We start from the raw sequence: 282,169 nt of genomic DNA on the forward strand, positions 1-282,169 counted from the left end.
TCAGCACTGTGACACCTGCTAGTATGAGTTGTGTCTTCTCTCAGAAGCATTGAGGATCTTACCCTGTGTTCTGACTCTCCTCCAGACTGTGCATTGTCTAAAGTACAACCTCTGAGCTTCCATAATCTCTGTGATCAAGAGAACAGATGATTTGCCAGAGTTATATAACATGTTGGTGATGCAGGATTTTGGGGTTCCAGAGGGATCTCCCAAACTTATGAACCCCAGTTTTATATCTATATGCTATTTTTAACAAAGAATTGATAAAACACAGAGTCTAGAAGAATCAACTATGAAATACTGAGTTTAGGGGAAACTGATATCTAGGAAAAGGCTAGCATAATTACACACACACACACACACACACACACACGATTGGACATAGAAGCCCCTTCAAATAATAGATCAGAGAGGATTAAGAAATAGTAAAAGGCCAGGTGTGGCAGTGTACGCCTTTAATGCTAGCACTCCGGAGGCTGAGGTAGGAGAATCACCATGAGTTCAAGGCCACCCTGAGACCACATAGTGAATTCCAGGTCAGCCTGGGCTAAAGTGAGGCCCTACCTCAAACAAATCAAACAAACAAATAAAGGAAATACCGATGGACTGAAAGATAAATGATAAACCTTACATATAATCAAAGTGAGAAGGTAGCTTGAAGCATGACACAGATGGAAGACAAGAAGACTATCCAGTGAAGGTGAGAAGAGTGGGCTGGGCCATGTGGGGTAATAGTCTTTGAAAATATGGATCAGAGCTGGGTACGGTGGTGCATGCCTTTAATCCCAGCACTCGGGAGGCAGAAGTAGGAGGATCACCATTAGTTCTAGGCCATGCTGAGACTACATAGTGAGTTCCAGGTCAGCCTGGGCAAGAGTGAGACTCCACCTTGAAATACAAAAAGATAGATAGATAGATAGATAGATAGATAGATAGATAGATAGATAGATAGATAGATAGATAGATTAGGCATCCAATCAGAGTGAGCTCCATCAGGCTCAAGTGTATTAAGCAGAGACCTGATTGATTTGGACCCAAGGGGATGACCTAGGAAGGCCAAGATCTGACTGGTTCCTGAACTGGGCTGACCCAGAGAAGCCAAGCTGAAGAAGGAGGGAGTTCCTGGTGGGCGTGGCCCTGGCAGCCATCTTGGACAGATAGGATCAGATGGAAGTTTCAGTTTTCCCAAGATGGGCAGAATGGCGTCTCCTTATTGCCTCTCTGTGCTCTGTCCCTGACCACCTGCAAGTGAAACGGTCTTACAAGTGTTTTTCTTTCCATTAGGAGTGTCCTATTGTCTCTAGGGTCCAAAATATTGGTTGTCCTTTATAGCTGTGATGTCTTCAATTGGCTTTGGCTTCTACATACGGTTATTAAACACTCAGGACAGTTACACCAGTCTTGAACAAAAGCATGGATTTGTAAATACAGGCAAAACATAACAACCTTGGAAATAATTCCTTTTTTTTTTTTTTTGACAGAAATCCTTTAATTTTATTTTCACACATTAAGAAAAGAAACACACACACACACAAATAAATAAAAAACTGAACCACACTATACAAATGGTTTTCCATAGCGGATTACAGGTGGGTTCATTCACACTTGCTCTCAAAGTGCTGCCAGCATTACAGGTGCTGCCTCAGATGACAGCTGTTCATCAGGTAGCCAGTGTATTGATTTAAATGCAGTAGTATGCAGCCCTCAGCATGGAAGGTTCAGTCCCCTCTGTTCTTAGGCTAAATGGCATTGCTGTTCATACTTATAGACTTGACATGTATCAGTCCTGAGCAGTTCTGCTGTGGTCTGAGACCAGCTGATGGGAGTCGTGCTCTCAGTGTTAAAAAGGGAGGTCTAGATGGTGGCAGACTGGCTGCTGTGAACTTGAGTTGTTGGGCCATTTTGGTAACTGCATTGTTGTTTATGAAGCAACCACAAGCCTTATCAAGTGCAGCCATCATTGTTGAATGCTGATACCATCAGGGCGTTGTATTTTTTATGAACATCCAGAACTCTCTATACATACATTTTGGGGGTCATTTAAAGCCACTTCTCAATGCTGCAAGACCCTGATTATGAATGTGTGTCTCTAGCAGTTTCTTCAAATCCTGTGTGGAAAATTTCCAAGTGTTTTTTGATGAGGACCTGCTCTCACTTCCTTGCTGGCTCATCCTGTGTGCTTTCATGGAGGTAAACCTAGACTATCGGCTGTTCCTCAAGCAGATGCGCCTCTGCCTTCCTCATACATTCAGTAACTGGTTTCTGCTGCAAGAGTTCAGTACTCTCTGGCATAAAATCTCTCTGTGCCAGGCAAACATGGAGATTCAAAGGATTCTTTACACACTGCGAATGTAGGGCCCTTTGCAGATGCATTGTCTTCATTCCACCCGAATTCCACTTAAGATTGCACAACTCCGCTAATCAGCCTCGTATTGATGGTTTCCCCATTTCTTTCCTTTTCAATCATTTTAAGACAGCATTTGTTACCTGTTTATTCAGTGGCCTAAACAGACAGTCTCGCCATGTCACCAATGCAAGTGAATAGATTTCATGTGTTCCTTTCGTCCTTCATCGCGTTCACGACAAACCCAGTGTCTGCTGAGGTAGGCACAGATTCCAGCTAGCACTTTGCTGGAGAATCGGTAGTCTTCCCACGGCTGAGTGTAACTTCAGGACTCTCTCACCCATCAACTCTTCTCCATCCTGAAGAAGATTTGTCAAGTCATTCTTCAAAAATTCCTTAAGTTGCTTGTTTAATTCCTAGCTAACAAACTGAGCTCCTCCAGGCATCTGCCCCTCTCTTGGCTTGGTAGGAAGCGCTCTGGATCCCCGGTCTGGGCTGGACCGGTGTACATTACTACAGTCATTATAAACATGAGTGTACAGTCCCGTGTATCTGGACTTTGCCATACTTTGTCTGGTGCACACCTGCTGGATCCCAGATCTGGTCAAGACAAATCTGACTCCTGTTGGATGACATTTTGAGTAGTGTTCTGAAGTCATTGGAAATAATTCTTACCAATGATTTTAAAACACCCAGAAATGGTTTTGGTAAAAAGGGAACTAAGAATAAAATCTTGTCACTTCTGTTTCAAGACATTATGAGTAGTATCCCCTAAGTTAATTTGGTAGCATCAGTGAGGCAGGCTGGCTTATAACTCCTGATCTTGCTGCCTCTTCCTCTCAAGTGCTGGGATTAAGAAGGTGAGTCTCCACACCCAGCAGAATCATGTGGTTCCTAATAATCACGCAGATGCCTGGTGCTTGGCTTAAGGATGTGAGCCGCTATACCTAGCAGAATCTCACCACTCCCAATGATCCTCTAAGTGGCTTGGAGGTCTTTGTTTTACAAAACCTGAATTATAAACCTAGCTATTACATATTTGAATAACATTCATGATACCATGTAACAAATTCGGATTATCTGTTCACATGTTAAATTATAAGATTTCTAGCTCACTGTAAACCTTAGTTATATCTGGTTGTTACTTGCTATTTATGTTCCTTTTTCTGTTTCACAAAAATCTTGAGAACTGCATTCTAACAAAGCTTTAGTAGTACCCTCAGATAAGAGAAAACCAAAACTACTTGCTATTCTCATTCTCCTTTTTCTTGTCCCAAAGACAAGTGGCCATTTTTGCCTCAAGAGAAGGTCTGGAGGTCATGTAAAACTCTGCTTGGGGTCGGAGACAAGGGGGTGGGTACCCAACCCTTTCTTGCCATTAACTTTAAACAGTAAATGGCAATTTATTGGTCTAATTTACATTATCGTAAGGTAGAAAAAAAACAATAAAAATCTCAGGTGTCTTGATACTGATTTAAAGTCTCAGCATCCTTCTGTGGCACTTTTATTTAGTTAGAAAAGCAGGTCCATGGAGGCCTCAAGATCATGTTCCAAGCCAGGGTTCACGTGGTCTCACAGCAGCCAAGAGTACTGAGGTGAAAGAGCATTTTTGAGCCAAGAGAGCCTATACATAGGGCACTTGAAGGATTGTACTTGGAAGCTGGGGTCTACAGATTTAAACTTACCAAAGGAGCTCTAAATACAAGCCTTAACTACTCCATCGAGACATTTCTAGCAGGGCCTGGGCTCCTCTATGAGAAGAGGTCTTGTGCTCTGTATCTGTTCCCACAGCCAGCAACCAAGGCCTCAAAAGGTGCCTAGGTTGGAACCACCATACCAGTGTAATCTTGCAATGTAAGTTCCTGTTTCCCAGGGTCAACTGACTTTCGACTCTTGCCAATATGACTCTACAAAGCCAAAGGATTTAGATCCATACCAGTGTGACTGAATAGAATCTATGGATTTAAATCCTTACTGATGGAACCCTATGGATTTAGGATTTTTTGGTCCCCCTCCCCCCCCCCCCCAGGTAGGGTCTTACTCTAGCCCAGGCTGACCTGGAATATGTAGTCTCTATGTAGTCAGGGTGGCCTGTAATTCACAGCAGTCCTCCTTCCCAAGTGCTGGGATTAAAGGTATACGGTGCACCACTACACCTGGTGAATTTAGATTCTCTACAATGTGACAAAATATTTGCTCTTCTGTGTAGGATCTATGACTGATTGCTTATGGAGCCCTGCTTATGACATGTCCTGGCCACACATTTAGCCTCTAAGTACCCTTTAGCCTGAAGCAGTACTGACAAAAGAAAAACAAATACCTCTGTACTAAAAAGAATGCAATAATTCTCCATTCAAATCTGTTGGGCTGTCGGGATTAAAAATGCCAAAAAAAAAAAAAATGCCGACTTGGGCTGAGAGATGGCTTAGTGGTTAAATGCTTGCCTGTGAAGCCTAAGGACCCCAGTTTGAGGCTTGATTCCCCAGAACCTATGTAAGCCAGATGCACAAGGGGGTGCATGCATCTGGAGTTCGTTTGCAGTAGCTGGAGGTCCTGACATGCCCATTCTGTATCTATCTGCCTCTTTGTCTGTCGCCCCCACCCCCCGCCAAAAAAAAAGAAAGCCAATTTAGGGGCTAGAGAGATGGCTTAGTGAATAAGGCGCTTGTCTGCAAAGCCTAAGGACCCAGGTTTGATTCCCTAGCCATATAAGCCAGATGCACATGGTGGCACATGCATCTGGAGTTCGTTTGCAATGGCTAGAGACCCTGGTGTACCCATTTTCTATCTTCTCTCTTTCTCAATAAGAATAAAATATTTGGGCTGGAGAGATGGCTTAGCGGTTAAGCGCTTGCCTGTGAAGCCTAAGGACCCCGGTTCAAGGCTCCATTCCCCAGGACCCACGTTAGCCAGATGCACAAGGGGGCGCACGCATCTGGAATTCGTCTGCAGTGGCTGGAAGCCCTGGCGCGCCCATTCTCTCCCTCTCACTCTACCTCTTTCTCTGTCTGTTGCTTTCAAATAAATAAATAAAAATAAACCAAAAAAAATTTTAAAAAAAGAATAAAATATTTTTTAAAAAGAATACCAACTCAGCCTAGACCAGAGCAAGACCCTACCTTGACAATAAAAAAATTAAAAAGGCCAACTGTAGCTGGATGTGGTGGCACACACCTTTAATCCTAGCACTTGGGAGGCAGAGGTAGGATGGGTCACTGTGAGTTTGAGGCCAGCCTGGGACTACAGATTGTGCTCCAGGATAGCCTGCACTAAAGTGAGACCCTACCTCAAAAAAGCAAACCACGGGCTGGAGAGATGGCTTAGTGGTTAAGTGCTTGCCTGTGAAGCCTAAGGACCCCGGTTCGAGGATCGGTTCCCCAGGTCCCACGTTAGCTAGATGCACAAGGGGGCGCACGCGTCTGGAGTTCGTTTGCAGAGGCTGGAAGCCCTGGCGTGCCCATTCTCTCTCTCCCTCTGTCTTTCTCTCTGTGTCTGTCGCTCTCAAAAAAAAAAAAAAAAAAAAGCAAACCACTGGAGAGATAGGCTGGAGAGATGGCTTAGCAGTTAAGGCACTTGCCTGCAAAGCCAAAGGATCCAGGTCCAATTCCCCAGGACCCATGTAAGCTGGATGCACAGGGGAGTGCACAGACCTGGAGTTCATTTGCAGTGGGTGGAGGCCCTGGCGCACCTACTCTCTCTATTTCTCTCTCAAATGAATAAAAATAAAATATTTTTTTTTAAAAGAAAAGGCTGGGCTGGAGGGATTGCTTAGTGGCTAAGGCGCTTGCCTGCAAAGCTAAACGACCAAGGTTCAATTGCCCAGGACCCACGTCAGCCGGATGCACAAGGGGACACACATGTCTGGAGTTCCTTTGCAGTGGCTGGAGGCCCTGGGACGCCCATTCTCGCTCTCTCCCCACCCCACCCCCACTCTAACAAATAAACATTTAAAAAAAAAAAAAAGCAAAAAAAAAAAAAAAATGCCTGCAGTAATGTACCAAATGCAACACAGAAACCGAAAAGGTATCTACAGGTAAAACATCTTATTGTCTCTAAAACCAGAAACAAACTAGAATATACTGACAAACACAGTAACTAGCAAGTATCTCTTAAGTATCTGTAACCAGTAAGCTATCTTCAGCCTTTGGACCAACTAAGGACGACAAGCAAGGCACAGGTTCATGGTGTCTGGCTGTGGCGTCTCTCTGCCGCCACCCTGTCCTTTGCTAGCTAGTGCAGGTCACGGGGTTGTGGGGCCTGGCCTCCTGTGGAATCCCCCACTGCGCAGGGTTTCACCTCCTCAAGCCACAGTCTGTAAACATGAACCAGTCCTGGACCAATGGCCCAGTACACTCTATCTAGATCTCTGAGGAACTTAAGATGAGTTCTTCTGAGGTCAGTGAGGTCTGCTGTTCATGGGGACAGTGAGGGCTGCCCCCAGGGAAGGAGGGGGGCCTTATCAAAGAGGAGGAGAAGAAAACCAGTTGGGGAATTGAGTGGAGCTAACCATGGCTGGGAGCTTCCCCTGGTCAGGAGAACAAGGGAGATGCCTGGAGCTTACCAGCTTCCTTCCCAGTTTAGCCTTGTTCCTCCTGACCTTGATTGAGATGCATCTGAGCTGACGGTCGCAAATCCTGGACTGAGCTCCCAAAGATGATATGCACAAACCCAGCACAGCAATCCCACACAGAGTCTGCATTTTCTTTTGACTAACGTTGGTCGTTAGCATTTAAAACTCAAGTCAATGTTACACAGATCAAACACATACAATACATCCTGACAAATTCAGCCAGTGTTCTAAACAGCATTGACATTTTTCCACTGGCTTTGTGAGCAGGCAGAAAGAGAAACAAAATTTTAACACATGTTTACCACAGAAATTTCTCAAATTACAGTTTACCTTCTACCAAGTTTTTTTTTTGTTGTTTGTTTTTTGTTTGTTTGTTTTAGAGGTAGGGTGTCACTCTAGCCAAGGCTGACCTGGAATTCACTGTGTATTCTCAGGGTGGCCTCAAACTCACAGCGATCCTCCCATCTCTGCCTCTCGAGTGCTGGAATTAAAAGTGTGTGCCACCATGCCCAGCTAGTCTTATAAAATTAATGCCCAAACATTAAACTTGATGTTCAAGGGCCTCAGATACTTGAAGAGTAAGGGCCCAGGATTTATCTATTTTCCCCTAATTTTTCAAGCAGTGAGACCTTGAGCAAATGTCTTACATCCCTGGCCTGAGATGATTCATATATACAAAACTCTGAGGATAGCAAGAATATGTTTTTTTCCTCAAGGCCCATTTCAGAATAATTTCCCCCTGGGGATCTGGGTCCATGCTGCCTTTGCTGTCTCTTAGTCTGTCTTTTCACTCTTTCTTACGATTCATCCTTCAAGAGCTAGTTCATGGCTGTGGATGGGGCCCTCTTTTCCAAACTGCTGCTCTAATCCTGCTTCACAGTGGACAAGGCCCGCTGAGCATTCTGGAGTCATTTCCACTGGGCTTGAGGCCTGTCCTACAGTTTGCCTGCTAGAAAGCCTTCCCCATCCTTTGGAGGGCGTGTCGCACACTGAGCATCCATTCTTGTGAAGAGGGTACCAGTGCTGGATGCGTCTCTGTGTAGGCCACATTCTTGTGCACTCCCTGAAGGATTCTAAAGTCCATGGCATCAAGGAGTTTTGTCTGTTCCTATCATCATTTTTCTTCTCTAGAGAGCATGCAAGTAAGTACCAGGAGCACAGCAGAGGTTTAGCACTCTTCACCCAGTGAGTGAGTAAATACGCTTTCCTGGGATCCCCTTTGGGGCGCCTACTGTTTTTCTCTTTGTATCTGCAGCCTGAGAGTTCCCCGGAAGACTGCTGCCCCATTCATCTTAATGTCTTTGTAGCCAACCTGAACTTTCAGCCCCAGCCTAAAAACACCTGTGTCCTCCCTGGAACGCCATTTAAGCTTAAGCTAGCTGTCTTGTCTTTTCCACTCATATGGTGTGTGCCTTTACTGCCTTGTGGTATCTGGGCACGTTTTCATCCTTGTAGCTGCACTGAGGCTCTGGAAAGGAGAGAAAGAGCAGTGTTTCTCCCAGCTCACCAGCATAGTTACCCGCAGTGAAGACTAGTTGAGGCTGTGCTTATAAAGCATTAGAAACATTCAGTCACAGTGGACCTCCAAATCCCCAGCACATAGCTACTGTGACTCACTCCTGCTCCATCCACCTGCCTGACACAATATTTCTTTGTTTTTCTTTAAAAACATTTTTTTGTTTATTTTTATTTATTTGACAGCAACAGACAGAGAGAGAAAGAGGCAGATAGAGAGAACGGGTGCACCAGGTCTTTCAGCCACTGCAAATGAACTCCAGACACGTACATCTGGCTAACATGGGTCTTGGGGAATTGAGTCTTGAACCAGGTTCCTTAGGTTTCACAGGCAAGCACTTAACTGCTAAGCCATCTCTCCAGCCTCTTTTTTTTTTTTTTAATGTAATTAATTTATTTGAGAGAGCGACAGAGAAAGGCAGAAAGAGAGAAAGAATGGGCATGCCAGGGCCTCCTGACTGCAAACAAACTCCAGACATATGAGCCACCTTGTGCATCTGGCTTACGTGGATCCTGAGGAATTGAGCCGAGGTCATTTGGCTTTGCAGGCAAAGGCCTTAACCGCTAAGCCATCTCTCCAGCCCCTGCCACATTATTTCATCAGTGTGTTGCTCAACAGCTGCTTGTGTGGCTATCATGGGCTTCTCCCAGCTGCTTTGGGAGGTTAGTTCTGTGCTGCTCCCTCCCCCCCCCCCGCCCCCCATAGGGTCTCACTGTAGCCTGGACTGACCTGGAATTACTCTGTAGTCCCAGGCTGGCCATTAACTCACAGCAGTCCTCCTACCTCTGCCTCCCTTCTACCAAGTTTTAAATGTGCCATGTTCCCAAGTGGAAGAGAGCTGCGGAGAAGAAAGAACTGGGGAACAGAACAGATCACGCCACCTGCCATGGGGAAGACTGGAAGCAAGAGAACACTTTCCTTCTGACATTCCTGGCCAACGTGCCAATATGAAACTGGGATTTTGGGGCTCCTCACCAATGTGAAATAGGAATTGGGGTTCCCATTTCCAATGTATGAATAATTTTGGGGTGCCCCTAGATTTTTGTCTTATGAATTAAAAAACTGAAATACACAGTCTAGAGGGTCAAGTTTACAAGGACTATATTAGCTTAAAAGAAGAAAAGAGGAGAGATTATGAAGAGCTCCTGCCCATGAAAGGCAGGAGGGGTAAAGCCCCTAGAGGTTTTTGTTTTGTTTTGTTTTGTTTTTTGAAAAACAGCTGCTGGGCTGGAGAGATGGCTTAGCTCTTAAGGCACTTACCTGGAAAGCCAAAGGACCTAGGTTCAATTCCTCAGGACCCACATAAGCCAGATGCACAAGGTAGTACATGCATCTGGTGCACCCATTCTCTCTACATATATCTATATCTTTTTCTCTCCAATAAATATGTAAATAAAAATAAAAGAAAAAGAAAAAGAGCTGCTGGGGGCTACAGGGATGGCTTAGCGGTTAAAGCACTTACTTGCAAAGCCAAAGGACCTAGGTCAATTCCTCAGGACCTACTTAAGCCAGATGCACAACATGGCACATGTGTCTGGAGTTTGTTTGCAGTGGCTGGAGGCCCTGGCATACTCATTCTCTCTGTCTTTCTCCCTGTCAAATAAATAAATAAAAATGATTTAAGAAAGAAAAACAGCTGCTGGGTTGGGACTATAGCTATACTGTATGCTAGAAGGCTTGCCTTTAATGTGTGAGGCCCAGAGTTGGTGAGCAGATGTGCTCCCAAGTCTGTTTACTTACTGCTCCTTATATCTTAGGCTTTACCTGGTCCTAAGCAAATAACTACACCTAGGACAACTCTATCTGCTCACAGGAGTTAGTGAATATTCATGACAGTGTGGTCACTAGCTTCAATATCTATAGGAAGACTCAGCATTCCCACTTCGGTAGGATATAGGATTTCTTTTTTTTTTTTTTTTAATTTTTAAAATTTATTTATTTGAGCGCGACAGACACGCACAGAGAGAAGGACAGATAGAGGGAGAGAGAGAATGGGCGCGCCAGGGCCTCCAGCCTCTGCAAACGAACTCCAGATGCGTGCGCCCCCTTGTGCATCTGGCTAACGTGGGACCTGGGGAGCCGAGCCTTGAACCGGGGTCCTTAGGCTTCACAGGCAAGCGCTTAACCGCTAAGCCATCTCTCCAGCCCGGATATAGGATTTCTTAAAGTGTTTTCAATATTCTATTTTTGGATTCAGAATCGAAATGTCTCATTTTATATTATTAACTACATTTTATAGTTAGAAATTGGCTCACTGGTTTTCTGCAAAATTACCTATGATCTTGAAGTTTAAGTTCATGAAAAAAGCTTTGTTACAGTCAGGTTTCTAAATAAAAGCCACACATTTTCCAGCCTGCTTTTCTGTCAAGTGATTTATTATAATCTATGTCAAGAACAATGTGGCTAATGAAAGATGATGGTCCCCATAGAATCTGGAGGAAAATTAGATATTAATCATTTTTATTGTTTATGCCAGAAGATTGCAAAACCAGAAAATGAGTGTGGTGACTAATATGTAGATAGATGTGCTGTTTCAAGGAGGCACTGGGCTTTCTTGAAGCCTGCCAGAAAGGGCCTGTGAGAATCATTCAATTCCTTTTGTTGGGATTCTCCATCTTTAAAAAATTAGTATATTATCCTGGGTGATCCAGGTGGGTCTCATGTAGTCACAGGATCCTTAAAAAGAAAAAAGCAAATGCTTAGCCAACTCAATTTTATATCTCAGAATTTTTTTTAATTTTATTTATTTATTTATTTGAGAGCGACAGACACAGAGAGAAAGACAGATAGAGGGGGAGAGAGAGAATGGGCGCGCCAGGGCTTCCAGCCTCTGCAAACGAACTCCAGACGCATGCGCCCCCTTGTGCATCTGGCTAACGTGGGACCTGGGGAACCGAGCCTCGAACCGGGGTCCTTAGGCTTCACAGGCAAGCGCTTAACCGCTAAGCCATCTCTCCAGCCCTCAGAATATTTTTGTAACAGCAAGAAATAAAAACACAAGAATCTTATTATCCATGCATATCAGCATTCCAGGGACAGTGTCTAGGTCTTAGAACCTACCATGTTGACCATCCTGTGAGTTTAGAATTTGCCTCAGTTCAGTAGTTGAGATGACATCTTGACCTTGTGAACCTAACTATGAGCTACAGTGACAGTTCAAGACTCCACTTGGGGGCTGGAGAGATGGCTTAGCAGTTAAGCGCTTGCCTGTGAAGCCTAAGGACCCTGGTTCGAGGCTCGGTTCCCCAGGTCCCACGTTAGCCAGATGCACAAGGGGGCGCACGCGTCTGGAGTTCGTTTGCAGAGGCTGGAGGCCCTGGCGCGCCCATTCTCTCTCTCTCCCTCTATCTGTCTTTCTCTCTGTGTCTGTCGCTCTCAAATAAATAAATAAAAAAAATTTAAAAAAAAAGACTCCACTTGGGCTGTCGAGATTGCTCGGTGGTTAAAAGAAGCTTGCTTGCAAAGCATGATGCAGAGACCTAGTATTTCCCACAAGTGTTGGCTTCTTTTCAGACAGATTCTGAGAAAAGCCCCTGGCAGCCCCAAATTCTGCCCTCCTTGTGATATCTGAAAGGAACTGACACCCATCATACCCATCTATTGCTCACAAAGGCATCCCTGAGTAGCTCTGTTTGAGACTCATGCCCATCACTTAGTCACCAGGGCGACAGGGTACCAGGAGTAGATGGCCCACATCTGGCTAGGGAAGGAGATTTTTTTTTTAATTTTTTGTTCATTTTTATTTATTTATTTGAGAGTGACAGAGAGAGAAAGAGGCAGATAGAGAGAGAGAGTGAGTGAGAATGGGTGCGCCAGGGCTTCCAGCCACTGCAAATGAACTCCAGACGCGTGCGCCCTCTTGTGCATCTGGCTAACATGGGTCCTGGAGAATCAAGCCTCGAACCCGGGTCCTTAGGCTTCATAGGCAAGCACTTAACCACTAAGCCATCTCTCCAGCCCCCGGGAAGGGGATTTTTAAGTCCCTCCAAACCACATGGCTGGAGAAGAAATGGGGAGAAAAATAATGGCAGAAACAACCAAACACCTCCTGTGGCTCACAAATGGAAGGAGACACGGAAACAGGGTTTGGACTAGAGGGAAGGTCTGGGGGAAATCTATGGACCACCTTACCACGGCTGGTGTAAAGTGTGTCCTCGGGAGAGAAAGCGTAAAAGCTCTACTCTGGCAGTCAAGGAACTGGGTTGCAGTGCTTTTGGCCATGGTTACCATGTGCTGCCTCCATTTTCCCATCTGTAAAATGGAGGGACAGGACGTGATCTCATGTTTCCCTTCTGGCTCTGGAAGTCTGTAATCCATCTACTTCTCCCCTCGTAGTTTTGCCTATCAGCTCACAAAGTCTCCAGAAGGAGTTGAAAGTAAATTTGGATAAGCACCGACGCTTTGAAGAATGAAGCTGTCAGACACTTTTTACCTTTGTAGAGTTCATGTCCAATCTGGAGAAAAATGAATGCAGCCCTCACCTTGATCCAGAATGAAAGGGCAGGCATTGAACAGTTTGTAATCTGAGGATTTAGGACAAATACATTTTCTTGGCTTTAAAGTCCTGATATTGTGAGTCCCTGTCTCTCATTAACCATCTGTAGTTCCCTGAAGGGAACGGCACACTTGTTCTCAAGTCAGGAAAGGGCCACCTTTGAGTGATGGCATAGGACACTGGGCTTGGTTTTTCCTCTGGCACTGCAAATGTGGGTCACCCTTTTGACATTCCTGAACTCTGTTTACAAATCCCAGCTCCCTGCTGGAGAACAACAGGGGCATTTGCCTTTCAAGAGCGGCCTGTGGTAATAGACGCAGCAGGAGGAGAAAGAGGTCATGGAAACAGAAACAGTAACAATAGCTAATGCCAAGAGAGAAACAAGAACTTGTCTGTGTCCTTGGAAACTAAAATACCTATCCTAGTAGAAAAAGGAAGGGAGAACTGGACGGCTGGAAAAGCTTATGGGTGCAAACTTGTGTCAAAAGTCTTGGGGCTGGAGAGATGGCTTAGTGGTTAAGATGTTTGCCTGCAACGCCTAAGGACCCAGCTTTGATTCCTAGTACCCACATACGCGGTGGCACATGCATCTGGGGTTTGTTTGCAGGGGCTAGAGGCCCTGGCATGCCCATTCTTTCTCTTTCTGTCTCTAGCAAATAAATAATAAAATAATAGTCTCAGACCTCTCTACCCATCCCCCCATCTCTCCCCTATCGCCTGGCCCAGGGGCTCTGGGATGGCCTCCTGGTATGGTAATGGAGGACACCTACTAAGAGGAGGGAAGGCCGCCTTCCCCCAACTCCTACCTCTGCACACCACACAAGGGGTCTTCCTCGCAGGGCAGTTTCTCCCCCCCCCCAAGCCCTCTCTCTAATGAACCCATCCTGATTGGAGATGGAATATCAAGGTTGTTTTGATTTGCATTTCTCTGATAACTAAGCATGTTGAGTATCTCTTTAGGTGTGTACTGGCAAATGACAAATGCTGGTGAGGTTTTAGGGAAAGAGGAACCTTCATCCATTGCTGGAGGGAGTAAAACTTGTACAACAGCTATGGAAAGCAGTTAGGAGACTCCTGAAAAAGATGAAAATAGATCTACCATTTGACCCAGCTATACCACTCCTAGGCAGGTATCCTAAACACTCCCCTCTTTACTACAGAGGTACTTGCTCAACCATGTTTGTGGCTGCTCTGTTCACAATAGCTAAGATTTGGAATCAGCCCAGATGCTCATCAACTGATAATTGGATAATGAAGATGTGAGACATATACACAGTGGAATTCTACACAATGGTAAGGAAAAATAAAATAATGAAATCTGTAGGAAAATGAATGGAGTTAGAAGAAAAATCATTGTAAGGCACAGAAAGACAAATGCTATATGGTCTCTCTCATTTGGGGTTCCCAATTGGGATCATCATCTGGAGATGAATGTAAATGGTAGTAAGCATCAGGAATATGGGCATAAAACTAGAATGAGACCAGGAGAAGGAAGAAACAGGGAAGGAGGGGAAAAGGAAATACTCCATAGGCTAGGTGAGGTGCAGAATATAGGGGTGCAAAGGTTATTGCAAGGGAAGAGGGATAGAAGGGGGAGAAGAGAGGGGACTTACATATAACTTAAGACAACATGAATCAGTTCCATAGAAACCCTCCTTCTGGATACCATTCTACAAGATACAGCCACCAATAAAGGGGGAGGTGGCAGTCCAGATAGAAGCTCCCTGCAGAAGGTAGAAAAAGCTTAACCTTAAAACCACGGGCTCTGGCTGTTTCAGCCCAGGCCTAGAATTGAGTAAGCCCCCACAATAAGCTGTTGGCCAAGGAGACCCACGAGGCCCCCAAACAATGCAGACATTTGCCATAACACTTGATTGCCTGCCAGAGCTGAAAGGTAAGACCCTATTGCTGAAGATGCCACAGGCTGCAGTCATAGGACATTGAAATACCACACTGGAACAGAGAGGGAAACCAGTTTCCTCCTGGCTAGCCCTTATAGTGTTGGAAAATGCTATGGGAGTTGCGGGGGGACAATGGTCATGGACAGCGTGAATAAGCAGGGGACCCTGCAAGCTATGAAATCAAGCAACTAAGCAAGAAGCACACACTTGTGCAATAGTGGCCCACAGCCTCTGCAGGTAACCAGCTGTTCTCTGATTGGACATTAGTCCCACTCAGCAGGAGAAAATTCACATCTGGTACAGGAAACCCCATGGCCAGGAAACTCATAGACTCCAGAGAGAGAAGCCCCCACTGCTCTCCAAATAAGAAGAGTGGGCTTACACTCCAAAGTTCTCTCACCTTGTCTAGGCTAGAGTGAGACCCTATCTCAAAAAAAAAAAAAAAAAAACAACCCTCTCATATAATAACTATGCATATTCCTTTTAATCCAAGTTGGGGAATGTTTTATTTCACAGTTGGTAAACTTAGGAGATCCAAGGTCAATCAATATGACAAGAAAAGATTGCTGACTACCATTGGACATTCCCACCTCCACCACATCTGCTGGGGCCTGTGAGAAATAGGAAGCAGCACCGTGAGTTATTGCTCACACTGCTAGCCTGACAACCAGCTCAAGGGGAATTGAAACAGACACTGTGGTCAATCAAAACATATCAAATCAGAAACCCAGAGGCTGCAGAGAACTCAACACAAAACCAGACTGACAATAGACCTGCCCAAACTCAGGGACCATTGCAAGAAGAATGGGCAGGAAGATTGTAAGAGCCACAGGGTGGGTAGAATATCCCGAGGCTCAGCACCGCCCACCCCCCAACACAGACTGACTGAGACCTTAATAACCCAAGAGTGAACACCAAGCCACCAAGGAGAGCCCTCAGGGAAAGCGGGACCAGGAGAGAAGGGATAGAAGACTACAAGCTTTTTGTTTGGTTTTGTTTTTCTTATCAGATTGTTTGGTTGAATTACTGTTCAAGTGTGAAAGTGTCTGAGATATTTATGTCTCCCTGTAGGGAATGTGAGAGAAAATCACAACAGAACTAGGGTTTGGAGTTTTGTTTCATTCTGTTCTTTTGTTTTTGCTTTTGTTTGGTTTCATATCAGGTGGATTTTTTTTTGCTTATAAGCAATCTATACATATAGTCAGTCACCGTAACTGAAAGGTCCATAAAATATTAGTGGAAACTTGCTGGTACATAGGACTCTAGTAAATTCAGGATCCAAGGAAAATGTTCTCACATAACACTGCTTTGACAACCTCTCTTGACTCTGTTTTTACAATATATATGAGTTCAAGGCCACCCTGTGACTACATAGTGAATTCCAGGTCAGCCTGGGCCAGAATGAGACCCTACCTCAAAATAAATAAATAAAATAAAAAAGATTCAGAGCAGAAATGACTAATGAAGAGAGTTGCACTCATGGTTACCCTAAAGTTGGTGAATGCATCCATGTGAAGGATCTGGGAGTGTAGGAAGAATACAAACGTGGTAGATTCAGAAGCCAGAGGAAAAATCATGCATGGAATCCGAGAGAGAAGTTACCCCAAACTGTAAAGCAGGGGCAAGCAGAAAAGTTCTCCTAGACCAAGAAACAGCTTCACACTCTTTCTCCCAGCCAGCCAGGCAGGAGGAGGGGGAAGCTACACTGTGTGTGCCCCTTGGCCCAGAGGCAGGGCCCAGCAGCAGCAGCAAAACAGCTGAGATATACTGAGCTGAGCTAAGTTGGGCGGAGCTGAGCTGGGTGGGGTCAGGACAGGAAGACAAGAGCCTTTATAGGCAGGGGAAGACCAGATTGGTTTGGTAGGTTGAGGAGAGTTCAGGGCAAGATGGCATAAGGAGTGGCATCTCCTGGTTCTCTCTTTGAGCCTCAATCTTTAATGGAAACTGCCTTAAAAAAATCTTGTTTTCTCATGTCTTCCTACACTATTTCCCTACACATGTTCTCCCCTCCCCTGTTAAAATATAAAGTGTTAAATACAAGAAATTGTCCATCTTGGTGATATAGGACTTTTGGGGTGTCCTTAAGAGTGACAAAGCCTTATCTCAGCTCTTAGGTGGACTACTGACTCAGGAGCTAAAGAGCCATGATCATTCAGAACTTCCTCTGAGTCAGTGGCCTTGTGGGGTTCATTTTGTTATAGAATTTTAAAAAATATTTTATTTTTTAATATCTTTTATTTTTATTTATTTATTTGAAAGTGACAGGCAGAGAAAGAGGGAGAGAGAGAAAGAGAGAATGAGTGTGCCAGGGCCTCCAGCCACTGCAGATGAACTCCAGACATGTACGCCCCCTTGTGCATCTGGCTAACATGGGTCCTGGGGAATCGAGCCTTGAACCTGGGTCCTTAGGCTTCATAGGCAAGCGCTTAACCACTAAGTCATTTCTCCAGCCCCAAGATTTTAGAATATTTGTTTATTTATTGGAAAGAGAGAGAGAGGCAGATAGAGCATGGGCACTGAGTCATTTCTCCAACTCTACCTTATTAAAAAAATATGTTTTTTATTTGAGAGAGAGAGAGACAGAGAGAAAGACAGAGAGAATGGACACACCAGGGCCTCCAGCCATTGCAAAAGAACTCCAGATGCACGCGCCCCCTTGTGCATATGGCTTATGTGTGTCTTGGTGGGTCCTGGAGAATTGAACCTGGATCCTTTGGCTTTGCAGGCAAATGCCTTAATCGCTAAATCATCTCTCCAGCCCTCTACCCCATTTTTTGAGATAGGTCTCTCATTGAACGTGGACCTTGCTAATGCTGCTAGTCTAATTAAGTCTATTTATAGTCATTGATGCTATTTCCAAAATTTTTGAAAAATCTGTTTTAAAATGTGAATTTAAGTTATTTTTCAAGGCCAAATTTTTTTTTTAATTTTTTTTTGTTATTTTTGTTTATTTATTTGAGAGAGACAGAGAGGGACAGAAAGAGGCAGATAGAGAGAGGGAGAGAGAATGGGGCACCAGGGCCACCAGCCACTGCAAACGAACTCCAGACGCGTGCGCCCCCTTGTGCATCTGGCTAACGTGGGACCTGGGGAACCGAGCCTCGAACCGGGGTCCTTAGGCTTCACAGGCAAGCGCTTAACCGCTAAGCCATCTCTCCAGCCCAAGGCCAAATTTTAATCCACTTTATGCCCATATCTCTTACTCTGCACAAAAATCAATCCAAAGTGGACCAAATACTTTCTTTTTTCCTTTTTGAGGTACAGTCTCATTCTAGCTCAGGCTGACCTACCTGGAACTCTGTAGTCCCAGGCTGGCCTCAAATTTACAGCAATCCTCCTACCTCTGTGTCTGCAGTGCTGGGATTAAGGGTGTGCACCACCATGCCTGTTTTAAGAAACCTAATTCTTGTTCTAAAGGAAGGTCTTTAAAAAAATTCTGAAAAATAACTAAATAATATAGTTCTGCTTTTAGTAACATTTACAAAAGGAATTGGTTTAGAAGGCAAGACTTATGTTTCGTTAGGATAATTACTCTATAACTCAGGCTGTCCTCAAACTCATGGCAATCCGTCTACTTCAGTCTCAGTGCTGGGATTTTAGGTGTGAGCCACCATGCCTAGCACCATTTCTGCTATTTTTATTTTCTTTTTTGAAAAACATTTATTTGTTCATTTAGTTATTTATTTATTATGAGAAATGCACAGACAGACAGACAGAGAATGAGAATGGGTGCTTCAGGGCCTCTTGCCACTGTAAACAAACTCCAGACACGTGCACCACTTTGTGCATCTGGCTTTATATGTGTGCTGGGAATTGACTCCAGGCAGCAAGCTTTGCAAATAAGCACAATCACTGGGCCATCTCCCTGGTCCCAAATCTGCTATTTTTAATTAGTACAACCTGCCGTTTGAGTAGCCCTTCTATTTGAAAGCCTGCTCTACATCTGTTTGCCTTATTATATTTGATGAGATAGGCTTGTGCATCAGAAATAAGTCTGTTGATCATCACTGGCACTGTTCCCTAAAGGTACGAGTGGTTTAAAGTTTTTATTTTTATCAGTATTATCAACCTATTTTCCTACCAAGCCAGAGATTCTAAATTTTGCTTCAAAAGTGGAAGCTGATTTTATAATCATGGAAAATTCTAATAAAAATTTTTTTTAAAAAGTGGAAGCTGAGTTAACATATAAAGGGTGTCTCGGTAATTCTTCTATAATTAGTAAGTTATAATTAGTAATGTTAATTGTTGCTGGCCCTTTTATATATGAAGTGTCTTTATGCCCCTCTTCTATTTCCTAAGCCTTCTAAGATGAAGAACTTAGGAGAACACTTTACCAAGCTGATGTCCTCCAAACTAGAATTGGCGGTAGTGTTAACCCTTTCCAGGCCTGTGTTGATGTGTTCTAATTGTACCATCTGATTGTATTCCCATGAAGCAAAGATAATTAGACGTTTCCTACACTGTCACTCCTAATATAGTAGTAAACGTCTATAGACAAGTACTTAATTTCCAACATAGTTTCCATAACTCTTAACTCTTGGTTGTGTTTTGTACTCTCCTCAGGACTGTTGTCTGTTAACATTTTGCAGAAGCATGTCTTCTAATGAACAACCCTGTACATTTTCTTCTTAAAATATTTTTGTTGTGGTTTAAAAGAAAAAAAATGGGGGATGAAATCATGACCATGCGTCAGGCCCTGTGCCAGGCTCACTCCATCTCTTAAGTCTTTTCTCACCTGTCCAGCCCTGCTAGGTCAGCCTGTCTTTCAGGTCTTGTTGGCTGGCACCTCCTCTGTCACTCTATAAAGGAGGTCTGCCCTCCCTTTATTTCTTCTATCTCCAAAGAAAGGCTGTCCCTGAATCCTTGTCCCGCCCTGTCCATGTAACTCTCTCACTTGGGAAGCATCACTTTCCTTACTTTTTTTTTTTTGGCCAGGTAGGGTCTCACTGTAGTCCAGGCTGACCTGGAATTAGTCTCAGGGTGGCCTTGAACATACTATGATCCTCCTACCTCTGCCTCCCGAGTGGTGGGATTTTTCTCACACTTTTGATCTGTTGCCTCCTTTCATTCCTTTTCAGCCAGCCAGTTAGAATAAGCCTGGGTGCTGGAGAGTTGACTCAGCAGTTAAGGTGCTTGCCTGCAAAGCCTAAAACCTGGGGTGCGATTCCCCATTACCCATGTAAAGCCAAATGCGCAAAGTGGTGCAAGCATCTGGAGCTCATTTGCAATGGCTGGAGACCCTGTTGTGCCCATTTTCTCTCTCACTCTCTCTGTCTCTGTCTCTCTTCTCTCTGTGTCTGTCTGTATGCAAAGAAATAAGTAGTATGTTTAGAATGAGCCTGGTCTTGTCTTCTAACCATACACATAGACAAGTGCTCAACTTTGCTTCCCCATGCTTCTCCTCTTTACTGCTACGTTTCTAGAAAATCAGTTCACATACCCATGCTATGCTTGTTGCTCCTTGTAGTTTACCATGTCAGTTCTGTTCCTATCACTCACCAACAAGCCCTCAGCAAAGGCCAGCGATGACCTCCGTACGCAGGGGGCTCTGCATTCCCCCTCTTCCCTGCCTTTCTGCCATGTTCTGTATTGTGACGCCTGCTCTCCCACACTCTGCTGGGTTTTCCTGCCTTGGGTCACACCACTGGCTCGTTTCTTTGCCATGCTCATGAGTAAGCTGTTCACCATGATGTTGTGCTGACCCCTTTTCTCTTTCTGCCATCCTGGGCCATCCATTCCCATGGCTGTGAACTTCACTACATTGACTGATGACTAAGCCATTACCTTCAGCTGACCTCCAGGCCTAGCTATTCAAGTGCTTGCCCAAGGTGTCCTCTGGATGTTTAAAACAGGGCTTTGTTTTCTTCTTTAACTGGCTCCTATTTTTTTTTTTCGGAATCTATCTTCAAATGTAATTATTACAAAGATTAGGGGGATTATAATCAATATTTATGAATTATTACTGGGCGTGGTGGCACACGCCTTTAATCCCAGCACTTACGGAGGCAGGGGTAGGAGGATTGCCAAAAGTTGGAGGCCACCTTGAGACTACATAGTGAATGCCAGGTCAGCCTGGGCTAGGGTGAGACTTTACCTCGGAAAACTAACAACAAAAAATTATGAATTGCTACATGCCACACACTTTTTCAGTCACCTTACATGTTAACTTTAGTTGCTACAGGAATACTATAAAGGAAGTGTTATTATCTTTATTTTCCAAAAGAGGAAGTAGATGTGTTGGTACAAACCTATAATCCCAGTCCTTAGGAGGCAGAAGCAGGAGGCCACCTGGGCTACATGGTAAGACCCTATAACTAACTGACTGAATGAATAAATGAAATTCTCAAGTAGAATAATTTTTTTTTTCTAAGATAGGGTCTTGCTCTAGCCCAAGTTGACCTGGAACTCATTTTGCGGTCCCAGGCTGTCCTTGAACTCACAATGATTCTCCTACCTCTGCCTCCCAAGTGCTGGAATTAAAGGGATGCACCACCACATCGGGCTAGGATAAAAAAAAATTTAAAGAGGAAGAAATTAAGACAAAAAGATTTAGCATTTCTGGGAGTAACATTGCTTTCACCAGAACACTCAGTTGAGACATCAAACAAATGAAAAAAAAAGTCGAGATTTGGGGGCTTAGGAGATGGCTTGATGGGTAAAATGCTTGCCATAAATTCATGAGGACCTGAGTTTGGATCCCCAACACCCACATAAAAGCTGGGTATTGGCTGCTATCATCTCAGTGCTGGGGAGGTGGAGACAGGAAGATCCCTAGGACTTGCTATCTAACAAGTCTAGTCAAATCAGTGAACTCCAGCTTCAATGAGAGACACTGTTTCAAAAAATAAGACAAGCCAGCCGCCCGCCTTTAATCCCAGCACTCAGAGGTAGGAGATCGCTGAGAGTTTGAGGCCACCCTGAAACTACAGAGTGAATTCCAGGTCATCCTAAGCTACAGTGAGACCCTACCTCAAAAAACCAGAAAAAAAAAAGAGAGAGAGAGGGATAGAGAGATGGCTCAGCAGTTAAGGTGCTTGCCTACAAAGCTATGGACCTGAGTTCAATTTCCCCGTACCCATGTAAAGCTAGCTGCACAAGGCGAGCTCTAGGTCAAAGAGACTGTCTCCAAAATTGATCAATAAACAAAAGGTGAATGGTGCCTTAGGAACAACACTTTAGGTTGTCCTTTGGCCTCCACATGTCCACACATGCATAACCACACACGTATATACACTTATGCACACTTTTATGCCCATGTGCACACACAAAAAAATGGCAAATATATTTCTTCAAAAATGATGTACAAATGGCCAACAAGCACATAACAGATGCTCAGCATCACCAAAGACTGAGGAAATGCAATCAAACACCACAATGAAATATGGCTGCACATTCATGAATTAGGATGGCTATTATCTGAAGAAGAAGATCATCGGTGCTGGTGGAGCTGTGGAGAAATGGGAACCCTGTGCACTGTGGTGAGCATGCGAAATGATGCAAGTACTGTGGGAAAACAAGGCAGTGACTCCTCAGAAATCAGACAGAATTACCACGCGCTCTAACAGTACCTTGGGTGTATATCCAAGAAAATCCAAAGCATGAGCACAAAAAGATGTGCTCAGTACACATCTTGGTCACAGCGGCCCAGAGGTGTTAGTGATGCCCTCGTCTGTGAACAAATGACCAAGTTAACAAAACATGGCTTACGCAAGCGGTGGGATGTTGTTCAGGCTTTAAAAGGTTTGAAATTCTGATCTGAGCTGCAACCCAGATAAGCTAGTCACAAGAAGATAGCTGCTGGATGGCTTATTTCACTTTATGTGACACAGCTCAAGTTCCACTCGTAGAAGCAGAAAGGGGTGACATGGTCACTAGGGGCAAGGGAGAGGGGAGTCAGTGGGGAATTACTGTTCAGCAGGTATAGATTTTCACTTTTGTAGCAGGATATATATATATATATATATATATATATATATATACACACATATATATATGTGTATATATATATACATACATATACATATATATATATGTGTGTGTGTGTGTGTGTAATTTTATAATTACACACACACACACACATATGGTTTTTGAAGGTAGGGTTTCACTCTAGCCCAGGCTGACCTGGAAAATTCACTACGTAGTCTCAGGGTGGCCTTGAACTCATAGGGAACCTCCTACCTCTGCCTCCCGAGCGCTGGGATTAAAGGCATGCGCCACCACACCTGGCTTGTCTTTGTTTGTTTGTTTTAATGTTGTATTTATTTCTTTGCAAAGAGAGAGAGAGTGAAAAACAGAATGGGTGCACCAAGGCTTCTAGTCACTGCAAATGAACTCCAGATGCATGTGCCACTTTGTGCATCTGGTTTTACCTGGGTACTGGGGGAATCAAATCCAGGTAGTTAAGCATTGCAGGCAAGTACCTTAACTGCTGAGCCAGTTCTCCAGCCCAGAAATCGTTTTATAGATTGGCTACACAATAATGTGAATATACTTAGCATTACCGAGTTGTGCATTTAAAATGGCAAGTATGGGCTGGAGAGATGGCTTAGCAGTTAAGCGCTTGCCTGTGAAGCCTAAGGGCCCTGGTTCGAGGTTCAATTCCCCAGGACCCATGTTAGCCAGGTGCACAAGGGGGCGCATGCGTCTGGAATTCGTCTGCAGTGGCTCTAGGCCCTGGCATGCCCATTTTCTCTCTCTCTCTCTCTGCCTCTTTTTCTCTGTCTGTCACTCTCAAATAAATAAATTAAAAAAATAAACAACAACAAAAGATTTATAATGGCAAGTAAGAGCCCAGTATGGTGGCACACACCTTTAACCCCAGCACTCGGGAGGCAGAGGTAGGAGGATCACCGTGAGTTCAAGAGCACCCTGAGACTACAGAGTGAATTCCAGGTCAGCCTGGGCTAGACTGAGACCCTACCTCAAATAAACAAACAATAAAATGGCAAGTATGGGACTGGAGAGATGGCTCAGTGGTTCTATTCCCCAGACTTGCTAGTACCCATATAAAGCCAGATGCATAAGGTGGTGCATTCATCTGGAGTTTGTTTGCAGTTGGGAGAGGCTCTGGCACACCCATTCTCTATCTGCCCCCTCTCTCAAATAAGTAAATAATAGGGGCTGGAGAGATTGCTTAGTGGTTAAGGCACTTGCCTGCAAAGCCAAAAGACCCCAGTTCGATTCCCCAGGACCCACATAAGCCAGATGTTCAAGGAGGAGTATGTGTCTGGAGTTCATTTGCAGGGTCTAGAAGCCCTGACATGACTATTCTCTCTCTCCAATAAATAAATAAAATATAATTTAGAAAATAGGATCCAGGGCTGGAGAGATACCTTAGTGGTTAATGTGCTTGCCTACAAAGCCAAAGGACTCAGGATCGATTCCCCAGGACCCATGTAAGCCAGATGCACAAAGGGGCACATGCATCTGGAGTTCATTTGCAGCAGCTGAAGGCCCTGATGCACTCTTTCTCTTTCTCTCTGTTTCCCTCTCCTCCCTGTCTGTTTCTCTCTGTCTCTTTCTCTCAAATAAATAAAAACAAACCTAAAAAAGTAAATAATAAAATGACAAGTATGGCAAATTTTAGCTTATGTGTATTTTATTACAACTATATATACAGACCCTCCCCCAAGCATAACTCCCCGTCCCCCCTGACTCTCCAGTGAATGAACTAGTCCCTTGATTTATCTGCACTTACCACTATTTTGACAATTGTTTATTCGATAGGGTAGAGGTTAGTGTCTCACCTGCATCCTGGAATGAGATCAATCCTCATCCACTTCTAGGGTCTTGACCAGTAGCCAAGAGAATGTAGTGAGATCCATGCCAACATAGAAGAAGGGCAGTGGGCCCGAATGGCACGTGATGCTCCAGGGGACGGTCATCAGCAGCGAGAGCACACTCACTCTGAGGTGAGTTCTAGAGGCCCATCTGTCTTCACCTTCTAGAGGCAGCAGGCGTTTCATAAATGCCAAACTAGTGACTGAACACTGAGAGGGAGAGTGAAGGGAGTCTCTAATACAGAGAGGCTTTGGGCCACATGACTAGTCCACCCCGGAGAGAAAGGAGAGGTAAACCAGAGAGCAACACAGCTCACGTGGTTCCAGTAGGAATGAGGCAGAACAGTTGAGGAAGAAAAAGTGGTTCATATAAGCTCATGTTGGGCAGCAAATGACATTCACACCTCCAGTTTCATGTTCCATTGTCTCACTGCCATTATGTAGCACGGACATGTACCTGGTCCCCAGGCAAATTTCCTTTAGATCTATGGTGTCAGCTCCATGGGATGCTTGGCCACACAGCAGCTCAGGGCCAGGTTCCTCAAGCCTCAGCCTGACCTCAGCTTAAAATTAAACATTGTTTATCAGGCTGGTTGGATTGGCCCAGGTCTGATATCCATAAGATGCTGGTTTGTGGCCCTTCACCCACTCATTCCTTGGTGATTATTTCTCTCTCTCTCTGTCTCTCGTCCTGGAAAGGAGTTTTTTTTTTTTTTAACTTTTTTATTTATTTATTTGAGAGCGACAGACACAGAGAGAAAGACAGGTAGAGGGAGAGAGAGAATGGGCGCGCCAGGGCTTCCAGCCACTGCAAACGAACTCCAGACGCGTGCGCCCCCTTGTGCATCTGGCTAACGTGGGACCTGGGGAACCGAGCCTCCAACCGGGGTCCTTAGGCTTCACAGGCAAGCGCATAACCGCTAAGCCATCTCTCCAGCCCTGGAAAGGAGTTTTATCGAGTAATGAAAACAACAGCTTTCTAAATCAGCATTGTGTCAACCTTTCAAACCCAGATTCATAGAGAATTTGCAAGCTGGAAGGAGAGAACTAGTTCTGTTTCCCTCCTAAGGATATTTGTGTTGAGCAAAGAACAAACAGGGCTGGGAGATGGCCCAGTGGTTAAAGACACTTGCTTGCAAAGCCTGATGACCTAGGTCCAATTCCCCAGTACCCACGTAAAGCCAGATGCACAAGGTGGTGCATACATCTGGAGTTCCTTTGCAGTACTGGGAGGCCCTGGAGTGCCCATACTCACTGTCTCTGTGTCCCCAATAAGTTAATTTTTTTAAATTAGTTTTGTACTCAGTGAATACAGTCAAGTTGGTACCATTGTTAGCCTCCTCCCTGACCGCCCTCCTCCGCAGGGATCCTCCTTGTTGTGGAATATGGGTCATTCTAAATAAGTTAAATATTTAAACCAAACAAGCCGGGCGTGGTGGCGCATGCCTTTAATCCCAGTACTCGGGAGGCAGAGGTTGGAGGATTGCCATGAGTTCGAGGCCACCCTGAGACTTCATAGTGAATTCCAGGTCAGACTGAGCTAGAGTGAGAGACCTTATCCCCCTCCCTCACCTCCCAGCTCCCCAGCTCCCTCAGAGCTCCTACTCCCTGGACAGCTGTAAACCATCCGGAGAGGCGCAGGTAGTTTTTGCAGGTTAAATTTCCTTGGAACATTCCGTATGATCTTTTCTAAAGCCCGGTTCCCACCGCACTACTTAAAGTATTGATTGTTCTGTCCTGCTTGGCTAAGAGGACAGCGAGAATTGACCATAAACAGAACTGTACGGTGGATAGGCCCAGCGGGGGGCTGGCACTGCAGGCTGCTAAGCAACCCCAAATCTCTGCATCCCTCAACAGGCACGGGGTGAGCTCTTACTGTGTGCCCGTCTCATCCGAGGCTGCCTACTGTGAGCTGAGCAAGGGTCCTCCAAACGTGCCCTGCCCCAGGGAGCCTTACACACACAGACACAAGGTCTTAAGATTCTCATGGTGGAGCTGGCCTTAACCTGTGCTGCGACTCCAAGCAAATAGTTTAAATTCTCCAACACAGATGGCCCGTGGTTTGAGAAAGGTTGAGGGACTTCTCAAAAAAAAAAAAAAGGGGGGGGGGGCTTAGGTGATGGAGAGATGGCTTAGTGGTTAAGGCGCTTGCCTGCAAAGCCAAAGGACCTCGGTTCCATTCCCCAGGACTTAAGCCAGATGCACAAGGGGGCGCACACGTCTGGAGTTCGTTTGCAGTGGCTGGAGGCCCTGGCGCGCCCATTCTCTCTGTCTCTTGTCTGTCTGCCTCTTTGTCTCTCGCTCTAATAAATGGATAAATAAATAAATAAATAAATAAATAAATAATTTTTTTAAAGTGTTTATCTGGACACACACCCCACAAGGTCTGTGAACCTCTTGGAAGGTGTTCTCTCCTAGGAGTCTCATGACATTCCTCCCACAATCCCAACGCTGCCAAATACCATTTGAGGGCTCCCGGGTTGCCCCCCATCCCAAGCCCGGGGAGACCAGGCCGGGGAGGCCCGGGGGCGCCTTTCTCTTTAAGAGCCCCACAGGCGACTCTGATTGGCTGTAGCTACGCAGGGCTTCCAGCCACCGCGGCTCCCTCGAGTGTCCCCTGGCGCGACCCTCCCCGCCCCTCCTCCGCGCGCTCGCCGCCGCCTCCTCGCCGCTGAGTAGCGCCGGGGCCCCGGCACGGGTGACGCGCCAGCAACAGATGCCCGCCGCCCGGATCGGCCTCGCTCGGCCGCGCTGAACCAGCCGGGAGCCGGGCGGCGAGGGCGGGGACGCGAGGCGCCGAGACCCCCGTTCGAAGGCTGCGCGGCGCACGGGTCCCCAGCCATGCAGGGCCCGGCCGCCCACGCGGGGACGGCGTCTCGCAGCGAGGCCACGGAGGACGCCCGCGCGGGGCTCCGAGCGCCGGCCGACGGGGTCCCGGAGAAGCCGGGCGCGCGCGGGCAGCGGCTGAGCATCGTGTGGAGGAACGTGGTCCTCATGAGCCTGCTGCACCTGGCGGCCGCCTACTCCCTGCTGCTCATCCCCAAAGCCCAGCCGCTCACTCTGCTCTGGGGTAAGTCCCGGCGAGCGTCCCGGAGGCGCCCCGGCTAGCCTGTCCCCGTCCTTCGGGACTGCCGAGGCTTTCCGTCCAGGTATTTTCAACTTCTGCCCGCTCCCCACCCTTTCCGCGGCGCGCCACCCCAGCAAGCGCAGCCGCTGGTGGAGAGGGACCCTGGCCCGCGCCCCCTGCGGCGCCACCTCTGCGCGCCCAAGGCTGGCCCCAGGCTGACTCTCGGGGTCCGGCGAACGTGGACAGGACGGGTCCCTGGGGTAATGGCTGTCGCCTTTCGGCTTCTCGGGGTCACTGACCCAGGGACAGAGTTAAGGCGAGAAAGGGATCTAGAGGGCGGGGGCCGGCGGACGGTCAGAGGATGGAGTGTTGGTGTGTGCGCATCAGATGGAAGTAACTAGCGCCCTTCCCGCGGCCCCGAGCCCCTGCCCGAGCCGGCTGCTTGGTCTTCTATGGCCAGCTGCACTTCGACTTCAGAAGTTTCTCGGAGAACCAGCCAGAGCGCGGGGGCCCCAGCATTAAGCTCCCAACGTGGCTGTGCAGAGTTCTCGACACTCTCCCCACCTGGTCGGTGCGGGTCTGTCTCCTTCCTCTAGAGCACCTATCTCTCTCTCTCTCTCTCCCTCTCTCTCTTTTTCCGAGGCAGGGTCTCACTCTAGCTCAGGCAGACCTGAAATTCACTATGGAGTCTCAGGGTGGCCTTGAACTCACGTCGATCCACCTACCTCTGCCTCCCGAGTGCTGGGATTAAAAGCGTGCGCCACCACGCCCCGGCTAGGACACTTTCTTTTTTGCATCCTCCCCCACTCACCACAGGACCGGTGACCCCATCCCCCACAAGGCAGGGGACCGGTTGCAGGCTCCCAGGAACCTGCGCAACCATAGTTGCTGATCTGAGAATCACCTAGTAGGCTTTCCTGGTCCCAGTGACTAGTTTTAGCTTCTGTCGCCACAGCCAAAGTCAGACAGCAACCGAGCCAGACACGCTGCCATAGGCTGAGCTGGGACTCCGAACAGGTAATCGGAGGAGCCCTGTCAACTCCAGTTTCTGAGGTCTCTGAGGCAAGGCGCAAGAGAAACACCCTACGTTTATTTCCAGAAGGGAAGACAGCAGACGCCAATGAGAAGACCTTTTCCTACAAAGCTTATTTGGTATAGACCCAGCTGCTGGTGCCTAGTACTAAGGCCACTGGGGTTGTGCCAAGCCTTCCCATGAAGTCCTTCAGACCCTTGTCTTGGCAACAAACCTCTCCAGAACAGGGGTACCTCATCGGGGGTGTGGTTCAGAGAGGAAACCCAGTGTTGAGAGATGGTGATAGGCGTAGGAGTCTTTAGGAATCACTAAAGCCTTTAAAAACTCCTCGGAAGCTCCAGATACTCTCTTCCCTCATCGCTTCATTTATTGTTTTTTAATTTAACTTAATTTATTTATTTGCAAGCAGAGAGAGGTATAAGAGAGAGAAGGGGAGGGAGAGAGAATGAGCGTGTGAGGACCTCTAAACTAAATGTGCATGTGGCTTACGTGGGTCCTGGGGAGTGGAACCTGGGTCCTTTGGCTTTGCAGGCAAGTGCCTTAACTATTAAGCCATCTCTCCAGCCCACATCCCTTTCGTTTTCATCGTTGTCTTTATGGTTTTTTTCTGTATTTTTTCTCTAATCGACAATGGTATATGATGGTTGGTAAGCCAGTATTCCACGGACACAGGCTCTCATGCCCACCAGGGTCGCTCCATCTTGCTCCTGGCTCTCACCTGGCGTCCGGAGGTGAGGCAGTGCATAGAACACCAGAGTCCACCCGCCTCTGGGGCTTGGGGCTGATCTTTAATAGCTGTGGTGTTCTGAGAGCTCTCAGGGAGAAGTGAGCTCTTAAAATATTATCTTACATGCCTGGATCTCTGTGAGGTCTACAGGCTCCAGCCACTGAGCCCCGAGACCCTGGCATTTGTCCAGGAACCACAGGATAAGGCCCTTTGCCTCAGGTTTGCCGAGTCACCTCTGCCCTCGCCAGACTGTTCTCAGTGACAAAGATGACATCTTTGTCCTGAAAGACTTCGGCTAGAGGCCATGTCACTCAGCCCAAGACTTCTGAAGCCATCTCAGGGAAGCTTGGTATCAGGCAGGAACCTGGTTTCCTTCTGGGGGTGATACCACCCACTCTTGTACCTTTCTGAGTTATTTGCCTAGAGCAGAACTCATGTCATTCTGGTCTCTAAAGTCTCCCTACCTTCGTTGCTCTCTAAAACAAAACAAAAACAAAAAAATAACAAAAAAGAGCAGCCAGTTGTAGATGTTTTAGTTTCAAGGTCCAAACTTAGTGACTCAGAAACATGCCAAACAATGGATCTTATTTGGTGACTATCTTTTGGGGGAAGAAGTGGGGGATGATCAGATCTAAACTAAATTGGTTGTGGCCAGGTGTGGTGGTACACACCTTCAATCCCAGCACTTGGGAGGCTGATGTAAGAGAATCACATGGAATTGGAGGCCAGCCTGCAGCTATAAGAGTGAGTTCCAGGTCAGCCTGGGATAGGGTGTGACCGTGGTAATCAAAGGGACTAGAGGCACAGTTGACTCAAAGTCACTTTCAGTGAAAACCCTGGTGCCTTAGCCCACATATCCCCCACCACCACCCAGGTGGAGTCATTCTCTGCCATTTCCTTCGTGGATGGATTCAGCACTAGGGCTGGGTTCTTGTTCCAACAGTCTGCTCCATCACTCAATGACCCGAGTTGCCAAGGCTTAGCCCATCCATCGCCTGCCATTCTCTATCCCTGAGGATGCCATGGGAACTGGAGCCACCCATGCAATACACCCAAGGGATATTCTAGGTGGGTGGTATGTGGGGAGTGATTCTTCTGGTAGATGTCATCTATTAAGTAAAATCCATCAAGCATCAAGCAAAACTGGATCTGGTGGCACACGACTTTAATCCCAGCACTTGGAAGGCAGAGGTAGAGGATCACCTTGAGTTTGAGGCCAGCTTGGGACTACGGAGTGGGTGCCAGGTCAGCCTGTGCTAGAGTGAGACTGTACCTCAAAAAAATAGAAATAAAAAAAAGAAAGAAAAGAAAAGAAAAGAAAGAGCCAGGCATGGTGGCACATGCCTTTAATCCCCAGCACTCAGGAGGCAGAGGTAAGTGGATCACTGTGAGTTCAATGCCATCCTGAGACTACCTAGGGAATTCCAGGTCAGGTTGGACTAGAGTGAGACCCTACCTTGAAAAACCAAAAACCAGCCAAACAAACAAAATCTATCAAGTAGGGGTTGGGAAGGTGGCTCAGCACGTTAAAGGTGCTTGCTTACAAAACCTACCAGCCCATGTTCAATTCCCAAGCCATCCACATACGCGTGAGAAAAACAGTAGGACCAGAATCTGGTGTTCATTTGCAGCAGCAGGAGACTCTGGCACAGGGCAACCACACGCCTAAATCAATAAATAAAATTCTCTTAAAAACTCCATCAAGTCGTTTCATGTCAACCTCCTCTGCGGCCCAGCCCCCACTTTTCATGATTCTCCTTGGGGACACAGCACATTGTTTTCTCTTCTGATCCTCCTGTTTTCTGAGTGGGCAGAATGCCAAGACAGATTGCGCCGAGTGCCTGCAGGTCCTTGGAGATGAGTTCAGGAGTTTCAAAAACAAAGCAAACTCCAGCTGGAGGAGAAATTTCCACCTACATGGCAGTTTGAAAGAGTGGCAGGTTTGAGTTCCTGACCAAAGGGACAGACCAAATCTGGGGCTCCAGTAGTGATATGGAGGCAGAACTCTCGGGGCTCCTTCCCAGTGGAGCCGATGGCAGACAGTTCATCTTTGGGCAAGTCCCAGGACTTCCTGATCATCTCCTGACAGCTGGTTGTTGATGGCCCAAAATGCCAGGAACTTCTGGTTAATTCCTAAATGCTATCAATGTATGTCTCCTAAATGTACCCCATAGAGCTATATTTTTATCAGAGGCTCCAGGGCTGTACCCAGCACACAACAAAGAGACTTCCCACATCTCTCAGATGGATTGGCTGTCTTCATTCTCTCCTGCCCCAGAGCAAACACAGTCATTGTGTGGGAAGACACGGGATATTCTGACGAACATCTGTTCTGGGAGCTTTGGATATCTTGAGTGGGCTTCTTGAGTGTCAAGGAATCTGAGAGGTGGGGAGAGTGAGGGAGGGGACTTAGGAGAAGCTGGGGTTCCCAGTCAGATCCTGAGAATCGCCTTGCCAAGATGAGCTCTTTTCTCAGTCATCGTGGAGGTTGCATCCACAGCTTGGAGTCCTATTGTCTTTGTTCAGTTATTTCTGTGGAATCTCTGAGTTTGTTAAAGAGCCCCCAGAATGCATGGTCATGGACTCTATCTCCCCCCCCCCCACCCAGATTTTCTAGGCCAAACAAGGCTTTGTCAAGAGGCAGATCTGAATGGGAATCCAGTTTACCAGTTGCATTTCTGAACCTCCATCTTCTCACAAATGGTGTATTGGGCCGAAGAAATGGCTTAGTGGTTAAGGCGCTTGCCTACAAAGCAAAAGGATACAGGTTCAATTCTCTGGGACACAAGTAAGCCAGATGTGCAAAGTGGAACATGCATCTGGAGTTCATTTGCAGTGGCTTGAGTGCCTGGCATGCCTAATTCATTCTCTCTCTCTCTCTCTCTCTCTCTCTGCCTAACCCTCCCCCTTGCCCCCAAATAAAGGCTGGAGCTAGACCCTACCTTGAAAAACAAACAAACAAGAAAATGTGTATTATTACTACTTGCTTATAAAGTTCCGAAAAATTAGATAATATAGAGAAGTCAGCATAGTGCCTTTGGGAGGCACTAAGTAATTATTACTTGTCACAAATACTACTGGACGTGATACTGGCCCCTCTTCTTTAGTAGCAGAATAAAAGGTTTTTCAGCACACTAGACTGACATGATTCACTGTTTCTCTTGTTTGGCTTTGGAAATAAGGACTCTTGCTCAAAATTTCCAAAGAAGGATGAACTCCAGTCCCATTTGGACTTCCACCCTCCCCTAAAACCTCCTCCATCCTATTTTCCTTCATTTTTGTTTGTTTTTGTTTTTCTTTTCTTTTTTTAATTTTTTATTAACATTTTCCATGATTATAAAATATATCCCATGGTAATTCCCTCCCTCCCCACCCCCACACTTTCCCATTTGAAATTCCATTCTCCATCATATTACCTCCCCATTACAATCATTGTAATTACATATATACAATATCAACCTATTAAGTATCCTCCTCCCTTCCTTTCTGTTTTTGTTTTTCAAGGTAGGGTCTCACTCTAGCTCAGGCTGACCTGGAGTTCTCTATGTAGTCTCAGGGTGGCCTTGAACTCACGGCGATCCTCCTACCTCTGCCTCCCAAGTGTTGGGATTAAAGACACGCGCCACCACGCCCGGCCAGCCACTGTTTTATATGGAAGAATCTTTTTTATTTTTTATTTTTTTTTGTTTTTTTGAGGTAGGGTCTCACTGTAGCCCAGGCTGACCTGGAATTCACTGTGTAGTCTCAGGGTGGCCTTGAACTCGATGATACTCCTATCTCTGCCTCCTGAGTGCTGGGATTAAAGGCCTGCACAACCACGCCCGGCTGGAAGAATCTTTAGGTTCAAGTGACAATTCGTTTTGGTCTTGGCTGCTAGCATTTTCTTTGGAGGTTTTGACCACAGTTGAAAAACATGATGGTTATAGAAACAGGGCCAAATAATTTCGCTGAATCTCTTAGGGACTTTTATTTTTCTTTTAGTTTAGTTTTTTGGTTTTTCCAGGTAGGGTCTTGCTGTAGCCGAGGCTGACCTGGAATTCACTAATTAGTGTCAGGGTAGCCTCAAACTCATGTCAGCTTCTTACCTCTACCTCCTGAGTGCTGAGATTAAAGGTGTGTACCAACATGCCCAGCTATTTTGTTTGTTTATTTATTTATTTATTTTTGGTTTTTCGAGGTAGGGTCTCACTGTAGCCCAGGCTGACCTGGAATTCACTATGGAGTTTCAGGGTGACCTCGAACTCACGGCGATCCTCCTACCTGTGCCTCCCAAGTGCTGGGATTAAAGGCGTGTGCGACCATGCCGGGCTAATTTTTTTGAGACAGGGTTTTATGTAGCTTAGGCTGGCCTAAATTCCATATGTAGCTGAGGATGACCTTGAGCTCCTGGTTCTGTTGCCTCTACCTCCCAAGTGCTGGGATTCCAGGCATGTACCACGACACCTAGTTTTATTGAGTGCTGAGGCTCAAATGAAGATCTTCATGCACGTTAGGCAAGCACTCTTCTAACTGATGCCAGTCCTTTGAGTCTTGGTTCTGACTTGTTTTCTTGCCCTCTTTCTTGCTTCTCTTTGACATCATTTGTAAATCTTTAATGCTCAATTAAACTACTTAAAACTTGAAAGAAGTGGGGTGCCTCTTCCTTAAAACCCTGTGAGTCCCAGCCTATTGTTATAACTTGTGCATTTTTAATAGAGTCCAGGCTAAAAGCCTCAGCCAGGCAGGACTGCAGCCAAACCAGAGAGAATGAAAGTATGCTTTCTGCTGGGTGGATGGTCCCAGCAAGCGTAAATATAGATTGAGGCTGGCATTACTACCTCAGTTTTTTTCTAAAACTGGTCGAGGTTAGTGCAGTCTGCACTGTGATCATAAAATCAGAAGTTGAGCTGCAGCAGAGAAACGAGGCTGGGATCCTGGCTTTGTAACAGTTCAGCTTTAGGCCTTTTTACAATTCGAGGGCCTCTGTTTCTCTGTCAACAAAATGGGGACAGTAATTCTGAGTTGGCAAGGGCTTGCCAGAAAGTAGATGCTTATTATCTCCCAAGGAATGTGGACCAGTGTGGAGGGGGTCACTGAATACTTGTGGATCAAATGTAAGGCACAGCTTTTCAGTTCAAATATTTGATTATGACTGGGCCATGTTTTAGTGTTCTCTTATCTAGCTTTGTGTATTGGATAATGTTATAACAATCGCTTGGAAAAGCCAGTGACATGTTTGCCAGTAGGTGACAGAGCCATGGTGGCTTTGTAAGGATCTTCAGCAGAAAGTGTGGTTGGGTGGCCTTGTCCTCATTAAGCCTTTATTTTGATATTCTGTACTCTCTGCCTTGCAGTCTATCCCCGTTTGTTATCTTTGCATTGCTGGGACAAAACCCCCAACTAAAACAGCTGATGGCTTACAGTCTCAAGGGGAAATTTCTTTTTCTTTTAATTTATTTTTTTATGTGAGAGAGAAAGAGAGAGAGAGAGGAGACAATTGGCACCCCAGGGCCTTTAGCCACTGCAGTTGAATTCCAGACACATGTGCCACCTAGTGTGCATGTATCACCTTGTGCTTCTGGCTTACCTGGGATCTGGGGAGTTGAACCTGGGTCCTTGGGTTTTGCAGGCAAGTGCCTTAACCACTAAGCTATCTCTCTAGCCCTCAAGGGGAGGTTTTATCATGGAAAGAAAGTGTGACAGATCAGAGGTTCAATATCACTTCTAGTCACAGCTGGAAGAAGTAGCAAGAGAGCGAGTTGAGCTATGACAAGGGGAACTGGCTAGAACCCCTAAGCCCACCACCAGGAACACTCCTCTTCCAGCAAGGCTCCGTCTCCCAAATTGCCGCCAGCTGGCGACTAAACATTCAAAACACATGAGTTTCTGGGGGACATGTGGTTTAAACCACCACACCTTCCTTTCCATGCTTCTCTAGAAGTGACACAGTCTTGGAGTTAAGAATACAGGCTTTGAGCTGGGCCGTAACTCCAGCATTTGGGAAGTGGAGGCAAGAAGGTTGCATTAGAGGCCAGCCTGGGATACAGAGTGAGTTCTAGGCCAACCATCCCCACATGGTAAGACCCTGTTTGAAAAAAAGCAAAAATGTCAAGACTATAGGCTTTGAAGGGAGAAGGACTGGGTTGGAAACCTGCTTCCAAGTGTAGCCCAGACAAACCTTCTCATTGTCCCTCTGTCTAGCAGCAGAAGGACCAGAACCAGGCTGCAGCTGGAATGGAGTGGGGCAGTGCAGCATAGAGCAGCGTGAACCCTCCAGGCAACACATGGTGCTCCCCTCCATCAGGGCCTCTTCCACCAGAGGGGGAGGCTTGCTGCAGCCAGCACCCTGGCTTAAGAAAGCCTGCTAACAAGCGCGGTGTGGTAGTGCACGCCTTTGATCCCAGCACTCTGGAGGCAGAGGTAGGAGGATCGCTGTGAGTTCAAGGCCAGCCTGAGCCTACATAATGAATTCCAGGCCAGCTTGGGCTAATGGGAGACCTTACCTTGAAAAATCAAAGGGAAAAGAGAGAGAGAGAGATAGGGAGAGAGAGAGATCGCTGAAGCACTGGGTATGGGTAATTGCAGTTCATCTCTGATTTTATTCCCCTTGGCACTGGATTGGGGACCTCAATAAGTGCCATCTGTCCTCCCTCGGAAATGCTATTGTTTGTACATTGTATGTGTGAATGGCTAGGAGAGGGCTGCACAGTCCTCCATGCAGTTATACACTCATCACTCATTCAACTGCCAATTCATTCACTTTTTTTTTCATCCTAGTGATGGCCAAAAATGTCTGCCTGTCAGAATCACCTCTGTAGCTTTAATTTTTCTTTTCAGAAGCCAGGGTTTTTATCCTTCTCTACTGAATTGGTATCTATGAGAGTGATGCCTGGCTTTTTATAAGTTTTTATTTTTCTCCCCTAGGTGTTTCTGATACACAGGTGGGCTCAGAACCATTATTTAGTTTTCTTATCATGTATTACTTAAGGGTTGAAGAGATGGCTTAGTGGCTAAGGTGCTTACCTGCAAAGCCTAAGGACCCAGGTTCAAGGTGGCACATGAGTCTGGAGTTAGTTTGCAGTGGCTGGAGGCCCTGGCATGTCCATTCTCACTCTCTCTATCTCTCCCTGTCTGTGTCTCAAATAAATAAATAAAATAGATAAATTAAAAAAAAAAAAAAAACAGAGCCGGGCGTGGTGGCGGCACGCCTTTAATCCCAGCACTCGGGAGGCAGAGGTAGGAGGATTGCCATGAGTTCAAGGCCATCCTGAGATGACAGAGTTAATTCCAGGTCAGCTTGGACCAGAGTGAGACCCTACCTTGAAAAAAAAAAAAAACAAAACCCAAAAACAATACTTAATAGCAGGGCTTGGTGGTACATGCCTGTAATCCTAGTGCTTTGGAGGCTGAGGCATGAGGCATGAAGAATGCTGTGAGTTTAAAGCCAGCCTGGTGATTTGTGTTAGGTCACGACAAAGTGGAGTCACCGAGGACAGCAGGAGGGCAATCGAGTAGTGAGTCATCCACATTCCTCAAGAAATTGCCCAGCCACTATCCCACCCCTGCCTAACAAGACTCTACGTCTAGATTGACTGCCTCCTTATCTCTCACCGGTCACTCTGGTCTCCCTATGGCTAATGTACAGAACCGAGATTTACTGCCCCAACAACAACAAAAAAGAATTCCTTCCCTTCCTCACCTTGCCCCAACTAAAGAGCCTATAAAGCCCACTATCAGTAACCCCAAGCTGACTGCTCCACTCTTGAGAGTCAGTCCTGGCAGCTCGTGTCCCAACCCCTCCCAAAATAAAAGCTTCCATCTTTGCCTCAGAGTGGTCTCCGTGCTCTTGGTCACTTCTGAACCTTATAATTTGGTGGTGCTTACAGGCAAGTAGGAGAGACAGGTGCGCACAGGATAGCCGCCAAAGCCTGCAAGCCGCTGGAGTTTGGGGAGGTGTTATGAAGCTCCCCGTGTAACTTGGCTGGAAGCATGGGCAGGCTTGGAGAGGGGCTTCCAAGAGGTATAGTCAGGGGTGGTGGCTGTCCCATTCCTAGCTCACTTCTTCCACTGAAGTATCCTTAAGGCTTTAAAACAGCTGCTCCTCACTGGCCCACATTTGGAGGAGAACGAGACACCCCCTCCCCCGCTGCCCCTGAGCCTTAGGAGTCTAGTGGCTCCCAGTGGGGGTCCTTGACTCACAGCTCCAGAGACACCTGGGAGCTTTTAGAAACAGGATTCCAGATCTCAGCCTCGACTTACTGAATCAGGACCTGCATTTTCTCCATGGCTCCAGGCAATTCCCCCGCACACAGAAGGCAGCGCTCCAGGCTTCGAGGTCAGCCACGCGGCTGGGACTTAGGAGGAGCTGAACCAGAGTGGGAGTTTGCAATTTTCCCTTTTAATGTCTTCCTCTCCCTTGCTTTCCCTCCTACCCTCTGACTCCTTATATCTTATTTTAGAACATGTCAGGATCCTACTTGTCTTGCCAACAAAAGACGGTTGCTAAAGTCTTTCATCCGGCAGCAGCAGCAATGTTTAATTCATGGGCTAGAAAATTAATTTTATTTTTGTGAACAGAGCGGGTGGTTGGGGGTGGACCAAGGAGACCCTGTGAATGAATGGCCTTTGGGAGTTCAGCTTGCCTATGAACAGACGAGCTGATAACATTGAGGAGCCACAAGGGAGGGTTGCCTTCTATAAAATCAGGAGCCATGGCTTAGCTGTTAAGGCGCATGCCTGCAAAGCCTAAGGACCCAGGTTCGATTCTCCAGGTCCCATGTAAGCCAGATGCACATGGTAGCGCATGCTTCTGGAGTTCGTTTGTAGTGGCTAGAGGCCCTGGTGTGCCCATTCTCTCGCTGTTTCTCTCTCTCTCCCTCTCCCTGTCTCTATAAATAAATAAAAATAACAAACTTAAAAAAAAAGTAAAAAAAAAAAAAAGGGCTGGAGAGATGGCTTAGCGGTTAAGCGCTTGCCTGTGAAGCCTAAGGACCCCGGTTCGAGGCTCGGTTCCCCAGGTCCCACGTTAGCCAGATGCACAAGGGGCGCACGCGTCTGGAGTTCGTTTGCAGAGGCTGGTAGCCCTGGCACGCCCATACTCTCTCTCTCCCTCTCTCTGTCCTTCTCTCTGTGTCTGTCGCTCTCAAATAAATAAATAAAAAGTAAAAAAAAAAAAAGTAAAAAAAAAATCAGGAGCCATGGAAGTGGGGGTTTTGAGCACAGCCCTCAGAATCAAATTTTATCAGTTATGGTGCTTCTGGTTGCTGGAATCACAAACCAGATTCAAATGGCATATGATAAGGCAGACTGCCAATTTCAGTAATAAGAAATCCCAAGGGGTAGGGGTGATGGCTCAGCACCAAAAGAAACAAAAAAAATCCCAAGGTAGGGCACTTCTGGGACGATGCAGCCAGTGCCTTTGTCCCATGGAAAAAGAGAGAGCCTGCCCTCCTTTGAGTTCCTGTGGAAGGAGAGCCAAGCTGGGCATTGTGGCACATGGATTTAATCCCAGCACTCAGGTGGCAGAGGTAGGAGGATCACTGAGAGTTCAAGGCCACCCTGAGACTACATAGTGAATTCCAGGTCAGCCTGGGTTAGAGGGAAACCCTACCTTGCAATACACACAAACATTTTTATTTATTTATTTCCAAGGGAGGAGAAAGGGAGAGGGAAAGAGAGAGAGAAAATGGGCATGCCAAGGCTTCTAGTTGCTGCACATGAACTCCACATACCTGTGTCACTTTGTGCATCTGGCTTTACTACTTGGGTACTAGGGAATCAAAACTGGGTCATTAGGTTTTGCAGGCAAGTGCCTTAACTGCCGAGTCATCTCTCCAGCCATGGAAAGCCATTTTTGAAGGTGCAAGATATTAGGAAGAAGTGCAAAGAAGAATTGTAATCCACTATGTAAAACCATGGAGTCAGACTTGATGCAAATTACCTACTTAAGGGAAGTGGGTAATGGATGTTTCTCTAGGTGGTTGTTGGGTTCCCAAGTAGATCCAAATACTGCCTCTAAAGCAGGAGAAGAAAAATCCACTATCAATAAACTTGGAAATAGAGTAAGACAAGAATAGAGATTAAAACTCAAGTTTGAATTTGTTTTCTTCCTGTATCACTGCCTTGTATATGACCCAGGCTAGCTTAGAACTTATGGTGATCCTCCTGCCTTGGCCTCACTAGTGTTGGCATTGTAGGTGTGGGCTGCTACACACCTCCTCTTGCCTGCTATAACTCAAAAGAAAAGCTGTCATTTCTCCTCCGTACCCTGTAGCAGACAACATCAGGTTCGCTGAGATGAAGCTCCAGACCAGGCACAGTTATAGAGGAAGGGATATTTATTGAAGCTTACAGATCCAGGGGAAGTTCCATAATGGCAGAAGAAGTTGGTCCGCTCTTAAAGGACCAGGCAGAGAGAGAAAAAGCCAAAAGCCACACAGCACACTAGGAACTCCAGGCAGAACTAGGCACTTTGCATATCTTTAGATTGGAATGTCAAACCTACCACCACACCTTAGGGCCGGACCCTAAGGTCCACCCAGTGACACTGCCTCCAATCAGGTGGCTACAGATGCAAACTACAAACTAATAAAACACTGAATATATTGGGGGCCATCTATTCAAACTACCATATACCCCAACCAATTGCTCTTCTCTAGGTAGTAGAAAATGGAAACTAGTCTTACTGTTTCAAAGTGTCACACATGAGATTCAAAATGAATTTCTGAAGCACAGTTGTTTTGTAAGGTAGGCCATCAAACCATTGCTCTAATAAATGTGTTCATATGAAGCTTTTCCAGATGGCTAGAGGGAAAGTCATCTCTATTCTCAGCCTGTGACTCACTTGAGTGTCCCCAACACATGTTTCTGCACTGCAGACTCCACAGTAAAAGGAGATAGTTGTTATCAAGTGTGAACACTGCCCACATCTCTCCTGGCTGGCTACCTTTCTGTCCCAGACCATATGTTTGGTTCTGTAGCTCTTGAAAAGTGAGCAAGTCATCAATAAGTCTTTATATTTAAGTTACTTCAGGGTCTTTCTACCTTTGTAGGAAGGAAAAAAAAAAATCTTCTCTCTCTTTTATTCTTAGTTCTTAGCTGGGATAGAGCCCTAGTAACAAAAGATAGACAACCAAGAAAAAGGGAAGTTTGTTAACATAGGTCTCATGTGAACTTTTATTTTTTAATTTTTTAAAAAATTTTTTTGGTGTTTTTGAGGTAGAGTCTCGCTCCAGCTCAGACTGACCTGGAATTCACTCAAACTATCAGCAATCCTGTTACCTCTGCCTCCCCAGTGCTGGGATCAAAGGCGTGCACCACCATGCCTGGCTCACGTGAACTTTTGAGGTACACAGGGACTAAGTAATTTTCAAACTGCTTTGAATTCAAGTATGTAGTATTATCAACAAAGAGCAGTGCATTTTTAAAATTTTTATTTATTTATTTATTTTTAAGTAGGGTCTCACTGTAGCCCAGGCTGACCTGGAATGCACTATGTAGTCCCAGGGTGTCCTTGAACTCATAATGATCCTCCTACCTCTGCCTCCCGAATTCTGGAATTAAAGGTATGCATCACAAAATATGGTTGCATTTAAAAACTTTTAAATTTTATTTACTTATTTGTGTGTGTATGCACGCCTGTGTGATCATAAAGACAACCTCAAGGTGTGATGTGTGTACTGGGAAATCGAACCTAGGCTGACAGGCATTGCAAACAAGCAACTTACCACTCAACCATCTCTACAGCCCAGCAGTACATTTTTAAAGAAGTGACAAGATGAAGGAAAAGGACTTTGATGCAAAGGAAGGTGACTTGGGGAAAGGTAATAAATACGGACTGTGAGTAGCATTGGATATGCAGCTTCCCACTGGGGCTCTAGGTTAACAGAAGGTTAACTTTGTTTTGTGAGCAATCTTTGTTCTTCCTGGTAAAAAGTGTGTGTGTGTGTGTGTGTGTGTGTGTGTGTGTGTGTGTGTGTGTGCGTGGGAGGGGGTCTATGACAATGAGATCTAGTCCTTATCAGACTATGTCCTCTTTTTAGGCAAACAAGGGGAGAATAGAGTTTCTTTTGTAGTGTGTGGACGTACCACCCTGAAAATGCCCATTGGGTCCAATCTCAGGAGCTTAGCAGGTTAGTACTTGAATGCAAGCTTCTTTTATATCTGCTTCTCAATAGTCTTGAGCTCAAAATAACCCCTTTCCAGAGGATGCAATTTGGGGCGGTCCACATTTTTGTCTCATGCAACTCCATCTTGAGCACACGGGTGGGTGAGTCAAGTCACTGACCTCCGCAGAGAGAAGATAGAATCTAGCTTGGCAGGCTAAGGTGTAATTAGCACAGCGAGCAGAGCTAACAGCCCCCCTCCGCCCCCTGCCAGGCACAGAGTTGGTGTTCAGTGTGCCCCAACTGCGGTTCTACCAGTGGGCCAGAGAGTGAAGGAGCATATAGTACTGCCTTCCCAGGCCCTCCGGGGACCCTCAGGAACCTAGGAACTAAAGCTCTTAAATATAGATCTGTTCTGATGGTTTCTATAGCTTGGTGCCCTGTTGGTTGTCAAAGTATTTCATATCACTTCTACATATGAGTTTCATATTGTGTAATTTGTGCAATCTCCATCATCTCAAGCTTCTATTCTTTTCACAGTCCTATTCAAATTTAATAAGGACTTTAAAAAAGTAAGTCCATTGTCACAGCTTAAACTGATAACCTTGCACATGAAAGGAAATGTAGTAGATCAGAATTCCAGGGCTTTGGGGTGATTCAGTTAATCATAGAGTAATTCTTTTGATGATAGAAGTAATATCTGAGTGGAAGGAGGATCGCATGGAGTTGAGGCCAGCCTGGAACTGCAGAGTGAATTCCAGGTTGGCCTGGGCTAGAGGGAGACTCTGCCTTCAACAAAAAGAAAGAGGGGGCTGGAGAGATGGCTTAGCGGTTAAGGCACCTGGCTGCAAAGCCAAAAGACCCAGGTTCGATTCCCCAAGACCCATGTAAGCCAGATGTACAAGGGGCACATGCGTCTGGAGTTTGTTTGCTGTGGCTGGAGGCCTTGGCGTATCCATTCTCTCTCTGTCTGTCTCTCTTCTATTTTCTCTTTCTCTGCTTGCAAATAAATAATTAAAATTTAAAAAACCCTGCAGTTCTTTTTTTTTTTTTTATGGGAGGAAAGGGTTTATTTCGGGTTTACAGAGTCCAGGGGAAAGTTCCATCAATAGTGAAAGAAGCTGGCTCACTTCCATAGATCATAGCACAGAGACACAACTCCAGCCAGCAGCCAATACCGACAGTCAGCAAAATACATATAGCCAGAGCTCCAACGTTCTGTTTACACACCTTAGGGTTAGATTATAAGATCCACCCCACTGGCTCTACCCACTGGCGTCTCAGTTGCAATTTATTTATTAGAAACAGAGAGAGAGGGAGAGGGAGAGGGAGAGGGAGAGGGGGAATGGGTGCTCCAGGGCCTCTAGCCACTGCAAACAATCTCCAGACACATGTGCCACCATGTGCATCTGGCTTACATGGGACCTGGAGAATCGAACTACGGTCCCTAGGCTTTGCAGGCAGGTGCCTTAACCGCTAAGCCATCTCTCCGGCCCCAGAGTATGCTCTTTGTGAGAGGAAAAAGTCTAAGGAGAAAGTAAGGAATTGCAAGAAACAAGCAAGAATAAGAGCTGTCCTGCTAAATTGACATTAGGCGTTAAATAAAGACAGAAGAAGAGATGCAGAGGGAGAGCAGGCAGGTGGAGATACAAGGTGTGAAGACTGACTGGCCTGAGTGCTACCTTTTGTCTGGACACTTGTGCTCTTTCTCTGGCTCCTGGAGTCCTGCCTTGCTGCTGAGACTTCCTCTGTAGTGGGTGATCCACAGCCTCACAGAGTCTTCATGTGGTCAGATGCTATCTTGGTCCCTGGGCAATGTTTTACAGGTGGAATCTCAGATCAGACTGCACTGCCTAGGGTACGTTTTATATATTTGCTTTAAAATTTATTAATTTTGAAGTCTTTGTGCTAGTGTGTAATAATGTGTGTGTGTGTTTGAGGATGAAAGACAAGGTACTAAATCTGTAATAAAATTTATAGCAATTTGTATTGCTAAATTCTCTTCCTTTCTTTTTTATTTTTCATTTATTTGAGGCAGAGTTTCATTCTACCCTAGACCTGGAGTTCACTATCTAGTCTCAGGGTGGCCTTGAACTAATGGTGATCCCCCTACCTCTGCCTCCTGAGTGCTGGGATTAAAGGTGTGTGCCACCACGCTCAGCTACTGTCAATTTTTGTACATGTACGTCATGTATTTTTATCGTAATCCCCTCCAATTACCTGTTCTTTTCTCCATCCCTATCCCCCTTCCACAGAACCTCTTCTTTTTGCTAACTAGTCTCTCTTCTACTTTGACATCCTTTTCTCATGTATGTGTGCATGCATGTGTCCCACTGAGTTTAATTAGGGCTGCCTATATGAGCCTGGGCAGGAGGATTATTTACCAGAACATGCACAACTTACCAGTGCTATAGCACTGCAGAAATTGTCCTCCTCCTCCAACAAACCATTAACTGCCAATGACTGAGTCCTCGGGGAAGAACGAGGGTGTCATACTCTCTTTCCCAATCAATAATGGAGTGTTGGTGAGAACCCGCGTTGTGAAGGACTTGTGCAGGTGACAGCCGTCTCTGTGAGGGGTTAACATGTCTGGTTTCCGGTAAGGAAGTTGGTCATGTTCTCCTCTGGTGGGGTGACTGGGCCAGTGGTAGGGGCTCAGCACACATCTGCACACTTTGCAAAAGAGAAGCCAAAACCTGCAGTTCTTTAAACACAATGTTTTTTTTTTTTTTTTTTAAAGGAAAGAAAAGAAAGGGCTGGAGAGATGGCTTAGTGTGCCAAAGGACCCAGGTTTGATTCTTCAGGACCCACATAAGCCCCATGCACAAGGTGGTGTGTGTGTCTGGAGTTTGTTTGCAGTGCCTGAAGACCCTGGCGTGCCCATTCTCTCATTTTCTCTTTCTGCCTCTTTCTCTTTCTCAAATTAGTAAATAAAAATAAAATATTTGCCAGGAGTGGTGGTGCACGCTTTTAATCCCAGCACTTGGGAGGCAGAGGTAGGAGGATTGTGGTGAGTTCAAAGCCATTTTGAGAATACAAAGTGAATTCCAGGTCAGCCTGAGCTAGAATGAGACCCTACCTTGAAAAACAAAACAAAACAAAAATCTGAGAAGTAATTTATTTATTTGTCAGAGAGAGAAAGGGAGAGGCAGGTCTCTAGCCATTGCAAATGCACTCCAAACACATGCACCACTATGGGCATCTGGGAAATCAAGCTGGTCCTTAAACTTTGCAGGCAAGTGCCTTAACCACTAAGGCATCTCTACAGCCCCTGAAAAGTGTGATTTTTAAAAATCTATCTATCTCATCGGGCATGGTGGCACACACCTTTAATCCTAGTACTTGGGAGGCAGAGGTAGGAGGATCACCATGTGTTTGAGGCCACCCTGAGCCTACATAGTGAATTTCAGGTCAGCCTGAGCTAGAATGAAACCCTACCTCAAAAAAAAAAAAAAAAAAAAATCTATCAATCTAGCTGGGCATGGTGGTGCATACCTTTAATCCCATCCTCCCTCTCTCTCTCTCTGCCTTTTTTTCTCTCTCAATTAAATAAATAAAATATATTTTTAAAAATGTCTAAGAAGCTCCATTTCTCAGTGATGAGAATACCCAAGAGAGTAGCTGTCATTTCTGCCCATAGAAATTCCACATCTCTCTCTCTCTCTCTCTGTGTGTGTATGCACATATGTCAGGGCAGGGTGGTGTAGGCTAACTATAACTCATCATGATAAAGCTAGGACAGAAGTGGGCCTGGGGAACACCTGGGGTGCAGGGATGACTAGAGGAGAGGCATGGTCAAGGAGCTGACGCTGTCAGGGAAAAGGCATTCCAAGCAGATGCAACAGTGCAGGCAAGGCTAGGCATGGCACGGGGTGTGGGACTGTGGAGGAAAGCTGATGCCTAAAGATGTTTATCAGCAGTTATGTGCTTCCTGTAGACCAGATACGTTATGAAGATCTTTTCAATCATAACTCTGTAAGTCACTCAATAGTAACCCTACAAAGTGGCTCTGCAGATCTTGGCTGCAGCCTGCACAAGAATTTTGAAAACAAAGTTATTTTTATTACCCACTCACCAGAAAAATAGCACTTAATTAATTCAACATTGAATGGCAAAAATCTGACCTAACCTACTTATCCTGGACTCTGATTGTTCCTATTGCACCTGATGACAGACACGTGGTGGACATGACATAGTATGTTTGCACAGGATTACCTTTCAGCAGTCTGGAACATTCTGGACTCGGAGGCACATCAGACCTCTGGCCATTCATTTACAACTTTGCATTGGAGGAGGTTGTGGCAGGGAGGATTCAGGCACCAAAGGTCGTAGAGCTGGCAAGAGACAGCCAGGGTCTATGCAAAGATCCTCTGATGACTGAGCCCTGGCAGGTGCTCTTCCGTGACACTGTCCCATAGGCTCTGACTTGCCACCAGGAATAACAGGGCACTAGATGTGTGGGTGGCTCAAGGGGAGGATGCACTGGAATAGTTCTGCTCACTCATGCTCTACTGTCTCTATGACAGCAATAAGGATACTGTTGTAGTCAGGTTCGCATTGCTGGTAGAAATCACCCAGCCAAGAGCAGCTTGTGGGAAAAGAAAGGTTTATTTTGGTTTACACACTTGAGGGGGAAGCTCCATGATGGCAGGGAAAAATGACGACATGAGCAGAGGGTGGACATCACCTCCTGACCAACATAAGGTGGACAATAGCAACAGGAGAGTGTGCCAAACACTGGCAAGGGGAAACTGGTTATAATACCCATAAGCCCACCCCCAACAATACACTCCCTCCAGAAGACGTTAATTCTCAAATCTCCATCTTCTGGGAACCTAGCATTCAGAACACCTAAGTTTATGGGGGACACCTGAATCAAACCACCACATTCCTCCCCAGGCTCCCATAAACTGATAACCATACATGATGTAACATGCAATGCATTCATCCATTTTTTTTTTATCAATTCCAATGATGTTGATACATCTCCATAGTGCAAGAGTTTTTAACTGAGCCACAATACCAAAACATAATCTCAAAAACCCCACAATGGCACAGAATAAACATTCACACTCCAAAAGATGGCATTGGGCAATGTAAAGAAATACTCAAGCAATACATGATTTAAACAGGGCAAACACCAAACTCTGTAGCTCCAAATCCAACAACTCTAGCCAGTGATAAGTCTCCAAGTCTGATAATTCTAACCAGCAACAAGTCTCTGGAGTTCCAATTCTGCACCTCTAGCTAGGCTATTCATAGTCCTGGAAAACTTCATCGGGGCCCGGCAGCTTTCCTTAGCAGCCATCTCATGGTTCTGGCATCTCCACTGCAATCCACGGTTCATCCTCATGGCCCCATGGGGTCTCCATGCAGGCATCCAGCAAACCTGCTTCACACTGCCCATGGCCATTTCCAAAACACAAGACCATGTTGCAAACTCAGTGACCCTCTCTTTCCTGCATTTCTTATACTCCATAATACCAGGTAGGGTGCCAATTTGTTAATCCAGGGGGAATAAAGCAGATTTTGAAAAACAGGACACTTTTTGAGCACTCAGTCCCCTTCAAAAGAGTCTACATTCTTCCTGTTGCCCCAGTGCAGGTCAGCTGGCCCAGTCTCAAAGGTTGTAATCTCTCAATTACAGCTGAATGGGATGCAGTTCACCCAAAGATTTTTCTTCCTGCGCCATATCCCTCTACTCACACCAGTTCATTTCTATGCAAAGCAACCCTGCACAACTTCTCAGGGCACAGGCATAACAACAAGCTTCTCACACAAACTGCTAGCTCAGTCCAGGCAAAGCTCTTTCTCACCCTCATAAGCCAAACCTCACAGTCCATAGTTCTTACTGCATTCAGGTCTTTCAACTCTGACTAGAATAGTCCATCAAGCTGTACTGAGATGCAAGACATCTCTTAGGCCAAGGTTTCAAATCCTCCCATATTCCTCTTGAACATGATCTCCAAAAGGCCAAAGCCACACAGTCAGGTATGTAGCAGCAATCCCACTCCTTGGTATCACTTTACTGTTGCAGTCAGGTTTGCATTGCTGGTAAAAATCACCTAATCAAGAGCAGCTTGTGGCAAAAAAGTTTATTTTGGCTTACAGTGTCAAGGAGAAAACAATGACATGAGCAGAGGGTGGACATCACTCCCTGACCACATAAGGTGGACAATAGCAACAGGACAGTGTGCCAAACTGGCAAGGGGAAACTGGCTGTAACACCCATAAGCCCGCCCCCAACAATACACTGCCTCCAGGAGGCTTTAATTTCCAATTGCCACCAGCTGAGGAACCTAGCATTCAGAACATCTTAAGTTTATGGGGGACACCTGAATCAAACCACCACAGATATGGATGCCACTTTCACCCTTTGGCCTGTATAGGGATGGAGGCCTGGCTACCCACCACCCACCTCTCTGTTGGCATCCAGTTACTATATTTCTGGGACTGAAATTTTTGTTCCTCTGCTTCCAAGATCTGTTCTTTTCTTGCCCAAATGCCAGGCTTCCTGGGTCATTTATCAACAGCCTTTACCTTGATTCTTTATTCTTCTCACATCTTATGCCCAGCACTGGCTCCTGCTCTATACTCCCTGAGGTCTAAGAGGCTGGAAAGAAGATATTCTTATAAATAATTCTGGAGTTTTGTAGGTCAAAGCTGGGATCAGCCTTATGTGCAGGTGGAGAGTGAGTAGCCGGCGAGGAAAAATGATTTTACGGACATAGGCTTTATAAACTCCTGAAATTACCCTTGGCAGCTGTCCCAGCATTTGGAGCAGGGGTCCTCGGCCAGGGTTCTCCTTCAGCCATTTCATAAGCTCCCTGAAATAGCATACATCTTTCTGTGTCCTGAGCAGAACCTCTGATTTAAAAAAAAAAAAGATTTATTATTTATTTATTTCAGAGAGAGAGAGAGAGAGACAGAGAGAGAGAGAGAGAATGGGCATGCCAGGGCCTCTAGCTACTGCAAATGAACTCCAGACGCATGTGCCACCTTGTGCATCTGGCTTACGTGGAACCTGGAGAATTGTAGGCTTCACAGGCATGTGCCTTAACCCCTAACCCATCTATCCAGTCCAGAACCTTTGATTTTAAGATAAATTGTACTGGCCTATGGGAAGCCACATTAACTATGGTAGCTTTTCCTGAAATGACAAATAGGAAGTAGATATTTGTCATGCGTTACTAACCATTATTCCTTGGAAATGTATAGTTAATAAAATCATTATGATGCTTTATTTAATAGGATAATCAAGCCTGGAAAGAATGGGGAAACTTGAGATCTTCTGAGGTCAGCAAATCTTTAGGGGAGGGTCTTCATAGGAGGGATCCCCTTGGATGGTGGCATCACCTAAAGATAGAAAGAGAAGCTGTGCATTGGCAGTGCTGGGAACTGAACCTAAGACCTTACACACGTTGGGTGTGTACTTTACCTCTAAGCTGCATCCCCAGTGTTTTTTGTTATTTTGAGACAACGGTCTCTCTGTGTAGCTCAGAATGGCTGGCCTTGAACTGTGTAACCCAAGGTGGTCTTTAACTTGGTCGTCCCCTGTCTCTAGTTCCTGAGTGCTGGGATTACAGGTGTGTACCACCGTGTCTGTGTTTCTTATCTTTTTTTTTTTTTTACCATAGTCATGTGATAGTGTCATCATTATGAATGGAGCAGTTTGGCCCCTGAGAGCCTTCTGCCTGCCCACCTATCATAGATACTCCTGGTGTATTAGTTGTTTTGGTTTTGTTTTGTTTTTCAAGGTAGGGTTTCACTGTAGCCCAGGCTGACCTGGAATTCGCTAGACTCAGGGTGGCCTTGAACTCACAGTGATTCTTCTATCTCTGCCTACCGAGTGCTGGGTTAAAGGTGAGCACCACCATACCCTGCCCCCAGTGTATTCCTTTTAATGGCATTTAATGTTGTAACAAATGATCACTAAGTTAATGACTTATAGTGAATTACCTTACATTTATTTTTACGATTTTATTTTTATATATTTATTAGAGACAGAGAGAAGTAGAGAGAGAGAGTGAGAATGGGCATGCTAGGGCCTCTAGCCACTGCAAAGGAACTCCAGACCCATGTGCCACCATGTACATCTGGCTGACGTGGGACCTAGAGAATTGAACCGGGGTCCTTAGGCTTCACAGGCATGCGCCTTAACTACTAAGCCATCTCTCCAGCCCACAATTTTTTGAAATACATGTATATTTTTTAATGTTTAATTTATTTATTTGAGAAAGAGAGAACAAGGCAGGGAGAAGAAAAGAGAGAGAGAGAGAGAATGGGTGCATCAGGGCCTCCAGCCACTACAAATGAACTCCAGATGCATGTGCCACCTTGTGCATCTGCCTTACATGGATCCTGGGGATGGAACAGAGGTCTTTTGGCTTTGCAGGCAAGCACCTCAACCACTAAGCCATCTCTCCAGCCCTAGCTTACAATTTTAAAGTTCTGTAGATTAGAAGACTTAAACAGTCTCACTGAGCTAGACAGTGTCTTCAGGGCTTTCTTGCAGGAGGTGCTCGTGGGAAGTGTGTTTTCTTGCCTCATCCAGCTTATGGGAAGTCTGCTGCCCTTGGTTATGGCTCCCTCTTCAAAGCCAGCAATGGCAGGTCTGTCTAGTCCTTCTCGCAAGACATCATGCCAACCTTCTCTTCTGCTTCCCTTCCACGTGGAAGCACCCCCACGGTCACAGCAAGAACATCCAGCAGCTGAGGCTTCTCCTTTGCCCTGCAATGTGACCTAGTCACAGACACTGTGGCAATCATCTTCTCTGTGCCAAAACACAGAGCCCAGTCAGAAGCAGCCACGGGGGAAAGGTTTGCATGGCTCATGGTTTCAAGGGAAAGTCTCATTATGGCAGCAGAAAAAGCATGCAAGAGCAGATAGCCAGGAGTGTCTCATCTCCACAGCAGCTCAAAGGAAGTAGCTCTGGGCTTGGAGCTGGGCTCTATTACTCCAGAATTCACCCCCCACCCCACCGAACACACCTTTTCCAGCAAGGCTCCTCCTTCAAAAGACCCCACAATCTTCCCAAATTGCCACCTGCTTGGAACCAAGTATTCTAAACACATGAGTCTATGTGGGCCATTTCACATTCAAATCACGACAGACACCCAAGAACTCACATGGAACTTTAAAAAACTATTATTTTTATTTATTTGACAGAGAAAGAGGGAGGGAGAGAGAGAGAGGGAGAGCGTGCACAAGCGCCAGGGCTTCCAGCCACTGCAAAAGAACTCCAGATGTGTGCGCCCCTTTGTGCATCTGGCTAATGTGGATCCTAGGGAATAGAACCTGGGTCCTTTGGCTTTGCAGGCAAACACCTTAACCACTAAGCCATCCATCCATCCCAGAACTTTTTTTTTTTTTTTTGGTTTTATTCTGCCTACTACACTCAGGCACCAAAGAAAACGAATCTGCCCTCACTTCTCTACTGTGACTGGATATGCTCAATTATATTTAACTTATTTTGAGGAGAACTTGTCCTTATGATGGGGACTTCAAAGGGTCATCAGAGTTGAAGTTCTCTGAGTTCATCCTTTCCTCCTGGAGGGATGGTTTGACCAGCTCATGAGCTGGATCCCCCAGGCCAGGAATAGCACCCAGAATCTGCAGCTCTCCCAGGATCCTTTCAAAGGACATCTCATGATGTCATTGTTTAAAGAGCCACCATTGGCCAGGTCCTTAGGGAGATATATGTCAGCAAAAATAGGTTGAAAGTAGGATGGAATCTGGAAGCTATCAGGTGAACATTTTCTTTAGGATGGAGGTGAAGAGAGAGTCTTGGCCTGCCCAGAATGCAGAGTCCCATCTTCACCTCCACACCTTCCTTTCAACTGTGTACGCATAGTATCTGAGCAGTGAATAAGAGCACAGTGACAGAAAACAGGCATCTAATGATGACAACTGCAATAAGAAATGGGTACAGAATTAGGAAAGAAAGTGCAGAAGGAGAAAGAGCCCTGGTCATTTGGCTTGTGATCACCTATAAATGACAGCAAGGGTTAAAGTCTTGTAGGAGAATATGTCTCAAGGGTGGGGTTTGTCTGAATGGTGAGACTTCATTGGCTAATCATGTTGGTTTGGAGCTTTTTTACTTGTTTGTTTGTTTCTGATATTGGCAAACTCTTTTTTAAAATTCATTATTTATTTATTTTACTTTAGAGAGAGAAAGAGACAGATAGAGAGAATGGGAACACCAGGGTCTCCAGCTGCTGCAAACTCCAAAGGCATGTGCCACCTTGTGCATCTGGCTTACGTGGGTCCTGGGGAGTTGAATCTGGGTCCTTTGGCTTTGTAGGCAAGTGCCTTAACCACCAAGCCATCTCTCCAGCCCTGGCAAGCTATCTCTTGCTATGACTGTGTGGAGTCATGATGACATATGTGGAATGTAGGGAGAACGGGACTGAGACACTTTCCAGAAACAGGACCAGGTACAGAACTCATGGGGCCTAGTATAAAATGAAAATATGGTATCCTTATTCCAGATGGCTCAGTGTTTAAAGACTCTTGCTTGCAACACCTGCTGTCCAGGGCTTGATTCCCTAGTACCCATGTAAGCCCAGCTGCACAAAATGGTGCATGTGTCTGGAGTTGTTTGCAATAGTAAGAAGCCCAGGTGCACCCATTCTCTCTCTCTCTTTGCAAATAAATAAATCAAAAAAAAATTAAGCTGGGCATGGTGGCGCACACCTTTAATCTCAGCACTCAGGAGGCAGAAGTAGGAGGATTGCTGTGGATTTGAGACCAGCCTGAGAGACTACATAGTGAATTCCAAGTCAGCCTGGAATAGAGTGAGATCTGACTTTGGAAAAAAAAGAAAAGCCAAAGGAAGAGTAGGACTGCTTGCAATGCAGTCTAACGGACACAAAATGACCTGGATATCCATGACCTCACAGTCCTTGGTACTACCTACACAGGACCCTCATAAGAAAAGCTGATGATGGCACAATAAAAGAGAGGCTAATTGAGAGGGGGAGGGGATATGATGGAGGGTGGATTTGTGAAGGGCAAAGTGGGGGAGGGGATGGAATTATCATGGCTTACTGTCTATAATTATGGGAGCTGTCAATAAAAAAGTGAAAAAAATTTAAAAAGAACTTCAAGGGCTTAATGGCAGAGCATGTACTTAGCAAAAATCAGCCAAATCAAGCCAACCAAGGAACAAGAACAAAAGAATTTCAAGGTGATGATATCAGGCAGCACATCTAACCAAGCATGGGATTCTTTCAAGCAGGACATGCACATGTCTGTCCTGTGAATCATGATCTCTAACGTGACAGAGGATATTGAAGACCTCTCTCCCAGGGAATTGAGGGGACCATGGATCTTGGCCTAGAGGATTCATTTTCTTGACGCCCTTGTGGATTACACACTGGACATTTATATATTTTTTTCTTTTTTCCAAGGTGGGGCCTCCCTCTAGCCCAGGCTGACCGGGAATTCACTTTGTATTCTCAGGGTGACCTCAAACTCACGGTGATCCTCCTACCTCTGCCTCCTGGGTGCTGGGATTAAAGGTGTGCACCATCATGCCGGGCTCAGGGAGAACCAACAGGCTGGGGTTGGGAAGGCAGAGGCCCGAGGAAAGGAAATAAGATTCTCTGAGTTTCCTCGTGACCTTGGACAAGCTCAGCTCATGGGTACAGTGGAGAGCCTGTTACTGGCCCCTCACTGACAGGAGGAGGCTTATTGGTTAAAGTGCTCTGTCAGAGGTCCAAGACTGTCTACTGTGTAGGTGTCTTCTAGCCAACCAGGTTTATGGGTGACAAAGTCCACCTAAACTCATGGAGTAGCTGCAGTGGCCAAGCCCAGTTCTGTATGGCTACCCATATGTCCCTGCCCCCAGCCCACTTTCCCCTTCAGCTTGCAACACGCGTGGCCATGCCTGCTGCTGTCTCCGTGCGGGAGAGTTTCTCAGAGCCATGGATCCGAGGCGCCAGTCTCGCTCCCCAGCATCCACCTCCACAGGCATTTGCCCTTCGAGGCTTGAGTGAAATGTGGAGTGAAGAGGGCAGGAGGGCCGTGGGGAGGACAGTGATGGTTCCATGAATGTGAGGATAGCGTCAGATGCGCTTCATCCGCAGAGGACATGCCCACGCCACTCTTGCTCAGTCAAGGCGCTAATTAGCAGAGAAGTGACAGGCTTGGGAGGCAGGGAAGGAGCCAAGGGCGCGCTCTTCTTGGCCTCTACCATAGACAGGGAATATTGGCTGCTGCATGAAGCGTCCCTAGGAGAGTCCAGGGCCACCAGGCAGGGGTTTAGGGGCTTAGTTTTTTTTTTTTTTTTCTCAAGGTAGGGTTTCACTGTAGTCCAGGCTGATTAAGAATTCACTGTGTAGTCTCAGGGTGGCCTTGAACTCACAGTGATCCTCCTACCTCTGCTGGGATTAAAGGCGTGCACTTGCCTGTAAACTTTGCTGAGGATTGAATTGCAAATTCCTTCTGTCTCAAAGCTAATAGACAGCCGTAAATGGAATTAAAGCCAGTCCCTTTAGTTGGAATCCTGGGAGGTTAGAGTAGGTGGAAGAGAAGCTGGCCCAGTGGGGGAGAAACAGAAGTTTGTATCTGTTTGTTTTCCTCAGGTAATAAATTCCTCTTACATGCTGGCAGAGTAAAGGGTGAAGAGAAAGGGGCCACTTTTCTTCCAGGGACAAGTGGTTTATGGGTGTGTATGTACCTAGAACTGCTCTTTTTAAAAAATTTAATTAACTTATTTATTTGAGAGCGACAGAGAGAGAAAGGCAGAGAGAGGGAGAGAGAGAGAGAGAGAATGAGAATGGGCGCGCCAGGGCCTCCAGCCACTGCAAATGAACTCCAGACACGTGCGCCCCCTTGTGCATCTGACTAACGTGGGTCCTGGGGAATCGAGCCTCAAACTGGGGTCCTTAGGCTTCACAGGCAAGCGCTTAACCACTAAGCCATCTCTCCAGCCCTGCTCTGTCTTTTTGAAGAATTTTATTTTACATTTTATAAATTAAGTAATACTATTCATTATAAATGGTCTAGAAATTCAAACAAGCAAAAGAAAAAAACCTTACTTCTAGCCCTCTGTTATAGAGACACTTTTATATATGACCGTTTTTTTTTCTGTGTGCTTTATGATAGCCTCACTCTGCAGTAAGCTGTTTTTTTAAAAAAAATATTTTATTTATTTATTTATTAGAGAAAGAGAACAGACACACCAGGGCCTCTAGCCCCCACAAGTAAACTCCAGATGTGTGTGCCATCTTGTACATCTAGCTTATGTGAGTATGGGTAATTGAGCCTGGGTCCTTAGGCTTCGCAGACAAATGCCATTAACTCCTAAGCCATCTCTCCAGCCCAAACGTGTTTTGTTATTTTTTTTTCATGTTAATACATCATAGACATTCTATGCCCATTAATGTGGATAAATAGAATATCTTTTTTTTTTTTTGAGGTAGGGTCTCTTTCTCTCTCTCTCTCTGTAGCCCAGTAACTCATTCTGCACTATCGCTTTTATCAACTGCACTCCATCCCAGTAGCTCTACCTTCCTGCACATTTTTAAAATTTATTTATTTAAGAGTGACAGACAAAGTGAGAAAGCGAGAGAGAGAGAGAGAGAGAGAGAGAGAGAGAGAGAGAGAGAGAGGGAGGGAGAATGGGCACACCAGGGCCTCCAGCCACTGCAAATGAACTCCAGACGCGTGCGCCCTCTTGTGCATCTGGCTAAAATGGGTCCTGGGGAATCGAGCCTTGAACTGGGGTCCCTAGGCTTCACAGGGAAGCGCTTAACCACTAAGCCATCTCTCTAGCCCCTTCCTGCACATTTTTGTTGTTGTTTTTTGTTTTCCAAGTTAGGGTCTCACTCTAGCCCAGGCTGACCTAGAATTCACTATGTAGTCTCAGGCTGGTCTCAAACTCACTGCAATCCTCCTACACCTGCCTCCCAAATGCTGGGATTAAAAGCGTTAGCTACCACACCTGGCTCACATTTGTTTTTATTTATTTTTATTTTATTTTTTGTTTTTTCAAGATAGGGTCTCACTCTAGCTTAGGCTGACCTGGAACTCACTATGCAGTCTCAGAGTGGCCTTGAACTCATGGTGATCCTCCTGTCTCTGCCTCTCTAGGGCTGGGATTAAAGGCATGCACTACCACACCTGGCTTTTTTTTCTTAATTGCTAGTAAAAATCTTTATGGGGCTGGAGAGATGGCTTAGCAGTTAGAGGCGCTTGCCTGAGAAGCCTAAAGACCCAGGTTTAATTCCCTAGGACCCACATAAGCCAGATGCACAAGGCGGTGCATGTGGCTGGAGTTTGCAGTGGTGGGGTCTCTGATGTACCCATTCTCTCTATCTCTATCTGCCTCTTTCTCTCTCTCAAAAAAAAAAAAATTAAAAAACCTTTACTAGGGGACTGGAAAGATGGCTCAGTGGTTAAGGCACTGGCCCAGAAAGCCTAATGACCTGAATTTGATTGTAAGAATGTAAGAGAATGTACCCACTTAAAGCCAGATGCATTCTTTTACATTCTTTCTGACACCTCTTCTGCAATAGACCCTGAGCCTTGGAAGGTATGATAGAGATATTGAGTACTCCTTACAATGTGTTACCCCCAGATACAAAATGGCCTGGGTATCTGTGACTTCACAGTGCCTGACACTACCTACACAAGACCATCATAATAGGAGGAAAAGATAATGACATCAAAATAAAAGAGAGATTGATTGAGATGGGGAGGGGATATGATGGAGAATGGAGTTTCAAAGGGGAAAGGGTAGGGGAGGGAGGTCATTACCATGGGATATTTTTTATAATCATGGAAGTTGTTAATAAAAAAATTGAAAATAAAAAAAAATAAATAAAAATATTTTTTAAAAGCCAGATGCATGAAGTGGAGCATGTGTCTAGAGTTCCCTTGCAGAGGCTCGAGGCCTTGTCACACCCATTCTCTCCCTTAGCTAGGTGTGGTGGCGCACACCTTTAATCCCAGGTCTCAGGAGGTAGAGGTAGGAGGACCTTTGTGAGTTTGAGGGCAGCCTGAGACTACATAGTGAATTCCAGGTCAACCTGGGCTAGAATGTGACCCTGCCTCAAAAAAAAATCTTTACTGGATTTTCAAAAACTCTTCATACTTACCGTCTTTTTTAAAAAGTTTATTTGAAAAACCAAAACAAAAAGTTTATTTGATAAATCCATATGTGCATATAATATGTTTTGATCATATTTGCTCCCGTTACCCTCTCTTGTTCCCCTCCCACCTCTTCCTCTTCCCAACTAATATTTCTTCTGCTCCTTGATACCTGCTTTGATATCTCCCCCCCCTCTCTCTGTGACTCAGTGAGTTTGATTAGACTTACTTGCATTAGTATGGATGGGGGTAGTTATTTACTGGACTTCCTGATGGCCACAATACTGTAGAAAACTATTAATTGCCAATAGCTTTTCAGCAAGGGCTCCTGAGCCCATGGTGGAATGTTGACAGACCCAGTCTTGTACAGGTAACACAGCTGCTATTAATTCGTGAGTGCAATGGTGTGGAAGACAGTGGTCCACAGCACGGCTCTGCAGCCTTCAGCTCTTACAGTCTTTCACCTTCCTGTACATTTGGAGAGGAAGTGCCCTCCCCTCCCTGCCACCAAAGGCTCATGTGTTCAATGCAATGTTCAGAGGTGAGGCTTTGGGAGAAGTGATTGTATCGTGAATGCTTTGATCCAATCTGTGAATTAGTCCACTGATGAGTTAGTCACTGAATGGACTATTGGAAAGTGGTCAAAAGTAGGGAAGGTGGGGCCAGGCTAGAGGAAGTTAGTTGAGGGCATGCCTCCAAAGCATCTCTCTCATCCCTGGCTTCTTCCACTTTCTGACACTCTGCTTCCCAACTACCATAAAGTGAGCACCTTTCTTCCCCTAAACATTTCCACCATGATGATCATCCCCGCCACAGGCCTAAAGGCAATGGAACCAGCCTGGACGAACACCTCAGAAATTCTAAGCCAAAATTAGTCTTTCCCCCTTGTCATCTATTATTTTTTTCCGACTTGTTAACACATAATTTTAAGTGGATTTCAGTAGATTTGTTCAGATATTTTGTCACACTGGCAAAAAGTGGCCAATATGACATTCTTGTTTTCCTTTTTTAAAATTTATTTTAGAACCAGGCATGGTGGTGCACGCCTTTAATCCCAGTACTTGGGAGGCAGAGGTAGGAGGATCGCCATGAGTTCAAGGCTACCCTGAGACTACATAGTGAATTCTAGGTCAGTCTGGAATACAATGAAACCCTACCTTGAAAAACCAACAAAAAAATTATTTATTTTATTTAAGAGAGAGAAAGAGGCAGATACGTGCATGCATACACACACACACACACACACACACACACACACACAGAGAGAGAGAGAGAGAGAGAGAGAGGGGGGGGGGGAAAGAATGGGCATGCCAGGGCCCACATAGTGGCTGAACCATTGTGAATGAACTCCAGACACATGGGCCACCTTGTGCATCTGGCTTACGTGGGTCCTAGGGAATCAAATATGGGTTCTTTGGCTTCCCAGGCAAATTCTTTAACCACTAAGCCATCTCTCCAGCCCATAACATTTTTTTAAAAGTATGTTTTATTTATTGCAAAGAGAGAGAGAGAGAGAGAGAGAGAGAGAGAGAGAGAGAGAGAGAGAGAGAGGGAATGAGAATGGGCATTCCAGGGCCTCTTGCCACTGCAAACTCCAGATGCATGCACCACTTTGTGCATCTGGCTTTACATGGATACTGGGGACTTATATCCCAGGCTGGGCCATCAGGCTTTGTAAGTAAGAGTTATCTCTCCAGCCCATAATACAGCATTCTTAACAATACCCTCTGGATCGATCCCTAGATGCATTTCCATTAAAGCTTTAGAGCAGTGATTTTACTTTCTTCTTTTTTTTTTATTTTTATATTTTATTTTTTGGATTTTTGAGGTAGAGTCTCACTCTAGCTCAGGCTGACCTGGACACTCTGTAGTCTTGGGGTGACCTTGAATTTATAGCGATCCTTCTACCCCTCCTGAGTGCTGAGATTAAAGGTGTGCACCACCACGGCTGGCTAGAGCAGTGGTTTTTCATCAGAAGAGGCTCCACCATGAAGAGGAATTTGACATGTTTGAACATCGCAACTGGGAGGTAGCTATGAACATGTGGTGGTTTGAATCAAATGTCCCCAATAAACTCATGTGTTTTAAGTGCATGGTCCCTAGCAGGTGGCAGTTTGGGAGGTGGGCCTTGTTGAGGAGGTGTGTTGATGGAAGTGGGCTTTGGGGGGGTAATATAGCCAGCTTTCCCCTTGCCAGAGTTCAGCTCACTTTTGCCCCAGTGAAAACATGAATTGCTGTGGGAAGAAGTGCTGTTCAGCCTCTGCTCATGCCTCCCCTTTCCCTGCCATCGCGAAGCTTCCCCGAGTCTATATGTCAAAATAAGCCCTTTCCTCCCATTAGGGGCTTTTGTCCTAGCAGTGAGGAGGTAACTACAGTCGAGTGCCTAATGGATAGAAGCCAGTATGCTGCTAAACGTCCAGAAAATAGTGGGATAGCTCTGGCAGCTGAGAATTATTTAACCCAAAATATTGATAGCGTCATGGTTGAAAAGCTATTCCAGACACATGGTCATTGATATTTTTTACTTTTTTGGTGTTTTGAGGTAGAGTCTCACTCTAGCCCAGGCTGACCTAGAATTCACTCTGTAGTCTCAGGGTGGCCTCAAACTCAGTGATCCTCTAACCTTGGCCTCCCAAGTGTTAGGAATAAAAGTGTGCATCACCATGCCCGGCCTCACATGGGCATTTTTAATTCTTTGTAATATTTGTGGGGCTGGAGTTTCTAATCTTCCCATAAAGTAAGTGGAGCTATTCAGTTTAGCTCAATGATACTGAACCCAAACTCAGGCTGTTCCTACCTTTCACTAACTTGAAGAGGCCTTCATATGTGAGCTGGTCTAGAGTAGGAAAGTAGTTAGGGTATGATTTTTATAGACACACTGACAGTCAGGAGAGGAAGTAAGGACTTGGGAGGAGGTGCAGAAGTGAGAGACAGAGAGGGAAGAGAGAGGCGGAGTTCAGTGCCAGATTGTGCAATTCTTGTTCCAATGCAAAGAGGTTTGATTGTGTGTATTTGTGGGAACTTAAGGCCACTTCTAGCCACTGATGACCCAGGCAGGGAGGAGGCATGCAGCTGCAGAATGTAGAGGGAAGGAACAGAATAGACAGCCCAGCTGTCTCCCTGAAGTGGGCATAGGGAGTGTGAAGGACTGGGCCCACCAATCAGGAATGAAAATTACCAGCACTCCCCAAACAAGCAGGACTGTGAGATCCCAGATGTTGCTCTGGCTGGCAAGTCTCCTTCTCAAGCACACCACCCAGGACACATTAAAACCACACACTCCAGGGCTGGAGAGATGGCTTAGTTGTTAAGTGTTTGCCTGTGAAGCCTAAGGACCCTGGTTCAAGGCTCTATTCCTCAGGACCCATGTTAGCCAGATGCACAAGGTGGCGCATGCATCTGGAGTTCGTTTCCAGTGGCGAGAGGCCCTGGCACGCCCATTCTCTCTCTCTCTGTTACTCTCAAATAAATAAATAAAAATAAAACAAATAAAATAAAATAAATAAACCACACACACTCCATTTGTTCATGTACGGAACACGCTACAACTGTTATTCATAATCTAAGTAATATCTGACCTCTACCAGACCCAAGGCACTGGGAGAAGCCATAAATAAAATAGACCCAGTCCTGCTCTCATGGAGCAAACTGGCTTCAACAACCCAGCAAGCAGGCACACATGTTTTGAAGGACACACTGCTCAGTGTGGTGCCATAGCCTTATCATCCTAGTACTTGGGCAGCTGAGGGGGCGATTTCCAGTTTGAGGCCAGCCTGGGCAATATGGCAAGATTCTGTCTCAAAAGACAGAGAACAGGGCTGGAAAGATGGCTTAGCGGTTAAGGAGCTTGCCTGCAAAGCCAAAGGACCTCTGTTCAATCCCCTAGGACCCACGTAAGTCAGATGCACAAGATGGTGCATGCATCTGGAATTTGTTTGCAGTGGCTGGAGGCCCTGGTGCGCCCATTCTCCCTCTCTCTATCTGCCACTTTATCTCTTTTTCTCTTTGAAATAAGTAAACCAAAATAATAAAAAATATTTAAAACACAAAGAACAAACAAAAGAACATATCGGGTGCTGTGGAGCCCACTTTGGGAGGACCTCACCTGATGTGTTCCTGATTGGGATGAGGAGAGAAGTCCCTGGTATTGCTGTCTAGTGTAAGGAAGGCCATCAGTAGAGAAGGAGGGGCCCAGCCATCTCAGCTGAGGCACCAGGCATGAGTGAGGCCATCCCACATCACTGACCCAGAGGTGAGAAGACCCAGCCAGTTCCCAGCTCACAAACACACGGCATGTACCTGCTCAAGAGGTGTTGCCAAAGGCTCGGGGTGTCCTAACTGACCAGAGTTGACCAAGTGCCCGCCTACAGGCCCGAGATGCTGGCTGTAACTGGAGAATGAATGCTGGCAAAGCGTACTTGACACACACAATACCTTCCATGGCCCCAGTGATAACATGATCAAAAGTGGCTTTTTCACTGTCCTGCCCAGCCAGTCTCCTGTGTTCTCAATTTAGGTCAGTGGTTCTGTCTTTATCCAGCCATTCAAGGCAGAACTCTGGGTATCATTTTAGACTTTTTTCTCTCTCTGTCCACCTCCACATTCATTAGTCACTACCTTCTGCTGATTTAACCACCAAAATATCTTCTAATTGTGTCCTTAGACATTCATGCATGCTTTAAGACTTTCCCTTCCCAGAAAACCCCAGCTGAGCTAGATATGCCTCAGGAATGCACATCTGTGCTTCACATCCTAACACCTTTGCTTTGCTTTTAAGTTATTGGATTTTCCTCTGTGGTTTTATTGAATTATAAATACACATAGATTGGCATTTTAAAAATTGTACTTTATTTATTTCCTTTCATAAAATGAATCTCATTTTAAAATATTTTTATTTATTTAGGGGAGGGGGGGAACAAAGTGAATATGGTTGCACCAGGGCTTCTTGCTGTGGCAAACAACCTCTAGAGACGTGTGCCATTTTGTGCATCTGTCTTTATGCAGGCTCTGGAGAATTGAACTGGAGCTGTCAGGATTTGCAAGCAAGCACCTGTAACTGCTGAGTCATTTCTCTAACCCTAATTTATCTGTTTAAAAAATTATTGACAACCTCCATACATATATGCACAATGGACCCTGGTCATAACTCCTTCTTACCATCCTCTTTTGCCCCTCTCCCCTTTCACTGAACCCCTTCTTTCCAACTAGTCCCCCTTCTATTTTGATGACATCACTTTTTTGCCTTCATATTAATGCAGAACTTATGTAGGTAGCAGTAGCTATTGCGAAGTCATGAACACAACACTTTTGTGCCTGGAAGACCACATTCCCTTCATTTTGCTCTTACCTTCTTTCTTCCATTTCTTCTGCAGTGATCCCTGAGCCTTGATGGGATCCACATAGTGCTGAACACTTCACTGTTACTTCTCAGCATCATGGTAGTCTCACTTAGTACTGAACACAGATAGAGGTGTCTCACTTGGTGCTGAACAACTCACTGTCATGTCTTCTCAAAATGTTGATGAGTTTTAAATCTCCGTAGTAGTCTCTGATTTAGGCTGTTTCCAGTGAGGGTCTCTTTCCCTCTCTGGACTGGAGGCTCCCTGAAGGCAGGGACTGCTCAAAGGACCACACACGCACAAAGAACAAACTTTTCCGACGACACAGTTGTTTTCCTTATTTATTACCTTGGACTCCAGGAAAAAGAGGAGTCTTAAAGCCTTTTATCCCTGAAGGATTTGGGGGGAAGCCTGCCAGTATTCATGAACAGCTTTGGCCAGTGCAGTGTAGATAGAGGCAGCCATAGAACTTAGCAGCCGAAAGGGGTAGGTTTAAATCCTAGTCCTTCCCAGCCTTCCCTTCCTGTGTAATTCTGAGAAAAATACTTAAAACTATTTTTTTTTTAATTTTGTTTTTGAGAGAGAGAGGGAGAGAGGAAAGGAGAGAGAATTGGTGTGCCAGGGCCTCAGTCACTGTAATTGAATGTCAGACACTTCTGCCACCTAGTGGGAAAGTACTACCTTGCGCTTGCCTCACCTTTGTTCGTCTGGCTTGTGGGGGCATCTGGAGAGTCCAGCATGGGTCCTTAGGCTTTGCAGGCAAGTGCCTTAACCTCAGCCATCTCTCCAGCCGGAAAAATACTTTTTGGAGCCACTTGTTCTCTATATGCAAAAATCAGGTGTTGCAGATGTTGAATGAGGTAAGAAAGGTACAGCATGCAACAGTTAGTTGGTAGGTCCCTGGAAACATGAGTGTGGTGGTTTGATTCAGATGTCCCCCATAAACTTAGGTATTCTGAATGCTAGGTTCCCAGCTGATGGTGATTTGGGAATTAATGCCTCCTGGAGGGAGTGTATTGTTGGGGGGCGGGCTTATGGGTGTTATAGCCAGTTTCTCCTTGCCAGTGTGTGGCACACCCTCCTGTTGCTATTGTCCACCTTATGTTGGCCAGGGGGTGATGTCCACCCTCTGCTCATGCCATTGTTTTCCCCTACCATCATGGAGCTTCCCCTCAAGCCTATAAACCAAAATAAACCTTTTTTTTTTTTTTTCCCACAAGCTGCTCTTGGTTGGGTGATTTCTACCAGCAATGCGAATCAGACTGCAACAATGACTTTCTTCCTTTTCATCTTGAAACACTGGGGATGGTAGCTGTCCCAGAAGCAGAGCTGGAGGGAACTTGAGGGCAGCTTGTCTCTTTGGGAGGTGAGCTCAGGAGGGGAGAGGAGTGAGACGGACTGAGAAACAAGTTACCCGTGGCATCTGTGTGCAACAGCTATCACTGTGGGCTGCTGGGGCTTCGTCCATCTCTCGGTGTAAATTGGAACACGGCTTGGAGGATGAGGAGCTGAGGTCCATCACTGGTGGTAACACTGGGTGCTCTCAGGGCATTAACATCCAGCACTCTGGAAAAGCTCCCAGAGCATTGGAGAATGTCACCATACTGAGCTACTGGCACATAGTGGAATAGTGAGAGCCAAGAGGACACAGCCACACTGCCTTTCCACTGATTGGAACACTCTTCATGCCACTATTTATTCTCAGAATTGCTTCTAGTTAGCGAGAACTTCAATGGATGAGGAAGACCAGGGAGGAGAGGCCAGTGACTGGCTCTCTGTTATTTCTATCCATGGATGAGATCTTCAGACATCTGAGAGTTTTCTTGCTGTATTCTGGAAGAATAGTAAACACAGCTGAAGAGCAGTAAGTAGTGGTTAAGCAGACTTTCATTGCATCTTGTCACCCCTTAGGACTTCCAGGCACTTTTCTCTGACTGTCATAGTGTTAAGGGGAGCTACCACCTCCTCTGGTCTCAACTTCAGCAGCAGTTTTGGTTTATGAAAGAGAATCCAGATGGAACACAGAGGAGAGTGTCGGGTGCATCCTTGATCACTTTCCAGGAGATTCCCTTGAGAAACCCGAAGCTAATGTTTTTCAGTTGAACTGGCTGACCAGTGAGCCAGGTGAGGTAGCACACACCTGCAGTCTTGAGTACTCAGGAGGCCGAGGCAGAGGACTGAGAACTTGAGGCCAGCCTGGGATGCATGCTGAGATGTTGTCTTTAAAAACAAAAGGACAGAGCCGGGTGTGGTGGCGCACGTCTTTAATCCCAGCACTCGGGAGGCAGAGGTAGGAGAATCGCCGTGAGTTCAAGGCCACCCTGAGACTACAGAGTGAATTCCAGGTCAGCCTGGACCAGAGTGAGACCCTACCTCGAAAAACCAAAAAAAACCAACCAACCAACCAAACAAACAACAACAACAACAACAAAAAAAAAAAAAACAAAAAGACAGCAACAAGAAAAAAGTTGGCCGAGGTGGCTCACACCTTTAATCCCAGTACCCCCAGAGGTAGGAGGATTGCTGTGAGTTCAAGGCCAGCCTGAGAATCCATAGTGAATTCCAGGTCAACCTGGGCTACAGTGAGTCCCTAACTCATAACCCACCTCCCAGAAAAAAAGGAAACCAAGGTGTGGGCCCTTAAACTCTTTTATCTGTATTTCTTACAAGAAATTCTTTTGGGCTGGAGAGATGGCTCAACAGTTAAAGATGCTTGCTTGCCAGGCCTGACAGCCTGTATTTGATTCCCCAGGACCCATGTAAGCCAGATGCACAAAGTAGTGCATGTATCTGGAGTTTGTTGCAGTGGCAGGCAGCCCTGGCACACCCATACTCTCTCTCTCTCTGCTTCTTTGTGTCTCTTTCAAATGAATAAATAAGATATATTTTTTTTTGGTTTATTTATTTTTTTTATTTATTTATTTGAGAGCAACAGACAGAGAAGGAGGCAGAGAGAGAGAGAGAGAGAGAGAGATAGAGAGAGACAGACAATGGGCACGCCAGGGCTACCAGCCACTGCAAACGAACTCCAGATGTGTGCGCCCCCTTGTGCATCTGGCTAACATGGGACCTGGGGAACCGAGCCTCGAACCGGGGTCCTTAGGCTTCACAGGCAAGCGCTTAACCGCTAAGCCATCTCTCCAGCCCAAGATATTTTTTTTTTAAAGAAAGAATTTTCTGTTAGTGAGGCATGGCACACACCTGTAATCCCAGGTCTCAGAAGGCAGAGGTAAGATCATTACAAGGTTAAGGCCAGACTGGTCAATGTGGTGAGTTCTAGACCAGCCAGGGCTACATAGTAATATAACACTCTGTTTCAAAAACGAACAAAACACAAACTCAAACCAGAAAGAGAGAGAGGTTTATTTTCTGTTATATAACCATATTAAATTATATCTGCACATTTCTAATCAGCTTTGCAGAATTTTCCAATAACTTCCTCATGCAGGAAGTCATTTATTAAAAGCATGGTCTGAAATGGGCTGAATCCATGCATATGTCAAGCTGTATATCCATTGGGATCTTGAAATATAAGTTAAGTCTCACTGCCCTCCAAAGTTCCGCTGATTTTATTTCAATTTATAAAAAAATTTAATCTTCTGTAAAGTACTGAAATATTTATGGGCCTTGGAAAACAGTGCCTACTTGGCTAAGAGCCTTTCCCTGAATGGTCTACTCTGGCGAAGTGACATATGACTAACTTTTTAAACATCCGAGTATTAGAGCTGGAAGGAATCTTAGTGCCTTTTCTAGTCCCAGTTTACAGAAGGCTGCAAAAATTGAGGCTGGGAGTGAACTCCAGAGATCTTTATTCAGGACTTAGAAGGCCTCAATTAGAGTTGGGCTCATCTGACATACTTCTGGAGGCAAGGTACTAAACTCACTATTTCAGACTTTCACAGGGCAACCTTAATTTTGATCACAAAACAATGCATTTCATTACACATAACTCACTTAACTACTGCTATGCTTTATACTGCCAAGACCACCGGCCTCTGGAAGCCTCCTTGCTGCTTTTATAAAGAATGAAGTCTGGGGGCTGGAGAGATGGCTTAGCCTGCAAAGCCAAAGGACCCAGGTTCGATTCCCCAGGACCCAAGTAATCCAAATGCAAAAGGTGGCACATGCATCTGGAGTTCATTTGCAGTGGCTGGAGGCCCTGGTGTACCCAGTGTCTCTTTCTCTCTATTTGCTCTTTCTTTCTCTCATAAATAAATATGTTTTTAAAAACATACTAAAAAAAGGACAGAGTCTTTTCATTCCCTTACTCTTCCTAATCATTGGTTAGACTTAAAAAGTATATTTATTTAATTGAGAGAGAGAGAGAGGCAGATAGAGAGAATGAGCACATTAGGGCCTCTAGACACTGCAAATGAATTCCAGATGCATGTACCAACTTGTGCATTTGGCTTTATGAGTGTATTAGGGAATTGAACCTGGGTCCTTTGGCTTTGCTGGCCGGTGTCTTAACTGCTAAGCCATCTCCCTAGCCCAGACTTTTCTTTTTTACCTAATAGAATATTGCTCCTGTAAAAATTATTATCATCAATGTTCTTTTTCCTTAGTCAGTAATGCAGTTTCCAGTATATTAGGCCACCTCATTATATATGGGCTGTAATGTCTCAGCTTTGTCAGAAACTAGCATATGTCTCTGGGCAAATCTCAAGACTCAGTTTCTCATCTGTCAGTGGTAATGATAAGTGTGGATTTATCCTATAGGGCTATTGTGATTATTAGAATATGGTGTATGTAAAGCAATTAGAAGAACATTTCACATGTAATTAATATTCAATAATTAAAAATATTTTATTTATTTATTTGATAGCAAGAGAAAGAGGCAGAGAGAGAGAGAGAGAGAGAGAGAGAATGGATATGCCATCTCTCTAGCCCTCATTAAGTATTTTCATTAAAAATTTTTTAATTAATTTTTTTTGACAACTTCCATAATTGTAGGCAATAACCCATAGTAATTCCCTCCCTCCCCCCACTTTCCCCTTTGAAACTCTACTCTCCATTATATCCTCTCCCCCTCTCAATCAGTCTCACATTTTTTTAATTTTTTAATTTTTTAATTTTTTTTATTTTTTTGGTTTTTTGAGGCAGGGTCTCACTCTGGCTCAGGCTGACCTGGAATTCACTATGTAGTCTCAGGGTGGCCTCGAACTCACGGCGATCCTCCTACCTCTGCCTCCCGAGTGCTGGGATTAAAGGCGTGCGCCACCATGCCCGGCTTTCACTTTTATTTTGATGTCACAATCTTTTCCTCCTATTATTTATTATTTTTTTTATTTTTTGTTTTTTCAAGGTAGGTTCACACTCTAGTACAGGCTGACCTGGAATTCACTATGTAGTCTCAGGATGGCCTTGAATTCATGGTGATCCTCCTACCTCTGCCTCCCAAATGCTGGGATTAAAGGAGAGCGCCACCATGCTGGGCTTTTCCTATTATGATGGTCTTGTGTAGGTAGTGTCAGGCATGGTGAAGATATCCAGGCTATTCACTAATTATTTTTATTCAAGAGCAATTTTTGGTAAGCTTAGGCAAACAAATGAGACAGAAGTAATCTTTAAAAGTCAAGACTGTTTGGGCTGGGGATATTGTTCAGTGTTAGAGAGCCTGTTGGCACATGTGAGGCTCTGAGTTTGCTCCCCAACACTGAAACAAAAAAGTATTAAAAAATTTCGGGCTGGAGGAATGGCTTAGCGGTTACGGTGTTTGCCTGCAAAGCCAAAGGACCTAGGTTCGATTCCTTAGGACCCATGTTAGTCAAATGCACAAGGTGGCACATGCATCTGGAGTTCATTTGCAGTGGCAGGAGGCCCTGGTGCGTCACCCGCTCTCTCTTTCTCTCTGTCGAATAAATAAATAAATATTTTAAAAGTTTTTCCTTGCTTGTCAATTTGGTACTTGAGTGACATAATAGTTATTTTCCCTGCAAGAAATAGGCAAATGAGAGCATGCTTATGGGGCATGCTGCAGGTAAAATGATGGAACCAGAGGCTGGTCCACGCATGTGGATGTGACAGCCCGACTGAATGCTATCGTCTTTCTGTGCTGTGGGTCTGGGTGGCATCGCCTCCCAGTCTTTGGTTTTCATATCTGTCAAGGAATGAGAGAAAAAAAAAAAAAAAAGCATCAAAAACATTTTGAAGAGCCGAGATAAGTTGGAAAAAGAGAGACAAACATGACCAAAAGATGTAGAAACACTTCCTAGCAAAATGCCCTGAAGGGAATTTAGCAGGACTCCTGCTTCTGCCCCAGATATCAAAACAGGCGTGGGTTTACCCAGACAAAACAAAAGAAAGCAGTGTTTTCTAACATGGAACGTAACAAAATGGCACTGATGGCTTAAGCAACAGGAATTTGCCTTGCCGCTCTGGGCCTGGTCATCCAGAATGCAAGTGCCCACAGGCTGGCGTTCTCGAGGCCTCTGCCCTGGCTGTGCAGGTGGCCCCACATTTACTGCCCTCTCTGTGGTCTTTCCTCTGGGCATGCGCAGCTCTGGTGTCTCCTACCCGGCCCAACTTTTCTGCTCTTGGGAGGATGACAGCCATATTGGATTAGGCTCCATCCTAACACCCCATTTAATGGATTCATCTCCTTAAAGGTCTTGTCTCTAAATATGATTTCATTGGGAGGCTCTGAGGGCTAGGGATTAACCTATATGATTTTTGAGGGGACACAGTTCATCTAACAAACAGGGCCACAATTTTTTTTCTTTTTAATTTATTTTATTTATTTGACACAGAGACAGACAGAGAGAAAGAATGGGCGCGCCAGGGCCTCTAGCCACTGTAAACGATCTCCAGATGCATGTACCACCTTGCCCATCTGGCTTACGTGGGAGGAGAATCGAACCTGGATCCTTAGGCTGTGCTGGCGAACGCCTTAACTGCTAAGCCATCTCTTCAGCAGGGGCATAATTTATCACCACTGTCACCAGAGTGCCTGCAGGCCTCCCTGGAGCGCGGTTCTCTGCCTGGCTTTGTGCTGACTGAGCTAGGGATCAACCCAGAAGCAGGGCGGAGAAGGTGGTATGCCCACAGCTCACCCCTCAAGAGGCCTGTGGGAGAAAGAAGGCTTCTATCGTCCATTTTATTGCTTCTACAAGTTGTGCCTCTCAGATATGCCCTTTTAAGTTGACGTCTCACTACGTTTGTCTTTTCTATTTGAAATCATGAAGGGAGACTTCACCGGAACAACGCTGCTGCTTTTGACATCTGGACGCAGGCGCTGAAGACACTGACCTTGTCCAAGCTCTCCGCCTCCCCCTTCATTAAGCAGCCCTCCTGTTGCTATGGCAACATCCTTGGCTAAATTAAGCCCCTAGAGTGCTAAGGTTTCTTCTGGGCGAGGTTTGAAAGTTGGGAAAGGAAAGGTGGTGGGAAGGTGCTAAGGAGAGAAGGCTTCGGGGCCCCTGAGCAAGATCTGCGAAAAGAAGTGAGGCTGAGTCCACAGAGTCATTTCAACCAGATGGATTTCCTGAAACCACCCCGTCTCCATGGCAACCTCGCAATCAATCCGTCAGTGGCTGTGAAGTGTTCTCCCCTCGGTGTGGACAGTGTCTCAGTGTCAAATGGAGGGAGAGGACTCCCAGAATAGAACACACGAGATTAACCCGAAGAGGGAGAAGATGAGATGAAGTTAATGAGAGCTTTGAGAAGATTGTATCCCCAGTGGCGGCAGGGGGAGGGGTCACATGAGCGGTGGCAGCAGTTTTTGAAGTTGGAGTAGCCATGGTACCTCCTGTCCTGCCTCTGGGCTGTAAGAACCTGTGGACACTTGCCAGCATTTCATTCAGTCATCTGATAACTGACTTATCAAGTCTCCAGCATTGGGTTCCACCAAAAGAGCATCTTTCAAGCAGATGTAGTGCACAAAATCACAGTGAATGCCACTTGCCTGCATTTTTCTTTTTTAAAGATTATTTATTTATTTATTTGAGAGTGACAGAGAGAGAAAGAGGCACATAGAGAGCGAGAGAGAGAATGGGCGCGCCAGGGCTTTCAGCCACTGCAAACGAACTCCAGATGCATGTGCCCCCTTGTGCATCTGGCTAACGTGGGTCCTGGGGAATCGAGCCTCGAACCGGGGTCCTTAGACTTCACAGGCAAGTGCTTAACCGCTATGCTATCTCTCCAGCCCCTTGCCTGCATTTTTCAAGGTAGAGCTGCAGCTTCCAGGGCCTGGTTGCCTCTCTCTACCCACATGTCTGTTGTTTGCATGCTGTGCACAGGCCAGTGTTTCAGGTGCTGAGATTATAAGAAGGAGTGAAAGCAGGCATGGGTTCTGCCCTCAGGAGGCTTAAAGTCTGGGTGGGACCATGCACGGTGGTGTCATAAGAATGAATGTCAAGATGGCAGGTACTCAAAGGTCCCGAGGAGGAGCTGTACAAGATTTGTGAAGAGCACCTTTGCTTCTGGGGCGGGGGTGGGGGTGTGATCAGGGCTCCTGTACAGGGTGGGACTTCAGCTGGCCTTGACTGAGCGGTGAGGCTTTGCTAACAAGGGAGGATCTTGCTAACAAATCAGCAGGAAGGAGAGTGGCAGAACTGATTGTGGATGTTGGCTGGAAGGATCTAGAGGGTAGATATGGAGTGTAGAAGGCTCAAAGGTAGGACTGATCAGTTCTGGGCCCGGGGAGGAGGAGTCATCAGGAAAGGCTTCTGTGAGATGCTCTTGAGCTCAGTAAGGGGATACGTGTTTGAGGGTGAAATATGATAGTTAAGGGCCCTATTTGACTTTCCAGGTGGGTCTGAGATGGAGCAGAACCACTACTAGCCCCAAGTGTCCCTTCCTCCCATTCACTGTTGTGGAGGGAGCCCAAAAAGCAGGACTGTGGGAAGGAAGGCTCGAATCGCCACCAGTCCTGGGGGAGACAAGCCCTCTCCACAGAGAGAAGATCGTTTCCATCCTTGCACTCACATACCTGAACTGAAGCTGAGACCTAGTGGTGCAGGTCTGTGAGGAAAGCTGAGGCTGGAAGGTCACAAGCTCAAAACCTGTCTGGTATTACAGATGAGTTCAAGGCTAGCCTGGGCAATTTAGTGAGACCTTGTCTCAAATTAAATAAAACATACAATAAAAATTGAGGATAGGGCTGGAGAGATGGCTTAGCGGTTAAGCACTTGCCTGTGAAGCCTGAGGACCCCGGTTTGAGGCTCGATTCTCCAGGACCTACATTAGCCAGATGCACAAGGGGGCGCACGCATCTGGAGTTAGGTTTGCAGTGGCTGGGGGCCCTGGAATGCCCATTCTCTCTCTCTATTGGCCTCTTTCTCTCTCTCTCTCTGTTGCTCTCAAATAAGTAAAAATAAACAACAAAAAAATTAAAAAAATTTTTTTTAAAAAATTGAGGATAGGGCTGAAGAGATGGCTTAGTGGTTAAGGTGCATGCCTGCAAAGCCTAAGGACCCAGATTCGATTCTCTGGGTCCCACGCAAGCCAGATGCACATGGTGGTGCATGTGTCTGGAGTTCGTTTGCAGTGGCAAGAGGCCCTGGCATGCCCATTCTCACTCTCTCTATCTCTCTCTCTGTCTCTAATAAATAAATAAAATAAAATAAATCTTTCAGGGGGTCCCTGATGCCCCAAAACATTACAGGCCATTGCCAAGGCCCTTGGTTTTCTACTAGGAATGGATGATAAGACCCTATTGCTGAAGACTTCACATACTTGGGCTGCAAGGCCACTGAGAAATCCTGCTGGAACTGAGCTGATAATCTCCTCCATGTAGACCAGCTGACAGAAAGCTAGAAGAAGCCATTCTGCATGCAGTTCAATGGGAGAGAAATCACCAGTGAAGATACTCAACACTGGACACTGCAAGTCTTATATTTTGCCAGCCAGGCCAAATGCAATAGTGGCACATCTGTTATGGTGGAAACCAACTGGCCTCTAATTGGACTGGAGGCCCACTCCATGGAAGGGAATACATCCTTGATACTGAAAACTTAAAACAGGGATAGTCATGAGTCCTAGGGGTGTAATGTCTGTTGCTGTCTGACTAAATGTATATACTATGCTCATCAAACTGCCCAGTAAGCACTTCTCTTAATGTTCATATCCATATATTAATGCTACTCTCACTTTGGGTAGAGAACCTTCTCTTTTCAGAGGGCAGTGACCTTGGGATGACTCAGAAGGCATCATGGTGCTGGGAAGAAGTGACGGGAGTGCTTAGCACTGAAATATCTCTATCACACCTTCCAAGGCTCAGGGTCTATTGTGGAAGAGGTGGCAGAAAGAATGTAAGAGCCAAAGGAAGGTTAGGACTCCTTACAATGTGCTCACCCCAGACACAAAATGTCCTGAGTATCCATGACCTCACAGTGCCTGACACTACCTACACAAGACCATCATAAAAGGAGGAAAAGATCATAACATCAAAATAAAAGAGAGACTGATTGAGAGGAGGAGGGGATATGATGGAGAGTGGAGTTTCAAAGGGGAAAGGGTGGCGGAGGAAGGGCATTACCATGGGATTTGTTTACAATTATGGAAGTTGTTAATAAAAATAATAATAAAAAAATGAAAAATGAATAAATCTTTAAAACGTTTGAGGATATAGGTCAGTTGCTACAGAGCTTCCTTAACAACACCAAACCTAAGTAACATACCCACACTCACATGTATGTGCACACATGAACAAAAATTCATATTAAGACCTTCTGCTTGACTGTGGACACTGAGGACACTGGGAGGAACTTGGGGACTAGTGACTCTCTCATGGAGGTCACATTCTACTCTCTCGTTCTAAGAAAAGAGCAGTGAATGGAATGCTTTGTTATCGAGAGGCCTGTGAGTGGGAACTGACTGACAGGAGAGTTCCAGAGCAGTCGTGATGTCAGGCCAGAGTTGTATGAAGGTCGGGACAGATGCTAAATGAATGGGAATGCCCTGTGCACCCCATTATTGTATTGCTGCTTTCACCTGGGAAGTATCTTCTGAGCTGTCACCACTGAAGCCGGGCACAAATGACCCTGAGTGTTTCATATCTGCTGGGACTCCCTCTCCGCGGGTAAAGCTGCCACCCATTTTCTGAGCTCTGAAAGAGCCAATTCTACTTGCTGAATTTACCCAGACACCAATGGGGCCCAGCAAAGATGTCTCGCCAACTTTCACACTTACACTGCTAGAACTGTATGAATCCCTGGCTCTCACACCCCAATCCTGTCACACTGATCTGAAGCTCAATTACTGGTGTGATATTGAGTGGTCTCTGGAGAAAGAGTATGGATTGAATTGGGTCACCCAATTCTCATGGTGAAGTTTTTGCCTCAGTACTTCAGAATGTGACCTTATTTGGAGAAAGGGTCCTTATGAGGTCATCAAATTAAAGTGAGGTTACTAGAATGAGCCTTAATCCAGCAGGACGCGTCCTCACTGAAAGTAGTAGTTTGGACCCAGGTACACAGGGAGAACAGTGGATGAAAATAAAGGCAGATATGGGAAGGACACTTCTAACCAAGGAATGCCACAGAATGTCAGAAGCCAGGAAGAAGCCTGGAGCACACTCTCTCAGTCCTCAGAAGGGGCCAGTTCTGTCGCCTGTCACCTTGACTCTTGCCTGCTAGCCTCTGGAACCACAGAAAACGAGAAATGCTGTTTAACCGCCTCCCTCCCCCAGGTTGTGCTGATGTCTTTCAGAGCAGGAGCCTGTGGCACTGGCTGCACTGCTGACCTCCACTGCGCGGCCATCACCCCCAAGGGCAGTGCTCTGCTGAGTGCCAGGAGCACCTCAGAAGAGATGATCTGTGAGCATGGTTCGTTCCTCCCAGACCCCTGACGTTCCTGAGGCTTCTCACTGATAAAAGTGCAGAGCCTCTGGACATGCTTTGCTGGACAGGTGTCGCATTTGAAAAAACAAACCCATTAAAAATGAAAACAATCAGTCTGGAGAGATGGCATACTGGTTAAGGCAGTTGCCTGCAAAGCCGAAGGAGCCAGGTTTGATTTCCCTGGACCTATGTAAGCCAGCTGCACAGGGTGGCACGTGAGTCGAGTTTGCAGCGGCTGAAGGCTCTGGCACACCCATTCTTTCCCTATCTGCCTCTTTCTCTCTCAAATAAATATATAAAAAACTTTGTTGCACATTTTGAAAAAATGAAAAAAAAATCGAGCTGGGTAGATGATTCAGTGGTTCAAAGCATTTGCTTGCAAAGCCTGCTGGCCTCGGTTTGGCCCTGGGGTCAAGTTCCCAGTACCCATGTAAAAAGCCAGATGCAGGCTGGAAAGATAGCTCAGTGGTGAAAGCACTTGCTTGTAAAACCTGATGGCCTGTATTCAGTTCCCCAATACCCATGTACAACCAGATGCACAAAGTGGCACATGCATCTGGAGTTTGTTTGCAGTGGCTAGAGGCGCTGGAATGCCTATACTTACTTTCTCTCTCTGTCTCCTTGCAAATAATAAATATATATATTTTAAAAGCCGGAGGCACAAAGTGGTATATGCATCTGGAGTGCTTTTGCAGTGTCAAGAGGCCCTGGCATGCCCATTCTCCGTCTCTCTCTCTCTTTCTTTTCTGGCAAATAAATAAATGAAATGTATTGTAATGAAAAACCCTGTTGGTTTGTGGTGATATTTTACAATGTATAAGGTTATATAGCATTTGAACGCACTCGAACTCCTGGCATAGAGGGTAAAGCATGATTTGTGATTACCATTGCTAGCAGCGGCTCTGTGGGGTGGGGAGGGGGCTGAGGATCAGGGCAGTTGTAGACACAGACCTTCATGAAGCTGGTTTTCTGGGCAAGGAGCAGATCAATGGCCTCTTATTAGCGTGAACTTCATCAGAGCTTGAGGAGTTGATCTCTTCCTGTGGAGACTGGCAGGAAAGCTTCAGTTTTGTGTGCTGCCCCTTTGATGTTCCCTGTGGGTGAGCAGCTTGCACTGAATTCTTTATCATCATCTCTAGAACACTCCAGAATGTCTCCCCTTGCTCTTTTAGGTCCTACTCTCATAGCCCAGTCTCTTCAGAATGGTTGCAATAAGCATTATTTTCTGTTGGTTACTTTTTTGAAGTCTCTGATACAGTAAATGAACCTCATCTCCAATGTGATCTTGGCGCAGCCATTAATAGAACTGCAGAATGGTTCAAAGCTGGTGACTTTATTTTTTGGTTTTGCAAGGTAGGGTCTCACTCTAGTTTGGGCTGACCTGAGATATACTATGTAGACTCAGGGTGGCCTTGAACTCATGGTAATCCTCCTCCCTCTGCCTCCTGAGTGCTGGGATTAAAGGCATGTGCCACCACACCTGGATTTTGGTGACATTTTTAAAAAAATTATTTGTGTGTGTGGATTGATGTGCATGCCAGGGCTTCTTGGCACTGCAAATGGACATCAGATGCATGTGCCACTTTTTGCATCTGGCTTATGTGGGTGGCTTGAAAATTGAACTTTGCAAGCAGGCACCTTTAACTGCTGAGCCATCTTCCCAGCCCCATTTAGCATATTGGCAGTTTTCATGTGTTGGGTTTTTCTTCCTGTGAAGTTTATCTATGTGCTTATGCCAATCTGAACAACAGCAAAATCAGAGATTGTTCAAAGAATATGGATGCTTATTTGGAACTAACTCTGCAATGGGGATATGCATGCAATAGTATATCCAGGGCTGGAGAGATGGCTTAGCGCTTAAGCGCTTGCCTGTGAAGCCTAAGGACCCCGGTTCGAGGCTCGACTGCCCAGGACCTACGTTAGCCAGATGCACAAGGGGGCGCACGCGTTTGGAGTTTGTTTGCAGTGGCTGGAGGCCCTGGCGTGCCCATTCTTTCTCTCTATCTGCCTCTTTCTCTTTCTGTCTGTTGCTCTCAAATAAAAATAACAAAAAATAAAAATAAAGAAGTGGGAGCTTTTTTTTTTTTTTAAATAGTATATCCAAGTCCTGTCCAAGGAACTTTGGGGAAAGGGGAAGCTTTCAAAGTCAACAAACAAAGGGGACTGCAGCAGGTGCTTTGCACAATAATCCTTGGCCTCAGTAATAACAGGAGTAGTATCAGTTCAAGGTTAAATGGACACTTAGTGTCCTTGTGGAAGTTCTCTTTGTGTAAGGTCATGGTAACCTTTGTGCAGTCTTGTGCATTGGCAGTCTTTTTAAAAAATATATTTTATTTTTAAGCCGGGCGTGGTGGTGCACGACTTTAATCCCAGTACTCGGGAGGCAGATGTAGGTGGATCGCCGTGAGTTCGAGGCAACCCTGAGACTACAAAGTGAGTTACAGGTCAGCCTGGACTAGAGTGAGATCCTACCTCAAAAAAACAAAATAAAGAAAAAATTATTTTTATTTATTAGAGAGAGAGAGAGAGAGAGGGAGAGAGAGAGGGAGAGAGAGAATGGGCACACCAGGGCCTCCAGCCACTGCAAACGAACTCCAGATGGCAGTGCCCCTTTGTGCATCTGGCTAATGTGGGTACTGGACAATCGAACCTGGGTCCTTTGGCTTTGCAGGCAAATACCTTAACCGCTAAGGCATCTCTCCAGCCCCTTGTTTTTTGGTTTTCTTTTTGAGGTAAGGGCTCTCACTATAGTTCAGGCTGACCTGAATTTCACTATGTAGTTTCAGGGTGGCCTTAAACTCAGGGCGATCCTCCTACCACTGTCTTCCTTGTGGTGGGACTAAAGGCGTGTGCCACCGTGCCTGGCTTTGTGCATTGGCAGTCTTTTGTGATAGTTATTTCAGGCCGTCATGCAGAAGAGCCCTTCCGTCAGAACCCTGCCTTTTTACTTACTTTTTTGTTGTTAGGGTTGACACAAGTGATTCCATTTTTAATTCTGATAACTTTCACAGCCCTTTTTTGCTTATGATATGCCATAAATGGAGCTAAGAATTATGGTGGTTTTTGTTTTTGTTTTTGGTACTGGGAATTCCTAGGAATTGAACTTAGGGCCTCACACATGCTAGGTAGGCAAGTGCTCTACCATTGAGCTATTTTCCTCAGGCCAATATATATGTATTTTAAATATTTTATTTTTATTTATTTTATTTATTTGAGAGAGAGAGAGAATAGGTACTACAGGGCCTTTAGCCATTTCAAACGAACTCCAGATGCATGCACCACCTTGTACATCTGGCATATGTAGGTCCTGGGGAATCGATCCTGGGTCCTTTGGTTTTGCAGGCAAGAGCCTTAAGTGCTAAGCCATCCCTCCAGCCCTAATATATATATTTTTAAATTTAAGCTTTCATTTCTTAGAAAACTAATCAAGTTAGAGTATATGTGTGTGCACAGTGAGTGATATGTTGTGCATGTGGGGGCCAGAGAACAACTTTCGGGCCCTACCTCATCTTCCGCCTCAGTTTGAGGCAGTGTCTCTCACTGTTACCCCTGTTCCATTTGTGAGGCTAGCCGGGTCATGAGCTTCTAGGAAAGTCTCTCGCCTCTGCCTTCCTTCCTTCTCACCAAAGGCACAATGGGATGACGGAAGCCTGCCTCAGCTGTCTGCTTTGACTTGGGGTCCGGGATCTGAATTCAAGGACTAGGAGTTATACATCAAGCACTTTAACCACTAAGCCATCTCCAAGCCTTGATTTTCTTTTCTTTTTTTTTTTTTTTTTTGATGGGCTAGAGAGATGGCTTAGTGGGTAAAGTTGCTTGCCTGCAAAGCCTGCCTACCTGAGGTTCAATTCCCCAGCAGTTATGTAAAGCCAGACCCAAAGAGTGGCCAAAGTCCCTGGTGTTGGTTTTCAGTAGCAAGAGACCTTGACATGCTTTCCCACATGTGAAAATAAATAAAAATTTAAAAAAACAGTTATTTGAGACAAGGTCTTACTAATTTACCCAGGCTGGTCTTGAACTCACAATGTGGCCTAAGAAGGCCTTGTGACCTTCCTGCAGCCCACATACATTACAGGCTCCCCCACCAGGCCTATGTTTGCTTCTAAGCATTTGCTTCTGGTGGAGGTACTAAAATTCTCCCCATGTTGCCTCTCCAATGTAAGCCCTAATTCAGGCAGTACTGGAGCAGGGTCATGTGCCCAGCATGCTGCCCACGATGGCATGAGCATGTGAAGGCCCATCCAGTTGATGAGGACACAGACATGCGAAGGCTGGCTCAGTCCCTCAGCTGTGGGAGGGTGGACAGTTTGACTCCTCTCTCAGTGTGGCTTCCTCATCTGTATAAAGAGCAGTGGATTATTCAGCTCAACTCCACAGCTCACTGCTGCCATTAAAGGTGTTAGGATGTCTAGGTGCTTGGGATGGGTCTGTCCCTAGGTCTTGGGAGTTGCAGTGCGACTGGGATGGAGAAGAGGTCTCTGAGAATCCAGCAGAGGAGTTGGTGAGGAACGGGTTCAGAGGAAGCACGAAGGAAGTGCTGAGTAAACTGAGGCCTACCAGACTCTGGCACAGAGGAGCCACATAGACAGAGGCTGGCGGGTGCATGTGGGGGAGGCAGGGAGGGCAGGCTGGGGAAGGTCCTTCATGTGACAGACATACTGTGAAGATATTGGACTGTTCTCCTGTGGAGGGTGAGGTGGCATGGAGGGGTTGTGAGAATAAGAGTGAAGTGTTTGGGTTGGTGTTTTGATCCATCAGGATGGTGGTTCTGTGGAGGGTGGACTTGAGGCAGGGTGAGACCATATACAGAGAGACCCAGGAGGGGACATAGAGATGGTCTTCTAGGGATGGTGAGAGCATGTGGGAAAGAGCAGATGATGGGAGAGGACCTTGAACTTGGCAGGTGCTGATCACGGACACGGGTTGGGGAACAGGAAACCTTAGCCGATAATGTAGATGGCATGGCCCTAAATGAATTGCGTGCTTTAACTCGTAACTCATCACACAGAGGGTTGGATAGAAAAGGAAGTGGAGGCCCAAAGAGGCAAGTGATAGGGCCCAGAGAGCAGGGCCTACAAGAGACCCATTAGAATGCAAAGCCAATGGTCTGGCTCCATTACTGTTCTGTATGGGTCCCGACTGGTCTAGAAGGGCAAGGAGACATCTAGGGGTCCTACTCCCAACCCTACCACTGCCTGAAATCTTACTTTAGCAACAACCTGAAAGGTGGTGCCATTGACAGGACTCTGAGCGAGCAGAGAAAGACCACAGTCGCACGTGTTTACTATGAGATGCCTGTGAGCAGCTCGGGGAGAGGGCCAATCTAGACCCTTCTTCCTGAAGCCCCCTGTCACTGGAGCCGCAAGGCTCCCACATCTGCATCTTCACACATGTAGATGACAGATGGATTTTAAAAAAAAAGAAGTTGGTGATGCATGCTCAAAAATTTCTCCCAGTCTGAAGTGATTCCTCTCTGTTTCCAGTCCACTGATTAGATGACAGATTAAAATGTAAAGATTTGACAAAAAATCGCTGTGGCTATGCTAGCCTTCAGTGTTCCAGGCATGAAATTAAATTTAACATGTATTACGCAGGTGAAGACTTGTCATCATAAGCTTGGGCAGGTGGATATGATTTAGAGGGTTCTGTTGTGAGAAATGAAGAGGAGAAATAAAATATGAAAAAGGGTAATAAGAGATTAGACCCATTTTTTTTTTTTTTGAGGCAAGATCTTGTTATGTATGTCAGACTGACCTTGATCTTGTGGTTCACCTGCCTCTTCCTCCTGAGAGCAGGGATTAATCACAGGCACACATCATCGTGTCCAATTAGATTAAACACAGATTAAAAAACATTATTGGATGCCATTCACCCATCTTTTAAAAATATTTATTTATTTATTTATTTATTTGACAGAGAAACAGAGAGAGAGGGAGGGAGAGAGACACAGAGAGAGAATGGGCATTCCAGGACCTCTAGCCACTGCAAACGAACTCCAGTATGTCACCTTGTGCATCTGGCTTATGCGGGCACTGGGGAATCAAACCTGGTTTGTCAGGCTTTGCAGGCAAGCACTTTAACCACTAAGCCATCTTTTTGAATTGCTGGGTTTAATGTTGCCTCCTCTTCTGTCTGGCTGACTAACGGGTTCTGATGGGTTGGACAAGTTCTACGGCTGAAGTTTGGCAGCTCCCTGGCAACTTTCTCCTTTCTTGGGCATTTAGTAGGAGCCCTTCTCCCACGGCCTGCATTTTTCTTGCTGCCTCTATGATTTGGTCTGGCTGTTGCACTTTTCCAGGTTCTGCAGACAGGACAAAGATCAGGCTCACCCCTTCATCTACTTGAGTGTACCCCCGCCCCCGAACCCAGGTCCCCTGGCACTGTCTGGCTTCCGCACAGTCTGTGCCTCTGGTGGGTCCTGGAGTGTCACCGTTGTGCTCCCTTGTGCGCTCCAGGGGCATTGACTCCGCTCTGTCCTGGCCCTCGGGCCTTGTCTGTCAACATGAGAAGTGCAATATAGGTCAAACTCACAGAGCTGGGTGTTAAAAATAACAGCATCGTCCTCAGGCATGGCAGGCTTGAAGAACAGTCAGCCAGGGTTCTCTCTTCTCCAGCCCCTCTGCTTCTCACCTGCTTCTTGGAGCTTTGTACCGATCCCAGCCCCACAGAAGAGGGACCCTGAGACTAGAAAAGGACTGAAAGGAATGTCAGCACTACCTACATTCCTTACATTCAAGATGGGAAGATAGAGCAAAAATTCCAAATGGCATCCCTCCGCTGGTTTCCTCCAGGCTGTAGGTCAGGAAGTGGACTCTTGGGAAGGGGAGGTTGACCCTGGAGATAGGGGGAGCCTGGGAGAGCAACTCAGCGACCAGCCACCCTGTCCCTCTGGTGGCAGCTGTGTGACCGGGTCGTCGTTCCTCAATTTTTTTTTGAGGCTACCCTGAGATTACATAGGGAATTCCAGGTTGACCTGGGCTAGAGTGAGACACTATCTCAAAAAAAACGAAAACAAAACCAGAAACAAAACAACAACAACAACAAAATTAGTTTTTCTACCCCACTGACAGTGTTGTGTGGTCAAAGCTGCCAGCCTGGCTCTGCCTCAGTTGTCTCAGCTGTAAGCTTTTCCCAGGCTTTAAACACATGGAATAAACCCTTGAATCTCTCCGAGTTGGATTTCCACAGGCATTTTGGTCATGGTGATATAGCTTGGTTGCTTTTCTTATCAACGCCTGTTTGGCACTTGGTAGTGGTGGAGGCAGAGTTCAATGTACAGACATGCTACTGGCTATGTGGCTTCCAAGGCTATCTTCTAGGCTGGAATAAATTATTTATCTGAGAGAAGGGTGTAAAAAGTGAGTTTACAGGGCTGGAGAAATGGCTCAGCAGTTAAGGCATTCGCCTGCAAAGCCTAATGACCTGGGTTCAATTCCCCAGTGTCTATGAAACGCCAGATGCACTAAGTGGCACATGCATCTGGAATTTGTTTGCTTTGGCTGGAGGCTCTACACGCCTTTTCTCTCTGTCCCTCTCTGATTGCAAACAATAAATAAATAAAAAATTATTATTTTTTGTTTGTTTTTCAAGGTAGCTCTAGCCCAGGCTGACCTGGAATTCACTATGGAGCCTCAGGGTGGCCTCAAACTCACAGCAATCCTCCTACCTCAGCCTCCTGAGTGCTGGGATTAAAGGTGTGTGCTACCATCCCTGGATAACAATATTTTTTAAAAAACGAGTTGAGTGATCCCCTACCAAACTTTGACCTGAAAGTGTTCCCCACACATAACTTGGCCCAAGATGAGCCAGACTTCCTGGGAAACCAGACACTTATAGTTGGAGGTCATTCTTGTGAGGGACCCTGATGCTTATTGATTGATTTAAATTCAGTCCCACCCCTGGCTTACTTTGTGACCTCAGGCAAGTCACCTTTTGCTATTGCCCTTCATTTACAAGACGGGCCCCCTTGGATATGAGAGCTAGGGGCATGCAATGGAAAACCGTGGGCAGTTGCTAACACACTGGCGCCCAACGAGGGTGATTAATTTGGTCCCTGGCGAGGCCTGGAGTGGGTGGCTGGAGAGGTAGCGAGGGAGAGAGTAGTGAATGTGAGCACCCAGTGCTCCCAGGGAGACGATTCCATGTTAAGACTCAAAGGGGAACAGGTGTGCAGGTTTCTGTGGTCCAGTTTGGGGGAGGAGATGGTGACAGTGCAGGTGTGACTCATCTGAAGTTTAAGGGAAACATCATTCTTTTTTGTTTGTTTGTTTTTTAAAAAAGATTTTATTTTTATTTATTAGAGACAGAGGGAGAGAGAGAAACAGAGAGAGTGAGTGAGAATGGGCACATCATGGCCTCTAGACACTGCATATGAACTCCAGATTCATGTGCCACCATGTACATCTGGCTTACGTGTTTTTGTTTTTTTGAGGTAGGGTCTCATTCTAGCTCAGACTGACCTGGAAGTCACTATGGAGTCTCAGGGTGGCTTTGAACTCACAGTGATCCTCCTACCTCTGCCTCCCGAGTGCTGGGATTAGAAACATCACTCTTCCTAGAGCAACTCAAAAGGCTGGAAGAGGCTGGAGAGATGGCTTAGCTGTTAAGGCGCTTGCCTGTGAAACCTAAGGACCCAGGTTCAACTTTCCAGAGCCCACATAAGCCAGATGTACAAGGTGACATGTGTGCAAGGTGGCACACTCACCTGGCATTCGATTGCAGTGGGTAGAGGCCCTGGCATGCCAGTTCTCTGCGCCCGCCCCCTCTTATTCTTTTGCTCTCTCATAAAAAGAAGAAGTAAAAAAAAAAAAAAAAAAAAAAGGCTGGAAGATTCCATCTCCTCAGCCACACTTCTTTTCTGCGCCAAGCAGCCACTTTCTCTAATTACTCCTGAATTATGTGACAGCTTCTGGCGTACACAGGCTTTAAATCATCCAAACCTAGTAGAAGTCATAAAATTCTGCCTGTCTTGGCTAAAACATTTCAGCTGGCTGGCTTTTAAAGGCTCTCTCCTTCCCGTCTATTCCCAGCTTCCCACCCCTCCATACTTGCTGGGAGCCACAGAGCCTCTGGAAGTGTCAGGATGCTAATTCTGCCCTTTATTTGTGTATGTGGACATATTGTGGAGTCAAGGTTAACCTTAGATAGGCTGCCTGCATTTTGCCTTCTGCCTTTCTGGATCCTTGTAGAACAATGGTTCTCACACATGAGCAGATTCTCCTGGCACAGAAAAGTTAATTGACATTAAATACTGCAGGTGGTGAACCTCCTGCCCATGGACTCAGGGGGATCCCTCTTGCTTTAGTGCAGCTCTTTCACAGAGCAGTGTTGCTTGTTCGTCTCCCTGCAGTGCTGAGGCCCAGATCCAAGGCCTCATGCATGCAAGACAAGCATTCCACCACTGAGCTATGTCCCAGCCCAAGAACAGCATTTACTGATAAAATCCACAGCCCAGGATTCTGTTACTGTCTTATTTTTAGGGACGCCTCAAACTTGTGACTTAGGAGAGAAAAACATTCTTCTAATATTTTCCACTCTAGAGGAAAAATGTTTTTCTCTCTCTATGATTTTAACATCTTGCCCTCCATAAAACATGGTTCTCATATCCTCAGTTTACCCACATGAAAATGGGGATACTGATTCTGTGAGGATAAGGTGAGACTGACATTGAGGCAGGAAGTGCAATCCATACTACTCACCTGTCGTCTTTCCTTCCTCTGCTTATGATTTCTTTCTCTTTCCCAAACACATTAACTCCTGTCTTCCTTGGATCTTTCACTTTTCCCTTTATCAAGACAAAATCTCACTATATCTTCAAATTTGCTGGTCTCTTGCTTCTGCCTTCTGCATGTGAGGATTATAAGCATGTCCTACACACTCAGATTTTATTTACCTTTTTTTTAAAAAAAAAAACTTTTTATTTATTTATTTGAGAGAAAGAGAAATGGTGGGGGTGGGGGGAGAATGAGAGAATGGGCTTGCCAGGTTCTCCAGCCACTGTAAATGAACTTCAGATGCACGTGCCACCTTGTGCATCTGGCTTACATGGGTTCTGGGGAGTAGAACCTGGGTCCTATGGATTTGCAGGCAAATGCCTTAAACACTAAGCCATCTCTCCAGCCCAGAAGGAATTAAATTTTTTTATTTATTATTGACAGCTTCCATAATTATAGACAGTAAACTGTGATAATTCCCTCCCACCTCCCACTTTACCCTTTGAAACTCCACTCTCCATCATATCTCCTCCCCCTCTCAATCTCTTTTATTTTGATGTCGTCATCTTTTCTTCCTATTATAATGGTCTTGTGTAGGTAGTACCAGGCATTGCGAGGTCATGGATATCCAGACCATTGTGTGTCTGGAAGAGTGCATTGTAAGGAGTCCTGCTCTTCCTTTAGCTCTTACAGTCTTCCCACCACCTCTTCCACAATGGACCCTGAGCCTTGGAAGGTGTGATAGAGAAGTTTCAGTGTTGAGCACTCCTCCATCACTTCTTCTCAGCACTATGGTACCTTCTGAATCATCCCAGATGTCACCACCACCTGAAAAGAGAAACGTCTCAAACCAAAGTGAGAGTAGCATTAATATATGGGCATGAACATTAAGAAAAGTGCTTACTGAGCATAATATATGCAGTTAGCCAGCCAGCAGTACGTGTTATACTCCTAAGGCTCATGATTTCCCCATCAGGTTTTCAGTGTCAGGTTTGCAATGTTCACTGTTGTTTATCTCCGCTGGTGATTTCCTCTCTCTCTCATGAAGCTGCATGTAGGTTTTTTTTTTGTTTTTTTTTTTTTTTTAATGAGAGAGAGAGAATATTGGCATGCCAGGACCTCTAACTACTGTAATCAAACTCCAGATGTGTGCACCACCTTGTGCACATGTATGACCTTGTGCATGCATCACCTTGTGCGTCTGGCTTATGTGGGGTCTGGGGAGTCAAACATGCATTCTTTGGCTTCACAGGCAAATGCATGAACTGTTAAGCAATCTCTTCAGCTCTATGTTTTACTTTTTAAATTTTTATTTATTTATTTATTTGAGAGAGAGAGAAAGGAAGACACAGAGAGGAGTGAGTATGGGCACACCAGGTCTTCCTGCCACTGTAAACGAACTTCAGGTGCATGTGACACTTAGTGCATCTGGCTTTATGTAGGTACTGGGGAATCAAACTCCAGTCCTTAGGCTCTGCAGGCAAGCATTTCAACTGCTGGGCCATTTCTCCAGCCCAACATAACCAGCTTTTAAAAATACTAGAATCAAGTCACTCAAGAAACAATTTTCTACCTGTTTTGAGGCTACTTTTTGTGCTGGCACTAAGAGAATGGAGTTGGCCAGCTTTGACCTGTAGAAGGGCAGATGGGGAGGTGGCCAAAAAAATTAAATAAAAATTAGCCAGTGGGATAGTAAGGGTTTGCCCAGCGGAGGCAGCCATCAGCCTGGGCAAGAGTAGAAGCAGGTAGGGGTACTGTTTAGGGGGCAGTCAGGGAAGGCTGAAGAGGGGTCGCTGACCAGTGGGGATCAACCAGACAGTAGGAGCATAAGAATAAGAGAATCTGTGACTTCAGCAAGCCAAAAATTAGCCTGGATGATTCCCACAGGCACCCAGCAGTCGGCAATGGAAGTCCTTGTAGGTGGCAGAGAGTCTGTCTTACATGCGACATGTGTGGTAGGGTGAGTCGTTAAACTATTCTTTCAGCAAAAGTGAAGGGTGACTTTTTTTCCCACTCTGCTCCTGGCCAAGGCCAGGCCCTGTTGAGCTACTTCTAGAACAAAAGAACCTGCTGGTCACTTAGGGCTCAGTGCAGAGTATGCCCTCACTGTTCTTCCATTAGCACCATGCTTTCTCCAACTTAGAAGATGAACACAGGGGCTGGAGAGATGGTTTAGCACTTAAGGAGCTTGCCTGCAAAGCCAAAGGACCCAGGTTCAATTCCCCAGTACTCACATAAAGCCAGATGCACAAGGTGGTGCATGCATCTGGAGTTTATTTGCAATGGCTAGAGGCCAAGGCATGCCCATTCTCTTTCTCTGTCTCTGTCTATTTCTCTTTCTCTCCCTCTCTTAAATAAATAAATATAAAAGAAAAAGAAAGAAGAAAATAAACACAAGCACTTGCTAATACCACTATCTTAGAATTTTCAATTTGCCAAGATAGTCCAGTATCGCAAGATTTTTCATGCTGCAGATTAAAGTGCACATTTTAAAATTATATATTTATTAAAGAGTGAGAGAAAGAGGGAGAGGAAGGGAGGGAGGGAGAGAAAGAGAGAGAGGGAGAAGAATGTGTGCACCAGGGCTCCAGCCCCTTCAAATGAACTTTAGACACATGCACTACCTTGGGCATCTGGCTCACGTGGGTACTGGGGAATCAAACCTGGGTCCTTTGGCTTTGCAGGCAAAGTGCCTTAACCACTAAGCCATCTCTCTAGCCCACAGCCCACATTTTATAAAAGTTACAAAGCAGTTTGCAAATAGCATTTAAAAGATGAAGTAAGCTGGGCATGGTGGCCCATCCCTTTAGTCCCAGCACTCAGGAGGCAGAGATAGGAGGATCGCCATGAGTTCAAGGCCACCCTGAGAATATGTAGTGAATTCCAGGTCAGCCTGAGCTAGAGTGAGACCCTACCTCGAAAAACAAAAATAGATAAATAAACAAATAAAAATAAAATAAATAAAAGTAAATAAAAAATGAAGTAGAAGCCAGGTATGGTGGTGCATGGCTTTAATCCAGGAGGCAGAGGTAGGAGGATCACCTGAGACTGCATAGTGAACTCCAGGTCAAGCTGGGCTAGAGTGAGACCCTATCTCAAAAAAAAAAAAAAAAAAAAAGGAAGTAGAAAAGAGCATCAGAACATATCACACACATAAGGGCTAGATGATTTCATGAGCCCTTGTGTGCATATGTTGTCTTTTATACTATGGACCTTGGGAAAGTGTTTTAAAAAAGCCTTAGAGGATATAGTCCTTTGAAACACTTCAGAGTACATACTTGTAGACCATGGAGGCAAAGCCATTTCATCTTGCAGCACAGCTTTGATTGGTAGTGTCTGGCTGGGGTGAGTAATGAATGAAAACAGTTCAGAGGTTGTGTCTAGACTCGGAAGGAATGCCATTGTGGATTAGCCCTGTCTAAATGGATGTACAAGCCAGGGTCTGGAGGCAAGTCTGTGATTTGCCTTTGCTGAGGAAAGTGCTATGCAAGCAATACAAGTGTCTGCTTGTAGCTGAATGGGCCAACCAGTGAGGCTTTCTTGGGTGTGACTAATTCCAAGAGCTGGAAAAAATGTGTGTGTGTTGTAGTCAGCTTCATGTTGCTGGGACAAGTGTCCAACCAGAAGCAGCCCATGGGAGGAAGGGATTTATTTCAGGCTTACAAAATCCAGGGAAAACACCATCACTAGTGAAAGAAGCTAGTTCCCTTCAATAGATGCATAGTAGGGAGACGCCATCAAACAGCTGGACCACCAAACAGCAAGCACCAACCTCTCCACACACCTTAGGCTAGACTCAAGATCTGTCCCTATGGACACATCCTCTGTAGTAGGGGGCTGAAGAGATGGCTTCGTGGTTAAGGCACTGCCTGTGAAGCCTAAGGACCCAGGTTTGACTCCCCAGTGTCCACATAAGGCAGACACACAAGGTGGTGCATGTGTCTGGAGTTCGTTTGCAGTGGCTGGAGGCTCTGGCACACTCATTCTCTCTATCTACCTGTTTCTCTCCCTCCTCTCTTAAATAAATAAATAGATAGATAAATAAAATGTTTTTAAATAAATTTTTCAAATGTCTTGAGAACATTTTATTCTCTTGCTTCTACCTTACCAGTCAAGTTCTATTTGTTCAGATTTCTGTGGAACACAGAAAAATATATGAAGTATGGAGATGAGTAATCAATTGATACAAGTGACACACTTGAAAAAAATTAAGATGAGAATCTGATTATATGAAGAGGAAGTTCAAGCTTAAATTTGACTAGTAGACTAAAATATCAAAAGAAATCAAGAAGGAGAGAGAACAAGGGAAAGAAGCTGGGTGTGGTGGCACATAACTTTAATCCTAGCACTTGGGTGGCAGAAGTGGGAGGTGAATTCAAGGCCATCCTGACTACATAGTGAATTCCAGGCCAGCCTGAGCTAGAGTGAGACCCTACCTCCAAATAACCAAAAAAAAAAAAAAAAAAAAAAAGAGGAAAAGAGAGAGAGAGAGATTTGTATCTCAAGAAAAGCATCTTTTTGGTAAGACCCTATTGCTGAAGACTCCACATACTTGGGCTGCAAGGCCACTGAGAACTCCTGCTGGAACTGAGCTGATAACCTCCTCCATGTAGACCAGCTGACAGAAAGCTGGAAGAAGCCATTCTACATGTAGTTCAATGGGAGAAAGAGATACCACCAGTGAAGATACTCAACAGTGGACACTGCAAGCCTTATAATTGGCCAGCCAGCGCAAATGAGCCAACGGGTGCAATAGTGGCAGGTCTGTCATGGTGGAAACCAACTATCATCCAATTGGACTGGAGGCCTGCTCCATGGGGGGGAGGGAACACATCCCTGATACTGAAAACTTAAAACAGGGGTAGTCATGAGCCCTAGGGGTGTAACATCTGCTGATGTCTGGAAAAATGTATATACTATGCTTATCAAACTGCCCAGTAAGCACTTCTCTTAATATTTATACCCTTATATTAACACTACTCTCACTTTGGGTAGAGAATCTTCTCTTTTCAGATGGCAGTGACCTTGGGAAGACTCAGAAGGTGTCATAGTGCTGGAAAGAAGTGACTGGAGTACTGAGAAACATCTTGAGGTGGCAGAAAGAATGTAAGAGCCAAAGAAAGGGTAGGACTCCTTACAACGTGCTCCCTCCAGACATAAAATGGCCTGGATATCCATGAACTCCTAGTGCCTGACACTACCTACACAAGACCGTCATAAGAGGAGAAAAAGATCATGACATCAAAATAAGAGAGAGACTGATTGAGATGGGGAGGGGATATGATGGAGAATGGAATTTCAAAGGGGAAAGTTGGGGGGAAGGGAGGGTATTACCATGGGATATTTTTTTATAATCATGGAAAATGTTAATAAAAATTGAGAGAGAGAAAAAAAGAAAAGCATCCTTAACTTAGTTGAATAAAAAGCATTCCAGGGCTGGAGAGATGGCTTAGCGGTTAAGCGCTTGCCTGTGAAGCCTAAGGACCCCAGTTCGAGGCTCGGCTCCCCAGGTCCCACGTTAGCCAGATGCACAAGGGGGCGCACGCATCTGGAGTTCATTTGCAGAGGCTGAAAGCCCTGGTGTGCCCATTCTCTCTCTCTCCCTCTACCTGTCTTTCTCTCTGTGTCTGTCGCTCTCAAATAAATAAATAAAAAATTAAAAAAAATTAAAAAATAAATAAATTTTAAAAAAGCATTCCAAAGAAAAATTTAAAAATAGAAGAAAATAAAACCACTCCTTAGCCAAAGAGCTGGTCCTGAGCATCTGAAGGTCATTCACATACTGTTCTCCAGTCCCTATTTTCTGTGAGGCTTCTGTAATTTTCTAGCTCATATATAATGGGAACCATTCAGTCCTCTATTTCTTAGAATGGCTGGCTTCAGGTGTCATGAAGATAGAGATTGTGGAATCTCAGATTGTGGATAAATTTCACAAAGGACTTGCTGTTGTTGTTTTTATTTAGATAGGATCCACAGGGTCTCATGTAGCCAAGGTTGGCCTCAAATTCCCTATGTGGCTGAGGATGAGCTTGTATTTTGGATCTGCTGTTACCTCCAGAGAGCTGAGGTTACAGGCACGTGACACCATGTTCATGTAGCGCTGGGATTGAACTCAGGGCTTCATGCATGCCATCCACTGTGCCACATCCCCAGCCCCAGAAGCAATTCTTCTTTTTTTTTTTTTTTTTAAGGTAGGGTCTCACTCTAGTCGAGGCTGACCTGGAATTCACTCTGTAGACCCAGGCTAGTCTTGAACTCATAGCGATCCTTTTATCTCTGCCTTCTGTGTGCCACCATGCCCAGCTCAAGAATTCTTTTTTGTGTGTGTGTGGGTGGGGGGTGTGTGGTTTCAAGGCAGGGTTTCACTCTAGCCCAGTCTAACCTGGAATTCACTCTGTAGTATCAGGATGGCCTTGAAATTGGTCCTCCTACCTCTGCCTCCTGAGTGCTAGGATTAAAGGTGTGCGCCATCACGCCTGGCTCCCAACTCAGCAATTCTTAAATAATGACAACTCACATAATTTTTCTTATGAACCATGCACTATGCCCTTTGTCAATATTAGGTCCTGTAATTTTTACACCCTGAGGAAATAGGTACTGTTATACCTGTTCTACACAGAAATTGAAGTAAAGAGACTCAATGACTTTCACAGTTGTTTGGATGTATTTGGAAAGCCACAATTTAACTATACAAAGCTTGAATTTTATGTCTGGCCTCTTAATCACCTCTCTAAGGCATCCTGCCTACCTTAGTCATATGCAATACTCTGATGCTTATTTTTAGTCTACATTCTATTATTTTGTTTTTATTTTATTCTATTTTTATTTTTAAAAGTGGCTGGGTGTGATTTGATTTGACAACTTTACACTAAATACTGATGCAAAGTTTAAAATCATTGGGTCAGACTGTATCCTGAGATGATACTTCAATCTGCCTTAGTCTGGAACATTCCATTCATGTGTCCCTTTGTGCTGATACCCTTTTACCCAGCAAGCCAGTGCTTCTGCTTGGACCTCCCAAAGAGGTCTGCCCCCAGGGAAGGAGCCCCTTGCTTCAGAGCACTTTTGAGTATCCTGAATTCGTAATATCTCTGCGGTTTAGTCTGTAAGACTGGATAATAGACCCTTGAGAAATGATGTCGCAAGAGTGGCTTTTGGTGAGGCTGAGGACTGTACCTAGAACCTTGACAAAATTTCCAGGGATCACCTTGTGATATCTTTGGCAGGAAAGGCTGCAATATTTCTTCCTGGGCCAGTACTGAGAAGTGGCTGTGGGACATGATTTAAACTTACGCGTCACTTAGCATCCCTTGTTCCAGTCAGAAGCAGAGCTCAACACTCGTGTTCCTGCATCTAATACATGTCCTCAATAGACTCACATATCTTTCCTCAGAAAAATTGATGCTACATTCCCATATGAGCCTTATTACGCCTGCACAGGAGTCAGTGCAGCACATCACCTGCAAATAATGGGAGGGAATGTGATCCCTTCCCCTTGCCCCGCTCCGGTCTCTCTCCTGAGACGGTGTCTAGCTGTGCCTTCATGCATTATGCATCTCTGTGATTATGCATTCCATTCTTGAACACTGGAAAGTGATACCTGAATTCTCCGAGCATGTTTGGGTTATGTTAAATAATTGATTGCATCTTTTATTTAGAAAAAGAAATTTACTGGAAGTTCAGCGTGGGCTGGTTCTTAGATTTCAGCTTCTAGCATGAGTTCCAAAAACTCACCCACAGATTTCAGCCTTTGAAAGTCTTGAGGCAGCCGGCCAGGATAGAGTTCTGCCTCCCGCCAAGTGAACCTGGCCTCTAGCCAATAGACACCTGTGCTGACCTCTCCCCAGATGGAGCTTGCCAGAGCCTAATATGAATGCCTGGGGAAACCTCTCCTAAGTTTATGAGCTCAGTAACTACTGCACCCTAAGTAATGAGTACTTAGGGATGCTTTATTCCTAGGTCATGTGACGGGGTAAGTGATAAACCCGTGCTACATGTGAGTGGGAAGATGAAGGAGTCAAGAAGGATATGAGGAACTGTAGGAACAGACTGCACAAAGAACTTTTTGTATCTTTTAAAGTTTTTAAAAATATATATTTTATTTATTTATTTATTTGAGAGAGAGAGAAAGAAAGAGAGAGAGAGAATGGGCTGCCAGGGCCTTCAGCCACTGCAAACAAATTCCAGATGCATGTGCCCACTTGTGCGTCTGGCTTATGTGGGTACTGGGGAATCGAAACTGGGTCCTTAGGCCTTGCAGGCAAACGCCTTAACTGCTAAGCAATCTCTCCAGCCCCTCATTTTGATTTTTTGAAAAAGTATTTATTTATTTATTTGCAAGCAGAGAAAGAGAGTGAGAGGAAGAGAGAGAGAATGAGAAAGAGGGGGAATGGGCTCACCAGGGCCTCTTGCCACTGCAAACAAACTCCAGATGCACGTGCCATCTTTGTGCATCTGGCTTTACATGGGTACTGGGGCCATCAGGCTTTGCAAACAAGCATCTTTAACCACTGAGCCATGTCTCTAGCCCCTCCTTTTATTTTTGCTATCTTTTGAAAAGTATATTGAGGAGACATGGTGAATAGATAACAAATGTAACTAGCTTGTCTGACAATTGTTCTTTATTGTTGCTATTGTTTTTGTGCTGGTGAAAGGCAGGATGGAAAATTTTAAAGTAAACTTAGTGAAGAAACAGCTGGGGGACAGCCTGAACTGTATATTCAGGAAGGAGTAAATCAAAAATAGGTTAAAAGATAGGCTGCGGGTGGCCCAAGATATGGGTTGGTCGGGTCAACCTAAACTTTATGTCCCAGGAAGAGGAAAAACAAAAATACAGTTTTAAGAAAAACCAAAATAATAAAATAATTTCCCAAGATAGCCTGACCATGGACTTAAAACGCTGTTTATGCAAAAATAAGATATGTAGACATAACTGTATAAGCTTTGCAAGCTTTGCAAATACCCTTGTGAAACTCCCCCCCCTTTCCCCTTCCTTGCTAAAAACCCTATAAAAAGAAACACCCAATAGGGCTCAGGGTCGATTCCTCTGTCTCCTGCGTGAGGCAAGTGTCGACCCCAGAGCTCTGGTTTCCCGAATAAAGCCTCATGCTTTTGCAGCAAGTTTGGTCTCCCATGCATCTTTGGGTGCGTGCTATCTCGAGACTTGAGTGAAGGTCTCCCTCTGGGGGTCTTTCACTGGCAATTGAGCCCAGCTGTGTATGTGGAGCACAAGTTCAACCACTGAGCTATGGCCCCAGCCAGCCTTCCCATCATCCTTTCAAACTTCACTTACTAGAGTAAGCTTGTTCTGAACATTCAGCAGACCTGTGGACTTTTCCACTCATTTTTAGAACTTAAAGTATCTTTGTGTCACTCCAAGTTGCAAACTGAATGTCAATTCAGAAATGAGAAAGTTCAATCCAAGATGACAATCCAACCTTTGACCTTGATTTATGTCAACTGACTGTCTGCCTTTCCCCATCTCTAGCCTGTATCAAGCGAGGGCTGCCAGTGGGAAGGGTAGAGGGCTAGGCAGGAGATAGCTTTGGTCTCAGTCTATGCTGCTGCTGCTGCTTCCCCCTCTTCCTCTTTCTTCCTCTTCCTCCCCTTCTTTTGTGTAGCTGCTTTCTGAACCATCCAAGACTGAGAGAAGGGGGCAGGCAGAGAGTTAGGGATGAAGGGCTCGACAGGTTGGTTTCCTGTTCTTGGAGCCTGGCCAGCATGTGATGGGCATTGTAGGTGGCTCTTCAGAGACTCCCGTCATTGGTCATCTCTCCTGTAGTTGTTTGGATATAGAAAGATGCATCCCACATGCTCCTTAGGGATATCTTTCTAGGATCCTAGCATCCAGTGCCCACCTACAAGTGCTTGCTGCTGGCGCCTGTCTGCCCCTCTAGTTGGTCCTGAGACAGGACCAAACCTGACCTTTCCTCAGCTTTCTCTTCTGCCTGGACACTGTCTCACAGAGCGCACTTTATTTAAGCAACTCCAGAAGAGCAGACTGGTCCCCCTGGGCACTCTGGGTGGCCCAGGCATGCATGCAGGGTCCCTTCTGTCTGCTGCTCCCCAGCCTTAGCCGCTGAGTCATCTCGCCAGCACCCATTTTAATATCTTAGTTATTGAAACAATAGAGGCAAAGTGTATTTTATTTCTTTATGGCTGCCTAATACCCCAAAACAGAGTAGCTTTAAAGCATCCTGAGATAAGATTCTTCACGGTTCCCCCATATTCCCGAGGTGAGCAAGACAGTAGTCCCAGAATGTGTAAGCTTTTGTAAGCTCTGACAGGTCACCCCAGAGAATTCTGACCATCAGCTATAGTTTTGGACTTTCTTTTTTTAAAAAATACATATTTTCTTTTTGTTTATTTGAGAGCGTGAAAAGAGGAGAGAGAGAGAGGGAGAGAGAATATGGCAGGGACGGCTGTTCACTGGAGCGACGTTCAGGTTTTTTTCATACCTCGGGCCCCACGTTGGGTGCCACTTGCCTCAGCCAGCGGGGAATCGAACAAGGACTCGAGGAGAAGCTAAACTGAATGGGGGGAGGCAAACAGACACAAGAAGGAGACCAAGCTAGGTATTTGTCAAGTTCTCGAAGTTTATTTTTACAGATAGGTTTTTATAGGGTTGTAGGGGGAAGGAGTCATAATCAGGCCAGAGATCACAGGGTTACTGGCTAAATGCAATTTCTTTGTTTCTTCATCAATTACCAGCAGCACCAGGAGAGGCTATCACTCAGGTGTAATGGCTTCTTCCATTTCTGGTAATAGATCATTAGATGAGGAAATAGAAACTTAACTTGCTATGTGGCAGTTTCTGTCAACATGGCCAAGGTTTGGTTCATAGCTCCCAACAAAGAATAGGCCCACCAGGACTTCCAGCCACTGCAAATGAATTTCAGAAGCATGCCACACCTTGTGCATCTGGCTTACGTGGGTCCTGGGGAACTGAGCCAAGATCCTTTGGCTTTGCAGGCAAGCACCTTAACCACTTAACCACTAAGCCATCTCTCCAGCCCTAGTTTTGGACTTTTTAAGAGCAAATTTGGGGTAAGCAATTAGGGAAAGAATTCAATCTGTGTTGCTGTGATTGACTTATGTTTGGAAAGATTAAAAAAAAAAAAGGCCAGGTGTGGTGGCGCACACCTTTAATCCCAGCACTCAGGAGGCAGAGGTAGGAGGATTGCCATGAGTTCGAGGTTACCCTGAGACTACAGAGTGATTTCCAGGTCAGGCAGAGCTAAAGTGAGACCCTACCTCGAAAAAGCAAGAAAAAAAAAAAAAAAAGGACCAGAAGTTGAGGAGAGAGGAGAAAAAGCAGAGCCCACCGTGGGTGACATTTGGGGAGCCATCCAGAGGAATGTCCTACAGGGTGGGGCTGGGACTCATAGTTTCCAGAATAGGATCTCAGGCCCTGAGTGTCTGACGGGGGCAGGAGATCCTCTGTGATACAGTGTGAAAAGGAATCACCTGGTTTACCTACACATTCTGGGATGTTAGTCCCATACTACTCCAAAATACATTCAAGTAAAAACCGCAGAAGGCCATTCTGTCAAAGGACAAAACCAAACAGTTTAAAGATCTTAATTGGCTTTACTTTGTAATTCTAGAATCAGCAACCCTTGGTTCCATTCAACAGAGCAAGCAGTCTGATAGGCTGAACAGAGGAAATTGGTTGCATAGTCAGAAAAGGACTGAAGCAGGCAGAAACAAAGATTGGTCCTTACCAAGCGATTTGTCGTGAAAGGCAGAGGCAGGAAGACAGAGCATTACAAAGATAACCGGTTGATTATTTCAGGGTGCCTTTTGCAAGAACCAAAGCAAAGGCTTTATTCATTACCGTGCAGATTGAAGCTGCCCTGTTTAGGGATGTTGACCCTTTTCTCTCCTTATTTCTCCCCTCTTCTCCCTCTCCCTGTCTTCTCTCCTCTCCTCTTTTCTTTCTTTCCTTTTTTTTTTTTTTTTTTTCTTCTAACAAGTAATCATGTGTCCCGGACTCTCTTCTGACTTCTTTAGTCTTTAGTTCTGTTTTGGTGACGTGAAGCTCAGCAGAAATGACTCCATTTTGATTCTTAGCCTGAGCTGTCATGGCACAGTGAAGAACTTAGTACAAAATAGTGATTTCAGCCAGGTGTGGTGGCACAGGTCTTTAATCCCGGCACTTGGGAGGCAGAGGTAAGAGGATCACTGTGAGTTCGAGGCCACGCTGAGACTACATAGTGAATTCCAGGTCAGCCTGAGCTAGAGTGAGCCCCTACCTCCAAAAACCAAAATGAATAAATAAATAATGGCTCCCTGTAATTTTATTTAGCAGTGCCCAGTGGAGCACCTCAGGCCTGTTCTTCCCCCCTGGTCCACAGAATGCCCCTCACCTGCCCAACCTTTGTCCTTGCTTTTGTGCCCGCAGGGAAGGTGAGCACAAGATGATGACAGACGTGAGGAGCCAGGCAGTCTTCTTGTAGCTAGGGTCACAGGCCCCACAGAACATAGGTGTGAACCTTGCCCTGGGGAGAAGGAAAGGAGTCCAGTTAGAATCTAAACCCGATTCATCACAGTGGTGGTCAGGGAGGCCCTCTGAGTTACTTCCTAGGTCTTCCTTCTAGAAAGTTATACGACTCCCCAACCACCACCATGGGCTCTGAGTCTGCATTCTTCTCCCTGGCTCAGCAGTCCATCAAGGCCCTCCATATTCATTTAAACTGAGCCGATAAAGCTCATCCTCATTTGTTGCTTACTTTAGCTCCCTAAAGGTTATACAAAAACATACAAAAACCAACCCAAGTCACCATGGGGTTTACCTGCTCAGGACCCCTCTGAACTCCAGAGCTTTCTGCTTGCTTAATTTTCTTCCCTAAAATAAATCTTTCTTAACTTGCCCCTTCTGCTGAGCCTGCACTTGTCAACAAACTCAGAACCACTGTTTCAAGAGGCTCCACTGCTCTCAGAGCCCTTAACAACGAGGTGCCGGATACTGATGGCACATCTGGTCACTGGGCACAGGATTGTAGGAAAAAGTGAAGAAAGAAGTTAGATTACTAACTCCGTTTTCCTACTCTGCTGTGTGCTGCAGACTCAAAGCTTACCTTTTTTTTCTTTTACCTTTAAATCCAGTCCTCAATTCTTTATGTGTGTTTGTCTGGAGTCTAAGTTGAAAGGACCAGTGTTTCTCTTCAGAAAGCAGCAGAAGGAAGGACTGACACTTGAAGGGCAGGTCGAATTACTGAGAAATGAAGTTCCTGAGCTTGTTTTCAGCAGGCAGAAGGGAGCTGGCACTCGATTAGACAGATGGATAGATGGACGAACTTGATAAGTTAGCTTGGAGACGTTTGGGAACTGGGCTTGCCTTGTATTTTAAAAAAGCACATGGAACTTAATTTTCTCACTTTTAAAGGACATATGAGCCTCTTTTTTTTTTTTTTTTTTCAAAGTAGGGTCTCACTTTAGCCCAGGCTGACCTGGAATTCACTATGTAGTCTCAGAGTGGCCTTGAACTCATGGTGATCCTCCTACCTCTGCCTCCCAAGTGCTGGGATTAAAGGCATGTGCTACCACACCCAGCTCTATAAGCCCTTTTAAGAGAACAGTCCATACTAAAAATGATCAATATTTTGTTGTGGCTTTTCTTTGCTAACAAAGCAACATGCAGGTCATTCTGTTTGCCTTGGACCTACCATCTGGCTCCCTCGTAAATTGTTCTAGTCTAGTGTCCTTTGGATCTCTTTAGAGTTTTTTTTTTTTTTTTTTTTTTTTTTGAGGTAGGGTCTCACTCTAGCCCAGGCTGAGCTGGAACTCACTCTAGTTTCAGGCTGGCCTTGAACTCATAACAATCCTTCTCCCCCTGTCTTTTAAGTGCTGGGATTAAAGATGTGCACCACCACACCCAGCAATCTTGAAAATCTTTATGCATCTGAATCCTACCATTTTTCTGCTGCCTACAAACAAACGGCAATATACATTTCAGAGCAGCATTGGGGTAAGTCTGGGGCTTCCCCTCCCTCTGGGCTGGGCCTGCTCCCCAACATGGCCAGCAGATAGAATGCTGTCTACCAAGCAGACCTCTCCGAGGGGCAGTTCGGGGAGGCTGCCAGTAGGGAGCACTGCACCCACACCTCCAGACACCAGAGTGATGTCACTAGCAGGCTCATTTGAAGCTGGAGAGGACTTCAGAAACCATCCAGAAACCACACCATTCCCGGGCTTTCTCTTGACCCAGGAACCTGTGGTCCAGAGAGGCCAGTGGTGGCAATGGGACTCTGATTCTGCTCTCCTGATTTCTGGACGGGCACTCTCACGTTCCTGATCCTCTTTAGCCCAAACTCATCCACGTTCTTTACTTAATTAACTTTTTTTTTTTTTGGTTTTTCGAGGTAGGGTCTCACTCTGGTCCAGGCTGACCTGGAATTAACTCTGTAGTCTCAGGGTGGCCTTGAACTCATGGCGATCCTCCTACCTCTGCCTCCCGAGTGCTGGGATTAAAGGCGTGAGCCACCACGCCCGGCTCTTAATTAACTTTTTATTGACAGTTCTCATCAGTATCAACGATAAACCATTATAATTCCCTCTCCACCCCCATTCTCCCTCTCTCAAATCCACCCTCCATTGAATCCCTTCTTCTTTCCAATGAGTCATCATCTTTTCCTCCTATTATAAATCATCTCCTGGAGGTAGTTTGAGGCACTGTGAGGTGATGAATATCCAGGCCATTTTGTATGTGGAAGATTGCATTATAAGCAGTCCTACCCTTCCTTTGGCTCTTGCATTCTTTCGGCCACCTCTTCTACAGTGGACCCTGAGCCTTTGAGGGTGTGCTAGAGATGTCTCACTATGTGAGTGCTGAACACTCCACTGTCACTTCTTTTTAGCACTCTGGTGACTTTTGAGTCACCCCAGTGGTCACCATCATCTGAAAAGAGAAGATTCTCTAACCAAAAGTGAAAGAAGCATTACTATATGGGTTTGAACATAAAAAAGTGCTTAGAGGGTAGTTTGGCGGGCACACTATATACGTTTATCCAGACACCAGCAGCTTTTACTCCCCTAGGGCTCATGAACTTCTCAGCCATAGGCTTTTGACTATGTTTTCTGTACCAGGCATGTATTTCTTCCTGTGGAGTGGGCCTCCACTCCAGTTAGAGAGCCGTTGGTTCCCCTATCACAGACAGTGCACAAGTTGGTACAACTGGCCAGTCTTAAGGCTTGCAGGGTCCACTGCTGCTCAACACCACTGACTACTTCTCTTCCCTAAAAGCTTGCATGCAGCATGGCCCTATCCACAGCCTTCCTTTCTTCCTTCCTTCCTTCCTTCCTTCCTTCCTTCCTTCCTTCCTTCCTTCCTTCCTTCCTTCCTTCCATCCTTCCCTCCTTCCTTCCTTCCTTCCTTCCTTCCTTCCTTCCTTCCTTCCTTCCTTCTTTCTTTCTCTCTCTCTTTCTTTCTTTCTTTTTCTTGGTTTTCTTTTGAGGAAGGGTCTCACTCTAGCCCAGGTTGACCTGTAATTCACTAGGTAGTCTCAGGGTGGCCTTGAGCTCATGGCAGTCCTCCTACCTCTGCCTCCCAAGTGCTGGGATTAAAGGTGTGCACCACCATGCCTGGCCTCTATCCACATTTTTGATGTGACTTCAAATATTTTACTAGTGTTAAAAAGAGAATGGCTTATACATAGAACAGTCCTCAAAGAATAGAACAGACTCGTGGTGCTATTTCTGGGGGATATTTATTTATTTATTTATTTTATTTATATTTGCTTTTTTTTTAATTTAATTTATTAGTTTTCTTTTCAGTAAATACAGGCAGTTTGGTACCATTATTTAGGCTCATCTGTATTCTACCCCCTCCCATTAGACCCTCCTTGTTAATGAAAATGGGTCGTGCATTGTGGAGTTAGCCCCCAGTTATTGGTATGATAAATGTCTCTGCAAATCATGACCCAACATGTGACTCTGACATTCTTTCTGCCCCCTCTTCCGCAAAATTTCCCCGAGCCATGTTGGGTTCATTTTTGGTCTGCTTCAGTGCTGAGGTGTTGGGGGTCTCTCAGGCTCTGGCTCTCTGATTGGATTTATTTATTTAGTTTTTTTTTTTTTTTTTTTTTTTTGAGGAAGGGTCTCACTCTAGCCCAGGCTGACCTGGAATTCCCTATGTAGTTTCAGGGTGGCCTTGAACTTACAGCAGTCCTCCTACCTTTGTCTCCCGAGTGCTGGGATTAAAGGCGTGCGCCACCATGCCTGGCCTTTGTTTGGGCCACAGAGCAAGCCACATGGCCTCTAGTAGAGGGGAGATTAAATTTTCTTTTCTTTTTTAAAAAAAATATTTTATTTATTTATTTATTTATTTATTTTTAGAGGTAGGGTTTCACTCTAGCTCATGCTCTCCTGAAATTCACCATGTAGTCTCAGGGTGGCCTTGAGCTCACAGCAATCCTCCTACCTCTGCCTCCCAAGTGCTGGGATTAAAGGAGTGCACCACCACGCCCAGCTATTTTATTTTTAAAGTATATTTTACCTATTCATTTATTTGAGAGACAGAGAGAGAGGATGGGTGCGACAGGGCCTTTAGACACTTCAAACGAACTCCAGATGCATGCGCCATCTTGTGCATCTGGCTTACATGGGTCCTGGGGAATTGAACCTGGGTCCTTTGGCTTTGCAGGCAAGCACCTTAACTGCTAAGCCATCCTTCCTGCCCTAAATTTTCTTTAAAAAGTATTATAGCAAAAATTGCACACTTGTGGGGAAAAAATTTACTAGAAATCATCAAAATATTCACCAAGATGATAGCATGTTGTAGCGTCAATCCTCAGTTCTATCATCACCGGCGTGGTGATCTTGGCCAAGTTTCTAAGTCCGCTTTGCTTCACCTGTATAAGGGAGTGATAGTGTTGGTGAATGAAGGGCTTCTCCTGAGTTGTGGCACATGCTAAGTGCTCATCAAATGCCAGCTATGCTAAGTCATCTCTAACTTGGATCTGCAATGTGCTTGCATCTATTGCTGTGAGGTATTGCAACCCTTCTCACCAATTGGATATGTAGCTCTTCTGCCATCTACCAGGAGTTGGCTGCATGCAGCGAGGGAGTAGCTGGGGAATGGTGGAGTGGGTGGAGGGTAGTTTAGCTGGTGGATTAAAAAGAAAGAGAGAAGACAAGAATGTAAGAGCCAAAGGAAGGGTTGGACTCCTTACAACGTGCTCCCTCCAGACATAAAATGGCCTCGATATTCATGACCTCATAGTGCCTGACACTACCTACACAAGACCATCCTAAGAGGAGGGAAAGACCATGACATCAAAATGAAAGAGAGACTGATTGAGATGGGGAGGGGATATGATGGAGAATGGAATTTCAAAGGGGAAAGTGAGGGGAAGGGAGAGTATTACTATGGGATATTTTTTATCATCATGGAAAATGCTTTTAAAAATTGAGAAAAATAAAATAAAATAAGATTTTAAAAAATAAAAAAAAGTAAAAATAAAAAGAAAGAGAGAAGAAAGAAACATACCAGGAAACATTCTTCCCTAATTGGGGACTATTCTTCTTATAGGAAAAAAAAGGTAAGAAATTTCAATAACTTTTTTTTTCTTGGTGATAACTATTCTAAAGGTAGGAATCTTTGGGCCTCTCTGTTTTTGAGAGAGTCTACATATAGCTCAGCAGAGCCTCCAACTTTCTATGCAGCCCAGGCTGGCCTTGAACTCATGCTCCTCACTTCCCCCAGTGCTGGGATTGCAAGCATGCACCACCATGGGTGGTTCTTTTGGCCATGCTTATCAAGCACTCTGTGGGATGCAAAGCATGGCTTACAGAGTTCTCATTTGTGTAGTTACAGTTTTGCAGTTTGAGCTGATGCTTGTGAAAGGTTGATATTGGTCTAGACTGTAGATATTCCTTTTTTTTTTTTTTTTTTTTTTTGCTTGCTTGGGTGCCTGCGTGTGTGCATACCATGGTGTATGTAGTGTGGTGAATGCACGTGGACATACCCATGTGCTGGGTGCCCTGCATGTTTGCCCGTGGTGGGGTGTGCTCTCCTGTACTGGCTGGAGTGGAGTGACAGGCGTCTCGCTCCGTTGCTCTTCCACTGTTATTATTTGCACGGGGGGGTCTCATTGATGATGAGCTTGCTGTTTTTGTGAGCTCTGGCAATTCTTGGGTCCCTGCTCCCCTATGTGACCAGTGGTACAGATTCATGTGGCCACGCCCAGCTTTCATGTGGGTCCTAGAGTGGTCTCTCAGGCCTCCTTGGGCCTTGTTTTCGTAGGAAGTGCTCTTAACCACTGAGCCAGCTCTTTAGCTTCTGGATATCCTTTTACCTGATTAATTTGGTCTTATGCTCATTCTGTGATTGTATGTATGTATGTATATATATATATATATATATATATATATATATATATATATAATTTAAAAATTTTTATTTATTATTTATTTATTTTTGGTTTTTCAAGGTAGGGTCTCACTGTAGCCCAAGCTCACCTGGAATTCACTATGTAGTCTCAGGGTGGCCTTGAACTTATGGTGATCTTCCTACCTCTGCCTTCCGAGTGCTGGGATTAAAGGTGTGCACCACCATGCCCAGCTTGTGATATATTTTAAATAATGAAGTTTTGTTTAAATTTGTTTAAATGAATCTTGTCCATGATCTTTTTCTTTTTTTCTTCCCCACCATTTCTACCCCATTGATGGCATTGATATTAACTTGACTTCAGCTCCTTCCCTTTCCAGTAGCTGTAAAAATGCTTTGAGAGGGCTGGAGAGATGGCTCAGCGGTTAAGCACTTGCCTGTGAAGCCTAAGGACCCCGGTTCGAGGCTCGGTTCCCCAGGTCCCACGTTAGCCAGATGCACAAGAGGGCACACGCGTCTGGAGTTCGTTTGCAGAGGCTGGAAGCCCTGGTGCGCCCATTCTCTCTCTCTCCCTCTATCTGTCTTTCTCTCTGTGTCTCTCGCTCACGAATAAATAAATAAATAAATAAATAAATTTAAGAAATGCTTTGAGATATGATGTTGAAATGCTCCCTTACCCAGAAGGCATGGTATAAATCAGAAATGGCTAGAAAGGCATACATGAAAATAGTACCCATGATCGTTTGTTCAGTAGCACATGACACAACACTGAATAATTGTGGGTATATTTGACAAATCGGAAATACAGTTCATTAGGGAGCTGGGGAATTTAAAAATCAGGCAACCTTCAGGAAAATTTATGAGAGGATTACAGTGTGTAGCCAGCAGAAAATAGAGCCCCAGGAAACCGAGCCGGATTAATGATCTGCCTGAGAGAGAGCTGTGTCCGCTGAGCAAAACTTTCTTTAGTCAGAGTGACTGAGGGGGAAAGTGTGACAAACAGAATGAATGAAAAAGAAATTCAGATATAGAAGATGTAGGAAATGGACTCCAATCCATGATGATGCCAGTTCGACTGCCACAGTGGTCACACACCAGGCAATACAAACACAGTCCCTTGGAAAAAACCCAGCCTCCTGAACAAAATCCACAAAGCCAGGCACTGCCAGTTAAACAGGTACATTTTTGTTTTCCCTGAGATAAGGTCTCACTCTAGCCCAGGCTGATCTGGATGGAATTCACTATGTCGTCTCAGGGTGGCCTTGAACTCATAGTGATCCTCTTACCTCTGCCTCCTGAATGCTGAGATTAAAGGTGTGCGCTACCACGCCCAGCCTAAATGGGTAAATCTTAGTTATAAAGTCAAAATCTGGAAAGGCTTTTGAGAAAGCTATATTCTCATGTGGATATAAATTAGTGCAATGTTTCTGGAAAACAACTTGGCAGAGTGTACTGATCCTTTGCCCAGGTGACACATTTGGGACTTCCTCTTGGAGAAAGAAATAAAAAGTACCTAAAATTATTAAATGAAAATATGGTGGTCCATCAAACATGATACAATTAAGAATGACATATTTTCATATTGTGAAAATGAATAGAAAAGTTGATGAGAGCTGAGTGAGAAAATAGTTCACTTTAAAATATTGACTGGTCCTGGGTCTTACCATCTGCCTGAGGGCAAAGTAGAGAGAAGGATGCTCACTTCCACCATCCAGGTGCTCCGAAGTTGCCTCCTGACGGAGAGGGTCAGTGGGGCCCTCCTAAGAGTTCACCTGAGAAGTCACAGAACTCTTTCTGAATTTTTTCCTCCTGCTCTTTTCCCATATTCTCTTCCCTCCTCTTTTCTCTTTACAAATTAGAAGCAACATTAAAAAATGTTTTATTTATGACACAAAAAATAGAGAAAATGGGCACACCAGGGCAATCAGCCACTGCAAACGAACTCCAGATGTATGAGCCACCTTGTGCATCTGGCATACATGGGGTCTGGGGAATTGAACCTGACATTTACTGAGCGAGTGCTTCTCCTCAGGCACTTACATACACTGACCTGTGTCATCGTGCCAAGCACCCCATGAGGTAGACGCGTATAGTCACTATTCCCATTTGACAGCTGAGGAAACAGACTCAGAGTACAACTCGAACATGCTCACAAGATGGTACAATCAAGGCTCAAACCCAAGCAGCTGGCCCAAAGTGTAGGCTCCTGGTCCTTGTGCTACACGCGTCCTAACATCAGCCGGCCTGTGCTCTGGGAAGGGACTGACATGCAGGAGTTAAGTGGAGGCATGTTTGTCTACTTGGGGTGTGTTCATGTGTCATTTTGTCTGCACACACACCAAATTACTTTACCTGTTTCTCATTGGTAAAACTGTAAGTATCTTAATCATATGTAACTTCCCATAGGGTTTTTTGTTATGAATCAATGTGGAAATAAAGTACTTGTAAGGGTGGGCTGGTGCAAAGCTCGACTTAGTGAATTCATTCATGCCAACATTTGGGAGCTAGTTTCTCACTTCCTTTTTCTTCTAGATTCATGGTGACAGCAGACTCCAGGTGGTGTAGCTGTTTCTTGTGTGGGCACCCTACTGTGAGAACCAGTGGGGGGTGGAGGGTTCAGGGGGACTCCCTCTCCCAGCATCTGAGGTCCATTTCCTTTCCTGAGCTCTTTACCTGATTCCTTCCCTTCCTGTCCTTACCTGGGGTGAGGACCCAGGCCTAGTACCCAGCTTGATGGCTGGTTATGGCCTTTCCCTTAACGAGTAGGCATGTTTCAGCTAGGGGACTCAGGCAGTGAGAAACCTGGGGCTTGAATATATTAAAAATGTAGAAGGCAGGGAAACATACCCAGAGGAATGAGTGCATCCAGAAAAAGAAAAAGAAAAAAGAGAGAAAAGAACAGGTGACTTTTTTGTTTTTAGTTTAGTGAGACTTTATTAGATTAGGGAAGAGAAGAGAATAGGACGAACTCCTGCCTATGAGAAGGCAGGAGAGGGTCTACTATTTTTTTGGTTTTTCGAGGTAGGGTCTCACTCTAGCCCAGGTTGACCTGGAATTCACTATGTAGTCTCAGGGTGGCCTCGAACTCATGGTGATCCTCCTACCTCTGCCTCCTGAGTGCTGGAATTGAAGGCATGAGCCACCAGGCCCGTTTTCTTTTTCTTTTTCTTTTTAGTAGAGACTTTCTTTGTAGCTCAGGCTGACTTCCAACTCATGATCCTCCTACCTCAGCTTCCCAAGTGCTGAGATTATAGGTAAATTGTACCATGCCCACCTAACATCAGGTGAATGTGGAAATAATTGGAGAGGAGGAAAAAAAGAATCTAACCTTGTGGAAGAGAGTGTCCTTGCACAAAGATGGAGGTGATGAAGGAAGGTGAGAAGAGAGGCAGGGGCCTAATTATAACATTCATGGTTAGACTTTGGGGTTTATAAGAGGTGAATGCTAGAGGCATTTTGGTCTAACCCAGGGAGGTGACAGCTTGCCTTTGGCTGAATGAAAGGTGATAACTGTCTAAATGAGAAAGGAGAAATGAGAACAGGACTTGCAATTGTTTTCTACCTCAGGAGGGAAGGGAATGAATAATTGGCCTATTTGGAGCCAATTTTTGTTTGGCTGCCAGTTTCAGAAGTCTGAGTTTTCTCCTAGTCTCTGTCTCAGTGGGTAGGGTGTGCCAGACTCTATCCTCAAGGGCGCTGCCTTGTCATGGCACACACCTTTAATCCCAGCACTTGGGAGGCAGAGATAGGAGGATCGCTGTGAGTTCAGGGCCACCTTGAGACTACATAGTGAATTCCAGGTCAGCCTGGACTAGAGCGAGACTCTACCTCAAAAAGCCAAAAAAGAAAAAGAAAAGCAAAAACAACTCCTGTATCTACTGGGGGACATCGACTCAAACTACCACACCTTCCAAGCAACAGAAACAAGCTGGAGTGAGATTTGAGAGCCACAGTGTTTTGCCCGTGGATCAGAATGACACCCAATACGGTGGTGGCCATGCTGAAGGCGCTTCATGGGGTCAGCCACCACCCTGGCCTGCAGCGTCATAGCCAAGCTGCAGAGAAGGAGACTTTTGTGCTGGGGGAGGGACGTGTAGCTCTTCCAGGCGAGTGCTCTGTGCTCATGGACCCTGTAGGCTTCTCAAAGCTGCTCTGCCCAGTCTGGATCTGTGCCAGGCCTTGACCCAGCAGCTGTGTTCTGCACCTTGGATTCCCGACAAAAGCAAAATAATTGCTGCTTCCAGCCCCAACCAGCTGGTTACCAGGAGAGTCACCAGGGAGGGTCCTGCTGTGTGTTCTGGGCTCCCATCCCCCAGCTTCCTGCTCTCCAGAATGACAGACTTGGTCAGTCCTCTGCAGAGCACAGGGCTAGAGATGAAAATGAGGATCACTGCAATCTCACAGTGGCATGGGGCTTCCAGGTTGGTGGTCAATGGATCTGGAGACTTCCTGTGTAGACTTGTTTTGAGACAGGTCACTCTTTTTTTATTTTTATTTTTTTAAGCAATAATATTTTATTTTTATTTGTTTGTTTATGAGAGAGAAATAAGACAGTAAGAGTGAGAATGGGCATGCCAGGGCCTCAAGACACTGCAAATGAACTCCAGACACATGCACCACCATGTGCATCTGGCTTATGTCGGTTCTGGGGAGTCAAAGATGGGTCCTTAGGCTTCGCAGGCAAGCACGTTAACCCTAAGCCATCTCTCCAACCCTGACTCTTAAAAACATATTTTCTTTATTTTAAAATATTTTATTTTACTTATTTACTTGAGAGAGAGAGAGAAAGAAGCAGATATATAGAGAGAACTGATGTGCCAGGGCCCCTAGCCCTGTAAATGAACTCCAGACACATGTGCCACCTTGTGCATCTGGTGTATATGGGTCCTGGGGAATTGAACCTGGGTTCTTTGGCTTTGCAGGCAAATGCCTTAACCACTAAGCCATCTCTACAGCTCTGACTCTTGTTTTGTTTTTCGAGGTAGGGTTTCACTCTGGTCTAGGCTGACTTGGAATTCACTCTGTATTCTCAGGGTGGCCTTGAACTCAAGGCAATCCTACCTCTGCCTCCCGAGTGCTGGGATTAAAGGCGTGCACCACCATGCCTGACTTTTAGCTCTGACTCTTTAAAAAATATTTTATTTACTTATTTATTTGAGAGAGAGAAAACAAGTGGGTGCACCAGGGTCTCTAGCCATTGCAAACAAACTCCAGACACATGTGCCACCTTGTGCATCTGGGTGCTGGGGAATCACACCTGGTTCCTTTGGCTTTGTTGTCAAGTGCCTTAGCCGCTAAGCCATTTTTCTAGCCTGAGATAGTTAACTCTTTTTTTTTTTAAAATTATTTATTTATTTATTTGAGAGCAACAGACACAGAGAGAAAGACAGATAGAGGGAGAGAGAGAGAATGGGCGCGCCAGGGCTTCCAGCCTCTGCAAACGAACTCCAGACGCGTGCGCCCCCTTGTGCATCTGGCTAACGTGGGACCTGGGGAACCGAGCCTCGAACTGGGGTCCTTAGGCTTCACAGGCAAGCGCTTAACCGCTAAGCCATCTCTCCAGCCCTGAGATAGTTAACTCTTGATGCAAACCTTCCCTAGCAGCAGCAGCCCTTCAAGAGGGTGATCTCTTTCTGCTCAAAGGAGAAGCAAAGCTTTCCTGCTGCCTAGGTTAGGACATTCTCTTGCAGAGTTCCTGTGAGTCAGACTGGCAATGACAGGGAAAGGGAACACAAGCACACAGGAGCGCTGGGGGTGAGGAACGTGAGGGGTGGTCAGCACTGGGGGCTGCACAGGGCTTAACAGAGGCACAATACATTTTTAGAGAACTCACAAGATCAAAGGACTGGATTTCTAAGGCAGCAAATTGTGGGAAGGTGAACAGAGGGGGGAAGTACTGGAAGACAAGGACAAGTTAGTGAGATTAATTATGCAGGGTTTTCTGGTGCTCTCTCTAGGTTGATGAAGGTGTGGTCTGTCATGATTCACGGTCTCTCATGATTCACGTTAGTCCTTCTAGGTAGAGAAGGGAGAATATTTTTCTACATTTTATCTGCTTTTAGGTAAATAGAAGGGGCCAAATACTTTCTGGTATTTGCTTCTTCTATATATCTTTAGCATAAATAAACCCTTCTGTGAAAGTGGCATGTTTTAGAGTGACATATTCTGCTACCTTTCATATTAAAGAAAATGGTGATACGCTCAAAACTGCTTTTCTTTTTAATTTTTTTTTAAAAATTATTTATTTATTTATTTGAGAGCGACAGACACAGAGAGAAAGACAGATAGAGGAAGAGAGAGAGAATGGGCGCGCCAGGGCTTCCAGCCTCTGCAAACAAACTCCAGACACGTGCGCCCCCTTGTGCATCTGGCTAACGTGGGACCTGGGGAACCGAGCCTCGAACCGGGGTCCTTAGGCTTCACAGGCAAGCGCTTAACCGCTAAGCCATCTCTCCAGCCCAAAACTGCTTTTCTTAAACATGTTCCTCCCACTTCCTTCCATCAATTCCAAGGATATTTATTTTTCCATTGGCAGTTTTATCTACCTATGCCCATGAGGTACATACCTGGTGCTCCTGGGGAGAACTGACTACTTCGGATTGATCTCAGTAATTCTTGTTAGATATTCATACAGCCAGGCTCACTAGAGGGGGTAACTGACTGTGTAATCCTAACCTGGTGCTTGGCACGTACTTGCTGCCTCCAGCCTTGGGCCACTCTCCAAGCTCCCTAGGTACCTTAGATCCCCCACCATTGTAGGCCCAGCCTGCAATCCCATCTGGGAAAACTGCAGCTCCAGACAAACCCCTCTGACTTTTCCACACTGAAAACTCCTGGGATTCCTCTTGATGGCTTAGAGACCTGAAGCATTTGTCTCAGAGAAGGTTCTCTCACCATAAGGTGGCTTGGTGAGGGTTGGATAAAAAGAGTCATGCCTACGTTGTCCTCATAGAACTTCGGGCTTTTCTCCAATCATTTCCGTATCTTTCTCCTCTGCTTTTCTCGAAAACCCAGGTCAGGAGTCACATCCCTTTTGCAATCCTCCCAACTCTTCCAGACAAATGTGATCAAACCAAGCTAATGGGCTTCAACCCATTTCTGTTTGACACTGTAGTCCTGATGCCCCAGGCCAGAACTTTGCACACTAGTACAAGTTAGGCCCCCTCCATGGAGATGCTCAAGCTTGTGTTGTGTTAAGGAATAACTGGATTTGTTTTGACTTAAAGGATGCAAGTTTTGGTCTTATGGGTGACCTTTTTAAGCACCTTCGTAGACAGCAGAGGGGACAGAGAGTGTCCTCACTCTGCTGGAAGCTGGAGATCATGATGAAGTATCTTAGACATGGAAGCATGTGCTGTGAATGGGAACACTGTCTTATGGTTGCACTTACTAATCACCTAGAGATCTTGAAAAATCCCAATGCCTAGGCCCCACTCCTGGGGGTCCCAATATAGTTGGTCTGGGTGAATTCTGGTGTGAAGCTGCCCAAGTGGTGTCCAGGCCAATGTGCTGTCCAGGTTGAGAGCAACATTTTGGATAGTAGCCTGGCTATAGTCTGCAGGAAGGCAGTCCTTAATTGGGAAGTGCAGGGGCCATGCCATGTTAGGGAAGAATTATGGGAACTAAAATAAGTTTGCTTAAAAAAAAGAAAAGGGAGCTGTGAGATGGCTTAGCAGTTAAGGCACTTGTCTGCAAAGCCTAAGGACCCATGTTCTTCTCTCCAGATCCCACATAAATCAAACACACAAAGGTGAGATAAGTGCAAGGTCACACATGCCCACTAGGTGGTGCAAGCATCTGGAGTTCAGTTTCAGTGGCTGAGGCCCTGGTGCACCTATTCTCTCTCTCTCTCTCTCTCTCTCTCTCTATATATATATATATATATATATATATATATATATATATGTATATATATGTATATGTATATATATATATATATACACACACACACACACACACACACACACATATATATATATATGAAGAAAGAAAGAAAGAAAGAAAGAAAGAAAGAAAGAAAGAAAGAAAGAAAAGAAAGGACAAGTAGATAAGCATAAGACCAGCACATCCAGAATGTGATGTTTAAAAAAATATATTTCAAGGAGAGAGAAAGAGAGAGAGAGAGAGAGAATATGAATGGGCACATCAGGGCCTCTTGCTACTACAATCACACTCCAGATACATGTGCCATGTTGTACATCTGACTTTATGTGGATACTGAGGATTTGAACCTGGGCCAGCAGACTTTTAACTGCTAAGCCATCTCCTCAGGTTCCAGGATATGATTCTTAAATAGCATAACCAATAGCTCAACGTAAGACAGAAGAGACAAGTGATGGTCTTGTTAACTGAAGGGGAGGCCAAGAGAAGCTAGGCTTGCCTCAAGCCAGGGCAGCTCCAGTTTGTAAGAGATGTGGCTTAAAGGGCAGAACAGATTTGATTGGTTGTCCATGGAGGAATCTAATGGGGGATAGAAAGGAGAGTTACTTCTCAAAACATCCCAAAGAGAACCAAAACATGGCATGGCACCTGTCTCTGTGAGATGAAAGGGATAATATTCCTAGAGACTGGGAATGACTGAGTGGACCATCACCCTGTTTTGCGTAGACATAACTCTGGGGTGGGGGCCTGTGCAGCCAAAGAGGGCGAGGAGTGCCTCACTATCTGAAATACAGCATATTTACCCCAATGCCTGGTGGACCAGGGCACATGATTCTCAGGGCACCACTCTTACTGTGTTCTATTGAAAGGCACCCCTTATACTATTCAAGGGGCAGTGCAGGTGGGGTTCTCAGCTGTGCAGTACCGTAGCTTGTCTGCTGTGTAGCCTTGGTGCAACAGAACCCCCAGGTTCTACCATCAAATTTGGGGCTTCACTTGAGAAATGAATTGAGGATCTGGTGGGCCTATCTGGTGGAATTTCTCCTCACCCAGATCTGAATCCAAGAACCTCAAGCTATGAGATGGGGTGGCCGCTGCAATAAACTGGGTTCATTAGAAAGAGAGACCTTACTCTGTTCAAGGTGGAAGAGCTCTCACGCTGTAGAAAGAGCTTGAACTGCCATTGCCAGGTGACCTTCAGAACATAGGAAACTCAAAGGAAAAAGAAGCGTGTCTTTATTCTCAGCCCATGAGGAGGGCTGTGTATGTGACAGGCATGTGCCAAGACACGGAGGCTTTATCTTGTCCGCATGTCCCACCCTGCAGATGGTGACCACTTGATGGGTATGAAACATTCCTGGATCATGATCAGCATTAAAACATAATAAATAGCTGGGCGTGGTGGCGCACGCCTTTAATCCCAGCACTCGGGAGGCAGAGGTAGGAGGATTGCCATGAGTTCAAGGCCACCCTGAGATGACAGAGTTAATTCCAGGTCAGCCTGGACCAGAGTGAGACCCTACCTCAAAAAACCAAAAAAAAAAAAAAAAAAACACCCCCCCCCCAAAAAACAGTGAATTGTATGCAGTAAGGATCAAGCATTGTTTGATGAGCACTTTATTTCAGCAATATTTGCCTTGTGTTCTAGGTTGTAGCATTCAATATATTTATTGTGTGTGTGTGGGTGTGTGTGTGGGTTTGGTGTGCATGTGTGTGTATATGTTTTTGGCAGTGCTGACGGGCGATAGCTATCATGATGTTTGAATAGAATCCATCCAGTTTGTTTGTTTGAGGCTGGGTGTCACTCTAGCCCAGGCTGGCCTGGAACTCACCGGGATCTTTCCACCTCAGTCTCCTGAGTGCTGGGATTAAAAGCGTGTACCACTATGTCTGGGCTACAGTCCAGTTTTTTCGCTAACCATCAGAAATCTTTGCCACTCCAAGGAAGGTTAACATCATCTATACTTCATGTGAAACGAGAAGACTTATTTATATCTAATTTTCAAGGAAGCTATTGTTTCAATCAATAAGATACTCCAAGGTCTTGGCATAGGTTAGATTACTGAAAACAAAAACTGACCGTCTAATCCTGGGATGATGGGGTAGCATCAAAGCCCTTGCCCATGCTAAGGAAGAGCTCCACCACTGCACCCCCACCCCCTGCAATTGTTCAGCTGTGACTTTTATTTTTCTGTCATGTTTCGGCCTCAGGCATCCCCTCTTGAAGTCTCCCGTGGGTGCTAAGTACACAATCTGACACATCAATAAAAGCACACTCTTTTCTTTTCATGGAAAAGAATGGAAATCTATTTTTTTTTTTTTGAGGCAGGGTCTCATTAGCTCAGGCTGGCCACAGATTCTCTGTCTAGTTAAGGCTGAACTTGAACTCTTGATCCTCCTGCTTCCACAATACTGAAATGACAGGCTTGTGCTACCACACCTACTGTGGAAATCTCTTAATGACTGTTGTAATTAATTACCTTCTCATTGCTGGGGTAAAGTACCTGATCAAAAGCAGCTGATGGGAGGCAAGTTTTATGTTATTTTATTTATTCTTTTTTAGGAAAGGATGTATTTATTTAGGTTTGAGGGGAAGCTCCCTGATGGCAGAGGACAGCATGACATGAGCAGAGGCTGGACGTCACCTCTGCCACAGCAGGTGGAAAACAGCAGCAGGAGAATGAACTAAGCTCTGGCAAGGGGAATCTGGGCATGATACCCCTAAGCCTGCACCCAACAACACACCTCCACCAAGGCTCCACCTTACAAACTGCCATCAGCTGGGATTAAATGGACACTGCAGGGCCTCTTGCCATTGCAAATGAACTTCAGATGCATGTGCCACTTTGTGTATCTGGTTTTATGTGGTCCTGGGGACTAGAACCTGGGCTGCCAAGCTTTGTAAGCAAGCACCTTAACCACTGAGCAATCTCTCTAGCCTTATGATAAGTTTATTACTATATTATTTTTCCTTTTGAAATTGTATGAGTTTTTGACACTGCCCCTCAGAGTGTTAGCCTCAATTATAGTTAAGGTCAAAGACCAGGCAGGTAATAAATAGAGTTGATGCTAAGTGAGGTGAGTGGGGGTTATTAGAAGGAGATAAGGGGTACATACTTAGCTCGTATAGAAAGTTACCATGCAAAAAAAGGTGAAGTGGCCTAGTATCAATGGACCTTTTGGATTTTTAGGAAAAGCCAAAATAAGGATTAAAAAATAAAAACGCATTTGAATTCTTTTGAGATGTGTGTGCATGTGTGTATGTTGGGAATCAAACCTAGGCCCTTATGCATGGTAGGCAAACACTGAACCACTGAGCTACATCCCCAGTCTGAAGTCTCCTTTTGTTGATTGTCCTATCAACTAAAAAATAGAGTCAGTGGGCTCACTGACCTGAGGCCTGGCAGAGAGCAGAGAGGACCTGCCGCTGTGGATTCAGTGCCCTGCAGAAAACCAAGTGCAGCCAGGAGCTACCACAGTCACCAGTGAACAAAGGAACAGTCAGGTTTTGCTCAGACAACTTATTCAAACGAGGGTGGATTTTGTGCATCAGAACGAGGTGAAGCTCAGAAAGCCAGGGCCTGAATTGGGCTGCAGAGGGGGAACATATCTGCCTTGGGTTATGCACAGTGACTTAAACAGACACGGCAGGAACTCAAAAAACCTCTGCACCAGGAGTCCAAGAAGTAGGTCAGGCCTTCTTAATGATGCAGTCTAATGACTCTAAGGTTTTGTGGTAGCTTGAAAAAAATACTGTTTTATTATATTTTTAACCCCCCCCCCCCCGCTTATGTAAGGCAGTAACATTATTGTCATAATACCCTTGAAAAGAATGTGTTTTGTAATTTTTGGAAGGAGGAGCAGCATGTACTCCTCATTGCCAAATGTCTCTCATTTTCATCCTTGGCCTGCATCGTTCACTGGAGGGAAGAGTGGCTAGAAGCCACATGCTTCCCCAAGCACATTTAATGCTCAGAAAAGAGGAGAGAGTGGAGGGGCCTCTCAGGAGAAATGCAGACAGAGAGGAAGCAGGGCCTCCAAACAGCTTTCTTTGTTCCTCCTCCTCCTCTTCTTCCTTAAGACATTTCTTTCTTTGCAGTACTGGGGATTGAACCTGGGTCCTTGCAAATGCTAGACAAGTGCTCTAGACCTGAGCTATATTCCCAATCCTCCTTCCTTTCTTTTTGAGAATTGAGGGGCGGGGGAAGAAGAATGATTGAGATGGGGAGGGGATATGATGGAGAATGGCATTTCAAATTTTTAATAAAAAGAACCCTTAGTTGTCACAGGATGATGTTGCCAGTCCTGAGTGACACATGTATGACAAATGGATCAAAGTAAATAGTTGGGAAAGCAAAAGGAATAATTCTTTTCTTTAGTTTTTGCAGATATGCCGAGCTAATGCTTCTCTGATTCCAGGTACTGAGAGGTCATGGATATCCGGGCCGTTTTGTGTCTTGAAAAGTGCATTGTAAGCAGTCCTACCCTTCCTTTGGCTCTTACTTTTTTTTTTTTATGGTTTTATGAGGTAGAGTCTCACTTTAGCTCAGGCTGACCTGGGATTCTCTATGTAGTCTCAGGGTGGCCTCGAACTCATGGTAATCCTCCTACCTCCTGAGTGCTGGGATTAAAGGCGTGCGCCACCACGCCCGGCTTGGCTCTTACATTCTTTCCACCACCTCTTCCGCAGTGGACTCTGAGCCTGTCATGCTATTTCCTCTTCCTGGAATGTCAGCACTCATCCTTCAGCGCTTCCTGGAGCACCTGGGTCTCCCTTTCATGTCACCTGGCAATGATCCACTCAGTGTTCACCTAGAGATTTGTAGTTTTAAAAGAGTAAGGATATCTCTTATATACTATTGGTAGAAACATAGGTTATACAAACATTATAGAAAACAATACAGAGATTACTCAAAAATAAAAATATCTGAGGGGCTGGGCATGGTGGTGCACGCCTTTAATCCCAGCACTTGGGAGGCAGAGGTTAGGAGGATCGCCATGAATGCAAGGCCACTCTGAAACTACGTAGTGAATTCCAGGTTAGACTGGGCTAGAGTGAGACTCTTCCTCGAAAAACAAACAACAACAATAAAAGAAAGAAAGAAAGAAAGAAAGAAAGCTGCAGGTTGCAGGTCAGAGGTAAAAGCACTTGTCTACTATGCATAAAACTTTGGGTCCCACACAATGTGCAAAGCTTAATGTAGGCTTACCATATGATCCAGCCATCCCACTTCAGAGCATTTATGCAAAGGAAATGAAATCAGTATGTCCAAATGGCTATAAAATATGGGGAAAATGTTCAACTTTCTTAGCTTCAGGGAAATACAAATCAAAATTATAATGAGATTTCATCTTAACCCAGTCAGATTGGCTATCATCAAGAAAACAAATGACAGCAAATGCAGGCAAAGATGTGAGGGAAAAGGAACACTTATATACTGCTAGTGGAAATGGAAACTGGTGCAGTCACTGTAGAAACCTGTATGGAGGAGTTCCTCAAAAAACTAAGAAATGGCCAGGCGTGGTGGCACACGCCTTTAATCCCAGCACTTGGGAGGCAGAGGTAGGAAAATCAAAACCAACAACATAGAAGTAGAGGAGTCTTGGAAAGAAGAAGGGAAGGGGCTGGAGAGATGGCTTAGGGGTTAAGGTGTTTGCCTTGCAAGCCTAAGGACCCAGGTTTGATTCCTCAGGACCCACGTAAGCCAGATGCACAAGGGGTTGCATGCACCTGGAGTTCATTTGCAGTGGCTAGAGGCCCTGACATGCCCATTCTCTTTTTCTAACTACCTCTCTCTCTCTCAAATAAATAAGTAAAATATTAAAAAAAAAAGTAGTGGGAGGGGAACAAGAGAGGGCAATGGAGGGTGAATATAATCCAAGTACATGGTAATTATATGTGCATCACAATGTCATAATAAAAATCATTATTTTGTACAATTGAAACACATAAATAAAAATAAGTAAAATTTTGATTTTTAAAAGAATATTATTTCCACCCTGAATTTATGTAGTAAATTCCAGGTCATCTTGGGCTAGAATAAAAGTCTCTCTCAAAAAAACAAACCATATATATATATGTGTGTGTGTGTGTGTGTGTGTGTGTGTGTGTGTGTATATACATACATATGTACATACATATATACATATACATATATATACACATACATATGTACATACATATATACATATACATAGACACACACACACACACACACACACACACACACACACACATATATATATGCAATAATGATAGAGAATGGGTGTGCCAGGGCCTCCAGTGGTGGCAAATGAACTCCAGATGCACGCGGCACTTTGTGTAGCTGGCTTTATGTGTGCATTAAGGAATTGAACCCTGGTTTTTGCAGGCTTTGCAGGCAAGCCCCTTAACTGCTGAGCCATCAATCCATCCCCCAGATTTTGATTTTTTTTAAAAAAATATTTATTTATTTATGACAGAGAGAATATGAGTGTGCCAGGGCCTCTAGCCACTGCAAATGAACTCCAGATGCAATGCACCACTTTGTGCATCTGGCTTATGAGAGGGATAACTGTGATTATAGGTGGTGGGAATATATATATAGGAGGGTTACTAAGCAAGATGGAAGTGGAATGAGTGGCTGGGATGTGCAAGGCAAGACCAGTCTTTTTATTTTTTAATATTTATTTTTATTGACAGCTTCCGTTTTATAGACAATAAACCATAATTCCCTCCCCTCCCTTACTTTCACCTTCACAAATCCACAGTCCATCACATCCCCTCTTTCTCTCAATTAGTTTCTCTTCTACTTTTTTTTTAAAATTTTATTTATTTATTTATTTGAGAGCGACAGACACAGAGCCTCTGTGCTACGTGGGATGTTAACAGGCTACCTGTCCTCACCCACTAGATGCCAGTAGCATCCTTCAGGTTTTTGCTGTGACAAGCAATAATACCTGTCCAGCAGTGTGGCAAGGCAGGTGAGGAACTTTGCTCCCCAACCTGAGAATCATTAGCTTCAAGTGAAGATTAACTCTCTCTCTGATAAGGTAGGGGCCTGGCCTGCATACCAGGAGCTACTACATTCGCCCCTGCTTGCATTAGCATACATTCTCTCTCTCTGTCTCTTTTAATCTTTAGATAAAGCCCAGGGGGACAGTACTATTTCCCTCACTTTATGGATGAAATAACTAAGCTTTAGAAAAATTGACAGCTGGGCTGGAGAGATGGCTTTGCGGTTAAGGCACTTGCCTGCAAAGCCAAAGGTCCCAGGTTCAATTCTTCAGGACCCACATAAAGCAGATGCACAAGGTGGCACATGTGTCTGGAGTTCGTTTGCAATGGCTGGGGTCCCTGGCATGCCCATTCTCTCTCAAAAATAAATAAAAGACAGGCTGGAGGGATGGCTTAGTGGTTAAGGTGTTTGCCTGCAAAGCCAAAGGACCCAGGTTCAATTCCTCAGGACCCACATTAGCCAGATGCACAAGGGGGCACATGCATCTGGAGTTTGTTTGCAGTGGCTGGAGGCCCTGGCATGCCCATTCTCTTTTTCTTTCTCTCTCTCATTCTCTGTTAAATAAATAAAAATATAATATTAAAAAATACTAATAGTCAAAAATGTGTTTATCTGACCTATATTGAAAGTAATTAGAGGTGTAAAAAAATAAAAGAAAAATGGTCAGTTAAGTTCTGTAACATAGATATCCAGTCCTGGGTCCATTTTGACAAAACTCGGCATATACATATATCCGATTGTATTTTCTCTATCGCTCTCTTCATCTCTGGGCCTTTCTCTATCTTTCTTCAGAATCTAGTGAGAACTGGAGACGAGAAACAGTCAATTTACTGTCCAGAACTCAGAACTGACTTTCCAAACACTTGAGCCGGCCAGCAAAACCGACATCAAAGCTCAGTGTGTTCTTCCTTGCTCCTAGCTGTTGCCCTGTCCCCAGGAGTCCTTGGCCTGTTTGCTTCCCCACCTCTCCCCACTTCCTTGGTGGAAGACAGCTCCCTGTGGCTACACACGCCTGGATATCAAAGGCCCTGTGGAGGCCCTGGGGGCAGCTCGCGCCATCAAAGGCAGCTGGCAAGGGAGCTGGACCAGGACCTGGATGGAGATCACAGGAGACATGAAACAGTCACTTAGCATTTCCAGAGGTCAGAGAGGAGCATCTGGCAGTGGGTTGCAGAGTGCAGCACCAGAGCTCGGTTTTGCTGTGTGCACAGTGAGATGGTGAGATGGAGGAGTGTACCTTAAAGGTGCTTTCCCAACACTGCCTGTGTGTTCCAGTCACCTGTGCAAAACACCCAGGCTTACCCCCATATCTGATCACAGGGGTCCTGTTTAAGATCCCAGGTGAATGCAATGCACAGACAGGGTCTAAAAGCACTACCCTAGCCTGAAGGGGTTTGGGACTGGCCTGAGCTGGTATTTGAGTCCCGGTTCTATCACTTGGAGATCCATAAAATGGGACGGTGGTGCCTTTCTCAGAACAGTGGAAGTCCCCAGAGGAGCTTCAGTGGGTCTCCTCTCCCGCACGTATCCCTGCTCAGGTTCTGAGGCCAGCGCCGCGCCGCACTGTCTCTGGACGCTGGCTGGTTCTCGTCTCTGAGCCGCGTGAACAACAGCGCTGTGAACAAGAATGCACAGCGCCTGGTGAATCCCGCTTTCCGTCCCTGGGGTACAAACCTAGATGCAGGGTTCCCGGAGCAACTGGGAGAGCTGTGTTTAACTTTTTGAGGAACTACCACACTTTCCCACACTGCAGGCTCCCTGGTTGTCTTGTTTCCTTCATCAGTAAGATAGAGATGGTGATATTACCCATCATTGACGGCGGTGATGGATGACTGTGTATAGCAGAGCCTGGAACATCACACGCTCTCGATTGATGAGAGCAATTATTGCTCACTTGCTTTCATTCTGACACTAGAGAGACATAGATTATAACCGTCATGGATTAGAGAGCTTCTGCTGCTTGCTTCTTTCTGCCCAGCCCTTGACTCTTGAAGTCTGGGTCTATCTCTCTCTGAAAGAGTCCAAAGCATCTCATTGAATCTGTATTGCATGGAAAGTCACTATCATCATTTTGCCAATATTGCACCAAACAGGGGAACGAGGAGAGATGGGGCCTCTCGTCTTGGAGGCCCAAAGAACTGTGGACTCCTTCTTTTTGGAGGCTTGGTATCCAAGCTTCAGCTCCTTCTGTCTCTAAATCTTGGGTTCTGGTAGATTCAGGCAAAGGTCATGGCAGCTACAGAAGACTCAAGGGGTCATGGTCTGACCCAAGAGCCTAGTGGTGGTGAGTGCTGGGGTCCTAGGGATCCTGGTGGGGTTCTAGACAAAGTTGTTTGTCATTTGTTTTGTTTTGTGACATATCTGTTTTGTTTTACATTGAGGAAAAAAAATGTATATAACAAATTCTAATAGGATTTCAGTAACAATTGTTTAAAATAATAGTTTTGTTGAGTTATGACTCCCACATTCAGCTTATTTAAAAGTTTTAATTTATTGTTTATAGTATACTCTAACATCATGTAACCATTATGAAATCAGTTTTTTGTCTGTTTGAATTTGCTGGAAAGATCACTCCAATGCCATGATGACTAGAAGTAGAGGAGTTTATTTACCTGGGGCCAAAGAGCTTGAGGTCGCCCTCCAAAGAAGCTCTGGCCTCGAGCTGAGATTCTATTTCTATTTTTCTAGTTGTCATAGCCAAGGGGAGGGGTAAGTGAACAAACAAGATGTGGCAATTTGCATATCAATCATTTCTGTAGTCAGGCCACCCTAACAATGACTCCATTTTTCTTTGTTTAAGCCTAAACTGTCTTTCCTTCTTATCGTCCCTCTGGGTCCTTTCTGGACAGTTCCTTCTTTGGGATTTTTCCATCTGCTGACAAAGATAAGTTTGAGCTCCTCAGCAACTAACTCACAGTAACTCAGTGAATCAGATCAACTTTTAGCTTCTTTTCTACCACACCTATAGATGCAAACTTGGTTGCAACCAGAATTTAATCTTTCCTTTCCTGAAGGAATGGGTCCTGCATCAGTTATCCGTTGCCACATAACAAATCACCCCCCAAGTTTTCAGTTTACACAAAACCCATTTGCATTCTCACAGTCTGGGCAGGGGAGGGGCAGGGGTCCAGGCAGAGCTGAGCGTTGGCCTCTGTCTCAGGATCTTGCACGTGGCTGTGTGGGTGAGGACTGCAGGCCGAGCTGAAGGGCTGCCTGGGGAAGAATGTTTCCAAGCTCATTCATGCGCTGTTGGCAGGATTTGGCAGTTGTGGGCCGTGAGACTGCAGGCCTCGCTTCCCTGTGGGCTGGAGGAGCCCTCAGTTCCTGCCTCTCCAACATGGCAGCCTAATTCATCACACAGCTCATGAGAACAATCTGCTGGCAAATCTTTTATAAAACTCAATCAAGGTGCTTGCCTGCCAGGCCTAAGGACTCATGTTTGACTCTCCAAATCCCATGTTAGCCAGACGTACAAAGGTGAGGCAAGCGCAAGGTCTCACATACCCACTAGGTGGTGCAAACACCTTGGAGTTCAATTTCAATGGCTAAGGCCCTCACATGCCAATTCTCTCTCCCTCTCTCTAAAATAAAAAAATAAAAAGCAAGTTATTATAAAACTCAATCAAGAAAATTGACAAGGTTAGCAACCTGAACACAACTGAGATTTCCTCAGCAATGCTATCTATGTCCTTTGGTCAGAAGCAAGGAACTAAAGGAGACACAAGGCCATGAACATCAGCTGGTAGAGAACACTTGGGCCATCTTTGGATCATGACTACACAGTTGCTTTCGTCCCAATAGCTTCAGAATTTAAGCATCAGAAATCCAAACTAGTTTAAGCAAGAAAAGGAAGTTTGTTGACTGGTAGCTCAGAGAAATGTTGGGGAGGCTCACAGGGTTTGGAGGGTTTATGGGTGGTCCCAGGAATAGGACTTAGTTTTCCTATTTTTAAAAAATAGTTTATTTTTATTTATTTATTTATTTATTTGACAGAGAAAGAGGGGAGCAGATTGGGGGGGGGGAAGCATGGGCGTGCCAGGGCTTCCAGCCACTGCAGATGAACTCCAGACACGTGGGCCCCCTTGTGCATCTGGCTAACATGGGTCCTGAGGAATCAAACCTGGGTCCTTTGGCTTTGCAGGCAAATGCCTTAACTGCAAAGCCATCCCCCCAGCCCTAGTTTTCCTACTTTGACAGGGTTAATGTTCTGTCCCTAACTTCTGTAATTTTTATGAAGATGAGGAGTCAAATAAGTTTTCTATGGATGCTGGCTCGCTGACTCTCAGTTGGCAAAATACTCACACACAGAATTGATAATCAGGGTTCTCCAGACATGGGCTTGACGAAGGTGCTTAAAAGCCAACAGTCACTACTGCCCAGTACAGGTGCTAACTTGAGTTTTTTGTCAATGCTTCGGGCATGGACAGACAAGCTAGGCAAGTGACCTCTACATTTTTTGGAGACTCCCAAAAGGACAAAATGATGCCACAGTCCCTGTCAAGGGTTTAATTGAGAAACATATTGTAAAGCCTAAGGATGAGAGTTTGATTCCCCAGTATCCACGTAAAGCCAGATGCACAAGGTAGCTTATGTGTCTGAAGTTTGTTTATAGTGACTGGAGGCCCTGTGTGCCCATTTTCTCTCTCTCTCTCTCTTTCTGCTTCTTTCTCTCTCTCAAATAAAGAAAGAATTTGTTAAAAAATGAGCCAGATTGGACAGATACTTTTGTTCACAGTTTTGTTTTTGTTTTTGCTTTTGTTTTTCAAGACAGGGTCTCGCTCTAGCCCAGGCTGACCTGGAATTCACTATGCAGTCTCCGGCTGACCTCAAACTCACAGCAATCCTCCTACCTGTGCCTCCTGAGTGCTGGGATTAAAGGTGTGTGCCACTATGCCAAGCTTGTTCAAGAAGTTTGGGAGTTAATCTTATTGCATCCACATTCCAGTGCCTTAGTCTACTGGCAAAATAAAGTCATGTTGAGTTTTTCCATCCTAGATTTTACTTGACAGTTTGAAGAAAAATTACTAGGAGAGACATGAAGGCCAAGGATGATATGCAAAATAGTATCCGTTTCATGGGCTTACATCCAAGGTAATTTACAGCAGCAAAGGTGGTCAGAAGTTTTTATTTATTGCACTTTCAATGACTTGTGGACAGACCATTGTTTGTTTTTTGCTTTTAACCTCTCAAGTAAGTAGTGATTTGTCAAGTTCATGAAAACCACATGTATTCAGGAGCTCAGTGGTCTTGGGCTGAGGATAAATCGTTTTCTCTTTCTGGAACCATATACATGTAGATTGAGATCAGGATCACTCAGGCACTTAACTTTTGGAAGACCTGCGTGGGATCCTACTAAATATATACATTGACACTGAAGTTGCCATAATAATTCTTCCAGAGAAGAGGTGCCTGTAGGCCTCCTATATGCTTGTTCTGGCCTGGGACTTGTCACAACCATCCCGGGGCTTTCTGGCAGTTCATTATGGATGGCCCCACGGGCAGCTGTGCAGAGCTCGCCTTCCCAGAGCCTGGCTTCGGGCTCTCTCTTCCAGCGAGGCAGCAGCTCGCTTTTACTCAGAGGCTGGGATCCAACTTTTAAGATGACAGTAAGGTGCAGAGGAGTGAAGATAAAACTTGCTTGACAGACTGGAGAGATGGCATAGTGGTTAAGCGCTTGCCTGTGAAGCCTAAGGACCCCTGTTGGAGGCTCAATTCCCCAGGGCCCACATTAGCCAGATGCACAAGGGGGGGGGGCGCACATATCTGGAGTTTGTTTGCAGTGGCTGGAGGCCCTGGCGCACCCATTCTCTCCCTCCCTATCTCTCTCTCTATATATATCTGCCTCTTTCTCTCTGTCTGTTGCTCTTAAATAAATAACAAACAAACAAACAAAACACTTGCTTGACATCCTCCAGAGGCAAACAGGAGTATAGATAGAGGTCAGGGTCAGACAGGTGTGGGCTTGACTCTTAGCAAAGGTACTCTGTAGGGCTGGAGAGGTGGCTTAGCGGTTAAGTGCTTGCCTGTGAAGACTAAGGACCCCGGTTCGAGGCTTGGTTCCCCAGGTCCCACGTTAGCCAGATGCACAAGGGGGCGCACGCGTCTGGAGTTCGTTTGCAGAGGCTGGAAGCCCTGGCGCGCCCATTCTCTCTCTCTCCCTCTATCTGTCTTTCTCTCTGTGTCTGTCGCTCTCAAATGAATAAATTTAAAAAAAAAGATACTCTGTAGCTTTGTGACATTGGGAAACTAGTTTGCTTGTGTAAATCTTTGTTTGTTCACCTATACAATCAGGCTAGTGATGGTACAAACTTCATAGGCTACTTTGATATGTTTAGTAATCTATGCAAAACGGTGTGTGTGGAGGGGCACATAGTTTTTATGTCACAAGAATGGGTGTAACAATTTCAAAAATCATCATTGTCAAGCCGGGCGTGGTGGCGCACGCCTTTAATCCCAGCACTCGGGAGGCAGAGGTAGGAGGATCTCCGAGAGTTCAAGGCCACCCTGAGACTCCATAGTGAATTCCAGGTCAGCCTGAGCCAGAGTGAGACATTCCCTCGAAAAACCAAAAAAAAGAATCATCATTATCAAGTTCCTGTGTATCCCCTTTCTACCACGGGCTTGCTGTAAGGAGAAAGTTTAGAGGTGGGTTTGAAAGGAAGCCGCAGGTAGGCATCTCTGGCAGGGGGTAGAGCTTTATTTCGAGGTCACAGAGGGACAGCTCACATTTCAGCAGTCTTGAGACTGGAAACGTGAAGTGGGCTGGCAGCTTTTAGCCAGGGGCTTTTATCTAGCAGAGAGGGAGAGGGAGGCAGGATGGGGGAATGGTGAAAGCAAACTTCTTTTTCCTGAGATAGCGGCCAGGTGACCAGCTCCCCCGGGACCTAAGTCAACAGGCTGCTTTCTTTCAAGATAATGGGGGTGGGGAGCAGCTTTGTGATCTTCTCACAGACTCCTTGGCATCCAGGGAGATCTACTGAATTTCTGAGAACCTCAGTAAAGAGATTTGCTAACTCCTTCACTCCCAAACCTCTAGGTAAAGAACGACCCACAACCACCACACAGCCATCACCCCTGTCACCAGCACCCTTGCCATCATCATCTTTCACTAACACCATCATTATTCCTAATGTCACCACCACCATCACCACCACCAGCAGCAATGAGCGGCAGCGGTGACATGCAGGCCTGGGAACAGAGCTGACTTGGTTTGTTTCACACGCAGGATTTGCCAGTCACTCCTTCAGGGATTCTGCTCCTAAACTATAACACGAGAAAGGGAACCCCTGTACAGGTGAGCGCTGGTGATGACAATGCATTTAAGTGTAGCAGGCCATTGTCCACCTTAGATGACCTAAGTGAGGGTCTCTAGAAGGCAGGCTCGCTCTGCTGCCCCTGTGGTCATGTCTCTCCTCACTGGCTTGAGTCAGGCTTTCTTGCTCTTAAGTTTGGCCCACTTTCACTCAAACCATGGCCCATGGAGTCATGGGCTCTGCTGCTTAGAAATATGCTTTTCACAGAACACTCACCCTGGTCCCCATGCTGATGAGGAAGCGTCCACGTAGGGACATTCCCTGGGGAGTGGGACCGACAGGCGAGATTGAGATTGGACTGTGCCTTTGCATCAACACCAGAAGAAGTCTTAGCAAATGAAAGGCTTGTTTCGTGCAGGGAAATGACATTTAACCCTCCTGGAGTTAGGTCAAAGTCTCCTGAAGAACATTCTCTCTGCTTCTCCGCGCTGGAAAGCTACCTGTCAATTAAAAGGCTGATTCCTCTTGTTACAGCCTCTCTCCCTGATGCAGGTCCCCACTGAGGTGGGAAAATGCGTGGGGGTGTTGAAAGGCTTGGTGACAATGACTGACCTTACTTTTCCCTGCTTGTGTTTGCAGCCTACTTCTGCTTTCTCCTGACTGCTCTGGGCGTGACAGCTGGTGCCCATCGCCTGTGGAGCCACAGGTCCTACAAGGCCAAGCTGCCCCTCAGAATATTTCTGGCTACTGCCAACTCCATGGCTTTCCAGGTAAGGATGGAGGGTCCCTGGGGACCGGCTGGAAGCAAGGGAGGACAAGAAGGATGGACTGTTCTCTGGCTCTCTCTTGTCCTAGACTCAGTGCTCAGGCTTCAAACATTCCCAGGTCACACCAAGGTTGTTTTTTTTTTTTAATTTCTTTTTAATATTCTTCTAACTTTAGATACACTAAAATGTGCCTCAAGGCATGTTGCATTACAGAGGAGAAGAGACCTCTCCGTTCAGAATCCATGCAGTAAACATATTCCCAGGTGCCAACAGCATGTACTTGCTTCTCACCCCCATGAGCTAGGTGTTACATGCACCCTTATTTGATGCATGCACAAAGTGAAGTTTAATGAGGTTAAGAACTTGTGCAGTTTAGAGGGCTGAAAAATGTGACTCCAAGGTAGGTAAATGCACGCCAGCCTGACCCCAGAGCAATGCTAAAAATCCTAGTTCTGAGCTTATCTTAAAGGATCATGGTGGGAAGACTATTTTTTTTTATTAATTAGTTTTGTATTCAGCAAATACAGTCAGTTTGGTACCATTATTAGGCTCATCCGTGACTTACCCCTCCCCTTGGCCCCTCCTTGTTGAGGTATATGGGTCATGCATTCTAGAATTAGCCCACAGTTATGGGTAGGATAAATGTCTCTGCATATCATGACCAACATGTGGCTCTGACATTCTTTCTGCCCCCTCTTCCGCAAAATTTCCCTGAGCCATGTTGGGTTCATTTTTGGTCTACTTCAGGGATGAGGTGTTGGGGGCCTCTGGGGCTCTGGCTCTCGATTTGGTAGGGAAGACTGTTTGAGTTGGGAGACTCAGGAGTTCTACTCTCATGATTACTAGCTGTGAGTCACGCCTCATCTCCAGTTAATTCATCTGTAAAAATAAGACTAGGACTTTGGTCCCAGGGTTGTTATGTGACTATTGACCGTTGCCTGGAGCTATAGAGATGTAAGAGAATGTAATCTTTGCAATGGGACTGGACCATATCCTTTAGGACAGTTCTGGGCCTAGACCATTCCTATCACCTTGGGCATTTTCCGAGCTGCTGGCCTTTTGGTTTGGTCACAGAACTCTGTTTGGTCAGTTGCTCATCTGATCCAGGTAGTGTGGGTGGGAACAACTTGTATTGGAAGTTTTTGCCCATGTGTGGATGCAGATGATTCTAGGCCTGGGACCTTTTCACCCATTGGAAAGAACGGTGCTTCAGTGTCTAGGAACAAAGGCAGCCTAGAAGCCTCCTTCCTCAGGGCCTCAGACATGCAACCGCTGTGGCCGCCTCTGCAATGGGCCCATCCCTACCAAAGCCTGACCCTGTGTGTCTCTCTAACCGCCCCCACGGCTGAGAATTTGTTTTGCTATCTTAGGCCTCCCTTTACAGTTTGATCTTTCATAAAGCAAACAGGACACTTACCCCGGATCATTCAAGGAAACACAACTGATAGCTGGGTGAGCTGGTTATAATCCAAACACAGTCAGGAACTGGGCCATGGTCCTGGGGAACAGGTGCTAAGCAAACGGAGGAGCAGGCAGCTTAGCACTGAGCTTTGTTTCCCATCGCTTAGAAACTCCCCGACTCCGGTCTGAGAGGCCATGTATGACTCAACTCAATATTTTCTCCAAGCAGTTTTTTTTTAAAAAACTTATATTTAGTTTCCAGTTACACATTCAAGTAGTTATAAAACACTCCTGTTACTGGAATGTTTTCCCAAGATAAATAACTTGTAAATGAGAGCCGTAAACTCTGATTTTTATTGTCCCAGTGTACTTATTTGTTTATAAGTCAATATTTGAATACTTGTCTTCTTAACCAGACATCGCAGCACAGAAGAGCGGATTGCGATTTTAAATTACTTGGAATTGAAAATACATGGTAGAAGAAGTACCCAGGTCCTGGAATAAATTCTTGGCTCTGTTTTTTTTTTTTTTGCTACATGTGGGCCTTTATTGGCATGTACACACGTGTGTGTGTGGTGTGTGTGCATGCAAGTCACAGATTCTTTGTCTACAAAGGGAGCACAGTGATAATGACTTCACAGTTATTGGGTGGGTGGGTGAAGGAATGAAAAAAAGGTGTGAGTGAATCAACCTGCTGTGATAGTGCCTGCCTGTTAACCAGCCCTCAGGAGGCTGAGGCCGGAGGATTGGGAGTTCAAGTCCAGCCTGAGCCACATAGTGAGATGCTACGGTTCTTCCTCTTGTCACTGCTGAGGACCGGCATGCTATCTACTCAGCTTCACTCTAGTGTCTGTCACATATAAATCAGTGGTTGCTTTTCAATAAATGAAAAGTGAATTGATAGCCTTTTAAAAGTACTTTTAGAGATCATCAATTTTGAAGTATACATGCTTCTTGAAACCCAAATTGTGGTAGATGTTTTTAGTCATTCAACCAATATCTATTAAGTCCCTACAATATGTCAGGCATTAGGCCAAGCTCTGTGGCTTAAGCAAAGAATAGCAGTCATGGCTCTTGCTTTCATGAAGCCGTCCCATTTGCGGGGCATTACAGTTCCCCCAGTGTGCTGGGGAGATGATCGTGGCTAAAGTGCTCGTCCTCAATCCCGAGTACCCGAGTGTGAGCCTCCCCAGCCTCCTGTAAACGATGGGCTTCTATGATCCTGTCATCCCAGCTCACTGACAGCTAGATGGGGTGGAGACAGGAGAATTTCCAGGAAGTTTACAGCAAACACAGCGACAGTAGAGCAAAATCTTAACAACAGAGCGAGAAACCCTGCCTCAAATGAGATGGAAAGGCAAGGACTGACCCGACAATTGTTCTCTGACCTCCACATGTGCGCCCAGGCACAACCCCACTCCTCTCTCTCTCTCTCTCTCTCTCTCTCTCTCTCTCTCTCTCTCTCACACACACACACACACACACACACACACACACACAGAAGAATTTCCATAGCTTCTCACTGGAAAGTTTCTGTGCTTTAAGAGTCTGGGGTGCCCTGACAATGTTACTTAGAGGTGTGTGAAAGGATTCCGCAAGGCAGGTATAGGGCTGGTCCCCGTGACCTTGCGATCGTGGCACCAGTGGGAACACATTCCCAACTCTAGACATGTCATCCCAGCAGCACAACCTGGGAGAGTGAGACAGTGTCCTGAGGTGTGGCAGTACAGAGTATTCACCCGATATTCTGTCTTGATTGATTTAGTTTCCCTTTGTTGTCCTTGGGTTTTTAAATTTTCCTTTTTCTCCTTCTCTCTGTCCCTCTCTGTGGGTGTGATGTGTTGATGTGTGTACGTGCATGTGTGCACACACGTGGTGGCCAGAGGACAACCTTGAGGTGTGTATCAGTTACTGGGACAAAATACTCATCCATAAGCAATTCATGGAAGGAAAGAGTTTATTTCTGCTTATAGTTTCGAGGGGAAATTCCGTAATAGTGGGAAAACACGCAGGAGCAGACAGCAGGCCGCACATCCTCACATCAGCAGGGAGAAAGTAGAGAGAGCGAGAGCAGCCAGCGGAGCTGGGCTATAAGACCTCAGGCCCTCCCCCACCCCTCATGACACCCTTCCTCTAGCAAGGCTCCATTTCTTACAGGTTCCACCACCTTCCCCAAATTCAAGCACATGCATGTCTGGAAATCATGTTCCTATTTTATTTTTTCCCTTTTATTGTTATTTATTTGTTTGCCAGCAAAAAGAGAAAGATATAAGAGAGAGAGAGAAGAGAGAGAGAGGGAGAGGGAGAGGGAGGGAGGGAATGGGTACGCCACTACAAACAAACTCCAGATGTGTGTGCTCTTACGTGGGCACTGAGGAACCAAACCCAGGTTGTTAGGCTTTGCAGGCAAGTACCTTAATCTCTGAGCCATCTTTACAGTTCCATGTTATTGCTTGCCATTTTATTTATAGAAGGTCTTATCTTATTAATAGAAAGTCTTCCATCCTTTTTCTGTCTTGTATAATTTATTTTCACATGTGTAGTCTGTGTGGTGTGTATGTGCATGTGTGTGGATACACATGTGTGAGCATGTGTGTGGAGGTCAGAGATTGGTGGAGGTCAAAAATTGATGACAGGGCTGGAGAAGATGGCTTAGGGTTAAGGCATTTGCCTGCAAAGCTGAAGGGCCCTGGTTTGATTTCCCAGGTCCCACGTAAGCCAGATGTACAAGGTGGTGCATGCATCTGGAGTTTGTTTTCAGTGGCTACAGGTCCTGGTGTGCCCATTCCCTCTCTCTTAACCTCTTTCTCTCCCTCAAATAAATAAGTAAAATATATATTTTTTAAAAAGTTGATGACAGGCATTTTTCTCCATCACTCTCCACTGTATTTACTGAGGCCTTGTCTCTCATTTGAACCTAGAGCTCACCAATTCAGCTACACTAGGTAGCCAGTTTGCCCTGAGAATCCCCTCTTGCCTCTGGAGCAACAGGTTTATGGGTAGACCACCATGCCCACCTGGCATTTACCTGGGTTCTTGACCTGACCCTCACACTTGCATGGCAAGCTCTTTGTCCTCTGAACCATCTCCTCAGCTCTGTGACGTTTCTGTTATTTTGAGACAAGGTCTTGATGTGTGGCACAGTGTAGCCTCAAGCTCTCAATCTCCTGCCTCCGCCTCCTGAGCACTAGAATGTGCTACTATCCCCCAGCTGCCTTTTGTGACGTTACTAAGCATCCGTATGATTTCCTTTCCTCTCTTCCCTTAACATCTCAATTCTACTTTCAAAATATTTAGTAGGCTGGGCTTGGTGGCGCAGCCTTTAATCCCAGTACTCAGGAGGCAGAGGTAGGAGGATCGCTGTGAGCTCAAGGCCATTAACATTGGCAATATGCATTTATAGCTACTCCAAGTCAACAGCATACTACTTCGCTGTAGTGCAGCACCATGTAACAGAGTGTTGCCCGATCCACCTCCCTGTTCCTCATGGCATTGATGTCATTCGCTTTATTTCCCCATGAACTATAACTTCCAAATACCTTACTGTTATTGAATACATTGTTTTGTGTTTGGTCAATTAACAATAAGAAATACTAGTTTCTTTCTTTTTTCCTAAGATTTTATTTTTATTTATTTATTTATTAGAGACAGAGAGAGGGAGAGAGAGAGAGAGAGAGAGAGAGAGAGAGAGAGAGAGAGGGAGAGTGAGAATGGGTGCACTAAGGCCTCTAGCCACTGCAAACAAACTCCAGATGCATGCGCCACCATGTGCATCTGGCTTACTTGGGACCTGGAGAATTGAACTGGGGACCTTAGGCTTTGCAGGCATATGCCTTAAGTGCTAAGCCATCTCTCCAGCCAAGAAATATTAGTTTCTATTCACCTGTACTTAATCATTGTCAGTGTCCTCCTTTCTTCCTTTCCTCTCTTTTCCCTTTCCCTTTCTTTCCTCCCTCCCTCCCTCCCTCCCTCCCTCCCTCCCTCCCTCCCTTCCAATTTTTTATGACCTGTAGCATTTTCTTTCTGTCTAAAGAACTTCTTTCACCATCTCTTGTAAGGCCAGCAACAAATTTTCTCAATTTTTGTTTGAAGAGAGTCTATCTTACTTTTGAAAAATAATTTCACTGAGTACAGAATTCTGGGTTGGTGTTTTATCCCCCCTTTCAATACTAAATATTTCTTTCAAGTTCTTCTCTGTCTTTTTCAGTTTGAATATACCTAAGTGTAGGTAGGATCTTTATATTTACCCTGTCCAGTGTTCTCTGGGCTTCTTAGATAGGTGGCTTGGTCTGATACTAATTTTGAAGGATTCTCACCTGTTTCTCTTCCAACATTCCTTCCTTTCCTTCTTTATTTTCTTTCTGGTATTTCCATGAAACAAGTTAGGCCTTTGATAAATGCCCCTAGATAGGCCATCATTTCTCTTTTCATTTCAGGTGGGAAAGTTTCTATAACACAGCCTGAAGCTCACCAACACCCCCCAGCCCTGCCCTGCCCAGCCATGCTAAGGGTCAATGAAAATCTTCATGACTTTAGGTGCTTCCTTTCCATTATTTTTTGTTTGTTCATTTATTTATTTATTTATTTATTTATTTATTTATTTATTTATTTATGAGAGACAGACAGAGAGAGAAAGGCAGATAGATAGATAGATAGATAGAGAGAGAGAGAGAGAGAGAGAGAGAGAAAATGGGTGTGCCAAGACCTCCAGCCATTGCAAACGAACTCCAGACGCATGTGCTCCCTTGTGCATCTGGCTAATGTGTGTCCTGGAGAATCAAGCCTTGAACCGGGGTCCTTAGGCTTCTCAGGCAAGTGCTTAATTGCGAAGCCATCTCTCCAGCCCTTCCTTTCCATTCTTAAGTTTCTCTTTTTACATTACCCATTTGTTCCTACATGTGCATTTTTTTCCCTCCAGTGTGGGTCTATTGACTATATTTGTTTCAGATCCCCAGTTGGACACTTCCTGCTTCTCTGCTGTGAGTCAGCCTGGCTTTGACACTCATGTCGTCATTTAGGTTGTTTTTCCCTTTGTAATGCTTTGTTGAAAGCTGGACTTGACAGAGTGGACACAAGGCCCTGTGGTGAATAGAATGCTGGTGTGAGGTCTGTGCTTACCTGCCTGGGACTGCATTTACTGCTCATTATAGCTGACGTGTCCACAGGGACCCTTGTGTTTGCCCTCTTTATTGTTGGCTTTGCTAGAGACTTCTTACAAAGGTTGAAAGTCTGTCTTTCCATTGCCCAGTCCCTGTAACTACAGGGGCCTTACTGCTGTGGTGGAAGGGGAGGAAGAGGGAAGCCATCTTTTATTTTTAATTTTTAAAAAAAAATTTAAAAAATTATTTGACAGAGAGAAGGAAGGAGAGAGAGAGGGTGGGGGGGGGGGGGAGGAGAGAACAGGCGCGCCAGGGCTTCCAGCCCCTGCAAAGGAACTCCAGACGCGTGCGCCCCCTTGTGCATCTGGCTAACGTGGGTCCTGGGGAACCGAGCCTCGAACTGGGGTCCTTAGGCTTCACAGGCAAGTGCTTAACTGCTAAGCCATCTCTCTAGCCCAGAGGGAAGCCGTCTTGAGGAGAGAAGCTAACATTTGGATCTGGAATGTCCTGCAAAGTTGGGATGTCCTGCAACGTCCAGCCAATGGCTCCCTAGTAAGTGGTGCAACCTTTCAGAAATGGAGCCCCTGTGGAGGTCAAGTCCTGCAACCACTGGGCCGCATTGTGCTGCCACAGCCCAAAGCAACACACCCAATGGACTGTGGACTGCTGAAACATTCAATCAAAATAAACCTTTTCCCTTATCAGTTGATTATCTCCAGTATTTTGTCATAGTCGCAGAAAGCTGGCTAAGAGAAACCATTTTATGTCTCAGTCTTTTTATGTACCTATGTTACTATTTTTTTAAAAAATATTTAATTAATTTATTTGACAGAGAGGGAGAGAAAGAGCCAGATAGAGGGGAAGAGAATGTGCACACCAGGGCCTCCAGCCACTGCAAACCAACTCCAGCTGCATGTGCCCCCTTGTGCATCTGGCTTACATGGGTACTGGGGAATTGAACTAGGGTCCTTTGGCTTTTCAGGCAAGCACCTTAACCGCTAAGCCATCTAGCCAGCCCTATTTATTTATTTATTTTTTTGAGATAGGGTCTCATTCTAGTTCAGGTGGACCTGGAATTCACTATGTAGCTTCAGGGTGGCCTCAAACTCATGAAGATCTTCCTACCTCTGCCTCCCAAGTGCTGGGATTAAAGGTGTGCACCACAACACCCAGCTCTGTGTTGCTATTTTTTTCTTTCCTCAAGTTGGTTTGGTAAATCTTCAGTTGGTTAGGCTCAGGTAAAATAGTTTCTCTGGAGGGCAGACACTGTTAAGGGGATGGGGAATTCTGGCTGTATTTCAGAGTAGTTTATTTTCTACTCCTGAGAGAAGCCCAAGGACATTTTCTGACCTCTACATGTGTGCCATGTCACTTGCATACCCACATTCTCACACATACATGAATGTGTGCACATGCATGCACACACGCTTTCACTCTTCTTTTTTTTCCACAAAAGGCTAACCACCTTGTCTGGAAATGGGTCTAACTGACATTTCCAACCCAGATCCATTTGAATTCATTATTCAACCTTTTTATTTTCATTTATTTTCAAGCAGTGGAGAGATAAAGATAGGAAAAGATAGGAGGAGAGAGAGAATGGGCATCTCAGGAGACATTTCACTGCTGCAAACAAAATCCAGCCGCATGTAACCCCTTGTGCACCTGGCTTTACATGGGTACTGGGGAACTGAACTTGGACTTTGCAGGCAAGTGTCTTAATTGCTGAGCCAACTCTTCAGCCCCCATAATAAAAAACATTTAATCACTACCCTATACCAAAATAATTTTTAAATTTGTGACAATAATTATGTTCTAAGTACATGGTTTGGTGAATCTTGATAAATGTATAGATCTTATGTCACAATCAGTTTTGGTTGAGTGTCTGGTTTTGAATGTTTTGTCTTATATTTGTTCTTCTCCTTCCTCCTCCTCCTTAGGAGGGGAATTTTGAAATGACCCTTTAAATATACAAAAAGATTTATAAGGCCAGGTGTGGCGGCACATACCTTTAATCCCAGTACTCAGGAGGCAGAGGTAGGAGGATCACGGTGAGTTCGAGGCCACCTTGAAACTACATAGTGAATTATAGGTCAGCCTGGGCTAGAGCAAGACCCTACTTCGAAAAACCAAAAAAAAAAAAAGACTTATGTAGACAGAGGAAGTGAGGAAGGAGAGGGAGACCCTTGACCCTTGTGAGGAGAGGTAGAGCGGGACTGTCCCATGCTGTGGGGTGGGGTAAGGACAGCATAGTGACAGCATTGTCTTACTGAACAAGTATAACTGATGGGCAATTGTGTAGTGCAGACCTAATCTCTCTTGTTGGATCTGAAACTCTGTGTTCAAAACCAAAGTCACAACTTTCTAGATGGTTCCTCTCCTAAATTTCCCACCAGAAATGTGAGTCTCATCACGATTTTACCACTTCTCTAACCATCCCTTGCCAATCTTTTAGCCAATCCCTTCAGTTCTACTGTGAAGTTATATGCTGGGCTGCACAGTGCTCATCTTTACCACCCTCTACTTCAAGCCAAGGGCATGAGCGAGGGAGGTAGCTCAGTGGTAGGGCGTTTGCTGAGCAGGCTCGGGGCCCTGCTGCTATCCTCTGTGTGCAAAATATCACTGCTTCTAGAACTGTGGCTGCTGCTGCTGCTGATGCCAAAGCCGTGGTCATTTCCTGGCTAGGTCTTACACAAACCTCCTCATCGAGTCTTGCTCCGATGCTCACCCCTCTCTATAGTGCAACCAGGGGGACTTATTGGACATTAAACCATTCTCTAGCAAAAGAAAAAGAATTTCAGTGGCTTAGCCTTGCATGTGGGTTGAAATCTACCCTCATTACTATGATCTGGAAGCCCTTGCATGCTGAGGTTTATGCATGTCAATTCTCTGTTTTCACCCCAACTTAGTGTACCTCACTTTAACTGGGACACTACTCACCCGGTGCTAATGGCTCTGCCTTACTCTCATGAGTACCCCATGGGTACTGGCTGAGCTGACTGCAGAATAGTAGTGGAGTCTCCAAGTCACCCATATTTCACAGTGACAAGGGACACGCCTGGGGGTCCCCACAGCCTCTTCGGGTTGATGATAATTCACTGGGAAAGCTCAGGACACAAGAACATGCTCTACTTTATGACAAGGGATGGAGCACAGGAGCAGCAAAATGGAGCTACTGAGTGTGGCCAGGTCTGGAAGAATCCACAGCCTGGAGCTTCCATGCCCAGTCCTTGTGGAGTCAGTGAGTCCCTCCCTGCAGTCACTGTGGTCACCAACCTGGAAGTTCCAGAGGGCCTCCCTGCCCAGGGACTCTATCAGGGTTTGTTGCTGAGGCCTGGTTGAGTAAATCATGTGTCACGTGCACTCAGTATCCAGTCTCCCTCCTCCCAAGTGCCAACTGTTTACTCACCTGACTGTCTTTTGGGCTCTCTAAGGGCCCACTGCAGTCACTGGTTTTTTTTTGTTTTTTTGTTTTTTTTGCAAAACAAAGACTTTCCTGCAATCAAGAAATGCCAAGTGTTGTTAAAGCTCTGTGCCAAGAATCATGAACAAAGACCATAGCTATTCTTCATCCTGCCACAGCACCCCAGTCTTCATCCCTGTCACGCTTGCCCTAGCTCCGTGTTCTAGATGAAGACCTTGGTTGAGGTTCCTAGAGTCTTTCTACCTGAGACACTTCCCCACGCCCTTCCTCACTCCTACCTCACCTCTCATCCTGATTTGCCTGACTAGGAAGGCCTGGCCTCTGTCAGTGTTCCCCTTGCAATATATCCTGCAAGGCTCACTCATTCACTTCATTGCTCCAATCCCAGTCCAAGATCATTCTATGTTTACTTCACTTGCTGAATGCTGTGTTGTCTTCATACAACACAAAGGCCATCCTCATTTGATCAAAGGGGTTAAAATCTGTTATTATCACTATTCACTTCAGTGGCTAAATTGTCCTATTTATTCAGTTTGAGACATTGCAAATAGGCTCCATGTCCCCTTTTAGCATAGGCCATTTCTCCCCTTTGTCATGCTAGGGTTTGAACCCAGGGCCTAACATGTGATAGGCAATCACTGTACCTCAGAGCTACATCCCTAGCCAAACCCATCATCATTTAATACTTCTTTTCTGGCACAATTACATATACACCAAGCTCCTCCTGTCTTAGTGGCAGCCATTTCTCCACTGTTCTGATTCCTTCAGTGGGGAGTGATATTTAAACACTAAGATCTGGAAGCTCAGTGTATTCACTGCTACTGGGATGCTATTGCTAGGTCATGCCCCCCGCACCCCATGCCAGATTTTGATTCATGAAGTGAATGAGATTTCCACTGTCAACATTCCTTCCAAAACCCAAAATGAGAATATTCATAGAAAGAGCCACGTAAGCCAGATGCACAAGGTGGCACATGCATCTGGAGCTCATTTGCAGTGGCTGGAGGCCCTGACATGCCCATTCTCTATCTGCCTCTTTCTCTCTCAAATAAAACTAAAATTTTTTAAAAAGTTCATTAAAAAAGTGTCATCCAGGTATGATGGCTCATGTCTGTAATCCCAGCATTCAGAAGGCTGAGTCATGTGGATTGCTATGAATTTGAAGCCAGCCGGAGCAACATGGTTCGTTTAAGGCTGGCCTGAATTATATAGGGAGACTCTGTCTCAAATAAATAAACAAACAAATGAATGAACAAACAAACGGATAAGTAAATAGGAGCTGGGAAGCTACCTTCACGGGTTAAGTGCTTTCCTTAGAAGCATGAGGACCTGAATTCAATTCCTACTATCCACCATTACAGGGTTCAGTGTTGCACAAGTAAGATCGTTGACATACGGAATGTGAGGCAAGTTTTTTTTTTTTTTTAAAGGTATTTTAAAATTATTTATTTATTTATTTGACAGCGACAGACACAGAGAGAAAGACAGATAGAGGGAGAGAGAGAGAATGGGCGCGCCAGGGCTTCCAGCCTCTGCAAACGAACTCCAGACGCGTGCGCCCCCTTGTGCATCTGGCTAACGTGGGACCTGGGGAACTGAGCCTCGAACCGGGGTCCTTAGGCTTCACAGGCAAGCGCTTAACTGCTAAGCCATCTCTCCAGCCCGAGGCAAGTTTTATTGGGTAAAAAAGAAAAGAAAAAGAAGAAAGTCTACTATATCAGGCCTGCACCCCAGAATCTCAGAGTGCAGCCCCGAACTGTTCAGTGTCACCTTTTATTGGAAATGACTATATAATGCTCATCGAAAAAAAAAAAACAGGATGGGAGTTAAATGATAAATCACAATTTACATGTGACAGTTACAGCCATAAAAGTAATCTTAAACAGTGGGGAATTTAGTGTGTCTTAGAAGATGAAAAAAGGAACTTGTAAACAGGTCTGTTGGTCAGTTACAGGAAGCACCTTGGGGAGTGTGAGGTAGGCCTGAGACCAGGAGTCTCTAGCTTATCTGTCCTTAAGGAGTTTGCCCAACAATGCAGGCCCGGGTAATGCTGTTCAGACCAACAGAGCCTCCTGTTTACCTGCCATTAGCAGAGCCTCCTGTTTATCTACCATCCTCCATCTGCTTAAACAAGTGTTTCATTCCATTCTTTTATGAGCTCCTACAAGGAAGTGACTTCTATTTTTCTAAACTAGGTATAAAGAAATGTAGAAAAATATAACATTTTCTTCACTTTACACCCACATTAGAAATCATGTGATGTAATCCTAGCACTAAGGAGGCAAAGACGAAGACAATTGTTGGCCAGCCAGTCTAGCATAATTGGTGAGTTCTGGACCTATGAGAGACTTGTTTCAAAAAGAATATGCATGCTGAGGCTCTTGGTTTCCCACCAGGAATAGATGGCAAGACGCTATTGCTGAAGACTCCACATACTTGGGCTGCAAGGCCACTGAGAAACCCTGTGGGAACTGAGCTGCTAACCTCCTCCATGTAGACCAGCTGACAGAAAGCTAGAAGCAGCCATTCTACATGTAGTTCAATGGGAGAAAGAGATACCACCAGTGAAGGTACTCAACAGTGGACACTGCAAGCCTTATAACTGGCCAGCCAGGCCAAATGAGCCAACAGGTGCAATAGTGGCACGTCTGTCATGGTGGAAACCAACTGCCCTCCAATTGGACTGGAGGCCTGTTCCATGGGGAGAAACACATCCCTGATACTGAAAACTTAAAACAGGGGTAGTCATGAGCCCTAGGGGTGTAACATCTGCTGATGTCTGGAAAAATGTATATACTATGCTTATCAAACTGTCCAGTAAGCACTTCTCTTAGTATTTATACCCTTATATTAATGCTACTCTCACTTTGGGTACAGAATCTTCTCTTTTCAGATGGCAGTGATTTTGGGATGACTTAGAAGGTATCATAGTGCTGGAAAGAAGTGACTAGAGTACTGAATAACATCTCAATCACACCTTCCAAAGCTCAGGGTCTAATGCAGAAGAGGTGGCGGAAAGAACGTAAGAGCCAAAGGAAGGGTAGGACTCCTTACAACATGCTCCCCCCAGACATAAAATGGCCTGGATATCCATGACCTCACAGTGCCTGACACTACCTACACAAGACCATCCTAAGGGGAGGAAAAGACCATGACATCAAAGTAAAAGAGAGACTGATGGAGGTGGGGAGGGGATATGATGGAGAATGGAATTTCAAAGAGGAAAGTGGCGGGGGGAGGGAGGGTATTACCATGGGATACTTTTTATAATCATGGGAAATGCTAATAAAAATTGAGAAAAAATAAAATAAAAGCAATAACATTAGCAAAGAAAGAAGAAGAAGAAGAAGAATATGCATATGCCAGGTGTGGTGGCGCACGCCTTTAATCCTAGCACTTGGGAGGCTGAGGAAGGAGGATCACCATGAGTTTGAGGCCACCCTGAGACTCCATAGTGAATTCCAGGTCAGCCTAGGCCAGAGTGAGACCCTACCTTGAAAAACAAAAAACAAAAACAAAAACAAAAGAATATGCAGACCACACACATACATGCCTCCCTCCTGCCCAAAAGTGTTAAGCACTCCTTAACTTCGTTGCAATCTTTTTTTTTTTTTTTTTTTTTTTTTTTTTAGGATTTCACTTTAATTTTAATTGACATTTTGCTTAAAAGCACAACAGTGAACATTTCAGTGGCTCAATGTTACAAGTTTATCAGGTTAGAAGCAAAGTCCTAACACATGCAGTTTCCTGGCAGTTACAGTATCGTGACAGCTACAGTATTTAATTATCCCTCATCAGTTACTTCACATTAAGTGTAGGCTGTTAAAAAAATTAACAACTGCTAGGTATAGCCCAAGATTTATGATTCCAGTCCTGCAACAAACAGCATCTTTAAAATACATACCACTCACCGCTATGTAAGTTTGAAAGCATCAGTGTGAAGAAAACAGTTCACCAGCAGCGCAAGTCCCAGCAGCATTTTCAAAGTTGAGGTTCTGTAAACACCCCAGCTGGCATGGTGGACACATTTCTTGGTTGAGGCCTCCATACCCAGGGCTGAAAGGGGCTCTGGCCACTCAGTTTAAGGTTCCCAATCTGAAAAGCTGCCCCACGTGCTAGGCTGTGGACTAGCAGGAAGACCAGTGTACTTGAGTGGGATGGAGGGAGTTGTTTTTGATGGCTCACCTAGTAGCATTTCCAGTCCAACATGGCCTTCCAAGTCAAGAGGGCACATGATTGCAGGCCCACAATGCAACCCTGACTTTTGTGGGGAGCATCAAAGGCAGACCCCGATACAGGTGAGCAGCAATGAACTATGTTCTAGGTCAACTAATACAGTAAAAAGCATGGGTGAGTCTTAGCTCACAGTGACAGAATGGCTCGAAAGCAGGGAATGTCTATATGTTAGGTCTTCCTCTGCATACTATCGCAAGCATCAGTGATTAGTTCTTTCCAGTGTGGACATGGACACAAGGTCACCTTGGGTTCTTTCTTGTGAACACTCCAGCTTTACACTGAATCTTGGAGCTTCAGATCTCACTGTTAACAAGTGTAGCCAGACACTAAAATGAAGCCGATTCATCAGCCAGTAACCAAAGAGGTTACTAGGTTACCTTTTCTGAATTGTTAGCATTTACTACCTGTCCAGATCAAAGGTCATTTCCTAGTAGCAAGATTCTGATTCCAACTTCTCTACTAGCCTGTGTGCAACACAACTTAATCCTGTTCACGAGAACAAGGCTTTCTTGTAGCAGGACTTTCTTGCTTGGCTGTCACCGGCGATGGATGGGCTTGTAGACACAAAAAGCCATAAGGATGACGGTCACCAGCAGGATGCTAAAAATGGTTCCCATCAACACCAGGTTCTGCCCGCGCAGCACCGCGTATGGCTGGCTCCGCTCCGGCGGCTCCCCGGGGTGCGGGGCCTCGGCCGGCTCCACGAGGACGCTGCAGAGCCCCAGGCACAGCCGCAGCCACGGCGAACGCAGCATCTTCGCCTCGTTGCAATCTTTAAATTGTGCTAGTAAACACTTTCTATGCATCTGGATTGATGTAGGTGCTGGGGAATTAAATCTGGGTCAATCAGGATTTGCAAGCAAGAGCCTTTAACAACCAAGCATTCTCCCCAGCCCTAGTGTGTCTGAAACCACTTAGATGGTTAGCGCTTCAGTTCCTGCCCAGCTTCTAAAGCCAGGTTGAGTACTACACCAAGGTCAGGTCCTTTCAGATCTATAACCTACCAGGTGGTTGGGACTGGTGCCAAGCCCTTTTGGGAACTTTCTGGACTATTCTTACAGATTCTCAGCATTGTCTGTAAGGAAATTAGCACTGGCCCAGGATCACTGGGGAAAGCCCCGAATGTTCTCTCCTCTCTGAATGGTACAATGTTGGCATCTAAGTTGCAGAAGATTTAGTTCTGGCCTCAGAGTTGGTCTATTTTCAGCAACTTCTAGTTCCTCAGAGAGGAGCATGCCTTGGTAGAATGACTCCTTTTGCAGACAGGATGTCATCTGCTGGCAATGCACACAGACATTCACGCATTCATGCACATGCTTGCAAACCTGTCTACCTAAAACCTGCTTGTTCAAGTGGACATTTTGACATGTTGGTCCCAGTTTCTTTTTCACTGTTGACTGGAAATAGATGAGTTAAGAATAAAAATGGAATTCCTTTGGCCGTGCTTCACGGCCACCTGGAAAGTCCTGTCTTGGCACTTTAAACAGCCACAAAATTGAATTAAGGGATGGAACAACCATATTGTGTCTACTTGGAAGCAAACATCTGTTTACAGTGAGGCGAGGAGAAATCTGAAATCCAAGCCACAATTCTGCTGTCAGTGGCAGGAACATGCTCCGTGCTGTGTACAGAGCCTTCCTCCTGTTTACTGGTGGAAATGATTTATACCTTACCAGACCCACTGATATTTATATGACAATATTTAACAATCTGTTATTATTATTATTATTATTATTATTATTATTGGTTTTTCAAGGTAGGGTCTCACTCTAGTCCAGGCTGACCTGGAATTCACTATGTAGTCTCAGGTTGGCCTCGAACTCATGGCAATCCTCCTACCTCTGCTTCCCAAGTGCTGGGATTAAAGATGTGTGCCACCATGCTCAGCTCAATCTATTATTTTTTGAGTCAGGGTCTTACTCTGTAGCCCAGGCTAGTTTAGAACTCATGGCAGCCCTCTTGCTGTAGCATCCTGGGTGCTGGGATTTCTGGCATGAGCCTTCTTGCCTGGCAGGAAATGTTTTGAGCATGAAAGAAAGGTGAGGGAATGGGGCAGGTTGTATCAGAAGTTGCCTTGGTGGAGTTTTAGAGGTTGGTCACTTTTGCTTGAGTCCTAGGAAGGTCTCAAGGATGGCACTTGTAGAGAACCTCCACATGATTAGTTTGGTTTCTGACAGACTCAACAGGGACATGTAGAGGACCATTATCAGTGATGGGCAGTGAAGTCATAATGGTCAAGATAGAGGATGGGTTTGAAACCGAGCAGTGTGCACCCATTGAGATGGAAGAGGGAAGAGGGAAGGTATTGGCTGACGGGACTGCTGGATGTAGCCTCGTGCCTCACACAGTGCTTCTTAAGGCAGAACCCACGGCAGAAGCTGGGGATTATTTTATTTTATTTTTTGAGAGACAGAGAGAGAGAAAGAGGGAGAAAATGGGTGTGCCGGGGCGTTTCAGCCTCTGTGAACAAAGATATGTATGCCCCCTTCTGTGCATGTGTGACATCACGTGCTTGCGTCACTGTGTGTCTGGCTACATGGGACCTGAGGATTCGAACATGTGTTCATAGGCAAGTGCCATAACTGCTGAGCCTTCTCTCCAGCCTTTTTTTTTTTTAAAGGTTTTCTTGATTTTGTTTTTTTACTTTGAAAAATTTAATACCCAGAGAAGTTTCAAGAATGGAGTAATGGAACCACTTATAACCTTTACTTATGTTCACAGTTTTCAATCTTCATCTATATTTTCTTTCTTTCACACAGTTTTCCTATGCTACTGCACACTCATACAGTATATATATTTATGAACATATAGTATGCATATACATACTATACATGAGTTATATAATATATATATATATATATATATATATATATATAGAGAGAGAGAGAGAGAGAGAGAGAGAGAGAGAGACTATATATATGTGTATACACACACATACTTTTCTTCTAAGCCATTTGCAAGTAAGTTGCAAGCATGACATCTGAATCTCAAAACACTTCAGGGGTTGGAAAGATGGCTTAGTGGTCAAAGTGCTTGCCTGTGAAGCCTAAGGACCCATGTTTGACTCTCCAGATCTCATGTAAGCCAGATGCACAAAGGTAAGGCAAGCTTAAGGTTGCACATGCCCACTAGGTGACGCAGGCGTTGAGTTCGATTTCAGTGGCTGAGGCCCTGGCATGCCAATTCTCTCCGTCTGTCTCTCTCTATCTCTCTCAAAAGCAAAAACAAAAACACTTCAGCATGTTTTCAGAGTACATGGGCATTCCCTTACAGAACACAATTAATAATCAAACTAGGAAATTTAGTTATTACATGACTTTTATCTACTGTGTAGTTCATGTTCAAATTTCTCTGAGTATTCTAGTAATGTCTAACTTCTTCACTTTCTGGTATGTATGTGCATGTGATGTGTGCATATGTGTATACTTGTGTGTGTGGATGTGTGCACCCCATGCACATGTATGTGATGACCCTAGGAGGATGTTGGGGTCCTCCTATAATTCCCTTCTGCTTATTACCTTGAGACAGGGTCTTGTACTAAACCTGGAGCTGGCCATTTTTCAGATAGAGTGGCTGACCAGTGAGTCCCAGAAATCCTCCTGTCTCCAACCCCTCATCGTTGGGGTTTTAGGCAAGCATGTACAAACACACCCACCTTTTTACAGGGGTGCTGAGGAGCAAATGCAGGTTACTTTTACCTGATGAACTATCACCTCAACCTTACTTCGTAACTTAAAAAAAAAAATTAGGGGGCTGGAGAGATGGCTTAGCGGTTAAGCGCTTGCCTGTGAAGCCTAAGGACCCTGGTTCGAGGCTCGGTTCCCCAGGTCCCACGTTAGCCAGATGCACAAGGGGGCGTATGCGTCTGGAGTTCATTTGCAGAGGCTGGAGGCCCTGGCGTGCCCATTCTCTCTCTCTCCCTCTATCTGTCTTTCTCTCTGTGTCTGTCGCTCTCAAATAAATAAATAAAAAATTAAAAAAAAATTAGGGCTAGAGAGATGGTTTAGTGGTTAAGGTGCTTGTCTACAGAGCCTAAGAACCCAGGTTCAATTCTCCAGTACTCATGTAAGCCAGATGCACAAGGTGGCACATATGTTTGGAGTTTGTTTTCAGTGGCGGGAGGCCCTGGCACACTCATTCTCTCTTTCTCTTTCTCTCTGTCTCACATGTGTGTATGCCAGGGTCTCTTGCTGTTGCAAATTAATGCCTATCCAGTTTTATGTGAGTGGCTGGGTAATTGAACCTGACTTGGCAGGTTTCGCAATCAAGCAACTTTAACTGCTGAGCCATTTTCCCATTCCCTACTTCCTAAGTTTTTGATCCAGAATCTTATTGATGATCTCTTCCCCCTCCCCCTCCCAGAGGTAAGGGATCTATAACTCAAGGTCTAGGCCGTTTTTATTCAGAAATATACAATTTTTTGAAAATAACTTATGTTCCCTATATTATAAAAGAGAAATCCATATGTTCTAAAATTTAGAAAACACAAACTAAAAAAGAAATCACCTATATACTCACATATGAAAACCAAACATTATATTAATAGATTGGTTTATATGCTTCCTTTATTTTTCCTGTGCTTAAATACACATTTTTGTTCAGAATGGATTGATGCTTTGTATATTATTTCAACAAACTACTGTTCATTTAACTGCCTTAGTCTTCCATTCTGTCAATGCACAATATTGTTTTTTTTGTTAACCTTTACTACCAAACTAATAGGCACACTTCTTAATAATTTCAGAGTACAAGATAAAATATAAAAATCCATTTCTTTATATTACTATCTCCCACTTGCTCTCTTTTGAAGTAACTCTTAGACCTTCCTTAACCATTTCTTTCCAGTGACCATCTAGAAATGTATATAAAACCTTTTTTATGTATTCATACATAACACACTTTCCTTTTTTTTTTTTTTTGGTTTTTGGTTTTTCAAGGTAAGGTCTCACTCTGGTCCAGGCTGACCTGGAATTAACTCTGTCATCTCAGGGTGGCCTTGAACTCATGGCGATCCTCCTACCTCTGCCTCCCGAGTGCTGGGATTAAAGGCGTGCGCCACCACGCCCGGCCACACTTTCTTTTATATGAATAGTATTTAATTAATTAACGTATCATAAAATATTCAATCAAATTTCATCATGTGGAACTTCAGGGTCTTTTTCCCTCCCAATGCTCCCTATATGAGTATTCTTGTGGCTAAGTTTTTGCATTCAACCACAATTATTTCCTTAGCGGAGTTTCTAGAAGATGAATTTCCATAGTAAAAGATATACACAATGTAAAGCTTCAGTTGCCAATTTTTTCTTCTACTTTCTTCTTCAGGCTTTGCTAGATTCTTAAAAGCATGGTGGAAAATTGAAGTGTAAGATACCTGCGGGAAGGTGTGCAAGCCATAGGTTAGACCTGTGCTGTCCAGTGTGTGGTCACTAGCTACTAAGTGCCTGTGATGTGACAAGTCCAAATTGAGGCATGCTACAAGTGAAAAGCACACACCAAATTTCTGAGAGTTGGTCAAGAAGAAATGAGGTCAAGAATCTCATTAACAATTCTTATACTGAGGTTTGGGAAATTGCTTAGCTGGTAAAGTGCTTGTCTTACAAGCATGAAGACCCGAGTTTTAACCCCAGAACCCACATAAAAATGCAGAGCATGGTAGCCACGCACCTGGAGATGGTGACAGGTAAATCCCTGGCTCACTGGCCAGTCGGTCTAGCTTAATTAGTGAGCTCCAGGCCAGTGTAAGACTCTGTCTCAATAAATAAATTGTACCTGAGGATGACAACCAAGGATGTCCTCTGGCCTCTACATGCATGCACACACATGTGTACCTACATGTACATGTGCACCCACTGCACAAACATGCACATACACACATGCATGATACAAATAATTCTCATACTCATATCAAAAAGATATTTGGAGTATATTATGTTAAGTAACTTGTATTATTAAAATTTGCTTTTCTCCCTCTCAGTCCTTAAATGTAACTAGTAGGAAAATCTTAATTATATATGTGGCTTGGTCTCACTCTAGCTCAGGCTGATCTGGAATTCACTATGTAGTCTCAGGGTGGCCCCTAACTCCGACAGAAAGAGGCCAAGACAGCATGATATGGGCACACCAGGGCTTCATGCCACCGCAAACAAACTCTAGATTATGTGCACCACTTAGTGCATCTGGCTTATGTAAATACTGGGGAATTGAGCCTGGGTTGTTAGGCTCTGGAGGCAAGTGCCTTAACCACTTAACGTCTCTTCAGCACACACACACACACACACACACACATGTTTTTAGGCAAGAGCAATCAGCACTGAGTAAGCACCAGGAAGAAGCACTAAGCAATCAGTACTAAGTAGGCACTGGAAGGAATTTATCAGGATACTTCTGAGACTCTGGCTACTGGTACAGAGATTTCCATTCTTTCCCACCTTCCCAACTTGTCTATCTCTGTCTTCCACATTCATCCTCAGCTTTTCTTTCAGCTTGTCTCTAAAGTATATCTTGACTGTATTCAAACACATCCTAGGTACTTACACCTTTTCACCAAACACAAAAATGCTGTGCACAGACAGGCTTTTCCCTCCTTGTCCCTCCCACCACCTACTCCCCACCACTCCAAGGTAAGGTCAAAATGCGGGTATGTGAGAAGAAGGGCCTGTGGGTCAAGTATATGAATCTTGCTTGTTTTCTGCCCTAGCGTTGACTCACATCTTGTTCTTTGAGTCACTTTTTTTTTTTTGGTTTTTATTTAAATTTTTTGTTTATTTTTATTTATTTATTTGAGAGTGACAGAGAGAGAAAGGGCATGTGCAAGAGAGAGAGAATGGACACGCCAGGGCCTCCAGCCACTGCAAACGAACTCCAGATGCGTGTGCCCCCTTGTGCATCTGGCTAACGCAGGTCCTGGGGAACTGAGCCTCGAACTGGAGTCCTTAGGCTTCGCAGGCAAGTGCTTAACTGCTAAGCCATCTCTCCAGCCCTTTTCTTTTTTTGGTTTTTCAGGGTAGGGTCTTACTCTAGTCCAGGCTGACCTGGAATTCGCTCTGTAGTCTCAGGATGGCCTCGAACTCAAGGCGATCTTCCTACCTCTGCCTCCTGAGTGCTGGGATTAAAGGCATGCGCCACCATGCCTGGCTTGAGTCACTTTATTTTTTTGGTTTTTCGATGTAGGGTCTCACTCTAGCTCAGGCTGACCTGGAATTAACTATGTAGTCTCAGGGTGGCCTCGAAGTCAAGGCGATCCTCCTACGTCTGCCTCTAGAATGCTGGGATACCACCCCCAGGTGAGTCACTTTTTTTTAAAACCGGTCTCAGCTTTGCCATTAAAAACAAAGCACAGCAACTGCTTCAGAAAGCATCCCTTACAGTACGCTTGGCTCAGGTATGTGCTCTCTTACTTAGCGCATGCTTCATTCCATTATTACAGTCACACACTTCTGCCAGGAAGCTACTCAGGAAAAAGGAACTAAAATAAATATCTCTGTTCCAACTTGTCAACACCATGCTCTTTTTGTTTAGTTCTGCTCCTGTGCTGTGCTTAATTGGGTAAGAATGTTTCTAGCCCTTTAGAGTGCCTCACTTAGAGTTTCTAAAATATATGCATGGCATTAAAGAGCTGGGCTATGAACCTTTTAGAAACAATGAGAGTTCTCTGTAAATGACTTTCCCCTACATTTGAAGAATAAGGTGGGAATATGTTGGTGGGAATGTGAATTGAGAGCTGAAGAAGTGCCATCTTTCTTAATGTTTGACCTGCTATGACCCTGGGGGGGGCTTCTAAGCCTTAGTTTTTCCACCTGTGAGTAAGGAGCCTTGAGTTCTCCTTCCTTCTTCGCTGTGCTTGTCTGGGCCCTGACATACAAGCAATAAACCAATGCTAAAGGAAGGGATCACTTATTATTTGGGCTGCAGCTGTCTTGATTGACATTTGGAAGTCTTTCCAAATTATGTGATCTAAATAACGTGATGTGTTCACTCTAACCATAGTATTTGAAAGCATTGGTGAAACATAAAGACCCCCTTAATGTTGCAGAAAGCCAGGCTATAACTTTTGCCTAACATCGACTTCCATGCACCCACTTGCTCTCTTCATATTCATATTGACTGGAGGTATATAGACTCATGGTCCATGACTATAAATAAAGTCTCAATTAAAATTCTCCCATCATTCTCCTAAAACTTCACGTAGGACCTCCTTCACGCCCTTCCCCTTGACACCTTTCTGCGATCTCCCATCACAGGAGACTCAAGGGTGTGGGCTGGGTATGTACTGGTCCTTAGGCATGACCAGGGAGAATCAATTGGTGGTATCACCTAGTATACTAACATCAACATCCCCACAGTGTCCAAGTCCCCTTCCATCCTTTTCTATTATAGTCCATTAGAACAGTCCTAAAATAATGTCATTTTTGCCTCAGTATTTTGCAGAAATTTGCAGAAGAAACTCAGTTTGTGTTTTACATTCTGACTTTCTGCCATCTCTGTGTTGAACATGAAGGTCGTCACTCTGGGGAAGGGAGGCAGAAAGATCCAGGCCAAGAGACCAGCTCCCTTCATACTCAAGGCTGCCACTTACCTCTGTCAGCCAAGCCTTCATCTCAAGGCTAGATCTATCTCTTCTTGAATTGTATTGCCTTCTGGGAGACTTCAAAAGTTCTTACCAGAGGGTTTCTTTAAAAATTTTATTTTCAGATCTCCCCCTACTTCACACTCCTGAGCCTCCTTAGAGGGCACAGCCTAAACAGAAGCTCGCATTCTGACATCTTGCTAAATTAGGATTTCCCTTTGTTTGGATGAATACCACCCTCAGGGGTTGAACTTGTCATACAGGGATTGTGGTGTTGTTGGAAGGTGTATTAGTTACTTTACTCATGGCTGCGACTAAATACCTGACAAGCAGCTTAAAGAAGGAAGAGTTTATTTAGTTTAAAGTTCCAAGTATACAGTCTATCGTGGTGGGGAAGTAATGGTGGCAGGAGCAGGAAGCCAGTTGGTCACATCATATCTACAGTCAGGAAGCAGAAGGTGAACAAGAAGTAGGACTAGGCTATAAACCTCAAGGCCTGTGCCCTGGGACCTACTTCCGCCACCTCCTAATGGCTCCATAGCCCTCACAAATAGTGCCACCAGCTGAGGACCAAGTGTTCCAGCCTATAAGCCTATGGGGGACATTTTACAGTGCAGCCACCACAGGAAGAGAGGAAATGAGCAGTGAGAACAGGTGAGAGGCTGGAAGCTATTCATAAAGGCACCCTGCTTTGTGCACGTTACTCAGGTTTTTGCTTTCTTTCTGCAGAATGACATCTTCGAATGGGCCCGGGACCACCGAGCTCACCACAAGTATTCAGAGACAGACGCGGACCCCCATAATGCCCGCCGAGGCTTCTTCTTCTCCCATATTGGGTGGCTGTTGGTTCGCAAGCATCCAGATGTCATTGAGAAGGGGAAGAAGCTTGATGTCAGTGACTTGCTTGCAGACCCTGTGGTCCGGTTCCAGAGGAAGTAAGTGAACAGACATCAAGGGAAGCTATCTCTCAGGACCTAGGCAAGGAGAGCACAGTGAGGTGCAGTAACACCCCATTCCATTCTCCTCCACCATTCACACTAATGACTGGATCTTATTCTTGGGATTTATCTCTGTAGCAGACAGCTTCAGGTATGCTGAGATGAACTTCCATGCCAGGTACAGTTATGGAGGAAGAATTTATTGAAGCTTTCAGATCCAGGGGAAATTCTATAATGGCAAAAGAAGTTGGCCTGCTTTCACCAGACCAAACACACACAGAAAAGCACAAGCCTAAAAACTAAAAGCCACACAGCACAGCACACTTTAGGAACTCCAGCTAGGCACACTTTGTATATCTTTACATTGAAATCCAAACCTGCCACCATATCTTAAGATCCGCCCAGTGACATTGCCTCCAGCCAGGGGGCTGCAGATGCAAACTACAAACTCATAAAACAGTAAATATATTGGGGGCCATCTATCAAAACTACCATATTTCATCCTTGGCCCCCAAAAGATTCATAACCATTGTAAATTGTACTCAGTTCAATTTCAAAGGTCCCCACAGTCTTGACTAATTTAAGATAGTAAGTCCTGTAAAATCAAACAAGTTAACTTCTTCCAACACATAAAGGCACTGAGTCAACACTTTTAACTGGTATAATGCATAGCAAGGAGACACTAAAACAATGCAAACTCAACCACCATCAAACAAACATAAACTTTTGTAGTTTATGTTTATTATAACCAGAGTGACCGTCTCCAGATTTTCCAATTCTGCCCCTCCACCTGGGCAGAGTAGCAAGGGAACACTTCCATCCTAGGCCAACAGTGCATTCCATGGTAGCCCTTGCATAGTCATGGTATATCTAAAACCTCTTCAGGTCTTCATGCAAACCATGGTTCATCTTTTGCTCTTTCAGCCTATCAGGGCATTAGGCCCTGCCTTATGCTGCATCTCAGTAGTGGCTCCCGGAGGCATGTGCAATTCATGACAATTTCTTGCATTTTTCATGCTTTCAAAATTAATACCAGGTGTGCAGGACATACCTATGTTCTTAATTCAGGGGTAAAATAAATCATAACCTTGAAAAGCAGGTTCCTTTTCCAGTCAACTCTTTTTAAAAGAGTTTGGCCAAGCGTGGTGGTACACGCCTTTAATCCCAGCACTCAGGAGGCAGAGGTAGGAGGATTGCTGTGAGTTCGAGGCCACTCTGAGACTACATAGTTAATTTCAGGTCAGCCTGAGCTAGAGTGAAACCCTACCTCAAAACAACAACAACAACAAAAAAAAAAACAACAAACAACAAAAAAAAAAGAGTTTGCATTTCTATGATAAGTTTTTCTTCAGTCATCCTTTTTATTGTTTAAGTGTAAAGTAGTTGGGTCATCTTAAGATAATTAATGTGTTTGACAATAGCAGGTTCAGTAACCTAAAACCAGTTTCAGTGCTTGTAGTTTTAACTTGCTTGAGGTCTTCCAGCTTAAAAATCTTAAATCTCTCAGTCCAATTATCTTTAGCCAAGCACATCAGTCTATTACAAATTTAACCTTGATCAAACTCTCTGTGCCTGGGCAGCAGAATGCAGCCAGCCCTTATGCCAGTATCCCAGTCCCAACAAAGTCCTCTGTAGTCTGTCCTTCCCCTTAGAAAGCTCATAAGCCAAGTCTCGAAGTTCAATATTGTCTGCACTTAGCATTTTCAAACTCTCATCAGAATAGTCCATAAAACTTGGCTTACTACTCCAGAAGGCATCTTCAGTTGTAAGCATCAAGTCCATGTCTATTCCTTTAAAACAAAGGTTCCAAAAGATCAACATTTACATGGTCAGGTTTATCTCACCCCACTCCTGGTACCAACTTCTGCATCAGGCAGCTTCAGGTTCACTGAGATGAACTTCTAGACAAGGCACAGTTATGTAGGAAGGGATTTCCTGAAGCTTACAGCTCCAGGGGAAGTTACATAATGGCAGAAGAAGCAGGCCTGCTTTCATAGGCCCAAACACATAGAGAGAAACACAAACCTAAAAGCCAAAAGCCACATAGCACAGCATACTTCAGGAACTCCAGCTAGGCATACTTTGCATATCTTTATGTTGAAATCTCAAACCCACCACCATACCTTAAGATCCGCCCAGTGACACTGCCTCCAGCCAGGTGGCTGCAGATGCAAACTACAAACTAATAAAACACTGAATATACTGGGGTCCATCTATTCAAACTACCATAGCCTCTGTTAATTTATTTTTGCTCATTGAGTTCTACCCCTTAGCAAGTTTGTTTTGAATTTCTAGTTTCCTCGGTAATAGATCCCCATTAAGTCTGGCTTCACTTCCTCCTGACTATCTTGCATGATTGACTTCACGAATTCATTTCCGGTTCCTCTTGTCCCCATTGGAATTTCTGTGGCTTGGCAGAGGGAGGGCCTTGATTTATCTCAGTGACACACTTGACTCCAACAGGATTGATTCTCTCCAGATGTCCCCCAGGCATCCGCCCCATGGAAATGTTACCCATAAGTTTCTGTGCCATGAGAAAATGAGCTTCAGTATGCCCATGTGCCCTAATGGGGGTAGTCCAGTCAGCAGTTGCAGGGTAAAACTACTTTCAGCAAGCATGTGAAGAAAGAATGGACCAGAATAGTGCCAGCAAGAAGTACTGGGCCCTTGTTTACCTTTCAACTAGCGAGTTGCCATTTACTATGTCCTAGTTGGTCAGAGTCTACAAAGCTTGCTTTGCTGAGAACATTTACTAGTGGGTTTGTTACTCCTCAGTCAATGAATTTACATTGAGAGAGGACAACTTTTAGCCCATCAGAGTAAGTGGTAACTCAAGAGCATCTCACCCGGCAGGTTGGAGACACCTGCGCACTTGTCTGTACAGAGTGTTCAGGCTGAAACCGGGAGCAGAGACCATGCCTTTGCCCAACCCAAAAGTCCTTACGTGAAAACAAGTGTGGCATAGAACGCCTTTGCCTTAGTGGCAGTCTCTCCTTCAGAGTCCACAACCGCACAGTGTGGTGAGGAAGTGGTCGGCCATGGAGTAGGAACTGCTCCGTCCAAGCCCCCTAGCAAAAGAATTAAGCACTGTGTCTCTGTTTCACTGGTAAAACTGGAGCAACATTTATCTCTCAGTTTTAATAAAGTTATAATGAAAATAAAAATATGAAAAATGCCTGGCACGTGGTGACAGCTCGTGAATGCCGGTGATGGTGGGTAGTCTACAGGCTGTTGCTGGCATACAGGGTGCTGTGTGTGTTCATTTCTGCTTCTCTTCACCTGCCCTGTTGAGTCATCTGTGTGCCTCAGAAAAGGTCTTTCAGGTGAGCATGCCCAGTATCCAAAAATTTTAGAGCAGAAAGTAACATGGTGATTTCAATTGGCAATTAGATAATTTGTTGATTGTGATCTTTGACCATGGAAGTAAAATTTTTAAAAAGATTGTGGTGCAGGGGATATAACTCAGTGATAGAGTGTTTGCCTACAGTGAGTGAGGCCATGAGTTCTGCCTTTATTACTGGAAAAAAAGCAAGAGAGAAAGAGAGACTAAGAAAAGAGGAGGGAGGAGGGAGGTAGGGAGAGAGAGAGAGAGAAACAAGAAAAGAAAGATCATTTAGAGAAAAAGCTTAAAAATTCAGAGAAGCAAAATTGTTCACAATCCTAATATCTAAACACAGACACTATTAATATTCTGTCACTTTCTATTTTTAGTCTTATATTTGACATATTTGGCTTGACGGCAGTCATACTGCATATGCAATTTTGTGGCTTGCCTTTAACTTCATATTATGTTGTAGACACCATTGTCAAAGCCTGCAGGCAATTCCATCCGTCGAGCGTGTCATAGTTTATTTAACCATCACTGTGGTTGGATGTGTATGTCATTTCCAATTCTGTGAGATAAACGATGCTGCTCCACAATTAGTAATGCTTTGAAAGGAGAATCAGACCTTAGATTAACTTGAGGAGCTCTGACGAGGAGGCAAAGGCGCTTTTGTTTTATTAATGAGAACAGAGCTGGGTATATTGTCTGGGTTATTAGACCATAAAATAGGAAAGTGTTTTTCATCGTTTCTCTTAAAAAATGTACTCTGATTCATTATGTGTGTGCACTCAGTACACTTGTCCAAGGGCTGTTTCTAAATGCAGGCTGAAGAACAATGACTATTTCAGCAAGTTCCTTTAATAGTTATCTGCAATGTCTTTCGTCACCAGTCCAGTGGCCAAAGGGGACTGTGGCTACCAGAAACCAGCCACCGCACCGTCATCTCGGGAGGAGTTTTATCTCCTGCTGGGAGCTGGTTCTGCAGGCAAAGCCCTGAAGATTAGCCTCTGTCCCAGACCTGCAGAGGATCAGGGGACCCACAGGCTAATTTACACAGTTACACCCCAGTGAGACGGACTGCAATACAGTGCAGAACACCATGGGATTCCCCCAAAGAGTGGCTGCTAACCAAAGGTCATTACTACCCCTCAGTATTGGCTGACCTTGGGAAAGAAAGCCTCTCCCAAGCCAGGAAGATTATATATATATTGGTTCTTTGCTTTTTTGAGTGTGTGTATAATGTGGTATGTGTAAGTATGTGTGTGTGTGTTATGATGTTGTGACCTGTGGGGGAGTTGGTTGTATCTGCACATCTATGTGCCCTTGTGGCACCTCAGATGGTGCTCACTTCCACTCCATCATTCTTCCGCCTTGGTTTTTTTCTAGGTAGGGTCTCGCTCTAGCCCAGGCTGACCTGGAATTCACTACGTAGTCTCAGGGTGATCCTCCTACCTCTGCCTGCTGAGTGCTGGGTGGCATGTGCCACCATGCGCAGCTCTGCTTTTGTTTTTATTTCAGTCAGTCTCTTACTCATATTGGAGCTTCCTGGGTTTTTTCTTTCTTTCTTTTTCTTTTCTTTTTTTGCAAGTCTGGGTGGTTCCCTCATCTCTGATCCTGGGGTTCCAGGTGTGCATGGCCTAGCTGTTTAGGTAGGATCTGGAGATTTGGGGATTTCAGGCCCCCAACATTTTTTTCTTTTCTTTTGGTTTTTCGAGGTAGGGTCTCAGTCTGGAATTCGCTATGTAGTCTCAGGCTGACTTTGAACTCACGACGATCCTTTTACCTCTGCCTCTTGAGTGCTGGGATTAAAGATGTGCACCACCACGCCTGGCCCTAGAAAAGTTTTAAAGATGTCAAAAAACATGATGCTATTACAGAAAATTTAAGCACAGGTATAAAAATCTACGAAGGAAAGCAATGAAACGTAGAGAGCAGGCTGGAGCTTGAAGTTCCTGCATCATATATTATGTGCCCAGTGCTCATTTAGTTATACCTGGCTATGGTTTTGAAGATCAGAGAGACTTTATTAGATTAAGAGAAGGAAAGATGAGAAAGTGTGGAGAGCTCCTGCCCCTGAGAAGGCAGGAGGGGTAAAGCCCCACACCTGGCTATATTTAAGGCACAATAGCACTTCTGTCCTTTGTTATTATCCAGCCAAGTGAACATAGAGACCCATGATCCAAAATAAGAAGTCATTGGGCTGAATGAAGAAAGTGTCCAAGATAGACAAAGATTGGGCTGTGGGGCGGGTTTTCTCCTGCTGGTGGAGCTGGCTTTAAAATGGTCCTGCCAGGAAGGCAGTGTGGAACAGGCAAGTTCCTTATAGGAATCCAGTCATTGCATGTTGCGGTGGAGTGGGGTTGCAGGGGTTAAGCTACCAGAGAGGATCCTATTGTCAGCAGCCTTGCCATAGCCATTTCAGTCCTTGCTACTGTGGGCTGAGTGGCAGGCTTCCAGAGTAGCAGAGAAAGACGACCAGCTGCTTGGAACACAGTCCAGGGTCATTTCAGGGACACACCTTGTAGAGTTCCTCTCTTGCTGAATTCCCACCTACTCCTGTCTGGCTCTCTGTTCCAATTTGGGGTGCTTAGTTAGGATTTGCAGTGGACCCCACCACCCTTTCCAGGTATGGTATGTGCAAACACACAGATCCAGCTAAGTTCCTGTTGGAGAGTTTCCTGGGACTGGTTGGCTGTGCAAATGACAAAGACTAAGTACTTGAAAGCACTCCTTCAGTCTCTAACACAGACATTGCCCTGGCAGACATTGCAGTGGATTGATAGATAAATCCGTGCTTAGCCATCCAAATGACAACTTACCAAAGGAAAGCATGGCTAAGAGCCAAGCTTAATCACATTCCCATTAGACCACTTAATGAAAGACAATAATAGCTCTAAGAATAACAAGACAACATGACAGCTCAAGCTATAGACCCTGACTTCTCTCCTAAAAGGTATTTTACTAAGGTTGTTTTAACCAGTTAGTTAACCAGACTACTTCATGATTGCATTGTTATCTAGCTGGGAGGGATGGAAAGTCAGGCAAGGGAGATAAAAGGGACAGAAGCCAGTGGCATTGCGTTTGTAATTAGGAAATTAGGAAAATTAGGAAATTAGGCCTTGTGCCTTAAAGGGACATGCTGCTTTGTCTTAGAGGGTTAGATCACAGGCCACTTGGAAGCTTCTTGGACTCTAGACCATGTATGAATCCCCAGGATTTTACCATTCCCTGAGGTAGCCTGAGTCCTAGTCTAGAGCCTATACCAGCCTCTTCCACTGTAGTCCTAAAGGGTGGCTAGGTAGTAGCATGGGGCCTTAAGCTTGCTAGTGTGAGCTTGGATATCCACAGGGTGGACAAAGCTAGAGGTGGGAAGAGAAGAGGGTCTGCCAGGCTATGTGCCTCCATCTATCCTCTTGGTCTGAGCCCTACAAACATGCTGTGGTGAGCATGCATCAGGTTGGGGATCAGCCTATCAGTTAGGAAATGTGTTTGGCTTACACAAGACAGAAGTTTGTTTATTTCTCTTATATTTATATTCCTGGATAATTTATATAACTATAGAAGACTTCGAGCCAGTGGTGGCAGTACACACTTGTAATCTAAGTGCTTGGCAGGAAAAGAGTGAGTTTGAGGTTAGCCTGGGCTATATAATGAGATTATAGGGTGAGAGAAAGAGGGAGAGGAGAGAGAGAGAGAGACAGGGAGACTCAGAGAGAAAACAGGGGAGAAGAGAGAAGAACGTTAGGGGTGGCAGTCCTGGACAGATGGGAGGCAGCAGTACCACCTCATAGGACCTTTTCTTTCTATTCAACAGTCATTACCATGTAACATTCATTCAGTGTCACTTCATGCTCCAAGATGGCCACTAGATGAAGGGACGTACTACGGAGCTGGCCAGTCTCCTTTAAGAAGTGTTTTTAGAAAACAACTTGTCTGCTGTCCTCTCATTGACTATATTTGCCCTCAAGGCAAACAGTAAAGGTATTCCCTTGGCTGATACATTTTATTCTTGAATAAGATTCTGGGGCTAGAGGGATGGCTTAGTGGTTAAGGTGCATGCCTGCGAAGCCTAAGGACCCAGGTTCGATTCTCCAGGTCCCCCATAAGCCAGATGCACATGGTGGTGCATGTGTCTGGAGCTTGTTTGCCATGGCTAGAGGCCCTGGCATGCCCATTCACTCTCTCTCTCTCTCTCTCTCTCTCTCTCTCTCTTTCCCTCTGTCTAACTCTAATAAATAAATACAAATAAATCTTTTAAAAAGATTCTGATTGTATTTATAAGGAAGAAAAGGTTATGGGGTAAGCTCAGCAAGTTATGTAGTTGTTCTGCCTTTGGCTACACACATTCCTCAGTCCTACAGCATTGTCTGTGATGCAGGTGAAAAGCAGAAACTGGAGCATCCAAGCGTTCTGAGACGGTAGGATGACGATGAAAGTCAGACATGGTTCCTACGAATGCCTTGCTTATCCACTCAGTTCCCATTTCAAGGAAGAGATTCCCCTGGAGACACCCAGCAGACACTGGCATGTGCGTGTTTGTGGAGACTGGGAAGTCTAGTGCAGGCAAAGGCAGGAAAGTAAGGACTTGCCCATCCCCGTGGTGATGAGATGAGCTACGAGAAAGCAAGAGGAAGGATTCTGAGCAGAAGATGAAGATGCCGGGGATCGCTGTTCCAGGAAGAAAAGCAATTGAATGGCTGTTTGTTGAGAGTTAATTCACCTCAACTTGTCCTCTAATTTGTCATACTCAGGCTTTTTTACTTTTATTTTTATCCTCAAGAAGGACCATCATGTCTTTCAGTGTTTCTCTCTCTGTCTCTTTGGTAGACTTTTTTTTTTTTTTTTTTTTTAATGGTTTTTCGAGGTAGCGTCTCCCTCTAGCCCAGGCTGACCTGGAATTCACTATGGAGTCTCAGGGTGGCCTCGAATGCACAGTGATCCTCCTACCTCTGCCTCTCGAGTGCTGGGATTAAAGGTGTGTGCCACCACGCCCGGCTGACTGTTTTGTTTTTGCTTTTTTTTTTTTTTTTTTTTTGGTAGTATCTCACTTTAGCCCAGACTTTGCTGGAACTCACTATATACACCAGGCTGGCCTCAAACTCATGGCAATCCTCCTATCTCAGCCTTTCCAGTGCTGAGATTAAAGACATGCACCACCACATCTAGCTGTAAAAAGACTTTTTAATTTTTTTTTTTAAATATTTTGAGGGTCTAACTCTAGCCCAGGCTGATTTGGAATTCACTATGTACTCTAAGTGTGGCCTTGAACTCACAGCAATCCTCCTATCTCTGCCTCCCAAATGCTCGGATTAAAGGTGTGCACCACCACACCCAACCAAGACTATTTTTAAAATACTTTTTAAATGTATTCATTTACGAGAGGGGGGGGGGGAGAGAGAATGGGCACACCAGGGCCTCTAACCACTGTAAACAAATTCCAGATTTGAGATACATGGGACATATGCACGTGCATCTGACTTACATAGGTTCTGGAGAATAGATCCTGGGTCCTTAGGCTTTGCAGACAAGCACCTTAACTGGTAAGCCATCTCTCTAGCCCCCAAGACTATTGTTTAAAGTAGTTTTAAGATTTACAGCGAAACTCAGAGGAAGACACAGAGATTTCCTATATCTCCTAAGACCCCTCCAAGCACAGCTTCCCCCATTGCCAACACAGCTCTCCACAGTGGTGCATTCGTTCCAGCTGTCGAAGGGAGACTGGGCCAGTGTTCTCACAAGCCATAGCTTCCATGCAGGATTCACTCTCCGTGTATATTTTGTGAGTTTGGCCAAATGCATAGTGATATAGCTCTTTGCTACAAATCGCACCTGTGTTTTTTTTTTTCTACTACCCTAAAAGCCCCATGTGCTCTTTCATCCCTCCCACCCCTCACCTCTGGGCCACCACTGATACTTTCACTGGCTCCACAGTTCACTCTGCCAGAATGCTACACAGCTGGAGTCCTACAGTGTGGAGCCTTTTTAAATTGCTTCTCTCATAGTATAATATGCATTTATGTTTCTTCCATGTCCTTTCATGGCTCATTACTTCTTAGTACTAAATAATGATTAGGATATTGGCCTGGATGTACCACAATTAATTATCTAGTCACTTACTAAAGGACATCTTGGTTGTCTCTAAGCTTTGGGAGTTATTAATAAAGTTCCTGGAAACATCCACATGTAAGTTTTTGCATAAATCTAAGTTTCAATGTATTTGCATAAAGGCCAAGGAACACAGTAGCTGGAACTTATGGTAAGAATATGTTTAGTTTTGTTAAAAATTATTGAAGCCAGGTGTGGTGGCACACACCTTTAATCCCAGCACTCAGGAGGCAGAGGTAGGAGGATGGCCATGAATTCAAGGCCACCCTGAGACTACATAGGGAATTCCAGGTCAGCCTGGGCTAGAGCGAGACCCTACCTTGAAAACCACCCCCCCCAAAAAAAATTACTCAAGCTTGGAAAGATGGTTCAGTGGTTAAAGGTACTTGCTTGCAAAGTCTGACAGCCCAGCTTCAGTTTCCCAGTATCCACGTAGAGTCAGATGCACAAAGTGACCCATGCATCTGGAGTTTTTAGTGGAAAGAGCCCCTGGTGTGCCATGACTCCTCTCTTTCTACAATTAAATAATAAATAAAAGTGTTTTTTAAAAATATTCAAGCCGGGTGTGGTGGCACACACCTTCAGGAGGCAGAGGTAGATTGCCATGAGTTCGAGACCATCCTGAGAGTACGTAGTGAATTCCAGGTTAGCCTGAGCTAGAGTGAAACCCTACCTTGAAAACCCAAAACCAAACCAAACAAACAAACAAACCCCAAAACACTTCAAGTTGTTTCCAAGGTGGCTCTTTCATTTTGTATTCCTCCTGCAAGGAGTGAGACTCTGGCTCCACACCTGTGTCAGCATTTGGCGCTACCTGTTCTGGGTTTGGCCATTCTGCTCGATGTGTGGCTATTTTGTTGCTGCTTTCATTTGCATTTCTCTGATGGCCTATGACTTGTAGCTTCTTTTCATGGGGTTATTTCCATCTGTGCAGCTCCTTTGATCAGTTATCTGTTAAGTTCTTTAGCCCATTTTTAAATTGGCTAGCTTGCTTTCTTACCGTTGAGTTTTCAGAATTCTTTATATATTTTGAAATTTAGTCATTTATCAGATATGTCTTTTGTAAATATTTTTCCTTCAGCCTGTGGCTTCTTTTCATTTTATGTTCAGTCTTTGCAGAGGATAACCTTTCAGTGTCAGTGACATGAGCTTATTGGTTCTCTCTGGCATGGTCTGTGCCTTTGGTGATGTTTCTAAAGAGTCATTCCTCAAATCCAAGGTTGCTTAGGTTTTCTCCTTTGTATCTTCAGTTAGTTTTGTAGTTTGGTGTTTTTCCTCTTGGTCGGTTCTAAATGCAAGGCTTTTTCAGGGGAGCATATGACCATGAACATCTATTTGGTTGGCACTATTTGCTGAAAGGATCTTTTCTCCACTTATTGCTTTCATTCCTCGGTTAAGGATCAGCTGACTGTTTTTGTGGGTCTGTCTCAGGAGTGTGCTCTGTTCTCTTGATCTTAGTCTAATCTTTCACAGTACCTCACGGACATTGCTGTAGACATTATTCATGTCTTCAAGTCAAATAGTATCAGCCCTCCCGTTTTCTGTGTATCCTTCAATAATGTGTTGGCTGTTGTGGGTCTGCTTGCTCACATATAAGCAATAATACCATATTGTCAGTATATATAGAATAACTTGCTGAGATTTCAACTAAAATTTCAGTGAATCTCTGGATCAAATTGGGAAGAACTGACATCTTGACAATTCTGAATTTTCCTACCTATAAGCATGGGGCATCTTCATTTTTTTATACTGTTCTTTCATCAGTTTTGTAGGTTCCCTCATACAGGTCTTATATATAGCTAGCATATATTTTAGTAGATTCATACCCAATAATCTCATATTGGGGAATACTAATGTTTCAATAGTATTGTTTTAAAATTAAAATTGCACTTACTTATTGCTTGAATATAGAAAACCAATTGACTTTTGTACATGAACTTTGTAGTAGTACTTTTGTTATAATAATTGCTTGTGCCGGGCGTGGTGGCGCACGCCTTTAATCCCAGCACTAGGGAGGCAGAGGTAGGAGGATCGCAGAGAGTTCGAGGCCACCCTGAGACTGAATTCCAGGTCAGCCTGAGCCAGAGTGAGACCCTACCTTGAAAAACAAAAACAAAACAAACAAACAAACAAAAAATTGCTTGTTAGTCCCAGGAAGTTTTTTAAATTATCATTATCTGCTTCCATTTTCTATAAAGATAACTATGCAACTTATGAACAAAGATAGTTTTATTCTTTTCTCCCTCAGAGAAAAGAATAAACACCTTTCTAATTAATTGGCCATTACTTTTCCAAATTCCTGAAATAGCCAGCAGACCATACAAAGACATTTCTTTAGGCTCCTATTTGAAGCCAGCAGTTTCAGCTAACTGCCGGCCTTGATTCAGGGCCAGAGTTTTATTCTTTTCTAGTCAGTACACCTTTTATTTAACTTTTTTGTTGTATTTCATTAACTAGCACTTCCAGTGTGATGTTCAAAATGAGCTGTGATAGCCTTTTTTTTTTTTTGGTTTTTCTAGGTAGGGTCTCACTCTAGCCCAGGCTGACCTGGAATTCACTATGGAGTTTCAGGGTGGCCTCAAACTCATGGCAATCCTCCTACCTCTGCCTCCCAAGTGCTGGGATTAAAGGCATGCACCACCATGCCTGGCTTTTGCTGAGTTTTTTTTTTTTTTTAAGTGACAGAGAGAGAGAGAGAGAGAGAGAGAGAGAATGGGCGTGCTAGGGCCTCCAGCCACTGCAAACGAACTCCAGATGCATGCGCCCCCTTGTGCATCTGGCTAACATGGGTCCTGGGGAATCGAGCCTTGAATTGGGGTCCTTAGGCTTCACAGGCAAGTGTTTAACTGCAAGGCCATCTCTCCAGCCTTTTGCTGAGTTTTTAAAAAAAAATATTTATTTATTTGAGAGAGAGAGAGAATGGGCATGCCAGGGCCTCCAGCCACTACAAACGAACTCCAGATGCACGTGCCCCTTGTGCATCTGGCTTACGTGGGTCCTGGAGAGTCGATCCCTGGTCCTTTGGCTTTGCAGCCAAGTGCCTTAACTGCTAATCCATCTCTCCAGTCCCGCGTTCTTGATCTTAGTGGGAAAGCTGCTACTTTCCTATTGTTAGATGTATAATTTTAAGATGTATGATGTATACTTTTTAAATATTCTTTTTTTTTTTTTTTTTTTTTTGGTTTTTCGAGGTAGGGTCTCACTCTAGTCCAGGCTGACTTGGAATTCACTATGTAGTCTCAGCTTTGCCTGAAACTCATGGCAATCCTTCTACCTCTGCCTCCCAAGTGCTGGGATTAAAGGCGTGCACTACCATGCCTGGTAATTTTTATAAATATTCTTAATCAAACTGGAGAAGTTCCCTTCTAGTCTGAGTTTATTGAGTGTTTGGTCATGAATTGGTGTTGGATTTCATCGGGTACTTTTATATGCTTCTTTTTATATGATCATGTGCTTTGCCATTGCTAGCCTGTTGATGGCTTATAGCAATTAATTTTCAAACACTGGACCAGATATGCATGCCTGGAATAATTTGCATCTGGCGAGGGTGTATATAATTTCTTTACACATTGTTGAATTCAGTCTGTTCATGTTTTGCTGAGGATTCATGTTCATAAGTGAGATTGTTCTCAAGCTTTCTTTCCTATAATGTCTTTATGTGGCTTTGGTATTGAAATACTAGCCTTATAGAATAAGATAGGAAGTGTTCCCTCTGTTTTTATTTTCTGGGACATATATGTATATAGAGAGAATTCAGAATAATTTTTTTTTTATTTTTGGTTTCTGAGGTAGGGTCTCACTCTAGCCCAGGCTGACCTGGAATTCACTATGTAGTCTCAGGGTGGCCTTGAACTCATAGCGATCCTCCTATGTCTGCCTCCCAAGTGCTGAGATTAAAGGCGTGCATCACCACACCTGGCTTGGAGTAATTTTTTCTTTAATGTTTGGTAGAATATACTAGTGAACCCATCTAGGCTTGGCCCTTTCCATTTGAGAAGACTGTTAATTATCAACCCCATTTCTTTAGTAGACATAGGCTTATCCAGAGCTTTTTGACTTATGTGAGCTTTGGAGGGTATACCTTTTAATGACTTGGTCCATTTCATCTCAGTTATCAAATTTATGAGCACAGAGCTGTTTACAGCCTTTGTTTATTATATTTTTAGTGTTCATAGGATCTATAATGATATCACCATTTTTACTCCTGATGTTAGTAACTTACTGTTCTCTCTTTTGTGAGCCTACTAGAGTTGATTTTTATTGATCTTTTCGAAGAATTCATTTTAGGTTTTCTTGTTATTCTCTATCAATTTCTTATTTGCAATGTAATTTGGTTTTATGAAATTGATTTTCTAATTTATTTATTTGAGACAAAGTCTTGCATTTTAGCCAAGACTGGTCTTGAACTTGTGATTCTTTTGTCTCAGTTCCCCAAATGCTGAGATGACAGCATGCACCTCCACATCTGGTCTCTTTTTGTGGTTTTAATTAAGCTATTTATAGTTTTATCTAATCTTATCAAAACTTTTACAACTTCAGGGCTGAAAGATTTATTTACTTGACAGAGAAAGAGGCAGATAGAGAGAGAGAAAGAGAGAGAGCATTGTTTGTGATTATTGTGCCAGGGCCTCCCTTTAGCCACGTGCACCACCTTGTGCATCTGGTTTTACGTGGGTACTGGAGAATAGAACATGGGTTGTTGGGCTTTGCAGGCAAGCACTTTAACTGATGAGCCATCTCTCTAGCCCTTTGAGTATCCTTTGGAAGAGGATTTCCCTCCTTGAGTCTTAGGTCCTCGTGAGGGGGAGTCTGCCTTTGGTTCGCTGCCAGAGCCCTGGGTGCTTTCCTTGAGCCATTACATCTTGTCCTGGCTCTGCAAAAATTTTGAGAATAAACTTTTTTTTTTTTTTTTTGAGGTAGGGCCCAGACTGACCTGGAATTCACTATGTAGTCACATTGATCCTCCTACTTCTGCCTCCCAAGTGCTGGGATTAAAGGTATGTGCCACCACACCCAGCTTTAAACTAACTCTTTTCCCTGCATCGAGCTATAATTGTCAAATTGAAACCATTGAAGTCCAAGGGCTTAATAAAAATCAACTAACTAGGGACTGGAGAAATGGCTTAGTGGTTAAGGCACTTGCTTGCAAAGCCAAAGGACCCAGGTTCAATTCCCCAGGACCCATGTAAGCCAGATGTACAAGAGGGTGCACACATCTGGAGTTTGTTTGCAGTGGCTGGAGGCCCTGGCATGCCCATTCTCTCCCCCTCTCTCTGCCTATTTCTCTCTATCTCAAATAAACAAAGAAAAATAAATTTAAAAAAAAACTAACTAAAAAAGTATATTTGAGGGCTGGAGAGATGGCTTAGCGGTTAAGTGCTTGCCTGTGAAGCCTAAGGACCCCGGTTCGAGGCTCGATTCCCCAGGTCCCATGTTAGCCAGATGCACAAGGGTGCACACACATCTGGAGTTCGTTTGCAGAGGCTGGAAGCCCTGGTGCACCCATTCCCTCTCCCTCTATCTGTCTTTCTGTCTGTGTCTGTCGCTCTCAAATAAATAAATAAATAAAATTTTTTTAAATATATTTAAAAAAAAAGTATATTTGATTAGATCTCTTTTGTTGAAAGTAAATGGAAAAGGTAAAATATCTTTTTACTACTTTTATTAAGCTTTTGACTTTTTTTTTAAGGATGATTTGGTTGCTGAAGGCAAATAGCTGGATTATACTCTGGATGTGGGACAGAGATGACTCAGTACTGAGGTTACAGTGTTGGCACCAAAGTGGCTCAAAATTTGGGCAGAGAAATCAGTGTAACAGACAATTTATAGCTTGTTTTAACTTTTAAAAAGTTTCCAAGTGAAAACTTCACTTTTTGTCTCTGTAAGAGGTACTTTCCTACCAGAACTTTTGGAGAACGTGTGTGTGTGTGTGTGTGTGTGTGTGTGTGTGTGTAAATACTTTGTTGTAGCTACCTTCACATTTCTGGGACAAAACACCCAACCAAAAGCAGCTGGTGGGAGGTAAGAGTTTATTTTGGCTTATAGTCTTTTATTTTATGTATTTGGTTTTTTCGAGGTAGGGTTTCACTCTAGCCCAGGCTGACCTGGAACTCACTGTGTAGTCTCAGGGTGGCCTTGAAATCACGGCGATCCTCCTACCTCTGCCTCCCGAGTGCTGGGATTAAAGGCGTGCGCCACCAGACCCAGCTGGCTTACAGTCTTGAGAAGATTCCTGATGGCAGGGGAAAGCATGGCATGAACAGAGGCTGGATGTCACTCCTGTCACAGCAGGCAGAACACAGCAGCAAGAGAATGAACTGAGCTCTGGCAAGGCAGAAGCTGAGCTAATAAACCCCAAAGCTCACCTCCAAAACACCTCCTCCAGCAAGGCTCCACATCCCTAATTATCACCAGCTGGGGACCAAGCATTGAAAGCACGTGAGCTGATGGAGGACGGCTGATTCAAACTACACACACTTCATCTACATCAGTAGTCACTTCTTTCCCCATATTGACCGTCCATGTATATGAATGAGAAATTCTCCTGGCAATATGAGAATTCAGTCTCTCCAACTTCTGGAACCTAAGTACTTCCCATGCTAGTCTTTACCGGTCATAAAATTCTGGGTTGGTATTTTTTTTCTTTCGGTATCCTAAAGTTATCAGTACCTTTTCTATTGCATTGTACTGTTTGTGAGAAATCTGATGTGAATCTTATCTTTATCCCTTTGGATATGATTTTTTTTTTCTCACTACCTTCACATTATTTTCTTTAACTTCCATTTTCAGCAGTTTGGTTGCAGTGTATTTAGGCTTGGGGGTGGTAGTGAGGAAGTTACCTTGCATAGGACTCTGGCTTCTTGCATCTGAAATGTGTATTCACTTGATTTTGGTAAATCTTGGCTCTTATTTTCAATTTTTTCCTTTATTTCCTCTTTCTTTTTGTGGAGGCCCTAATTCCCTACACACATACCATCTGATATTATCCCACAGCAGTTCTGGTTTATTTCCTCTTGCTCGTCTGTATAGGTCAGGTTGGATCTCTCCTATTGGCATACCTTCAAGTTCATTACTGCGTCTTTCCTCAGCTGTGCCTGGTCTGCTAGTGAGCCCGTCACAGAAGTTCTTCGTGTCTGGTCTTGTTTTTCATTTTCAAGGCTTGCGCCAGCACTGAGACGGTCTACCTGCTGCGCATGTCACGTCATCATCTTCACCATTAGATCCCTCGGGCACGGCGAGTGGAGCTACTGGGAAGGCCTGTGTAGTTGTGTGATGTTCAGGGCATCTCTGAGTCTGGGTCTGTGGATTGCTCCGTCTCTTAACAGTGGCTTTGGGATTTAATCCCTTGAATTTTTGTGTGGTTCATAATTTTATTAAATATTGGTCATCATAACCAGAAAAACAAAGAGACCAAATTAAATTATATTGCTGCTTACCTCTTTTTTTCAGGCATTAGTGTGGAGGTGAGTGGAAAAGGATGGAGATTTTGCCAACTAAACAGGAGTTGAATTGTGTGTTGATGTGTTCTAGTCATATTAACGTCCCGTTACCTTCTCTTTCCTCTCCCCCTTCAACTATGCCTTTTCTTTTTCCCAGCTTGTCCGACTTCATCTTTCATGTTGTGTGTGTGCATGTGTGTACATGTTTTAACCATACACAGTTAGGGTAGCTTTCATGAGTGTGGGTGGGGCGTTATTTACAGGAGCACGAACAACTTAGCAGTGGTTACACTACTGAAACAAATGTGTTTCTCTTCCCCAGTAACCATTAATTACCAGTAACTCCTTATGGAGGGATGGGGGTCTCATGTGCTCCCCACCATCCAGTGAGTCATTTCTTCTTCCTTCCATCTGCACTCTAAGCTGGGATATATCACTCCAGTGGTGATAATAGTTGATGTATATAGTGCTGGTTTGCTCCATAAAAGACTCCTTTTCTAAAGAATCCAGTTAATACTAAACTTGAAGGAGCACAGTAAAGAAATTGTTTAAGCAAAAGGCATCTGAAGTCATAAGTGCATGTGCCAGTGTCAAAGTAAGAAATGGATAGGTTTACTACAAACCAATTTATTATTTTCATGCCCAATGTGTAAGTTTTTCTGAGAAATTATTTACGAGTTAATGTCCTTATGACAACTAGTTTTTGAAAATATTAAGTGACTCTGGGTCCTTCTTTGAAATTGAAAGAGTGACTCGTACATAAAATTCAAGTTCATTTTCTCTCTTACTGATGCAGACGGCTGAGAGCCGCATGTTTTGGAGACCCTTTCTCAGTTGACAGCTGAATGAAGATATTGTCTTAAGTAATGACTTTGTTGATAGCTGTCCTGTTACCCCAAATGAATATTTAGATTAGTCATGTGCAGGCTGCCGTGTAAGAGCTTGTGGGGAGCTCTCCCTCTGCCATCATGAATTCCATTTCCTTGGTCCTCATCTTACCTTGTTATATCCTATTTGTCAAGGGATGATTAGGTAAGGGATTTGTTGTTGACACAGTTTCCATAGGAACAATGAGGAAGTTCAGCCCTGCCTGAATAAGCCTGGGTGAAATTCTCATTCATTTTTTAATTCTTTTTTGTTTGCATGTATATGTGTGTGTGTTATATGCAAATTCATGTAGATTAACATTACACAAGTGGACACATGCATCACATACATGCATAGGCCAGAGGACAACCCTGGAGGTCATTCGATAGGATGTTAATCTTATTCTTTTTTTTTTTTTTTTTTGAGGCAAAGTATCCTTCTTGTCTAGACTGACCTGGAACTCACTCTGTAGTTCTGGGCTGGCCTTAAACTCACAGTGACCCTCCTACCTCAGCCTCCGAAGTGCTGCGACTAAAGGTGTTCACCACCACACCCGGCCACCCACCTCTTTTTGAGACAGGATCTTTCACTGGCCTGGAGCTCATCAAGTATGCTAGACTGGCTGCCAGCAAGTTCCAGGGATCTGCCTGTCTCTGCCTCCCTGGCACTGCGATTGCAGGTGCCCACTGCCGTATCCAGCTTTACATGGGCGCCAAGGATCCAACTCAGGTCCTCGCGCTACCAGGCAAGTGCTTTACTGACTGAAGCATCTCTCCAGCACCTCTTTATTATTAAAAAAATTCTTTTATGGGCTGGAGAGATGGCTTGGTGGTTAAGGAATCTGCCTGCAAAGTCAAAGGATCCCAATTTGATTCTCCAGGACCCACATAAGCCAGATGCACGAGGGGGCGTATGCGTCTGGAGTTCGTCTGCAGTGGCTAGAGGCCCTGGTGTGCCCATTCTCTCTCTCTCCCCCTCTCCCTCTTTCTTGCCTCTTTCTCTCTCTCTCTCAAATAAATTAATTAAATATATATTTAAAAATTAATTAATTAATTAAAAATAATAAAAAATCTTTTTAGTAAGGATATGCTTTATATGGGCATATCATGTGTTGGTACCACCATTTCCCTCGTCCCTGCCCCATTGCTGGTATTCCCCATGGAGTTGTGAGTGCAGAAGTCAGTCATGGTGGTGGGGAGCAAGAATGCTTCTGGGCATGATGTCTCAACCTGTGGTTCTTACAATCTTTCTGCCCCCTCTTCCACAAACTTCCCTGAGCCACGGTGAGTGTGTTTTAAGTCTACTTCGGTATTAAGCACTCGGGAGCTCTGGATTTCTCTTTTATTGGTACAGAAATGTCCAGAGTCAGGGAAGGGTCGTCCACCATGAGGCCACGTTATAGGATGCTTTGTGAGTGGCGTACAGGGTGCACAGTGAGAAGACGCCCCATCAGGAACACATTTAGCTGTTAGACATTCATTGAAACCACTTGACAAATGATGCTTGACCCCTCGTACCCCTTTGATATCCCTGGAAGCTTTCTGAAGGTGAGGAGGCAGGCTCAGTGAGAACATTATATAAAGTAACAGATGAGAATTCAAAATCCAAGCCAGATTCGCCACCTGTGGGAAGCATAGGCAGAGTCATAATATTCAGGCTGGCCTTGAGTCATTCCTTCACTTAATCGGTAAAGTCTGGGCTTGGAATCAAGAGATTCCCTTTTGCTATTCTCTTTACGAGATTCTGTTTCCACAACAATAAAATTTTAATGGTGATGATGTGAACTTTCTAAAATTGGTGCTTGAATAAGTTAGTTAACACATGTGGAATTTCTGAAGATATGAGCATTAAATATCAGTTTTTAAGTACCCGTGCAGCACCAAGCAGCAGCTGCTCCATTTATGAAGAGAGAGACTAGTCCTGTGGCCTTAAAAACAAGCAAACAGTTGCCGGGGCACGGTGGCACGAGCCTTTAATCCCAGCACTTGGGAGGCCAGAGGTAGGAGGATCGCCATGACTTCAAGGCCATAGTAAATTCCAGGTCAGCCTGAGCTAGAGTGAGACCCTATCTCAAAAAACCAAAAATAAATAAATAAAATAAATCTTGCTATGTAGTCCACGCTGAACTTGAACGCATGATTCTCCTAACTCTGACCCCCCATGCCAGGATTATAAGCCTGGGCTATCACGCTCAGCTCCCATTAAAAAAAAAAAAAAAGGTCCAAAGTGACCACGAGCAGTTTCAGCTGCCAGTTTCCAGGTGCATGTCCATAAATAAAGACCTCAGTGGCCCCAACAAAGATTTGCAACCAGGAGCACTCTTCTCTTCCTCCGTTCTGCTGTGCATTTCCACAGTGTGGACCTCTTCTAATTTTTTATTTATTTATTTGAGAGCGACAGACACAGAGAGAAAGACAGATAGAGGAAGAGAGAGAGAATGGGCGCGCCAGGGCTTCCAGCCTCTGCAAACGAACTCCAGACGCGTGCGCCCCCTTGTGCATCTGGCTAATGTGGGACCTGGGGAACCGAGCCTCGAACTGGGGTCCTTAGGCTTCACAGGCAAGCACTTAACCGCTAAGCCATCTCTCCAGCCCTGGACCTCTTCTATATACAATGTGCTTGCTACTAGAGCTGGTGTGGGGTGGGGGTCTCAGCCTGGCTGTGGCAGCCTTAACAAGCTAGGCTCAGCCATGTGTCTTCCACGCCCCCACTGGAGACAAGTCATAGCAAAAACCAGAGAAAGGATAGTTACTGACTGTGCGCACAGGGGGAGAAGAATAAGAAGTTGCATTGAGCCCGCCCACCCCCACCTCATGCGCACTTCAGGACGCTGCCATGAGACTTAGGTTCCAATACAGGACAAGAGGAATGTATAGCCAAGCTGTCCCCAGAGTGCGGCCCCACCCATCATTGTCTAAGCTTCTGGAACGGGCTCTGCCCTGCAAGTTGTCAGCACTGTGTGAGAAAAGAAGACAAGCCCCCTCAGGCTGGCACGAGACACCAGGCAGGAGAGTCCTGGGGAAATTCCAATTCCTTGGGGTCTATTGTCTCAATAGTCTGAGAATTCAAGGGAGGGGCACAGTCCCTCTCTCTTTAGAATAGCTCTGCTCCTGCCAGTGCGCTGACACTGTCATTACCACGTCACCACCCATTTAATGCATCTGCTGATTTGGAGAGGCCCACACTCAGCAACTCCAGGCCTCTGGAGTCACTCCTGGCCTACAGCAGGCAACATCAGCCACAGACCCTTTTACCAGGGGTTGCCACAAGATTCCTCATGGACTCCCAGCCTTCCCCAGCACTAGCAATGCTTGGGCCAAGTTCATCATTCATTGCTGCTAACATTTAGCAGCAACCTCAACAAGTTGCCCTTTTTATTTTGCCGGTGCCTGTTACTTCCTTTCAGATCATTATTCACTCTGCTGTCCTGCAAGCATCCTGCAGCCTTCAGCGTCCTCTCAGGCCTTTCAATTTTGAAAACTTATTTCAGCTTTTGCTTCCATCCTAAGCATGTGCCTCTGATTAGCAGTGTTTTAAGAGACACTCATTGCTCCTATACTTTTTCAAACTGATGCTACCAAGGTTCATAAAATATCTCAGACTGAGCATAAACCCTGCTAAACACTCCTGGTGACCCACCAGTGTGCGGTGGGGGTAACTGTGTGGCAGTCAATGCCTTCTTGCTATTGCTGGGCAGCAGGGGAGGTGTGCCTCCCTCACCTGTTTTGTTCATACCTGTGAACTTCCTTCAATGGAGAATTTGTAAATAGAGGCATTTCTGTACTGAGGGGTATAGAAGGTACCAAGGAGAAGATGAAAAAGAGAGAGAGAGAGAACCCTATGGCTCGTTAATTGGGAAAAGGCATGCACGTACAGAATGGCCAGAAACCTCCAAGTCTGACAATGAAAGTAAAGCTTGTAGATGGTTTGTCAGAAGCTAAGGCAGCCCACCGGCTCCTGTCTCCTGTTGGGTGAATGAAGGTCCTTGAGAAAGTCTGTGTGCCAATGGTGGTTCTTTGTAACTGGCAGGGTAAGGGCTTCTCCTGTCTCTTCTCCCTCATCAGGATTTGAGTCCACCCTCTATCAATTTTTTTATATATATATTTATTTATTTGCAAGAGAGAGGGAGAATGGGTGCGTCAGGGCCTCCAGCTGCTTCAAATGAACTCCAGACAAATGCGCCACCTTGTGCATCTGGCTAACGTGGGTCCTGGAGAATTGAACTGGAATCCTTTGGCTTTGCAGGCAAACGCCTTACCACTAAGGCATCTCTCCAGCCCAACTTTTTTGTTTTCCTTTTGGTGCAGAGGACTGAATCCAGAGCCACTTACATGCTAGACAAGCATTCTGCCACAGACCTGCGTCTCCAGCCCCGTCAACACGTCCTTTATCTGTTTCAGGGAGTGTTTAAAGTCCTCTAGCACAGGTCTTCCTTGTTTCTTTGCTAATTTCCAGATAATCTCTAATCCTTGTGGTTATTGTCAACAGGGATCCCTGAGTTTCTGTCATAGTGAGTGTCTTCCCAGGCCCAGCCTCCCTTGACAGCCTGGGCGAACAGCAGGAACTGTGAAGTGGTCCAGGCAAGTTGCAGAGTGCCACTGGGGAGCCACAGCCAGCAGAGGATGTCGAGGCAGAAGGCTCCCGCTGAGGCCCACTGTCCAGACGCCTCATGTAACCTAGCCTGGAGAACTGAAATTCACCTGCCTCCTTCTGGCTTGTCTTGCTCCCAAGGGGTTAGAAATTTTTAAAAGTTAAAAGGATCATAGACAAACTCCCTTCCTAGGGAAAGAATACTTCACTGCAAAGGGTAGTCTAAGAGTCATATTCCTATTCTAAACAACTAAATTCAGAACAATTAAAAAGTTTAAAGGCGATGAATGAGAGCAAAGCAATCACTGTCTCCCTGATACCAGGCTCGTCCTTGTGGGTGTCCGTCTGGACTGGCTTCTGGGCAGCTCTCTTACCTCTGCACTCACACCGCTCACCTCCTGTGGTAATAACGAGTCTGACACGCAGATTAGGAATCAGTGCCAATCGGGAGATTTGTCAGAGCCTGCTCATGGGCTCAACGGAACTGCATAGCCCGTCTGACACTGGCTTTCTCTCTCTCTCTCTCTCTCTTGGCTTTCTCGAGGTAGGGTCTCACTCTGGTCCAGGCTGGCCTGGAATTAACTATGTAGTCTCAGGGTGGCCTTGAACTCTCGGCGATCCTCCAACCTCTGCCTCCTGAGTGCTGGGATTAAAGGCGTGTGCCACCCTGCCTGGCTGGCTTTCTCTTTTAAACCTTCCCTTATCTGCCTTCCATTTTGAAGAAGACCCCCCCCCCCCAGAAAGTAACTTAATGAAGCTATTTGTATATTTATGGTTCTTAGTTGGGCATAACTTAAAAGCCTGGTTATTTAATCTCAGACACACATACCTGCACATGCACACATGCACACACACACACACTTACAATTCTGCCCAATGAAGAACCTGGATTTTTGTGAAAATAAAAGTGCTCACTAGCTGTGTCAATACTTGCTTGAATGGATGGGTAGAAACTAGAGTTTGAGATCTGTTATCCTAGAATGAGTTAAGTGTCCCTTCTCACAGACCTACAGCATTGTAGGCATACCTTGCTTCTTCTTCTTCTTTTTTTTTTTTTTTATAAAAAAACACTTAAAAAAATTTTTTTTAATTATTAAATTATTATATTTATTGAGGGAAGTACAGAGCCAAAGAAAGGCACCAGCGCAGGTAGAGATCTTGCATGGACAGCCTGGATAAATAAGCAAACAACAGTGGAAAGAAAAGAAAGAAAAGAAAATTCAAGGAGCTCTTGCCATGTGGGGAGCTGGAGGGGATCAAGAACACATGGGGAGAGTAAAGGCTAGGGGGCCCTCCTGGATGGGCCTGGGCTAGGACCTAGGCTGAGCCCCACCTAGCTGGGCCTGCACCCAGCCAGCCCAGGCCTAGCCCAGGGAAAAACTCACCCATAGCTGGAAGTTCCCAAGTGGTTAGAGAGAGCCTGCCCTCTCCTTGCAAAGGTGTTTTTTTTAAAAATTTTTATTAACATTTTCCATGATTATAAAATATATCCCATGGTAATTCCCTCCCTCCCCACCCCCACATTTTCCCATTTGAAATTCCATTCTCCATCATATTACCTCCCCATTACAATCATTGTAATTACATATATACAATATCAACCTATAAGTATCCTCCTCCCTTCCTTTCTCTTCCCTTTATGTCTCCTTTTTAACTTACTGGCCTCTGCTACCAAGTATTTTCATTCTCACGCAGAAGCCCAATCATCTGTAGCTAGGATCCACATATGAGAGAGAACATGTGGCGCTTGGCCTTCTGGGCCTGGGTTACCTCACTTAGTATAATCCTTTCCAGGTCCATCCATTTTTCTGCAAATTTCATAACTTCATTTTTCTTTACCACTGAGTAGAACTCCATTGTATAAATGTGCCACATCTTTATTATCCACTCATCAGTTGAGGGACATCTAGGCTGGTTCCATTTCTCAGCTATTATAAATTGAGCAGCAATAAACATGGTTGAGCACGTACTTCTAAGGAAATGAGATGAGTCCTTTGGATATATGCCTAGGAGTGCTATAGCTGGGTCATATGGTAGATCAACCTTTAGCTGTTTTAGGAACCTCCACACTGATTTCCACAATGGCTGGACCAGATTGCATTCCCACAAGCAGTGTAGAAGGGTTCCTCTTTTTCCACATCCCCACCAACATTTATGATCATTTGTTTTCATGATGGTGGCCAATCTGACAGGAGTGAGATGGAATCTCAATGTAGTTTTAATCTGCATTTCCCTCATGGCTAGTGACGTAGAACATTTTTTTAGATGCTTAAATGCCATTCGTATTTCTTCCTTTGAGAATGCTCTATTTAGCTCCGTAGCCCATTTTTTGATTGGCTTGTTTGATTCCTTATTATTTAACTTTTTGAGTTCTTTGTATATCCTAGATATTAATCCTCTATCAGATATATAGCTGGCGAAGATTTTTCCCATTCTGTAGGTTGCCTCTTTGCTTTTTTCACTGTGTCCTTTGCAGTGCAAAATCTTTGTAATTTCATGAGGTCCCAGTGATTAATCTCTGGTTTTATTGCCTGAGCAATTGGGGTTGTATTCAGAAAGTCTTTGCCACGACCAATATGTTGAAGGGTTTCCCCTACTTTTTCCTCTAGCAGTTTCAGAGTTTCAGGTCTGATGTTAAGGTCTTTAATCCATTTGGACTTAATTCTTGTGCATGGTGAGAGAGAAGAATCTATTTTCATCCTTCTGCAGATATTTATCCAGTTTTCAAAACACCATTTGCTGAAGAGGCTGTCTCTTCTCCAATGAGTATTTTGGGCATTTTTATCGAATATCAGGTGGCTATAGCTACTTGGGCTTACATCTGGGTCCTCTATTCTGTTCCACTGAACTACATGTATGTTTTTGTGCCAGTACCATGCTGTTTTTGTTACTATGGCTCTGTAGTACAGGTTAAAATCAGGTATGGTGATACCACCAGCCTCATTTTTATTGCTCAGTATTATTTTAGATATTCGAGGTTTTTTTGTGATTCCAAATGAATTTTTGGATTGTGTTTTCTATTTCCATGAAGAATGCCTTTGGATTTTTGATAGGGATTGCATTAAATGTATAGATTGCTTTAGGTAAGATTGCCATTTTCACGATATTGATTCTTCCAATCCAGGAACAAGGGATGTTTCTCCACTTTCTAGTGTCTTCTGCAATTTCTCGCATGAGTGTTTTAAAGTTCTCATTGTAGAGATTCTTTACTTCCTTGGTTAGGTTTATTCCAAGGTACTTTATTTTTTTTTTTTTGATGCAATTGTGAATGGGAGTGATTCTCTGATTTCATCCTCTGTGTGTTTGTTGTTAGCATATATGAAGGCTACTGATTTCTGTGTATTTATTTTGTATCCTGCTACATTGCTGTAGGTTTTGATCAGCTGTAACAGTTTGCTAGTGGAGTCTTTAGGGTCCTTTATGTATAGAATCATGTCATCTGCAAATAATGATAACTTGATCTCTTCCTTTCCAATTTGTATCCCTTTTATGTGTGTCTCTTGCCTTATTGCTATGGCTAAGACTTCCAAAACTATATTAAGTAAAAGTGGGGACAGTGGGCACCCTTGTCTTGTTCCTGATTTTAGTGGAAAAGCTTCCAGTTTTTCCCCATTTAGTAATATGTTGGCTGTAGGCTTGTCATAAATAGCCTTTATTATATTGAGATATGTTCCTTCCATTCCCAGCCTGGTTATTTAATCTCAAACACACATACACGCACATACACACATGCACACATACACACACACTTACAATTCTGCCCAATGAAGAACCTGGATTTTTGTGAAAATAAAAGTGCTCACTAGCTGTGTCAATACTTGCTTGAATGGATAGGTAGAAACTAGAGTTTGAGATCTGTTGTCCTAGAATGAGTTAAGTGTCCCTTCTCACAGACCTATAGCATTGTAGGCATACCTTGCTTCTTGTTTTTTTAATAAAAAAACACTTTTTAAAAAATTTTATTTATTTACTTGAGAGTGACAGGCAGAGAGAGAAAGAGAGAGAGAGAGAGAATGAGCATGCCAGGGCCTCCAGCCACTGCAAATGAACTCCAGATGCATGTGCCCCCTTGTGCATCTGGCTTACATGGGTACTGGGGAATTGAGCCTTGAACCAGGATTCTTAGGCTTCACAGGCAAGTGCTTAATGGCTATTCCATCTCTCCAGCCCCATATTTTCCTTTTTTTTAAAAAAAATAATTATTTATTTATAAGGAGAGAGATGGAGAGAAAGAGAGAAGGGGTGCATCAGGGTTTCCAGCCACTGCAAACAAACTTCATCTGCCTTTACATGGGTACTGGGGAACAGAACCTAAGTCCTTAGGCTCTGCAGGCAAGTGCCTTAACCACTAAGCCAACTCTCAGCCCCATATCTTGCTTTTATACTTATTGCTTTATGTTGAGATAGTGTGCATATTTCATCAGCATATTTTCTTTTTAAATTTTTTTGTTTATTTTTTATTTACTTATTTGAGAGTGACAGACAGAGACAAAGATGCAGATAGAGAAAGGGAATGGGCGCATCAGGGCCTCCAGCCACTGCAGACGAACTCCAGACACGTGCATTCCCTATGCATCTGGCTAACGTGGGTCTTGGGGAATAGAGCCTCGAACCAGGGTCCTTAGGCTTCACAGGCAAGTGTTTAACTGCTAAGCCATCTCTCCAGCCCATATTTTCTTTTTTAATGTGGTGCATCTGTGTGGTGTGGTGTATACACATGTATGTACCCTTGCACTGGCCAGAGCAGAATGTGGGGTGTTCCTCTATCACCCTTCCACTCGTTCTTGCTTGAGCCGGTCTCTTACTGACACCTGAGCTTGCTTTCTTTTCCACTAGCCTGAGTGGTTTCCCAGGTATCCATTCCCCTTTGCAAGATTGAGGTTACAAGTGCCTGTGGATCACCCCCAGCTATTGATCTGGGATCTGAGGATTCGAACTTTGGCAGTTTCAGGCCTCCTCAGGTGCTCATTCATGTGCAGGAAGCATAATGGCTGAGCCATCTCTCCAGCCTGTCTTGTCTTACTCATTGAATGAAGCAGCCATGTTAGAGCGACCTGTTTTTTTTTGCCCTTGATGAGAAGGCTGTTCCACTCCCCTAATCAATTCAGCTGCAGGACATATTGATCACACAGCCTGCTGATTCATTCCATTCTATCCTCACGGAGCCTGGCTGCCTGCTGGCAAGGGGCTTGTGGAGGTGTGGAATGAAACTCACTCCCTCAGTGAGGGTGAGGAGAGTACTCTATCAGTTGCCAATTGTCCTTTCGGCACAGGATATACATATATGTGGGCTAAAATACCCAGGGGAAAACACACACACACACACACACACACACACACACACACACACACACACATTATTTAGTGTCATTGTAATTCCTTTTTTCTTTTGGTTTTTCAAGGTAGGGTCTCACTCTAGCCCAGGCTGACTTGGAACTCACTATGTAGGCCCCGAACTCACGGTGATCCTCCTACCTCTGCCTCCCAAGTGCTGGGATTAAACGTGTGTGCCACCACCACACCCGGCCTTTTTTCTTTTTTTATTAAAAAGTAGAAACTTGGGGGCTGGAGAGATGGCTTAGCAGTTAAGCGCTTGCCTGTGAAGCCTAAGGACCCCAGTTCGAGGCTTGGTTCCTCAGGTCCCACGTTAGCCAGATGCACAAGGGGGTGCATGCGTCTGGAGTTCGTTTGCAGAGGCTGGAAGCCCTGGTGCGCCCATTCTCTCTCTCCCTCTCTCTGTCTTTCTCTCTGTGTCTGTCGCTCTCAAATAAGTAAAAAAAAAATTAAAAAAAAAAAAAAGTAGAAACTTGGGCTGGAGAGATGGCTTAGCGGTTAAGCGCTTGCCTGTGGAGCCTAAGAACCCCGGTTCGAGGCTCGGTTCCCCAGGTCCCACATTAGCCAGATGCACAAGGGGGCGCACACGTCTAGAGTTCGTTTGCAGAGGCTGGAAGCCCTGGCGCGCCCATTCTCTCCCTCCCTCTATCTGTCTTTCTCTCTGTGTCTGTCACTCTCAAATAAATAAAAAAAAAAATTAAAAAAAAGTAGAAACTTTGTATGGATACATCATGTATTGATACCATCATTTCCCTCCTCTCTGCCTGCACTCCTCTGAGGGTCCTCCTTGGTGGGATTGCTGGCATTCATCATGGAGCTGCGGGTTATGAGTTGTGAGTGCAGCAGTCACTGTGCAGGGGAGGGGAGGGGGCAGTGCCTCTGGATATTCCCTCCCACCCTGTGGCTCTTACATTTTTTCTCCCTGTCTTCTGCAAAATTCCCTGAGCCTTGGTGGGTGTGCTTTAAGTCTACTATAGTGTGGAGCTCTCAGCAGCTTCAGGATTTCTGCTTTGGTACGTTTTGAGTCTCCTCAGTGTCTGTCTCCATCACCCTGGCGCAGGTTGTCAGTCTCGCTGTGGAGGCAGCACTCTTGCTCATCTCGCCAATTCCTCTGTGGTTTCACCTGGGCCCTAGATGCTACGTAAGGGGTGGTTCATATCCTGCCAGAAAGTCAGCTAGCTAGTCTTGTTTTGATAGATTTTGCTTGTCCTCAATTCTTGTGGCTTTCTGAAAAATAATTTAAAAAAATTTCCAATAGAGAGTGAGCTCAGGATAGATTAAAGGGGATAAGCATTATTAATTTAGAGAGATTCTGATAGGTGTAGACTCACTTTTGGACAAAGACTAATGGGAGATTCTCATTGGAGTCTATAATCTTGGTCTCCATGGGATTCTGACTTTGTTCCCAATTCTAGTCGTGGGTTCCTTTCCACTGAGCAGAGCTCATAGCCAATCAGAGAGCCATTGGTTACCCACCTAGTCTGTGTGCCACTATTGTACAGGTATGTTCATCTTGTCAGGTTGGTTATTTTCATATAGCAGTGTTCCATGCTTGCTCACAACATTGATGACCATTGTCCCCCAGTAGCTCATGTAGTGCTTTTCACATTATATGGGCTAACAATCTGGAAACTGGCTCCCTTCCAGATTCAGCCTGATTTCTCCATGATCTGCATCAGCAGTATGTACTGTCTTCAGCTGCACTCACAACTCATAACCCACAACTCCATGATGAATACCAGCAATCCCACCAATGAGGACCCTCAGAGGAGTAGAGGCAGGGAGGAGGGCAACAGAGGGGGGGGGAAGAATGAGAATTAATAGGTGCATCAGGGTCTCCAGGGTCTTACCTTTTACCTCAGGAAGATAGTCAAATGCTTTGATAGAAATCTGTCTTGTTTGGGGGACCTTGCGGGGGTCTACAATCAACAGCTCAACATTGGTTGTTACCAATTTTTGGTACTGGGAAAATTATAAGCCAGAACCAAATGTTTCATGGTTAGGAAGGCCCTTCTTACCAGATGATCCCTCCATGGTCCTATTGAGGGTTATATCTTTTAGTCTGCTATCCAGGAGGAAGGTTTCTATGGGACCAATTCATTTTGTGTGTATCTCACCCCACATCCCGCTTCCCCCAAACCCTTCCATACCTCTTATCTGTCCCTTGAGTTGTCTGTCAGGTATACCTGCAACTCAAGCTGTTTCAGTTTAGGAGCCACAGATGAAGGACAGTATATGGCATTTGTCTTTCTGTGCTTGTGTGAGTTCACTTGGTATGATCAGTCATAAGTCTATTCATTTTCCTACAAATTTCATTGTATCATTTTTCCTTACTGCTCAGTGGAATTCCATTGTGTAGATGTACCACATATTCATTATCCATTTGCCCAACAATGGGTATCTGGGATGATTCCAGTTCTTAGCTATTGTGAATTGAGCATCTATAGACATGGTTGAGCAAATATCTCTGCAGTGAAGAGTGGAGCCTTTAGGGTAGATGCCCAGTAGAGGAAAGGCTAGGTCAGTTGGTAGTTCTATGTTCAGCTTTTTCAGGAGTCTCCATAGTGGTTGTATAAGTTTGCACTCCCACCAACAGAGAATGAGGGGTTCTTTTTCCCCATATCCTTACCAACATTTATTGTTTGATTTTTTTTGTTTATTTTTATTTCTTTATTTGAGGGCAACAGAGAGTAAGAGTGAGAAAGAGAATGAGAGAGAGATAATGGGTTCATCAGGGCCTCAAGTCACTGCAAACAAACTCCAGATGCATGCACCACCTGGTGCATCTGGATTATGTGGGACCTGAGGAATTGAACTGAGGTCCTTTGGCTTTGCAGGCAAGTGCCTTGACCACTAAGCCATCTCTCCAGCCCTTGTTTGATTTTTTTTTAAATGATTACTATCCTTTCTTGAGTAAGGTGGAATCTCATAGGTGCTTTAATTTGCATTGCTCTGATGGTTAAGAATGTTGAACATTTTCTTAGGTGAGTATCAGCCGTTTGTGTTTCTTCCATTGAAAATTCCGTATTCAGATTTCTGCCCCATTTGTTGAGTGGATTGTTTGATTTGTTTTTTGGGTTCTTTGTAGATATAGATATTAGACCTCTGTCAGTGGTATAGCTGGTGAATATTTTCTCCCATTCTGTGGGTAGTCTGTTGGCTCCATTTATTGAATGTTTGTCTGTGCAAAAGCTTTTTAGCTTCATGAGATCCCACTGGTTGAGTGATAGTAATTTCTTTTAATTTTTACTGGCAGAAACAATTGGAGATGATTTATGTCATCAACTTTAAAAAAAAATTGTGGTGTGTGTATGTGTGTGCATGTTTGTGTGTTTGTGTGCACATTCCTGTATGTGTATGAGTATGGGTGAGGATGTGCCATGGCATGTCTGTGGGGGGCAGAGGACAACTTTTAGGGTGCATCCTCTACTTTCTGCCTTATTCACAGCAAGATTTCTCTCACTATTCTCTTTGTTCTTTGCTGTGCTTGCCCACAGTCCTGAGAAATTCTCCTGCCTCGGCTTCCCATTTCACCTAACATGCTGGAGAGAGTCTGGTGGAGTCTGAGGATCCAACTCACATTCTCAGGCTTGAGCAGCGAGTGCTTTATCCATTGAACCATCTCCCCAGACCCTATCTCATTTTAAAATGTTTTATGTATTTATTTATTTATTTGGGAGAGAGTCAGAGAGAGAGAGAGAGAGAGAGACAGACAGACAGACAGACAGAGACAGATAGAATGGGCATGCCAGGGCCTTCAGTCACTGCAAAAGGAATCCAGATGTATGCACCACCTTGTGCATCTGGCTTATGTAGGTCCTGGGGAATTGAGCCTGGGTCTTTCAGCTTTGTAGGCAAGTGCCTTAACTGCTAAGCCATCCCTTCAGCCATCTCATTTTTAAAATATATTGTATTTATTTATTTGAGAGAGAGAAAATGGCAGAGAGAGAAAGAGAGAGAGAGAGAGAGAGAGAGGGAGAGAGGGAGGGAAACACACAGAGAGAGAATGGGCATGCCAGGGCCTCCAGCCACTGCAAATGAACTCCAGATGCATGTGCCCCCTTGTGCATCTGGCTTATGTGGGTCCTGGGAGAATTGAACAGGGATCCTTTGCCTTTGCAGGCAAACACCTTAACTGCTAAACCATCTCTCCAGTCCCAACTATCTCATTTTTAAAAGAACCACTGTTAGAGGCTGAGAAGATGGCTCAATCAGTAAAGTGCTTGCCATGCAAGCATGAGGATCCAAGTTTGGATCCCCAGAACCTACATAAAAAGCCAGGTATGGTAGCATGTGTTTGTAATCTCAGTGCTAAGGAGGCAGAGACAGGAGGATCCCTGTCTAGCCAGATCAGTGCACTCCAAGTGCAGTGAGAGACTCTGCCTCAAAAAATAAGGAGGGGGCTGGAGAGATGGCTTAGCGGTTAAGCACTTGCCTGTGAAGCCTAAGGACCCCGGTTCGAGGCTCGGTTCCCCAGGTCCCACGTTAGCCAGATGCACAAGGGGACGCACGCATCTGGAGTTCGTTTGCAGAGGCTGGAAGCCCTGGCGCGCCCATTCTCTCTCTCTCCCTCTATCTGTCTTTCTCTCTGTGTCTGTCACTCTCAAATAAATAAAAATTTTTAAAAAAAATAAGGAGGAAGCCAGGCGTGGTGGCACACGCCTTTAGTCACAGCACTTGGGAGGCAGAGGTAGGAGGATCACCATGAGTTAGAGGTCATCCTGAGACTACATAGTGAAATACAGGTCAGCCTGGGCTAGAGTGAGACCCTGTCTTGAACCCTCCCCCCCTAAAAGGAGGAGAAATTGAGAAAGACACCCAACATTGGCCTCATATACACCCACACATATATGAACATGCACACATGTATAAAATATAGATAAAAAATTAAAAGTTCACTCTTTAAATAGAATTGAATTTTATTCCTTAAATCCTTGTTGAGATCCTAAAGTAAGCAGAGAAAAACTATAGTGTAGGGCTGGAGAGGTGGCTTAGTGGTTAAGGCATTTGCCTGCCAAGCCAAAGGACCCAGGTTCAATTCCCCAGGACCCACGTAAGCCTGATGCAGAAGGACACTGTAGTTCATTTGCATTGACTAGAGGCCCTGGTGTGCCCATTCTTTTTCTGTCTCTCTTCTGTATTTCCCTGCTTGCAAATAAATAAATAAAATTTATTTTAAAAAGATCACAGTTTAATAATTACATCAAAGAAATCATAATCTAGTTCTAGAAATGTATGGAACCTTTATTCTTTTGAAGATCAAACCTCTCTAGCAGTTTGATGAAAGCCATAGCCTTTGTCCCCCAGAAAAATGAAAATACAAAGAAGAGTGCCATTCGATTTCATAGTCCCAGATTAAGAACAGTTATTTGTTTTCTCCTGCAGTGATCAATTTGGAGAGTTTGGGTGAAAGTGGGATGAGGAAATGCAGACACTGTTTAGAAAATTATTTTGCAAACGATTTTTTGTTTTTTTGGTTACCCTATCCTACATAGCTTTGCAGTTTTCCTGTTGCTCCTGTAACTTACTGAGAACAACTTAGTAAGAAAAGCGAGTGGGCTCAGAGGCAGAGAGAGACAAGAATTGTCTAGAAAGGTCTGGAGCCACACTGGTCTCCTCAGCTTGGCTGGGGAGGGGTGACCTAACCACTCCTGGCAAGGTCAAACAGATCCTCAGTCTCCATTCCTTCTAGTGGAGTGCAGCAGTTCATTTGTTTCCTGGGCACCTGAAGTGTGAATGAGCATTTGTGTGCATTGAACTGTGGGCAAAGCCTTGTTTTCACAGAATTTGCTGTCTGCTGTGATGGAAGCAATGCTTTGCAAAGGGGGAAAAGCCCCTCCCCTTCCTCACACCAGTCCTAACAACCAGCATGCCTGGGTATTTTCGTGAAGCACTTGTAAAGGAGGTAGAAGTGATGCAGTTGTGTCACAGTTCAGACAGGACTGTGTTTAGAGAATATATGCAAGCTCTCTGTGCGGAGGCAAATCGAAACAGTAGGATGCAGGTACCCGGCACGTTCAGACCTCAAGGGCAAACCAAGCAAGCCAAACCATGCCATTTCCCCACTGCCTTGCCAGACTCCAAAAGATGCTTTGAGCGGGCAGTGGTGTGCGATCTGTCTGCCCTCCACTGGAGGGGAGATGCACCCAGATGCCGAGGATTACACATCTAGCTAGATCAGCTGTCAGGTTCTCTTGCACAGTGATGTTTACCGTGGTTCAGCACAGGAGAAGTGATGCTGAGACTAGCTCAGATGGCTGTTTCTAGTCCAACCGTCTAGAAGATGTTCTGTGAGTCTCTGAAGCTCTTGTCCACAAACGGGCTTTCAGTTTCAGATCTGCATTTAAACACATCCTTATAGTCGATCCATTCTACAGGACTGATGTCAGGGAAAGAGACTTCTCTCCATCTAGGAACTGCCAGGCCGTGTCATTTATCTGCTAAATAAATGTTTAGCGAGCATTCACATAATTTTTCTTGGGGCCCTACAAGATGCAGAAATGGAAAGGAAAATGAGTTTCTGTCGAGGCTTTGGGTGAAATTATGAAAGCAAACATGTTTAATCAAGATGCCGGTGGCAGACAGCTCATCACTCACCATTATGATGCGTGTGGGGCTGAGATTTGTCTCTCACCCATTCAGGTGTGCGCTGCTCCTCACATTTCCTCAGGCTGTCCCCTTGAAATCTGGCAGCTGGCTCCCCTTTCCTTCACGCTCTGACAGACTTCTCTCTCAAGAGCTCACACACTACCAGCGTGAGACTGTTATGCTCAGGGCTAGTCAAGCACTAGGAAAATTCTGGCAGACTGAGAATAGCAATTTCTTTCTCATTCAAAGAAAAATAAAAGTTTCAAGAAGCTTATTATATGCAGATTGAGAATGAAGGAAGAAAGAAAGAAACCCCAAATTCTTTCTTCTGAATAGAACAAACTTTTGGTTTCAAGGCTCTTCTTTCGTGTGTGTGTGTGTGTGTGTGTGTGTGTGTGTGTGTGTGTGTGTGATGGATGTTTGTTGGTGGGGGGGTTGCACACTTGCCATGGTACATGTGTGGAGATAACTGGGGTATTTGTCATCTCCTTCCACTTTGCTTGAATTAGGGTTTCTCTTGTTGGTTTTGTCACTGTCTGTGTGTGTGTGTGTGTGTGTGTGTGTGTGTGTGTGTGTGTGTGTGTGTGTGTGCGCGTGCGCTCCAGTCTAGCTGGCCCATGAGCTTCCAGATTCTCCTGGCTCTGGCTCCCATGGGTGCATTAGTATGACAGATGCATGCACCACTCTGTGTCCAGCTTTACATGGGTGCCAGGAAATCAGACTCAAGCCAGCAGACTTACAAGCAAGTGCCTTTAATGGCAGAGCCATTTTTCTAGCCTCTGTTGAGGTTGTTCTTAATGTTTTCATTATCTTTATGGTGACCTAGTTTATTGAAATGAGACTATTTTTCAAATGGTTGAAGAACTTGAAAGGAACACACACAATATATACTTGCATAAGATAGCTAAAACTTACTTGAATTAGGACATTGTTATGACTTATGGCATTTAGTTATATGACAATGAACCCCTGTTTTTGAAGTTTTTAAAAATAATTTTGAGACAAGGTCTTACTATGGCTGGCCTTCTTGAACACCTGATCTTCCTGCCTCAGCCTCCCATATCCTAGGATCACAGGCATGTGCTTCTGTGTGTATCAAGAAGATAGATTCGGGGCTGGAGAACTGGCCTAGAAGTTGACGGCTTGTAAGAACCCAAGTTTGATTCTCTAGTACCCACATAAGCCAAATGGACAGGTTGGTGCATGCATCTGGAACTCGTTTGCAGGGGCTAAAGGCTCTGATGGGCCCGTTTTCTTTTTCTATCTGCCTGCCTCTCTCTTTCTCTCTCTCTCTCTCAAATAACTAAATAAATAAAATATTTAAAGAAGATGGTTTCTTTGTGCTGACCTAAAAGCTGAGAAGCATCTTTCCAACTGTGGTATTGGTGTGATGAGGAGCTGTGACATGGCAGGAATGGAAGGTCATTGGCTAGTCACTGGGTGTGATCGTCGGAGGATCACAGGGCGTAGGGCAGAGCGGCTTTCTCCGCCAGAGATATCACTGCCAGCAACTGGGAAGTGAAGTGCTTTCATCCTAACAGGGGAGCTGAGTGGCACACAACAGTGTCCACGACAGGGTGCTAGAAGACTTTCAACGACTCCTCAGAAAACCCAAATTCAACTGGCTTGAAGGATGGAGAATTCTCTGCTTCCCGAAGGAAGACATCAGGAGGGAAGCAGCTCCAGGACTGGCTATCACGGTGGCTCAAAAGCATTTCCATCTTCCTGCTCTGTCAGCTTGATGTGTCAGCTTTGTCCCTCAGGCTTCTTCCTGTCATGACCACACAGATGACTACAGCAGGACAAAATGTCACCGTTTGAAAAGAGAAACCATCTCTACCCCTGTGCCCCTTTTATGGTTTAAGAAAATGCTTCCTCATAACTTTATCATTTGGACCATTCCTAAGCGCACCTTTCTGTGCAGTGAGCACGCTCAGAGTGGTGTGTAACCATCAGTACACCACGCAAGGCTTTGTCATCATCCCTGATACAAACTTTACTTACCCACTGTGATGGTGAATCTTCGGTTGTCAATTTGACAAGGTTTATGGACACAAGTATCTTGGCATGCTTGTTTGGGATTTTCTGGATTACATTAATTGAAGAGGCAAAGGCCTCCCTAACTGTGAGTGGCACCATTCTGTGCGCTGAGGGTCCTGGACTGCACAGAAAGGAGAGGGTAGACCGAGCATTAGCATTTTTTTAAATTAATTATTTATTTATTTGAGAGCAACAGACACAGAGAGAAAGACAGATAGAGGGAGAGAGAGAGAATGGGCGCGCCAGGGCTTCCAGCACTGCAAACGAACTCCAGACGCGTGCGCCCCCTTGTGCATCTGGCTAACGTGGGACCTGGGGAACCGAGCCTCGAACCGGGGTCCTTAGGCTTCACAGGCAAGCGCTTAACCGCTAAGCCATCTCTCCAGCCCAAGCATTAGCATTTGTCCCTCACTCTGCTTCCTCGTGGTCACTGCATGTAACCAGCTGCTTTGCGCTACTGCCACTATGCCCTTCCCGGCGGGACGGGCTCTGTCCCCTTGCGCTGTAAACCGCAATCGTCCCTTCTCTCCTTAGGTTGCTTCGGGTCAGCTAGTTGATCATAGCAATGAGAGAGTAGCTACGCTCCTACGAACGGGTCACGTGGCCTCTTCCTCCTCCTCCCAGAACTGGATGCTCAGGCACTGTTTATCTCTTATCTCTTGATGAACACTTCAGTTGTTTATTCTGTCAATTGGGAATAATACTGTTATAAACAGGGTTCACACACCTCTGTTCACATCTCCTTTTTCTATTCTTGTACATGCATACCCCAAAGTGGAATTGCTAAGTCACATCATGACCCAACATTTAACTTGTGGAGAAAGTACCAAATTCTTTTCTATTTTATTTATTTATTTTTTGTTTTGGCTTTTTGAGGTAGGGTCTCACTCTAGCTCAGGCTGACCTGGAATTAACTCTGTCATCTCAGGCTGGCCTCGAACTCATGGCGATCCTCCTACCTCTGCCTCTGGAGTGCTGGGATTAAAGACATGCGCCACCACGCCCGGCCCAAATTCTTTTTTTATTGGCTGCACCAGTCACCCAAGAAAGTGTTCTAATCCCTCTATTTCTTGCCAACACTTGTTATTTTCTTTTTTAAAAAATAGCCATTATTTCTTTCATATCTCATTGGCCACTACCATGTTACATGGTTAGTCATAAATTACTTATTGGCAAAGTGGACTTGATCACCACAACTGGCTTGAGTAACTAGGACTTGCCGTGGAGGGAGTCAGTTTTCCCTGAGGACATGCTAGAGGAAGGACAGATGAATGCTTGAGCAAAATCACATTTAGCCAGCAAGACCGGATGGGCGTGGATTAAAGGGCAGCTGGCATCCACGTTTGCAATGTGAGAAAAGTCTAACAAATAGCAGTTGCCAGATGGAAGTTTCTTCCTCAGTAGTGTGCAGTATGGTCCCAGTACTGGTCCCTTTAAAATGTTCCAGTTGCTTCTAGTGTGCAGCCCGGCCTGAGAGCTTGGATCTACAGGTGAGACTGTCTGAGGGGTCCCTTGACCAAGGAAGTCTCTCAAAGGAAGCGCTGGCAAGATGGAGGCTTGAAAGGGTTAAGTCAGCCAGGATTGGGGAGGATCATCACAGACACAGGAGACAGAGAACGTGGCTCAGCTAAGAACAACAAAGCCACTAAGTCTAGCTAGAGTTTGATCTTGAGATGACAATGTTTTTGCTCACATATGAGCACTGTGTGAGACAAGAACGAGGTGGAACACACCAGACCAGCTTATCTCTAGGTAAGTTTGCCTTCCTTCTGGGCCTTGTGACTGATTGAGCCGCAAGGTTGTAGGCAGCAGCAATCTGGGCTTAAGAACTGGGCTTGATGCTGGCCACGCTTCCCAGGGTGACCCTGAGGAAGTCCCATGACCTCATGGCGTCTCTGGATGGCTGCAAAGCTCCTGCAAAGGAGAGGTGATAAAGCTGCTTCCTGTCATGGACTGCTGTGGAACTCTGATGGGAAAGTGTGTGCCCGCAGCACAAATTAATATGCTGACAAATTCCAAATGTCTATTTTTATCACCTCCTCTCTCCGGGGCCCCTGTGCACTGCAGAAATGCGTATCAGTAACCCCTCCTTGGCATCCCTGGCTAAGTGTGCAGTAGGCAGCTCCCACTTCCAGGCCAGAGCCTCAGCTTTCCTGTGCTGCCCCACACCAGCTCCTCTTTCCTCCTGCCCCATGCCCCATGCCAGCCAACTGTATCTTATCCCCGGTGTCACCCCTGACCCCATCTCCTCTCTCCAGCATCAAGGCTGCCAGTGAGTCCTGCCTTCTGAAATGCCCCCAGAATTTTGACTCCCCACCACTGTTCCCATTACTCTCCAGGTTCAAGTCACCGTTTTCTCTTACCTAGACATTTGCAGTCAACCCCCACAAGACCCTCCGCACTTGGACTCCCTCTGGTCCCATTACTTCATCGCCTGACACTCTCCATCTTGTTCCCCTTGTCCAGCCTCCGCTCTCCTGTGTTCCTGTGCGTCTCTAGGGCCTTTGTATTTGTGGTAACCTACTTAGCCACATGCCAACTTTTCACTTCCTTCAAGTGTTCACTGAAACACTATCATGCCAGGAAGGCCTTCTTTTGCCATCTTATTTCAAGTGACAGCATCTGCCCTTCATGGATCACAGTCTCCTTTTCTGTTTTATTATTTTTTTTCTGAATGTTTATGACTAACGTGCTCTAATTTCTATTTAATTAAACCATTTAGTGTCTGTCTTTTTACTCAGGCTACATCAGATATGTGTAGATCTCTGCCCAATTTCCCCGCTCCTCAGGGGAAGTGCTTCTGCTGGTTTAGTTTTCTGTGTATCTCAGTGCTAGGGCAGAGCCTGGCCCATGGCACGCTCTCAAGAAAGTTGTTAGTATAGCGTTTTACAGAGGAGAAATCGGAGGCTCAGCACAATTAAATAATCCACTCAAGGTCACAAACTGGAAAGTGACCAAGTTAGGTAGTTAGATACTCTATGATGCTTTATAACATGAAATCCATCTAGTAAAAAGTCAGGCAACACCAGCGACTCCTCTCCAGCCCTCCTTCCTCTATCACCCTTTGAAGAAAGGAAGAATTTTTTTAAGTCTTAAATTTATTTATTAAGGAGAGAGACAGAGACAGACAGACACACACGGGGGTGCGGGGGGGGGGCGGCTAGGATGGGCACAACAGGCCCTCTAGCCTCTGCAAATGAACTCCAGACACATGTGCCACCTTGTGCATCTGGCTTATGTGGGTCCTGGGGAATAAAACCTGGGTCCTTTGGCTTTGCAGGCAAGCACCTTGACCACTAAGCCATCTCTCCAGCCATTTAGTTAGTTAGTTAGTTAGTTATTGGGGGGAGGGAGAATTTTAAATGAGGAGATTCGATATTGGAGGACTTGGTGGTGTTTTCCTGTGGACTCCTGGCAAGGCCCTCAGATTGACAGTTATTAAACAAGGAAACCTGAGAGCCACGTTGGTGCTGGGCTAGTTCTAAGACATGGAGGCCAGTATCTAATTAAATGGAGACCAGCTGCTGGACGCTGACCTTGTGAGGGAGGAGGGTGCAGCTCCATGGGAGAGAGTTGCTGAGTCTGAAATGGTCAAGGAGTAATTGTTTTGACAGGAAGACCCAGCACACTGGCATCCCACTTGTACTTGCCATGTCCCCTAAAAAATGCCTCCTTCTTTCACCCAGCTACTGAACACAAAAGAAACGTAAGCTGAGGACCAGCAAGGATGATCCGCCCTGAGAGCAGCCTTGGAACTGCACTGGTGCAGCCTTGTCAGTAGGGGAAGGGTCTGGTTCTTGTTGCTTTTGTTTTGTTTTTCTTCGGCAAGGAGCATCTATTTTTTAAATAGTTTTTTTTTAAATTAAATATATACTTTATATGGATGCATCATGTGCTGGTACCATCATTCCCTTCCTCCCTGCCCCCATTCTGCTGAGGGCCCTCCTCAGTGGGCTTGCTGGTATTCACGGTGGGGTTGTGGGCTATGAGATGTGAAAGCAGCAGTCATTGTTAAGTGTGTGGGGGGGCAATGCCTCTGGACATTCCCTCCCACTCTGTGGCTCTTACAGTCTCTCTGCCCTCTCTTCCGCAAACTTCCCTGAGCTGTGGTGGGTGTGTCTTAAGTCTACTTTAGTGTTGAACACTCAGCAGCTTCTGGATTTCTGCTTTGATGATATGTTTTAAGTATCCTCACTGTCTGTCTCCATCACCCTGGCGCAGGTTGTCAGGCTGGTGGTGGAAGCAGCACTCTTGCTCATCTTCCCAGTTCTTCTCTGTGGTTTCTGGGCCCTGGCTGATATGCAAGGGGTGGTTCATCTCCTCGGGTCTCACTGCCTGATGAAAAAGAAATGCCTCTAGCTGGGTGTGGTGGTGCACGCCTTTAATCCCAGCATTCTGGAGGCAGAGGTAGGAGGATCGCCATGAGTTCAAGGCCACCATGACACTACATAGTGAATTCCAGGTCAGCCTGGGCTAGAGTGAGACCCTACCTCAAAAAACAAAAAACAAAAAAACAACAACAAAAAAAAAAAAGAAAGAAAGAAAGAAAAACAAAGCAAAGAGAAACAGATTTCTTTAAGCATTCTTCCTGTGCACCTACCTGGCCCCAGCAGGCACTTATTCCCAGAGCATCTATTTTTGAGGGACAGGGAATTTGGCTGGCCACAGTTGTACTAGCTCATGGAGTATAGCACTTTTCCTCTCATGCCCAAGAAGCCCTTTTATGGGCATTCTTCCTCCACAGGGTGTCAACCTTCTTGGCAGAGTGTAGCTTCCAGAACTGGAGCTATGGTGTCAGGTAGCTCCTTGCACAGCTCAGAGGGAGGAGGGAGGAGGCAGGAGGTCCTGAGTGGAAGCTGAATCTCTGGTTGTTTTGTTTTTCATTGTTTCTTTTTCGAGTAGGGTTTCACTCTAACCTAGGCTGACCTGGAATTCACTAGGTAGTCTCAGGGTGGCCTTGAAATCTCAGCAATCCTTCTGCCTCCCAAGTGCTGGGATTAAAGGCATGCACCACCATGCCTGGCCAGAATTTGAATATTATAGGCTGCACCTTCCCAACCAGAGGCTTGGTCCAGCAAAGAGCCTATAAGCATCAGGGCCTTGACTGCCTCAGGACTGAGAGATAGTCTTAGGCTGCTGTCCTGCCAAGCACTGGCTCTGAACAGATCTAGGAGAGTTTGCTTTCAAAGGCCTGGGTTATAACCCAGAGAGAGAAGGAAAAGGAAGGAAGCTCTTGAGCAAAATAGCTGTTCCTTGATAATTTTTTTTATTGCCAACTTCCACATACTAACAGTATACCATGAGCATATTCATCTCCTCCCACCATCTTCTTTATTCCCCTCCCACATTGTCTCTGCACTGAATCCCTTCTTCATATATATGTATATATTACATAGGTTATTATTGCCTTATATCTCCTCATCCCCAGTCCACATTTCCCTAAGGACCCTCCTCAGTAGGCTGTTCACTGAGGTGTAATTAGGGCTTCTGTTAGTTTTGGGGGTCAGGGCTGTACCTCAGGATATTTCATTCCATCCTACTCTTCTGATCTTCCCACCCCTCTTCCATAGCACTCCCTGAGCCTTGGGTGTGTTAGCAGTTTGTTTTAGTGTTGAGTTCTCCGTAGCATCTGGATTTCTGCTGTAATGTGTTGCAGTTCACCTCTGTGTTTGTTGCTATTTCCCTAGAGGTGGTTGTCAGGCTAGCATTGGGAGTAAAACTCCTACTGCAGCTTCCTCTGAAGTGTCTCCTGGACCCTGGTAAACGTGGTAGAGATGGCACTTCTCGTAGTGAGCAGTCAGCTATCTTATCTTGTTGAATTGGTGGATCTTGGATCTTCCCAGTATTCTCTGCCATATGTAAAATAAAACAGATTCTCCAACCCAGGTGGAGAGTGGCTTTGATTAATGAGGATATGCATATAATTTTGGGAGACATTTTGGTGGGAATACCCATTCAACTTGTCCAGAGAACATTGGGGGAGTCTTTCGGGGGGTTGTGAGTTTCCTGTCTGGGGCTCTGACTTGGTTCCCAGCACCAGTCAAGTTTTCTTCCACTGAGGCCTCAGGTCCAATCAGAGGGCAGTTGGTTACCCACATGGGCTGTGAGCCACTATTGCACAAGTGTGTGCTCCTTCTCTTGGTGGGTTGCATAGTTTGCAGGGTCTCCTGCTTACTTGTGCTGTTGCTGTCTGTCACGTGGTGGTACCCATAAAACCTTCCAGTGCCATGAGGGTTTATCAGGAGAGGTCTGGCTCTTATCTTGTTCCCCATGTGGTCTCTTGGTGCCCTGGGGTGGCAGCCTGTGGTGTCTTCAGCAATAGGGCCTTACCGTGTAGCTCTGTCAGGTAACTGAGTGCTTGACAATGGCCTAAATTTATTTGGGGACCCCACAGATATCCCTGGGCAACTGCTCACTGTGGGGAGTAACCCAGTTCTGGTCCTGGGATTCACAAGCCAGAGCCTATGGTTTTAGGATTAAGCTTTCTTCACCTTCACTGGACATGTCAGTCTGGTACATCCACCTCCCGTAATTGGGGGCTGTATCTTGTATACTGATAGCCCAGAAGTGTTTGCTAGTGTTCTAAATCGTTTTGTGTAGTTCCCGTCCCCACCCTCCCTGCCCCCAGCCCTCACCTTCCCACCCCAATATTACTCTCCTCTATTAGTTTATTTGTTATCCCTGCCTCTCCTCCCTCCATGTTTTCACCTTTTTCTGGCCTCATTCTAGTCATACACCCATAGACCTAATGCCTGCTGCCCTTTGCCCTCCTCTTCAGGTGGCCCATTTTAGGAGCCACATATGAGAGCAAACCTTTGGGGTCTGACTTTCTCAGGCTGCGTGACCTCACTTAATATGATATTTTTTACAAGTCCATCCAAATTCCTGCAAATTTCATTTGTCCTTTCTGTTGAGTAGAATTCCACTGTATATATGTACCACATCCTCTGCGTCCATTTGTCTGTTAGTGGGCATCTGGGCTGATTCCGATTCTTAGCTATTGTGAATAGAGTGGTAATCAGCATTTTCAGGAGTTTCCATATTGGTTTATATAACAGTTGAACAAGTTTGCACTCCCACTATCAGTGAATAAGGGTTCCTCTTTCCCTGCATCCTCACCGGTGCTTGTTGTCATTTGATTTTTTGATGATTACCATACTGATTGGAGTAAGGTGGAATCTGAAGGTTCTTTTTTGTTTGTTTTGGTTTTTCGAGGTAGGGTTTCATTCTAGGCTGACCTGGAACTCACTATGTATCCTCAGGGTAGCCTTGAACTCGTGGTGATCCTCTTACCTCTGCCTCCCGAGTGCTGGGATTAAAGACCTGCACCACCTCACCTGCCCTTCAAAGTTCTTTTAATTTGTGTTTCCCTGATGGCTTCGAATGTTCAATATTTCTTTGAGTAGTGCCACTTGTATTTCTTCCTGTGAGAATTATGTTTTGTTCTCTGCCCATTTTTTAAATGTATTATTTGGTATTTTTATTGCTTAGTGTTTTTTGAGTTCTTTGTAGATTCTAGATATTAGGCCTCTCAGAAGTATAGCTGGCAAAGATTTTCTTCCATTCTGTAGGTTGTCTATTGGCTCTGTTTATAGCGCGCCTGTCTATACAGAAACTTTTTAGTTTCATGAGACCTCACTGGTTGAGTGTTTAATTACCTGAGCTCATGGGATCTTATTTAAGAAGTCTTTCCCCACTCCTGTATCTTGGAGTGTTTCCCTATTGTTTTCTTCTAGTGGTTCAGGCCTTATATTAAGGTCATTAATCTTTCCTTCACGTCCAGCGTCTTTTCTTCCAGAGCCCCGCCCCTTTTTGTGCAGCCCAGGTCAGCCTTATATTTACATTCTGCCTTCAGCACCCAGAATGCTGAAATTGTAGACGTTGTGTATCACCATACTTAGCTAAATACTTGGTTTAATTTTTTAAATTTTTAATTAATTAATTTATTTGCAAGCAGAAAGAGCGAGAAAGAGACAGATAGAGATAATGGACACACCAGGACCTCCAGCCACTGCAAACAAACTCTAGATGTATCTGCCCCTTGTGAATCTGGCTTATGTGGGTCCTGGGGAATCGAACCTGGGTCCTTTGGCTTCGCTGACAAATGCCTTAACCATTAAGCCATTTCTCCAGCCCTTGGTTTAATTTTTTTTTTTTTTTTTTGAGGTAGGGTCTCACTCTAGCCCAGGCTGACCTGGAATTCACTATGTAGTCTCAGGGTGGCCTTGAACTCACGGTGATCCTCCTATCTTTGCCTCCTGAGTGTTGGGATTAAAGGCATGCACCACCATACCCGGAGTGGTTTAATATTTTAATGGTTACTTTTTATGTGGCTATGTTTGTATGTATAATTTATTATTTTTTAAATATTTAATTTATTTATTTAAGAAAGAGAAAGAAGCAGATAGAGAGTGGGCATGCATGGGCTTCCAGCCACTGCAAACGAACTCCAGACACATGTGCCACTGTTGCAGTCAGGTTCGCATTGCTGGTAGAAATCACCCAACCAAGAGCAGCTTGTGGGAAAAAGAGGATTTATTTTGGCTTACAGGTTTGAGAGGAAACTCCACAATGGCAGGGAAAATGATGGCAGAGGGTGGACATCACCCTCCGGCCCACATAAGGTGGACAATAGGAATGGGGAGAGTGTGCCAAACACTGGCATGGGGAAACTGGCTTTACCACCCATAAGCCTGCCCCCAACAATACACTGCCTCCAGGAAGCATTAATTTCCAATTGCTACCAGCTGGGGAACCTAGCGTCTAGAACACCTAAGTCTATGGGGGACACCTGAATCAAACCACCACAGTCACCTTGTGCATCTGGCTTATGTGGGTACTGGGAATTAAACCTGGGTCCTTTGGCTTCGCAGGCAAGTACCTTAACGCCTAAGCCATCTCTCCAGGTCTTATTTATTACTTTTAAGATAATGTTTTGTTTTGTAGCTGGCTTTGAACTCTTACTCCTGCTATCTCATCCTCCTGAATGCTGGGATTGCAGACACGAGTCACACTTTGCTTGTTGTTTATCTTTTATGATGACCTGGAACATAATCTGTAATGGACATTTTTGTGTGGAGGGCTGTTTGCCTTGTCACCTCATACAGAATAATACACCTAAAAGTAATCAAGAAATATGGCCAGACGTGGTGGTGCATGCCTTTAATCCCAGCACTCAGGAAGCAGAAGTTTGCCGTGAGTTCGAGGCTACCCAGAGACCCCATGGTGAATTCCACATCAGCCTGAGCTACAGTAAGACCCTATCTCGGAAAAAAATAGCAACAAAAAAGTAAGAAATGTGGCCGGACATGGTGGTGCATGCCTTTAATTCCAGCATTCAGGAGGCAGAGGTAGGAGGATCACTGTGAGTTTGAGGCCACCCTGAGACTACACAGTGAATTCCAGGTCAGCCTGAGCTAGAGTGAGACCCTGCCTCGAAAAGAAAGATAACCAAACAATTCAAACAAACAAAAGAAATAAAGATATGTCTTCAAATTATTCAAGAAAATCTGACTGTCAGGTTGACCAATGAAGAAATTTCCAGGAGCTATTGCATACTGGTGACTTGCAGGATCGACGTTCCACTGAGACACATGGGCTTGACTGGCATAATGTTGGCTACATAGAAAAGTTTCCAGAGTGTACTGAGAAGCTAACCACTGCCTCTACTGTTATGCCTGTCCTAATTGTCAAATTGGTGTTAGTTATTTGCCCAGCCTTTGTAGGATATGGATATGCATATGGAATCGTGACCCTGACACAGAGGGACACATAACAGAGCTCTCCTTACCTAGAAGAAGCTGAAGGATGTGAGTGACACGATTCCCTCACTAGGCTTTTCCAGTCAGTCACTTGCCTAGCCCATCCCCGTCTCCATCAGCAGGTCCTCGGTGGTGACACGATGTCCTTCCTTGTAGGTACTATAAGACCAGCGTGGTGCTCATGTGCTTTGTGCTCCCCACACTGGTGCCCTGGTACATCTGGGGAGAGAGTCTGTGGAACTCCTATTTCTTGGCCTCCATCCTCCGCTATACCATCTCCCTCAACGGCACCTGGCTGGTCAACAGTGCTGCTCACATGTATGGAAACCGGCCCTATGACAAGCACATCAGCCCTCGGCAAAACCCACTGGTAGCTCTGGGTGCCATCGGTAAGTAGGGGTGCCAATGGGGGAATGGCAGTCTGGATTTTATTAATTTTGCACTGGTTATATGGGAGGGGGGTTATGGCTGGGAAGGAAGGGAGCTGAGAACCAAGAACTTGCACTTTGGCCTTGGTGTCTTGGCTCTTGGACAAGTCATGTGAGTTGCAGCTCTCCTGTCCATTCATGGGAAATAGCGATGTCTCCTTCAGAGGAATGTGCAGTGCTTGGCGCAGAGCTTCACACAGAAGGTGATCAATAAATAGTAGTTCTTTTTTACCATGGAAAGTTTCCCAAAGGAGAAACAGCAGTTGCCCTTTCTCTCAAATAGCCCCATCCATTCTAGCCTTGGCTGTCCATTCATTTGGCGGGGAAAAAAAGCATTTAAGCAAAGAGAAGGGAAGGAGAGGAAACTCATGAGACCACTAAACAGATCAAGAGTGAGGCCAACAGAATACAACCAGTTTGATCGAGTCCTGGATCCTCCACTTGCTCTCTGGGCAAGTTATGTGGCTCCTCAACATTTTGTGTCCTGATCTGTGACAACAAGTATCCTTTCCCGCTTCCCTGGATCATTGGTGAAGAAGATGAGACGATGCATCGTGTTTGTAGTAGTGTTTAGCATGAATGGGCCTTTGGTGATGTTACCTTTATTGCCAGCTTTATGGTTTTAGGCAAGTTACTTGTCCCTTCTGTGCCTTTCTGTCCTCATTTTAAGTTGTACCTAATCATAATGCTTAGCTGCAAGGCATGAGGATAATAGGAGTTAATACTCAGCCCTTGTGCTTTGCCCAGCACCCAGTAAGTGAGCCATAGCATTAGCTGCATCTTTACAGAAGCAACTCACACTTCTTAGTAAGCTGAGCCTTAAGCAGAGATGTAACTCAGGGAGGGAAGTTCCTACTGCTATCGTCTCCATGTCACTCAGTGCTGGGGTTCTGACACTATTTTATTAGTCATCCACTTATTAAGACCTCAGGGGTTCCAAGGTTCTTGTCAACTTGTGCTGACAAGAGCACTGCAAGGGGGAATGAACACTGCCATTTAGCTGTGGGATCACTGCATAAGGAAAGAGGAAAGGCCTTTGGCGTATTGTGCTGTTTAATCTTAATTGTCAACTTGACTGGCTCTGCATCGCTAAGAGACAAATTGCACACATGTCTGTGAGGGAGTTTCTAGATGAGGCGGAGGTAGGAAGACCCACCCTAACTATAGGCGGTACCATCCCAAGGGCTGGAGTCTCAGACTGAACAAAAAGAGAGCAAGCTGAGAAATGGCGTTCATTGCTCTCTGCTTCTTTTTCTTTTCTTTTCTTTTATTGTATTATATGCTTACTGAGAGAGAGAGAAATGGGCAGGTAGAGAGAGAGGTTGAGACAGAGAGAGAGAATGGGTACACCAGGGCCTCCAGCTGCTGTAAACAAACTTCAGACACATGCACCCATTATGCATCTATCCAGCTTACCTGGGTCCTGAAGAATCGAACCTGCATCCTTTGGCTTTGCAGGCAAGTACCTTAACTGCTAAGCCATCTCTCTAGCCCACTCTCTGCTTCTTGATTGTGGATTAAAAGCTCTGTTTCAAGCTTCTGCTGCCATGTCTTCCCTATCATGATGGACTATAACCTCAAACCTGTAGGCTTGAAAGGAACCCTTACTTTCTAAAATTGCTTCTTGTCAGGTATTTTCTCACAGCAAGGAGGAGAGGGACTAATCCGAGTACAAAGGGAGCTCTCTTCCCCACCCCGTGCTTTCTGCTCCTTGCACTGTGCTGCTAGAGAGGATTAGAGGAGCCACATCCACTGCTGACTCTGGGGTGGATAAACATGGGGACAAGCTGGACCATTGCATCTCATTCAGGCACACATGAGCCAGGAAACCAAACAGCATAGCCATGTCGGAGCCCTAAAGAGCTAGCCCTGGGAAGATATAATAGAGTGGTTTGCATGTAAAATATCCCCCATAGCCTTGTGTGTTTTGAATACTTGGTCCCCTAGGGGCAATGTGGGGAAGCTGTGGAGCCTTTGCAATGTGGGGCCCTGTCTGAGGAGGCGTGTCACCGGCTTTGGGGTAATGTAGCACAGCTCCAAGCTTAGTAGTGGACCACTTCCTTCCTGCTGCTGTGGAGATGTGATTCCCTGTCATGATGAAACTTCCTCTTGTAAGCTGAAACAAGCCCTTTCATTCCATAAGATGCTTCAGGTTAGATGTTTTGTTCTAGTAATGAAAAGGTAGCTGCTACAAATACTAAGTAAAATAAATTAGATAACAGAAAAACAGACATCGCAAGATCTCATTATATGGTGAATCTAAAAATGTTGAACTTGAGGCTGCAGAAATCTCTTAGTGGTTAAGGTGCTTGCCTGCAAAGCCTAAGGACCCAGGTTCAATTCTACAGTACCCACGTAAACCATGTATACAAGGTGACACATGAGTCTACAGTTCATTTGTTTTGGCTAGAGGCCCTGTCTGCCTCGTTCTCATTCTCTCTCTCCCTCTCAAATAAATAAATAAAATATTTTTTAAAAAGTTGAACTCATAGAAATAGAGAGCAAAATGGTGTTAGTTACCAAGTGGTGGGGTAGTAAGGAGGTTGGCATGTGTTGGTCAAAGGATAAAAATTTCAGTTAGAAGAAAAATGTTCAAGGGAACGACTCTACAACATGGTGGTTATAGTTTACAATGTGTTCTGTCATAAATTGTTAGGAGTAGATTTTAAGTGTTTTTATCATGAAAATTAAGTATTAAAAACATGTATATTAATTTCAACATATATTGTTATATGGGAGTCTGTGTGTGTGTATGTGTGTGTGTTAAGATGAAGGAGAAGCTTCTCTCATGAATACACCTTAAAAAAAACAAAATTAGAGGCTGGGGCAATAGATGGCTGGGGCTAGAAAGTGCTTGCTATAAGAACATGAGGTCCTGAGTTTGGATCCCATAAAAAAGCCACACGTGGCCATGTGTGCCTAGAATCCCAGTGCTCCAGAGATGGAGATCCCTCCGGCTTGCTGGCTAGCTGGTCAAAGTTGAATTAGTACACTCTAGGCTCAGTAAGAGAACTTGTCTGAAAAAACAAAGAGGGGAGTGATTGAGGAAGACACGTGATGTCAACCTCTGGCCTCCATGTGTACCACATACACATAAATGTGTAATCACATACTCACACACACCTGTGTGGCAACACACATACACATGCAAAAAAAAAAAGTATGTAAAAAAGCAACTCACTTGGAGAGGGAGAATCATGTATGGGTAGACTTTGGATATGTAAAGATCCCACTTCTTAATTAGCTTATCTACTTGAATGTTCTCATTTCCCTCCTCCACACTCTCAAGAAGTCTTCCTGTAGTCACTCGGGCACACAAACTCTGCTTCCCTTTTATGATGCTCTGAAGGCATGATATGTTTACATCTCACACAGCAAAGTTAATCTTGTGACTTGATGCTGATATCTATACTGGTACTCTTTGTTCAACTTAATTTGTCTAGCCAACTGAGTGAATGCTTCTGAGGGTGAGAGCCAAGTCTCCTGACACCACCCTCCCCACAAAAGGGTCTGAAGCGGTCTTACACATGGAGCACACACAAAAGATAGGCAACGAAACATCTGTGCAGGAATCCATCTTTACTGCTGCTGTATTCACAGTACCAGGAATGGAGCCAGCCTAGGTGTCCATCAACGGATGAAGGGCTAAAGGAAATGTGGTACACATATACAATGAATTTTTTTTTTTCATTTTGTGTCTGGAGGGAGCATGTTGTAAGGAGTCCTGCCCTTCCTTTGCCTCTTACCTTCTTTCTGCCACCTCTTCCGCATTAGACCCTGAGCCTTGGAAGGTGTGATGCAGATATTGCAGTACTGAGTACTGCAGTCATTTCTTTCCATCACCATGATACCTTCTGAGTTGTCCCAAGGTCACTGCCATCTGAAAAGAGAAGATTCTCAACCAACAGTGAGAGTAGCATTAATATAAGGGCACATGCACAATGAATTTTATGCAGCCATAATAAAAATGAAAACATGACATTTTCAGGAAAATTGATAGATCTGGAAATTACTGTGTTAAATGAAATAAGCCATATTTAGAAAGACAAATACCACATGCTTTCTTATAGATTTAAAATTATATATGTATACACACACACACACACACACACACACGTGTGTGTGTGCATAATTCACAAAGCTAGAAAAGGGATCATGAGAAGGGAGGAAGAGATCTTGAAGGAGAGGGTAGCAGAATACATGTGATAGGAAAGCAGAATGAGGAGAAGGGAGGAAGCCAGCTAAAAGGGATCAGGGGCACAGGGCAGGGCAGTGAGGAGGGGAATAATTGAAAACAAAATATAATGACATGTATATATGATGATGTCATAGTGAAACCCACTACTTAGTATGCTAATCTCAAAAATTAATTAAAAATAAAAGTTTTTAAATCTGTGCCGGGAGGTGGTGATGGAGTTATTTCAAGGCTGCTTGTGTCTTGCAGGTGAAGGCTTCCACAATTACCATCACACCTTCCCCTTTGACTACTCTGCCAGTGAGTTCGGTTTAAATTTCAACCCAACCACATGGTTCATTGACGCCATGTGCTTGCTGGGGCTTGCCACCGACCGCAAGCAGGCCACCAAGACCATGATCGAGGCCCGGAAAGCCAAGACAGGAGACGGCAGTGCCTGAAGCAGAAACGGCTGGCCATCCAAAGCGCCTACTCTTGACAGGCAGCTGGTGGCTTTTGTCTGTTGTTCGTTGGATCAGAGTGGGTACAGAGTGGGGAGGGAATGAAGTCTATGTGATTTGTTAACTATAACTATAATGGAAAAAAATTAAATCATTAGAATGTAGATCTGTGATTTAATCGCTTATAGCTATAAGTCATCAAATTACATGGTTATGTGTTCATATATGATGTTAACCAAGAAGAATGAATATTAAATTTTTAGTGTCATCCAAGACAGCATTTCTATTATTTCTACCTATGAATCCAGCATTGCTTTTAAACACACTGAAGGAGATGGTGGCAGGATAGGAAACAAAAGAGGGCTTGTGTGTAGCTGGAGCATTTCTGTCTTGTAATTATTGTGTATGGGGTTTTTGTTTAAAGAAATTGAAAGGTTTCAAAGGAAACGGCTCTGGTGGGTTTTTGGTCTTTTGTCCTGTTTACAAGTTGTGCACACTCTGCTGCTTTTGTCTTAAGAGATGTGTTCATTGCTGAGCCATATGTTCAGTCCATTGTAAATCAATGCCTATTTAGATGTCTGATTTTCTCTTTGCTATCATCATTTTAAAGGCGTATAATTCAAACATGCCAGATACCAAATTAAACCCAAATTAAGCTTTTGTTTTAGTGTTTAGACACATAATTTGTATTCTAATTGATCCCAGCCTCTGATGCATGCACTTGAACTACTTCTGCTAAATAAGTGTATTAATTTTCCACACCAGGCCATCAGCTCTTAATAACCAACAGTTATCTAGATGTCCGTGTCCACTCATGTTTCATCTGCATGTGGCCTTCATTGATTTTTGCAGCAAAATATAGTGATCATTATGTAACTTCTGATTAAAACAGCTAGGTGTGCTGAGTTACCTTGTGAAGAGCAGGTTGAGTTAAAGGGACAGCATGCCCTTGTGCTAGGTGCTAGAGGGGAAGAAAGGCTATGCTGTGTTGGTGTCAGATTATTGTGAAGGCAGATAATTTCAAGGAAAAAAAAATAGGATTTAAATTTTAAGAAGAGAAATGACATCAATTGGAAATTCTCAACCTGAAGCTCTTCATCTAGCAGGTATTGAACCATGTCATTTTGCCATTAGTAATGTGTTCTGCCATTAATAATGTGTAAACTGTGAGTGATTTACAATAAACGATTATGAATTCACTGGTGTTCTTATTCAGACACTTCAGTGTTGTTTAGAGTATTCTCTCAAGAGTGCTTGACAGAGCTCCTATTTGGCTGGAGCTGTGGATTCCCAGTCTCCCCTAGGCCAGCCATCTCCCAGCCCATCTGCCCAAAGCATACCCAGAGAGGAAGCCTGCATGCTTTGTATGGAATGCAGAACCCCAGTAGTACTGTTTCTTATTTCTCATGCGCTAATACCGTCTCTTAATCTGCTTCTCGCAGATAAATGCAAACCTCTCTTCATACATGTTACCCCAAAGAGCATGGAGGACCTCTTTCCCAAGCTCCACTATGGTGGCCAGAGATGAAGGAGATGGAGTCCTGTCCTTACCCAGGTCCCTAGTCTCCAAATCTCTTTGTCCCCAAATATCTGAGCTACTGACACCTGGCCCTCCATGGTACTAGACCAGATCATATAGGGACTGGGAAGATGGCTTAGAGGTTAAAGGCACTTGTTTGCAAAGCTTGCCAGCCAGGATTCAATTCCCAAACCACCCATGTAAGCCAAATGCAAAGAGTCTCTGGCATTTGTTGCAGCAGCAAGAGGCCCTGGCACAACCTATACATCCAAATAAATAAATTAACAAATAAATAATTTTTTAAAAAGATCTCATCCTATCAACACACTTTGGGTACATCTTTGGTATTTTTTGGCTGCCTCCCATGCCGGTTCTATATCGCTGACGTTGTATAGAGTGTATTTATATTCCAAGATGAGTTTGTGTCAGCATAACACAAATGACCCTGATTGGGGATGTTTCTGGGAAATTTTGACCCTTAAATATAGTAAACTTACTTGTCTGTTAATTTAAAAAAATACATTTGGAATGGCTATTTGAAATCTTCTCACCAGAGGAAGGTATGCAACCATGAGGCCAAGCAAATCCTGAGCCTCCCTCCTCCACTCCTAAGGCCCATCTCTACCTTCAGCAGGATCTGAAGATGCTCCAGGATGGGGATGAGGCTGGATGCAGACAGTGCCTGGACACTCCATGGTGTTCCGTAGTCTTCATTTTCTGCAGGTCTGGTGGCATGTACATCATGGAAGGAGGTTGCCCCAGGATCTATTTCCCAAGTCTGTCCATGGCAGCCATAGAAAGCTTGACGCAGTTTTGGAATGATTCTGCCTAAGGCAGGGGACAGTCTCCCCATGTCCTGTCTTTACACTCCTGTCCCTACAAGGCTTACTCACTCATCCAGGGAAGCTGAGGGGAAACCATGGGGGTCATGGGGTGACGCCTGGAGAGAACAATTGAGTGCACTTCAGGTCCACAGTTGTACTACTGGCCAGCTATGGGATCTCTAGAAAACTCAGTCTTTCTGGCTCTAATTTTCTTATTTGCAAAGAGACAGAGTGCTAAACCAGGACCACTCCAAGATCCATTCAGCTCTAATATTCACTGGTAGCCACAGGGATGACTATGATTTCACACTTCAGATTTGAGACAACAGCGAGTTAGCCTCCATCCCGTCTGAAACATAGAAGTTCAAAATCACGAGGGAATGTGATAGCTTGAGTGAGATGTCCCCTACAGCCTCACGTGTCTTAAATACTTGGTGGCACTTTGGGAGGTGGAGCCTTGCTAGAGGAGGTGTGTCACTGAGGGTGCCAACGCTGAGTCTGGTTAGTCCAGCTGCCCTTTGCCGTTGCTGCTTTCTGCAGCTGCTGTGGCAAGAAGCGCTGTCCAGCCTCCGCTCTTGCATCCTTCCCCTGTTGTCATGAATCTTCCCCTGGAGACTGTAAGCCAAAATAACTGCTTTCCTCCCATCGGCTGCTTTTGCTTGGGTGTTTTATCCCAGAAATGAAAAAGTAACCACAATAGGGAATGATTTGGTTCGAGTGAGAGAACACAGACTTAGGCTGGAATAACACAATGTGCTTGGTGAAAAAAAAAGTGCATTTTTTTAAAAATATTTTTTATTTATTTGAGAGCGACAGACACAGAGAGAAAGACAGATAGAGGGAGAGAGAGAGAATGGGCGCGCCAGGGCTTCCAGCCTCTGCAAGCGAACTCCAGACGCGTGCGCCCCCTTGTGCATCTGGCTAACGTGGGACCTGGGGAACCGAGCCTCGAACCGGGGTCCTTAGGCTTCACAGGCAAGCGCTTAACCGCTAAGCCATCTATCCAGCCCAAAAAAGTGCATTTTATTCATTCCCAAAAACATAATCTACCAAGAAAAACAACTGAAGGCACAGAAGAGTGCCCAAAGCTCTGCTGAAAGCCTCAGCACAACCCGACTCATCACAGGGCCCCAGAGATGACAACTGAGGGTGAGGGGCACATCCCAGATGCCAGCCAAAACCCCAGGCCACAGACTGGCAATGGGGACGGCCCCCAGGCCCAGTAGTGCTGTTCACTAGGTGCATGGCCTAACCTCCCAGGGTTTCAGGTTCCCCGTCTGCAGAGGAAGCTGAGCCTCCCCTCCTCTGTTGGAAGAAACGTGGCTCCTGACAGTAACTGTGAGGGTTGGAGCTTTGAGGCTTATCTGTAAAGCGCTCTTTTTTAAAAATTATTTGTTTTATTTATTTATTTGATATAGAAAGGGGAGAGAGAAAGAAGAATGGGCATGCCAGGGCCTCCAGCCACTGATAATGAACTCCAGATGCGTGTGCCCCCTTGTGCATCTGGCTAACGTGGGTCCTGGGGAATCGAACCTGAGTCCTTTGACTTTGCAGGCAAATGCCTTAACCGCTAAGCCATTCCTCCAGCCCAAAGCACTCTTCTTTATTTCAGGCCTGTCCTCTGTTGTAAAGGACGATGTTAAATGTAGCTGTGTCCTCAGCAACCGTGTTGAGACAAGCAAGGAAGGAAACAAGCATCCTATTGTAACCCTTATAAATTTTGTTTTAAGTTTTCATGTTTTCACTTAGGGCACTAGGCAAAGTCCTTCTTTTTCCCTCTGTGTCAGGGAAGTGCTATAAATGGACGAAGCCTGTTCTGGTTCTCTTTGCCAATCCCCTGGGGACCTGAGAGCTCACAGGCCCCCCCGACGCCACCATCAACCCTGGGAATGTTCCTGAGTTCTAAATGTGTAACATCAGAGCAAGAGGAAGGAGCACGCAGGTCTTGGGACCTAAAGCCACTGGCCTGACAGAGCACTGCGTGGCTCTGTCGTAGCCATCTGCTGTCGCCCTTCCTCTCACCCTTCAGGACATGTCTGATCTCACATTGGGAAGGGTGGCCAGCCACATCCTGCCCATGACCACCTCATAGGATTGGGAAGGAAGGTGCTGGCCCTCAGAAGCATGGGCCAGCTACTGCTATGAAGCATTTGTCCTGAGACACAGGGCTGGCCCTTCCTTGCAGCTCTTGATCTGTCCACCATGGAGAAAAGATGGCTTGCCCTTCAACTTTGTATGGTGACAAGAAGCGACCCAAAGGAGAAGTTTCAGCTTACTGTATGAGGGGACACTTACCATCGTGGCAGGGGAAGCCCGGTGGCAGGAGAGAGGGGCCGCTGGTCACATGGTGTCTATAGCCAGGAAACAGATTAACCCAGGTGCTCATCTCACTTCTTCCTTTTCACTCAATCCAGGATCCCAGTCTGAGACTGTGGTGCCGCTCACAGTACGGTGGCTCTTCCCACCTCAATTTACCTAATCTAGAAACTCCCTCATACACGTGCCCACAGATTAGTTTCCTAAATGATTCAAGGTACTGTCAAGTTGACAGCATTAGCCTTCGTAGGCTACCTGTCCACGTCCCTCACAATTAGGTGTAGGACCATGCTGGGCCCTCCCTCCTGTCTTTTTTTTTTTAATTTTTTTTTAAATATTTTTTGTTCATATTATTTATTTATTTATTTATTTGAGAGTGACAGACACAGGGAGAAAGACAGATAGAGGGAGAGAGAGAGAATGGGCGCGCCAGGGCTTCCAGCCTCTGCAAACGAACTCCAGACACAAGCGCCCCCTTGTGCATCTGGCTAACGTGGGACCTGGGGAACCGAGCCTCGAACCTGGGGTCCTTAGGCTTCAGAGGCAAGCGCTTAACTGCTAAGCCATCTCTCCAGCCCCTCCCTCCTGTCTTCATTCCCCTAAAAGGCAACCTGAAAGTGTGACATTTCATCCAGAGAAGTGTCATTCATTGCTTTTCTGCTGGAAGCACTAGGTCCTGGCAGAGCCAGCACCCCTATGCCCCCCATGGACAGAGTGATCGGGCCCCACTGGGGTGGGGTGAGGTTATTTTTTCTTCCTTTTTAAAAAATTAGTTCTTTGACAATTTTATATACACATATTATTGTAATTTGATCATATAGACCATTTAACCTCTCTTGTTCCCTCCATCAACTCTCATTGAACCCCTTCTTTCCCTCAACCACTAGTGGATGCATCATTGAAGAGAATGACTCCCTTGCTCCCCAACAACCATTGACTACCAGTAGCTCCTCTGGGAGGAGTGAGGGTTCCAAAGCCCTTCCCCTATCTGTACAGGAATGGACACTGGCTCTGTCTTGTGCAACTCTTGTACAGGTGGCTTCTGTGAGTTCATGAGTGCAATGACCATAAGCTGTCCAGCTGAGCGTTACCCAGCCTTTCTCCCCACCCTTCAGGTCTTATGTTCTTCCACCCACCCCACTTCTGCTGTGTTCTCTGAGCCTTGGGGAAGAATGATACAGGCATCCTCTGTGGGGCTGAGCACTCAGAAGTCACTTGTTTTCAGTACTTTGACCAGTTATGAGACTCTGCATTACCTAGCATATACTCAGCAAGCCTTTTCCACTCAGGTCTGAGAGCTGCATTGATCTGTGAGTATGAACATAAATATTTAGAAAGCAGTTTAGCATGATATCTGTTTAGCAAAACAATAAACCCTAGGGCCTTTGGCCTCCCCAGAAGCTGACTTGTGACCTGGCTTACAGTATCATGCGTGAATTCCCTGCTATGTAGCGGGTCTCAGCTCTATCAGGAAAGAGTCAATTACTGTCATAGCAGTAGCCACTATTACGCCAGGGGGCATCTCTTGACCAGCGGGTCAGTGTTATAGCACACAGAATCAACAGCTGGGGGAAGCCATTGATGACTTTTCTCCTCTGGCAGCCTATATAGCACTATGAGAGCTGGACAGTAAGGAGGATATTTCTAGTAGTTTCGGCTTGATGTCCCTACATCCTACAACTAGAGGGTATGGAGTTTCTAGCAATAGGGTCTTACTGTTTAGTTCTGGTGGGCAGCCACTGTCAATAGCCTGTATTGTTTTGAGGGGCCTCTTGAGCCTCCCTAACAGTTCACAGGGAGGTACCCCACATCTGGAACTATTTTCATTTAGCAAATAGCACATGGTTCTACCAGCAGCATTATTTATCCATGCAGGTATTGCTACATACTTTTTATTTTTAATTATATTTTAAATTAGTTTATAAGGTAGGAGATTTCTATACATTTTTATATCTCCAAAGTTTTGACTAACCCCTCCCTATACCTTTCTTATACCCATTCCCCCACCCCACCCCTGCTTAACCCTTAGCAAAGTCATGGCAGTCATGGTAATAAGCATATAACTGGGGTTACCAAATTTGAGGTTCACAGCATGTGGATTGTAACACACAGGTGCTGTGCATGGAGGGCATTTTCTGGCCCTGAACCATGAGACACAGGCCACGCCGTGATCACTGAAGTGTGATCATGCAGATGCAAGCTTCTCACATCGGAGGCAGAAGGACAGGGAAGACTCACTTTGGCTCCTTCTTGGCCCTGCAATTGCTGCCCAGAGATGCAAAGGCAGCTCCGCTACAGCTAATGGAGTGCTCTCTGCTTCCTTCTCAGAATGAAAGGGCACTTAGGTGTCTAGTGTCAGAAAGTGCTTTCTCCAGAGGTGCCAAGCCACGAACACATCCATTTCCACTGCCCGTTGTTCTTGCTACCCTGAGCTATTTGTACCTCGCAGAATCAAAATTCTTCTCTTAGAACATGTGTGTCCCCACCATGACCCAACATGAGGGGGAAAGGCCTCAGTGTGGATACCTTAGCTCAGATATTTTGAATCACTGTTTTCAAAAGTAAAAAACTTGCGCTTGGTGGGGCACGCCTTTAATCCCAGCACTTGGGAGGCAGAGGTAGGAGGATCACCATGAGTTCGAGGCCACCCTGAGACTACTTAATGAATTCCAGGTCAGCCTGGGCTAAAGTGAAACTCTACCTTGAAAAAAAAAAAAGTACAAACCTTAATTTTGCCTCTAGGCTTAAAGCAGAGATATATTTTCAGTCCGGGTTGATGCCAGGAGCCTGCAACAGTTTTGAGATGCTGAACCAGACCATCCGTTTGCATGTGGTTTTGTTTGCGGTACATTACCTGACTCTGGCCTTCATCTACACAACCCATAGATGGGTGTGTTCTTACATTGTTGGGTGCAAACAGCTTAAAGAGAAGCAAAACTCTCTCTCTTCATTTGTAACATGGAAACACTTGAGTCTATGATTGCTTGGGTTTCTCCCAAGATTACAGGCCACAGGTCGCAGGTCACAGCAAGCAGCATCGAGTGTGTTAGTTTGCTATAACAGTACCTGAGACAATCAGCCTGCAGAGAGGAAAGGTCCACTGAGGCTCACAGTACTCTGGGTTTCAGCCCACGATGGTTAGCCCTGTGCTCTGGGCCCATGGTGGCACATCAGGAGGCTGGGGTCTCACTACCCCACTCAAGAGTGTGTGCCCGTCACCTGTATGGTGACATTAGACCCCAATTCCTAAAGGCTCCAGCCCACCTCCAATTGTGCCACAAATCAGGAACCAGTTCTCTTTGTTGTTGTTGTTTTTTGAGGTAGGGTCTCACTCTAGCTCAGGCTGACCTGGAATTCACTATGTACTCTCAAGGTGGGCTCAAACTCATGGCGACCCTCCTACCTCACATGTGGACCTTTGGAGAACATTCTGAGACATTAAATGACCCAACTTTCCCCAGGGGTATTTGGTTAAGAGGAGAGTACTGTTAAATACAGTTCAAACACTGAATTTTGAAAATAGGCCTCTATTTCAAACACCCCACTTAATGTTCACTTTCCCTTTAAATAAACTCAGACTTTGGGGACTGGTCCACTAGACTTTCTATTTGACAGTTGTTAGGCACACGTCCCTTGTGCCTGGCTGCCTCGATAGAAGACTGTCAACCAAGCATCTTCTTGGCCACTGCCTTCAGAGTAGCCAGCTATTGCAAGCCCTCTTCAGATGCCTGAGGAAGCTGCCATGTGCTCCTCCGGCTCCAGAAGACACTGCACCAGCCGCAGATTCAGACAGTTTGCACCAGACATTTTGCCATTACAAGCCTTGGTAAACTCTAGAGTTCGCCCCATGCTCTGGGCTTCACTGAGGCCAGAGGAGGAGGATTTCCTGTGATTGGCACAAACACTGTCCTTTTATACATAAAGAACTGTGTCATGATTGGCACAGATCATCAAAATTGTTCATATATCAGAAGGGTCATGCCATGATTGGGCAAACAATCTTTTTTAATGTATTTTTAAATATTTATTTATTTATATATTTATTAGAGAGAGAGAGATAGAGAGAGAGAAAGGGTGTGCCAGGGCCTCCAGCCACTGCAAACGAACTCCAGATGCATGTGCCACCTTGAGCAACTGGCTTATGTGGGTCCTGGGGAATTGAATCTGGGTCCTTTGGCTTTGCAGGCAAACACCTTAACCACTAAGCCATCCCTCCAGCCCATCTTTTTGTTTTTTATAAACCCACTCCTGGGTTTATAAGCAATTTGTTCAGCTTATTTTTAAAACTTTTTGTTTATTTTTGTTTACTTATTTATTTGAAAGCAACAGAGAGAGAAAGAGGCAGGGAGAGAGAGAGAGAGAGAGAGAGAGAGAGAGAGAGAGAGAGAGAGAATGGACCTGCCAGGCCTCCAGCCACCGCAAACGAACTCCAGACTTGTGTGCCCCTTTGTGCATCTGGCTAACGTGGGTCCTGGGGAACTGAGCCTCGAACTGGGGTCCTTAGGCTTCACAGGCAAGCGCTTAACTATCTCTCCAGCCCTCAGCTTACTTTTTGAGTCCGCTCCTCTAAGGCTGTGGCCCGGCATGGTGAAGTTAAGCCCAATCAAAGCCTCATCTCCAGTGACCTGAGCTACGTTTTGTCTTTCTCATTACGATAGCCTGCAGAGCTGGCAGTACACAGACAATGAGGTGGCAGCAGACGGGAGCAGCAACAAAGGCAGCGGTGACAGTAGTGACAATGGCAGTAGCAGGAGCCGAAAGAGCAGCTGAAGAATTCTAGAAGCGTGACTAGGCTGGTGGAGATGAACAGGGCTGTGATGAGCTGAAGACAAGAAACTATGGGCTCCAGGCACTGAAAGAGTTCTAGAAACTACCACACCTTAAGAAGCAAGGATCCTGACACCCTAGGCCAGTGGGAGCTGAGGGCCCCCAACAGCCAAGGCCTTTTAGGAGCTGTGACTATAGCAGGCACTGCCTACTGCTGGAAGCTAAGCATTACGATAGCCACCAGGTGCCAGGGAAGTTGCAAGGTAAATTCTAGAACAATAAGCTTCTGACCTGAGTATGTGGAGCACTGTTTCTGACTTTTAATAGTTTTTTTTTTGTTTTTGTTTTTTAAATATTTTTATTTATTTGTTTGCAAACAGATGCACACAAACACACACAATGGGAACACCAGGGCCTCCAGCCACTGCAAACGAACTCCAGACGCATGTGTCCCTTTTGTGCATCTGGTTTTATGTGGGTGCTGGGGAATCAAACTCTGGCCATTAGATTTTTCAGGCAAGTGCCTAAACCACTGATCCATTCTCTCCAGCCCAGCTTCTGTTTTCTTTTTCTTTTTAATTTTTTATTTATTTTTGAGACAGAGAGAAACAGGGGAGCAAGAGAGAGAGAGAGAGAGAGTGAGTTGGCACACCAGGGCCTCCAGCCACTAAAAACGAACTCCAAACACATGTTCCACCTTGTATATCTGGCTTATGTGGGTCCTAGAGAATCGAACGTGATGCCTTTGGCTTTGTTGGAAAACACCTTAACCACTAAGCAACCTGTCCAGCCCAAGTTTCTGACTTTTAAAGCCTGGAGAAATAAGCTCCCACCTCCCAAGGTTTGGAGCTGTAACTTCTGGGTCTGCTTGTCCAGGCCTTGTGCACTCAAGGGCCAGCCCTGGAACATCTCATATACTCATGATTATCATCTAGGTAGAGAAAAAAGGACCCCGGCCAGATGATTAGTAATAATTCCAGATCTGAATTATAGCATTTTGTCCAACTCCCCAAATCTCATGTCTATCTCACAATGCAAAATGCAATCAGTTCATCTCCTGGAGTCCCAGAATATCTTAATGATTCCAGCCTTGCTCAGAAGCCCAAGTCCAAAATCTCCTATCACAGAAAAGTCCTAGTGTAGAACCACAAGTTATATACTTCCAAGATTCAGTGGTGGAACTGGTGTAGGGTAAAGGTTCCCATTCCCAAAAGGAGGAACAGGAAGAGCAAAGAGGGTTGAGCTGCAGCAAGACTGAATGAGACTCATCAAGGTAAACATTCAAAATCTGAGGCACGCTGTGGTGGGACTCAGGCTCCCAAGGGCTTGAGCAGTTTGGACCTCATCATTGTAATCCATAGTCACTCTGTTAGGCAACTTTGCATGCTGGCTACAGCTGCCTCACACCCTCCTGAAGGCCCTCCAAGTTTCTAGCATCTCTAACTTCCTGGAGTTTTCAGTGGCTTGGTTCATTCTCACAGCTCCACACATTGCCCTACCAGGGGCTCCAGACTTATCATATACTGCCTGCCCTCCCAGTCTTTACTTCTAAATCCTGGTGAAAGCCTCCAGGACCCCATCAATTTTGCAGTGTTCAAAAGGCCCATGTTGCATGAATGATGCCAGGGTTTCTGCTACTGTGAACCTCTGAGTGCCTTGTGAGCAGACCTGGGAAAACAGGTCCCTAAGCACTTTTGTGCAAGCAGGGCCAGCCCTAGGATTCTTTTCTCAAAACAGTCTACCTAGAAAGTATTTAAAATAAAAATAAATTCACATTCATCACCTTTGAATTTGTGATGGTTGTGGCTTTGTCCACACCCAGACTCTCTCAAAGCATTGATTATATTGTCCTATGGAAAAGCACTTTGTCGCAGTTACCTTCACATTAGTGGACAAACAACCATACAGAAGCAGCTTATGGGAGGAAAGGGTTTATTTAAGGCTTACAGAATCCAGGAGAAGCACCACCAATGGTGGAAGAAGCTGGTCCACTTCCATAGATCAAGTAGAGAGACACGACCAAACAGCCAGCAAACAAAAACAGCCAGAGCTCTAACTTTGAACATACCTTAGGGCTGGACTTAAGATCCATCCCCAGGGACACTCCCTTACAGACTTCAGGGCACTTAAGTAGCTAGCTTAATCAAAAATACCTCAGGGCTCGAGAGATGGCTTAGCAGTTAAGGTGCTTGCCTGCAAAGCCTAAGGACCCATGTTCGACTCTCCAGATTCCAAGTAAGCCAGACACACAAAGGTGAAGCAAGTGCAAGGCTGCAAATGCCCACTAGGTGGCACAAGCATCTGGATTTTGACTGTAGTGGCCCAGGCCCTGGCATGCCAATTCTCTCTCTCTCTCTCTGTCTGTCTCTTTCTCTAAAAATAACAAACAATTAAAATTTTAAAAAATACCTCAGGCTATGGGAGACAGGGAGGGTGGGATACCAGGTGCACCATGCTTCTTGCCACTGCAAATGAATTCTAGGCACATGCACCACTGTGTGCATCTGGCTTTACATGGATATACTGGGGAATCGAGCCCAGGCCATCAGGTTTTGCAATCCTGCTCCTTTTACTACTGAGTCATCTCTCCAGCACTAGCGTTAGTTAATTTTAAACTACACTCTCTCTGGTCAAAACCTTATATATATTCCATTTCTGCCCAAGCAACAAATACACCAAGTCTTTCTACTCTGATCTTTTCTGCTCTTGATTCTCACTGTGAAGTTGCCTAAAAGCAGCCCATAATACTTGCATCTCAGCCTCATTTCTGCACTGCCTTGAAATTTCTTCTAGCAGGTAAAGAAGGTTGTTGTCTTTAAGCTCAGCCTCTCACAGACTCTAGAAATGAACAAAATGCAGGTGAATTCCTTGCCATAGTTTAACAATGATGGTGTCCAGTCCACTTCCCGAGGGAGTCTTCATGTGCCCCTGAAAGCCCATCGCCGAGGCTTTTGCCATCCACATCCCTCATGGCAAGCTGGATTTGAACCACCCCCACCATAGTCTCTCAAGCTCCACAGAGCAGTGTAAGTTTCCTCTGCTAGACTACTGCACACATTTCCAATTTCCTCCCTTAAACGAACCCCAAAGGCTTTCCCCAAATTATTAAGCATAGAAAAATTGTCGACTGCCCCTTCTCTGCACCAATTTTCTTTTTCTTTCTTTCTTTTTCCTTTGTTGTTTGTTTTGTTAAGGTAATCACTCTAGCCCAAGCTGACCTGGCACTCACTCTGTAGACTCAGACTGGCCTTGAACTCCCAGAGACCTTTCTACCTCTGTCTCCCAAGTGCTGGGATTAAAGGTGTGCATCACCATACCTGGCTCAGTACCAATTTTCTAATCAACCCTCAATTCAGTCAAACTGGCAAACAAAATTATTCATCACAGCAAGAAAACTTAGACAAAACGTAGCTCAGGTCACTGGAGATGAGGCTTTGATTGGGCTTAACTTCACCATGCCGGGCCACAGCCTTAGAGAAGCGGACTCAAAAAGTAAGCTGAGGGCTGGAGAGATAGTTAAGCGCTTGCCTGTGAAGCCTAAGGACCCCAGTTTGAGGCTCAGTTCCCCAGGACCCACATTAGCCAGATGCACAAGGGAGCACATGCGTCTGGAGTTCGTTTGCAGAGGCTGGAAGCCCTGGTGCGCCCATTCTCTCTCTCTACCTGTCTTTCTCTCTGTGTGTCTGTCGCTCTCAAATAAATAAATAAATAAATTTTTAAAAAAGAAAGAAAGAGGATTAGAAACTAGCCTATGTTTATGTTTCTATAAATGAAAAAAAAAAGGAAGTTACTCAAAACCAGAGTAGTTTTCAGCACCTTGCCTTGATTTCAGTCAATGTTTATAGATTGTCTACCATGGGACATTGACATGGATAGTCAGGGCATGCCATCTAAATTTTTAAAATTTATTTGAGAGAGAAAGAGGAAGAGAGAGAGAGAGAGAGAGAGGATGGACTCACCAAGGTCTCTAGCCACTGCAAACAAACTCCAGATGCATGCATCACCTTGTACATCTGGCTTACATGGGTACTGGAGAATCAAATCTGTGTCCTTAGGCTTTGCAGGCATGCAAAAAAACACTAAACCACCTCTCCAGCCCAAGGCATGTCATATTTATGGCTAGCTTTTTTTTTGTCTTTATTTTGTATTTGTTTTAAATTTTTAATATTTCCATCTAAAGGATGTCCTTAAAATGAGCATTGCTATATCCAAGAAGTTTAAGCATTATAATACTTAGAAATAATTACTTGCTTCAAAATATGGTAGTAACTTTATTTTCCCATAATGATTTGGCCACCAAAGTCTCACACTCCATGTTGGAACTCTGCTAAGGGTGCAGAGAGCTTAGGGAGATAATTAAAACTTTTGCAACAAAGTTGTCTCAGTTAATCTGATTGATACAGCATCTTTTGTCGCAATGTTCAGTCTGTTGTTTTTCCATGTATTTTAAATTTATCACTGTCACATAAAAGGGAGAAAGAGAAAACAGCACAGTGTATAGAGGTGTAAAAATATAATTACTCTTTTGAAAGTATGTAGATTTATCTAATTATTTTCTAAACCTCATTTTTTTTTTTTTTTACTTTTGAGATCAATGTTCCTGGCATTTGTGAATTACTTGTTATTTGTAGTTGAAAATTATTTTTTAATATTTTATTTTTATTTATTGATTTGAGAGCGGAAAAGATGCAGAGAGAGAGTGAGAATGGGCACACCAGGACTTCCAGCCACTACAAATGAACTCCAGATATATGTGCCCCCTTGTACATCTGGCTTACGTGGGTCCTGGGGAGTTTGATACAGAGGTCCTTTGGCTTTGTAGGCAAGTGCCTTAACCACTAAGCCATCCCTCCAGCCCAAAATGATATTTTTAAAAGTTTTTCTGTTCATTATTTATTTATTTATTTGAGAGAGACAGACACAGAAAGAAAGGCGGGGGGGGGGTGGAGAGAATGGGTGCGCCAGGGCCTCCAGCCACTGCAAACGAACTCCAGATGCGTGCGCTCCCTTGTGGATCTGGCTAACATGAGTCCTAGGGAATCGAGCCTTGAACCAGGGTCCTTAGGCTTCACAGGCAAGCGCTTAACCGCTAAGGCCATCTCTCCAGGCCCCCAAAATTATTATTATTATTATTATTATTTTGTTTTTCGAGGTAGGGTCTCACTCTGGCTCAGGCTCACCTGGAATTCACTATGTAGTCTCAGGGTGGCCTCAAACTCAAGGCGATCCTCCTACCTCTGCCTCCCGAGTGCTGGGATTAAAGGCTTGCGCCACCACGCCCGGCCCCCAAAATTATTTTTAAGCCACTGACTGGAGCACATTTTAAACATTTATTTTGCATCAAAAAAGGCAATCAAATGAAAGCATAGCAGACTTGAAAGATCACAGACAAAACCTTAGCAAACTAGTATGAAAACAGTAATTTAAATTTTCAAAAGTTTGCTCAACAAATAAGGCTCTTAGAAAAAAAATGTCAAAAAGAGAGAGAGAGACAGAGAGAGAAAGAAAGCAGAGAGGGAAAGAATAGCAGAAAGAATGGGGGAGGGAAGAAGAGAATCTTCATCAAAAATATGTTTTCTCTAACTACACCTAACCTTTACCACATTTGGCTCAGTTTTCTAAATCGAGTATAGCTACATCTATAGAACAATATGCTAAAAACTTATAACTTACATGTAATTAATTAATTAGAGAGAGAGAGGGAGAGAAAGAATGGGCGCTCCAGGGCCTCTAGCCACTGCAAATGAACTCCATATGTATGCACCCCCTTATGCATCTGGCTTATGTGGGTCCTGGAGAATCAAACCTGGATCCTTAGGTTTCTCAGGCAAGTGCCTAAACTGCTAAGCCATCTTCCCAGCCCCTTATAACTTACATTTGAAAGCCATATGGGGGGTTGGGAAGATGGCTCAGCAGTTAAAGGTGTATCCTTGCAAAGTCTTATAGCATGGGTTCAATTCCCCAGGACCTACATAAAGCCAGATGCACAAAAATAATGCATGCATCTGGAGTACATTTACAGACCCATGGAGTGTCTCCTCTCACCCTCTCTCTGTCTCTAAATAATAAATAAATACCATACAGACTATGAAGGTCTTGCCAGTGTTTTCCTTGCCCAGGACCTTACATATGAAAGGTACTTGCTAAATATTTACTACCTGGATGAATGGGTGGATGGGTGGGTAGATAGATGGATGGATGAATGCCATGGAAACTCACTATGCCTCTTCTTTTGTTGATCTCAGGAAAGAAGAAGCTCACCAAATCTGATGTCTGAGACCTGCCATCCCAGCTACCTGAGAGCATGAAGTCAGAAGATGACACATGCAAGGCCTTTGTGCTCTCGACTGAGAGATCACGGCTAGCCTGAGCAAGGTAGTGTGACCCTGTCTCGAAATGAAAGATGAAAATCAGTCGTGGAAGTGTAGCTCTAGGATTGAGCATTTGTCCATAAGCTCCTAGGCTCCATTCACAATATGTGAGTATACAATATTCAAAATATAAAACAAATGTGAAATCTGAGCTGGGGTGAAGGGAGGTTAGCTCAGTCAGTGATGTGCTTCCCATGTAAGCATGACAATCTGAATTCAAAAAATTCCCAGCCAGCAGGGTGTGGTGGCGCACGCCTTTAATGCCAGCACTTGGGAGGCAGTGGTACAAAGATCACTGTGAGTTCAAGGCCACCCTGAGACTACATATAGTGAATTCCAGATCAGTCTGAGCCAAAGTGAGGACTCTACCACCCTACCTCGGAAAGCCAAAAACAAACAAACAAACAAACAAACAAACAAACAAACAAATAAAACCCAGCCAGGCATGGTGGCATATGGATCTCTGGGACTCAGTGGCACCTAACCTAGGTGATCTCCAGGCCAGTGAGAGACCTTGAATCAAAAAAACTGGGCCAGGGTGGTGGTGCATCTTCAGTTCCAGCACTTGGTAGCAGCTGTAGAAAGCTTGCTGTGAGTTCGAGGCCAGCCTGAGACTACATGGTGAATTCCAGGTCAGCCTGAGACTAGAGTGAGAACCTACCTTGAAAAAAAAAAAAAATGGATAGCGCCTGAGGACAGTGTCAACACCAGAGGTTCTCACAAGTGCACATACGTAGAACAAACAACAAAGAAAGAAATGTGAAGCTCCTGGAAGGCTAGAACCCAGGCTTGCCTTGTGCAAAGTTTGATGCTAAGCTCCCAAGAGGGAGCTTACTCTGTGGCAGGACCCTGAAATTTTAGGTTGAGCTTTTGTTGTTTGTGAACAGTAGATCCTACTTCCAAATCACTTTTGATCCACAACTACAAGATTAGAAAGGTAAGTCAGAAGAAAATGTTATTTGTTGTGTGGAAGTGGTTGCTGCAGGCTCTTCCCATGGCAGACCTAGAAAACTTACAAGCTTACATGTTTTAAGAAACACGCCGGTGAATGCAAGAGACCTGCTACATGTCAGGACACTGTAACCCTGGAGTCACTTTCATATGGTGTTAGAAGGACACACACACACACACACACACACACACACACACACACACACACACACCCCTCCACAAGTCACCCACAAGCCCCACGAATGAGATTGGGCTAAAGCAAGGACAGTGTCATAAGCTGAATTTTGTCCTTCCAAATTCTTACGTTGAAATCCTAACACCCTAGTGCCTCCGAATGCAACTATATTTGGAGATAAGGCCTTTAATAGGGGCGCCTTGGGTAAAATGAGGTCATAAGAATAAGCTTTAATCCAATCTGACGGCCATCCTTCTAAGAAGGGAAGATTAAAGACAGACATGCCGAGGGAAGACCAAGGGAAGTCACAGGGAGAAGACAGCCATCTGCGAGCCAGGGACAGAGGCCTCAGATGACACCCCCAGCCCCAGCCTCTGGAATTGAGACAAGATCACTTCCTGTGGCTTCAGCTAGCCAGCAGGTGATCCAAGGTATCACAGATGGGAAGATGTTTCTTAGACTTCCTTAGTGTTCTATGGACTAAAATTATAATGCAGAGGTCTCCAAAGGCTAGGCAAAGGGAATCCACGGCCCCTTCCCAGTCCCGTGTTAGCTCAGCAGGGCTTTCTTTACGACATCCTTTGAACATTTTTTTCACAACTACTTTTGCAAATATTGATGTTTTGTTTTTTTTTTAAAGCAACTTAGTTAAGTCCCGAGGCTTCTCTTAAGAAACTGGCCCTGTTCTGTCTTTCCACATGAACTGTCCGGTGCACTCGTTGACACACAGTGGTTTCTGGTGCTCCCACAACAACCTCACTGTTTGGATCCCATTGACATTTGGCATACAGAGCAAGAGCAGAGGAGAACAAAAGGCATGAGGCAACAAAACAGAACAAGGACTACCTTGAAAGAGCAGGGTCCTCAGTGGAATGGGGTGAGGATGAAGGGACAAAGAGGACAAAGTGACAGGAACATGACCAAGTTGCACTATGTTCATATGTTAAAGTTTTCAATAAAAAAATTGTTTATGGGCTGGAGAGATGGCTTAGTGGTTAAGCTCTTGCCTGTGAAGCCTAAGGACCCCGGTTCGAGGCTCGGTTCCCCAGGTCCCACGTTAGCCAGATGCACAAGGGGGCGCACGCGTCTGGAGTTCGTTTGCAGTGGCTGGAGGCCCTGGCACCCCCATTCCCTCTCTCTCTCTGTCTGTCGCTCTCAAATAATAAATAAAAATTAAAATTAAAATTAAAAAAAATTGTTTATAACAACCAGAAAGAAAGAAACAATGAAACAAACTGGCCTTGAATTTACCAAGTTAGTGGTGGGAGCAGGGAGATGACCAGTCTTACAGACAAAAAAAAAAAAGTTACATTCTTTCACTGACAATAGGCCAAGTATCATCAAAACAATTTAATACATTATTTCCCTTTAATAAAAGTGCAAATCAAATGTCTCACTCAATCAAATGAAGTTAGGAAAGAAGCGCTCTGTCAGCTCCCAGTTCTGCTCCAGCAGGCCTAGTTTGAAAGTCACTGGCTGAGTCCTGTTTGTGTCATTAAAAAATTATCTTAACTGCTCCCTGCCAAAAGTAATTTGCCTGGCATTGTCCACTGTAAGGCAGCAGAACTAACGTTTCCTGTGGCTGCGGGTGTCTGGGAAACAACATCCCCAGATAAACGCCTACAGACAGCTGGAGAGTGAGCTGATGAGGCGGGGACCACTGTAGGAAGCAGTAAGATACGGACAGCCTCGGGCCAGGACCCCTGAAAGATGAGGGGCTGGGGAGAATGCGGGGTGCACGGCAGGTGTATGACTGGTCTGAGGAGGGCCGATTGTACAGTCTGGTCCCCTTATCCACTCTCACCTTCAGATATGCGATCGGGGGAAGCACAGTGTATGTGTGTGTGCGTCAGCTGTGAGTGCTCAGTTTCTCAGGATTTTCACAATTCCATCCCTTTGTTGTTCCTTCATTCCTCCTCCTCCTCCGATTCTTTCTCCCTTCTCCTCCTTCCTGTTTTCTTCCTGGCCTCTCTCCTCTTTCTCCTATTCCACACCCTTTCTCACTACCTCTCCCGACACCTCAGGCCTCTCCTATGTTCCATGCCATAGAGGAGCTGCTTGGCGGGCTGGGGGGGGGGGGGCGGGGAGGGTTTGGAGAGAGAGCAGTATTATAGGAGCCAGGCAGTGCCTCTGGCCAGCAGACAGATGGGGTTCATTCTATAAGGGGAAGAAACTGCTTTCCCAGCTTCATGCCTTCTCTTGAGTGCTGTCCTCCGCCTTGATGCTTTGGTTTCTCCTCAGAGACTGCCTGTAAACTGGCTGCATCTGGTTCGCTCCTCTCTGATGGCTGCCCAGAAAGGCTAAGCACCTCACATCACACCAGTGGGCTGATGGGAGTGAAGAATGGGGAGCATCCTGGGGCAGAGAGTGGGGGGCGAGACATGTAGGCGTTTATGCTGCCTCCCTCACTCAATGGACAACCCTTCAGTATTCTGCTTGTTAGCCACGGAGACCCCTGGGGATGGTGAGGCCTTCCTAACTCTCTCTGCTGCTGTGGGTACTGGCCACCCCATTCGGTGCTTCTGAGTAGCCGTCTGGGACATCTATAGGACGGCGCCTCTTGGATCTTCTTTCAAGAAAGAACTTCTCAGCTTGGTGTGGTGGTGCACGCCTTTAATTCCAGCACTTGGGAGGCAGAGGCAGGTGGATGGCTGTGAGTTCGAGGCCACCCTGAGACTACATAGTGAATTCCAGGTCAGCCTGGGCTAGAGTGAAACCCTACCTTGAAAAACACCAAAGAGAGAGAGAGAGAGAGAGAGAGAGAGAGAGAGAAAGAGAAAAAGGGAAGAAAAGAAGGAAGAAAGAAAGAGAAAAAGGGAAAGAAAGAAGAAAGGAAGAAACAAGGGAAGGAAAAGAACTTGTGGTTTATCTGCAAGGCTGCAGCTTATGGCTTCCACCCTTCCAGATCCTCCAAGTGGCAATCTGTTTCTAGCTCCCTTTGGTTTGGTTAAGGTTGGATTCAATCTTGGCAGTGCTCTAAGGAGCCTCTGTTTCATTTTTGCTCTAAGGAGCCCCCGTTTCATTTTTTACATAGGTGTCAAATCTGCATCAAAGGCTAAGAGGGCTTTCCTGTTTCCTCTCTTTCACTCAAGAAACCCAGCATCTGCTTGCTAAGTTCCAGTTAACACACGGCTTTATTAAGCTCTGCTAAGCATCTCCCCTGTCATGCCCTTGACCAATGCACCTTGATAGTCATTTAATGACATTCTACCTGGGTTGCCAGGTTAGCTTGCAAGGAAGTCTCTGGACCTCTCTGGGGCTGCTCTGGCCATGACTTCAGCCTCCCAGCTCACCCCCCCCCCCCAGTGTTCCTCATCTGCCATAGCTGGGTGCCTGCCTGGGTCACCCTGGCCCACCTATGGGATCCTAAGGTACCAGGCCAGCCTGGAAGGAGGAGGGAAAGCTGCTGGACTGTAGAGAACAAGCAGTGCTAGTAATGAAAAGCCAAGGTCTCTGGCTTTTCTCAATAGGACCTTGGAAAAGCATGCTTAATCCAAATCAATTGGAAGAAAATGTCCAAAGTCACTGAAGCCATGAGACAAAGACAGCACCAGAAAGGTTCAAAGTGTATTCATTAATCTTCATGTCCAGACTGACTCGGAGCTGAGTGGAAGGTGGGCTTGTCCGCCTCCCCAGCCTGATTCATGAGGTGAGGGAGAGAAGGCGTCATGGGGCTGATTCGCGATGGCTTAGGGTTAGGACACAGGAGAGCTAAGGTGCTTTGGGGAACTCTCTAGTGTAGTAATTCTTATTTAATTTGTGTAATGCTCCATGTGTTTTTCTCATTTTGTCAAGATGGGGTGAGTGTCACAAATCCCCCCCCCGCAAAAAAAAAAAAAAAACCAAAATTAACTTAGTTCATAAAAAGAGAATGATACAGAGAGCCTGAACATGCAGCCAACATTTTCTAAAGCTGTTGCAATTTCAGGGCTTCTGTCCTGCTAACAAAAATAAACTTGGTATTGGGCAACATATTTTCTTTGGGGGTTCAAGAAATTTGGTCCTATTTTTCACGTAGCATTTTTAAGATAGGAAGAAGATGTAGAATACACATCAAAAATGCTAATATTCATTTTTTTTTCTTTTTGCTTTTTTTCCAGGTAGGGTCTCACTCTAGCCCAGGCTGACTTGGAATTCACTATGTAGTCTCAGGCTGGCCTCGAACTCACACAATCCTCCTACTTCTGCCTCCCGAGTGCTAGGATCAAAGGTGTGCGCCACCGCGCCTAAGGGCTAAGATTCATTTCTGTCATTTCAGCTGTTTCATGAAATAAATAAAACCTCATTCTTCTCACCTAGTGCTCCCCTCTCCAAATCCTTTGGTCCGTGGTTATCTGTTGCATTTGAAAGGAACACATAAGGAAATGTGGACAAATTTCCAGTTCCCGGCAGCAAAGGCCATGCTGATTATCAGCTCTTGGGTCCCAGACAGCTTGCAGATTCCCAGGCCCTCCAACTCCACCCTCTTTCCCACTTGTGGGTTGAGCTGTCACATGTAACCCTGAGTCAGGATCAGCATTGTGGGTGGTCTTATTATCACTGCCTGGCACACAAATTTGTCCCAGAAACAACAACACAATTTAGGAAACCTTATGACTCCATGTCTGACCCAGATGATCTGCTAAGCTCCCCCGACTCTAGAAGTCATGGGTCTGATACTCCTGGACACTCATACAGTGCTGGCACGATGCCATGCGAGCCATCCTCTCCAAGACTTCCTTCTCTGCAGAGGCAGCCCACATTCCTCTCTCCATTTTCCCCGCCCACTCACTCATTTCCTCTGACTGTCCACTTCACTTGATTGGCTTCCCCTGTCCAGTTCAATCATTTCCCAGAACTCCCACTGTAAACAAATGTATCTGTTTCAGCCTCCCAGAGTACAGACTTCTCCTCTCTCCCCAACCCCCAGGGCCTGAGAGATGAAACCCATGTTGTCTTATTGGCCGTCTCCCGTTGATATTTCCAACCCATCACCCCTACTTGCATGCCAAACCCTCTGCCTCTTTGACCTTCCTCTCCCACACATTGACACTGACACAGCCACCATCTCCATTCTCACGCGCAGTTCACAGGCCATTCTCCCTCGTACTAAACTAAACTTGTTCTGCCAGCCTCCAGATTATGCCTGTGTGTACAATTTAACTTACTTGTATCCATTAGAACTGGTTTGGCTGTAGATGAAATATGCAGGTAAATGGTTTAAGTAATACAGGGTCTCTCATATGAAAACACAAATTAGAAGTCAGGCATATCAGGTCTAAAATGGACTCTTGACTGTTGTTATTTTGCAGTAGGGCCTCACTCTAGCACAGGTTGACCTGGAACTCATTTTGTAGTCCCAGACTGGCCTCGAACTCACAGCGATCCTCTTACCTCTGCCTCCCAAGTGCTGGGATTAAAGGTGTGTGCCACGATGCCCAACTGACTCTTGTCTTTCTGTTCCACCTACCTATCCTTGGTTTCCATCTGAAAGTGGTTGTGGTCCAAACTGGTAGAAAAGAGAGGGAAGAAATGGCAAATAGGCACACTTTGCTATTGAGTTTTCACTTAAAACTTTGCCCTCAACATCCCAATTTCACACTTTCACTTGTTTGTCCAGGCTTTTCATAATAAAATTAGAGCTCTATTAGTAATAAGCAAGTGAGTGGCATTCTTGTCTTGTAGTTCCTGTCCAACATCACTGACTATCATTCCTACTAACCTTCAGCAACCTATTCCTAGGCTCTCTGTTCTCTGGACTGCTCCCCGAAGCCTCATAACTGATCTGTAACAGTTTACCCTCCTGTTTTCTGACTTGCATCACCTGCTCTAGCAATTCCTGTGTTCTCACTCCTGATATAAGTTACTTTTCCTCACTGTTGTGATAGAATATTGGGCAGAAACAACTTAAAGGAAGAGAGGTGTGGTGGCTTGATTCACATGTCCCCCATAAACTTAGGTATTCTGAAGGCTAAGTTTCCAGCTAATGGAAATTTGGGACTTAATGACTCCTGGAGGGAGTGTATTGTTGGGGGCGGGCTTATGGGTGTTATAGCCAGTTTCCCCATGCCAGTGTTGAGCACACTCCTTTGTTGCTATTGTCCTCCTTATGTGCCAGGCCAGGAGGTAGTGTCCACCCTCTGCTCATGTCATCATTTTCCCTGCCATCATGGAACTTCCCCTTGAGCCTATAAGCCAAAATAAACCTTTCTTCCCACAAGCTGCTCTTGGTCATGTGATTTCTACCAGCAATGTGAACCTGACTGCAACAGTAATGTTGGTACCAGAGGAGTGGGATTGTTGCTAGACACCTGACTGTATGGCTTTGGCCTTTTGGAGCTGATTTTCAAGAGGAATATGAAAGATTTGAAAGCTTTGCCTAAGAGATGCCTTGAAGTACTGTAAGTACAGCCTGATGGACTATTCTGGTCAGAGCTGAAAGGCCTGAATGCAGTAAGAACTATGGACTGTGAGGTTTGGCTTGTGAGGGTGAGAAAGACCTTTGCTTGGACTGGGCTAGAAGCAGTTTGTGTGAGAGACATGCTGTTATGGCGTGTCCTGAGAACTTGTGCAGGATTACTTTGCATTGAAATGGACTGGTGTGAGCCGGGCATGGTGGTGCACGCCTTTAATACCAGCACCCAGGAGGCAGAGATAGGAGGATCGCCGTGAATTCAAGGCCGCTCTGAGACTACAGAGTTAATTCCAGGTCAGCCTGGACCAGAGTGAGACCCTACCTCAAAAAATCGAAAAACAAAACAAAACAAAAAAAAAAAAAAAAGAAAGAAAGGAAATGGACTGGTGTGAGCAGAGGGATATGGCACAGAAATAAAATCTTTGGGCTGAAACTTCTGTCCTTTTAGCTATAATTGTATGAGAGATTACAACCACTGAGATTGGGTCAACACTGTATTGAGGCAATAGAATGAATGTAGACTCTCTTGAAGGGGCTTGAGAGCTCAAGGAGAATCCTGTTCTTCAAAGTCTGCTTTATTCCCCCCGCTGGATTAACAAGTTGGCACCCTACCTGGTATCGTGGAGTATAAGAAATGCAGGAAAGAGAGGGTCATTGAATTTGCAACTTGGTCTTGTATTTTGGAAATGGCCATGGGCAGGGTGTAGCAGGTTTTCTGTATGCCTACATGGAGACTCAATGGGGCCATGAGGATGAACTGTGGGTTGCAGTGGAGACCCAGTGGAGATTCTGGGACCATGGGATGGCTGTTAAGGAAAGCTGCCAGATGAAGTTTTCCAGGACTGTGTGTAGCCTAGCTGGAGGGGCAGAATTGGAACTCCAGAGACTTGTTGCTGGTTAGAATTATCAGACTTGGAGACTTGTTACTGACTAGAGTTGTTAGACTTGGAGCTACAGAGTTTGATGTTTGTCCTGTTTAAATCTTGTATTGGTTGAATATTTCTTTGCTATGCCCAATGCCATCTTTTGCAGTCCATTATGAAATGTTATGAAATTATGAAATTTCTGTGCCATTATGGGTTTTGGGGGGGATTTTTTAGTTTTATAGCTCAGCTAAAAGACCTTGGATTATGGGGATGTTTGAACCTCACTGGTATTAATAAAACTATGGGGACTTTTAAAGTTGGGCTAAATGTATTGTATTTTACATCATGGATAATTATTAACTTATGGGGACCAGGGGCAGAATGCGGTGGTTTGATTCAAGTGCCCCCCATAAACTTAGATGTTACGACTGCTAGGTTCCCAGCTGATGGATATTTGGGAATTAATGCCTCCTGGAGGCAGTGTATTGTTGGGGGGGTGTTATGGGTATTATAGCCAGTTTCCCCATACACTCTCCTGTTGCTATTGTCCACCTTATGTTGGCCAGGAGGTGATGTCCACCCTCTGCTCATGCCATCGTTTTCCCCTGCCATCATGGAGTGTCCCTTTGAGTCTGTAAGCCAAAATAAACCCCCTTCCCCCCCCCCCCCACAATCTGCTCTTGGTGATTTCTGCCAGCAATGCAAACCTGACTGCAACAAAAGGTTTATTTTGGCTCCCAGTTTCATCCCATCATAGCAGAGGAAACATGGTATCTAGAACACCTAACATCTGGGTGGTGGGACTTGACACACAACTTTTTCACACTTCAGCAGATTAGGAAGCGCACACTCAGGGACACAGGGCTGGGTTCTCCTCCTCCGGACCTGCACCTTGTGGCCCATGTCTGTCAGGTAAGTCCTATGTCTTAGAGGTTCCACAAACTCGAGACTGAGTGTTCAACTACTTGAGCCTGTGAGGGACATTTCACATCTAATCCATAACATTCTGCCCCTGGTCCACTATAGGCCATGGACATCTTATAATGCAACATGCATTCCATCCAACCTTAACAGTCCTCATAGTCTTAACAGTTCAACACTGTTCAAAAGTCCAAAGACTCTTCTGATATGGCAAACTCTTATCGTGAGCCCTGGTAAAATCAAAAAGCAAGTTACATTTTCCCAATATCTAATGGCACAGAGTAAGCATTCCCATTCCTCAAGGGAATGGGGTTATACCAAGGAAACGTAGCACCAGACCAAATCCAGAATGGCAAGTATTAATTCCTATAGATCCATATCCAGTGTTCAGGGCTTTTGGTGTCTATGGGCGCCTACAGACCAGAGTAGTACCACCACTATGCTCCTACTATTTGCAGTAGACACGACCTCTCTCTTAAGCTGTGTCTGCTCAGCGTCCATCGCCTTCCTTGGCAGATGTCCCACGTTCCTGACATTTCCAACATCGTAGGGTCTCAATTGCAATTTAGACTCCACCTCCAAAAGCATTCCACATTTCCCCCAAAGAGCATTCCTGCGGGGACTTCAATCCTGCTCCATAATGCCTGGCCTCATCAGTTGTTTTTCTGGAACCTTGGCACAAGCCTCCATGACCCCAAAGCATTTGCTCAAAACTCTGGCTCATGGTTTAGCTAGCACAGCCCAGTGTTCCAAGCTGGTGCCAGAGTAGTAGGTTGTCTGTGGCACCAAGGCCTTTGGGCACAGCTTCTTCACATATTGGCAGATCATGAGGCAGGGAGTTCAGACGTCACCCCAGTGACCCACTTCTGCTATCTACATCACAGTTCCAAAGGTTCTCCAACCTCCCAAAACAGTGTCACTATCTGGTGACCAGGTGCTGAGACACATGAGCCTATGGGGGACAAGTCACATTCAAACCATACACCTGCTACAGCCATCCTATGGAGACAGTGCGTTCAGGTCTGACCATCTCTCCATTCCTCCCACTTAGATGATGTTGGTTGTGTCCTTGGGTCCTATGGGCATACAGGGCAGGGGAGCAGGAGGAACCAGGAGAATGTTTGAACCATGGTGCAGTCCTGACAGTTGCAGAAGTCTAGGAAGGAGAGATGAAGTAGGAAGCGCCTCTTTACATTTTGGTTCTGAGAAAAGCCTCCGTCCAGTCATCAGGAAGTCCTGATCCCAAGGTGCTCATTAGAGGAATGCTGTATGGCACAGACATGGTCCAGAGCCCACTGGCCCTCTGTGCTCAACTTCCTACTCCTGCACCTGCCAACATCCTTCTCTACCTCACCGATAATCCACCTCTCCTAAACCCTCAGCAGAGCTATCTTGCCTGCTTTTCTGGGTCTTAGTTGTTGTCTATTTCTTCCTGAGACTTGCTTTGGTAATGGGTCATTTTTTAAAATTAAATTTATTTATTTGTTTATTTGAGAGAGCAAAAGAGGAACACACACACACACACACAGAGAGAGAGAGAGAGAGAAAGAAAGAGAGAGAGAGAGAGAAGGAGAGAATTGGTGCACCAGGGCCTCCAGCCACTGCAAACGAACTCCAGGCACATGCGCCACCTTGTGCATCTGGCTTACATGTGTACTGGGGAATCAAACCAAGGTCCTTTGGCTTTGCAGGCAAATGCCTGCACTGCTAAGCCATCTCTCCAGCCTGGTAATGAGTCATTTTTGTCCCTACTTCTTTGGCCATCCCAGGAAGAGGAAGTAAGATGGCAGAGTGGGGTCTGCGGGAATGACCAGGTATTTGTATGGCTACAGCAACGTGTGAGAATGATGTTCTAAATACTCAGGAACTTTACAGTGGATGAATACATGTTTTGTCTTTTTCAGAAGACTGTAAGTTTGTTGAGGACAGAATCTGTGTTACAGTCATGTATTTGTTCTACCTAATAACTTACAGACCTAAGTTGTCAAGCTAGGAAAATTTATCTACTAATTTTTTTTGTTTTATTGAAAACAAGTTTACTTATTCAAGTATTTATTTTAAATATTTTCATTTTATTTTATTTATTTGTGAGAGAGGCAGGCAGAGAAGACAGAGAGAGAAAGCGAATGAACGTGCTAGGGCCTCTAGCCACTTCAAACAGACTCCAGATGCATGCACCACCTGGTGCATCTGGCTTTATATGGGTACTGGGAAATTGAACCTCGGTCCTTAGGCTGTGCAGGCAAGTGCCTTAACTGCTGAGCCATATCTCTTACCCCTCAAGTTCTTATTTTAAAGCCAAACATGAAAACTGTTTTACAATAAGTATTTAATAAATAAATATTTGATTAACTGAGGTGAATTGAAAATAAACATTCCTTTCTCAAGGCACCACAGGTGTGTTAATGGCACTGAACAGAAGGAAAGAAACAAGAGGTAGTTAGGGCTAATCCATCTACATCCTCTGCATGTCTGTCTTTGGGTACTTCATGGGCTTGAGTAGGCTGATCTTACCCATCACATGAATTCATTATTCCGCTCTTGGGACTGGCTGTAGCCAGCAGGACATCACAGAGGGACATGCTTTCAGATCTTTGTGTTTCTGTCTTCTGCTGGTGGGCTCCCAGGGCTCAGAAGCCACAGAGTTGGCACAGGTCCAGAGAAGGGACAAGGACAAGTGTCCACTGTAAGCAAAACCGTAAGGGCTACCTAAGAAGCAGTCAGGACTTCAAGAGTGAACGATAAGCAGAAGCTAGAGGCAGCATAGCTTTCCCTAACTTAGAATAAGGAGCTTGCTCATGGAGAAAACTTATATTTTTAAGCTGGGCGTGGTGGCTCACGCTGTAATCCCAGCACTCAGGAAGTGATGTAGTGATGTAGGAGAATTTCTGTGAGTTCGAGGCCAGCCTGAGACTACAGAGTGAACAAAACAAAATCTGGATAGGGGTATGGGAGATTTCTCAGTGGTTAAGAACACTTGTATTTGCAGGAGGGTCTAAGACTGTCTGAGTTTGATTCTCCAGAAATTGCATAAACAACTGGTGATGGCCATGCATGGCTGAAACCCAAATTCACCATATGCAGAGGGGACAGAGATTTACTGGGGCTTGCTGACCAACAAAATGGCAGGCATGGTTTGCGTGAAAGATTGCCTTAGGGATACATGTGGATAAGCAAAAAGAAGAAAACGTTCAACATTCTCCTCTGTACTTGTGTGCATAGGATGTGTGCAACCTTCCCCTAAAAAGAAAGCAAAATTTCTAGACATGGTTATTCCTGATTTAATCCCAAAACTGGGAGAAAGAGCTAGGGGGATCCCTGGGTCTCACTTACCAGTCTATCCTAATTGGTTCACTCTAAGCCCATAAGAGAGCTTGTCTCAAAAAGGTAAAAAAGGGGGGACTGGAGGGATGGCTTAGTGGGTAAGGCATTTGCCTGCAAAGCCAAAGCCCCAGGTTTGATTCCCCAGGACTCACGTTAACCAGATGTACAAGGGGTCTGGAGTTTGCAGTGGCTGGAGGCCCTGGAGCACCCATTCTCTCTCTCTCTCCCTCTCTCTCTCTGTCAAACAGATAAATAAAAATTAATTAATTAAGCTGGATGTGGTGGCACACACCTTTAATCTCATCACTCAGAAGGCAGAGTAGAAGGATCACCATGAATTCGAGGCCACCCTGAGACTACATAGTGAATTCCAGGTCAGCCTGGGCTAGAGTGAAGCCCTATCTTGAAAAAAACCAAAAATAAATAAATAAATATAAATTAATTTAAAAAAGAAAGAAGGTGGACAGCCTTTCTGAGGAACAACATCCAAGGTTGTCCTCTTGCTTCCACATGCCTGCACACACACAGTCATATGTACTCACACGCACATAAATGAAAAAGAAGTCAAGGTATGGCCTCTGGTGACGTCAGGCTGTGTATGGTATTAGTGTGTCTAAAGAGGAGAAGACAATGGAAGACTCACCTCCAGGATGGGTGACATATGAACCACGGGGTCTGCCGTGACGATCCTGTACTGCGTTCTGTCTAGGCTGTGGGCACCTAGTCCATGGTTAACGAACCTGTGCAGGCCTGGGACCATGCCCTTCTAACCATGGATGTGAGTGGTCAGGCTCGGAACCCAATGCAGGTGGAGGAATAGGCTTGAATTCCCTTGCTCAGATCATGCTGAGCCTACACACATCTGATGATAATTTATTCTCTCCTACAATCTGTGTGTCAGTTCTAGTTCTCATTGTAATGAATAACTCACTCGGCCTTTTGATTTACTTGTCAGTCTCTGGTGAGTAAGGCTCCAATAGTCTTTCCTCTAGGAGAATTGTCATCGTCACATTTCTGAGCCTTCAAGCTAAGGACAAGATCTGAAAATCATGATGTCGCATGCTAACCAGTGAAGCCTGTTAGTGGACAGGCATTCAGTCAGCTTTTTCTTGTGAAAGTCTACTAGCTCCACACAGGGCCTTTTATGATGTTGGCATGAGATGAGCTGTGCAGATAGCTAAGTGAATATCTAATAACAAAAGATGCAGAAGAAAATGTGTGTGTGTGTGTGTGTGTGTGCATGTGAGTGCGTGTGGGTTCAGAGAAAGGTACCTTCTACTAGGAAGCTAGCATGAAGTAGTTAATTCAACCCAATGTATCACAGAATCTTTCATTGAAGTTACATCTTTTTATTCCTGGAGGCTTTCCCAAAGTAAATGGTAGAGGAAGGTGACTAGTGTGTTAGAGGATGGGCGGAACTTAATAGCCTATAGGTACAATGCTAGGAAGGTTGATCTGCAATGCATACATACATACATACATACATACGTATATATACGTATGTATGTATGTATGTATATAAATAGCCTCTTACTATATTGGAAGTGCAACTTTTCTCAGCTCCTGATTTCATTGAAAATATGATTTAAGGAATGGCTAAACAGAATAGAGCATTATGGATTTTCCTTGAACAAAATGAATGAGAGATTATCTATTTAAGACCCTTACACCAGAGAACGTGGCTCTTTCAGCAAGGAAAACCCGAAGCTGAGCTACAACATTTCATGTCTCACTCTGGGAGGAATGGGGAGTCTTTTAAGCCAGGACGTGATATGAAGAGGCTATGAACAGCACTCAAACCACCATTTTCATCTTTGCAGATATGAGAATCTGGGTGGTTTTCATGACTCACACTTTTATTAGGATGTTATTTTAAATCCATTTATAAAAGCCTTTTCGGGGTGGTGAATTGGAACACAAGATCAGTGAATTTTGTTAGGAGGCACATCAGTTAAAACCCAGCTGATAAACAAAACATCAGGCTCATCTTTCCAAAGTCTCCTCACAGGGTGTATATGTGTGTGTGTGTGTGTGTTTGTGTGTATAAAATTCACCAAGTCATCAAGTGATTCTGGTGATTATCCATATTAATTAGGATAAAACTATAATAAAGTACAGAAAATCCCTGCCACACAGCCTCACTGAAGTCCGGGACCAGCCAAGAGCACTCATAGAAGACCATGCAGTATAGGTTTCCTTGACAACTGTTCCCATAGAAGCAGTGTTCAAAGATAGACGCAGACAAAGCCACTCGAAAGATAAATTGATGATCATGCTCCCATAGCTGAGATGGCATCATTTTACAACACTGTGGCAACTACTTCTTAATTTGGTGATTGGGTGCTTTAAACCTTGCTTTTTTTCTCCCTTTATGGTTTTTGGTGGAATTCCCCCTTTTTCTTTCTCTTACCAGAATAAGAAAACTCCCCTTAAAAAATGAGTAACAACCACAGTTAACTTGTCACCTTGGAAACATCTATCCTATAAAATCATCATTTCTCATTGCAAGCCAATAATCCCACCAACGGGGCATCAGGAGACCCCCACAGAGATGAGTCCTGAATAGCAATTGTTCTGAGAGATTTGATCACAGCTCTGCGTGGGGGTGTGGTGTGTGCCTCGGGGATCTTGGTGTACTGCCAGATGCCAGGAAATTAATTGCTAGCCCACGTAAAAATGCAGGCCAAGGGCTGGAGGGATGGCTTAGTGGTTAAGCACTTGCCTGTGAAGACTAAGGACCCCGGTTTGAGGCTCAGTTTTCCAGGATCCACTTAAGCCAGATCCACAAGGGAGCTCACATGTCTGGAGTTTGTTTGCAGTGGCTGGAGGCCCTGGTGCGCCCATTTTCTCTCTCTCTCTCTCTCTCTCTTGCTTTCAAATAAAAAAAATGCAGGCCTATTCTGAGACAGAAGTGCTGCTGAATCGGCTTCTCCTATACGCTGGGGAAGACATCCCAGTAAGCAAGTCTCAGCATGGAAGGAGCCTGTGTGCAAACAGTGGCAACTTTGGAAGTGGGTGGAGAGAGAGGAGGAAGGACAATAAGGGTAAGCAATGTAAAGAAACCCACCATGCTAGAATATAAGAACCCGTTGGAGTTTTCAAACAGTGTTACTAAGCCAGTTCTGGCTACCCACAGAAGAGAGAGCAGAAATGCAATTATTCCAGTCCAAAGGAGTAAATATAGAAAATGAGCCAGAGGAATAAAGACTTATATTAACAGAAGAACCCTAAGAAATTGCCTTTCTCTTTCTCTTGTTTGCTTGCTGGCATTTTAGATGCTTTCCCCCAAATGTACAATTATCCCAGCAGAGTGAAGGAAGAAAAGCAATCCAGTGTACACGCCCGTGGAGAAAGGCAGACACACACACACACACACACACACACACACACACACAGGGAGGGCTGGAGGACAGTCGGGAGGCACAAGCTCCAAGTGGCTGCTGGGGTGCTCATGTGGTCTGGAGCACCCTGCGCAATGCTGAGCTTACACAAAGCGCTATTTCATCTTGAGTTAAACAGCAAAGCAACAGCAGCGAATCTGCCAGAAGTCATGCTCTTTCCAGGTAGGAAGAAGTGGAATGTCCAGGCCAACCCCACTTTGTCTCTCACCCAATGTAGTCTATGAGACCAGAGAGAGTCAACATGCGATGACCAAGGTCGGCTTGGCTGTCCAGCTATTGTGTGGTTGTGTGTCCGAACCGCACTTCCTCCTCCCGTGAATAGGAGGGTTGTCTGTAGAAACAGGTAACAGCTCCCAGCCCTCCCTTCTGAGAGAGGGCATCGCAACCCCAGGCTGTTCCCTATCTGATCTGTTGCTTCAGGAAATGATTGATTCCCATCCAAGAGGACAGAAAGAAAGACACTTCAAAACAGAAGACAGACTACTTGGAAAAAGGAAGGGGCTCAATGGAGTAGGGACAGGGGACAAAAGAAAGCAGTAGGAGGGAAATGTGATTAAATTATAATACATTCATGGATTAAACTCCTCAATAAAAGAGAAGTAACTCGAATTAACTTTCAATTTTAAACAAGTAGTATAGCTTCGGCAATGGCATTAACACCAGTCTTTTAATGTTACAGTATTATGATTAGTGCGCTGTGCTTTGTGGATTTCAATCATTTGTATGTTTTTAGGCCAGAGTATAGGTAGGTAAGTGAATCCTCTGTTTTCCTTCATCTGTTTGTAGTCAGTAAGCCAGCCAATAAACCCTACCAGATCTTTCACTTCATGCTAGATGCCACAGATACAACCTTGGGCAAGCTAGATACTGGCCCCACAGCAATAGGAAGCCCGGTGTTACACAAAAGCTCTGCAGTAGAGTTACAGGCAGAGCCTGGGCTGGTGTAACTGAAAGACCCAATCCCAGGAATGTCCCTGGAGTATCACCAGAGCATCCCTGGAGCATTCCCAGGGTTTCACCAGAGCATCCTTGGAGTATTCTCAGAGCATCCTTGGTGTAGAGACAAGGGTAAAGAAACACCTGACTGAGGAAGTAGGATTTTTACTGTGTTTCCTTAGAAAAGGCAGCGAGAAAGGACAAAATGATCTCCTTCTCACCCTTTTTCTCTCTTAGAGGCAAAGCTCTATAGTCTTGGTTAATCTGAAACTCACTATGTAGCTCTGGCCTCAACCTCCTGGGTGATCTTCCTGCCTCAGCCACCAAAATGCTGAGATTACAGGCACACTTCACCTTGACTAAGCCCACCTTTATATATATATATATATATATATATATATATATATATATATATATATATATGATGTGCTTGACATCGAACCCAGTGCCACATGCATGCCAGTCAAAACTTGGTGGCACAGGACAGCAGTAGGTGACCACGCTGTCTATGGACCAGGACTGAGGACGTTACTAGGCAATTCATGTGGTCTATGTCACAGCAGTTAAGTCATTCAATGGGATTCAGCTGGCCATGTCTGGACCGGAGGCCCAGGGAGAGCTTCAGTCACATACATGGCTCTTCAGCAAGTGGCTGGAAAGCTGCCCCTTTCTTTCCGTGTGTGGTCTCAGGAGCTGCCCCTTGAGGTCTTTCTAGCAGGGGAGGCCAATTACTTGCTTGGCTGCTCAGGGCTTCAGGCCAGCATTTCAATAGCAGAGGGGAGTAGAAATTGCTGCTCTTGAATGCCCAAGGTCAAAACAGTCCCAGAGGCCACTGTGGCAAATGGAAGTGACATCCACCTCAAATGAAAGGTGTGTAAGAGAATTTGTAGGATTTGGGGATATAGCTCACTGGTAGAGCATTTGCTAAATAGACATGAGGCTCTGAATTCAACGCCCCAGAATGAATGTGTGTGTGTGTGTGTGTGTGTGTGTGTGTGTGTCTCCATCTTTAATTTCCTACAATATGTGCTTAGCTTTTCATTGTGGAAAATGTTAAGTACATACAAAAGTAGACCAAATAGTGTCCAGATCTCCATGGTCCAACTTCAACAGTTCATATGCCTGGCCAATTTATTTCTTCTACACGCCTCCCATGTTCTCTACTGTTGTATTATTTTAAATCAAACCTCAGACACCATTATTAATTCAGCCATTGTGGAGATAAGTTTCAAAGTGCTGGGTTGAACAGAGGGGAGGCCCCCCGTTTAGAGGAACTACCTATTCATTTCACTTCAGAAGCTTTATTATTAATATCAACTTATTCTTACTTCTCAAAGTGTGCTTTTCTTTAAAAAAAATATCTATTTGAATAGCAAAGAACAGCCACATTTCTGCATGACTCTCACAGCTTAGGTGGAATTCTAGCATCAGCCATCTTTTAGAGTTCTCCCTTAGCATTCCACACTCACCACTAGAGTTCTACTGTTATTCCCATTTTATAGACAGAACTAAAGTGAAATACTTGCTTACAATCAAGTCGTCATAGAAGTGAGATCTTATCCGAGTGAATCTAAGGCTGTTTGTTCTTGGGGCCAACAGAGTTGACCTGATTCACTGGAGAATAATGTATCAATGCTTGACAACTATCTTTGAAAATATTTCAGTTTTAAATCACAATAACTTTTGAATAGTTAATACATTTTCCTGACTCAGAAATCCAAAAGGCAGCTGGGCATGGTGGCACATGCCTTTAATCCCAACACTCACAAGGAGGCAGAGGTAGGAGGAGCATTAAGAGTTCGAGTCCACCCGGAGACTACATAGTCCAGGTCAGCATGGGCTACAGTGAGACCCTACCTTGAAAAAAAGTCCAGAAGATATAAAATGGTGTCTGACCGTTAATCTTGTTCCATTTGTCTCATTTCCCTAACCACTCTGTTTTCAAGTCATGTTTTTATTCTTTTTTGTTTATTTTTTTGAGGTAGAGTTTCACTGTAGCTTAGGATGACCTGGAATTCACTATGTAGTCTCAGGTGGCTTTGAACTCACTGCGATCCTCCTACCTCCACCTCCCAAGTGCTGGGGTTAAAGGCATACGCCACCACACCTGGCTTCATGCTTTTATCCTTAAGCAAGTAGCATGTCCTACATTTTTACATAAAAGGAAACTTCCTGATAGTTGCCTAGTGTCTCAGTATATAGATTTCCATCGTGCGTTTAACAAGGGCTCTATTAATAAGCACTAGTTATCTCTCCACCCGACCACCAATCTTTTGCTATTACAGATAATCAAGCATTTCATTTCATTTCATTTCTGTAGGAAAGCAAAGATATGTGTGTTAGAGAAAAGCAGCCAGTTGCATAATCTCTTACATGCTTATTTTGCTCAGTGCTGACATTTCTTGCCCACCCCACCTTTTTGAGGGTCTTGCTAGATCCAAGCTACTTTCACAGTCTTGGCTAAGGCGAACCTCCTATACCAGCTCCCCACATAGCTGGAACTATAGGAGTGTGTGCCTGGCTCTTGTCCACTTGTGCTATTTAACACAAGAAATCCAGAAGGTTTGCCTTAAAGACCCTACACACTCTTCTGGGGTCTTCTGAGCAGAGACGTCCCAGAGGCCCAAGGCTGACAGCTCATGATTGTCTCCTTATCATAATCACATTTTACCAACCTTAGCTGTTTACTGGTCCCAGGTCTGATGTCTTGTAAGTGTTTTCAAGAAAATGTACCTGTGTGTATGTGTGTTGTTAAGTTTATGCAATTTTAAACATGTGCTGCATCTCCAGAGTCTCAGAGATAGATGTGATCTCTAAGGGAGACAGGCAAAATCCCCAGCGAGACTTCACTGGACTTGAAGGGCTTCTTGTTGTTTCCTCCACGCTCTGGCACAGGTGAGTCTAACTTTTTACAACAAGATAGGACATTGTGATCTAAAAGTGTACATTAAGGGACTGCATAATGGAGTTACAAAAATATTGCAAAACAATTCTCATATTTCAGGTAAGCTTATGATTGTATTGCAGCTGTCCTTGTCCACATGCAGCCCATGGCATGCGCCATAGGTTGGGCATGCCTGCCTGAGCCTGGCACCAGGGAAGATGATTCCAGAAATGACATTAAAGAGGCTGAGTTTGCTGTGGCCTACAGAGATCATATCAAAGATGGTCCCAACCCCGGTGTGGAGGCATGCACCTTTAATACCAGCTCTCAAGTGGCAGAGGTAGGAGGATCACCATGAGTTCGAGGCCACCCTGAGACTACATAGTGAATTCCAGGTCAGCCTGGGCTAGAGTGAGACCTTACCTCAAAAAAAGCAAAAAAAAAAAAAAAAAAAAAACCTCAGATTTTCCCCACTTTTCTTCTTTTTCACTGCCTGGAGTCTTCATTTTTATTTTTGTCATTATCTCAAGTTTCAGCCACTACATATACATTTATTTGGAGTAAACCATGTCATTTAGAAGGTAGATAGCTCTACACATGCTTTATTCAATTACATTTTCTTTTCAACTTTCTTTTCTCTTTGAAGCTAGGATCTCATTCTATGTGTAGCTCAGGCTGGTCTAGAGCTCACGATATGGCCCATACTGGCCTCCAACTAAGATCACAGAAATTCACCCAGCTACTCATGATTTTTTGTAACCCTGCTGCAGACCAGCTGGCACCGTACTAGAATGCACTGAGGGTTAAGGAGGGAGGCGTGCGGGATGGTTCTGAGAACAGGGAGGACCCAGGGTTTCTGGAGGCTCAGAACGCTGATGCTCCTGTCAAAACAAAGAAAAGGAAGGAAGGAACAGTAACAGCCATGACGAGAGGCGGGTAAGACCCCAAGGGAATAGAAGCCTCTTTGTAACTCTGCCCAAGAGTAGCTCTGTTTATTTGGACACCTTTACTAATAAGTGTATCTGTTGCTTAACTCTGGAAAGCACCGTTGTAACCCTCGTCCAGGTCTACTCTTTCAAGAGCAAACTGGAATTCAGGTGGGGCAGAACAAGGTTCAGCCAGACATTAGCAGACACGGGCAGGTAGCTGTGTGGTTAGCGCTATCATTAGCACTATGGTTTAACACAGAATATTTTGTTTCATGGTTGGGGTTCCAAAATTGTCGAGCATATCATTACACCCACACCAAGAACACGATGGAACAACCTGGAATAGAGCTAAGAGTTTTAAGAGAGGGGTGGAGCACAGGGACGGGAAGCGATACACAACGCACACATTTTCAAAAAGCTGAGTTAATCATTTCCAAAATGATACAAGAGAAAACCTCCCAAGCTGATAATGACTTTATTCACTTGGCACACAGCTCAGTTCGCCACCCATTCCTTTGCAAAGACTCCCCAGTCATTTGTCATCCCTGGCACAGAAGATGCCACCCTGTCCTATGTACATCCAGGCAGCCAACACATCATCAGTATTTTGACAGATGCCTCCTCAAATGCAGAATCCCCATCAGACAACACCACACGGGTGGAACCTCTGTGGCCCGACACAACAGTGTCCTACCTTCCCTACTTCTCCTGTGAAAGGTCCTTCTGACATCTGCGGGTGGTTGGTGCGTCTCCTCCCGTGTTATTTCTGCTTGAGTGTCTCCTTCACTCCCAGCTAGCCTCAGCAATCATTGCTCAGTGATCTCGTCACCCCTCCTCGCCCTGTACATCATAAATAGTATTTCTCAAATAATACCCCTGACATTCTTTTTCTTTTATTTGTTAATAAACTTTTGTTCTTCTGTTTTGAGACCGGTTCTCTCTATACGGCAACCTCCTGCCTCAGCCTTCCAAGTACTGAGACTATAAGCATGTGCCATCATGCCTGGCTTATTAATAATCTTTCAAGTTTAGAATTATAGAAAAGGGCCTGGAAGGAATGCTTAGTGCTTAAGGAGCTTGCCTGCAAAGCCAAAGAACCCCAGTTTGATTCCCCAGGACCCATATAAGCCAGATGCACAAGGTGGCACATGTGTCTAGAGTTTGTTTGCAGTGGCTGGAGGCCCTGGTGCACCCATTCTCTCTCTCTCTCTCAAGTAAACAAATAAAATGTTTAAAATAAAAATATTTAAGAAAAGTTCAGAATATTTAGAAAAGTTTAGAATATTTAGAAAATATTTAGAAAAGTTGCAGAAATAGGATAGAGACTTCCATATATTCCCCTACAGTTTCCCATTGTTCACATCTGGCATTGGTGTGGTAGATACAGTCATGAGTAATGAACCAATATTGATATTTTATTATTAATGGAAGCCCATAGCTTATTTGGATTTCCCTAGAATTTCCCAAATACTCATTTAGGAGTGTCACGCTGAAACTGTCATGACAGACCCAAACCTCACAATAATACAATAAACAATAATTATATGTGCATGCTATTATTTTAAATCATTTATTTATTTATTTAAGAGAGAGAGAGAGAGAGAATGGGCACTCCAGGGCTTCCAGCCACTGCAAATGAACTACAGGTGTATGAGCCACCTTGTGCATCCGGCTAACGTGGGTCCTGGGGAAATGAGCCTGTGTCCTTTGGCTTTGCAGGCATATGCCTTTACTGCTAAGCCATCCCTCCAGCCCACATGCTATTATTTTAACAAGAAGGTATGTAAAAGAAACATTTATTTTAAAACTATATACTAATTCCGCATTATTTGCTATGACATAAATGTTACTATGTAAGACATACAACCATAGGAATTAACAGTGCTAATTAGCAGCAATTAACAGTAGGAGTAATAAATAAGATGTTGGAAAAACATAATGTTTTCTACAAGCCTTTTCTACAATACACTTTGTATTGACATTATACTTTCTTCTTATACTCCTGGGGAAGGAAGACCTAGTGACTGGGCGCAGGAAGCCAGGCCCAGGGAGGCACATGATGAGTGGCTTAAGAAGCATGGTGGTCACTTGTGAGAAGCACAGGGGAAATCACCTTCAAGAGGTCAGCTCAGGGAGCCTTGATAACATGTTGAGTTTTCTTAGCGAAAATTAAAATATTTTAAAAGTCCTTTAAAAATAGTGCCCTAATGCTGGGTATGGTGGCACATGCTTTTAATCCCAGCACTCGGGAGGCAGAGGTAGGAGGATTGCCATGAGTTCGAGGCCACCCTGAGACTCCATAGTGAATGAATTCCAGGTCAGCCTGGGCTAGAGTGAGACCCTACCTTGAAAAAAAAAAAAAAAAAAAAAAAAACAATAGTGCCCTTGTGTGCACTCTTGCATTTGATCCTTAAAACAACCTCATTAGGGTAGGTATTTCTACCCACAAACCAATCTGACTTGGGCATTATTTGTGCTGCAGGCATCATGGGTTCTTATACGCCCTCCTTCTCTTGCAATGAGCCCCGGGTTTGCAGGTGTTCTGCCTCAGGGAAGAGAGTGCTGCCCACACCCCCAGCTCAGCAGTAAGCCCTGAGTAGCCCAAGCTGATAATGACTTTATTCACTTGGCAAGGGAGAGTTTTCCCGGCAGGCAGAATACCCAGTTCTGCCTAGTGAAACAGGAGAGAAGGTCTGCTGGGGTGGAAGGAGGGTGTGGAGATCCTTCTAGAAAGTCTTCCGGACCTTTAAAGACACCAGATGAGACTGTTTTTCGGGGCCTCATGTCTGCATCTGACACTTGGAACTGTGGAAACATGTTGGGACTCTGTGGGGGAACTAGGCCAGAAGAAAACCATCAAGTGAGGATGGCAGAGGGGACAAAAGCAATCAGAGCCTTGCTGGTGTGTGATGTCACTTGATCAACCACGTCTAGATCCCTTACACCTCTCACCCTCCCCCCCACACACACACACATACTTGGGTCTTCATATTGCATGGAGAGACACACGTTGATGCTGTTGTCACAGTTCCCGGCTCGGTAACAACAGAAAGCGACCTAAATCGTGGCCAACTGTACAGATCATCTTCAGCCCTTTGCTCCAAAGGAACCTCTCTGCTTGCACCCATGTGAGCTTAGGTGCTCTCTCAGGCCGCCACTCTTGGCCTCACCTGAACATTAAAATCTCGTGGAAGCATTTGCAGCGCACCTTCCTGGCCTTCCATCATCAGCACTGCTTCTAATGCAGCTGGCCTAGGCTGTGTGTTTAGAAAGCTCCTAGGCACCGGGAGGAAGCTCCCTCTTCATTCCATTTCCACCAAACCTCTTCTTTCCAACTTCTTTCCTTCTCCTGTCCTAGTGACATTTTTTTGTCATCCCCCACCATCCATGACAACAGGTTGATGGGTCCAGTATTTTGCAGGTCTTGTGCAGATAACAGCAGCTACTGTGAGGTGATAAACACAGCAGTCTTTTTGTATCTGAAAGGCAGCATTACAAACATTCCTCGTCGTTTGACTCTTACATTTTTTTCCTGCCACCTCTTCTGCAATGGTCTCTGAGCCTTAGAGGGTATGATAGAGATGTCTCATTTAGTGCTGAGCGCTCAGTTGTCACTTTGATGAGTTTGGAGTTTCCCCAGAAGCAATTGTTGCCGTCTGAAGAGATGTTTCTCTAACCAAAAGTGAAAGCAGCATTAATATTGGCCATAAACAAAAATGTTTAGAGGATAATTTGGTGGACAATATATCTAGTTAGCCAGACAGCTCCTAAACAATCTTAGCTGACAGCCATTAGTTTGTAAGCCTGAAAGGACATGGAAGGAACATTTTCCTTCTTTATGTTGTCTTGCCTTACTCCCACCCCATCCAGTGTTTACCGCACCTCCAAAATATAGCTTGATCATACATTCCAGTTTACCTATCATAGTCCTGGTTTGTAATTACTATGAATTCAAGCTCCTTTATTGAAAAAGAAAGAAAATGTCTCAGTTTGGGGCCGGAGAGATGGCTTAGCTGTTAAGGCGCTTGCCAGAGAAGAGTAAGGACCCAGGTTTGATTCTCCAGGTTCCACATCAGCCAGATGCACATGGTGCTACATGCGTCTGGAGTTCATTTGCAATGGCTAGAGGCCCTGACGTGCCCATTTTCTCTCTCTTTCTAATAAATAAATAAATAAATAAATAAATAAATATCTTTTTTAAAATTTCAAAAAAAAATGTCCCAGTTTGCATGATTGGTCTCCTTACTTGAGAGGACTCTTAGTCATGCTAATCAAGACTCTTAGCTTCAGCAGACTCCTGTAGTCAGGATGGGGTGGGGGGGTATGCCTATCTCTGTGTTGGTGGGACGCTCTAGCAGAGGACCTGGTCAGCTTGCCACAGGTTGTCATAGTGCTGTACTCTCAACCTTGGAGACATTTTTGATTGACAGCATGAAAAGGGAGGCTTGGATATTGGGAGAAAATCCTGCATGCTTCATAGTAAGATCAATATGTCTAGTTATTTGATTTTACAAATGATTTTTTACTACTCTGTTGAACATCTAGTCCTTCCTGAAAGCAAAGGAATTTCTGAATGATTCTCTCATGTTCCCTGCTCTCCCAGGATCCCCTGATCACACATCCTCCTGCCGCCCTTCAAGACTGGAAGACAAAATTGCACCATGGGGCTGCTTGAACAGAAAAGAACTCGCGATTCAAGATGCTCCAAGATGGCAGAAGCATCAAGTGGAAGAAACTGGAAAACAAAGGCCCAGGGAGAGATATCCAAATGCATTACAATGAGGCAATGTGGCTTGCAAAAGCTTGCAAGGGCTTAACAAGGCATTTTGAATGTTCAAGCAAGTAACCAAGTTATGTACACTGGAGGGAACCCGCCCTGTCTACTAGATCAGGCCAAGTAGAGTCCATGTTTCACAGAGATCTGATGCAACTTTGAGGTGAAGAAAAAGAGTCTTAAGAGACTTCTAGTTTGCCTCCAGGAGGAAGCCTTGATGAAAACTCCTAAACAAGAAAGGACCATCATGGCTGGAGAGATGGCTTAGCAGTTAAGCACTTGCCTGTGAAGCCTAAGGATCTTGGTTGGAGGCTCGATTCCCCAGGACCCACGTTAGCCAGATGCACAAGGGGGCGCACGCTTCTGGAGTTCGTTTGCAGTGGCTGGAGGCCCTGGCGCACCCATTCTCTCTCTTCTCTCCCTATCTGCTTCTTTATCTTTCTATCACTATCAAATAAATAAATAAAAATAAACAAACAAAAAAAAAAGAAAGGACCATCAATGCCACCGTCCTCTACTCTCTGTGGTTCACACTTTACAGATCGCTTTGTGACAGGGCAAAGTTGAAGCCCCTGAGAACTAGTCAGATGCACTAATCAGTTATTTTTTAAAATATTTTATTTTTATTTATTTTACAGTGAAAGAGGGAGAGAGAGAATGGGTACTCCAGGGCCTCCAGCCACTTCAAATGAACTCCAGACACATGTGCCCCCTTGTGCATCTGGCTAACGTGGGTCCTGGGGAATCAAACCTGGGTCCTTTGGTTTTGCAGGCAAATGCTAAGCCATCCCTCCAGCCCCTAATCAATTATTAAAGAAATTAAATGTCAGAACACTCAGGAGCTCAGATAACCAATCCACAAGTGACAGGACCAAGTTTCTTGCCCTTGCTCCTCTACTTCTAGGAGAAAACCTGGGCCCCCTGGGGACTGTCTCAGTTATGTATTGCTGTGTAACTGACTACTCCAAAGTCAGGTAGAATGTCAAAACAAATGGCTTATGCACCTTAACTGCTAAGCCATCTCTACTGCCCCCAAATATTTTATTTTTATTTATTTATTTGAGAGAAAGAGAGAAAGAGGTAGAGGGGGGAGAAAGAGAGAGAATGGGCATGCCAGGGCTTCTAGCCACTTTATCAAACTCCAGATTCATGTACCACCTTATGCATCTGGCTTATGTGGGTACAGGGGAATTGGACCTGAGCCCTTAGACTTTGCAGGCAAGCACCTTAATTGCTCAGCCATCTCTCCAACCCATGAGTGGTATTTTGTGTTCTTCTATCTGATACTTTATACTTGAAATATCTCTATCACACCTTCCAAGGCTCAGGGTCTAATGCGGAAGAGGTGGCAGAAAGAATGTAAGAGCCAAAGGAAGGGTAAGACTCCTTACAACATGTTCTTCCAGACACAAAATAGCCTGGTTATCCATGACCTCACAGTGCCTGACACTACCTACACAAGGCCATCATTATAGAAGGAAAAGATAATGACATTAAAGTAAAAGAGAGACTGTTTTTAAATTTGTTTTTTATAGACAATTTCCATAATTGTAGACAATAACCCATGGTAATTCCTTCCCTCCCCCCACTTTCCCCTTTGAAATTCCATTGTCCATCATATCCCCTCCTCCTCTCAATAAATCTCTTATTTTGATGTCATGAACTTTTCTTCCTATTATGATGGTCCTTGGGATGCCCATTCTTTCCCTCTCTCTCCTTGCAAGCCAAGAGCCTTGGCAATGGCCTGCAATGTTTTGGGGATATCTGGGACCTCCCTGGCTAACAACTCACTGGAAGGTATACCATCCCTGGCACTGAGAATTTTCTAGTAGCAATCTATTGAAAGTTGGTTTTTTTTGGTTTTTTTTTGTTGTTGTTGTTTTTAATGAATGTTACTTTTAAGAGAGAAGAAACCTTAGTTTTTAAATGCAGCACTTTGTTCTGAGAGAAATGCCAGGATGTTTGGGGAACATCTGCAGAAGGAGGAGAGAAAAAAGCTCACATGGGCCTCTTAGAGGGGATTTCAAAGTCATGGCCAGAAAGGTGGACATAAGTTGTGGTGAAAAGTTCCATTTGTGAGTGTAACCTTGACAAACCCTCTTTTTTGAGAAAATGCTTTGTTGTGTGTTGGGTAACTAGTGGTTTCACACCTAAGGAAAAGCACAAAGAGGCTCCACTACCTCCCTGGAAGGCAGGATATGTGGATGACCTGAATTCAATCTGTCAGACTCCCTGCCTACAAGGTAGAATCCGGAGCTTCGGGACCAAAGAAAGGATGGGTAGAATTCGTGTATGGCAGATGTGGAGGCACGAGGTGGTGGTAACAGTGGTGGCCAATGGCCACAGTGATCCCAAAATCCCATTCAAAAGAGCAGTCTCTTGGCATGGTCCTTCTTCTTCCCTTGCTCCTGGTTATATTCTCTAGCCTATCAGTCCACGAGTCTCCAAACCCTTCTACCAAGTCCCTGAAGGGCAACCAAGAGTTAGCTCTGTTGCTTACAACTTCGCTGATACAGGAGTTCACTAGGCAGTGGGAAGGGTACTAGAAAAGTCACAGTGCATTTAAGAAGGGAATCAGGAAAGGGCAATGTGGTAACATCTAGAACATACCCTTCCTTCCCTCCCCCTTCCTTCCTTCCTTCCTTCCTTCCTTCCTTCCTTCCTTCCTTCCTTCCTTCCTTCCTTCCTTCCTTCCTTCCTTCCTTCCTTCCTTCGTGTATGGGCGTGCATGCCATAGCACATGTGGAGGTCAGAGGACAACTTTGAAGTATCTGTACTCTACTTGCTTTGAGACATGGTTTCTCTCTTTCTTTCTCTATCCCACCCACCTCTCCCTCCCTTTTAGTTTTCTTTTCTTTCTTTTTCTTTTTTGAAGCAAGGTCTCACTCAAGCCCAGTCTGGCTTTGAATTCACAGCGATCTTCTTACCTCAGACTACTGAATGCTAGGATTAAAGAGGTGTGTCACTGTGCCCAGCCTTAACATAGGGTCTTTTACTGCTGCAAACAAACTTCCAGATTCCTTGAAAACTCTGGCTTCTTCTGGCTCTGCCTGCTATCGTCATAGGCCTCCTGAGACCCGAGATGTGACTGCTGCTGCGCAATCCTGCTTTACAAGAGTGCTGAGGATGGGCTGGAGAGATGGCTTAGCGGTTAAGCGCTTGCCTGTGAAGCCTAAGGACCCCGGTTCGAGGCTCAGTTCCCCAGGTCCCACATTAGCCAGATGCACAAGGGAGCGCACGCGTCTGGAGTTCGTTTGCAGAGGCTGGAAGCCCTGGCGCGCCCATTCTCTCTCTCTCCCTCTATCTGTCTTTCTCTCTGTGTCTGTCGCTCTCAAATAAATAAATAAATAATTTAAAAAAAAAAACTTAAAAAAAAAGGAGTGCTGAGGAATTGAACCCAGGCCATCAGGCTTTACTAGCAACGCCTTTAATATCGGAGCCATCTCCCCGACTTCTGGAATATAGTTTAAAGTTATGTGTGGGCTAGGAAGATGGCTCAGTGGATAAAGTGCTGCACAAACATGAAGACGTGAGTGTGAATCCTCAGCATCCATGTGGAAAAGGTAGGCAGTTCATGCCTGTAATCCCAGGACAGTGGAGGCAGAAACAGGCAGATCCCTGGGGCTTGCTAGCTAGTTTGTCTAGCCGAATTGGTAAGTTCTAGGTTCAATGAGAGAGTCTATCTCAAGAAATAAGATGGAAAGTAACTGAGGCAGAGAGCTGACATTGATCTCAGGCCACCACACGCACCCCCCCACAGGCACCCATACACATACAAACATGCATACTCACACCATGCATACACATGACAAATAAAAAATAAAATAATTTATGAGAAAGTTAAGTGCTAATCTAAGTGAGGCATCTCTACCATACCCTCCAAGGCTGAGGGATCACTGCTGAAGAGGTGGTGAAAAGAACTTAAGAGCCAAAGAAGGTTTTTCGAGGTAGGGTCTTGTTCTAGCCCAAACTGACCTGGAATTCACTATGGAGTCTCAGGGTGGCCTCAAACTCACAGCAATCCTTCTATATCTGCCTCCTGAGTGCTGGGATTAAAGGCATGCGCCACCACGCCTCACATTTTTTTGTTGCTATAAAACAACTGAAACTGAGTAATTAATAAGGAAAATAGGGCTGGAGAGATGGTTTAGCAGTTAAACGCTTGCCTGTGAAGCCTAAGGATCCCAGTTTGAAGCTCGATTCCCCAGGACCACGTTAGCCAGATGCACAAGGGGGTGCACACATCTGGAGTTCGTTTGCAGTGGCTTGAAGCCCTGGTGTGCCCATTCTCTTTCCCCTCTTTCTCTGTCTGTTGCTCTCAAGTAAATAAATAAAAATACACAAAAAATTTTTTTAAATAAGGAAAAGAAATTTAGATGGCTCATAGTTCCGGAGGCTGTCAGTCTTATAACATGATGAAGGACATCACGTGGTAAGACAGAAGGCATGGAAGGTCAGGGCTCTCTTCCACTTTGCATGTGCAGGGGATGTATGTTTGTGTGCTGGGGGCATGCATGGGGGTGTGTGTGGATTTGAGTCTGGAGGCCAGGGGTCAACATCAGGTGTCTCTTTTGGTCATTCTCTACCTGATTTTTTTTAACTTTTTGAAAATATTTAATTATTTGAGAGACAGACAGATACAATTGGTGCACCAGGACCTCCAGCTACCACAAACTCCAGATGCATGTGCCACCTTGTGCATCTGGCTCACTTATTCACCCGGTCTAGCTAGCTTGCCCCAGGGATGGGCAGGTCTCCACCTCCAGAGCACTGAGGTTCTAGGCGACACTGCCACACCTAGTGTTTACATGGGTGCCGGGGTCTGAACAAGCCTTCATGCTTGTGCAGTGCTGTGGTCACCTTCTCATTGCTGGAGTAAAGCACCCAACCAAAGATAGCTGATGGGAGGAAAGGTAATTATCTTGGCATACATCCTTGAGGAGAAGCTTTCATGATGGCAGAGGAAAGCATGGCATGAAGAGGGGCTGGATGTCACCCCTGTCACAATGGGTGGAAAATGGCAGCAAGCGAGTGAGCCAAACTCTAGCAAAGGGGAGCTGGCTGTAACATCTCTAAGTCCACCCACAACAACACACCTCCTGAAGCAAGACTCCACCTCCTGAATTGTCATCAGCTGGGAACCAAGCATTCAAAACACATGAGTTATGCTGGGCGTGGTGGTGCACGCCTTTAACCCCAGCTCAGTTCAAGGCCACCCTGAGACTACCTAGTGAATTCCAGGTCAGCCTGGACTAGAGTGAGACCCTAGCTCAAAAAACAAAACACATGATTTTATGGGGGAACCCAATGCAAACCACCACATGTGTAAGTACTTTGCCCATCACCCCAGCTCACTTCCATTTCTTATACAGTCCCTTATACTAGCCTGGTGATCTCATCCTCCTGACATAATATCATCCTAATGACTTCCCAAATGTCCAACCCATTCCAGATTTCCAACACAGGAAGCTTGGAGGACATTTCCAAGCCATAGCACTAGGACATAGAATTTGGACTTTATTTGGTAGATCATGGGGACACAAGGGATATTGGTGTCTAGGAAATTTCATGGACAAGTTATGCTTTCAGATGTGAAATCTGATAGCCATGGGTAAAACAGCCAATTAGGAAGCTACTGCAATCAAATGGGATGAGTTGATAATATTCTCAGGTAGGTTGATGGTGGTATAAATGGAAGGACCTAATGTAACAACAACAACAAAAACCTAAATATGACAACTCCTCAATTAAAAACATAACACAAAAATGCCCATAAGTCTGACTTCAAACATGTATCTGTGCACAATTATTATGTTTATAATACATTGCATTTATATGTATACTGACTATAACATATCCCATATGCTGTCTGTAATTCTCTACAGTAAATAGAGTGGGGACATTGTCCTAAATACTGTACAACCCAGGTATAGAGGCAAAGTACTCTATATCCTTCCATGATAGTACTTGATATGGATGTTTTTGTCCAACAATACTCCCTACACACACACAGACACACACATGCATACACACACACACACACAGAGAGAGAGAGAGAGAGAGAGTTGGAATGCAGTATGCATCAAAAGTCTTAAACTACAAATGGATTTGTCAAATTCCTTTGAAGAATCAGACAGTTTCCCATAACTCTGCTTTTATTAGTTGGAATTGGTGATTGATATGAAACAATCTTTGCTGCAGTAGATGGAAATTCACTGGAGGTGTCAAATAGAAAATATCAATAGTTTGAAAGACAGTGACATTTTAGAGGCTTCTTAATAAACAGGATGAGCTAATGCAATTACATGATAGACTGAGATTCAGTTTACAACTCTCCATTATCCAACCATGTCTATCAGGTCTATCTATTGGGCACTGTCTGCTTCATGATGCCCTCTCTCAGTGGTCAGGTCTGTACCCATGCTCAGTAAGCAGAAAGCAAGCAGGCTATGAGTCCAGTCCCCAATCACATTTGGATCTGATCCTAGACTGACCTATAAGTTTCTTTCTCAGAAATTTGGAATTATAGCTCAATGAATCTAATGAGCTGTAATGTTGGATCTGAAGATGATGTTGTGTGGAACTGGAGGCCATTTTCAGGAAGCTAAGGTAAGCCATATGAAAGCAAAGAAAATGGGTTATTCTGCAGAGAGAGAGAGAGAGAGAGAGAGAGGAGAGGATCAGGAAAGTGCAGATACAAGCTGCCATTCACCCAGAGGGAATGAGGGGGAGGGAGAGAAGACAGAGGCATCAGAGAGGAGGGGTGGGGGACGGGAAGGGCAGGGAAGAGATTAGTAGTTTATCCACTCTGTTTCCTATGGTATTTCTCTTCCCAGGTCCTGGATCTTGTGAGGTCAGGACGTGCTCCTGTCCTTGGGTTCTAAGACAATTCCCTATATCCTCATAATAATCCTACCTTGGTTTCAGGTAGTTTGAAGTAATTCCTAAATTTTTTTTTGCACCAAACACAACTGAATCAACATTTATTCCATACACTGCTTTAGTAGTTACTATATTACACTGTGGTTGCTAATTTGCTTTATCCATTCCTGGTGGGCTTTGAGGTTCCTTGGAGGCAAGAACTTTACCTTATACTTAGAAGAGTGACTGGCATGTAGTAGATGCTCAGTGAAGACTTAGAAAGAACTTTTAGAGTTAGGGGTCAAGCCCTTGACAAATTGTGCTGATTCTGCTTTAGTATGTCTCCATTTTTCCATTGAGTTTGACAATATAGATGTTAAACACAAGGAGCTGCTTATGAACTGCTCTGGGAATCTACGGGTACCCACAATTATATCACACTGGAGTAGATGCCAGACCACTGAACTGGAAGGGACCTGGAGAGGCCATTGGTCTTTGGAAGCTTGATATCACTTCATGTGGAAGACTGGGCACTCAATTTCTTTAAAAGCATTACTCAACTTCTTACGCACACACTGTAGTGTGTAGTGATGCTAAGAGAAAGCTTAAATGAGAACATCCATCCAAGATGTCATCACTGCAAAAAGTGACCTGTTTTCAAATGGGCATCCCAGGCTCATCCTTGTTCTTACACATTTATATAATTTACAGACTGCAGACACCATTCAGATGCCAGTATTTTTTACTTTAAAATCATAACTAAAACATCATAAATATTTGTCTGTTTCTGTTGAGACTTTCTGAGTTTTAATAGCTCCATAATAATATCTTCATTGACTAGATATGCATTGAATTCTTAAATTCTCCTACTAGGGACATCCAATTTGCTCTCCTTCCTTCCTTCCTTCCTTCCTTCCTTCCTTCCTTCCTTCCTTCCTTCCTTCCTTCCACCCCTCCATCCCTCTTTTCTGTTATAAACGTAATTTCTCTACATGTCATTATACATATCCCTCTCTTTTGCTTGATTCTTTTTGAGTAGTTCTGCCCAAATCCATGTTACTAACACATGGGTCTTCTTTATTTCTTTTACTTGTGTATGTATGTATGGTGTATGCACATGCAAGGGACCTCGTAATGCTCCATGCCTTGCTCCATCATTCTTCTGCCTGTTCTTGTTTTGAGCCAGAGTCTGTTATTGCTCCTAGAGCTTTTGCCATGCTTTGTGCAAGCTCAGGAGATTCTCAGGCCTCCATTTTCTAATGGGACTGAGGACACAGGTGTGTGTGTTTATGTGGGATCTGGAGATTCAAACTCAGGTGGACTCAGGTCACCTCAGACCCTCACGCTTTAGTAGGAAGCGCACTTAACTGCTAAGTCATCTCCTGAGCCCCCAGAGCTCTGCTTTGATTCAACCACAAGCATTTACTGGGAATCTGCTCATAAATGCTCATAAATGCTGGAACTGCAAGAATGAAAATGATATCCTGGGTCACAAAGAGTTCTCTTCTTGGTGACGGAGAGACAATGATAGCAAGTAGTTGCTGTTCACAGAGGGAAGAACAGACTGTCGTGAAGCCTGACTCCCTTGTCTGGGGAGGGATTGATAAGCGGTATTCATGTCCCCTGCCCACAGCAGTGCACAGGTACAGCCACTCTGACCCTAGTGTCATTCAAAGACATCCAAAGACAGGAATCATGATCATCTGTTGAATCTCCGTGCTCCCGGGTTTTACGATGTAATACCATTTCAGTAACAATGTGAGCTGGTTGGAATTGTCCACTTGACACAGTAGGAAGCAGAAACTCAAAGATGTGAAAATAACTTGCCAGAATCACACAGCTAAAGTCACAGAGGCAAAAAGCTGGGGTGGTAGTGCGTGCTTGTAATCCCAGGAGGCTGAGGCAAGAGAAGCATGACTTTGAGGACAGCCTGGACCACGCAGCGAGAGTCTGTCTAAAGGAAAAGTCTTAGAGGCGGCCTAGGAAGTCACCAGTACCGCTGGAATCACCGTCTCTCCAGCACCAATACAGTGCCATTAGGAGATCCCTGCACGTGAGCGCAGCTGGGCTCCCTCTAGCCTCTGTAAACATAAAGGCTTCTCAGCAGGGCCTCCTGGAAAGCGCTGCCTTATTCTTGAAGCCTTGAAGACCCAGTTTGAAGTGTATTCAAAAATATTCAGTTAACCCACAACATCAAACCCTCTTCCTAACCCTCCTTGCTCCTTTCTTGGGTGCCCCAGTGTTCACCCAGCAGGCAGCGTTTGGAATGGTCTGTTCTTACGGAGCCAAAAGAAGCCCTTTCTTGTAGCTTCCTTTTATGTGTCAATGTGATTTTCCTAGGAGGTAGCATTTTTTCTTTCTTGGACAGTTCAATTTCCAGTTATGATAGCATAAATAATACTGCACACATGCATGTGTGAGCAGACATGGACTCACACACACTCAAACACAATGTGCTCACAACGGTTTCCACGGTAGAAAGTCTTAACGGCAAGCCTCCATCCACATAGGAAGAAGTTGTCTTTGGGTTCCCAAGAAACAGTGGCTAAGACAGAGATGATGATGATTTATCCAGGAAGTACTCTCAGGCGAAGCCAGGGACAGAGCGGGGAGCCTGGATGAGGAGGAAACACTAGCAGGTGTGTGAAGTATGTGAGCTTCTGCCTCAGCCTGATCCCAGGGAGCTCAGAAGTGTTAATTATGCTCAGAGTTGGTCTCAAGTGAGCCAGGGAATTGAACTCGGTACCTGCATGCCAGGCAGTCACTGCCTTTGGGGAGCTAACTCTGTGTACGTTTGGCTCTCTAGAGTTGAACAAAGCAAATCCGATAGTGTCGGAGGCCTCTGAAGATGGCAGGTGTGAGCAGCTGGAGAAAAGCAGGCAGAAGTGGTGGAGGGTGGCATCCATTCGAAATGTGCACAAGGCGCTCTGCCCAGAACAGTGTGCCCTCCAAACTCCTACTGTCCAGCATGGTCTGTGGGAGCTGGACTTTAGTTCTGACCTCACCATGCCAGATACATACCCTGCCACCTCTAAGCTTGCTTTCCTCTTTGTAACATGAAACAGGTGAAAATTTGCCATTTGTTATTGGAAGGATTTTGATGACTACCAAAAGGTGTTCACTTAATGTTAGCTCTAAGCTTTGATACAAAGACCGTTTTTTTTGTTGTTGTTGTTTTGTTTTGTTTTGTTTTTTTATGCAGTCAGCCCTGCTGTATCATGCACATTTAAAAAATCCTTGCTTGGCTGGAGGGATGGGTTAGCAGTTAAGGCATTTGCCTGCAAAGCCAAAGGACCCAGGTTTTATCCCCCAGGACCCAAGTTAGCCAGATGCACAAGGGGATACACATGTCTGGAGTACATTTGCAGTGGCTGGAGGCCCTGGTGCACCCATTCTCTCTCTCTGTCTCTCTCCCTTTACCTGTCAAATAAATAAATAAATAAAAATTAAAATATCTAAAAGATCTTTGCTGATATCATGACATGACACATTGTAGAGAAAGTAGACAGTCTTCCCATTATTTTGCCTGTGCAGAAAACTCCGACCTTAGAAACAGCCATAGTTGTATGAGCCAGAAATAAACTTCTTATAAGCATGCAGGCAGGAAACAACCTGATTCTTGTTCTCCAGTGCTTTCTATTTTTAAATTTTTATGATCAAAATAGTTGAACAAATACAAAAAAAAAAGTAGGGAAGAAGTATAATGAGCCCTTGGAGAGTACTAGAAGAAACCCAGTTTCAACAATGATCTGTTCATGACCAGTCTCATTTCATCTCTATCCCAGGCTCCTTGCATTGTTTGGAAGCAAGTTCTAGATATTGTGACCATTCCATCCATGAATATTTCACTATGTACTTCTGAAAGGTCAGAAGTCTTTAATTTTAATTTTAAAATTAGTGTATGGAAACACTGCTTGCCTTCCCCCACGCCCCCACAGTGAGCTCAGCTCCATGAGTTTTCATACACGTCTGAATTGTGTAAACATCATTATGATCACAGTACAGAACAGTAATATTACCCCAGAGCAATGGTTTTTATTCATGGCTACAGTACCATCACAGGACCTTTAAAAAAGACAGGAGTAACAAATGTTAAAGGCTAAGCACGACCCTGTTTCCCTATAATTATGACTAACCCCTCCACTCACTCTGATAATGTTCCTGTCTAGGCACTCGAGTGTGCTGTAAGCACGGCATGTTCTCAGCAACCTTCCCCCTTGCTTCTCCTCCAGAGCTTCACAGAATGGTATCACTTTAAAGATGTTTATCTGTGTGTGTGTGTGTGTGTGTGTGTGTGCACGCATGTGCTGCAGCATGTGTGTGGAAACCAGAGGACACCCATGAGGTGTCCGTGCTCTTTTTCTACCTTCTTTGAGACAGTCTCTTGCTCCTGCAAATGAATGCCAGTCTATCTGCACCCCACCAGCTTCGGATTCTCTTGGCTCCACCTCCTGTTGTCATAGGTACCCTGGGATCACAGGCACATGGGCCCCTTTCCATCTGGCTGTATGTGGGTGCTGGGGAGGATCAAAATTAGGTCAGCAGGCTTTGTAAGCAAGCACCTTTAACCTCTGGGCCATCTCATCCCAGCCCCTTGTTTTGTTATTCAGAGGGTGTCTTACCCAAGCTGGTCTCAAACTCAACATCCTCCTGCCTCAGCCTCCCTAGCAGCTGGGTTATAGGGCTATGTCACTGTAAGCTGATGTGACACTTCTATAACAATTCATCCATTTTCTTCAGCACACAATCACCTTTGTGCCTAATACAGATCTCTTTCCTAGCATCCTTGGTTCTCAGATAATCTTAATAGGCATCTTAACATAGCTTGAGATTTTTTAGGGGTAGAGTGGTTTTAAGCTTTACCTGCATGATAGAGAACTCTATCTGAAATAACTCAAATATTGCTTTTATTTCTTAGGAACATAGGCAACAATCTTAGAGCTGGGAAGAAACTTTTATAAATCTTCATTAAGGGCTGGAGAGATAGTTCAGCAGTTAAGGCGTTTGCCTGCAAAGCCTAACGACCTGGCTTCTATCTCCCAATACCACGTAAGCCAGATGCACAAAGTGGTGCACGCATCTAGAGTTCATTTTCAGCAACTAGAGCTCTGGTACACCTCTCTCTGTCTCTCCTGGAAAATAAATGAATAAAAATATATTTTTAAAGATCTTTTATTAAGTCAGGTGTAGTAGGCTACACCTATACTTCTAGCACTTGAGAGGCTGAGGCAAGAGGATCTTAAGCTCAAGGTCAGCCTGGGCTAACAGGGAAGGAAACCCTATCGTGAAGAAGAAAAGGAGAAGGATAGGAAAGGGGGTAGAGGGAGAGAAAAATCACTGGAATCACCTATTCCACAGACTGGAAAAATAAACTCCAAGGAGATTCAGTTTTACAAAGGCCCATAGCTGGTTAGATGAAGCACGGGGACCAAAACCAGATGTTCCCATCGTGCCATGTGCCCGGAGAGCCTTTGTCCTTCAGTTTTGCTGTCTCTGGGGTGCAGGTTCATGGGTATCCATATGCCATGAGTACCTGTTAGGAATAAAGCTACCAAAAAATGCACTCTGAGGAAATGGAGAGATGGCTAAGTGGTTAAGGCACTTGTCTACAAAGCCTAAACACCTGAGTTTGATTTCCCAGAATCCATGTAAAAGCCAGATGCACAATGTGGTACATGCATCTGGAGTCCATTTGCAGCAGCTGGAGGCCCTGGTGCACCCATTCTCTCTGTCTGCCTCGCCGCTCTCTCTCTCGCTCACTCTCCTTGTAAATAAATTAAAAAGAACATTTTTTTTTAATTTTTTTATAAATTATTTATTTATTTATTTATTTGAGAGCGACAGACACACAGAGAGAAAGACAGATAGAGGGAGAGAGAGAGAATGTGCGCGCCAGGGCTTCCAGCCACTGTAAACGAACTCCAGACGCATGCGCCCCCTTGTGCATCTGGCTAACGTGGGACCTGGGGAACCGAGCCTCGAACCGGGGTCCTTAGGCTTCACAGGCAAGCGCTTAACCGCTAAGCCATCTCTCCAGCCCAAAAAAGAACATTTTTTAAAATGCATTATGAAATATCTGGAGAAAGCTAATCTGTAGAGACAGAAGGCAGGCTAACAGTTGCTAGGACGGTGAAGGTGGCAAAGATTCTCTGTAAACTGGTATAAGGAATGTTTTGAGGGGCAATGGAAATGCTCTAATGTTTTAAAACTGGCTCATCATGGTATTTGCACAGCTCTGTAAATTTGCTAAAACTGGATGCTTAACACAGGTTAAATTCATGGTGTCTACCTCAAGAAAGCTGTTCTGAAGACTCGCTGCAGAGGGGTATTCCATAATCTCTCCTAACAAGGTGCCCGAGTCGTGGTGCCAGCTTGGCTCAGCACCTCCCTGAAGTCCTCAGAACTGCATTTCTCCCGTGCGGGTCTCCAGTCCTGTGTGCCCAGCCTGTCCTTCTCCTCCAGCGCCCTGCCAACCTGGTGGTGGAGCTTCTGAACATGGCAAATCAGACAAAGGGAAAGAGGGAAGAGCTCAGTGTGTCCTTTGTCCCAACTCTGCTCCTATGGCTTGCAGCTATGGAAGACACCAGCCAGCTACTCCTGGCCTCTCGCTGTGCAGAATGTGGTCACACACACCCCCAATTCAAGAAAGACAGAGAAAGCAAAAGCAGGAGTGGAGTTGTAGAGACGTGTCTCAGTGCTAGAGCTGGCCACATTGCCTCCTGAACCAAAGCCAGGCTCATTGGCAAGAAAGGGGGCGGTGGGGAGGGTTGCTGAAATAGATATGGAGTGGACAGCTATAGCGTGTGCCATGCCAGGAAACTCAAAATGTGCTAAGTGCATTATGAGTGGTTCGGGGGTTTATGGCACAATGGTTACAAACCCAAGCTCTGGAGAGACACTGAGGAGGTTCTGTGCCAACTACTGTATGGCTAACCTACTGTATGTGCCAACCACTGTATGCCCCCCCCACTCCAAAATTCATGTTGAAGCCCTCACTAGCAAACCTCACAATAAGACTATTCAGGGACAGAGGGCCTAATAAAGATGGGGGTAAGGTAAGATGAAGCCATGATGGTGAACCCCAATCTGATCCAAATGGCATCTTTAGGAAGAGATTGGGATTAAAGAGAGCCACCAGGGACACGTGCCCAAGCCAATGAGCGACCGTGTGACTAGACAGGGAGAAGGTGAGCGTCTGCATCTGGAGAAGGCGGGCTCCATCCCGCGCCATGTGGATCTTGGGCCTCCAGCTCTGGGACTGTGAGAAGATGGCTTTGTGTCTCCCAGTCTGTGGCTTCTCTCGACAGACGCTCTTGAAAACGAATAGACTTAGCCAACCTACTGCGTGCCTGTGGACGGGTCCGTTAACCATGCTGCACCTGTACTGCCTTCGCCGTTGACTGGGCCTCACTCTAACGTGTGTCTATCACAGTTATGCTACCTGAGCGAGTGAGCCCACCTGGAGAACTCAGAGCAACACCTCACCTGAGAGATGGCAGCAAGTAGGTGCGTGGTTGCATGCAAATGTATAATCTTGGCATGTTTATTTTTATGTTTATTTATTGACTTGCAAGGAGAGAGAGAATGGGTATGCCAAGGCCTCCAGCTGCTGCAAAGGAACTCCAGATGTATGTGCCACTTTGTGTATTCTGCTTTGTGTGGATACTGGGGAGTCAGACTCGGGTTGCCTAGGTCTTTGGGCTTTGTAGGCAAGTGCCTTAACCGCTGAGCCATCTCTCCAGTTCTTGGCATACTTTTTATTCATTGGCGTTCAGCAAATATTTATCAATACTTAATATGTGCTGAGCAGTGAGATAGACAGTGGGATAAAACTATGAACAAGGTAGACTGCCTCTTGACCTCACTGAGCATGTATTCTGATGGAAGAAACCGACAATAAGGAAAAAGTATATGAACATGACAATTACAGATTGTGATAAATGTTGTGAAGGAAATATACATGGAAATGAGACCGAGACTAGAAGAAGTGATTGTCTTAGACTGATCAAAGGGAGGCAGCCTATGAATATCAAGGGAAGAAATTTCCTAGCTGTGAAAGCAATGGGTGCAAAGACCCTGGGGAAGGAAAGAGTTTGGCCCAATCTCGTCTGGTTCTGAAGGCCAGAATTGCTAGAAAATGGTGAGTGACTGGGCCGGGGACTGGACAAGAGATATTCAGGCTCTCGACAGCATAGTACCTTGTAAGCAGGGGCAAGCACGTGAGCGTAGTCTTAGTGCAAAGAAGAATCACTGAACAGAGGCATGGTCTATATGTTGTGCGTGCTTTTAACCACTGTGGCCGCTGTGTGGAGGTGGATCGAAGGGATGCAAGAGGAGCTGCAGAGTTAAGCTGTAAGTAATGACAGGTTGAAGGAGGACGGTAGTAGAGAAATCCAGGGGAGTGTGTGTGTGTGTGTGTGTGTGTGTGTGTGTGTGCAATGCATTCCTGTGCCCTACCATCATGCAGGCTCCATGGAGGAGCTCAGATTCAGACCTTTCCACGTCTTCCCACTTTGGGCTTGGCCACACTTTCATCTTGTCCCATCGCAGGCATCAGCTCGCACACCTCATCTCTGGATGGCAGTCAGCAGGCTCTAGGGCTATTGTCTGCACAGGATGGTCAGTACAGAGGCCAGCATGCCTGACTGAGGGATGGACAGGCATGCTCCCATCACTGGCGATGTCATGGAGACATGAAGATATCTGGGAACCAGCCTGGAGACCATCAGCCTTGATGATAAATGGAGCATCTTTGGGAGAAGCATGGCGTGCCGGTCTGATTCGGGTGTCCCCCATAAACTTCTGTGTTCTGAATGCTAAGTCCTCAGCTGGTGGCAATTTAGGAATTGGATCCTCCTGAAGGCAGTGTATCATTGGGAGTGGGCTTATGGGCATTATAGCCAGTTTCCCCTTGCCAGTGTTTGGCATACTCTCCTGTTGCTGTTGTCCATCTGATGTTGGCCAGGAGGTGATGTCCACCCCCTGCTCATGCCATCATTTCCCCTGCCATCATAGAGCTTCCCCTCAAGCCTATAAGACAAAATAAACCCTTTTTTCCCCACAAGCTGCTCTTGGTCGGGTGTTTTTGGCAACAGTACTAACCTGACTGCAACACATAGTATTTCATTGACTTCTTCCAGGCCCTTGTCTCTCCTCATTTCTATCCCCAAAGTAGTGACAGGGGACTTGTGATACAGATAATCGAAATCTATTTGGTTTAGTTAAGTATACTAAATGCATTCCCACATACTATTATCAATTTATGATAATTGTATCAGGAAATAACACTGTTCTATGTAAGTCAAGAAGTTTCTGTATTTGAAAGCTTGTTTCTTTTTTTTCCCCCTAATGTGGGTGGCACATTCAACCTTTTTTTTTTTTTTTTAAATTTTCTTTCTTTATGTATTTAAGAGAGAGAGAGAGAAAAAAAAGGGGGGGGGCAGGCCAGGGCCTTTAGCCTCTGCAAATGAACTCCACATGCATGTGCCACCTGGTGCATCTGGCTTACATGGGTCCTGGGGAATGGAACCTGAGTCCTTTGGCTTTATAGGCAAGTGACTTAACAGCTAAGCCATCTCTTCAGCTCTTTTTAAATTTCTTTATGACAGAGAGAGAAAAAGGGAGAGAGAGAGAGAATGAGCATTCCACGACCTCTAGCCACTGCAAACAAACTCCAGCAGCATGTGCCACCACGTGCATCTAGCTTACGTGGGTTCTGGGGAGTCAAACCTGGGCCCTTAAACTTCGAAGGCAAGTGCATTAACTAGTAAGCTTTTTCTCTAGTCCTCAGCCTTTTAACAATGCAATACAATATCATCTGCAAAGTTCACTGTCAAGAAGTGTATAATTGAGTTACCAAAACAAATCACAAAATAATCTCCTAATGTTTTAAATAAGCTTACAATGTTGTGTTGGGCTCCATTCAATTTGTCCTTGGCTGTAGGTTGGACATGCCTATAGGGTAAGAGCAAACCCTGAGGGGAAAATGAGGAATCATTCCATAAAGTAGGGGAGGCTGCATTAATATTTTCAAATATTAGCTAGGCGTGTGTATGTGTACCAAAGGAATATGAGTAGAACTATCCTTGTAAAGCAAGAAATAAGTTCCACTGTGCTAGCCTGCAAACTTCGGGGCTGTGGCAGGAGAAGCATCCCTACATCCAGCCAGGATGGCTTGGTTAAAGCTCCACACGATGGCAATGGTCAGAAGAAGGTCATAAGCAGCCCCACCAATTACAGCTAAAAAACAGACCTGAGCCAGCCCTTCCCTTCCCTTGTGCCTGCAAGGAACAAGGCTGGTTGCCTGGTAACCACGATGCACTGCCCTGTTCAGTGTTTGAAGCTTTTATTAATCAACCAAGGCTGTTCTTGATGTTGTTCCTAATCAGGTTTCATCTGTGTAAACCTATTAAGGGGGAAGGATGGGGATGTCACAGAGACTTGTCTCATCTGCATGAATGACCCTAGACCTAAAGTGACAGTCTATGAGAGCTAGAAGATTGTGTCAGGCCCATGACTTTAATTTTACAGTTGAGGCTCAGAGAATCTGACTGGCCCAAGGTGACATGGTCAGTTAATAGCGCAAGAACCCAAGGCCGTGTGCATGTGCGTGTGTGTGAGCCCCGTGGCTGTGCGCGCGTGCATGTGCGCATGTGTGAGCCCCGTGGCTGTGCGCGCGTGCATGTGCGTGTGTGTGAGCCCCGTGGCTGTGTGGGTGTGCGTGTGCATGTGCGTGTGCGAGCCGCGGGCGCGGACGGTTTGCTCACGCCCTTGGTGCTCTGGAGCCGTCGCGTCCCCCAGCTCGTCTCTGCTCCGGGAACGTGCGGACGACCCCAGGTCTGAAGTTTGCGGCGCACTGGGTCGTTGGGGTCCTCTAGGATCCTCTAGTTGATGCCTATGTTCCGCTTGGTTACTACACTCCACCCCAAGAGGATTCGCTTGTGTTCCGTGTGAGGGTGTTCGTGGCGCTGAAGATTGCTTTACATAAGCTGCACAGAGAATGGGTTTGTGGGCGTCAAATGGAAATCCGGTTTGCACAAGGGGATCGGAAGACACCACATCAAAAGAAAGCCCAGGAAGGAAGGAACGTGTGAAGTTCGCGCTATGATTAGGACGGATACTGACGTTCCAGAAGCTGAAGTCACGAGAGGAGGAGACCAAGGAGTCATTCTTTTGATTAAACTGTAGGAGATCGCGTAGTCCTAGAAACAGAGCGACAGGAAGGCCACGGCGTAGCAGAAGCCATTCGGACAATGGTATATTCAGACACTGAAGTCGATCTTTTTCAAGATCTAAATCCAATTCAAGATCATGGTCCAAGTCCCAGCCCAAGAAAGAAATGAAGGCTCAATCATATTCTAGGTCTGCATCTCCCACCAAACCTAGAGGCACCTCTAAAACAGATTCCAAAACATACTCTAAGTCTGGCTCAAAATAAGAAGAAACCAGGGAGGAAAGAACCACCTAGATCCAAACCTCAGTCAAGGTCACAGTCTAGGTCAAAATCTAGGTCAAGGTCCTGGACTAGTCCTAAATCCAGTGGCCACTGATAATGTAAATCTAGACATGTATCATTCATTTACTCATAGTTTGGTATACCTAAATTATCAGGAATACACTGTTGCAATGATGGGTAAAAAGAAAAAACACCTGTTAGTCCCCAGTTCCAGGCAATGGTTATAATTAAAATGCTAGGCTGTTAAGAAGCCATTCTTAAGAGTCCAGTTTGTTTAATGTTAAAGATTCTCATTTTTTTATGCTTGAAGTATTTGGTGGAAAGAAGTTGGTTGACTATCATTTTTGCAACATTGCCTTATTAAAGATAAATTTTTGTATCCGTATTTGGTAGGACTGTTAACCTAGAAATGTAGCTTGCTGATAAGACAGACTGATGCAAGTGATACAAAAGTGACGTTGCAGCCCCATTTCAGCACAGACTCCTCAGACACATTGAGGTTCGGGGAGGACCTTCACGTCTTGTCAGGATGCCTAGGTCCATGATAATAGATTATTTAAGATGCAGTACAGAAGAGTGCCTTTGTTAACCCCACTCTTGGGGAATGATGCCAACTGAGTTAAGTAAAGTAGAATTATCAAGGAGATTGAGGGTGTTTTTTTTTTTTTTTAACTGAAACATGGAGTGTCTGCTGTCCCCCATTTCTAAGATTTGGAACATAAAATCATCAGAAACACTCCCCCCCCCTTTTTATTTTCCCAGGTAGGGTCTCACGCTAGCCCAGACTGACCTGGAATTCACTATGGAGGCCTCGAACTCCTGGTGATCCTCCTAACTCTGCTCCCAAGTGCTGGGATTAAAGGTGTGTGCCACCATTGCCAGGCTTAACTCCCCTTAAATTTTAAGCATGTCAATGATGGCAAATAATTTTAAGAGGAAAACAGGTTCTTATGTAGTTACTCTAAAATTTGGGCTGGAGAGATGGCTTAGTGGTTAAGCACTTGCCTGTGAAGCCTAAGGACCCCGGTTCGAGGCTCGGTTCCCCAGGTCCCACGTTAGCCAGATGCACAAGGGGGCGCACGTGTCTGGAGTTCCTTTGCAGTGGCTGGAAGCCCTGGCGTGCCCATTCTCTCTCTCTCCCTCTATCTGTCTTTCTCTCTGTGTCTGTCGCTCTCAAATAAATAAAAAAATTTAAAAAAAAATTTTAAATTTAAGGAATATTGTTGGCCATTGTTATTTTTGCTTTGTTGTTGGATTTTTTTTTTTTTTTTTTTTTTTTACTGCTTTGGAAGCAAATAAACTGTTTAAAAGTAGATTTTGTTTGTTTTTGAACATAGTATAAAAACTGATCCTTCTAGCACTTGGCATGTGCATTTTTGTCAAGGTTGGCAGACCTCTTCACAAGGGAGGCTTGCTCTTTCCACCTCAGTTTATCAGATGAGGCCAGTTGAAAGACGGCACTCCCATTCTAGGTGATTCTGCGGGGTCATGACATGGACATTTAATATTGGAAAAATGGTTAGTCAGTTTTAAGCAAGAGTCTTGTTACTTAGTTTTTGGTAATCAGTGTAGGACATGGCTAAAAATATTAAATATTTATAATTTCTAGTATTTCTCTGGAAGATCATTTGGGGGTAAAAAATTGATATGAACTGTCCAACTTCATTTCAAAATAAAAGGCTACCATGTTTAATAATCTCAGGCTGCTTGATTGCAGATACAGATGAGAAATACTGTGGGGAAACAATTCCTTTTAGAGGCTTACAGTTTTCAATTTTGGTTTTGAAAATGTAGGCCTTGCCTGTAGAGAAAAAGATGGCTTTTAAATACTGTGTGTGGAATGTGTTTAAGAGGATTGATTCTAGAACCTGTGTATATTTGATAGCATTTCTAACTGTCATTTCTTTACTGTTTGCAGTTAATGTTCATGGTCTGCTATACAATCATTTATATTTTTTTAGATTTTCCTGGATGTATAGTTTAAACAACAAAAAGTCTATTTTTTTTTTGCAGTTCTAGCAAAGAGGAAAGTCATGGGGTTAAACTTTGTATTTTCTTTCTTAGAGAAGCTTCTTAAAAGGTATTTTTATATGCTCTTTTTAACAAATATTGTGTACAACCTTAAAACATCTATGTTTGGATCAAACCAAGACCCAGCTTATTTTCTGCTTGCTGTGAATTAAGCAAACATGCTATAATAAAAACTAAACAAAAGGAAACAAATTTTTTGATGTACTTGCTTAAATTTTTCCTGTCAGTGGTCTATCATTGCATATCATTGCATTGAAGGATCTAGAATCCATGTTTGTATCAGCAAATGGCTTAGATTCCATCTTGTTTAAGAAATGAATCTTCATGTTTACTAGCGACAAGGTAGGGTATATGTCTATCAGGGCATTCATCATATCTCATTGAAATGATACGCTCCTCAGTCTGACCTCCCCACTTAAAAGAAACTCTCTCAAAATAGTACTCACCTCTCATTGATGTTTGTGTCCGCACCATCATTCCCATTGGAGATGGCATTTAATATATGCTTGAAGACTTATATCAAAATGTATATAAAACTTTATCAGTTGAGGCCAAACTTTCAAGGGTGAAAGTAGAGGAATGGAAACAGGAGTGCATTTGATAATGAAGCAAACCTAGGAAATGGAATCCCATCAGCCCATGCCTAACAGCTAGAGTATGATTCTGCAATGACAATGGTAAGCTTGAAATGTTAAGGGACAATAAAAGATAATTTTCTTATTAGTTTTTAGAAATAAAACTGTCACAAAGCCCAAATGTGTATGAGTTACAACGATGTTTTACTGTTAAAAATAACCTGACTCAGGGCTGGAGAAATTGTTCAGTGGTTAAGGTGCTTGCCTGAAAAGCCCAAGGACCCAGATTCAATTCCCCCGTATCCACATAGAGCCAGATCCACAAGGTAGCCCATGCATCTGGAGTTTGTTTGCAGTGGCTAGAGGCCCTGGAACACCCATTTTCTCCCTCCCTCTCTCTCTCTGCCCCTCTTTCTCTATCTCTCTTTCAAATAAATATGAAAAAATGTTTTTCAAAAGTAAATAACCTGACTCATGTACATGCATGACCATGTACATGTGTGTGTTACTGGGGATTGAAGCCAGGGCCTTACATGATAGGTAAGTACTTTACCTGTGACTTATTCCCCCAGCCCATGAGCCGACTTTATTTGAAAGAAAGGCTTTGTGAAACTAAGAAGGGTGAAGGGTCAGGCAAGAATGAAGACCTGAGTTCAGATCCCCAACACCCTTGACGTTGCTGGGTGGCTGTGACTGCTCACCTGTAGTCTCAGCGCGTGGAAGACAGGGACAGGGTATCCTGGGGCAACCTGGCCAGCTAGGCTAGTTGAATTGTCAAGCTCTGGGTACAGGTGAGAGACCCTGCCTCTGTAAATTACGTGGAGAGGAATGGAAAAGATACCTGATGTCAACTTCTAGCCTCCATACCTGTGCATACATACCTGCACACGTGAACCCCCACACACAAAACATGCATGCACACGTCACATACACACTTAGAAAGAAAAAAATAATAAAGTACGGAAATAGGATAGGCTTCAGGCACCAGCAAATATAATTTGGTGAAGACCTGACCTTCACTTCTTTGTGATGATCTTGGCTTTTCCTTCCTCCCTATATAGGAATCCATTCCAAACTGGTTTCCTAGGGGTCTCCCATCCCTCCCTTTCCCCCCCCTCACTTTCTTTCCCCCTCTCTCTTCCTCCCTCCCCTCTCATTACTTTTCCTGGGGAGGCATGAATAAGCATTTATTCACCCCTGACAGGATACCAAAAAGAGACCAAAGATATAATTCCACACAAGTACACCTTGGTGAACCAATAAGTTTACTGGGCTTAATATTAAAGAGGTTGCTGGAGAGATGGCTTAGTGGTTAAGGCACTTGTTTCCAAAGTCAAAGAACCTTGGTTCAATTCCCCAGGACCCATAAGACAGATGCACAAGGTGGCACAAGCATTTGGAGTTCATTTAAATTGGTTAGAAGCCCTGGCATGCCCATTCTCTCTCTCTCCCTACCTCTTTCCCTCTCTCAAATAAATAAAAATAAAAAAAGAATTCCACTCCAGGATGAGTGATTATTCCCCAAAATTGCATAGGTGGTGCCCCCCTTCAGCTCCTCCCAAGACCACATGCACATGCAGCTAAGGCAGGATTGCACAAAGCTTGGGTCGGAGGCAGGAGAAGGGATGCCTGGAATCTCGGTAAGGCTCTGACAACCCTCCTCCCACTTCTTCTAGAAGTGTGGTTAGGCTTGATCCTGTGAGGTTCTCCTTTGGGTACTCCCAGCTGCTCTGATTTCAAGATGGTAATGGCCACGTCAAGCAAGAAGAACAGTTCCACAAGACTCTTTTGAGACGAAGCTACTCACTATCTAGCCCAGGCTAGCCTCCAACTCATGATCCTCCCACCCAGCCTCCTAAATGCTTAGGGTCACAGGTGGGCACCACCACAACCAGCTCAAAGGACTTTGTCTCATGGTTGCAAAATTTGCTACCAACAAAGCTACTGGGTTCTTCTTCTGATCATTAACAAAAAGTCCTGCATTTCATTCTTCTTAAACTCATTTAGGTCATATTGTCCCATGAACAAAGTAACGACGCTAAAGAAATAAGATTAGGGCTGGAGAGATGGCTTAGCTGTTAAGACACATGCCTGTGAAGCCTAAGGACCCCGGTTCAATTCTCCAGGACCCACGTTACCCAGATGCACAAGGGGGCACATGCCTCTGGAGTTTGTTTGCAGTGGCCAGAGGCCCTGGCATGCCCATTCTCACTCTCTCTCTCCCTCCCTCCCTCCCTCTCTCTGTCTCTAATAAATAAATAAATAAAAATAAGATTTTTAAAAAAAAATTTTTTTATTATTTATTTATTTGAGAGCGACAGACACAGAGAGAAAGACAGATAGAGGGAGAGAGAGAGAATGGGCGCGCCAAGGCTTCCAGCCTCTGCAAACGAACTCCAGACGCGTGCGCCCCCTTGTGCATCTGGCTAACGTGGGACCTGGGGAACCAAGCCTCGAACCAGGGTCCTTAGGCTTCACAGGCAAGCGCTTAACCGCTAAGATATTTCTCCAGCCCAAAAATAAGATCTTTTTTAAAAAAAGAAAGAAAGAAATAAGATTAAACTGATTGACTTGGACAACTGAAGCCATCCCCATAGACAAAATCAAGCTTCTCGCTCCACACAGTTCAGCTCCCTGTAATAGGAGAGAGAGGAGGAGGCAGAGTCTGCAGTAGAGCTGAATCTATGTTGGGGCATAGCAGAGTTTATGAAAAAGAAGAATAGCGAGGGAGAATCAGCCTTACTTTGTTAAAAATCACCAAAATAGAATGGCACTGGGACAAAGAACCCAGATATATTATAGGTCTAAACTGATGTTCAAATAAATTCTTAACAAAGGTGGCAATTTGATGATAAAAAATAATTTAAAATATGGGTGGCCAAGTGTGGTGGCTCACATCTTTATTCCTAGCACTTAGGCGGCAGAGATAGGAGGATCACTGTATGTTCAAAACCAACCTAGGACTACAAAATGAGATCCAGGTCAGCCTGGGCTACAGTGAGACTCTACCTAGGAAAACCAAAATAAATAAATGTGTGGTGTTACACATCTATAATCCCGTTTTCAGGAGACTGAGGCAGGGGGTTGAGAATTTAAGGTCAGCCTAGGGCAACATAGTAAGAATACGTTCCAAAATAAAGTTTATTCATTAAAAGTGGTGGGGAGCCAGGCATGGTGGCGCACACCTTTAACCCCAGCACTCAGGAGGCAGTGGTAGGACTACCATGAGTTCGAGGCCATCCTGAGACTACATAGTGAATTCCAGGTCAGCCAGGACTAGAGGAAACTCTACCTCAAAAAAATAAAAATAAACAAACAAATAAAAGTGGCGGGGCTAGCTGGGCGTGGTGGCGCACGCCTTTAATCCCAGCACTCGGGAGGCAGAGGTAGGAGGATCTCCGAGAGTTTGAGGCCACCCTGAGACTACAGAGTTAATTCCAGGTCAGCCTGGATCAGAGTGAGACCCTACCTCGAAAAACCAAAAAAAAAAAAAAAAAAAAAAAAAGTGGCAGGGCTGGAGAATGGTTAGTGGTTAAGGCCTTTGCCTGTGAAGTCTAAGGACTCATGTTTCAACACTCCAGGTCCCATGTGAGCCACATGCACAGTGGACACAAATGTGTAAAGTTGCACATGTGCACAAGGTGGCACACATATCTGGAGTTCCTGGTGCTCTAATTCTCCCTCTCTCACTCCTGCATTAAAAAGAAAGGCAGTCTGTTGGGCTTGCCCTCCCCTCCAAAAAAAAAAAAGTGGTGGCAGGGCTGGAGGGATGGCTTAGCCTGCAAAAGCCAAAGCACAAAGGTTCGATGCCCCAGGACCCACGTTAGCCAGATGCACAAGGGCGCACACATCTGGACTTCATTTGCAGTAGCTGGAGGCCCTGGCACACCCATTCTTCCTCCCTCCCTCCCTCTCTCCCTCTCCCTCTCTCTCTCTCTCTCTCTCTCTCTCTGTCTCTTTCCCTCCCTCTCTCTCCATCCCTCCATCTCTGCAAACAAATAAAAAAATAATAAAATTGGAGAAAATGGTGGCACAGGGAGCTGGAGAGATAGCTCAATTGGCAAAGTGCTTTTAAGGCATGAGTTTGGGTCCCCAGCACCTGTGTAAAAAGCCAGACATGATTGTGCATGTTTATAATGCCAGCACTGGGGAGGTGAAGACAGGAAGATCCCTAGGGTTTACTGGCTAGATGAGTTTAATCATGTGATTTCCTGGTTCAGAGAGGGAGAAAGAGAAGGTATCTCAAAATTAAAGTGGAGAGCAATTGAAAAAGACATCTCATGTGCAACTCTGGCCTCCGCATGCAAATGTACATGTATGTACCTGCACACATGTGCACCTGCACATATCTGAGATATATGAGCACACATATAAGCAGACATACCACACACAACAATTACCAGTCAAAATATAAAGAAATTGAATTAGACCCCTCAAGCTTCTAACATAATTTTATAAATCCAAATATAACAGAGAATTAAAAGTTTTTTTAAAAAGCCAGACATGGGCTGGAGAGATGGCTTAGCGGTTAAGCGCTTGCCTGTGAAGCCTAAGGATCCCTGTTCAAGGCTTGATTCCCCAGGACCCAGGTTAGCCAGATGCACAAGGGGGCACATGCGTCTGGAGTTCTTTTGCAGTGGCCGGAGGCCCTGGCGGGCCCATTCTCTCTCTCTACCTGCCTCTTTCTCTCTCTCTGTCGCTTTCAAATGAATAAAAATAAACAAAAATATTTTTTTTAAAAAGCCAGACACGGTGGCACATGCCTTTAATCCCAGTACTTGGGAGGCAGAGACAAGAGGATTGCCATGAGGTTGAGATCACCCTGAGACTACGGAGTGAATTCAGGGTCAGCATGGCCAGATCAAGACCCACCAAAAAGCACACAGCAGCCAGGTGTGCTCACAGACCCTTTAATCCTGGCACTTGGAGGCAGAGATAGGAGCATCACTGAGTTTGAGCTAGCCAGGGATGATATAATGAGTACCAGGTCAGCCTAGGCTGGAGTGAGACCCGACCTTGCAACCATCCCCCCCAAAAAAACACACACCATGAAATATTAGAAAAAATTAAAGTAATATCTGAATAACTGTGTGTGAAAGAGACCTTTACAAGTAAGCCTAAATATCTAGAACTCATTTTTAAGAATACATAAAAATATTTGAACTTCAATTCAAAATATTTTATGCCAAAAATATGAAAACCAAAGTAAAAGGCTGAAAAGAATTTGTTAGCGACACAGGAGAAGGGGATCATTATCCCTAATAGAGCAAATCTCAAAATTGTCAGCAGAAAAATAATGCAGAAATGAAAAGAAAGCATCAAACTGACAATCTAAAATTTTTTTTTAAGAAATAAGAGCCAGTGATAGTAGATTGTAGAGAAATATTTTTTAATATATTACACAGTGGTAAAGCTATTACAATCTGCCAGGGAATGATGGCACACACCTTTAATCCCAGCAGTGGGGAAGCAGAGGTAGGAGGATTGTTGTGAGCTCAAGGTCAGCCTAAGACTACATAGTGAATTCCAGGCCAGCCTAGGCTAGAGTGAGACCCTACCTCAACAGCAAAAAACTATATATATATATATATATATATATATATATATATATATAATTATATTTATATATTATTATATTTATATATATTATATATAAATTACTTTTTATATATAATATAAATATATTATAATATATAATATATAAAAATATATATAATATATATTATATTATATTAAATATTATGTTTATGTATATATATAAAATGAAATTGTTACAATCTTTTTGGGAAGATATCTGGAAATACACACCTCGCATTTAGGATATATACCTTTCATCTCACATTTAGTAATTACTTTCAGAAATAAAAACACAAGTACCTAAGGATATAAACCATGCATTATTAAATGTGATGAAAATGGAAAATGCCTGACGGTTCATCAATAAACCTATACATCCAAATTACAGAATATCAGGAAGGTGTTAAAAAATGACTTAGCTCAGTTTCTTCTTTGGAGTTATGTTTGGTTTGGGTTAGTGATGTTTGGTTTAGGTTTATTTTTATATTAAATATTTGCAAGCAGAGAGAGAGAGAGAGAGAGAGAGAGAGAGAATGAGTGTGCCAGGGCTTCTAACCACTGCAAGTGACCTCAGATCACTAGGTTTGGCAGACAAGCGCTTTAATCGCTGAGCCATCTCTCCAGTCCTGATTTGGGTATTGATAAAGGCCAGCTACAAAACAAACAAACAACAACAATAACAACAACAACAACAACAACAACAAAACTACAGCTAACATTATATTCAGTGGAAGAGACTGAATGTTCTCCTGTCCCAAGATCAAGAGAAAAATACAGATGTTCCCTCTTATCATTTCCATTCAACATTGTGTTGGAAGTTCTATGCAGGATAAAGAAGCAAACAAAAAAAATGACAAAAATAAATAAATAAAAGCATCTAGAGTTCAAAGGAAATCCTAAAGGAGGGAGGGAATTAGAGACAGAGAGGAAGGGGACAGAGATGATCAATATGCAAAAAATCAACTATGTTTCTATATGCCATCAATGAACTATCTGAAAACAAAATTGAGAAAACATGTCACTTATAGTAATACCAAAAATATGAAATATTTAGGAATTTAGTGAGGTATATAGCATATGCTCTGGCAACTATAAAACTGTTTAAACTATAAAAATCCTGTTTAAATAAAGAGGAGTTGGGTAAATAGGGAAACATCCACATTTCACAGATTTGAAGACCAAATATTAAGAAGACACCATTTGGGCTGGACAGATGGCTCAGTGGGAACTTGCCTATAAAGCCTAACAACCCAAGTTCAATTCCCCAGTACGCACATAAATCCAGATGCACAAAGTGGTACATGCATCTGGAGTTCCTTGCAGTGGCTACAGGTCCTGGGACAACCATTCTTACTGTGTGTGCCCATCTCTCTTCTCTCTGTCTCTCACTGCTTGCAAATAAATAAACAAATAAAATATTTATTCCTTTTTAAAAAAGAAAGCAGCATTTTCTCAATTGGTCTATAGATTCCATATAATTCCTGTAAAAATACCAAACTGTTTTTAAAGAGATTGACAAATTTATCCAGTAATTCATATGTAAATGGGAGCGACTCAGAATAACCAAAACAACAGAGAAGAAAGCTGGAGGCTTGGTGCTGCTGCAGAACACCAGACCAAGTAATTTGTAGGGAACAAACATTTATTGGCTCATGGTTCTGCAAACTGGGAAGCCCAAGGCGGCAAGGCTAGCATCTAACAAGGCCCTTTTGGCTACGAAAACAGCATTAATCCAGTCTTGGGAGTCAAAGATCTTGGAGCCTAATTACCTCCCATTATGTCCCACCTCCCAATGCTACTGAACTCTGGACTACATTTCCAACATATGCTCTTAGAGGGGCACATTCAAATCGTAACAGCACTCATGCCTCCTGACTTCCAAGCTACCTATAGCAATCAAGACAGGGAGGCACTGACATAAGGCTGCATTCACATCCAAGGAAGAGAATTCAGAAACCGGGGGTAGCAATGCACACCTTTAATCCCAGCACATGGGAGGCAGAGGTAGGAAGATTGCCAAGAGTTTGAGGCCACCTTGAGACGACGTAGTAAATTCCAGGTCAGCCTGGGCTAGGGAAGGACCCTACCTAAGGGAAAAAAAAAAAAAAAAAAAGGAGAGAGAGAGAATTAAGAATCCAGAAACAGGGCTTGAGAGACGGCGCAGCAATTAAGACACTTGCCAGCAAAGCCAAAGGACCAGAGTTCGATTCCCCAGGATCCATGTAAGCCATATGCACAAGGTGGTGCATGTGTCTGGAGTTAATTTGCAGTGGCTAAAGGCCCTGGAGCACCCATTCTCTCTCTATCTGCATCTCTCTCTCAAATAAATAAATAAAATAAAAATAATTAAGATTTTTTTGAGAATTCAGAAACAAACTCTTGACATTTGCAGTCAATTGATTTTCGACAAGGCTTCAGCTGGGGAAAGAACAGTGCTTTGAACAACTAGCACTAGCACTAGGAGATCGAAATTGGCACCTTAGTGGGGGGCAGGGCCCTGAACGTGAACAGTTCTGTGCCCCCCCCAACTTGGCTAAAAGGGAGAACTGTCCTTGAGCCTATAAAGAAGAGTCCACTTATTCTTTTCTCTTTTTCCCTAGAGTTCCTTTTTCCCAGAACTCAGCCATGACCCCTGGCATGGGAACTGGACTGACCAGCTAGCTCATCCTTCCATCCAGTAAACCTCATCACTCTGAGTCTGCGCTCCTCTTCCTGGCCACTCCCTCCCCGCGACTGCCAATCTGGGTCCTCAATACACGTTTAAATTTAACCACTAGAGCTCATCCCGAGATGATTTATCTGTATCGACAAGGTTATAAGAAATCCTCATCCCAAATTACCGCGCCGATTGTCAGTTCCCAACCCCTCTCAACTTGGGAGTTCCTGCCTTGCTTTCTTTGCTAAACTCCCCATTTCTGGGCATTCATTCTACTATATTTATATATATATATTTTTTATATATTTTATATATTTCCTTCTCTTAAGCACTACTGCAAAATCTTTTTGAACCTTTCCCTCTGTGGTGCACGGATTTCATTCACGGATTCATAAGACGAGAACTTGGGGACTTAGTGGAGGTTTTGTGTGACCATGAGCATTCAGCACCCTCACTCCTGAATTAAAAGCCCACCCCAAGAGCTGAGAAAGGCTGTTGCTCTCAAGGACACCCCCATATTCCTATGTCAGTAATGGGCCAACTAGATAGCTACATGGGAAGGGAGGAAGGAAACTGGAGCCCTTCCTTAAACAAGAGAAACACAGAGGCCTAAACGTCAAAGCTGAAGCTACAAAAGCCTGAGAAGAAAGCACAGGAATACAAAACATAAGAGTAAATTTGGTAACCCCAAAGTCATCTTAAATATGACACCAAAACAACAAAAGAAAAAACAGGTAATTTGGAGTCATAAACAGTGAAGATGTTTGTGCTTCATGGACAATGCCATGATGAAAACAAAAACAACAGGATGGAAGAAAATATTTGTAAATCACATATTTAGTAAGTACCTAAAATAAAGAATTGTCATGAAAAGGAGACATAAAGGGTAGAGAAAGGAAGGGAGGAGGATACTTAATAGGTTGATATTGTCTATATGTAATTACAATGATTGTAATGGGAAGGTAATATGATGGAGAATGGAATTTCAAATGGGAAAGTGTGGGGGTGGGGAGGGAGGGAATTACCATGGGATATATTTTATAATCATGGAAAATGTTAATAAAAATAAAAATAAATAAAAATTAAAAAAAAGAATTGTCATGATTCAAACCAGGGGTAGAGGCACACACCTCTAGTCCCAGCGCTTAGGAGGCAGAAATAGGAAGATGACTGAGAGTTTGAGGCCACCCTGAGACTACAGAGTGAATTCCAGGTCAGCCTGGGCTGGAGTGAGACCCTACCTCAAAAAAAAAAAACAAAAAACTTCATTTAACAATGGGCAGAGGGGGCTGAAGAGATAGCTTAGCAGTTAAGGCATTTACTGGCAAAGCCAAAAGACCCAGGTTTGATTCCCCAATACCCATATACAGCCAGATTCACAAATTGTACATGCATCTGAAGTTTGTTTGCAGTGGCTGGAGGCCCTGGTGTGCTTATTCTGTCTCTCTGTTCTCTCTATCTGCTTGTAAATAAATAAATAAATTAGTAAAATATTAAAAATAAATAAAAATGGGCAAAGGATCCCAATAGATATTTGTTCCAAGAAGTTATACAAACGGCCAATAATGCATGAAAAGGTGTTCAAGATCATGGCCCTCAGGGAAATGCACATCAAAACCACAATGAGGGGCCTGAAAGATGGTTCAGCAGTTAAGACACTCGCCTGCAAAGCCTGACGATGTGGGTTCCATTCCCCAGGACCCATGTAAAGCCAGATGCACAAGGAGGCTCCTGTGTCTGGAGTTCATCTGTAGTGGCTAGAGGCCCTGGCACACTCATTCTCTCCCCTTACCCCCTCTCTGCCCCTCTCTCTCAAATAAATGAGCAATTACGAAAACAAACACAATGAGGTAATGCTTCAATCATTAAGACAGAGATTGCATTTTAACTTAAAAAATTTTTTTGCTTATTTTTATTTATTTATTTGAAAGAGACAGACAGAGAGAGAGAAAGAGGCAGGAGATATAGCGAGAGAATGGGCTCACTAGGGCCTGCAGCCACTGCAAACGAACTCCAAATGCATACTCCCCCTTGTGCATCTGGCTTACATGGGTCCTGGGGAATCAAGCCTCAAACCAGGGTCCTTAGGCTTCACAGGCAAGCACTTAACCCCTAAGCCATCTCTCTAGCCTGCATTATAACTTTTAATAAGCAATAACAAATGGTGTGAATGTGAAGAAATGTGTGAACCCCACAAACTACTATACTGTAATGTCAGATGGCAATGTAAGATGGTGCTGCCACTTTGGATAAGTGTGTGAAGGTCCCCCCCCCAAAAAAAATGAAATGTAGAATTTCTGGATAACCCCCAGTCCTATTATTATGCATGTTCCCAGAAAAAAATGCAAACATAGCCACATAACATGTTTGCAGTAGCATTATTCAAATGGCCATGAGTTCAGAGCAATTCAAATGTCCCTCAGCTGATGAATGGTAACAAAATGATGTCTATCCATTCTATGAACTACAGCTGGGCCAAAGGAATTATGTACTGGGACATGCTGCAACATGGACAAATAAGGGGGAAAAAAATCCAGACACAAAAGGCCAAATATAAAATGCCAACAATGTGAAATTTCCAGAATGAGAAAAGAGATCCAGAATGGACACAGTTCAGGAAAAGTGGGATTGGTATGGGATTGCTTTTGGAGGTAATGGAAACGTGCTAAAATGGGCCACAGTGATGGTTGCCCAACTCCGTGAGCATATTCAGCATCGTTGTATCTTTAAATGGAAGTATTGTATAGTAGGTGAAGTCCACCTCAGACCACGATTCCTTTTTCATGAGTTGGTTGGGTGTCTATGGATTACTTTTCAGTTGAAAAAGAGTTCCAGGCTGGTGAGATGGATTACTCAGCAAAGTGATTGCTGTGTAAGCATGAGGACCTGGCTTGAAACCCCCCCCCCCCATGGTGGCATGTGCCTGCAATCCTGCACTGGGGAAACTGAGACCATAGGACCCTCAGGACTTGAGAGCTAACTGGCCAGACTGAGCTGGTGAGCTCCAGGTTCAGAGAGAGATTTAGCCTCAAAAACTAAGGTAGAAAAGCCAGGCGTGGTGGCGCACGCCTTTAATCCCAGCGCTCAGGAGGCACATTCTTATATGCATGTACACCAAACATACATTCACCAAAAGAGAAAACAGAGTTAGATAGTAATAATGTTTGTTTGAGCATGAAAAGATTCCAAAGATTAATGTATCAGGCCAATATTGGAGGTAGCCAGAAAAGGTTTGGAGACAATGGGAGATGATTAATTATCTCATATGTATAATACTTGGACTTTTTTGCTTTTTTGACAATATAGAACTGGGTATTATTAAAATGAAATCGCCTAGCATGGTGGCGAATGCCTTTAATCCCAGCACTGGGGAGGCAGAGGTAGGAGGATCACCATGAGTTTGAGGCCACCCTGAAAATACATAGTGAATTCCAGGTCAGCCTGGACTAGAGCAAGACCCTACCAAAAAAAAAAAAAAGAAAGAAAGAAAACAAAAAACATAATTGAAAAGGGGAATGAGGGGTATGGAGAGATGACGTAGCAGTTGAGGCACTTGCCTACAAAGCCTAAGGACTCAGGTTTGATTCCACAGGACCCACGTAAGGCAGATGCACAAGGTGACACATGCATCTGGAATTCATTTACAGTGGCCACAGGCCCTGGTGTGTCCATTCTCTCTCTATCTGCCTCTCTCTCTCTCTCTCTCTCAAATAAATAAATTTTTAAAAGAGAAATAGAGAGAATGGGGCGCTTGAGAGATAGCTTAGTGGTTAAGGCATTTGCCTGCAAAGCCTAAGGCTCTAGGTTCAATTTCCCAGTACCCACATAACACCAGATGTATAAGGTGGTGCATCCATCTGGAGTAAGTCTGCAGTGTCTGGAAGCCCTAGTGTGCCCATTCTCTCCCTTTCTATCTGCCTCTTCCTCTCTCCCATAAATAAAGATTTTAAAAGACAGAATGGGGATAGTACAAAGGAAGACTAGAGTAGGGGAGGGTGGAGAACAAGAGAGAGAAGTAAAAACGTGCCGAGGGAAGATCATCTTGTCACGAAATAATAGAACTGAAAAGGAGACAGATCCCCAAGGCACTGGAAAAGCAGGGTTAAACAACAGGATTTCATTAGTCAACAAAGATGGGCTCTCAAAGAGAAAAGGCACCAACCCAGCGTGGCTGAGTAGTTTGGAGACTATTCTGGAAAGAGGGGACATTGCACCAGAGGAAGGAAGGACAGGGTCGGAGGAGGGAGGCCCGGATGCAGGACGTGGAGGGTTGTCTTCGTGTGAGGAGGGCAGGGAAAGGCGGGCTCAGCAAGAAGGAGTCAAGGCGCCCCAAGGAAGTCCCAGGAGCTAAAGACCCATGACCCTCCATTTCTCTTCTCCCCGGCCACTGCCCTCTAGTCCACCTCTCTGCCCTTCTACCTCTACCTCTCTGCTCTTCTCTTTTCTCTTCTCTCTCTTCTCTTCTTTCTCTTTTCTTCTTTTCTCTTTCCTTTCCTACCCCTCCCTTCTCTTGTCTTCCCTTCTCTTTATTCTTTCTTTTTTTCTTGTTCTTTTGAGACAGGGCATTTTTGTTGAGAAACATGAGCAACCCCAGATAAGACACCCATGACAGATCAAAGAACTGAACACCCCAAGACTAGTCTATTGGGGCCACTTACAGTAGCATGGGGAGGGGTTCTTATAGGGGAATGGAGGACTCAGAGCAGACCCATCTGAAAGGCCCACCCAGCATGGGGGATGCCCTGAGAGCTGGCACCCCTTTCACAACTTGCAGCAGCTTTTAACTGTAGCAGAGCCTCATCTCCCCCCAATTGCCACTGCGTGTGAATCTCAGGAGTGTCTTGACCCTTAGAAGCCTTAGCTCATGAGTCTTAAGGAGCCTTCTTGAAGGAAGAATTTTTAAAATATTTTATTTACTTGAGAAAGAGAGAGGAAGAGGCATATAGAGAGACACAATGGATACGCCAGGGCCTCCAGCCACTGCAAATGAACTCCAGACACATAAGCCACCTTGTGCATTTGGCTTATGTGGATACTGGGGAATCGAGCCTGGGTCCTTAGGCTTTTCAGACAAGTGGCTTACCACTATGCCATCTCTGCAGCCTAAAAGATTGTTTTTTTTTTTTAATTTAATTTAATTTTATTTATTTGAGAGCAACAGACACAGAGAGAAAGACAGATAGAGGGAGAGAGAGAGAATGGGTGCGCCAGGGCTTCCAGCCTCTGCAAACGAACTCCAGACGCGTGTGCCCCCTTGTGCATCTGGCTAACGTGGGACCTGGGGAATCGAGCCTCGAACCGGGGTCCTTAGGCTTCACAGGCAAGCGCTTAACCGCTAAGCCATCTCTCCAGCCCAGAATGTTTTAATTTAGACAAAATAGCTACATAGCATAGTGTCTCACTAGGTAGCCCAGCCTGGCCTCAAGCAGTCTTCCTGCCTTAGCCGCCCAGTGAGTGCCTCCATTCCTGGCTGACCTGTACAGTTCAAGGAGGCCCTGCAGCAGTCCACAGCACTCAATGCCCACAAGGCCACTCACTGCAGATCTGCACTGAACACTTAGCAGAGGTGTGGATCCAGACTCCTGACACAGAGACTAGAGGGAAAGGGAAGTTTCCAACTGAAGGCAAAAGTAGTGATGAAATAGGAGCTTGAGTCAGAAGCTCAAGCAGGATCCTGGAAGGTGTTTCTAGGATGGAAGAAATACATTTTTAAGCTAAGGATGTACATTCAAATGAGAAAGGGTTACATGCCCATAAGAGAACACTGAGAGAGGAGAGGATAAAAGGCTCATGAGTGGAAGCCGGGTGTGGTGGCACACGCTTTTAATCCCAGCACCTGGGAGGCAGAGGTAGGAGGATTGCTGTAAGTTCGAGGCCACCCTGAGAGTCCATAGTGAATTCCAGGTCAGCCTAGGCTAGAGGGAGACCCCACCTCAAAAAAAAACAAACAAACAAAAAGACTCATGAGTGGTAGATTTGGGCTTGTAAATAAAATTGGGGCCCTCACCTTCTAAAAGTGGAAGAAGATGGAAGACAAGCAAGATTAAAGAAGGGCAGGAGAGATGGCTCAGCAGTTAAGACCTATAAAGCCCAAGAACCTGGTTGGATTCCCCAATACCCACATGAAAACAGATGCCCAAGGGGGCACATGCATCTGGAATTTGCTTGTAGTGGCTAGAGGCCCTGGTGCACCATTCTCTCTCTCTATCTGCCTCGCTAACACTCTCTCTCCCTTTGGTTAGAACTTACACTGAGAATAAATTACGTAAATTTCTCAAAAGCAGCTATTTGTGATGAAAAGAATATCATGCCATAATCTTTAGCTCTGCTTTAGCAGGTGGGGCTTTTTTGTTTGTTTGTTTGGTTTTTTGGGGTTTTTTTTTTTTTTTTTTTTTGGTTTTTCGAGGTAGGGTTTCACTCTAGTCCAGGCTGACCTGGAATTCACTATGTCATCTCAGGATGGCCTTGAACTCACGGTGATCCTTCTACCTCTGCCTCCCGAGTGCTGGGGTTAAAAGTGTGTGCCACTGTGCCCCATATAGAAGGTTTTTTAAAATTTATTTTGTTTATTTATTTGAGAGAGAGAAAGAGAATAGGGGCACCAGGGCCTCCAGCCAGTGCAAACATTTTATATATGGAGAGAGAGAGAGTGAAAGAGAAAATGACCATGCTAGAGCCTCTAGCCACTGCAAACAAACTCCAGAGGCATGTGCTACCTTGTGCATCTGGCTTATGTGGGCACTGGGGAATTGACCCTGGGTCCTTAGGCTTCATAAGCAACTGCCTTAACTGCTAAGCATTCTCTCCAGCCCAGAATCTACTCTTTTAAAAAATATTTTTATTGGGCTGGAGAGATGGCTTAGCAGTTAAGCGCTTGCCTGTGAAGCCTAAGGACCCCGGTTCGAGGCTTGGTTCCCCAGGTCCCACGTTAGCCAGATGCACAAGGGGGCGCACGCGTCTGGAGTTCGTTTGCAGAGGCTGGAAGCCCTGGTGCGCCCATTCTCTCTCTCTCCCTCTATCTGTCTTTCTCTCTGTGTCTGTCGCTCTCAAAATAAAATAAATAAATAAAAAAATTTTAAAAAAATTTTATTTACTTATTTGTAAGGAGAGAGAGGCAGAATGGGTATACTGGGGTCTATTGCCAGTGCAGATGCATGCACCATTTTGTGCATCTAGCTTTACATGGGTATTGGGGAATCAAGTGCCCTGACTGCTGAGCCATCTCTCCAGCCTGGAATCTAGTCTTTACTTGCGAACACAGTCATAGATGCTTTGCAACACAGCTTCTCCCACTGGAGGAAAGGAGCAAGCGTGGTAATATATAACACTCAAGAGAATTTGGGGAAGTGTTTGAGGATTCCCAGGTCCCAATTGCCAAGTTCATGCTGTGGATTCTGTCACCAGGGTAATCAGATCAGCCTTGGACACATGTCTGGCTTTGAAGAAAGGCATTACTGCTTTTGTCAGGGCCTCGTTTTGGAAACACATCTTCCTTATCCTTTCAAGCCACTGCCATACTTCATTGCCAGATAAGCCAATGTGCGGGCTGAGCCCGGTGGAGCAGAGCTTTGGGAAATAGGCCCTTGATCTGTGGTGTACTGTAACTTCCTCAAGTAAAATATTCTGATTGATGGAGACATTGACAATCGTCTAATCTGAGCCTGTTAGAGACAAGAAGCCCTCTCTGAACAGGCATTTAGTAGATGGTTAAACCACCATTTAGAATACCAGCTCTTTTCATCTAATATCCTTCCAACTTTTGTCCTGGAAAGACTATAATGTGTACAGCCACAACTTTTGTATTGGGAAAATTATAATGTATACACCCACAAAGGGGGATTTCTTTAATAATATTTTTTTAATTTTTTTTATTTATTTATTTTGAGAGTGACAAACACAGATAGAAAGACAGATAGAGGGAGAGAGAGAGAATGGGCGCGCCAGAGCTTCCAGCCTCTGCAAACGAACTCCAGACGTGGGCGCCCCCTTGTGCATCTGGCTAATGTGGGACCTGGGGAACCGAGCCTCGAACAGGGGTCCTTAGGCTTTACAGGCAAGCGCTTAACCACTAAGCCATCTCTCCAGCCCGGGGATTTCTTGATACATATCACTTACTTGTCATTCAGGTGAGGCACTGGAAAAGCCATCCTCAGAGGCTCGAGATATGATATGGAATGTTATGTAGATGATACAAAGGATGCATGACTATAATCAAAGTACAAAGCTGAATGCTTTCCCATTGGCCCTGTTCAAGGCTGCTCTGAGCTGGCTGATTGCCCTTTGGATGAACAAGAGTATAGGCCCTGCTACTTTTGGGTCACTTTCACATAATAAAAGACCTGTGGTTATTTTTAGCCTAAAATGCAGACTTTTCAGTCATTAATATGCTGTAGCAGACAGCTTCAGGTTCGCTGAGATGAACTTCCAGACCAGGCACGGTTATGGAGGAAGTGATTTATTGAAGCTTACAGATCCAGGGGAAGTTCCATAATGGCAAAAGAAGCTGGCCTGCTTTCACAGGACCAAACACACATAGAGAGAGAAGCACAAGCCTAAAAGCCAAAAGCTACAAAGCTCCGCACAGCACACTTCAGGAACTCCAGCTAGCACACTTTGCATATCTTTAGAATGAAATCTCAAACCCACCACCACACCTTAAGATCTGCCCAGTGACACTGCCTCCAGTCAGGTGGCTCCAGATCCAAACTACAAACTAAAAAAACAGTGAATATATTGGGGGGCCATCTATTGAAACTACCACATATGCCTAGTGCAGTGTGGTGGTTTGGATGTGACTGTGTGTCCCCCACAGACTGTGTTTTATTAAGCTTGTAACTCCAGCTGCCTGGCTGGAGGAAGTGTCACTGGGAGCAGATCTTGGGGTCCAGCCCAAAAGAAGGTGTGAGGCAGATCTGGTTCCAGCCCAAAGGTGTGGGGAGCAGTCCCAGCCGCAGCAGGATTTGTGCTGTCTGATGATGTTGGTGTTTTCTGGCTGGTGGTGGTTTCTCTCCACTTGGATCTGTGATAGGGGGCCAGCTTCTTTTGCTATTGATGGAATTGGATTTGTAAGCTGAAATAAACTCCTTCTGCCCATAAATTGTGTCTGGTGTGGATGTTCATCCCAACAAGTGGAGCTGACTACAACAGAATTTTACAGATATTTCAGTAATTAACATGTATGGTACAGTATAATGAAAACCAACTCCACATTTCAGTAGGAAAGCAAGATGGTACAGGCTCTTGAGTTGTTGCTTTCAGCCTGGCACTTCTCTCTCCCAAGGCTAGCCAATTCCTCCAGGATGAAGGAGGGGAAGAGAGAGCTGGGGAAATAGGAAGGTTTCAGAGGGATCTAGCTTCTAGGCTGCTTCTGGCCATGGCCACGTTTCCAATCTCCTCTCACCGATGCTTTCATTGTTTTATCAGAACCCCACCATCATCACTATTATGTTAGGTAAGCTCTCACTACCCACTCATTCCCAAGGCACAGGAAGTTCACTTTGCCTCTGACTGACTGCTTCAGAACCTGGGCATCTGAGGCCAGTTTCTGGCCTTTCTCTTTCTCTCTCTCTCCTGAGGTCTCTTGGCCTTTCCAAACAGTCCTTTGGAGCAGGATCATAGTCCATTCCGCCCTGTGGCACTCTTTCAGACCTGGAAGTAAACTGCTTTTCCATTAACATTCAGGCCATTTTTGGCAAATTTAGTTTCTCAAACCTGAGCCACATTCCAGACCCCACGGAACCATTGTTCCCCAGAGTGCAGGGGACACTTACTGAGCTCAATAAGAAATCAGCATAAAGTTTCTCTTAGCAGACTTAAGGTGAGAAGCTGCCTTTGACTTCCTGCTGGGGTGCAAAGGAAGGGCCTCTTGGAGCACCTATAAAGTCTACAGAAGCCATCTCTAATCCATACCAGTCTGCTCCACCTGTCTTTCTACCCATGAGGTAAGCGAGAGGCTGAGACAGCACTCCTTGCAACTGCTACAAGGTGACATATGTTTGGTGAGAGTGTTCACAACCGTTAACTGGGGCAAGGCCTCTATCAAAATGGGAGTAAAAATGTAGTTTCCACTTTACATATTACCAGATGTATTCCCATTCTCTTTCCATTTGTATCTGCAAGACCTCATGTTTGTTTGTTTTGGCGGAACTGGGTTTTATGAAAAAAGGTCTTTTTTTTTTTTTGAGACAGAGTACCTGGCTGGCCTGGTACTCCCTATGTAGCCCAGGCTGGCCTTGAACTCAAGGCAATCCCCTGCCTCAGCCTCCTGAGTGCTGAGATTGCAGGCAAGCATCACCATAACTAAAGTTTTCTTTAATAGATAGATTTCGGTAAACATCATTTCAATAAACTTTGTATGGCGGCTGAGTTACCAGCTGTTGAATAAGGGCTGACAATAATCTCGTTATGCAGAGATTTTTATTATAATGGGATTCACTGCAATTTCACCAACAGCCTAGATTTCCAGCATCTCGGGGAGTGTTATAAATGAGCTGTGCAAGTCTGCCTCTTCAAATAAATAGGGGAAGGAATTTGGATCATAAGAGATAACAATCTGGCTGCCTAAGAGAAAGAGAATGGGTGAGAATATGGAATTCCTTTGTGTAACTCTAAGTCTTCTCTCATGATTCCAGTTAGATAACAAAGTCACTTGTATCCGAGAATCTGTCACCCACACTCAGTTGTATGTAACCTTGTGTTCATCACCCCAGGTCAGTCACTTGTTGAGCAAGGGGGTGTCAACACCACAGTATCTTGACATGGTCCTATGGAATGATGATGAGGAAGATGTCCTTGAGTTTTGATTTCCATCCTACCCAATAAATGTGTGGCTGGGGCTGGAAAGATGGCTTAGCTGTTAAGAAGCTTGCCTGCAAAGCCTAAGAACACTTGTTTGAATCTCCAGGTCCCACAGGTAGCCAGACACAAAAGTGAGGTAAGCATGCAATGTCACACATGGGCACAAGGGGGAGCACGATTCTGGAGTTTGTTCACAGCAGCTGAAAGGCCCTGGCACACCCATTCTCATTCTCTCTCTCTCTCTCTCTCTCTCTTTCTCTTTCTCTCTCTCTCCCTCTCTTCCTCCCCCTCTCTGTCTCTCTCACAAAAATAAAAAATAAAAATAGGGCCAATTTTTTTTTTTTTTTTTTTGTGGCTGTCATGTATCCCCAAATAGGCCTTAAGCCTTATTCCTTCATAGTCAGTCTCTCTGTATGCACGGTCCTGTGCTCACAGCCTGAATCATTTTGTAACACTGTCATTTAAAGACACACAATGAATCTTTGCATGCAGTTATTGAAAAACAACCAGATCCAGAAGAATAATGTTTCATTTACTTTTTTTTGAGAAAGAATCTTACTATAGAGCCTTGTCTGACTTTGAACTTGCAACCCTCTTGTCTTTGTCTCAGAGTGCTGGGATTACCAATATATCCCTCCACACCCTGCCTAAACCACATTCGATTTTAAATGTCTAAGGCTGCATTGAATAATACATAGTACACCGTAGACAACTGATTTTTAAAGAGTGGGATACCAACAAAGGACAGAAAAGCACAGATATGCTTATGTTTTGTCTTTAGTTCTCTTGAGCAGAAATTGCATAATATTAGCAAAGTCTGTTTATAGCAATCTATTCTCCTTTGTGGCTAGCATTCTGACATATTACTCTCAGCCATTACCACCCCTGTCACTGTCAGCGGAGTAATTCATTTCATTCTTGGGGGCGGTCTGAAGGGACGTCTTGGAGATGGAGGTGACAGTGATTTGGTACTGCTGCTGAGCCTGGTGTCCTCACAAACTCAAGTTGGGTTTAAAAAATATTTAATTAATTTATTTATTTAAGAGAGAGAGAGAAAGAGAGAGAATGGGTACCCCAAGGCCTCTAGCCACTGCAAACGAACTCTAGCCTCATGTGCCACCTTATGCATCTGGTTTTACATGGGTACTGGGGAATTGAACCTGGGTCCTTCGGCTTTGCAAGCAAGTGCCTTAACTGTGAAGCAATCCCGCAGCCTTCAAGTTGGTTTCTTCAGCAAAAGTGAAATGAGTTAAACATAGAACAAAGTTCTCAACCATTCTGCAGAGAAAAGGAGGAGACTTATACAAATTGGAAATCCTACTCCCAAGAAAAGCAATGACTCTTTCATGGCCATGTCAAAAAAACACAGGCAGAATTCTTCATTAAAATATCCTGTCCTTGGGCTGGAGAGGTGGCTTAGCG

The 282,169-nt window shown here is 44.8% G+C and overlaps 1 protein-coding gene, 1 non-coding gene and 2 pseudogenes across 2 annotated transcripts; 2 read left to right on the top strand and 2 right to left on the bottom strand.

Moving 5' to 3' along the window:
• Positions 1-1,739: 1,739 nt before the first annotated feature.
• On the bottom strand, positions 1,740-3,003 carry LOC101615603 (annotated as a pseudogene).
• A 24,443-nt stretch (positions 3,004-27,446) lies between these two features.
• On the top strand, positions 27,447-200,642 carry Scd5 (stearoyl-CoA desaturase 5). Its single transcript, XM_004653482.2, has 5 exons — positions 27,447-27,675; positions 124,543-124,673; positions 148,123-148,328; positions 194,537-194,769; positions 199,253-200,642. Exons 1-5 carry the CDS (start codon positions 27,447-27,449, stop codon positions 199,441-199,443), a joined length of 990 nt encoding a protein of 329 aa, XP_004653539.2. The 3' UTR covers positions 199,444-200,642.
• LOC123459138 lies at positions 160,018-160,154 on the bottom strand. The gene has a single exon (XR_006636047.1). It is a non-coding gene; the product is annotated as a small nucleolar RNA SNORA2/SNORA34 family (small nucleolar RNA).
• A 46,705-nt stretch (positions 200,643-247,347) lies between the features above and the next one.
• Positions 247,348-259,205, top strand: LOC101615033 (annotated as a pseudogene).
• Positions 259,206-282,169: the final 22,964 nt, after the last annotated feature.

This window comes from Jaculus jaculus, chromosome 2 (assembly GCF_020740685.1).
Source record: "Jaculus jaculus isolate mJacJac1 chromosome 2, mJacJac1.mat.Y.cur, whole genome shotgun sequence".
Classification (NCBI taxonomy): Eukaryota; Metazoa; Chordata; class Mammalia; order Rodentia; family Dipodidae; genus Jaculus; species Jaculus jaculus.

What these genes read in the sequence shown, in the direction of transcription:
- Scd5 (XM_004653482.2), top strand. Translation starts at nt 27,447, where the DNA reads ATGCAGGGCCCGGCCGCCCACGCGGGGACGGCGTCTCGCAGCGAGGCC. An exon ending in CCAACTCCATGGCTTTCCAG is followed by an intron (nt 124,674 to 148,122) that starts GTAAGGATGGAG and finishes TTCTTTCTGCAG; the next exon opens with AATGACATCTTCGAATGGGC. An exon ending in GGTAGCTCTGGGTGCCATCG is followed by an intron (nt 194,770 to 199,252) that starts GTAAGTAGGGGT and finishes TGTGTCTTGCAG; the next exon opens with GTGAAGGCTTCCACAATTAC.